General features: G+C 39.8%; 2 protein-coding genes and 1 pseudogene across 4 annotated transcripts; 1 reads left to right on the plus strand and 2 right to left on the minus strand.

The window, feature by feature from the left end:
• Positions 1 to 31,708: 31,708 nt before the first annotated feature.
• C10H9orf57 (chromosome 10 C9orf57 homolog) lies at positions 31,709 to 102,365 on the minus strand. Its single transcript, XM_045562136.1, has 3 exons — positions 102,173 to 102,365; positions 34,667 to 34,789; positions 31,709 to 31,833 (listed from the first exon to the last, which is right to left on the minus strand). The coding sequence occupies exons 1-3, from the start codon at positions 102,363 to 102,365 to the stop codon at positions 31,709 to 31,711; spliced, it is 441 nt and encodes a 146-aa protein (XP_045418092.1).
• A 792-nt stretch (positions 102,366 to 103,157) lies between these two features.
• GDA (guanine deaminase) lies at positions 103,158 to 193,283 on the plus strand. 3 transcript variants are annotated; one of them, XM_045563946.1, is made up of 15 exons: positions 103,158 to 103,280; positions 145,404 to 145,492; positions 152,021 to 152,192; positions 158,975 to 159,062; positions 161,620 to 161,725; positions 165,732 to 165,759; positions 168,526 to 168,633; positions 170,762 to 170,869; positions 172,638 to 172,735; positions 174,969 to 175,036; positions 184,571 to 184,717; positions 187,961 to 188,091; positions 189,774 to 189,801; positions 190,680 to 190,746; positions 193,195 to 193,204. In XM_045563946.1, exons 1-15 carry the CDS (start codon positions 103,158 to 103,160, stop codon positions 193,202 to 193,204), a joined length of 1,371 nt encoding a protein of 456 aa, XP_045419902.1. The 3 variants fall into 3 exon arrangements, with proteins under 3 accessions (XP_045419902.1, XP_045419900.1, XP_045419899.1); XM_045563944.1 differs by lacking the exon at positions 190,680 to 190,746 and having other exon boundaries at positions 189,774 to 189,805; positions 193,199 to 193,283; XM_045563943.1 differs by lacking the exon at positions 193,195 to 193,204 and having other exon boundaries at positions 190,680 to 191,754.
• Positions 121,225 to 122,875, minus strand: LOC123646689 (annotated as a pseudogene).
• Positions 193,284 to 254,638: the final 61,355 nt, after the last annotated feature.

Genomic DNA, 254,638 nt, shown 5'->3' on the forward strand with positions numbered 1-254,638 from the left:
CGAATTCCTGACCTCGAGCGATCCACCCGCCTTGGCCTCCCAGAGTGCTAGGATTACAGGCGTGAGCCACAGCGCCTGGCCAGAATCCAGATTCTTTACCAAGGCACTCAGTCCTGTGTGATCTGTGGGCTGGCCATTCGCCATCCTCATCTGATAGGATTCTTCCCTTTACTTGGGACATCGTAGCCACACCAGCATTTACTGTCCCACGAACACGTTAAGCTTATTCCTGTGTTAGGAACTTTGCATGAACTGTTCTCCGTGCCTGGGATGCTGTTCCCCAGCTCTTTGCCAACCCAGGCCCTTCTTCATCTTCCCCAGAGAGCTCTTCCCTGACCACCTTACCTAAAGTCCTCTCCCCAGAAACTCTACGTTTTGGCATAATATCTTTTTCTTTTAATAGAATTCTTCAAAATCTGTAATTTTCCTAAAGGTCTTACCAAACTTCTCATGGACTGTCGACTCCCACTAGACTACAGGCAGCCAAGGCCAGGGAGTTGGTTTGTCCGGTTCCCACTGTACCCCAAGTACCTGGCATAGTGTCTGGCATGTCATGGGCCCTCAGTAAATATGAAATGGGATGAATGGATGAACTGTCAGAGACGTTCCATGATCCTGTTGGAGACTGAATGGCAGGATTTGTGAGGAAGATACGGTATATGTTTATGGTTTTTATTTTAATTTCCTTCTCTATTTTTATTAATGGGTTAACTCTTCTTTCAAACCTAATCGTTTTTAATTTATTTTTTTAAATTTCAGAATATTATGGGAGTACAAACATTTTGGTTACATATATTGCCTTTTACATTTGGTGTATGTTTTAGTATAAAACATCTTTAGACAAATTACTTTGGTAATACTAATGTACATGGCAGAGAACAATCAACCTCGGGCCACTAGGAGAAATGGATACCTAAACCGTTGCATCTCATTAAACAGGTCCAAAAGATGAACTCACAGGAGTTTCAGCCTATTATGGTCTCATCTCACCAGGACTGTTTTATGTGCTATAATGTTGCTTTGTTTTTCATTATCCTTGAAATAGATTTAAGTGAATTGCTAATGCTTTCCTGACTTAAAAAGAAAAAAGAGAATCCAGTTTATTCACTTATTTATAGTTAGAAGGAGAAGGTTCTGGAGCTCACAGGCATTCTTGACAGACGCATTAGTAAAACATTTTCAGGAATCTTAAAGAGTTTTGAACTGGATGCATTTTTAGATCATTTGGTTTAGCTCTAATTTCGTTGGAAGACTAAATAGCAAAGTGAAGAGAGACACTGGTGCATAGATTGCCACTTATGAACCGTGTGACAATCAGCAAGTCATTAAAGGCCCCAGTAAATGGTAGCTATTTAAATTATTTATAGATGAGAAAGCTAAGAGATGAAAAAAAGTGAAATAAAATGTAACTGTTATTTTAAATCTGGCATCATAAGCATAGAGATCTCCAACTGGTAGTTCTCAACCATGGCTGCCCATAGAATCACCTGGGGAGAATTAAAAACTACTGATGCTGAGGTCTCAGCCTGGATGAATTAGGTCAGAATCTTTGGAGCCAGAACCTAGGAATCAGTATTTTTGTAAAGCTCCACAGGCCATTCCTAGGTGCAGCCATGTTTGTTGGTGTATTTATTAAAAGTACAAATTTCCAGCCTTGGTACCAAACCCACTGTGTCAGTTTGCTTAGGGCTGCCGTAATAAGTACCATCATGGGCGGCTTGAATAACAGAAATTTGTGTCATGGCTCTGGAGGCCGGAAGTCCGAGATTAAGGTGTGATGTTGGTTCCTGCTTAGGGCTGTGATGGAAGGATCTGTTCCAGGCCTCTCTCCTTGGCTTCTTGGTGGCTGTCGTCCCTCTATGTCTCTTCACATCAACTTCCCTCTGTGCTTATCTGTCCCTGTGTCCTCATTATCTCTTTTTATAAGGACACCAGTCATATTGGATTAGCGCCCCACCCTAAGGACTTCATTTTAGCTTGATTACCTCTGTAAAGACTATCTCTGATTAAGGGCACATTCTGAAGTACTGGAGCTTAAAGGACTTCAACATATGAATTTTGGGAAACTACAACTCAACCCATGACACAAAACCGATCAGAATCTCCAGGGGAAAGGCTTGGGAAACTATATTTAGCAAGCCCTGCAGAGAAGTCTGCAAAACACAGATCTAGGGCAGAAGACGAAAACAAAAAGAAGAGCATAAACTCAGATCCAGCAGATGTTGTCATTCAGGAATGAGGGGCCCAGGGTACCCAGTCCTTAGTGTTTCATTTTGTTTTATTTTTTTTAAGCACCTGAAAACTTAGATGTCAACTGAAAAATTTTCAGCAAGTAAAGTGTTCTGTGGGCCAAACTAAATACATCTGTAAGCCTGATTCAGCTCCTTGTTATATATACCTCTGGGTTAGAAAATCAGTAAGTTTTTATACTGGACTCAAAGCTGTTGCTGGTGGTACCTCAAAATGGGAAGGAGAGCAAGGGGGACATGGTGTCAAAAGGAAAGGGAAGAGTCAGTCTGGCCCAGTTATTCCAAGATGAATTAATGAAATCAGTCATTCAACAATTGCTTTTGGAGAGTTTTCTAGGTGTTAGTAACTTAGCTGTGCTTTAAGCCATGACTAAGAGTTTTGAGTTTCTACATGGAGGGCTGTTGTTTCTTACTCTTATTACTTTATCCATCCAAGAACCCCCCAGCGATTTTAGTCTGCTGATTTGTATTCCTTTTTTTGTTGTTGTTTCTGGAGCTGTTAGGAAGTCATTTATTTAAATACATTTCTTCTGACATTACAATAGGATTTTGATCAGGATGGTGAGTAGATGCAAGTTCTCATTCCATCATCTTTGAAAAAAAATTGTTATGAAATCTAAAGAATGATCTCATTCTTCCCTCGCAGAGGGAAAACAATATGAGACACAAGAGGATAGCCATGTGAAGATAAAGGCAGAGGCTTGAGTGATTTATTTACAAGCTAAGGAATGAATGGCAAGGGTTGCCTGCAACCACTAGAAAAATGAGGACCAGGCAAGGAAAAATCTTCCCCTGGAGCCTTCAGTGAAAACATGGCCCTGTTGACACATTGATTTTGGACTCCTCGCCTCCAGATCTGTAAAAGAATAAATTTCTGTTGTTTTAAGCAAAAAAAAAAAAAGGAAAATAAAAGGAAAGAAATAAATATAAAGAATGATATAATGAACAATGTATACAAGAGTGACTTAAAATGTTTCAATTAGTATCCAAATTTCTCCAGTTGTTTCCACAATAGCTTTTACTGTTGCTTAGTGTGACCTGGGATCCAATCTTGTTCCAAACATTGCTTTTGGTCATCATGTTTTATGTCTCTTAAGAAGGTTCTTTGGATCTAGAATACCCCTCCCCTTCTTTTCTTTTTATGACATTGTCTAGTTGTAGAGACCAAGTCAATGGTCTTGGAGAGTGTCCTAAATTCTAGATTTGTCTGAATTGTGGTGTTATTTAACTTCCTTGTGGTGTTATTTAACTTAATCTTCTAACCTCTGTATTTCCTGCAAACTAGAAGTGAGGGCTAAAGGCTTGATTAGATTCAGTTTAAACCTTCTGGGCATGAACACATCATAGGCAATGCAGTTTACTTCACACTGCATCACCTCGGGATGGGACCCACTTAAAATCTCATTCCATTTCATAGCGATGCTAATGTTCACCCTGGGGTTCAGATGCGGATAAGCCTGCTGCTTCATTGTGATGTTTGATTTTCCTTTTTGCAATTCACAAGTAACCTGTGGGGTGATACTTTGCTACTTTGCAAAGAATTCAGTTCCCCCAACAACTTTTCACCTATAATGGTTTTAGCATCCTTTGGTAATCCTTGCTGCACTAGCATTTTTTTTTTTCATTAGGGGTTACAAAATGGGGTGACTTTCTAATTTTCTTTATTTCTTCTACATGCATTAGCTGGAATTCTTCAATAAAGAATAGCTTTCCTTTTGGCTAGAGCTGTTTGGATAGTTACTCTTAAGTGCAATTCTTACTTCAAATATAGTATGAAGGTTTAATTATTTCCTTTTAACCCTTAAAAGCTTATATATATACTTAATGAAATCAACATTATTCATTACCTCTACTGTCTTCCACATACATGCAAGGACCTTAGAATACCTCCGTCTTACACATTATTTTTGTCAGGGTTTTAGCTCTATCTTCTCCATTTTTTTCCTCAAATTAGAGTTCATTATTACGGATTTATACAGTTTCCGAGTGTTTGCGTTTACCAGCGTGTTAGCCTATTTCTGCCTTCCCCCACTTTCCCCCTGCCCCACAATTTCCTTCTAGCTTCTGTGATTATTTTCCATCTTCAGGAATATCTGTTAATGTTTTTTTGGTGAGAGTCTTTTGGTGGCAAACAAATTTAGCCTCATTTTTCTGAAAAGGAGAGTGTTTTACTGATTTTATGTTGTTAAATTGATCATCCTTGTATTCCATCCTCTTGCTCCATTCAGGCACCAGCTGGTCTCTAGCCTGTTGCTGGATTCTGAGACTTCCCTGTGCTGGCCCTGTGTAGGTTCTCCGTCTTCTGTATCCCGCATTGCCTCATTTTTGTTGTTGTTATAATTCTTTTACTTTGCTTAAGCATACTTTCCAGTGGCTTCTTAAGAAAGGGCACATGAAGTAAATTTTTGGAGCCCTTGCATGTCTGTAAATGTACTTTACCTTTGCATTTAGTTCGTAATTCGATACAGAATCTGGCAGGCATGATTCCTTAAACATTTTGAAGTAATTGTCCTAACACCTTTCAGTGTTGCTGTTGAGAACTAAATGTCCTTTTGATTCCCCACCCTTTGTGACCTGTTTTTCCTCTCTGAAAGTGCATAGAAGCTTTTTTTTTTAACCTTTTTTTTAAAGGCTAGTCAAGTGAAGCAGTGGGAGTGGAGAAGGAACAAAGGAATCTGTAACTGGTTGTGATCCATTAGTTGTAAACACCACTGCACTCAGGCCAGCCTATTTACTTTGTTTCTCCGAAATTTTTTGATATGCTGAGGTATGTGTCATTTTCCCTTGTCTAAACTAGGCCCTTGGTGAGCTCTTTCAAGCTGGAGACTTACGTTCGTCTAAATTTAAAAAAAAAATTTTTTTTTTGAGACAGAGTCTCACTCTGTCACCAGGGCTAGAGTGTCCTGGCATCAGCCTAGCTCACAGCAACCTTAAACTCCTGGGCTCAAGCAATTCTCCTGCCTCAGCCACCCAGATTGCTAGGATTACAGGCATGCACCACTACGCCAGGACTAAATTAAAAAAAATGTTTGATATTAGTTTTTTAATAATTCATTTTCTTCTTTTTATCTGTTTACTTTTTGTAGAATTACTGTTAGTCGCTTGATATTTTTAATAGATATCTTTGATTTCTCTTCTAAGTCTCTTGTGCTCCTGTTTCCATCTCTTTGTCTTTTACAGTTCTGCCTTCTATTTATTTTTATTTTATTTTTTTAAATTTCAGAATATTACAGGAGTACAAATGTTTTGGCTATATAAATTCCTTTTGTACCGTTTGAGTCAAAGTTGTAAGTGTGCCGATCCCCCGGATAATGTGAGTTGTACCTGTTAGGTGTGAATTTACCCATGCCCTTCTCCCTAGTTCTGCCTTCTAATAGATTTATTTAATTTTTTTACCCAACCCTTCTATTAAATGTAAAATTTGTTAGTCATACTCTCTGTTGTTAAAAACTTTTTATTCGCAATGCCTTTTCCATAGCATCCTTTTTAGTTTTTATGGGTGAAATATCTTTTGTCTTGCTGAAAATAATGACAGTTTAAAAACATTTTATTCTGCTTCCTGCATTCTACCTGTTTCCTCTGGGTTCCTGTGTGTGTGTGTGTGTGTGTGTGTGTGTGTGTGTGTGCATGTGTGCACGTATGTGTGTGTGCCTCTATTTTTCCTACTTGAAGATTTCTACAAATGTCTGACTATTCTTGATTCATAACAAACCAAACATCCTATAAAGGGAGTTTGAGAGGAAGATGAAGTATTATAAAATTTTGCTTTGGTGACTTGTTTTTGAACTAAACATCTAATTTGTGAGTGTCATCTTTCTAGTTCACATATTATTGTCTTTGTAGGGAGATAATCCAGAAATTATTAATTTTTTAAATAATAAGACTATGCTTCCTATGGGTGAATATGAATTTAGGCATAAACTTGTGAGGGGATTTTTGATAGTATTCATTATATTTCTTAAGTTTTATGATGGCCACCATTTTGCCCCTGTGTACTTGTAAGAATACTAGACTAGAAATTAGAAGGACTGGGCTCTGTCTAGTTCCACGTTCTTGCTGTGTGAGCACAGGTGTATCATCTACCTCCTCTGAACTTCAGTTTCCTCCTGGGTAAAATGAAACCAATTTCCCTCACTAAACTATTATGGAGATCCAATTTTTTTTTTTTTTTTTTTTTTTTGAGACAGAGTCTTGCTCTGTCTCGCAGGCTAGAGTGCAGTGGTGTGATCATAGCTCACTGCAACCTCAAACTGCTGGGCTCAAGTAATCCTCCTGCCTCACCCTCCCAAGTAACTGGGACTACAGGCTCACACCACCATGCCTAGCTAATTTTTCTTTTTTTTGTAGAAAGTTGGTCTCCCTCTTGCTCAGGCTGGTCTCAAACTCCTGGCCTCAAGCGATCCTCCTGCCTCAACCTCCGAAGGTGCTAGGATTACAGGCTCAGTGCCTGGCCTCAGTGAAATGTTTTAAATGTCTTTCTTTGTCCATGAGCCATCAGTTTGAAAATTCTTAAATTCCTCCATTATATATCTGCCAAAGAAGACACTTGCTCCTCAAGGTATTATTCTTTCAGAAAAGATTAACTTCTTCTGATGTCTTTGTTTTTGTTTCTCTTACCTGGTCTCTGAACAAGGAAATACTTTCAATGGTTTTGTCAGGTTTAGTCTCCTTATATGTTCTCAGTTCTTGGTGTGCTCATAGCTGAAGAATGACACCAAAGTAAGGCAAGCATGAAGTGAAATTTATTGAGTGGGAGCAAGATAGGATTACAGGGCAAGAGCAAGATATAGGTTTACAGAGCAAGATACATACTCCACAGATGATAACCTGACCCTTTGTTGCAGCAGAAAAAGAGTTTGGTTATGGTCTGCAACTTGTTTTATAGTGCCTGGATTGGAACCTCCCTGCTTAAGATGTCACCATGGAACCATTTTGATTGGACAGTTGGAAGTTGCATGATCTGAGTCTTAACCGCATGTGGGTTGTTCTAGGTCAATTTTCGGACTCTGTGATGCCTACGCTGCTAGAGTCCTCTGCATTCTTTTGCAGCTGGTGCGCTAAGTTATGATTGGTGGATTAGTAGGGTATTCCCTCCTCCCTCAGGTATGGCAGTCACTTGGGAGACCACTAGGGTGGGGCAGGACCAAGATGGGGGGGGGTCCTGGGGCTCACCCTCATCCTTCCTCCCAGGTGGGGCAATTGCCCCAAGGCAACAGCACCCACTTTCATCCCTAGGAGACCCGGAATCCCTAGATATCTACTTAACAGTTTCACTGCTGAACGAGAATCCTGAGGCCACATTCTATTGGTTTCAGCCTCTTAATGATCTTTTAAACACAAACGTGGCCACATGAAGTTGATGGCACAAATTCGATGTCAGGAAAAGGAACTTTAGTCCATTAGTCATCTGGGGTAGATAAAACAAGTGGCCATTGTACATATAAAGAAATAATCCTTGAGTGACTAAGGCTAAAAGTAATCCTCTTCAGAACTAGGTCAAGCAGGTTATTTAGGGCTTGGATGGTGAGTCAGCCCGGAGAGGCTTGGACTTCTAGGATGAGGAATCTGTGCAGTGTTTGTGGGGAGTGTGTGTGTGTGTGTGTGTGTGTGTGTGTGTGTGTGTGTGTGTGTGTGTGTGTGTAGCTTGGTGAGAAGTGATTCATTCTTCTGAAAGAGTCCCAGACTGTGTCTCCCCATACTTTGTCCATCTTGCTTCTCCCTCATTGGCTCTTGTTCTCACACTCCCTAGAACTCTCACTCTCTCAGAGCCACTTTCAACTCTTGTTTCTTTCTGGCACTTCTTTTTAAGAACTTGTGCAAAGCTTTCACCTGCACCATGACAGGGCAGGGGAGGTTAAGAGCACCAGTGAGCCCATGGCAGCTCTTGATGAGACTTGATCTAAATCGCTTTCTTACTCCTTGTCCATTTCACCCTCCATCCTGTCCTGCTTTATTTGGAATCTAAACTGATGTTCATGGAAGCTTTCATGGGGGTCTAGACACTACTGTCATTTCTTGTCATCCATCCTTAGTTCTTCCTACCCCTGATTTAATCTATGTTTTAAGGACCCCTTGGTCTTTGGAAATATAAGGAGCAGACAACAATACAAATAAATAAGAAGGAAAACATAATGGGGAAGTTTTAGTTACCAAGAAAATGATAGATGGTGTCGAAGGGTAACTGGTGATTGTTTAGATTTAAGGGAGTTATAGTTGTAACAGAGGGAAGGGCCTGAAGAAAAAAAAAAAATTTCTGTCTCTTTAAAACTTCCCCCCTGTGTTTGGGAGCTGCAGCCTGGCCTGCTTCCCTGAGGCAGGTTAAGTCCTTTGTTAAAAGAGATAATTCAGCCACCCCAGGGGGTGCCCGCCCGGCAGGTGGGCGGCTGGCAGAGGTCACTGGCTTTGTCTTTTGCAGAATTGGGACAATTAGAATGGTTAACCACTATAGCCTAGAACTGAGGGGCCCTCCCTTTCAAAGCTCTGTTATTTCTGCTTATGTTCAGGAAATTTGGAGTTTGACAGGAGAAGGTCTACCATTTTTCCTCCTTTGCCAGCAAAGTAATAAAACTTCTCTTCCTTCCAGTCAACCACTTGTCTGATTTGGCCTGTGGACAAGTGCCAAATTGTCAGTAACACAGAGGTGAGGGGAAACTTGCCCCTTTTTTTTTCCTCAAAAATTTGCTGAAAGATCAACTCACAGTTAAGGCAGATTAATAAGAGAAATATCCATTTACCGATACCACGTACATGGGGAGAATCACATAGTGATTACCCCAATATCCCGGTGAAGTTCAGATATTTTTGTACATGCCTTTTAGAGAGCGGGGAAAATGAGGAGCATAGGTAATTCTGTAGTGGGGCCATAAAGGATTGCTGGCGAGGATGAATAGATGGCGGACACAGATTGACTTGTAAATTAACCTGAGCAGCAGGTATTGTGTTTTAAATGATGTGGGCCAGGTCTGCTTGTATTTTTGATCTTCTTTCGTGCTACATATTGAGATAACAGCTAGAAGAAGGGAAGTCCATTGTCCCCTTTGATCCTTTGATCAAGTCAGTCCAGTTTATGCAGATAGAAGGAAAGCCTCTTCCAAGGGCCTGTTAATTTCTAAAAGGCTTTAATTAAAAACATTTTTTATACTAAGGAGTCATATTTTGGGGTGAAATTTCCCGAGTTCCTTCAGGAGAAATTTTATGCCTATTTTTTTTTTTCAAAAACAACCCATAGTCATGACAAGTCCTGACACTGAACCCAGGTATCTAAGCTGTATTTCACAATCTTTGGCAAGATAATGATCCCAGGAAGACACAGTACGGAGATAAGGAAGAATATATCTGTATTTGTTGAGCCTATGCGCTATCTGGAAAGCTGTAGCAAAGTTAAAAATAATAAATGATTCAAAGTTCATTGAATAAATATAGCTAGATGAGAACAAATGGGTAACATTGATAAAGTAGATTGTGTTTCTGTGCATAAAGAAATGTTCTGTGTTGTAACTCAATTCACTTCAGACATTTATTAGGCACACACCAGGTACAAACTGCTCTAGGAATTGAAGGGTGCTACAAAATATATAAGACACTGTTAAGGAAATAAAAACTTCCTGCTATTTTATAGGTACGTTCCTTGCTCACATTATGCAGTTGTCGGGTTGCATTCTATTGTTCTCTCTGCCTTTGTTGCTGTTAAGGCCACCGGGTAAAACCTCTTACTCTTTTTGTACATCTGCCCTGAAGCCAGGGGCTGAGGAAAATAGGACAGTTCTCAGAAAGCCAGAACTCAATTGGCGCTCAGAACTCAGAGTGCAAAATATAAGCCACATTAAATGGCTGGGTCTAGCTCTAGTTTATTTTTCTTTTTAATTTAAAAAATTTTATTTTGTATATATTTTTTCCTCCTGACTCTGTAGTAAGGTCACCTTTCAACATTCTAGTTTTGTTTCACCTGTGCTTCTGAAAACGTAGAGAAGGGTCTTTATCCTTGTGATAAGGAAAACCCCCATCTATTACTTAGCACAGCAGCCACCTGAGACCCCCACCCCTCACGGAAGGCCCACATTAGCATAATACTAACCTAACACCTGGCACATTAGCATAATACTAACCTAACACCTGGTACATTAGCATAACACTAAACCTATTACCTGGTGCAGAAACTAACCTAACCTATTACCTGGCGGGCATTAGTCACTTGAGACCCCCTCCCCTTGGATCACCCCAACTTAATAAAAATAGGAAAAATTGGGTAGACGGGGCTCAGAATTTGGTGGTGAGACCCCCCTCTGAGCCCGCCGTGGAATAAACCTTGATCCTCCGACTCCCCGTGTGCCGCTGGGTTTGTCCTCGGGACCACGCGCTGTAACCCTTGCCGTGACACTTGGGAGCAGTGGTTGCCAAAGTGTGGTCTCAGGGCCATTATCGTCGCCACCATCATCCACCTGGGAACTCATTAACAATGCACATTTGTAGGTCTCTAGATCTACTGAACCAGGAACTGTAGGGGTGAGACCCCACGATGCGTGTGCCAGCAAGCGGGGCATCGCGACGCTGCTCGGGGTTAAAAACCTGTTTGACTCAGAGCGCTGAAGGAAACAGCGCCCTCTTCAGGCCACGCAGTCACAGCAACCACGGGCAAGGCGCTGTCTCCGGGGGACGAGGGCAGCAGTCCGGTTTCCAGGCCCTGCTATCCCTTCTCCTACAAACAGACTTGTACCATGGCCATCTGGGGGCCTCTGGCTTGATTTAGTAAAGAGATATAGTTCTTCTCTTTGTCATAGCCCACGCTCTAAAGCTGGGTGAATATGAGCGTAATCTAAAATGAATATGCAATGTTTTAGTTACTTTTTCTGGTGCTGGTGTTCACAGCATTCCCTGTTCTAAACCTTTCAGTGGCTTTCCCATTACACAGTCATCTCAGCCTCGCCCTAGGTGCCTCTGCAGCGGGCCCAGGCCCCACTCCCAGCCCTGCTCGCTTCCCCCCTGCGTGGGGAAACGTTGCTTGCGAGCCTCTGTGTTCACGCAGCTCGCGCGGCAGCAGCACCCCCGTGTGTCTGTCGTCAACACTAGGTCCCCTCTCTAACCCGAGCTCCTTGAGGGCAGGGATTCGGCTTCGTCCCAGCACAGTGTCTGATAATCACAGCTGCTTGGAAAGTGTTTTTAAATGAGTAAATGGGTGAATATAACTTATGGTCTTGCTATGTGGAGCTGTTTGCTGTTCCTGGAACCTTCTAACTCTGTCTTCCTTCAAGCAGTTCCTTTCAATGAGAGAGACCCTCACATGTCCATCTCTGGCCTCTCAAAGGCCCACCCAGCTTTCAGATTCACGCATGGTGGCGGCTCAATCAACAGGCAGGAGTGACCGCTAGAGTATGACATGCACCCTTGATTGAGCAGAGTCATCGTCATCAGCAGGCAAGTCTATGAAATCACACTGTTCCTAGGGCAAAGTGCATACTTGATAAAAAAAAATGGCACAAATAATAACAATGACATTAATCTATAATATTAATCAGTTGTTTTGGTTGAGATTTTATTATGTGCCAAGTTTTGAACTAAGCCTTTTACATATAGCTTCTTATTTAATTCTTAAATCAGGCTATGAGAAAGGTGTTGCTATTTATAAAATTAAAAATGAGGAAATGGAGGCACAGAGAGGTCAAATAATTTGTCCAAGGTCTTATAGCTAGAAGTGTCAAAGCCAATATCACAATGCAGGTTTGGCTGACTCCAAAGTCAATGCTCTTAACTTGAAGCTAAACACATCATTGACAAAATATATAAATATAAGAAATCTTGGCAACACAGAATTGCAAATATGAACAGACCAGCAAGAAACCTGAATTCATATGCCATTTATTGAATAGCTTAATATTTGATGAGCACCTACTATGGGGCAGGCAGGCATTATGCTAGAAGCAGGAGGATATAGGGAGTGAAAAAGACAGGCAAGGTCCCTACTATCAGGGGATTTACTTTCCAGTGGGAAGATCTGTTTGAGGAGGGAACATTTGAGCCAAGCTCTGGGTGACAGATAGAGCAGCCATAGGAAGATTTGGGAAGAGTCTGTCCCAGGCCAAAGGAAGGAAGAATGAGCACAAAGGCCCTTGGGCTTGGAAGGCAGAGGAATCAACAACCAGAAACTGCTGAGTGGAATCAACCCTAGATTGAGCTTTCTGGGAACAGCTTCTGTAAAAGTGGGAATGCAACCCAGGTTGTAAGGTTGTAAGTTGCCCAGAACAGGTGAGTCCTTTACTGTATCTAGGAAGGAGGACTAAGTTGAAAGCAGATCACATTACTGCTTTGAATCTTTCTATCTGTGCCACTCTTCCCAGCGCCTGAAAATGAATCAAGTTTGTAGATCTTTGGGGCAAAAGCAAGCATCATTATTAAATAACATCGTCTACACCAGTTCAAAAAAAAAAATCAATAAAATGTGTAACAGTCTAGGAAGGACCTTCTTTTCAAAGGCATGATACTGACCGGGTTCTGCATGCCAGACATCTCCCTATGTTGTTGCCTTTTCGGAGTAATTTTACAAGAACCAAGCCACAGTCTCGCTAATGGCTCTGCTTACAGTGGCGGGATCCAGTTCCCAGGGTCTTTATGAACATGTCTAGAATCAGGAGTGAGGCCCAGGTGGGAGTGAATCTGTTGGTGAAAACAAGCCAAGGAATGTTTTGTTTCCAATCCAGTGATCTGTGAAAAGGAGGTGGGAGGAGATGGGTCCTCTCCAGGTACAAGCAATAAGGAGCTGCCCTGTCTGTAGAGAATTTAACAACAATAATAAAGCTGATTTGCCAGGTGTGGTAGCTCACGCCTATAATTTGAGCGCTTTGGGAGGCTGAGGCAGGGGGATCACTTGAGGCCAGGAGTTCAAGACCAGCCTGGGCAACATTGTGAGACCTTATCTCTATAAAAATAATTAGCCAGGTGTGGTGGAATGTGCCTGTAGTCTCAGTTACTCGGGAGGCTTAAGCTACCAGTGTAGTCCAACCTGGGTGACAGAGCAAGACCTTGTCTCTAAAAAATAAAATAAAATAAAATAAAGCTTATCGAAGTCAATCTGCTTTTTATTATCACCATGCACTCACATGGTGATGTCATAAACAAAGTTGGTGATGAAAAACAAAAAAACCCACATTCCTGTGCAGGGGCAGGATGGACCCTTCCTACAGCCGAACCCCCCACCGCCATCCCCTCCCTGCCAGGCGTGTCTTTGTTACAATTTCAAACCCAAGTTGCTATACCTTTTTGCTCCTTCTTTTACTGTATACTTGGTGTTTTCCACGTGGTTTCCCCTGGGGCTGGTGTCCCTCTCTACTGTTACCTTTTTATGGGTGCTAGGAGGAGCTCCCTCGCTTGTTTTGGGGTTCACAGTACTTCTCGTCACAGGTGGAATTTCCCCCACCGCACCGCTAACTTGCCTGTATCTGAAGTGGTGCTTCCTTCAGGGCATCCCTCAGAAGGGCCTCTGTGACTTGCAGAGCTGTTCTGCTCCCTTGGCCACAACCAGTCGTTGTACTCCATCCTCCAGGACACCTGCCTCCTCACTTAGGCACATTTATTGTGGAAAAAGCACACTTGAGCACGAGTATTCAGGGAGGCCTCCCACAGGCCAGCCACTGTCTCCACCTGGGGGAGAGAATAGTAAAGCAGACAGATATGGTCCCTGCCCTCAGAGCAGTTGTTAAAAAAATAAGTGAACAGAATAATTTCAGGTGATGATAAGTGCAGTGAGGACGATGTGTTAGACAGCAACTCGGGGACATCACCTAACCAGGCAGGGGAGGGAGCCTCTCTGAGGACAGGCGTTTGACCAGAGACCTGAGTGCCCAACACAAAGCACTCACCCACTGATAGTTTGGGTACTTGGCCCCTCCAAATCTCACGTTGAAATCGGATCCCCAGTGCTGGAGGTGGGTCCTGGTGGGAGGCATTTGGGTCATGGCGGCTCATCCCTCATGAATGGCTTGGTGCCCTCCCCACGGGAATAAGCGGGTTCTCGCTTTATTAGTTCACATGAGAGCTGGTTGCTTAAAAGAGCCTGGCACCTCCTCCTCCATCTCTTGCCCTCCCTCTTGCCGTGTGTGTGACACACCTGCTCCCCCGTCACCTTCGGCCTTGACTGGAAGCTCCCCGAAGCCCTCACCAGAGCAGGCGCTGGCGTGATGCTTCTTGTACAGTCTGCAGAACTGTGGGCCAAATAACCCTCTTTTCTTTATAAATTATTGCACCTCAGACAATTCCTTTAGGGCAGCAATAAATGGACTAAAATGCCCACCCAACCATCTGGAGGAAGAATATCACAGGCAGGAGAAAACACAGGACCACGTTCCTGAGCTATGAGCAGACTTGGTGTGTGTGCTGAACAGGAAGAGGCCAAGGAACTTAGAGTGGAGGGAGGGGCAGGGAAATAGTGGGGTGAGGTTCCCCCAGGCAAAGGCCCTGAGAAGGAGCTTAGATTTTATTCCAAGGACAAAGGACAGTCGTTGAACAGGTGAGTGACCCCATAGGCTTTACATACATACAAATTATATTACTTATTTCGTCCTGTCCACCAATAGTGAGGTTAATTAGTAGTTAAGGACAAAAGAAGATACAGAAGAGTTATGTGATGGATCCCAAGGTCACCCAGCAGGGGTCTGAGCAGAGCCTGAAACCCAGATCTTCAGGACCACAAGTCTAGCATTTTCCTCTGTGTGCCAGCCGAGTGCAAAGTAAGATTAATGGCAAGTATGAGAGATGGATGTTGTATTTTATTAGTAAATAGTTTAAGTACCTGATAAAGGAGTTGGAATGTGTGTGTATCCTGGAGAGATATATTCCTCAGTGGACCAGTATTTGCAGCAGCAGCTCAGCTCTCCGTGGTGGCTGAGGCACAATAATGATTAGTGCAATAGCTCAATCTTATGGAGCACTTACCGTGTGCCAGGCACAGTTCTAAATGTTTTACAAACTAACCACCCAACCAACCAACAAGCAAACAAAACCATCTTTAAAAGGGCTTTACAGGAGGAGAAAAGGACAAAGTTCTTGAGATAGGAATAAGCTTGGTGTGTCTGAGGAATAGAAAGAGGTCAATATACTTAGAGCAGAATGTATTGTCATTACTCCAATTTTACAGATAAGGAAATTGAGGCATGGAGAAGTTAATAATTTGTCTAAGATCATGTAACCAGTAAGATCACACAACATCTTAAGAACTCTAGAGCCCACACTTTCAACCCTGTAATATGCTGCTGTTTATTGAATGGACAATATGTACAGGAACTCTTACAAATTATTTAGGACCTAGTCCTGACGTGTGGCCATTATAGTAGCTAATTGAAGTTCAAAGAGTGTAAATTATTTCCCAACGCTGCTCTGTGAGTTAGGAATCAAATTCACATGTGCCTAATGGCCAAATCTACATTCTTTGTTTTATATCCTGCTGCCTCTTAGGATCTCCAAGGAGGAACCATCTCTTAAATTGGATCAAACAGCAGACCTTTTACCAACCTGAAGTGAAATGCTCAAACCTAGTGTTGGTAACATCTTATGTGCTCTTGTTATTAAGTCACTGAGATGCTTGGATTGCAAAAAAGGTAGCTCTGAAGTCTTGCTGAGAGGAAAGTGATATGATTTAAGGGGAAGGACCCTTCTAGAAGTCATGGCCAGGGATGTGGCTTCAAAAGCCTAAAGCTACAGTTTCTCCGTCAAGAAAGAGATAGATAGAGTGGTAACTGCTAGAGAACTGGGAAGGTGTATGAAATTACTTCAGGGGGAACATGTCCCTATATCCATAGCATCAGGCCTCTTTGCCAGATGGTTTTATTTTTTTCATGTTTTCCCAATGATCTGATCCAGGTAATACTCTTACTTTTTGTATCTACCAAGAGGCAGGCATATAATGACTTTGGTTTTTAACCAAGAGAATTTCATGATCATGTATATATACAAATGCTTCATCTCTATCTTCTATGAATACTATTCATATTTCTCATTATTTATTTTTTAGAGAAAGTGTCTCACTCTGTACTCAGGCTAGAGTGCAGTGGCATCATCATAATTCACTTCAGCCTTGAACTCCTGGGCTTCTGCCTCAGCCTCCTGAGTAGCTGGGATTACAGGCACACACTATCATGTCTAGCTAATTTTTTAATTTTTTGTAGAGATGAGGTCTTCCTATGTTGCCCAGGCTGGTCTTAAATTCCTGGGCTCAAGCGATCCTTCCACTTTGGCCTCCCAAAGTGCTGAAATTACAGGCATAAGCCACCTTGCTTGGTAGTCTCATTAGTTTTCAATATCTCTTATGATTGTTGTCTAACAGTCAAATTCTTTCAAATATATTACTAAATGTGACTATGTGATGAAGGGAGTATTTATGACTATTGCATGCTCATGTTGTGTATTTTACTATAGCATTCAATAACGCTGAAATTCATAAAGGAACAACCTTGTGAAATCTCAGGTTCAGTGCCAAGATAATTAACATTTTAGACAATAAGGTTAAGACATAAAAGACCTACTGAAATCTTAGTAAAATGGTATATACATTTATTTATTTTTTATTTTTTTATTTTATTTTTTATTTTTGAGACAGTCTCACTCTGTTGCCTGGGCTAGAGTGCCGTGGAGTCAGCCTAGCTCACAGCAACCTCAAACTCCTGGGCTCAAGCAATCCTCCTGCCTCAGCCTCCCAAGTAGCTGGGACTACAGGTATGTGCTACCATGCCCAGCTAATTTTTTCTATATATTTTTTGTTGTCCAGCTAATTTCTTTCTATTTTTTAGTAGAGACGGGGGTCTCGCTCTTGCTCAGGCTGGTCTTGAACTCCTGAGCTCAAAGGATCCACCTGCCTGGGCCTCCCAGAGTGCTAGGATTACAGGTGTGAGCCACGGTGCCCAGCTGTATATACATTTAATCTTGCTAAAAATTCACTTAAAGTTTCTACCCTGGTTTTCTAGGGCTTTCTAGGCTTATAAAAAAAGCTGAAAAGAGGCTTTAAAATGGTCTATTTCATTGAATCTATGTAGTCCGTAGGTAGTGCTGCCATGAATAAATCTTAAATAACAAAACCCAAAAACTTCATGGATATTATCTATAAGCCTACGATTATGAGGATCTTTTGGGTTAAAGAAAGGATTTGTGTCCAAGGTGCTGAGAATTCGTGAGGTTTTACCATTTATGTAGATTATCAGTTTAATTAATATTGAAAGGGGACCCTGCCAGGAAGTGTGGGGAGTTAGTGGCCCCAGTGATAGACCTCAACCAGTCGGTGATGGGAGCAGTGAGCAGATGCTCCAGCCTCCTGTCCCTCAGGGGGACAATTCCAGGAGGTGTTTTGTACCCTTTTCAGGAGATGCTGGAGGAATCAGGAGAGGAACTGTCTTGTTGTTGATGCACTGTTTTTTTTTTTCTTAAATCTCGGTTGTGTTTTTATAACTCCTCAGTTTATTTTGAAAACAATCTTTTCTGACATACATCCATATGAATTTGACATTAATTATCTCAAAGTACATGAATATTACCTATTTTGCCTATGGATTTATTAGGTCGTTAAGTATGAAATGTCTGATTTCAAATCAAAAGCATAGTTTATTATATCTCAAACAAGAAGCAGCACAATTAACCAAAGTATGTGCCTAAACCACCAACACAGTTTTGACATCTTAACAGCAGCTCATTTATGCCAGCAGCTAAGAAGCCTGGAGAGTGAGTGGTGATGAAATGGCAAAAGGTACTTTCCACAGCTTGTTGAGAATTGAATATTTTTCCTTGCAAGAAGTGGTCCAAAGCCTGGAAGAAGTGGTAGTCAGTTGGTGCAAGGTCTGGTGAATACGGTGGATGACAGAGTTTTCAAGTCCAGCTTCTGTAGTTTGAGCAGCATTGTTTTTTGCAACATGTGGTCTTACAAAAGGATTGGTCTGCCTCTATTGACCAATCTCAGCTGCTTGATCACAAGCATCCTCATCATTTCATCCAGTTGGTTGCAGTAGGCATCCTCTGTAATCAACTGACCAGGTTTCATGAAGCTGTAGTGGATAATACCAGCGCTGGACCACCAAACAGACACCATAATTTTTTTTGATGAATATTTGGCTTTGGACTGTGTGTGGGCACCTCATCTTTATCCAGCCATTGTGCCAAACACTTGTGATTGTCAAAAAGATTCCATTTTTCATCACACATAACAATATGGTGTAGAAATGGTTTGCCTTTATGTCGTGACAACAGAGAAAGGCAAGCTTCGAGACAATTTCTCTTCTGATGCTCATTTAATTCATGTGGAACCCATCTTTCCAGCTTCTTTACCTTGCTGATTTGTTTCAAATGGTCCAATATTGTTGGAATAGTAATGTCAAACCTTGCTGCTAATTCATGCATAGGTTGAGATGGATTCACTTCCACTACAGCTTTCAGTTCATCATTATTGACTTTGGTCTCAGGTCATCCACATGGCTCATTTTCAAGATTAAAATCACCAGAATGCAACTTCTCAAGCCATCGACATACTGTGTGTTCATTAACCACATTCTTCCCAAATGCTTTGTTGATGCTTTGAGCTGTCTGTACTGCATTTGTTCCACGATGGAACTCATATTCAAAAATAACCCGAATTTTTGACTTATCCATGGTTTCACAAAAATTGCTTTAAAAAATTTTTGAAAGATAATCACAAGCCAAAATGTGCACTTGAAAGATTGAGGAGGTACCTTCACAATACAAACAAAACAAGAAGTGTCAAAGTGAAATGTCAGAGATATCAACTGTCAAACTTAGTACTTAAGGAAATAGGACATTCCATACTTAATAACCTAATATTAATGCTGATGAAAGAATACTTATTAACGTATCAATATTTAAGCATGCCAACATAATAGAAATTTTTCCAATTTTTTAAATTATTTTTCCCACCTAAGCCAATTTATAGTTAACATTTGGGTTACATGTACATATAAAAATAGACATATTCCTCAACTGACTATTTATTGATAAATCAGCATACAAGTGTCCTTCTTTCTGAATATAATTATCAGAAGCAATGTCGTTCAAATGGGAGCAAAGAAGCTGACCTCCTCATGATATAAACTAGACAAAAATCAAGAAGTATTTAAGGTCCTAAATATTTATTCCATAAATCTTTCTCTCTTTTCTATCTTTTAAATATACAAGTGTACACCACGGGTATGTGTGAACTAAAACACTTCTGGTCTAGACTGTAAGCGCCTCGGGAGAGGGCTATTGTCACTCAGTGAAAGGCCCCTGAGGCAAAAGAGAGAGGTAGCATGGGCAGCAGAGGGCCCCTGTCCTTCATCAAGCTGTCCACAAACTTCCTCAAGAGATATCCTAGATTATCTAAGTCTCAATAGGCTCAGATGGTGACTAGGACCTTCTGGTGATGTTTTACTTCCTTATGTTTTATTTTGTTGTTTTATATGTTGTTTGTTCCACTATTTTTGTAATTGGGGCAAAGTGAAAGGTTCAACCAGTCTAAGAATGCTTAATATACCTTATAAACTGCCTGAATCAAAGATTTTTATTCATTCTTCTGCCAAACACAACTGATTTCCATCTATAATTATTTCTTTAGATAAGACACAGTAAGTCCATGGAAGGTAGAGCTGGGGCCTTGGGCTACGGAGCATTGCTACACTTCAGCACACTGAGAAGTGCAGAGCCTCAGGGTGGGGTCTAGTCACTGTTGGCTGCAGCAGGGCACAGACCCAGTCTCCGTGGGCCTTCTGCAAGAATGCTCTGTGCACCTGACAAAATCGCTGGTACACTGTCTCAAAGTCAGAATCATTCCCATAACAGGGATCTTCAGTAATAAATTTTTGTGGATCCTAGCTCCCAAGTAGTCCAATTTAGCTTTGTAGTTTGTAACTTGATTCTTTTTTCCTATTCAGATCTCTCAGATTGCTTTCATCCATACTTAGTACATAATCCAGTGTGGCGAGGCCGTCTTTGGTAATCTGCCGGGCAACGTGACTCCTGGGAATGTTGTGCCTCTTCACACAGCTCTGCTCTTGGTAGTCAGGAGGGCTCCGTATCTCATAGCCGGATGTTGCAGTACCGTCTATCCTCCAGTTATCCAAAACATTTTGATCAGGAATGGTTTTGAGGGTTAAGGGAGGGTGGGGAAGCAAAATCTAAAGCTGGATAGGAGAGTGGAATAACACTGACCTCTCCCATGACTCGGGATTAAATGTCTCAGCAAGAAAACCTGAACCGGTCCAACGTGCTGCTGAGATGGCTCCCTGAAACTTGAACATCATGATGACCTTCGGCAAATAAGGTGGACATGTATAGAGGAAGGGTCAGTAGGCTCAGAGAGGAGGGCAGGTAGAACGGATTTATTGCATAAGACCCTTTATTGATGACCAGATTTTCAAAGAGGGCCCCCAAATCCTCCTTTATCAAAAGTGATAAGCAATGTGCTAGTGAGGGGCACTGGAATCATTGAAAACTCAGTGGTGGCTGTCCTCTGGAGGTTGGGGCTGTTGCAGAACTGACCTCTCTGGTGTCAATAGGGACTGTAAGATTTCAGAATAAGAGAGCCCAGGGACATCACTTAAGCATCAGACACATGGTATATATAATTATCATAATTAACAGTAGGAGTGGAGTGTCAAACAGAGCACCTTGACCTTCAGGGGTCTTGAGTGATGGTTCATAGAGCACTGTGTTCTTAGAGGTGAGACAGATGGGTCGCCAACTAGGGTGATGCTTGACTTATAACCAGAAAAAACTAAAAATAGATGAGCAAAAGGCTGATGTCACTTACCACTATAAATTATCTCTATCCCAGTTTTCATATTTGAGTAATTCTCAGACCCAAAGTCCATCACTTAGAGGGGAGCATGAGTCCTTAGAGGATTCTGCAACCCTCCAGTAAGAATACACAATACAAATTTCTCTAGTTCTTCCCCAAATAGAACTAAATACCAGGGAAGTTTCCACATGGGCCGTGTCCAGGACTGTTGGATACAGGATCTAAGCTCAGATTTTTAAAGGATCTCCATTAGATCCCTATTCAGTTAAACTGCATGAGCCCTATAAAATCCAGATCGATTGCAGTAATAAAGGAGAACTACTATAGACTTATAAAAATAGTAGCCCCAGTTATAGCTGATGCACTATATGTGGCATTTTTACCATAGCAGATCTGGCACTTGGTATTTGGTTATTGGCCCAGAGAAGACATTTTTCAATTCTGTCAGTAAAGGTGATCAAAAGAGTTCACATTAATGTGGGAAGGACAGCAGTGTATGTTCACTGAATTGGTTCAAGGCTATTTTAACTCTCTTGATAACTGACATAAAATAATTTCCCTGATCTTTGATCATCTTGACATTTTGCAGCATTTCACGCTGGTCCATTATACCATTGATACCATGTTAATTGGATCTGGGGACAGAAAGTAGCAAAAGTATAGATGCTTTGGTTAGACATATGGGGTCTAAAGGATGCAAGATAAAATGAAAAAGGTTCAGGGGGTTGCCATATTGGTGAAATTATTAGGAGTCCAATTGTCAGGGGTAGTTGAGACATCTCCTTTAAGGAGAGAAACTAATTATGGCATCTTGTACCCTTCACCACAAAGAGGCTCAGTGATTGTTGAGCCTCTTTAGATTTTGGTACAGCCAATTTTAAGTGGAGACCAGAGCAAGAAAGGACTTTATAGCAGGTTCGGGTTGTGTTTCAGTCTGCCCTGAAACCTGTGCTAAATGGCCCAGCAGACCCAATGATCCTAGATATATCTACGGTGAAAAGGATATCTCGGACAAGCTCTAATAGGAGAGGCACAGCACAGACCCATAGGTGTCTGGACATAGCCGTACTTTCTGATGCAGAGAACCACTCACCACAGGTTGAAAAGAAGCTTGGTGAGGGCTGCTGCACCATTGTAGAGACTGAGTACCTGACCATCAGATATCCTGTGACTATGAGAACAGAGTTGCTCACCATGGACTGGGCATTGTCATAACCACTGAATCATAAGGAGCCGCCACAATCCACTGTAGGTTGAAGACTGGTTCATAAGGATCAGGTGGGTCCAGAGGGCATGTCACCTATGTGGCACAAGTGTTTCTTCCTTGATACATGCACATGGCCTCACAGCAGCTTCTGGATGATCCAGTGGTGGAAGAGGAAAACTCTTGTATCTTGTTCACAGGTGGTTTGGCTTGGTATATTGGGGGAAGAAGAAAAGGGACAGTTGCCACATTATGGTCTCATTTCATATTGACCCTCAAGGACAGAGTGAGGAGGAAATCCTCTCAGTGAACAGAGCTACAGCTGGTATACTTGGTTGTTCACTTGTATGGAGGAAGTGGCCAGAGATACAGATCTACATAGACTTCTGGGTTGGTGGAGGCAGCTTGGTTAGTTGGCTGGGGGAGAAACTGGCAATATTAGAAGATTAGAGACATGTGGATTACTATGTTCCGAATGTTTGTGTTCTCCCCAATTTCATATGTTAAAACCTAACCCCCCAACAGATGGTATCAGAAGGTAGGGCCTTTGGGAGAAGATTAGGTCATGAATGAGATTAATGCCTTTATAAAAGAAACCTTGGAGAACTAGGTAGCTCCTTTCATCATGTTAGGATGCAGAGACAAGGCAATATTTATCAACAAGAGAGCAAGCCCTCACCAGACACTGAACCTGCTGGTGACTTAGCCTTCCTAACCCTCTAGAACTTTAAGAAATAAATTTCTCTTATCTATAAGCCAGCCAGCTTATGGTAATTTGTTATAGCAGTCCAAACAGACTAAACAGGGTGCATCTACAGAAGTAGGCATAGTGTGAAAGAGCATCTGCTGCAGAGAACATGTTCAATAACCGGGACGAAAGGTCTTACCCAGTGAATACCAGCCAATATCACTCCCTGGCCACCCAGTGCCTGACCAGGGGGCTCATGAATGGAGCAGCTATATTGGTAGGGATGCAGGCTCTGCATTTGCCCAACAGAATGAATGGACTCTCACCGAGGCTGAACTACTATCTATTGCCCATGCTGAATGTCCAACATGTTAATATCAGGGAATGACACTATGACACGGAGCCCTGCAATGCGAGGAGGAGGGACAATTCCTGGAGGATATCAGCCAGCTGCCTGGTGACAGGTTGATTATGTTAGATCTCTTCTTCCTTGGAGGTGGTGATGCAGACCACGTTATGCCAATCCCTCTCTGGGAATTTATTCTGTTTATAATATTTTAAGATTAAAATATAAAAGGCATCCATAAACTTTTTTGAACTATTTCTGATTTAAACATAATCACTGGTATATCCTTTTTCATCCTAAATTTTATACTTTGTTGCCCTCTGTCAGACTTCATACTTCCTCCACAGACACTATTACAGGTTTTGATTTATCTACTTGCTGCAAAGACCATTTGGCATATGTTTTAATAAGTCCAGGCTGTTGCCTCTGCATAACTTCAAACGGGACACGGGGACCTAACGAGATAGTAGGTAGAGCACCCTGGCTTGATGGGTCCAGGAAAGAAAACCGTCAGGTTCAACTGTAGGTTGCAGTTACCACTGTTGGTCACCAGATGGCAGAGGCACTCAGGGCATCGCGAGGAGGAGGCTGTTGTCGCACAATTCACAATCGCAGAGATGTGAAATCAACCTAAGTGCCCATTGACTCCATGAGTTGATAAAGAAAACGTGGTATATATACACCACGAAGTATTATTCAACTATAAGAAGGAATGAAATAGTGGCTTTTACAGCAACTTGGATGGAAGTAGAGGCAATTATCCTAATATCCTAAGATATAATGTAGAAACAGAAAAATAAATGCCCCAAATTCTCATTTATAAGTGGAAGCCAAACTATGGCCACACAAGGACACACAGAGTGATATAATGGACATTGAAAATTCAAAACGAGGGAGGGTGATAGGGGGTGAAGGATGAAAAATTACCTATGGGGTTCGAGTGATTGGTACAAAAGCCCAGACTTCATCGCTATGCAATATATATGTGTAATGGAATTCAACTTTTACCCCCTAAATCTATTAAAATAAAAAAAGAAAAAAAAAGATATTTGGAGATACCTGCACAACTGTGATATGATATAAAAGTATTTCTATTTTTTTGGTAACAAAGTCACAGTTACTTCTAACACGATTATGACCTGCTGCTTTTAGTTATTATACAAGGAAAAGTTAAATTTCAGGTAGAGATGACTGAAAATAAAAGAATAATTTTTTTCTTTCCCATCAAGTTCATGGACTGCTCCCCTCACACTCCCCAGCCCCCACTCCTGAGAACCATGGGAAGTTGGTGCTTGCCAGGATCTCACGGATTATTAACCACCCCTGTCTTTTCCAGGTGATGAAAGGGAGGGGAGGGACATTAAGTCCTTGCCCAGGGTTACTGGCTCTTTGGAGCAAAGCATTTTCCTAAGGCACTCCTCTTCCCCTTTCTCTCGAGTTCTCTTTCACTCTCCTTCCCAGGGATGTGTCTGCCTCTCTTTCCATGGCTTTTTCTTCTCCTATGATCCTTCCCAGTCATAAAATAAAATGGAGATCTTTAAAACCAAGGCTGTGTGTGCACTCAATCCTTTCTCATTGTTGCCCACAATTCCAGAGTTCATTTTTGGGTCTCAGTGTTCTCTTTTTTTTTTTTTTTTAGACAGAGTGTTGCTTTGTTGCCCTGGCTAGAGTGAGTGCTGTGGCATCAGCCTAGCTCACAGCAACCTCAAACTCCTGGGCTTAAGCGATCCTCCTGCCTCAGCCTCCCGAGTAGCTGGGACTACAGACATGCACCACCATGCCCGGATAATTTTTCTATATATATTTTAGTTGGCCAGATAATTTCTTTCTATTTTTAGTAGAGACGGGGTCTCGCTCTTGCTGAGGCTGGTCTCGAACTCCTGACCTCGAGCAATCCACCCGCCTCGGCCTCCCAGAGTGCTAGGATTACAGGCGTGAGCCACCACGCCCGGCCCTCGGCCCTCAGTGTTCTCTTTTACGTGCGGTGACTTTTCACATGAACCTTATAATTAAATTGACTAGATCATAAATCCAAGTATATTCCTATTAATACATCTTATCCCTAGAACACTTTGGACTCTTTTTCTCGTGTTGTTTCTATAGTGTCTCCTCAACGTGTGGTCTGAGTGAGTACTTGTAGCAAAATCACCTGGCTCCATGTCCAACCTAATGACTACCTGGGGGTGGGTCTTGAAAACTTGCATTTTATTAAGCTGCCCTGGCTGGTCTAATGTCTCTGAAAGTCTGAGAAACACAGATCTGAGCCCCACCCTTACCAAAGGGCCATATGTGTTCCACCCACCTACTATACCGGATGCTCCCATTTTTAGTATTGCTATTTAGTCTATCCTGCCCTCTTTTCTTGATTAAAACTTCAAGGCAGAGAGGACGCAAGAAGAGAATTAGGTGATGAACACTGATCATGTACCAGACACTCTGCAAGGTCCAGAGAAGTAGATAATCCTGACTCTGTTTTACAAATAAGGAAATTAAAGTCCAAAATGTTGGGTAATTGGTTTGGAGTCACATAATTGTTAAATGGTGGAATAAGACTTCTAGCCTTGTTTTTTTTTTAAGCTCTAAATTCTCCGTTCTTGAAGTATAGCACTTTTGCATATGCTACGTCTCAATATGTTTCTTTTTTTTGCAATAATCTGGATTTGATCCTTCACAGATTTCTTTCTCATTTTCTACCCACCCCATTCACTGTATAGCCTTCTAAAAGTTCTACCTGGGTCTCTGCTCTCTTCTCAGTCTTCATGCTGACCTCAGTTTTTGCACCTGTGTGCTGGATGCCTGAATCTATCTCCAGCCAAGATTTCCCTGTTAAGCTTTAAACTCAGATGTTCAAATGCCGAGAGTCATTTCCATGGGTACTAAAACCCAACACACTGGACTCTGCTTCTTGGTCTTACTTCCAACCACGTTTTTCTACAAACCACTTCAGCTGCTGTGGCAGATTCTATGGGAAGGCTCTTTTAACGTCTCTTCCAGCCTCTATGTAGTGGACCTCCCCAATGCAGAGACTAGAAGTATCCTCTTGTGTTCTGTTTCTACATTTTGCTGGGCCCCAGGGCTGAGTCCTACACCCTCTCTGTTTCTACACCCATTCCTTAGGTAGTCTCGTTCAGTTCAAAGGCATTTCAAAGGATAAATTTGCTGATGGATCCCAAATTTCTCTCTCTTCAGTCAGATTTCTCCCGTTGGCTTCAAACTTCTATCACATATCGGCCATCTTCATATGGGCATCTAATCAGCGTCTCAGACTTACTTTGAAGAGGGCACTGATGCCCCTGCTGTCTGCAGGGCTCACCCTGCACAAGGTGGATGAGTTACCTCTTCATCCCTCCCCTCTTAGTTCTCTGCTCAGAGACACCTTGCTGTGCTCATCCTATCTAAAACAGAGCACCCACCATCACCTTAACCTGCCTAATTTTATTTCTGTAGCATTTGCTTTCAGAAATTAGTTTATTTATTATTATTTGTTGTTTCATTCTTCCACTACCAGGTAACATCTCTAAGAGGAAGAACTTGTTCACTGCTATACGCTTGGTACCTAGCAGGGTTCCTGCATGTAGTATCTGCAAGAAATATGCCCACTGCCATTTTCCTAACCCAGACCACCACTATTTCTCATCTAGCTTGCTGCAAAAGTCTAAACGCTCTCTTTGTCTCCAGTTCCAACCATTTTCCAAGATGAAGCCACTGTGACCTTTCTAAAACCCAAGGCTGTTCATCTACTGAGTTTTTTGAATAGTTCAAGGAGGTTCTGTGTTAATGTGGACCTTGGATCTCAAGCAACAGAAAGTCAGCTTGTTCAGGCAAATAAGAATTTTCTTTTTCAGCTCAGCACGGTCTTGATCTCTCAGTCTGGACACCAGGCATAGTAAGATTCTCTTATGCCTCAAAAGCCCTGGCATAGGCTGACCCCTCTATTTAGAATCTATATCAGGGTTCTCCAGAGAGATAGGACCTATAGGATGTGTATATATATATAGAGAGAGATTTATTCTAAGGAACTGGCTCACATGGTTGTGGAGGCTGGCAAGCCCAGAGTCTGCAGGGTAGGCAGGCAGGTTGGAGACTCAGAGAAGAGTCAAGTTCAAGTCTGAAGGCAGTCTTTTAGGAGAATGCCTTCCTCCTCAGGGGAGGGCAGTCATTTTTCTCTGATTGGATGCGGTCCACCCACCTTATGGCAGCTAATCTGCTTTACACAAAGTCCACTGATCTCAATGTTAATCTCATCTAAAAAATAACCTTCACAGAGACATCTGAATAATGTTTGGCCAGATATCTGGATATTGTGTTCTGCAAGTAATAGAAGATTTCCTTCTCATCTCCCAACTCTTCTGGCTAATTTCTATCTTCCTGATTTTGGCTTAGACACTACTTCCTTTGAGAGACTTTTATGACCAGCATGGGGGTAGGTACCTCCCTTTTAAGCCCCATATGCTACCCTGTACTTATTCATAGCACAGACTTATTTCATCATGTTATAAAATGCTAATTTTTGTGGTATCTTTCCCAACACCAGAAGCTAACTGCACGAACATCTAAATTGTTCACTGTTGCATCTTCATCAGCTCCCTAATACCTGACATGTAAGAATTGCTTAATAAATGTTCATTAAATCAATGATGTGCTATGTACTTCAAATTTCTCCCATCGTTGCCTACCTCTGCTTTCTCTCTTCTCTCTCCATAACCAGAGCTGTAACTAGACCTGGCCTCTGTGCTTTTGCCCCAGGGCTCCGAAACTTACAGTGTGCCAGTTTTTAAGACAATTATGCAATTAATTCAACAACACATGCTTATAGTATCACCAAGTTTAACACCTAGTTAGCAAGAATAATCAGTTAAAATAGGAAGCTACCAGATGGAAAGCATTATCAATAGCACCCATATGTGAACCGAGACATGAATCACAAAGTCAATTTGCTGGCATGATTTATGCCAGCCCTGGCATAAAAATCGCTAGTTGTAGCTCTGCCTGGACATTCCATTGTACACAATAATTTCTGATGGCAGATTTATTAACTTTATTCAGCATGTGTGGGGGTAAGAAGGCAGAAAATATACCTATGCAAGGAAGTTACGGGTGGATAGACTGTAGACCTGTCTATCTTTCTATATTTGTCCTGCTAATTGGAGAATTAGGATTTGAAGTTCAACCAAAGGAGGTTGTAGCATTACTTATAGGTGGTAATCTACAAAGATCAATGAAATGTGCCAGATAAGGAATATGTGTCCATCAACAGGTACAGCCAACTCTCCTGCCTTCACTTTGAGGAATTGCAGTCACTGCAGAGAGAGTGTGAACTACTGTGAGCAGACAGCTCATGCTGAGATGGCTCCACATCTCCCCTAAGATGGGGCTGTTTTCCTACATTGCCAACATTGTACACTAGCTAGCAGTTTTAGCCATAAAGGTATTAGCATGTGAAGCGTTCTACTGCAGAAAATCGAGAACTAATAGGTGGCTCCCTATTTACTTAGCTTGCAACATTCAGGTCTCCAGACTTTTTTTCCCCAACCATCATTATTTGATTATTTCTTTCTGTCCAAATTCCTCACTTAGATTCAGAGTTGCTTGTGAAGCTCAGGGGTCAATCATCAACCATCTCATTTCCTTCTATTTCTTGGCTCTGGTGCTTCCTTCAAAAACCCCTGAGTCTTATTTCTCAGAGACTTGAAACAGGTGCTAAAGAGCCAGAGTAGCAACATCCCAGAGGCTCAGCTTCTTGGCCACTCATGCGGTTCTCTCAAGGGATGGCATTTGTGAAGGAGAATCACCAAAAGTTCCCTTCTGCCACCTATCAGCTATGGGGACTCCATACTCCTCATCACTACGGTGGGGGAACCAGCCATGGCTCTCTCAGTTATGAAAAGGGTGCTTCCTGGAACTTCAGAAGGCATGACCGAGTGCCAGCAGGCAAATGTTGTGTCCCTCCTTGGCTAATAGAATCATTTCAGTCTCTTCCCTGCCACACCCTCCAGATGCCCCCAATTTATCGACTACAGAGACTTTTCCTTTAAATAAATTAGGAGGCATTAAGCACTGAGACTTCTATTTCAGTTGCAAGAAAAAAAATGTAACCAACAAAGAAGCCAACCCGGTATTCAGAGGATCAAGGGAGGTTCTTGGATCCACTGGCTGTCAGCCTGCTGTCTTACAGATTACATTCAGGCTAATCTGGTATCACTTTGTCTTTGAGTGTGAAGGGCTTGAACAGAATAAATTTGTTAGCTAAAGAAATCTTGAATGGAGAGGGGGTCTTGAGTGGGAGGTGTCAGCTGAAAAGATGTGACTGCATGTCTGTAGGCCATCTGTGTGTTTCGGGGGAAATTATGCCTGAGAAATTGTGAGAACGAAAGGAGGACAACGTGACACTGAGGTGCCTCTCTTGAAATCAGATCCCAAGAAAATCAAGTATTGCATGTGCCAGCCTTGGGGGAGGGGAAATGTCACACCATCCCCTGCATGACCAAGTGCATCCACTTCCCATGGCTGCTGTAATACAGGACCACATTTAAAGAAAGCAAATGCATTATCTTATATTTCTGGAGGTCGGAAGTCTAAAATGTGTCAGCTGGGCTGCATTCCTTCTGTAGACTCCAGAGGAGAAACTGCTTGCTTGCCTTTGCCAGCTCCTAGAAGCTGCCCCAAATCCTTGGCTTGTGATCACTTCCTCCATCTTCAAAGCCAGCAGTGTGACATCTTCAAATCTGTGACCTCTGCTGATATCATCACGTCTCCTCTCTCGGACCCTCATATCTCCTTCTTCTAAAGACCCTGTGGTTACACTGGGCCTACCCAAATAACCCAGGATAATCTCCTATTCTCAAATCTTTAATGTAAACACATCTGCAAACTCTTTTTTGCCAAGGAAGGTAACAGATTCACAGGTTCCAGGGATTAGAATGTGGACCTCTTTGGGGTGGGAGGAGAGGGGCACAACTGAGCCTGCAACACCAAGGTTGTTGAAGTTATTTTTGTTTCCATGGTGACTGTTGGGTCAAATTGGCATGCAGGTAAACTGCTGCAGTGACAGTCACTGGGCTCATGGCTTGCACTTCTCCTCTCATTTGCCTGGTTTATATAGCACTGGGTCCACATCCATCGTCTAATCAGGGCCTCCCTTGTGGGCCATGTTCAGCACTGAATCTTATTTTTAATCTAAGAAAACAACAACAAAAAGTCTTAGTCAATGTCGAGTCGTGATACATTAGAACTTGAGGGACTCTAAGAGATTGAGTGATCCACTCCTCTTCAATTTATTCGTGAGGAGAAAGAGGTGCAGAGAGGCCAATGGGCTTGCCAAGGCCAACGGCTAGTCAGTGACATCCAAACTTGCACCTGTCTCCTAGTTCGCTTCTCACGGCATCACCTGGATTGTGAATTAGGCTTGGGATGCACTCTGAAGTTAGTCATTACGTGAGCCTGTCATTTTCCCCCCCTATGATATTAAATAAATATTGCATTTTTTAAAAACTTAAATTTCTATGAAATTCACTGATCCGAGGTAACCACTGTTTACCAATGTGGCTGATGCAAGATGTGACAGAATAAGTGCAACTGGATTTAGATCTCAGGATTAAGAAATTTCTTTCATAGGTTCAGAGATACGGTTTAAGACATGTAGGTGAAATGAGTGTGGAGAGAAAAATCTAGTTTTCTTGAGTTTTTTTTAAATGCTAATTTTTCTTGTTTTATCTTCAAAGCTTATAGGAAAGCATTTATGGAGGGCTTACCATATGAGATGCTGTCTTAAGTCTTGAGAAAAAGACAAGAAGGTTTTATAGACATTTATTATTTACCTTTTGGATTTTCAAAGTCCTGAGAATACAGAGAAGGGCTGTTGAGGGTTAGAGTCGAGGCAGGAGAACCCCAGGAGTGGGACAGGACTTTGCCAAAGAGCAAAGCTGCTGGACCTTGAGGGGGACATTCCACCAATCAGGGATGTTTGCAAACGGACCCCTCCCTTGAAGCCTGAGGGCCACAGCCTGGATGTCTGCAAATAGAGTAGGGCTTGTAATTGGAAGGTGGAGAGAATGATCAAAGGATGTCAGCCCGGTAGATATGAGCATTTTGCTATTCTAAGCCTGAGGCAATGTTCCTGTCTCCCTCCCGAGTTCAGGTCTCAGCAAATGAAGAACTAGATAAAGTAGAAAGAAGTACGTGGTCTCTTTGTTCCTTGACATCACATGCAGCAGGAAGGAGAATTAACCAGAAAGAGGAGAGGAGAGAAACGGTGCTGAAAGGGATGTTTCTGAGATGAGTTGGAGGTGGTGGGGGAGGCGTTGGGCACCTTGAAAACCAAAGTCAATTTCGGATAACAACCCCGATGTCCTACAAAGGCCTGAGGTTTTTGGAGAGGGCTAATTGATGATGGCTGACATCTTGTGGTAACCAGGTACAGCTTTGAGACTGATTGATCAGTCAAGCACTCTAGATATGGGCCACTGCCTCAGAAATTGCACAAAGGACCAAGGCAACAGTGAGTAGAGTAGATTCCATGAGATCTCTTGATTTTCTGGAAGCACTCTGTTGTGTTCTCTGTGCAGCCTTTAGTTGAATACCATTCAATGCCTCCTGAAAAAAAGAAAAGAGGTATAGGTAGGAGGCTCTCTTGGGAGGTATGATCTATGTGGCCTTCATTTGCTTCAGATAACTAACAGGTTAAAAAAAAAAAAGACAAAGTAAAAACTCCAGGTTTATCAAGATGCAAATCTAAAGTTTTTACCGTTAAGAATGCTTCCTTTCATCATCTTAGTTTTAAGAACTCCCACTTAAACTATTTTACTTGGGTACATTGCATACGCAAGCTTTGAAATCGTAAAACAAAAAGCTTTCAAACTCAGATTATAAAAGCCAGGCAATTGTAGAAATATCTGAAGTGTTAGGTGTTTGGAAGCTTCCTGATAATCATCCTCCAGTTTTACACAGGTTGTGAGTTATTCAAATGCCAAAATCCACAGAGGGATCATTTAGGATTATTTAGATGTGTTAAAAGTACTTCTCAGACATAGAGGTTTATCCATGACTTCATTTAATTTCTTCCCTGATTGAAGAAGTAATGCATGTTCACTGGAGAAAATGCAAAAAATGCTCAAAAGTGCAAAATAAATGACATTAACTTCCTATAATCCTATTACCCCGAGCTTTAGTTGTATGGGGAAGGACAAAAGGAGCAATTTCCCCAAAGACAGCAAAACAGGTGATGATTGGGAACTTGAGAAAACAGTGGCTTCTCAACTGGGGAAGATTTTGCTCTCTCTTTCCCAGGATATTAGATAATACCCAGAGACATTTTTGCTGTCACAACTGGTTAGGGCTGCAGGGTGGAGTTGGGGGGTGCTCTTGGCTCTTGCTCTTGGTAGAGGCCATGGATGCTGCTATACATCTTACTATACAAAAGACTGCCCTTCGTAACAATGAACTCACCTGCCCAAAATGTAGATAGTGTGAAGACTGAGAAACCCCACTGATAAAACTTTCAAAAGTGTAAGTTCTCTCATGCCTGTAATCCTAGAACTTTGGGAGGCCAAGGCAGGAGGATTGCTTGAGGCCAGGTTTGAGACCAGCCTTTGCAAGAGCGAGACCCTGTTTCTACAAAAAATTAGCTGGACATGATGGCATGCACCTGTAGTCCCAGCTACTTGGGAGGCTGAGGCAGGAGGATCACTTGAGTCCCGGAGTTTGAGGTTGCAGTGAGCTATCATGACACCACTGCACTCTAGCTGGAGTGACAGAGCAAGACACTGCCTCAAAAAAAAAAAAAAAAAAAGAAAGAAAAAAAAAAAGAAGAAGGGCTATGACTAGCAAAGGGGAGAGTTAAAGGGAACAGAGCTTAGAGGGTGGGACCTACGCTAGAAAGATTGAACAAAACTCAAGTAACCTTCTTAACACTAAAACATCTTGAGATGTGACCCCATGATTCTTTTCCTCTCTCCCAACTAACATTGATCTCCTCTAATTTTCATTCTTCCTTTCTAATTCCTCAGAAAATTTAGAGTTTTTTTCTTTTTCTTTTTCTTTTTTTATTTGCCCACATGAAAATTTAGAGTTTTGCTTTGTGGATTTTTATTCCTAAGAGGCATACTGTATATACTGTCGGCAACTGTCTTTTTTCCCACTTAATGATGTTTTAGATTCCTGCACGTTAACAAATGGATCTAGTTCATTCTAGGTGCTGCATAGCATCCCATGGCCTGAATATAACATAATTTAATTAATAGTCTACTCTATATGAACATTTAGGTCATTTCCATTATATTATTATTAAACATAATGCTGCAATGATAACCTTGATACATGCCTTTTTGGTGTTACATGTAAATATTTTTCTACAGTAGATACCAAGAAATAGAATTGCTTTGTAGAGGGCTATGTTTATTTAACATTTTAATGGACATTTACAAATTGAAAAAATGCTGGACCAATCTAAACTGTCACTGGAAAGGTATGAGCGTTCCCATTTCCCCATACTTTCACTAATCGTTGATACAATAAAACATATTTTTTACCAATCTGATGTGTTAAAAATATATTATTTCTCTTATTTGCATTTCCTTGATTTTTACTAAAAAGGTTGAGCAGCCTTTTATGGTTTTTTTTTTTTTTTTGAGACAGAGTCTTGCTCTGCTGCCTGGGCTAGAGTGAGTGCCGTGGCGTCAGCCTAGCTCACAGCAACCTCAAACTCCTGGGCTCAAGCAATCCTCCTGCCTCAGCCTCCCGAGTAGCTGGGACTACAGGCATGCACCACCATGCCCGGCTAATTTTTTTTATATATTTTTAGTTGTCCGGCTAATTTCTTTCTATTTTTTAGTAGAGATGGGGTCTCGTTCTTGATCAGGCTGGTCTCAAACTCCTGACCTTGAGCGATCCTTCCACCTCGGCCTCCCAGAGTGCCAGGATTACAGGCATGAGCCACCGTACCCGGCCTTATATCATCTTTAAAATGTGGATACTGACAGGATCCATTCAGCTTATACCAAAGTTTTGTTGGTGTAATGTAGTTCTGGTAAAGCTCTTTTTTTTTTTTTTTTGAGATAGAGTCTCGCTCTGTTGCCCGGGCTAGAGTGCCGTGGCGTCAGCCTAGCTCACAGCAACCTCAAACTCCTGGGCTCAAGCGATCCTCCTGCCTCAGCCTCCTGAGTAGCTGGGACTACAGATGTGTGCCACCACACTTGGCTAAGCTTTTCTATTTTTAGTAGAGATGGGGTCTCACTCTTGCTCAGGCTGGTCTCAAACTCCTGATCTCAAGTGGTCCTCCCACCTTGGTCTCCCGGACTGCTAGCATTACAGGTGTGATAAAGCTCTTAGTATATCATCTGGTGTGTGGTAAATATTCAACGAATGATTGCTTTTATAAGGATTTTTCCTGTGCTCATTTTAAATAAATTTTTTAAGTGTCAAGACTTACCTTTATTGTATATCTCTATTTTACAGTACTGACCAGGTTTTGTTCTGCAGGTTCCAAAGTCTAAAAGACATCCATGGAAGGCGATAGAGAGTTTGCATGATCTGCAAATCACATTTCCAGTTTCTCCAAGTATAGGGGTGAAAACATAAGGAGAAAGTAGTGATAGTGACAAGAAAGAGAAAAAAAGATGAAGAGATAAAGAGATCCAAAAATAAAGCAGTGATTTTTGACTTTAAAAGTAAGCAATATTTTAAAAATTAAATCTAAAAACTCACATAAATTAAAATTATTTTTATTTTGAGAATTTAGTAAGGGAAATTTCAAAGCATATTCTATAATCATAAATTAGAAGCACCCTGAACTGACAGTAATCAGGAGGCCAAGTGGTCTAAACAACTCTGTTGGTTAATATTTATTTCGTTGCTCAGTACCTAATTAAATCAAACCAAAGTTATTTTACCAGCATATTTAATTTCAGTGACATATCCACTATTAGGTCTTCATTTCAATGCCTAACGTAGCATATTATATATAGTGAGTTCTTCATGAATCTTTATTGTTTGATTAATGCTTATATTTTGGTTATCTTCAATACTCAACTTCATTGGCTCAAAAATGTATTCATTTTGGTTATATAGAAATAGTCCATGAATTCTTTTTTTTTTTTTTTTGAGACAGAGTCTCGCTTTGTTGCCCGGGCTAGAGTGAGTGCTGTGGCTTCAGCCTAGCTCACAGCAACCTCAAACTCCTGGGCTTAAGCGATCCTACTGCCTCAGCCTCCCGGGTAGCTGGGACTATAGGCATGCGCCACCATGCCTGGCTAATTTTTTTCTATATATATTTTAGTTGGCCAGATAATTTCTTTCTATTTTTTTAGTAGAGACGGGGTCTCGCTCTTGCTCAGGCTGGTCTCGAACTCCTGACCTCGAGCGATCCACCTGGCTAGGCCTCCCAGAGTGCTAGGATTACAAGCGTGAGCCACAACGCCTGGCCATGAATTCTTGAACTTAGGTAAGGTTGGAAGACATTATCTAGAAGATTATGTCTTCCAACACAATATTCCAACACTCAACATCCATAGCCTTCTTCTTCCTAAATTCTTTCCAAATTCTACTGTGCAGCACATTTATTTGAGCAGATTAAATAAAATAAACACATATTCCCAGAGCCCCCAAAGACCAGAGTTAGAATCTATGGGAGGCGGAGCCTGGGACTCTGTCTTTTAGATATACAGAAATAGCTGCGGGGCTGTGATGTGGCCATAGGTGTCTGGAGCATTATTTGAGAGCCATTGGTTCTATCAATTGAGGAATTTCCTGTATAACAACACATGCAGGGAGCTGTGGCCGGTGATGGAGAACTCATCACCACTAAAGACAGCTCAGGTTATTAAAAGATTCTGCTGAAATTGAGCCAAAATTTGTCTTAGTGTTTACAGTTTCCATCTTTCACTGTATGGTGATCACTGCCATGTCACTCCTATTCATTGAGAACCCCAAAGAAGAGTTTACTAGACAATGTATTTTGTATCTCCCTCTATCCTATTGGGGGTTAGAAGAGATAGATTTTAATAGAAAATTTTTATTCTGGCTGATGAGGCTATTTAACCTTTGTTCTTTTCAGGCTCAACCTCATCTAAAGACATTTAGGAAATTTCAAATTGGTTCTCTCACTGAGCATGACAGATAAGACTTCCAATCCATAATCAATGATCAATCAACAAATATTTTTTTAAGAACAGAGCTTATGCTGAGGACTCTGCTAAGCAATTTATGTGCATTAGCTTAATTATTCCCAAAATACACCTTTCAGGTAAGTATTACAGTTGCCCACATTTGGCATAAAAGAAAAATAAGTCCTTAATAGCTTGCAGAAGTGGCAGAGACAGGAGGTAAAAAAGGTCTGTTGGAATCCAAGCCCTGGTGCTTAGCAAATACACTTTGTCCCCAGAGCTGCCTACATTTTGCAGATTCCAAACCACCTGATTACCCTCTTCTTACAGGAGATCTTGGCTCTTCCTGGAGCAGGGTCAATTGCCTGCCTGGAATACTGGCCTGTGGTTTCTTCAGGTCATCCCTGAGTCAGTTTCCTCCTGGATTTATGATCACTCAATCTTGCAACTTGCCCTTAGGGATCCATCACATTACTCAGAGCTTTGGTGCCAAGAGATTCCCCCCAAGTGAAGAGCTCGCATGGTACCAGATCACCATCCACCTTGCCTAAGGCCCCTGGACTCTTTTCCTGGGTGAGATCTGTTCCAGCTTCCTCCTCTCCCTCTCAGATGGTCTCTCCTGACTCCACAACCAACGTCCATAGCCTTCTACTTCCTGAATCCTTGGGCCCTACACCCAATATCATAGTCTTCTTCTTCCTGGAAACTTGGCCCTGACAGTCTTCACTATGGCTGAAAATAATGCCTTCACTTCCAGGCCTTTCTGCTGACAGCAATTGTTCAATTGCCTGAATACTTACAAATATGTTCTCAGATCCCATTTCCTTTCTTCCAATCTCTTTGGTCTGAAAATTTGTTGTTGATTTTGTTAACGTATCTGCTACATGAAATATTCCAATTTGACAACTAAGTTTAATACTTCTTTTTTTTTTTGAGACAGAGTCTCACTTTATTGCCCGGGCTAGAGTGAGTGCCGTGGCGTCAGCCTAGCTCACAGCAACCTCAAACTCCTGGGTGTAAGCAATCCTCCTGCCTCAGCCTCCCAAGTAGCTGGGACTACAGGCATGCACCACCATGCTTGGCTAATATTTTCTGTTTTTAGTTGTTTGGCTAATTTCTTTTTATTTTTAGTAGAGACGGGGTGTTGCTCTTGCTCAGGCTGGTCTCGAACTCCTGACCTCGAGCGATCGTCCCACCTCAGCCTCCCAGAGTGCTAGGATTACAGGCGTGAACCACCGCGCCCGGCTGTGAATTGAAAATATCTTAAGTCGAATATGCATTTAATACACCTGCCGAACACCAGAGTTTAGCCTAGCCTACCTTAAACATGCTCAGAACACTTTTACGTTTGCAGTTGGGCAAAAATCATCTAACACAAAGCTTAATTTATAATAGAGTGTTTAATATCTCACGTCATTTATTTAATACTAAAAGTGAAAACCAAAAATGGTTATATGGGTACTTAAAGTATGGTTTCTACTGAATGTGCATTGCTTTCACACCGTCATAAAATTGAAAAATCATAAGTTGAACCATCATAAGTCCAGGACCATCTGTATTAGAATTTTATTTATCTCTGAGATGCCTTGTAGAGTCTTCCTACTGAAGTGTGGTCTCTAGAGTAACAGCATCGGCATCACCTGGAAGCTTGTTGAAAACTCGGAATCTCAGGCCTCACCTCAAACCTACGAAATCAGACTGTTCGTTTCAACAAGGTCCCCAGGTGACTCAAATGTACGTTACATTTGTACAGTGCTGCTGTAGAAACCACCTTCTCTTGCTCCTTCCTCTTCCATCTTCTAACTCTAAGAGACTCTGCTCTGTAAAGTTCTGGGTGCACTGCGGAGCAGCTGTGTTCAACCATCTTACCGTCTCAGCGACAGGGAGAATTCCCATGCAGGTGCTTGCACGTGCTTGCCTGGAGACATTACCTTTATGAACACCTACCTAGTTTGAGGGGCCTTAAGAATTCTGTAAAAGGAAGTACATGCTCTCGGCTTCTGCCCCAAGCTATTGCTTCCCAGCGTGTCAGAATGGCCACTCTTCAGGCTGCAATCTTTTATGAGAAATAAAGCTCTCCTTTCCAAATTAAAAAAAAAAATTCTGTAAAAGGCATTGAAAGCTCCCTGTTATCTCCTTATATTTTCCTTCTGTAAATGGAGGAATATTGGAGTTGGTGGAAAGAGCATTTATAACAGGAAAAGTGGTGGGAGGCCCTATCTATGCTTCTTTTGGTCTAATTAATTTGCTGTCTTTGCCATATTTATAAGAACTTTCACCCTACTTTGGTTAGTTCTAGCTTAGTGATCATAATAGCAATATGGGGTCCACCTGCCAGCTCAGTTTCCTCATCTGTAAAATGGGAAATAACAGCACCTAACTTAGAGGTCATGAGGATTAAATGAATTAATACAAATGAAATATTTCGAATGAAATCTGGGATTGATCAACACCCATGTGCACATGTAGAAGTAAAACTCAATGGAGACCAGGCAGGTGCAAGGGGGCAGGGGCAATGGGTAAATTCACACCTAATGGGTACGATGCTATCTTGGTGAGGGGCACACATATAACTTTGACTCAAACTGCACAAAAGCAAATATGTAACCAAAACGTTTGTACCCCGCTGTAATATTCTGAAATAAAAAAAGCATCTGGAATGTAGTAAGTGCCCAATAAATGTGAGCCCTGGATGCTGAGTGCTTACTCAGGCCTTGTTATCAGCACCCAGAGGTTAACAGGCAGAATCTCTTAGAGTCAGAAGATGGTTAACCCAAGAGTAGGTTTAGAGGAACGAGCAAGAGAAGGTGGCTTCTACCTTATTTAAGGCCATTTTCCACTTAGTCATATTGGAATTCTGCAATGTCTTAAGTAATTTTGCCTCATTTTGACCTATGCTCTCCTAATGACTTACCACATGTGAGGAAGGGTAAGATAAAAACACCAGCAAAGACAATGCTTCTCATTCTTAGAGTTCCAGCCAAAAAGAAGATGGAAGGAAAGATATGTCTCATTATTAAACCTTTCCTGGGGAGGTAATAAAGGCACACATTTAAGTTAGTTATTTTAAAAAGAGAAATGACTGGTTAAGTTTCATATATTCTGTTAAGACAGTATAAATAAATTTATTTTGTGAAGGAGGAAAAATAAGGTATCTGTCTTTATCAAAGGTTCACCATAAAACTTCTCCTGGTTTCAGAACATTTTAAGTTTAGGTGTCTTCTTATTGCCAAATACCACTTCTTCCCTTTATATTTTCCCCTGAATTTTAATTGTTTAATACAAAAATATGAAGTGAAATAGATAATGCTTCCATTTATGCTTCTCATGAACTAATAAGATGCATGATCTTTCATTGCAAAAGATCATGTTTTTGAGGAAAAGCATTATGGTTTTTTTTTTTTTTTTTGAGACAGGGTCTCATTCTGTCACCCATGCTAGAGTGCCGCGGCATTGACCTACCTCACAGCAACCTCAAACTCCTGGGCTCAAGCGATCCTCCCCCTTAGCCTCCTGAGTAGTTGGGACTACAGGCATGAGCCACCATGCCTGGCTAATTTTTTGTTTCTATTTTTAGTTACCAGGCTATTTTTTTTCTATTTTTAGTAGAGACCAGGCCTCGCTCTTGCTCAGGCTGGTCTTGAACTCCTGAACTCAAGCAATCCACCCGCCTTGGCCTCCCAGAGAGCTAGGATTACAGGCACGAGCCACCACACCTGGCGTTATGGTTGTTAACAATAGTTGATACTTCTGAAAACAAACGGGGAGGAATTGTCAGATTTAGGTAAAATATAAACTTTCAGTTTTTCATGACCTACCTATCGTCTTCATGAAGGTAGTATGGGAATTTTCCTGAGTCTGAACTTCTTTAAAAGGATAACAACAAGCAAAATTTCTGATGTGAGGAAGTCTGTTATAACTGAAACCAACACCCTGATCCACTAGATTCCAAACGGTTTAAACAGTAAAAATGACCCAAGTAAATAGGAAAATTTTTCACTTGAACACTCTGATCTATATGGAACTTAATTTTCTTGCTCATGAAATTAACATAATAAGGCTACATTATTCAGCAGTTAAATTAACTAGATTAGATAGTTCAGATATACATAGCCTATGTGGGCAAACTATCTATTATACTAATATAAAGTATTTGGTCTTGATTTTTAAAAAAATACCACATAATCCTTAGAGCAAAACTTGGTGCATTCAGAAAGCAATTTTATTTTTTTAAAAATAATGTACATTTCCTAATTAAAATATAGTTCTAAATTAATACCTTTTTCTTAAAAAGTGAAAATATTAAAAATATTAAAATCCCCTTTGACCATATTCCCACCAAATCCAATGTCTTCCCCAAATGTGGCAGCATTATCAATATGTTGACTATCTTCTTTTTAATTTTTTGTAGAGATGGGGGTCTCGCTGTGTTGCCCAGGCTGGTCTTGAACTCCTGGCCTCAGGTGTTCCTCCTGCCCTGGCTACCCAAAGTGTTGGGATTATAGGTGTGAGCCACCACATCCAGCCTGGGTATCATTTTTTAAAAAATAATTTCCTATAGTTTATTCGAGGGTATTATTTTTATTCTGTGCATTTTCATCCTACACTTGCCATGGGAGTATGTGTAATACTGCTTTCTTTTTTATTTCTGCAAAAATAATATCATACTCTACATATTATTTTTCCTCTTGTATTTCACTCAAAAATGTGTTGAAAATCTTTCTATGTCAGTCTTTCAAACTCTTTCATTATTTTTCATTGCTGTATACTGTTTCCTGGTATGACTACATCATAGTCTAGCCATTCCCTGGTTGATAAGCACATAGGTTCTTTTTTTTATGACAATGTTGCAATGTATGTATATGTCCTTGGGCACATATGCAAGCTATTTCTCTAAGACAGATCTTGAAAAGAACAATTGCTTGTCCCATGTTTTGTTCACTTAACATTTTAATAGATACCATCAAATTGCCACTGAAAGTAGCTATGTCAACTTTCTCATCCACCAGCAGAGTATGAGTATTTGCCCCATATTCTTATTGATATTGAATAAAAGATTTGCAAAATGATATTTATTGATAGCTAAAAATCTAAATTAAAATATTTTGCCTATCAAGTTGGCAAAGATGAAAAAGTAGATGGACTGTTACTGAAAAAAGGTGTTCTGAAATATGTACATTTAGTCACAGTGTGAAGAAATGTGAATTAGTTTGTGTGTATATTGGTACATATATACTCTTAGTACCTGTAATCATATATGTGTATATAAATACATACACAGATTTACAATTTTTATTACCCCATAGCCGTAGCATTGCAGCCTGCTCTATACACACTGTAGCTATAGCTTTGTAGCCTGCTCTTTTTAAAACTTAACTTCATATTTTGAGTATTTATTTTGTCATTAAATAGTCCTCAAGAATATATCTTTAAAGCTCTGTGATATTCAACCATGTGAGCTTACTATAATTTATTTAATAATTTTATCATGTTTGGGTATTTTTCATTATATTTTATTTGTGTTTAAAAATTTCTTTAGGATAAATTCGTAGAAATGGAATTTCTGGGACAAAAACCTTTAATGTGCCTTTTAGTACATATTGGCTTATTTTCTAGAAAGTTAATACCAATTTAGAGCTACAGTGTGGCATATTCATTATCAAATCTCTAGTGCTTAGCACTATGTCTAGACCATAATAATCCCTCAATTAATGCTACCTTTTCCTCCATTCCTTCTTGAGGTTTTCCTTTTGTTTAAATATCTTTGTTATAAATTTGTCTTTGGCCCTAATGGGCCACTATTAAGAATTTATTTTCTTGAATGAAGGTGACATTATATGATTAGTCAATCAAAGCACATACATTCATGCAAATATAAATTCTTGGATATTAATCTTGAGGCTATTTTTCTTGATACATATTATCTATATCTTTTTTCTTTTGGTAAGAATTTGTTTTTATGATACATTCTAGTTGATATCTGTAGCAAACAGATTTTGGTGAAAGCAATCTATATAGAATGTGGGCCCTGAAAGTGGTCACTGGGTGTCTTGGAGTTTTAGGGTGGGCATTTCCAATCTGTGATGCTCCGGGAAAGGTGGCTGGATATAAAATAATGACACTCAAGTCAATAGCAGTACGTACTGCATGAGTCAGCTGAACATATGAAGTTCAAGAACAGGCAACATTCATACATAGTGATTAAAGATGGATAGTGGTTATCTCTGGTGAGGAGGACTGACTTGAGAGGGGCACAGGGAAGCTTTCTAGGCTGATAAAAATGTCCTATATTCGATCTGGGTGATGGATACATGTGTCTATGCAAGTGTAAAATGTTACTGAACCACACATCTTAGATTTGTGCATTTTACCGAATGATACCTTCAGCAGTATATATGTGTTTATTCCCTTCCTCATTAGGGATAAATCAGTGGAAAAGCCTTGCAAGCACTTCTGTACAAATTAGAAATTTACTGAATGGTGTTAAGCATGGTGGGGCGGGGGTAGGGGGGGACATTATTTATTCAACAAATATTTATTCCGTTTTTGCTTGTTCCAGACAGGCTGATTTCATTTTTAAAGATAGGCATTGACTGCCTGCTGTTTATGTATGTGTGCATGTATTTAGAGACAGGATCTTGCTCTGTCACCCAGGCTGGATTGCAGTGGTACGATCATAGCTCACTGCAGCTTCGAAACTTTTGGGCTCAAGCAATCCTCTTGTCCCAACCTCCTGAGTAACTGGGACTACAGGCATGTGCTACCACCCCTGGCTTATTTTTAATTTTTTGTAGAGATGGGGGTCTCACTGTGTTGCCCAGGCTGGTCTTGAACTCCTGGCCTCAAGTGTTCCTCCTGCCCTGGCTTCCCAAAGTGCTGGGATTACAGGTGTGAGCCACCACATCCAGAAGACTTTTTTTTTTTTTTTTAAAGAAAATCATTCTGGTAGAGGAATGAACATTGAGGTGGCAAAGGTGAGACTGGATGCAGAAAGAAGTGTTGCACTAGCTCAGTCAAGAGATGTTAAAAGCTGGAACCAGGGCATGAGGAGAAGGGATGGCAAAGAGGAAATAGATGAGAGAAATACTAAGGATTACGTTTTCAACATTGTAATCCTAATAGTCTGCGTGTGAGGGCACAGCTTAGTCCTAATCTTCTCTACGCCTAGCACTCCTGTGGGTCTCTAGGTTGCAACCTTCCCAAAGAAATCCTAGAATTCAAGCTAGCTAGGAATTCAGAGTCTTCAAAGTTAGATAGGCTGGAGCACCTTGAGAGAGCTCTCTCCAGGCAAATAAGGACACAATTGTCTGCCTCCCTGGACAGTCACCTCTGTGGCAAGTGACCTAGTGATCTTAACTTCTCTCCATCATCCTGGGCTTCAATGTCCTCATCTCTGCAAGGAGGGGACTGGATTATAGTATTCTGTGGTTCTACTGACTCATAAATAAGATAACTCTACTTTATTCCTCCCATTGTTAGTAAGCAGAATGAGAAATTCTAAAATCACAGCTTAGGTAAGACCTCCTAGTAGCACGAAATGACATTTGATAGTCTGTGAACGTTGATTTCTCATTCACAAGGAAGAGCGTGTTTGTGTATCGCATGTACTGGTGCCTGTTGCTGTGGACACGCAGATGCACACATTGCAGAGTGCCACCAGTGAGTCACAGGTTGGACGCTTTCCCCTGTTTTCTGGTAGATATTGTGATGATGAAAAACATGAAGGGATATAATTTTAATTTTATGCCTGGGAGGGTAAGAGCAGAGTTCAAAAGCACTGTAATGCTTATTGCAAGAGGAGTGACTTACCTATGGAGTCATTGTCATCCTATTCTCTGCTGGTGGTTAATGAATTATATTGCTTTGAAGGTAGAAGACATTGCCAGCAACCTGCTTACATCCAGACCTAGCAAATTCTCTTCTCTATCCAGTTTTGCTGTAAAAATCTACCATATCATGTAGGTGACTTTGACTTGTCTAGCTTAGACAGAAGTCCCCAATTCATCATTTCTCACCCCTAATCCTATGAGATGTTTTGAATGCAAATGTTGCATGGGCAAGTAAGTTTGGAAAAAGCTGAGCATTATATTCTGTAATGGAAAACTTACATGTACTTTGGAATATTAAAAGTTCCGAGAATTACTGAGGCAAAGAAACTTTGTTTTGACCTGATATTTCCTGAATTTATTTGACCAGTTGGCTATTTTTACCTTTTAATGCTTCTTAACATCCTTAAGAACAAGTTCTGATCCAAATAGTGTCCCACTAATAACCATAATCATCATAATGATGATAGCTTGTGATTGTCTCTCACTTCACACTTTACAACACATATTTGGCTTCATAATTGCCTTTAAAAAGCCTTCTGATGTTAGGGATAGAAACTTTTTATTCCCGTTTGAGAAAATTCAGGCTCAGAGAGATTCCAGGATTTCCTCAATACAACATCATGGGTCAATGGTAAATCTGGGACAAAAAACAACCAAATGCCCTCATTATTCACAATGTTGCTTTCTAAAATATACATAGAAAGTCTGCACTTCCAGTATGGATGGCAGAAATGTTACACTAGCATATGATCATTATAATTTATATTCACTATTAACTAGAATCTATAGCAGTTTAAAATTGTAAGGCAAATTTCAAATATAGTCATTTGTTCATTTATTCAATAAATAATTGTTGATCTCCTACTATGCGTCAGGTACTACATAAGTACAGCAAAAACCAAGATAAACAATGACTTACCCTCATGATGTTTATATTCTATTGGGAGGGAAAGAAAATCAGAAATATATATACATATAAACAAATAAATGAAATAACACCAAGTAAGATTATATAAGTGCTATAAGCAAATGAGACAAGGAAATGTGTTAGAGGGTGATGATTGATAGGAAATATTCATCAGAGTCTCAGCAGGTGGTATGGGTTGAATTGTGTCCCTGCCCCCCCATTCATATGAAGTCCTAAACCCCTGACTACCTCTATTTGGCAATAGAGTCATTGCTGTCGTAATTAGTGAGGATGAAGTCATTAGGGTGGACCATAATCCAATATGACTGTTGTCCTTATAAAAAGGAGAAACGTGGACACAGACAGCACACAGGGAGAATGCCATGTGAAGATGAAGGCAGAGACAGGGTGATGATTCTGTGAACTATGAAATGCCGATGACTGCCAGCACACCACCAGAAGCTAAGAGAGAGGCATGGAATAGATTCTCCCTCCCAGCTCTCAGAAGGAAACAACCCTGCTGACACCTAGATCTTGGACATCCAGCCTCCAGAACTGTGAAACAATACATTTTTGTCATTGTTGTTGTTTAAGCTACCCAATTTATGGTATTTTTGTTATGGCAGCCTTAGCAATACTAATACAGCAGGAAACGGGCAGCACATTCAAGGTGAAAGAGAGTTCAATGAAGGGAAACCAATGAAGGATGGTGAAACACCCCAAGCCTCAAAATAGGAATGACTATTACACCTAGACCTGAAGGGATGAGAGAAAGGAGGCATTAGTAGGACCTCGTGGGGCCTATAGCTATAGAAGAGCCTGTTGGAAGCTTTGGTAGCTCAGCATGGGGGAAGCCAGGGAAATTCATGCTCAGATCTTCCTTACTTCCTGCCCTCCTATTTCCTGCCATTGCTTCCCATTGGCAAAATCCGATGGGAAGAGAGAGCAAGAAGTCCTGGTTGATGTATCCCATGAAGGTCAGTTTTCTGGGGGACAGAGTAGGCTGGAGAAGGATGGACAGTGAATCTGGAGGAGCAAATTGGAAATATTTAAATGTGGTTAGGGGAGGGCTTTTTGAGAGATCATATTTGAGCTGAGGGAAGCGTATTCCTGCATAGGGGAACGGCAAGTATAAAAGTGCTGAGATGGGAATGACTTAAGCATATTTGAGAAACAGAAAGAGAGCCAGAGCGCCCTCTGTATTGTAGTGAGCACAGGGGAGCGTGCACATGATAAGCTCAGAGAGGCGGACAACAGTTGGAACATTCAAGGCCTTGTGGGTGACAGGACGTTTAGATTTTACTCTAAGAGTCACGGGAAACAGGTAGAGAATTTTAAGTTAGTGTGATGCAGTGTGATGTGTATTTTGAAAGGATCACTTTAACTGCCTCACGGAGCCTGGGTTGTAAGGAGGTGAGCGTAGAAGCAGGAGGTGATAGCAGTGATCAGACAAGCCATGATGGCGGCTTGGCTAAAGGTGGCAGAAAAGGAGGTGGAGGGAAGTGGACAGCTTGAGGGACTATGTCACAAAAAGGGATGACAGGGCTTGTTCTTGGATTGTATGTAAGAAGAGAGGAAAAAAGGGGAATCAAAGTTGACATTTAAGTTTTTGAGTGGATCATCATGATATTTACTGATTTAGTGAAGTCAGGGGAAGCACAAATTTGATAGAAAAACTGTGAGTTATGATTGGAATACATTGTTTTTAATAGTCTATAAATTTCCAAATAAAGATGTCAATTAACAATTGGCTATGAGTCTAAATCTCAGGAGAGAAGTTAGGGCTGGAAATAAAAACTTGATGTATTATTTCAAGCATATACATGAGATTGGTAGACTTGACTAAGGCAAAATTACACATATAAGAGAGACATATTTTTCTGGCAATATGGAAAGCTAGAGATTTTGAAACTCATGTCTGCTACATGACATCTAAAAATACTCAGTGAAAAAAAAACCCTTTTGAAATAATCAAATGAACCTTTAAAAAAACTAATGGAAATTGTCTGAGGTTTGGAATAAAGAGGAACAGGAGAACCTGAAGGTAAATGTCGTGGGCTGCAAGTCTGTGTCCCCCACAAATTTGTATGTTGAAGTCCTAGCCCCCAGTGTGGCTACATTTGAAGGTGGGGCCTTTAAGGAAGTAATTAGGTTAAATGAGGTCATAAGAGCAGGGCCCTGATCTGACAATGATTAGTTTTCCTAGAAGAAGAAACACCAGTGAGCTCACTCTGTGCTCCCTCGGCTCACGCATGCTCTGAGGAAATGCAGCGTGAGGACCAGGGAGAAGGCAGGAAGAGGGCCCTCACCAGAAATGCAATCAGCAGGAACCTTGATCAATACCAAGTAATGGTGAAGAAGTAAAGTACTTGGACTTCTCATTCATTGTTGGTGGGAATGCTAAATGGCACAGCCTCTTTTGAAGAGAGTTTAGAAGTTTCCCAATAAAGATAAACACATATTTGTCATGTGACCCAGCAGTCTCACTGCTATGTATTTACTCAAGAGAAATGAAAATATATATTCACTCAAAACCTGGTACCTGAATGTTTATAGCAACTTTATTCATAATTACCTCACACTGGAAATAATCCAGATGTCCTTCAATTGATTAATAGAAAAACAAACTGTGGTACGTCCATACAATGGAATACTATTCAACAACAAAAAGTAGTGCACTCCTGATGCACAAACAACATAAATGGATCTTAATTGCATTATGCTGAATGACAGAAGCCACTCCAGAAAGGCTACGTATTCTTTGATACCATTTAAATGGCATTGTGAAAAAGGCAAAACTACAGTGGTTGCCAGGGGATGAGGGTGAGAGGAGAGATTGATTAAAAAAAGACAGCATGAGGAAATTAGGTGGGGGGAAGTTGGTGATCAAAGTCTTCTATATCTTGTTTGCTGTAGTGGTTACAAGACTATACATTTGTCAAATCTCATAGAACTGTACACCAAAAAGAGTGAATTTTAGTGAGTATAAATTAAAAAATAACATTTTAAAAATTAATATGCCAGCCTGAGCAAGAGTGAGACCCCGTCTCTATAAAAAATAGAAAAATTAGCCAGGCATGGTGGTGAGCACCTGTAGTCCCAGCTACTTGGGAGGCTGAGGTAGGAGGACGGCTTGAGCCCAGGAGTTTGAGGTTGCTGTGAGCTAGGCTGACGCCATTGCACTCTAGCCGGGGCAATACAGTGAGACTCTGTCTCAAAAAAAAAAAGTAATAATAATAATTAATAGGGAAAAATTGCATGAGTGCTGGTAGGGTGAGAGATTGGGAATTAAAAGAAACAATGAAGTAATTCTCATTTATATCAGGGAATTAGGGAGATTCTGGGTTAAGCGACTTTAAGCTGAGCTGTGAAAGATGAAGGAGTTAGGAGAGAAGATGGGGAAAGAGGATTTCAGTCCGAGGAAATAGCTTATAGAAGTACTTGACAAAGCAAGGGAACATTTTTGGTTCTCAAAAGCTGAGAGAAAGCCATTGTCCTTGTAGCCCAGAGCACAAGGGCAAGAGTGATGAGACGTGAGACCCAAGCAACTAAGCCTACAGCAACTAATGGACACTTAAGGATTTTGGCTTCTATCCAAGAACAATGTGGTTTTGCTAGCCATTAAGAGTAAAAGCATTAGATTGAGAATAGTGCTTTAAAAATAGGGCTATATGTTGGGGAATGAACTGGAGATAAGCAAGGGTAGAACCTTGAAGATCTACTTGGTGAAGTGTTGATGCTAGTATAAAGTAAAAAATGATCTGGGACATAATCCTTTTACAGGGTATAATTCATATCTTCCTTCTGGAAAAAATAGCATTTCTAACAAATCCTTATGCCAGTTTGTAATGAATTTTGCTGGAATAAAAACTTGTTCTGGGTAACTAGTGACTCACACTGTTGATTATCAGCTGACTGCCAGTCAAGGACCTAGTGACCTTTAACAAGACTGTTCTTTCTGTATCTAGCATAACAATGAATATCTATCCATTTTCTTTTTCTAGAAAATGTCCCTACCAGGAATAAATATTTTAATTGCCCTACAAGGGGCATTTTTTTCTTATACGCATGCAAGATTTTAATACAATGTTGACACATGTTTATTTCGAAAAAAGATTTTAGCAACATTTCTGGATACAATATCAGTGTCCAAAAACTAATTGCCTTCCTGAATATCATCAGTAAATCACTAAAAGACATAAATTTTAAAAGATGCCATTTACCTGTAAGCCTAGCACATTGGGAGGCCAAGGTGGAAGGATTGCTTGAGGCCAGGAGTGATGGGATTAAGACCACTGGGACTTAGGGATGCTGTGTCTGAGGCTGTGAGAGGAAAGGAGGTGAAGGAATTGCCTGAGCAGAAGCCTGAAATAAGGGCAGATGTTAACTGCCTGGTTGGGGGACATATATCAGCGATCTGGGAGTACAGCAAAGCATGCTCCAACCCCAGAGCCTAAGGGGTCTCATGCCTGAAAAGCCGTGGAGTAGCCTGACATGAAAATTTCTCATGGCTGCAGAGGTAGATTGCAATATGTCAGCCGGGGAGAAGGGTCTTAAGGCTTCCATTGTTAGAACACTGGGCCAAGTTCCTTCTCTCCCTTTCTCTCCACAATGCCTCAGTTAATGTAAAACCAGCCTCCCAGCAAAAAGCACGCAGTTTCTTTGTTCCTTGATCAAATGGGTCGCAGCTACTGAAGTTAAAGATTGCTATCTACGTACATAGCATGTGCTTGGGATAAAATTAGTTAGTTTACCTTGGGACAGGGTTGTACCTACTGAAGAATTATGTGCTTACACTTCTAGAAAGGAGAGGGTTATTAGCTAGGACACCTTGTGATTTTTGGGGAGCCCCAAGACTTTTGTTCATTGTATCCGTGATTTTTTCACGTGAGATCATTGTATTTTGCAGCATGGCAAAGAGAATAAAAAGCAAGTGCTGGCTTTTGGTCACCACCACCTTGGCACCAGAGTGCTGGTGGTCCCCTGATTTCCCTACACTCTTAAAATTATTCCTGTGTCTGTGTCTATGTCTCTGTTTCTTTCATCTCTTGCAACTCATTCTGCCCGGGAACCCTATCTTTATCAGGGACTTGATGAACCCCCGATACATGAATTCGAGATCAGCCTGAGCAAGAGAGAACCCTATCTCTACTAAAAATAGAAAAAATTAGCTGGGCATGGTAGTGCACACTTGTAGTCCCAGCTACTCATGAAGCTGAGGCAGGAGGATCACTTGAGCCCAGGGTTTGAGGTAGAAGAATTGCAGTGAGCTATGATGATACCACTGTACTCTAGCCTGGGCAACAGAGCAAGACCCTGTCTCAAAAAAAAAATACCATTTCCAATAGCAATAAAAGGGAATGTGGGAATAAGACAACAAAGAGTATGCAAGATCATTATGAAGAAATCATAAAACTTTAATGAAAGTGTATTAGTTTCCTTTGTCTGCCATAACAAATGATCACAAACTTGGTGGCTTTTTTATTCTCTCACAGTTCTGAAGGTCAGAAGTCCAAGATCAAGGTGTTGGAAGGGCTGCACTCCCTCTGAAGGCTGTAGGGCAGAATTCCTTATTGCTTCTTCCAGCTTCTGGTGGCTCCAGGTGTTCCTTGGCTTGTGGCTGCATCACACCAATCTCTATCTCCATCTTCACATGGACTTCTGTGTGTCTGTGCTTCCTCCTCTTCTGTCTCTTATGACACTTGTATTAGATTTTAGGCCACCTGGATAATCCAGAATTATATAATCTTGAGATCATTAATTACATCTGCAAAGACCCTTTTCCAAGTAAGGTTTTTATTCACAGGTTCCAGGGGTAAGAACACAGACATGTCTTTTTGGGGCCACCGTTCAACCTACTACTGCAGTAAAGAACTTAATAAATGGAGGGAGGTACTGCCATGTTCATAGTTACCAAGACAAATATTGTAAAAATGTCAATCCTTGCCAAATTGGTTGATTCTATATATATGAGTTATATGCCCCAAAAGTTTTTTGATGAAATCTGATGATTTGATTCTAAAGAAACATCCAAGATATTTCTTAAAAAGAACTCAGTTAGGCAATGTAACCAAGTAGATATCAAGATTATTTGAAAACTATATTTTATTTGATAAAATGTAAAATAAAACTTATTTGAACATGTAACATCTGCACAAAGATAAATATACATATATATTGAAGCCTGATGTATGGAAGATGTGGCATTGCCGATCGTGGACAAAGAATGGCTTTTTATTAAATGCTCGTGCAGCAATAGCTTATCCACATGGACAAAACTGAGTTGGACCCCTGCCTCACATGATCTTCAAACACCAATCAAGATGTGTTAAAGGCTTGCACATGAAAGCCAAAAATTTAATACTATTTGAAAAAAATGTAGGAAATTATCTTCATGATAACAGAACAGGCAATGATTTCTGTACTAATAGTAAAAGACAAAGATGATAAATTTGCTTACATTAAAATTAAGAATTTTTGTAAATAAAAAGATTAAAAAGATGAGCTGCAAACTTGGAGAAGACATTTGGAATTCATACAACAAAAGATTTATAGCCAGAATATAGAATTTTTCTAAATAATTTAAGAAAAAGGCTAAGATATAGATATATTCTATCTCTATTTTTATTATGTATTACAAATTGTATATATTAGGGTATATTCTAGTATAAAATTGGGCAAAACACATGAACATGCATTATGAAAGAGGAAATATGAATACTAAAGCATATAAAAACATGCTTTTGGAAATATTATACACATTAAAACATGAATGAAATACTGCTTTCAACCCACTAGGTTAGTAAAAATTGAAAAGTTGTATTTTGTTGGGCCTGAGGAGCAACAGAACCTCTTGGTGGTGGTGTATATTGGTCAAGCATTTTGGATAACAAGGTGGCATTATCTAATAAATATCAACCTGCACACACCCTGTGACCCAGCAATCTCTTCCCAAGGGTAGACTTTGGGGCCTAGAGAACCTCTTGGACTGTGGACACAGACATGTGCAAGAATGTTCACAGAAGCACGGTATCTTTGTAATAACAAATAACTGGAAACAAATCACACCTGTATAGAATGTAGGAAAATGGACAAACAATGATGTAGTCATGTAATGGAACACTGCAGAACCATGGAGATGAATGAACTACAGCTGTTCACATGATCATGGAGGACTCTGAGACATAATATTAAGTGAAGGGGAAAAAGTATGCCTTAGAGTAACACATTCAAGTTTTATAAAGTTTATGATTTATTTTTTATAACACTTACAAACACACAAAACCAGATGCTATTTGCTGTATCATAAATTGGGCAATGGACAGGGCTGAGACTAGGCAAAGGTAAGCAAGTCACTTGCTACAGGGGCAAAATTTAAAGGGGGTGTCAAAAAATTCAGTAATCAAGGTAAATCATATTTTAATGCTATATTTTAAAAAATCACATCAACAAACCACAGCCCTCAGGCCAGCCATCTGTTTTTGTAAATAAAATTATATAGGAACCAGGGATGGGGTTAGGGTAAGACAATTAAGTCAGGGATACAGAACTGTAAGGTCAGATCCTGTCTTTATTTAAAATTGTCATATTTTTGTTCATCATGGATTTTTTCATGTTAATTTTGATTTTTAAAATATTGCATTAAAATATGATTTATCTTGATTATGAGTCTTTTTGTGGCTCCTTAAATTTTGCACCCAAGACAAGTGCCTGACTTGCCCCACCCTGGCCCTGGCCCTGGATGGGTTGGTTTTACTATTGTGCTTCATAACTTGCAAAATTCTTACATGTATTCTTTTGAGTTTACCCAATACTTCAACTTTTCAAAATTAAATTACCAAAATAAAGAAGAAAAAAAGGTTAAGGAAAGAATTCTGAAAGTGCTCCAAATTTTAGTAATCTGGAAGAGGAAATGTTGTAAGCAGTAGAGTCCAAGAAGGAGAAGCACACAAGGTAAGAGGAAAACCAGACTAGCATTTTCCGAGTGGTAATATTCTCAAGTCTTTTGGATCAAGGCAACTGCTCCTACAAATAGCTAGGCAATCACCTGTGAAATATGCCCCTTTTCAATCACCTGGACCCTGCCTTCAGAAATCTCACTAGTAATAGCCTAGCTGCAAGAAGAAAACACATTGTGCATTCATGTACATGAAACATAAATTATAATGTAAAATTATGAAAAGCTCTATTTTTGCACGATCAAAGGTTTAGGTTTTGTTTTTAGCATTTTGAGTTGTCAACATGGCTTGCTGAATTCATTTGAGCAATGGCTCTGCCTTGATCTGTCTTACTTTGCTGACTAGTATATTCCTTTTATGTTTCAAGCCTTAGGTCAAGTGCAGTCTACTCTTGCAAGTCTTTCTTGTGGTCAATTCTTCTTGTTTTTCACATGACATAATTGGCCCTGGAATCATGTGGGCAAAAAAGTCTTGAGGTATGCTTTGGACATAAGGACCAACCTGGAAGTGAAGGGAACAAATATGGGATCTCAGATGATTTAAGACAATGGGACAAGTCCCTTGGTGGAAGAACTACTGGTTATGTCTGAGCTGGTTACAACAGAAATGGTAAAAAATATGAACCAAAATTTGGAATAAAAATGAATGAAAGGGAAGTAGGTTATGAATAATTCTGAGGACTGTATTTAGACACTGGACAACTCCAGACTCCTTTCTTTCCTTCCTTCCTCCCTCCTGCCCTCCCTTCCTTTTCCTTCAACATTTATCTAGCACCTACTACATGCCAAGTGCTGATTTAGAGACATGGGCTGCTAAGATTAATAAGATATGACATGACAACTTAGGAATGCTGCCCTATTTTGTCAATTCTAATTTGTGCATTTTTTTTTCACATTGTACTATCTCTGAAATTGGACTATGTCTTATAAGCATTTAACTGATAGAATTTTTCTTTATGATATCTTTCAGGCCGGGCACGGTGGCTCACGCCTGTAATCCTAGCTCTGGGAGGCCGAGGCGGGTGGATCGCTCGAGGTCAGGAGTTCGAGACCAGCCTGAGCAAGAGTGAGACCCCGTCTCTACTAAAAATAGAAAGAAATTATCTGGCCAACTAAAAATATATATACAAAAAAATTAGCCGGGCATGGTGGCTCATGCCTGTAGTCCCAGCTACTCGGGAGGCTGAGGCAGTAGGATCGCTTAAGCCCAGGAGTCTGAGGTTGCTGTGAGCTAGGCTGATGCCACGGCACTCACCCTAGCCTGGGCAACAAAGTGAGACTCTGTCTCAAAAAAAAAAAAAAAAAAAAAAAAAGAATTTTTCTTTATGATATCTTTCAATTGAAAGTGACTCAGATTTGATAAAATACTGTACGTAAAAGCTCTGCCCACTCATCTGTGTCAATCTGACCTTTTAACTTTACTCAACAGCCATATGTCGGTTTATAGCCCCCTGCATGGCTTCCTCTACAAATCCCAAATAGGGTGATAGGCAACGAACTTCTTGCTCTTGTTCCTCAATTCATATCATCTCTTTACACAAACAAACCTTACAGAGGTGAACTTTGAACCACACCACTCCCTCCCCTCTTATCTTCCATTATCCAACCTTTAACCCCAGGCAGAAAAAAATATGTGGACTTTTACTTTCCCTATATCATATCATCCTTTAACCTGATTCTGAACTATAATGATGAACATTAGTATCTTCTCTGCTCTATGGGAGGAACTCTATGCTCTTATCTGTAGAAATTAATTCTTCATATGTTAGATGGGAACCACAAGAATTTAGCAAAACTTATTTAGCAATCGTTTTCTGCCCTGAATTTATAAGTCTCACAAGGGTGAGGGGCTGTCAGAAACATGATCTGTGGCAGGGGAGGAGAGGATTAAAATGTGTCAGTGTAATAGTTGCAAAAGTCTGATCCCTTCTGTGCTCATTCCTTTTTTTCCTCTTATTGTTTTAGTAAGAATATTGAGAACCATACTAAATATTCCAAACTTCAACGGAAATATACCTAGGTTTCACTTAACTATGGTCCTGACTGCTTTTCCAAAAAAAAAAAGAAAAAGAAAAACAAACAAAAACATCTTTACTCTATTAAGAAAAAATCTTAGTTTAGAGATTTCATCACAAAATGATGTTGGTTTGTATCAAATGCATTTCACAGATATATCAACTCTATCAAATGATCATCAATTTTTCTCCTTTGACATATTGATGCACTATTATAGATTTTCTAAGATGGAATGATCCTTGCTTTACTAAAATAAATATTGTCATAATGTGTTCTTGTGTTATTTTCATGTGCATTTCATTTTCCAGTGTTTTATTTCTGCTTTTTCCATCTATATAAAGTGAAATTATTCTACATGGAGTGTGTGTGTGTCTGTCTGTGTGTGTGTGTGTGTGTGTGTGTGTGTGTGTGTGTGTGTGTTTGCTATTTTGGTCAGGTTTGCTCTCACCATTATGGAAATTCTTAAAATAAATTGGAAAGCTTTACTTTTTTTTTAGATGCTGTAAAATTTCAAATTCATTCTCTGCTTCTTATAAAAGGTATGACTTTGGGCAAGTTGCTTTACTTTTTTTTAAATTTCTTTTATCAAAATTAAATACTTGAGCTTTTCTTACTTTTGAAATAAATTTTTAAATTTTATATCTATTAATTTTATGTTATTTATAATTTATATTTTCCTCCAAGAATTTCAGATATATTAACAGATGTACATAAAGGATTTTTATTTTATTTTATTTTTTTTGAGACAGAGTCTGGCTCTGTTGCTCGGGCTAGAGTGCCATGGTGTCAGCCTAGCTCACAGCAACCTCAAACTCCTGGGCCTAAGCAATTCTTCTGCTTCAGCCTCCCAAGTAGCTGGGACTACAGGCATGCGCCACCATGCCCGGCTAATTTTTTCTATATATTTTTAGTTGTCCAGCTAATTTCTTTCTATTTTTTAGTAGAGATGGGGTCTCGCTCTTGCTCAGGCTGGTCTCAAACTCCTGATCTCGAGCGATCCTCCCGCCTTGGCCTCCCAGAGTGCTAGTATTACAGGCATGAGCCACCACACCCAGCCCATTAAAGATTTTTAAATAAATTATATTATTGGCAAATCTGTGGTTTAAGATGTATAATTTTGCATATTTTGTTTTTTAAAAATATTTTCTAGTGGTATGTATGATTGGTCTTTTTACAAGCTAGCATTTGGGTTAATTTATCAAATATTTTCAAGTTCTTCAATATATTAATTTTACATATTTATCTCTTTTTTTTCTTTTTCAGAGACAGAGTGTTTTTCTGTTGGCCCAGGCTTGAGTGCAGTGGCATCATCATAGCTCATTGTAACCTTGAACTTGTGGGCTCAAGTGATCTCTGAGGTGGCTCAGCTTCCCAAGTAGCTGGGATTATAGGCATGCCCCACCACTCCTGGATAATTTGTAAAAATTTTTCTTCAGTTTGACTCCTGTGGGGGGAAAATTTTTTTTTGTAGAGATGGGGGTCCCACTATGTTGCCCAAGCTGGTCTCAAACTCCTGAACTCAAGTGATCCTCCTGCCTTGACCTCCCAAAGTGCTAGGATTACAGGTGAGAGCCACTGCACGTGGCCTAGCTCTTTTAAACTGACTTTCACAGCTCTCTGTTAGATATGTATTGAATCTTCTGGATTTATGCTCCACAGCTCTTTTTTTTTTTTTGCCCTTTTTATTTCTTTATTTTTTTCCCTAAATTCTGGGAGGATTGCTTGGGACTCGGGTTCTAATTCATTGATTTGTTTGAAACTTGGCAATCAGGTTTTCTATTTCTTCAGTCTTTTCTCATTCCAAATTTCTTCTTTTTTAATGACTACTTATTTTGGTGTCTAAGATGCAAAATCCTCTTCAATTAATCAGAGTTTCCAAAATTTCGTATAGCAATATTTGATCTCCTTACTCAGATTGGTAGCTTTTTTGACTTGCACTGACTTTTTCTTATTTCCAGCATTTACTGAATTAAAGAGGGAGATCAGGTTTTGTCCAGTATCAGTGGTTTCAGTTCTTTTAGAGATTATGTGGGTTTGAAGGTCCAGATCAACCAAGACAAAGGGAAGGGGAAAATATTTCAATTTACTGTACTTTTACTTTTCTGGTTCAGAAATCCAGCAGCCTAAGGGTAGAAGAAAGAGAAAAAGAGTCTGTCCTCTGGCCAAAAAGTTCCTTTTGAAAGTTCGTGGTGGCAGCCTGAGGTCAGCTAGAGCAGCAGCTCCACTCTTTTTCTGGAAGAATCGACTTCATTGGGAGAGAGCTGCACCAGCTCCTGCCCTGCCCATTTCTCAGCATGGCAGTCCATGTTCAGCAAAAAGTATCTGAAAGGACCGTAAGATCCCCGCTCCTTGTGGCCCTGGCATGCAATGCATTCTACAAAGGTGAAGGCTGATTCATACATAACCCTTATGAGGCCACCAATGGCCAGTTGTTACCTCCAGCCCTTGCTATTGCAATGAAGGTTACAGTTGGATTTCGCTGAGGTCTCTTTTCAATTTCCAGACTACATAGAAACCCCAGGTGATGGGTCTTTTCTTCATGGTCTCATCTTATGGCCTTTAGCAAAGATTCTTCCATTTCTTGATTATCAGCAGTGCTATAAGATGTTACCCATTTATAATATCTGTAAGTTATTTCAATAGAAAAATTAGATGGAATAAAGGGTAGTTAAATGTGTCCTCAAGTTGCCATTTTTAACTGAAAGCCATCCCTGTTTTTATGAAATCTGGGACAACTACCAAATTAACACCCACATGTACTAGTAATGGCTGGCAGAGTAGGGAACCGGGGGCAGAAGATTTATGCTATATTCTCATTCCATTTCTCAGTCATCACCTACAAGCAGATGTCTTCTACAAGAACATCAATTTAGTGGCCAAGAGTATCTTGGAAAGAGGAAGCTAAGATATTTTCCACAATGCTTGGTCTTCCAATCCTTTTGATGTCTAGAAGTCACCAGATGAATTAAATGTTCAAAAATGGTCTGTTGCTTTTTCCATTCTGCTGTCCCATTTGTTGCTGCTGTCAGGGCCCTTGAGGAGCACAGGTGGATACCTGTATAAAACCTCTCTTCTGCCTACCGTAAACCATTTCATGTTAATAAGATTTACCTTCAGGTGGATGGAAATTCAAATCATTCCTCCCGTATGTGTGAATTTTCTTCTTTTAAATTTAGATGGTCAACATCCCATTGCACACGCCTATCAAACTAGACTATGGAATTTTGGCAAACATTCCTAGGTTGTAAAAGTGACAGACCGGCACAGTGGCTCACACCTGTAATCCCAGCATTTTGGGAGGCCGAGGCAGGAGGATTGCCTGAGCCCAGGAGTTTGAGACCAGGTTAGGTAACATAGCAAGACTCATCTCTACAAAATATGGAAACATTAGCTGGGCACGGTAGCATGTGCTTGTAGTCCCATCTACTTGGGGGCTGAGGCAGGAGGATCACTTGAGTCCCAGAGTTTGAGGTTGCAGTGAGCTGTGATGATACCACTGCACTCTAGCCCAGGCAACAGAACAAGACCTTGCCTCAAAACAAAACAAAACAAAACAAGAAAAGTGACATCAAAGTTTTCTTTTAAAATTCTAGAAAAACATAAATAGCATATCATTTAACATTTAGGTTCTATTTCCCAGATAATTTCTTCTTCAGGTCCTGGATGAATTTCCTCTTATCTCTCACTAACCACCAAGAACTAAGCAGTGCTCAAATTTAGTGAGTTAGGAGCAAAAATTTCAGAAGCTTAGCATTTGGTCAAAGCCCCAAAACTGCAGCAAGAAGAGGAAGTATGCCAAGATTTCAGTTACTTCTGAGAGGCAATGGAAGAAAGGACACTTCATTAGAAAATCTCATTAATGACTGAGGTTTGATACAGTGCTACCATGGGAACTTGGTTCAAGAATACCTGGATGGTGTGACATTTAACGGGCATGTACCCAGTCTTACTCAGTGAAGACTGCCAGGGTCCATTTTATTGCTAACACTTTTTTTTTTGAGACAGAGTCTCACTTTGTTGCCCGGGCTAGAGTGAGTGCCGTGGCGTCAGCCTAGCTCACAGCAACCTCAGACTCCTGGGCTCAAGCAATCCTACTGCCTCAGCCTCCTGAGTAGCTGGGACTACAGGCATGCGCCACTATGCCCGGCTAATTTTTTCTATATATTTTTAGTTGTCCAAATGATTTCTTTCTATTTTTAGTAGAGATGGGGTCTCACTCTTGCTCAGGCTGGTCTCGAACTCCTGACCTTGAGCGATACTCCCGCTTTGGCCTCCCAGAGTGCTAGGATTACAGGCATGAGCCACCATGCCGGGCCTTCATCTAACTTTTTAATAGATATTGATATTAGTAAACTTTTTATTTTAGGAAATTACAAACACGTATAACGATAGAGAAAATAGTGTAATGAACCTGACATATTCATCACGGGGCTTCAAAAATTATTAGTACATGGGTCAAGCTTTCTTCATCTATGTGCCATCAACTCTGCCTTCCTTGAGATTATTTTAAAGTAAAGCCTGAATATCATATCATTTCCTCCATAAATATTTCAATATATATCTGTACAAAATAAAAACTCTTTTTGACATACGATACCATTATTATCAAATGTAAACAAATTTATAATAATTCATCAATGTCATCACATAAATGTTCACATTGAACTTATTGCCCTACTTAAAAATTTTTTTATAGTGTTTTGAATTGTAATTCAAGTAAGGTCCATAGTTTGTCACTGGTTGATAAGCATGTGACTCTATAGCATTCTCCTCCATGTCTTTTTTCTTGAATTCTTTTATTGTTGTTTATTTTATATTTTCCCATAGTGTGGATTTTGTTGATTACATCCCCAATGGTACAGTTTCTTTCTTTTTTTTTTTTTTTGAGACAGAGTCTCGCTGTATTGCCTGGGCTAGAGTGAGTGCCGTGGCGTCAGCCTAGCTCACAGCAACCTCAAACTCCTGGGCTTAAGCAATCCTCCTGCCTCAGCCTCCCAAGTAGCTGGGACTACAGGCATGCGCCACCATGCCCGGCTAATTTTTTTTTTCTATATATATATTTTAGTTGGCCAGATAATTTCTTTCTATTTTTAGTAGAGACGGGGTCTCGCTCTTGCTCAGACTGGTCTCGAACTCCTGACCTCGAGTGATCCACCCGCCTCGGCCTCCCAGAGTGCTAGGATTACAGGCGTGAGCCACCACGCCCGGCCAGTACAGTTTCTTTATTTGCTGTATTGCCTATAAATTGGTGATTAGATTTAGAGGCTTGATTTGCTTCAGGTTAGGGTTATTTTTACTATTACTTCATAGGTGGTGTATTTTTCATTGTGAAGAATATATTGTCTTAACGTCTCTCTTTTACTGACATTATTAGAGGTTACAAAATGGTAGTACTCTAATTTTATCATTCCTTTTCATTAACTCATAAAATACTTCTATGAAGAGAAATGTCCCTTCATTAACTATTTGGCTGTTACGAAAAGCAGACTGGATAAGAAAAGGCAGAAAAGTTTCAATTCTTTTCCTTCATCATATCTCAAAGTAATGAAATGTTTCCCTGACCTCTTTCAAAGCTGACCAATTAGCTTAGTTTTGGTATAATTATAAACTCAAGGTTTTGAAAGTGTTTGGAGCACTTCAGTCCCTGGAAGTTATTATGCTTTTTGATGCTCAGATTTCCTATTTTAGCCCAGTGGTTGCTTCCTGAGTTCTTTTGACACAACCCTGGTGGTTTTCAGTAGCTTCTTTGATTTTTTAAATAACAAGATGTTCGTTTGAGCATATCCTTTACATTCCCTGCCCTAGATCCAGAACTAATCATTTTTCAAAGAGCTCTGGTTGCTTTAATAGGGAAATAATATTTGGATATCATAATCTGGGCACTAGGGGTGCTCCTCGCCTCTGAGTTGGTCATTGGTTCTTTGATTTTTTTCAGTGGTTCACGTTAGGGACTATGTTTGCTTTTTGTTGCTATTAAGATAAAACAAGGTCAGGCGTGGTAGCTCACACCTGTAATCCCAGTACTTTGGGAGGCCGAGGTGGGAGAGTCGCTTGAGACCAGGAGTTCTAGACCAGCCTGAGCAAGATAACGAGACCCCCCCCATCTCTACAAAAGATGGAAAAATCAGCCATGTGCGGCGGTGTGTTCCTGTAGTCCCAGCTACTCGGGAGGCTGAGGCAGGAGAATCACTGGAGTCCAGGAGTTTGAGGTTATAGTGAACTATGATGACACCACTACACTCTAGCCTGAGTGACAGAGTAAGACCATGTCTCAAAAAAAAAAAAAAACAAAAAAAAAAAACAAAAAAGATGAAATACATCATGAATTTACTTTTCAATTTCAAGTTGTGGCTAGGTTTTTATTTAGCTTCATCAATTATACATCTGTATTTCCTAGCAATGACACACAAAAAATTCTCAGTTCTCTGCAATACTACCATAATTAGACATTTGGTTTTTCCCATATGCACACAGCCATCTCGGAAAACAATACAGACATCACCACCAACAATATGATTCCTGAACACGGTTGAAGTGTTCCCCCCCCCTTTTGTTTTTAGGATATACCTCTAATGTACGTCTCTAAGAATATATAGTTATTGTGTTTTAAAGCCCTCTCTCTTTTGATTATTCTACCAACTAGATTTATAATTTAGGTTCATTTGTTTCCTATTACTTTCACATTCAGAAGTTACTTTTATTATTTAATTTTGTTTTTATTTTTATGTCAAATATTTAGATAGTTCTAAAGCCAAATCTACACAACAAGGTATATTTAGAAAAGTCTGGATTCTATTTCTGTTCCCTCTACCATGTTCCCTCCCTCTTCCTATTAGTAACCATTGAAATAATTGTTCATCTTTTCATTATTTTTAAAATATTAGCAATATATAAAATATAAATATGTGAATATTTGTATGTAAATGTTTATTTATAATAATAAATATAAATTATTCTTATATACAATAATAGATATACAATATATTTATTTGGAGCTTTGAGCCCAGCCCATCTCCAGATGAATACAATTGAGTTGAAGACCCACGTGGAGAAAAGAACTACTCAGCTGAATCCTGCCCCAGTTCCTGTCTCACACAATCATGAGGAATAACAAAATCATTGTTTTAAGTAAGTATGTTTTGGGGTGATCTGTTCTGCAGTGATAGATAACAGATACAACAATATATCCTGGTGTTCATGCCATAATAGTGTATAGAAATAGTAGTATTCATTTATATTAAAAACTTAATTTTTTAAAAGTGGTTTTAGGTTCATGGTAACATTGAGAGGAAGGTATAGAGATATTCCCTATATCTCTGACCCTTACACATGCATAGCCTCTCCTGTTACCAAACTCCCCCACCAAAGTGGTACATTTGTTAAATTGGTGAACCTACACTGACACATGATAATCACCGAAAGTCCACAGTTTTACAATAGGATTCACTCTTGGTGTTGCGCATTCTATGGGTTTGGGCAAATGTATAATGATACGTGTCCACCGTTATAGTGTTATACAGCACAGTTTCACTGCCCTAGAAATACTCTGTGTTTCTCCTATTCAACCCACATTACCCCAATCCTTGGCAACCACTGATCTTTCTTACTGTCTTTCCTAGTTTTACCATTTCCAGAATGTCATATAGTTGAAATCATACAGTATTTCCAGATTAGCTTCTTCCACATAGTCATATGCAATATGCATTTAAGGTTCCTCCATGTCTTTTCATGGCTTGATAGCTCATTTCCTTTTAGCACTGAATAATATTCCATTGCCTAGATGTAACACCACAGTTTATCATCCATTCACCTGCTGAAGGACATCTTGATTGCTTTCAAGTCTTGGCAATTATGAATAAAGTTGCTTAAACATTGTGTGCAGGTTATTATGTGAACATGGATTTTCACCTCCTTTTGGTAAAAATCAAGGAGTGTGATTGCTGGATTATATGGTAAGAGTGTTTAGTTTTATAAGAAACCACTAACTGTCTTCCAAAAGGGCTGTACCATTTTGCATTCCCACCAGCAATGAATGAGAGTTTCTGTTGCTTCACATCCTCACCAGCACTTGGTGTTGTCAGTGTTCTGGCCATTGTAGTAGGTGTGTAGTGGTATGATGTCACAGTTGTTTTAATTTGCATTCCCCAGATGACATATGATGTGGAGTATCTCTTTGTATGCTTATTTGCCATCTGTATATGTTCTTTGGTGAGGGTCTATTAAGATCTTTGATACATTTTTTAATTGAGTTGTTTTCCTATTGTTGAGTTTTAAGAGTGCTTTATATATTTTAGATAACAATCCTTTATCAGATATATCTTTTGTATTTTTTTTCTCCAATCTGTGGCTTGTCTTTTCATTCTCTTGACAGTGTCTTTCACAGAGCAGAAATTTTTAATTTTAATAAAATCCAGCATATCAATTTATTCTTTCATGGATTGTACCTTTGGTGTTGTTAATATTTATTTTTTAATATGTATCAGGAAATACCATTTTTTTTCTTTGAGTAACAGCTAGGCTGAAAAATCATTGGTATGACTGATTTATCAGAGGGATTTGCCCCACAGGCAAACATGATCACACTCTTCTTCTTCTGCCCTTGCACTCCAGGATTTACACTAGCACCTCTCTGGGTTTTCAGGCCTTTAGACTTGGACTAAGCTATGCTACTGGCATCCCATGGTCTCCAGCTTGGAGACAGCCTGTTGTGGAACTTCTCGGCCTTCATAATCACATGAGCCAACTCCCCTAATAAATACCCTCTCATATATCTATGTCTATATCTATATCTATCGATCCTGTTCTTTCTTTCTCTCTGGAGAACCCTAACTAATGTACAGTTAGAGGAAGTCCCAAGGGGAATATTGGAGTGACACCAATGAATGATTAATTGAAAAACAACAACAAAAACAAAATAAGAAAGTGATATGAACACATTTTTCCTGAGTTTGTGGAAAAGGCAATGCTAGTGATATCTAGAGTATAATATCCCATAACCAAGAGACCAAATCACATACCTCCTTGTGTCTGACAAAGTATTTAGTGCATATTGGGCATTTAGGAATACCGAATTGATCTATGTCAGGTCTTCCTAAACGAAGAAGCAGGGTTTAGCTATCAGAATCTCCAGAGCAACTTTTAAAAAATATAGAGATTTAGGCTTTAGCGTATGTACTGAATCAGAATCTTTGGGATATGGAGTCTGAGAATCTCTCTCTCTTTATATATATATATATATATATATATGTGTGTGTGTGTGTGTGTGTGTGTGTGTGTGTGTGTACAGTGTGTGTGTGTTTTCTTTTTTTTTTTTTTGAGAGTCTTGCTCTGTTGGCTAGGCTAGAGTGCAGTGGCATCAGCCTAGCTCACAGCAACCTCAAACTCCTGAGCTCAAGCGATCCTCCCCCGCCTTGGTCTCCCAGAGTGCTAGGATTACAGGTGTGAGCCACTGCACTCAGCCAAGAATCTATATTAAATAAAAGTCCCTCAGGATGATTCTAATGTTCAGGTATGATTGGGGACCAGTAGTAGATAATAAGAATATAAACAAAATTTATTTTAACCCCTGGGGAAGTGGAAAAGATCCTGTTCCTCAGCATCCTGGTCAGTGTTTCCAAATTCACTTTCTTTCCTTTGACTCTCTGAAAACAATATTCATAGATCAAAATTGAAAGCCAAGAGATTATTGACATTGTTGCTATGTATCACGCCTTCTGTTTGAGAATGTTTCCAGGTTCTCACTGATGTTTGGCAGTCTTGCCAGCACATCCTAAATTAAATAAAATAGCTGCTTCTCCTAGCAGGGCATTGGAATGACTCCAGCCAAGAGTCGATCCAGTAACAATTTAATCTATGATGGTATAAAAAGTCTCAGACTCAGAATATCTATTATTAGGAAGAATCCAACAGAGATTGAGGTGTGCTAAAATGAATGTTGTCTTCTCCTTTCTTTGCCCACTGCAAACACACACCTACCCCATGTTTTCATAGATTCTCACAGCCAGAATACTCAGTAAGAAATCATTTGGTCTATCATGTGGGCTTTTAGGCTTTTTGAATGAATACTATAACCAGAAACTGTTGTAATCTTAAAGGGTGAAGATGCCTCAACAGTCCTTGTAAGGTTAGAGGAACTCAAGAAAAAAGAAGACAGGGTCCTTTATACAGATATCTATGCTACTGTCTGTACACCACTGTTTCTAAACTATAAAATGGACTTAGTAATAGGAGTCAACCTTCCCTACTCCAAGTCACCTAGCTCTCCTCTTGAATAAGTTAGGGTTAGTTTTAGCTATGAATGAAATAAACTCCTTTGTACTAATGACTGAAACAACACAGGCATTTATTTCTCTCCCGCAAAAACAAACTCCAGAGGCGAGCTGTCCAAGGCTGGTGTGATGAGGCCACCATTATCGGGGACCCTGACTCTTTCTATGCTGTTGCTTTGCCATTGTCAAAATGTGGTGTTTCTCTCATGCTCCAAACAGGCTGCTTGAGTTCCAGGAATCAGGCCCACTATCTGGCCAGCAGGAGGAACAAGAGGATAAGAGCACAACCCCTTTTAAAGACACACATTGGCTAGACACGAACCATACTAGTTTGCCCAGAAAGCTGGGAAATGTAATGTTTATGCCAGGTGGCCATGGTTTGGCTCAAATCTGGGAATCCTTTACTAAGGAATAACTTGTGAATAGATAATCAGGTACAAATCACTGTTTTATCCCCTCCTCTTTATAAACAACTATTGCTATTGGTTTTCTGTGTAGCCTTTAGAGATAATCTATATAAATATACAAGGACAGGCTGAGCATCCCTAATCTAAAAATCTGAGACCTGAAATGCTCCAAAATCTGAAATTTGAACACCAACATGACACCACAAGTGGAAAATTCCATTTGTGCCCCCATAATACTTTGAAATTAAAAACGTATGTAAATAGTAATTGTTAACTTCAAAAAAAAAAAAGAAGAAACTAGATAACACAGAAAAAAGTTCACATGTAATAGAAGTGTTATGCACAGAATGGTGTCATTAAATCACATAGGCATGGAGGCAAAAAAAAAAAAAGAAAAGAAAAAGAAAAAGAAAGAAATGAGGAAGGAATCCAATTTTATGTTTTGCTAGATGCTTAATCAGTTGTATCATCATTATTTATTGAATAACTCATTTTTTCTACCCTGAATCCAAATGCCACCTTTATCATATTCTAAATTCTCATGTGTATCTCAGTCTATTTCTGTACTCTTCATTCTGTTGCATTGATCTATTTATTCAGGCACCACTATCAAACTGTTTTAATTACTTATAGACTTATAATATATTTTCACATACAATATAAGGGTCATTTACCTTTATTTGTCATATTTTCATTTAATTCATCAGAATTATTCATTTAGGCCGGGCGCGGTGGCTCACGCCTGTAATCCTAGCTCTGGGAGGCCGAGGCGGGTGGATCGCTCGAGGTCAGGAGTTCAAGACCAGCCTGAGCAAGAGTGAGACCCCGTCTCTACTAAAAATAGAAAGAAATTATCTGGCCAACTAAAAATATATATACAAAAAAATTAGCCGGGCATGGTGGCTCATGCCTGTAGTCCCAGCTACTCGGGAGGCTGAGGCAGTAGGATCGCTTAAGCCCAGGAGTTTGAGGTTGCTGTGAGCTAGGCTGATGCCACGGCACTCACTCTAGCCCGGGTAACAAAGTGAGACTCTGTCTCAAAAAAAAAAAAAAAAAAAAAAAAAAAAAAAGAATTATTCATTTATACTTTGTCAGAATTGTTCTAGCTATTTTGGCTTGTTTATCTTTCCAATAAAATTCAGAATCTACTCGGTTAGTGCAAAAAAGTCTTGTTGACATTTATGAATAATAGAAAATAATATGTTTATGATGTTGAATCTTTGATTTGAAGTAGCATTTGAAAGATTTCTTTATATGGATATTGCATTTTCATTGTTCAGTTTATTCCTGGGTGTATTTTTTCATCATGCGTAATTGGTTGTTTGCAAATGTAGAAAAAAATAGTTTTTGGCTCTTTTATTGATTTTTCTTATTGTCTGTAAGAGTTTTCAGTGCATTTTACTGAGTTTCTCAGCTATAGTCATATCTGCTGCAAATAATAATTTAAAAACTTCTTTTCTAATTTTTGTTCCTCTTGTGTCATTCTTTTGTCTAATTACATTAATTACATGGATAGTAGTTTCAGAACAAAATAAAATAGTAGAAAAAATATTCCTTCAAATAAACCCTTTTTTGGAAACCAAATACATAAAACAGATGAACAGTGATATGCTATTCTGGCTGAGGTAAACGTAAGGGGTCCCTAACATCTACCAACTCTACCTCCTCTCCTCTCTTACCCTTCACACTGGGTCCTGTGTGAGCACTCCTGGGGTTAATGAAACAGAGTTTGAAAACCTCTTGCTGATCCTGTCTAACACCGTTTTGCTGGTGAGGAATCAGACTTACAGAGATTAAAGATTTGCCCAAATTAAAAAAAAAGGGGCACCCTTTTTAGGTAAAAATACTTTATAATGTGAAACAAATAAGTTCAGTCTGTTGTTATTTTCACTTCTTCAGTGATTCACTTATTTGACAAATAAATACTAAGACCATAACACTTTAGGCTTCTAGTCTAGGGCAGGGGTCAGTAAACTATAGCCCACTGGCCAAAATTTAGCCTGTTCCCTGTTTTTATATGGCCTGTGATCTAAGAATAAGAATGACTTTTTAAATATTTTAAATGCTCAAAAAAATTGAAAGAATAATATTTTATGACACAAGAAAAATTACATAAAATTCAAATTTCAGTATCTATAAAGTTTTAATAGAATGCAACCATGCTCATTTATGTGTTGCCTATGATTAATTTCTTGCTACAATAATGAAGTTGAATAATTGTGACAGAGACCATATGGCCTGCAGAGCCTAAACTATTTTTTATCTGGCCCTAAAAGATTTGCCAATCCCTGGTCTAGGGCAGTGGTTCTCAAAGTGTCAGGGTGACAGAGGACAGCCTAGCTCTTCCCGTCCACTCTTATGCCCATTATGTGAGACAATCATGAAAATGAATAGAAGCAACGTGAGATGATAATTGCCTCAGTGGCTGCAGGTGGGCAGTGGAAATAGGTAAGATAGCATCTAGATCCACCTGGGAGGAGCCAGGAAGTCTTCACCTCACGTGTTGACACTGAAGGAGGAGAAGGCATTTTCCTGCCGAAAGAGCAGAAAGTGAGAATCCCAGAGGAAGGCCAGAGCCAGTTCAGGATGTTCACAGAACTGAACATTTCCCCCAAGAGACCAGATAAAATAGTGCTGAAGAAGATCAATACTGAAGCCCCTCTGTCACTTACTATCTGAGGGACCTGGCACAAGTCCTTTAACCTCTTGGTGCCTCAGTCTCCTTAGCTGCAGCTGGGTCTAACAACTATGCTTCAGTTTACTCATCTGCAAAATGGATTGTTATGATGGTCATTAAAACCAGTTTGAACAGTGCCTGGCACATACTAAGTAGATGTAAGAGTTAGTTCTTGTGATGGATAGAGAATGAAATCAGAGGGTAGAGGGGGAAGAGATAGGCTTAGAGAGGTAAGGGCTAGATCTTGAAGGGCTTGTGAGGTTGGATAAAACTTTGGTAAGTAATAAGCAACTGTGATGAATTCACACCGTCTCCTGTTGACTTGACGTTGCTATGTGATTGGATTTGGCTAATTGGACATTGGCAATTGTGATGCAAGCAGAGATTTGATAAGTACATTGAAGCTTATCCTCTTGGAATTCTTCTCAAAATCCTGATCTACCACATAAAGAGAGAGGTACGGTTATCCTTCTGGAGAGACCAGCCAGGCCCCATCATTTCCAACTGTCCCAGTGGAGATGCCAGATGTCTAAGTAAAGCCATCTTGGGTTCCAAGGCCCAGTTGAGCTGTGAGATGACTGCAGCTACAGGAGTGACCCCAGGCAAGAACAGCAGAAGAACCACCTCCTGGAACCCAGCCCAGATTGGAAAATTATGATCAAATCAATGATTGTTGTTTGAACTCACCACAGAAATAGGTAAGTGTCATAGGGAACAGGAGAGAGAGGCAGAAAAGAATGGGTGCCAATGTATGGACATAGCATCAAGATTCTGGGATTCAGTTTCACCAGGACCTGTAAGAAGTATACAATTTGGTGGCACCTCAAAAAGTTAAACTTAGCATTACCATACAATCTAGCATTTCCATTCCTAGGTTTATACCCCAAAGAATTGAAAGCAGGGGCTCAAACAGGTACTTGTCCACCAATGTTCACAGCAGTGTTATTCACAGCAGTCCAAAGGTAGAAACAACACTAATGTCCATCAACAGAGGAATGTATTAACGTAAACAAAAGGTGATATGTGTGTATATATATATATATATATATAATGGAATATTATTCAGCCTTAAAAAGGAATGAAATATTGATACATGATACAACACTGATGAACTTGAAACATTGTGCTAAGCAAAATAAGCCAGAGACAGAAGAACAAATATTGAATGATTCCACTTAGAGGATATACTTATAGTAGGCCAATTCATAGAGGCAGAAAGTAAAATTGAGGTTAAAAGGACCAAGGGATGCGTGAATGGGGGCTATTGGTTTGTGAGTATAGAGTTTTTGTTGGGGATGATGAAAAGGTTCTGGAAATGGATAATGATGATGGTTGCACAACATAGTAAATGTACTTAATACCACTGAATTGTACACTTAAAATGATTTCAGTGGTAAATTTATGTTGTATATATTATATTTTACTGCAATTAAAAAAGCATATAGGATGACTCCCAAATTTGTCCTTTCACAGGCTGCAGTGGGTGGGCCAGGACATTTATCCATTAGGTGTGATTCACCGTTGGTTGAATGTTGCTCCCAGGGTCATTCACTCACTTTTCCTAGGTGGCTCTTGTTTGCAAAGCTAAGCAGGCTCCACTGGGAAGCCCCAAGTCAGAGTATGAAAAGACCACAGCCATGCTCTGCTCTACTGGTGGGACGTCATCAGCCTGAGTTGGAGTTTGCGTGAAACCAACTGCCACAGCTGTGGCTGAAATCAGAGATGATTTGCGGGGATGAGACACAGGGTCCCAAAAGGTCTCTGGTACAAACTATGTGTCCTTTTAGACAATTCTCTCATGCATTTACAAATACACAAATAAGGCCATCCATTTATATCTCTATCTACATACATTTCTATACACTGATAATTTTACTTTTGCAAATATGAAATCATGCTATTCTTGTTGTTTGGCAACTTGCTTTTTCCATAAACATATTTCTAACTTTGTACTTACAGACGCACCTCAATCTGTTTATCCACTGTAGAGTAATCCATTGTATGGAGGTGCCATATTTCTTTGAACCCGCTGCTGTCTGTGCTTCCTCATTCATCCATAACAAAATGACTCTTGCTAAGGTCACCAATGATTTGCATATCTTTAAATCCAAAGACTCATTTTTTAGGGACTTCTTTTATGGCCCTCCCTTGCATTTATCTTCTTTGATGTGTTTTCTTTGATGTTTGTATCATGATGGATATATTCTTTGCTTCAAGTCACACCTTTTCAGACATAATTTTAAAAGAACTAGCAAGTATGATGATAGATCCAAAGCCAAATCGTGATATAAGATAGAACAGGGTTTGTTTTTCTTGCCTTTTTTTTTTTTAAAAAAAAATGTTTTTCCAAGCTGTTCACTCTTGAATTTTCTATAAGCAAGAAAAAAACTCTCAAAAATGTTTGACTTGATGTTTGAAGAAGTTATCTGCTAATTATAGTTTGTAGGCATGTGCAAGAAAATAACACACATGTGGATTATAGCATTCTGTATTCTTTGCTGACACTGAGTGAAATAGGCTATTATTAGTTGAGAATTATGTGGGCAGGATATAGATGGGGTGATTTTAACAATTAAGTGAAAAGACATCTTTTTCTCCTTTCAATATCAGTACGTTTTAATGCCTTTCAAAAGCAGTCTTATTTAACTTAAATCATTTCAGGAGATTTAGGAGTATATATGTTGAGCTTATATTAATCTCTTTAGTTTGAGGTTGACACATGGGACTTAGGTTACAAAGTATAACATTTGTATCCATTGGAATGCAAAAAGCATAGATGTGAAAAACACAAGCTTAGCCATCTTGGTTGCTTTAGTCTTCTTAGGATGCTGTAATGAAATACCACAGAATAGGGTAGCTTAAACAATAGACATTTATTTCTCACAGTTCTGGAGGCTGAAAAGTTCAAGATCAAGGTGCTGGCAGATTTGATATCTGGTGAGGACCCTCTTCCAGGCTTGCAGACAGCTGCTTTCTCGTTATATTTCCACTTGGTGGAGAAAGGAAGCTCTAGTGTCTCTTCCTCTTCTTTTTTTTTTTTTGAGACAGAGTCACACTCTGTTGCCCGGGCTAGAGTGAGTGCCATGGAGTCAGCCTAGCTCACAGCAAACTCAAACTCCTGGGCTCAAGTGATCCTACTGCCTCAGCCTCCCAAGTAGCTGGGACTACAGGCATGTGCACCATGCCCGGCTAATTTTTTCTGTATATTCTTTAGTTGTCCAGCTAATTTTCTTTCTATTTTTAGTAGAGACGGGGTCTCACTCTTGCTCAGGCTGGTCTTGAACTCCTGAGCTCAAACGATCGAGCCGCCTCGGCCTCCCAGAGTGCTAGGATTACAGGCGTGAGCCACGGCGCCTGGCCCTCTTCCTCTTCTTATAAAGGCATTTTTCCCATTATGGGGGTTGGGGGGTCTGCCCTTGTGACCACATCTAAACCTAATTACCTCCCCAAATCCCACCTCCTAATACCGTCACATTAGGGGTTAGGGCTTCAACATACGAATTTAGGAGCGGAACACAAACATTCAGGTTATAAGACTGGGGGTTTCTGTGTTGTCATTTATTACCTATGTGACTTTGGACATGTCACTTAACTTTTGTTTTCTCATCTGTAAGATGGGAATCATATTTTGTGATCTCATACAGCTCCTGCGAAATGGGAGAATGTTGCTAAAGTGTTTGATGATGCCTCTTGTGTAGGCAGCTTAATTATTAGGAGATTTACGAGTAAAAAGTCTCAGTCACTCTTTACAACCCTTCAGTATGATGGCAGTCAGTTGTGTTGGAAGAGGATGTGTTCAGTAGGACACCATGGAACATGAAGCTATGAACTGTGTCAGCAAGGCCACCTACTTGGAGAGGTGACTCGTCAGCACTGAATCCATTACACTAGCTGGATTCTGGTGAGGATCAGGGGTGCACTCAGGGGTGCACACAATGCCATCTGCCCAGCAAGTAGGTCCAAGTCATGGACTTTGTTTCATTGTCATCCTGTTCTTACTCACACAGGGATACTAGAATCCAGGCACCTGATGCAAGAGCTTTTAACTCAGGCTCCCTCTGCATCCAAGACTGGGGGAATGGGTGGGCTTCAGATGTACTCCTGCAAATGAGTTTTTTCCATAGAGAAGTCCAGCGTGTCCTCAGATTATTTAAGGGGTTTCTGATCCAATAAACATATGAGCCTCTGACCATAAGAAATTTTTAGTGTTTTCCACAACATCCTCCTTAACCAAATTTCCTTTGCCCTATGACTTCTAATAAAAATTTGTATTTCCCTTCCTTAGGAAAAGATTAAATTCTATTGGGATACTCACAATTTAAAATTGGACAAATTAAATTGTGTACTTTTTTTTTTCTTTTGAGGAGGTTGTTAATTAAGGAACAGAGAAGAGCTATCTGTAAATTAGAAAATAATGTAGGAAAGAGAAACTGCAGCCATTTGAATTCTTAATATTGTAATGGAACCTGAAGATCCCCAGCCCTCACCAGCCAGTGAGTATAAATGAGGTCACAGGAGCACTAATAAAGCCTGAATTTAGTATCCTCACAGCCCTTCCTGACATATGTCAGAACTCCAGCTCATCTTCAATTTGTTGGCAATTTTATGGGTGTCTCATTTGAGCTCAGAATAAGTGCACACATGTCCTAATTTTATATCATTACCGAAGTCCACTGCAAGGAGCCATTGTATTGTGGTTCTTCACCAGAGCCACCATGGCCAGGATCTTCAGTGGGAATGTTACTTCCTGGCATTCCTGCTCCACAGCTGTGCTGAGAGTCATGCCAGATGCCACTCTGTGCTGTGCAGGGATTGAGGACATATTCTTTCCCTCTCTAAGTAGCAATGTGGCACCTTAGCTCCATAGTGTTATAGTGTACATGGTGTGTCTTGTAAGTCTCATCATAATGCTTTTGCTTTCATTTCTAACCCCTGCTTCTCTATAGAGAGTCTCTGAGGGTTGGATAATGGACATTTTTCTATCCTCCTTTTTATCTCCCTTTTTTCTGGTTCAGATTGCTATGCAAAGCCACCTTGCCTTCTTTGTGTGTGTGTGTGTGTGTGTGTGTGTGTGGTGGGGTAACAGCTGCATACAGAGTGATGGATGCCCATAAATCTCTGAGGGTGGAAATTCGAGGAAGTTACCAACATTAGCTTATGTTCAGCTTAGACATTTCATAAAGCCTTTAATAGTAGTAACAAAAAAAAACCTTTTATGTCAATTAGAATGCTTTGGGCTGCAAGTAATAGAATATTTAATTTCTAGTACCTTAAACAATAAGAACACTAATATCCTTTCTGCTCCACAATATCAGGGCTCTGGATGAATGTCCAATGTAAGACTTTATCTGTTTTATTTACTAGTGTATCACACAAAGACGCCTACTTGCTCAATTTATACGATGGGGCAAGGCCATTCCCCTGGTCCATTCAGAGGTAGGCAGCTTTCCTCTACATCAGGCGCATGCTCCCTCTCTGTCCCACCCAGCACCCGGGACATGGCTGTGGCTTCCAAGGATGTGGCATTCAGTGAGGATCTCTAGGCCTCCACGTTTGGGGTGCTGTGTGAGAGCAGAAAGCAGGTCCTCACTACTGATGGAACCACTATCTTCTCCCCTCATACTCTTGGGGAGTCCAGCTCTTCCCAGAGTTGGGCCGCTCCTCTTTCCTTCAAACCTTGAGCACTTTCCTTCTCACACAATCTAGATTTTTGCGTTACTGAGCCTGGATTTTGAAAAGTCCTCTTAAGAAGGAAGAGGAAGCTTAGCCTTATAAACTCAGCTCTGACTTTTGAGCCTTTAGGTCAAGAAAACATTATACAATTTAAATTTGCCTATTAAATTATACTATGACACTAGAATATCAACAAATAATTATGCTACATTTGTTTACACAAAAACGTCCCTGTCTAGACCTTACCTCTTTTCACTGTGTAGATCACATACTTAGCTGAGTGCCTGGTACTTAGTAGGTGCCCCAAAATTGATCAATGAATTAACCTAAATAGTCCAGGTTTAAACTGAGAAGGAAAGAGATGGGGAATGGGAGGGAGACAGAAAGAAAGTGGAGAAGAGGTTGGAAGAGGAGGAAGGGCAGGAGGGAAAGAAATGAATAATTGTTGAGTACCTACCATGTTTTAGCCCTTTCTTGGTATTGCATTTAATTTCAAGGAGATAATCACATAGGCATTTGCACCCACATTTTATGGGGGAGGAAACAGCAATTCAGTGAACAGTTAAGTAATTTGTCCAAGATGACTGAGAGCTAGGATTTAAACAGACACATCTCTGACTCCAAAGTCCTGCTAATTACCACAACTTTACCACACTCCCTGTCCACATATTCCCAATTAATCTGGTGACACTTTAGACTGGCTGAAGCTGCCTGCATTTGAAGATTTAAAATAATATAAAAATGCTCCTGTTTTTTGGCCTGAGGCTGTTTGGCCTCACAATGTGAAATGCAAGCCGCTGGAAGCCAGTTCTGAGAGATGGTTTCCCTGGTGGCCAGACATGATTGGGGCCCAGCATGACTGCCATTTTGTCTCTTCAAAGAGAGTCAAAATGCCCTCTGTTAGCCAGTTCTGTGCATTCTAATGGCTGTGAACACACTTTTCTAAAGGAAAAGTACTCCCTTGTTACTCCCTAAGAACCTTTTTCTAACAGGAAGCCTTTTATTAATACTAGTGGTTTTTCACTGTGAACTCCTAAGAGAACCAGACATCTGGAAGCTCATGCTGTCCCCAAGAATTTATACATAATTATTCCTCAAGGGGATCTTGTGTCCCTAGAATGTAAAGCTGAATGTTCTAGAGGGATAAGGGCCCCTGGGGTTCCATAAAACTCTGGGGGACAGTTTATTTCTTTACTTTGCACCTTCATTCTTTTCAGTGCCCCCTTGATCTCTCTGTGTCTACATAAACTCCTTCTTGAAAGTATTGCCTGGTTCAGCTAAAACAACCCGCTGTGCCTAAAAGTTTCTGATTAGTTCCAATCCAAAGATTCAAAGATTTCTTTTCTATGGTTCACAGGTTACATTGTGAACCAGGGTTAAAAGGGAAAGAGTAAATCCATTACTGGAGTATTAATAGAATGTCAGTTCAGTGGAACCTACTCGAGTACTCCATAGAAAAAAGGACTTTTTGAACACAGCCTTCTCAATCTCCATGACTTAAAAGCTTGGGCCAGTTATGAAGGAGTTCAGCCAAAATTAATACAAATTTTGAATGATAGTGTCATGTACAAGAATGAACATTACTTTTTTAAGTTTGCATCAAAAATATAATTAATTCAGTCTAAAGTATTTGTAAGTCAAGATTCATCAAAGTCAGCTTTTATTATATATGTAGAAACTATGCATTATTGGTTGTTAGGATCACTAATTTATATTTAAAACAATAATATCCCAAATTTTAAAAACACAGGCAATTCTCCTAAGTAAAATTGTTGATTTCGAATATGATATGAATTTAACAAAATTGGAAACTTGTACAAAGGTACATGTAGGAGAAAAATATTCAGAATGTAAATTTAGACACTGACAGAAAGGAAATTGTTTCCATATTCTTTCTTTAGAACCACTAAACACTTTGATAATTTATGATAATGCACATTTGTATGTACTATACAAGAAAATTTCTTCCTCATTCTTCCTTATGGTGCTATAAAGGAAAATGAGCTCTACAAAGTCACATTATAATATAAGTTTTTATCACAATATTGATTATTTCAACTCTATCTCTACAGAGCTATAGAAATTTCATAAACAAGAAAAATAAAACTCTAGGAGATGCATAGAAAAGCCAAACAATTACACAGATTTTTTTTCTTTTCTACCTTATTTCTAGCTAGATTGCACAGATTTTTAAGCAGCATTTTCCCCCCAAATATGTCAGAGTAGTATAAATATGTGAAAGAAAATGTTCAGCTTCAATAGTAATCAAAGAAATGCAAATTACCATGAGAAACTGGCAATTTCATCCATCAAACTGGCAATTTTTTTCCTAAAGCTTAGTATTAACGGTTGATGAGCATAAAAAGAAATAGGTACTTTCAGATGCAGATGGTGGGAATGTACTTCTTGTACCCTTTCTGGTTGTCATTTTAACATTGTGCGACAAAGGATTGCTTACTTCCTGTCTCCTTCCCTACACTTGAGGATCATTTAGTGCAGGGACTGTATTTGCTTCACCTGAGTATTCCTGGTGCCTAGACCACTGGTAATTCAATAAATGTATATTTAATTTTTATGTATTTATTGAATGGTCACTAAATATTTGTTGAATTAACAAATACATGTTTAAAAAAGAAAGCATCATCTTTAACCTAGCATTACGGGTTCTAGAAATACGCATGAAAGATATAAGGGTTATATACCAAGAGTCATCCATAAATATGTTTATTCTATTGTAAGTTACAGTATTAACAATAACAAAAAATGTCAGTGGAGGAAATAGTTTAATGTTTACCAAGAAGGGATTAACTCTCTAAATGTTTGTAATTCAGATGATAACAGCTATTTTTTTTTTTTTTTGAGACAGAGTCACACTCTGTTGCCCCGGCTAGAGTGCCATGGCATCAGCCTCACTCACAGCAACCTCAAACTCCTGAACCTCAAACTCCTGGGCTTAAGCAATCCTACTGCCTCAGCCTCCCGAGTAGCTGGGACTACAGGCATGTGCCACCATGCCCGGCTAATTTTTTTCTATATATATTTTTAGCTGTCCAGATTATTTCTTTCTATTTTTAGTAGAGACGGGGTCTCGCTCTTGCTCAGACTGGTCTCGAACTCCTGACCCCGAGTGATCCTCCCACCTCGGCCTCCTGGAGTGCTAGGATTACAGGCGTGAGCCACCTCACCCAGCTGATAACAGCTATTAAAAAGGATGATTTCACAGTGATCTATGTTTGTGTGATTTCCTAAACATAATTGTGGATTATAAAAAAATGTAACATCATAATTACATTCCTAACTAGAATTAGTATGTCTGTTTTTGTATCTTTATGCTGTATTTTAACACTTTGTATTACTTAGGTTATTTTGCTTTGGTTAAAAATGGCTCAAGTAGAAAAGCGGTCCCATTCATTTTAAGACAGTGTACAAAACTGTAAATAAAATGTGTACAGTGAATTGTCTTTTAAAAAAAAAAAAAAAGGATGATTTCAGTTAGATTGATAGCTTAAGAAAAAAAAAATAAAAATGATGATGAAGAAAATTATTTAATATTAATAACGTTGAAAAGTGTTCATAATATGTACCATATTATCAAATAAAAAAAGATTTCAGGTTGAGCACAGTAGCTCACGCCTGTAATCTTGGCACTCTGGGAGGCCGAGGTGGAAGGCTTACTTGAGGTCAGATGTTTCAGACCAGCCTGAGCAAAAGTTGTAGTGAGCTATGATGACACCAGTGCACTCTAGCCAGGGCGACATAGCAAGACTCTGCCTCAAAAAAACAAAAAAAAAAGTGGTTAAAAATAACATTATCCTTTTTGTTAAAAATGTAGGTATATGTAAATGTTTAGGAAAATCTTGAAAGAATATATAGTAGAATATGAACAGTCATTATTTCACTATAGTGGAAAAGTAGGGTTTCTTTTTTTTAATGTTTTTCTATACTTAACATGTATTGCCTTTGTAATTAAAAAGAGAATAAATATTCTCTTGTTCAAATGAATGACTTGAAAAGTAATTCTTTTCATTTGATTAGTCCTCATCAAATGTCATTATTCTTTTTTTCTTATATAACTATCCTTGATTAAGATATATACTTTATTAACCAAACTAAGCATAAAGAACCAGTTAGTCATATTTTTGTGCCAGATTGTGGGGTGTTTTCCCACTGTGATTTCCACAGAAAAGATCCACATTTTGAAATGATATTTTAAAGATTATCAAAGAGTCACCAATTTCTGCATAAATTGCGGAACCGCATCTCTGAGATCTGACTTTCAAAATATAATCTATTGTATCCAAAGTTAAGCTTCAACCTTGTATATCTCATAAGCATCAAGAACAGCAACTTAATGTTTTGAAAAGCCTCTTGCCTGCTTCTCTCCCCTTGCTAGTGCTATTTAAAGATTGGTGTAAGCACACTTATCAATAGGTTGTATGAGTCACATCAATAATTATGAGCAATACTTTTCTTAAAGATATGCAGCATTTTTTTTTAACTCTAAGCAAAATGGCATCCATCATGTGACTGAATGATATTAGGAGCTGTTTAGAAGCAGTGGAGTGTTTTGCTGTGTCTTTGGTCAATCCATATCACTGCAGGTGAGAAACAAATCAAATGATCCAGGAAGCATAAAATGTGGCATTTTTAACACAACCCATTTGATGTCCATGATCCAAATTCCCTAACATGTTTTTATAAAGCCCACCATGTTTATTAGAAATCTTCCAGGTAGCTCTCTGTGTTCTCCATAATAGATATTTACATTTTTTCTACTTTTATCAAGCGTATGTTTCTACCACCTACCCCTTTGCACATGACCTCAACACTTGCATCACTCAGGAAATAGAAGGTACCAGGCGGAGAATGACTCTACTTTGCTCCACTGAACCTACAAGTTTACCTATCTCAGCACCCACCAATTCACTCTCCTTTCTATGATTATTTTCTCTACGTGTTCTCTGGATCTCATTTTCCCCTGCCCTCTCGGGACTTCACTTCACTAACGAGCGCCCTCACCTTTATCTTTGGCTTCTTACTTCAATCACGGGCATTTCAGTAGCCTCTTGAGTGGCATATAAGCAGCAATAAAAAATGTCAGCTCCCATTTACTGAGCCTTTAGTCTGTACCAAGCATGGTGCTAAAGGCTTTTAAATATATTAACTTATTTTTCTCAACCTATTTATTTATTTGTAGAGTTGGGGTCTCTGTCGCCCAGGCTGGAGTGCAGTGGCTCAATCATAGCTCCCTGCAGCCTCTTAACTTCTGGGCTGGAATGATCCTCCTGCCCCAGCCTCTTGAGAAGCTAGGACTACAGGAACACATCACCACACCTGGCCAATTTTTAAATTTTTTGTAGAAACAAGGTCTTGCTATGTTTCCCAGGCTGGTCTTGAACTTCTGGTCTCAAGAGAGCCTTCCACCTTGGCCTCCCAAAGTGCTACAATTACAGGCATGAGCCACGTCACCTGGCCAGTCTCTTTTTAAGGTTGATGTCATTTTCCATATTATGCACACGAGGGAACTGAAACTCACAAAGGTTAAGCACCAACCCAGGATTATGCAACATGCGTGTGGCAAAGCAGAGATTCAAAACAAACTCTGATGACAAGATTATATCTTAAGCATTATGTTATTCTGCCATTGTTTTTCTTTGAAAATCTCTCTTTTGCACCCAATCAGTATCTCTCTGCTTCATCATAGACGAACTTCCTGAAAGACTTGTATACACTTGCTATCTCTACTTCACTTTGCACACCTCAACCAACAGCAGCTTGGCGTATGCCCCACTTCAGTGAAACTGCTTTGGGCAGTGTCACCAATTACCTTATTATTTCTAAAGCCCGGGTGCAGTGGCTCACGCCTGTAATCCTAGCACTCTTGGAGGCGGAGACGGGAGGATCACTTGAGGTCAGGAGTTCAAGACCAGCCTGAGCAAGAGTGTGACTTTGTCTCTCTTAAAAATAGAAAAAATTAGCTGGACATGGTGCTGCGTGCCTGTAGTCCCAGCTATTCAGGAGGCTGAGGCAGGAGGATCTCTTGAGCTCAGGAGTTTGAGGTTGCTGTGAGCTAGGCTGATGCCACAGCACTCTAGCCCGGGCAACAGAGTGAGATTCTGTCTCAAATAAAGAAAGATAGAAAGCCAAAGAATCTTCTGAGTCCTTTCATAACTTGAAGCAGCCTTTGACTCTGTTGACAACCCTCTCCTTGAAACATTCTCTTCCATGGACTTTCATAAAAACACCACTTTGGTAGTTTTTCTTCTCCTTGATCAATCTCTACGGTTGTAGGTTGCTTCTTTTTCTTTGCCAATTCTTTGTCTATTGAGATAGATCAGATCTGTCTTAGGTTTCCTCTCTTCATTACAAATACTGTCATCACCCACTCCTACAGCTTTACTGCTATTTGCTGATCAAGCCTACAGTTCTATCTGAAGCCCATGTATCTATCCTGACTTTCAGACCTGAATATTTGCTGCCTAATAGACATCTGACTTTACATGTCTCAAAGGCGCAAGGGTGGAGCAGTGAAGTGTTGGGAGTGTCTTATTTAGACTCAGATCACTGGGCTCAAATTTTGGCATCACCAGCTAGAATTTTGTACTTCTGAGCATTCATCTCTCTGAACCTCCATTTCCTCAACTGTAAAAAGGAGAAAATCATTATCTGGTAGGGGTGTTGTAAGTAGTAAATGAAAAAATACATAAAAAGCCACTAAGAAAAAAAATGCGGCTAATTAAACTAGAATATGCTGTCAGTCATAATGTACACTCAGATTTCAGTGACGTTAAAATGTGAAACTAATGAAACAATGTTTCACACATAGAAAGTTCTCAGTGACATGCGGCCTGTTATTAATATCGTAAGTCAGGGACTTTATGGAATGGAGACTAACATGCCATGAAACACATTTTGTACAGTGGGCCCACTCTTTACTTTCCTTTTGCACTTATTTCTTTATCTCCTATTTTCATTGCTTTTGAAATAATATATATATTCACACACAAACACGAACACACAAAATAATACTTGATGGAAACAAAACAGCTTATAATGGAATGAAACAGTATTCCTTCATATCTACTTTTACAGTTTTTTCTTTTCCTTGACTACAATGGAACAAGGTGCCTTCACCACGTCTTCAGGATTACCCAGAGTTTCTGTCATTTCTCTTTCCCACAGGGCTGCCCCACCCAGAACCTTTTCTGTCCTGTTCCCAAGGTAACTTCTGTCTAGCTCTCTGCTCAGCAGGTGATAGGAGGAGGAGGGATACAACTTGACTTTTGGGAAGATGTCTGTAACCTTTTAGAAGTTCTTCTTGGAATTTTTTTTAATTCCACAACTTACAGTTTCTAATTGTTATTTTCTTTGACATCGTATTCTTATTTTAAGAAAGCATCTTCTCAGATCTCAGCAAAATACTATTTAGAATGTTTTAGGAGTTTTCTTCTGTTCCCTAATTATTTATCTTTCCTCAAGTCAGTTATTCTTCTCGCTTATCTCTCGGTGATAAAGAATACTTCCCACTGTGAGAGCTGTTTTCTTCCCTTTGCTTTTGCAAGCGCTATTGTGAATAGACATTGTGCAGTCTCTAAATAAGTATAATGAAACGAAGCATTTCGTTAAAATTGCATCAAGCAATTGTTTTGTGTGCAAAACTCTGATTAAGTTGAATAGGACAAAAAACAGTGAGAAGCCAGTGAGGATAAATTTAAAAATCTAAGGTCATGGTAACATTAGGGGAGTGGAACAATTGAGAGCTAGTATACACCACAGTTATGCAGAGGCAAAAAACGAAGAATAAGATCTACTAGAACTTGCCCAAAGGCTAATCCAAAGAAAGAAAGAAAGAAAGAAAGAAAGAAAGAAAGAAAGAAAGAAAGAAAGAAAGAAAGAAAGAAAGAAAGAAAGAAAGAAAGAAAGAGTGAGAGGGGGAGCGAGGGAGGAAGGAAGGAAGGAAAGGAAAGAAGGAAGAAAAAGGAGGGAACATTTCCAAGCTATAGGGTTAGTAACCACCAATACCTGTTACTTCTTTATTTGCTATCAGCTGTGGCCCCTTCCTTGTAGCTGCAACAATATCAAGGAAAGCAAAGTGTTAAACATCAGAGTAGTTTTATAATTCATAAGATGCTATGAATTATAAATGCACCATTATTTTATGTCCCATTAACAAAGAAAAAATGCTGCTAATTAAACTATAATACTCCATCAGTCATAATTTACACTCAGATTTCAGTAATGTTATAATGTGAAACTAGTGGAATTTGGTATCTGCTCTGTTTGTCCTGATTGTGGAGAGATTGTTCATAGTATAGAGAAAAAAGGACTTTAATTTTAAAAAGGTGTTGAGAGGTCTTGGTGGGAAGCACCTGGTTGCAGGCACCTGTCAAACAGGCTACCTTCTTAGTTATGTCAGTGACAAGGTGTATAACCTCCACTAAATTAATCCTCAGAGGAGTTTTCTTATCTATAAAATGAGGACAGTGATGCCTCACGGGGTTGCTGGGAACATTCAGGTGTTAAGCACATGGAAAGTGCCTGGCATTTAGTAGATACTCAATACAGCTTTATTTCCTTCATTTCTTCTTTCTAATAGCAATGCTACAGATTTGCTCTTTCTGTAAAACAGAGTAATGATCACACTGATGTCAGAAAGTTTCTGTGAGTGTCAATTATGATAACATGTGAGATATATACACACACACACACACACACACACGTTTCTTTTTAAGAAAAACAGCCCTTATACAAATAAAGCACAACTATACCATTGCTGGTTATTTTTAATCATTATTAGTCAGACTTCTCTATCACTGAGAAAATGACGTTATATTCTTTATTTTAATATTTCAGCATCCTATTTATTATGGCTCAAAAACTAAAAAGAAGACAGAGAAGGAAAGAGAAAAAAGGAGAGGAGGGGAAAGAGAGAAAGGAAGGGAGGGAGAGAGTAGGGAGAATGGATTTTTAAAAGAAGGAAGAAAAGAAAACCTGAATTTTCACAAAATTTTACACAAATTTTTATACAGTAATGGTATAATACAAAGTAATTAGTATAAATTAATTAACTCAAAGGGACTTGTTGCATTCAGGGAGATTAGTACTCGGTAAACAATCAAAGAGTAGTGTTTCTCCAATCTGGCGACCATCAAAGTCACTGCAGAAATTACAAAATATATGTATGTGGATTTCCCCCAGACTTACTGAATCAGATCTCCGGGGATGGAAGCCAAGAATATGTATTTTTATAGTGTTCTCAGCTGATTCTGATGATCAGTCTTAAACACTGCTAAGCAGGGTTTTAACCTGCAATATAATAAAAGAGTCATTACCTTTTTTAGAACAAATGAACACTATTTTTAGTGCTGCCTGATACTTTATGTTGGAATCCTGGATAATTTGGGAGAGAGGACTCAAAGACTCATCATTAATGGTATTGATCTGGATAAAGACTATATTTATCAGTCTCTTTTGCAGCAAGGTGTGGCCACGTGACAAAGTTCTGACCAATTGGATGAGAATGGAAATGAGGTGTGCAAACTGCCCTTCTGCCTTTCAAGCAGTGGTTTCCAATGGCTTTTGTTCCATGGGTCCCTTTGGCAGCCTGGAGAAGCCAAAGAAAGATTCTTTCTTAAAATAACATTTTTATATGCATAAAGTATAATACTATACTTAGAATTTATAAATGAGACCAATTACATGATGTACTGTTATCAAAATATTAAATTCATGATATTAGTGATATAGATATTTACCAACACATTCAATAACAAGATTGAGCAGCAGATCAATGGTAGAATTATGAACATTAGGACAGCTTGGGGTGAAGGTGGGAATGATATTTCAGGATAACATCTTGCATTGAGTCCTTAGGTTTCTCTGGCTTCTCAAATTGAATGAGCCCTATCCCCATGTTTTCTAGTCTCTGGAAAGTTCAACTTTGTGCACAATCCACCTCAAAACCCTGATCTTCAACAATTATTTACAGGAAAAACTCCACATATATAGATATGGCTTTTTCATGAATTGGTAAGGCAAAGGTCAGGTTCAGGAATGCTTTTAAATAAAGGCAAATGCTTTTAAATAAAGTCATTGGGAAATGTATTGCATCCTGGATTTATATTTTTTTATGTCAGGCTTAGTCTGATCTTATTTATATAGCATGGCACTTGCTGTATTTAATGGGTTTCTTAACTTGGAGTGGAATAAAAATTATATTCTTTTTTAAAAAATAAGTATTTGAACCAAGTTGAATCAAAAGCAGTTTTTACATTTAAATTGGTTGATGAGAAAATAAATGTCTTCTGAAATGAAGAAACAAACAAAAACAGAATCAAAAAAGATCTGAAAGAAAAACCCTTCCTGGGAGAAGCAACAATATGTATGTAAGTTTAGTTGGTCTTTCCTTTCAGGCTAGTCTGTGAACATTCTCTGATGTTATTGTCCTACATTGTCATCGTGAGGATTAAATGAAATAATATATGAGACTAGGCATTGTAAGCTCTACTGGTCTATGCAAAAATAAGGTATTGTCACTATCAACTGATGACTTAGGGAGTTAGTTCCTCCAAAAGAGGTTAGATGGTTTTTCCTGTTCTGTTCTAATGTATCTGTTTATCTTTTACTTTTGGTCTGTTTGTTCTTTTCCTTATCTGTGTAAGACTGTAAACCGTTTATTAGAGAGGACTTTGAATCCTCTCTTAATCTCCTCAACTATTTTGCTTGGTGGTTCCATTTGAGCCAAAGACTTCCAGATTTTCCTGTTTATTGGATTTTGTTTTTAATTACCCACATCCCCACAGAGAAAGGGCTTATGGTAAATAGAAAATTATTTCATATCTGAATGAGATGAATGCAAGTGGCAAAGAAATAAACAGATTAAATGAGAATTACATGGCTGCTGTTGGACCTATTACCAACATATTATTTTTGATGCAGTTATAAATCTATCTCCATATCTTAGTGAATGGAAAGTGGAAAATGTGTTTATTCGCTGCTCTATTTTCTCATCTACAATCCCTCCACCTTCCAAATAAGTGGTTTAAATACCGCAGTGGTAGAATGTGGTGGAGTGGGAGTGTGTTGGGTAGCTTACTTGCCATTCTTCTGAAAAATCTGCTTTACATTGGCAATTTCTTTGCTACTTGTAATAGTAATAATAGTTTTAAAACAATTATCTTTTTTTTTTTTTGAAACAGGGTCTCACTCTGTTGCCTGGGCTAGAGTGCTGTGGCGTGATCATAATTCACTGCAACCTCAAACTCCTAGGCTCAAGTGATCCTCCTGCCTCAGCCTCCCAAGGAGCTGGGACTACAGGTATGTGTCACCATGCCCAGCTAATTTTTAAAATTGTTTTTAGAGATGAGAGTCTTGTTATGTTGCTCAGGCTGATGTTAAACTCTTGGCTTCAAGCCATCCTTTCACCTCGGTCTCCCAAAGTGCTAGGATTACAGGCTAAGCCACCACACCCAGCCAAAACAATTACCATTTTTCAGCACTTGCCAGGTGTTCGGCGTTTTATATCTACTACCTTTGTAACAGGAATGGAAGACAGATACTAGTATTCATGTTCCAATGCCGATATGTATACACAATATCATATAATAAACATATAATGTTGATAGAGTGGATTAATCATTTGCGTTAAGATTTTGACAACACCTTGAGGGAGGTTTTTTTTTTTTTTTTTACCACCAGTTTTCAAGCCAGCTCTCAACCCTCACAGGAGTCCTGTGAGACAGACTGGCAGCCAGCATCTTTATATAGGCAGGGTTTGAGCCTGTTTCAGCTTTCTGACTAGCACCTAGCTTATTTTTAGAGCGCAATACATGGTAATAAGAAGAAAATAGTGAACAGCAATACAACCAAAACAGTACAAATGCACTTCTCGGATTGAGTGGGGTCTCGCTGGGATTTCTTTTTAGGGTCTCTGTAGTTATATCCTTGTCTGGCAGGGAGAGATGGAATAAAACTACTTCAATTTTTTCTTTATTTTGATTAAAAAAGTATTCAAGCTTTCAACAGAACAGGCCAGCAACCTCTATCCAGTGAGTAAACTGGAGAATGAGCCAGGCACAGCTGAGTTCTCCACTGGCTGGACTTCACTCGTCCTGGTATATTGACCATGGCGTCTTAGTTCTTCTCACTCTACCCCCAGACCCTTGGGCATCCTCCAACAGTTTCCACAGTCCTTAGGGAGGATTAATTGCCACCCGTCTAGTTTCAAACTAAGTTAAGACTTGTTGAGTGTTGAATCACACACAGGACAAGTTGGGGAGCCAATAAAAGAATATTGCTGGTTGGGACCCACACTGGGCTCATGGTAAGTATTGCAGTATATTTTTCATATTCCATGTTCTGGCCTTCATTCTTATAGTTCCACAGATGCGATATTGCTAGGGGCCCAGAATTTGCCAGATAAAGGGAGACCGATGAATGTTCACTTAGTTTACAACAGATTCCATGGAAAACCCAAACTGCGAGGGTGTTTGACCATGAAAAATGTAACAGCTAAAAAGACTCTCTGCTAGTGGAATCCATACGACAAGCTAAACGTTAATCAGAGGGTTGCATGGTAAGCATGAAAGCAGGGCAGGGGAGTTAGCAGAATGAGTTGAATATTTAATGGCCCAGGTTAGGTCAGCCGGGGGCCAGGACTCTCATCTTGCCACCAAGATGGTATAAGACAAATTCTTGAGCCAGAACATTTTCTCCCCTGGAAATTTCCTGTCCTGGAGATGACTTGCATTTGCCAGACATTATTGGATGAATACTGGAAAGATTTCCCTTGGCCTCTGACACCTCCCCCCCACCCCCCCAGCATGCTGCTCTGAGCAGGCGTTAAGAGAAAGATAGTTAAACAACAAATACAGCCTATAGACAGAGAGTAAATGCCCTTGTTCTAATCTTGCCTTAGCATCGGGAAGTGATCATCTTTCTGAAATAAGACACCATGTGTTTTTCTCTTCTTTTATTCATCGTGAAGAAATAGAGGTAATACGTTAAAGCCAAAAAAACAAAAAAAAGCAGGCCCTTTTTCGGAATAGATATATTTCAATGTTATTTAATGGTTTATGTATGTAGCTAAGAACTGTTTTACAAAACACATACTACCAGGAGGTTTATGTCCACCTAATACTCATAACTTAGTGTACTTAAATGAATAAGTTTTTGGTGAGGTCTAATGCTTGATTTACAGAAAATGACCATTAAGAACTTTATATAAGAAGCAGCTGAGACCTACAGAGTCTCAGCATCTTGCTAAAGTCAACACAACTGGCCAGAGGCAGAGGCAAAACTTAACATTTTAAAAATATGTAAGTGCCCCAAACTCTACTTCCATCTGTACAGCAGAGGCTGAAAACCACTGGTGTAGTGAGACAGACACATGTGAGTGGATGCTTAGGTGTGTTGTGTGTGATGGAGGTGGCTAAGGGATTATGGGAATAAGGAGGCAGCTACCCAATCTAGCCCGAGGCTTGGAGAGGGTCTACTGAAGACTTTAGAGTGAAATTGATTCTTGTGTGAGTTCAGTTGTGAAGGATAAGTATAGAGTTTAACTAGGCAAAGGATATGGGGGAAATGTTCCAGGTAGATAAAAGTGCCTAGGTAAACACTCAGAGTTTTCCAATTTTTTCACTTGCGGTCCTCCTCACCTCCCATCCCTATTCATAACCATGGCCTTAGCCCATGCCTGCATGCCATTGCACCCCTGCATGTATGCCTTTGGGAAGGACTGCCTTAGCTGCTGCCAGGCATTGGGCGTTTGAGAAAAAAAGGGGAAATAGTAGTCACAATGACAGTCCAATTGGCTGGCAGTTGTTAAGTTTCACTATGGCCTGGGAAAAGGTAGCAAAAAAGCTGAGATCAGTCAATCAGGGATGAGATAAATGCTAAGCGTGAAGGCCAGAGGGCCTCCCTGGAAACAAACCAAGAGGCTCTCATCTCTTAAAATGGGAGGGGAAAGGGTTCAAATATGAAGACTCAGTCCAAGATTTAATGGTAAGAGTAGCTTGAGGTGGGTCTGCTATGCCTACAGCATTGGGAAAATGGGTCATGATGCAAGGATAGCACATCTGTGTTGGTGCCCTTCCCCTCCAACAATCTTCAATCTCCAGATTACCCTAAACCCTCTGAGCCTACACAGATGGCCCACTCCTGCTGTCTGTGAAGGACTAGACACACACACGTGTTAATGCAGAGGTCTCTCTTCTACTAGACATCATGTGCTCACTTCACGATCTCCACCATCCCCTCTCCCAACAGCTAGATCAATAATCAGGGTTATGTCACAGAATAACACTGTCCAGGTTATGTTGGAACTGCTATGGGAGGAAAATGAACTATACCCCCAAGTCTAATTTCAAGACTAGCCAACCGGGAGATATCCACAGGACTGGATTCTGAGGGTGCCCGACCAAGCTGGGTAGAAGACAGATTTGAACACAAGAGAGCTTACTGATATGACAGCACTCTCTCATGACACAGTGTGTAATAATACACTGGCGAGGACCTGCAAGACGGTGTGGGAATGCTGTGGGATGGCTCCTGGAAGCATGGAAGAAGCAGTGCCCCATACTAAGTGGGGTAGAAATGACAAAATTGCTGTGATAGACAGTGTTACACCACGAAGACAGGGAAGAGGTTGTTTGGCATCTCTTCTCTCTTGCCTAATTTTATGGTAAATGACAAGTGGAGCAATCTTAGCCTATTTTTTTTTAAGAGACAGGGTCTTGCATTGTCACCTAGGTTGGAGTGCAATGGCACAATCATAGCTCACTGTAACCTCAAACTCCTGGGTTCAAGTGATCCTCCTGGCTCAGTCTTCTGAGTAGCTAGGATTACAGGTGCATGCCACCACGCCCAGCTAATTAAAAAAATTTCTTTGTAGAGATTGGGTCTTGCTATGTTGCCTAGGCTGGTCTTGAACTCCTAGCCTCAAGTGATCCTCTTGTCTCGGCCTCCCAAAATGCTGGGATTACAGGTGTGAACCACCACACCTGGCTCTTAGCCTATTTTTGTTATTGCCATATCACTCTGAAGATTTCCCAATAAGTCAAGACGATGCAGATTGGTGTCAGAACTAGTACCCTGAGAATGCCTCATAGGGCACTACTCTGGCCATCTAGAACAGCAGTCCCCAACCTTTTTGTCACCTGGGACCAGTTTCCTGGAAGATAATTTTTTCATGGACTGGGGGGAGGGCGATGGTTTCCAGATGATTCAATCGCATTACATTTATTGTGCACTTTATTTCCATTATAATTACATTGTAATATATAATGAAATAATTATACAACTCACCATAATGTAGAATCGTTTCTCATGGTGATGTGAGCACTGGGGAGAGGCTGTAAATACAGATGAGGCTTTGCTGGCTCACCAGCACCTTACCTCCTGCTGTGGGGGTTGGGGGTGGGGGGATTGGGGATCGCAGATCTAGAAGCACTGAGAGCCTCCCAGCCTATTGAGGTTTTACTGGACCCCAAGTATAATAGTTATAGTTCCTGGATTTCCCTTACCTCCTAACACCCTGACACCAACCAGAACAATCTCCCTATACCTGACTGAACTGTCCAGGTTTGTGGCTCTGCCTTATGAGACCCCACTATACAGGGCAGCCTGGATATTTGTACCTGACTATGAGGTGGGCCCCATCATCTCCAAAGTATAATATACAGGGAAAGAAACAGAGGCAATTGGGTGCCCCATAAATGACAATCAATTTCTGGAGAACTATTCTTCTCTGATAACAAGAAGTAATTTTTGCTTAGGAAGCAATCTCTGAGCTTTTTTTTTCTGGCCTTAATCTATATTATCTATTGATTTACAGGTTCTAGCATATCAGCTATTTTATTACATGAATTCTTTTCCATTTTAAAAATCAGCAATGTGTATGGTTTTGATACTACTTGGACTTCTTTTACCTGTGTGAACATTATTCATCAGAAATGTCGAGCTGAGAATACTTTATTTTAGATTAGCTGAGTGACCTTAACCACATGGCAACTATTCCTGGATCATTTGTTATTAAATGCAAGAACTTTCCATCATTCTGATTTCCCATGGACAGAATAGATGTCCTCTCTGGTTACAATTTAAAGAGAATTAGGAAAGCTCCCTCATTTCTTTTTATGCTAACTGGTTTCCTAGAAATATTCTCCCAAATGATGCTAGAAATTCCACTGTAATAAAACACTGCTGTCACTCTATGAATGGGGTCCAAAATAGCCACTCTGTATAATGCAGTGCTGTGTTAGCACAAGGTTCGAGACATGGGTCAGGAGAGCCTACGGTAAGGACTGAAATCCTATCTCCAATCCCATTATGTTGGAATTTGAGCTCTCACAGTGTGCTATGATCAAGTTCCGATGTTTGGCAATCTGGTCCTTTGGGTTATACATTGAACTCTCCCCATGTTTCTCATTTAGTGTGTAAGAACCTATCAAATCCTCTACTTACTCGTTGTTGAAAGAGTGGAAGCCATTGGTATAATGAGGAACAGGAAGACCATGAGTAAGAGAATTAATGGAGGAATAGGGAAGCAGAAGGGGCTTGGCAAGTAGGAATAAAGACCAGTTTTTGGCTGAAATAGTTTAATCCGATAAGAGGCCAAACAGGGTGATGGAAAGGGCCTTGAACTACCTGCCAAAGATCTGAGGATCTTAGAGAACTAGTGTTGTGATTTTGGGCATAACATTTCATGTTAGTTTATCTCAACTCCTTTATTTATAACATGCAAGGTACTCTGCCTCCCCTGAATAGCTCCCTGGCTGATTGTGAAACCTGAATTTGTATTTCTGAAGACTCTCCATGAAACCTACTGTGCTCTATGAAAGCAGCAGGCTGTTGTTATGGTGTTGTAAGTGCACACAAGTCCTGCCTCAAAATCTATTGGGAAAGAAGCTGGGTCGAAAGGAGCACCTAGAACTGAACTAATGTTTATGAGCCACGTGAAAAAGCAGAGCGGCTTCGGCTTGACAGTCCTGGTGCTGTTGTTATAGAGCTGAGAATATCCCAGTCAGCAGACTCCTTTGGGGGAACCGTGGTACTGGGAAAGGAAGTGGTTGGCCTAGATCATATTGGCCGATATGCAATAACTCTTGAGTTTCCTGTTGGTTGCTTCCTCGTTGAGCAATACTTCTCTGGAATCACAGGAGTCTACAATTCAGGGAAAACAATGTCACCTAAATATAGTCTGCTCCACTCATTTTGGTTTTTTCTATAGCAAAATCCACAGTTAGCTATTCATTGGCAGGATTGATCCACTTTTATATTCTTTTTCAAATAAATCAATTTTTTTTTTTTGCCACGGATGAATTAAAGTATGGTCCTAGACATCATGGCCTATTTCTGTGTGTGTGTTTTCAATTTCAATCAACAAAAGTAATCATGTGGTCAAACAATAAATATAGCAATAATATTTTGAGCACCTTCTATATTCCAGCTACTGTGCTAAGAATTATATTATTTCACTTTATTCTAGTGAAACAGAGTTGGTATTTGTATTCTCATTTTGAAGAAAGTGAGATCTATGATGAAGGCACATGACAAGATTGAATAGTCATAAGCAGCAGATTCAAGATTCAAATTCAGCTTTGTCTGATTTTGAATCTCAGGCTCTTAACCACTTTGCTCTTCTGTCTTTACCTAAGGGCATCAAGATGTGCTGTGTACTGGGGATGGAAGGTTGCATAGGGTAGATCTCTGTCCTCATCAAGCCCCATTTAATGTTTGAATGAGCATTATTAAAGTTATTATTGAAAGGCACTCAAGAGTGAAATTAATGAGTACTATAGTTTTTCATAGAAATACCAAATTTTACAATTTGAAGGGAAAATCCCATTTTTATGCAATAAGCAATAAAAATAACAGAATACATGGTGTCTCGACTTCAGCAAGGCCTCAGACAATATTTTATAAAATCTTTGAGGGAGATTTGCAGAAATATCATGTAATTGATAATATAATTTGGAGAAATCAGAGCTGATTAGATCCCCAAATGGAAATATATTGACTGGCTGGGTGCAGTGGCTCATGCCTATAATCCTAGCACTCTGGGAGGCTGAGGCAGGAGGATCGCTTAAGGTCAGGAGTTCAAGACCAACCTGAGAAACAGTGAGACCCCATCTCTACTAAAAATAGAAAAAAATAGCTGGATGTTGTGGTGCTCACCTGTAGTCCCAGCTACTTGGGAGGCTGAGGCAGCTGGATCACTTGAGCCCAGGAGTTTGAGGTTTCTGTAAGCCAGGCTGGTGCCATGGCACTCTAACCTCAGCAACAGAGCAAAACTCTGTCTCCAAAAAAAAAAAAAAAAAAGTATTGAATAATAGTCAAGGTGAAACTGGAGTGAGGTCTCTAGAGGTGAGCCACTGGGCTCTGTCTTTGCCCCTGACCTGTTCATGTCTTTTAATAATACCTTGGGTCATTGATTTTTGGATGACAAATCTGTGAATGACACAGAAATAATTGGTACATAGTATTAAAACTAGGAAGGTGATCATGTAGCAAGGTAATATAATAATGTAAAGCCTTGGACTTAGGTTCAGGAAGTCACTTACCTTTGTACAGGATTGCTACTAATAGCAGTTAGTATTAAAAAGACATTAATAGCAGTTAGTGTAAAAAAATATAGTATGTCCAAATAACATGATATGGCTGCTAGTGGAACAGATGTAAACTTAGGCTGCATTAATAGAAGTATCTTGTTGAGATCAAGGAAGAAAAGTTTCGATGTGTTTAGCATTGGTTAAATTAGTATTTCACTTATTTTATTTTTTACTTTTTTATATATAGAGAGATGGGGTCTCACTCTTGTTCAGGCTGGTCTCAAACTTCTGAGCTCAAGCAATCCTCCTGCCTCGGCCTCCCAGAGTGCTAGGATTACAGGCGTGAGCCACTGCGCCCAGCCTGGCTAAATTTAAAAAAATATATAAAAATATATCTCCATTTCCTTGACTGTGGAAAAAAGTAAAAAATATAAAAAGTATAAAATATCTTATAAATATATAAAATAAATATAAAAATACATTTTACATTTTTGACAAAAATATAAAAATTTATATGATTGCAACAGTTCCAGATGTCTTCCTTTAAGTATGATAACAACAAAGCAGTGACTACGTTTATTGTAGACCTACTATGTACTAGGTTATACGTTAGGTGATTTCACATATACTATGGCAGTCAAATCTCTCACCATTCCTGCAAAGCACTTTCAAAGAAAGCTGCAACAATTGAACCTCAGAGAGGTTAAGAAGTTATCTGGGGTGAAGCTCAGATTTGATCTCAGTTGGTATAATTCCAAGATTCACTTTCACACCAATACATCAGGATCCTTGAGAGCATCAAATACTGAAGGGAATGACCTAGGGATGGGAATAAACAGGAGTAGTTAAGAGCAAAGGAGAAGTGAACTAACATTTACTAGGCACCTACTATTTTCTGGACATTTTACATGCATAGTCTCAGTTAATACAACTCAGTGAAAGAGCTATTATCACCATGTACATTTTAATATGAGCAAACATAGGCCAAATAACTCACCTAAGAGCACCTAATAAATAAGTGGTGGAATCAGAATGATGCTACTTATCTGTTTGCACTATGACCATTCTTTGTCATTATTTCTCCAACTTCAGGTATTACACATGACATCTACCTTGATTTTTGCCCTACCTGTAAATCTGTTTTGTAATTTATTTAATTTTTTTTAACTTTCACTTTTTGAAACTTAATTATTTCACTAGAAAACTTTATATAAAAGTATAAATAGGCCGGGCGCGGTGGCTCACACCTGTAATCCTAGCACTCTGGGAGGCTGAGGCGGGTGGATTGCTCAAGGTCAGGAGTTTGAGACTAGTCTCAGCAAGAGTGAGACCCTGTCTCTACTAAAAACAGAAAGAAATTATCTGGCCAACTAAAAAATATATATACAAAAAATTAGCCAGGCATGGTGGCTCATGCCTGTAGTCCCAGCTACTGGGGAGGCTGAGGCAGTAGGATCGTTTAAGCCCAGGAGTTTGAGGTTGCTGTGAGCTAGGCTGATGCCACGGCACTCACTCTAGCCCGGGCAACACACCGAGACTCTGTCTCAAAAAAAAAAAAAAAACATAAATAAGAAGCCATCTATACCAAATCTATAAAAGAAAAGCCAGCACCCCTTGCTATAAATAGACGAAAGCCATAAACATAAATATATTATAAACAAAATAATGTTATTGAATTCTAGCTAGATACTGTTGTCTGTGGAAGGTTCTAACTCTGAGGTCTTCTCTCTCTGTGTTAAAAAGAAAAATGAATAAGGATATAGAGATATTAAAGATCTTTTAGTACCAAGCTAAGCCTGTCTCTTGGACTTGAGAAGGATTAAAAAATTCAAATGTAAATAATGTTCTCACTATGTGATTATGTGTAATTCAATATTGTTTAATGGGGTGTCTATGTGATAGCTAAAATCATCTTCTGAACCGGCAGTCATCTCACATTCTGCCAGTCATTCACACTCACTGTTTTCTAATATATTCTACACCATTCTTCTTATTTGCTTTAAAGAATAGTGAGATGATGAATCTGGTGGTGGGGAAGAAGTCTTAGGGAAATCACCACCATTTTCAAATCCTGGAAGACTGACATGTGGAAGAAAGTACTGATTTACTCTTTCTTCCTCAAAAAAACTCAAATTAGGACATATTGTGACAATTTGAAATGCAACTTTTGGCTCAATAAAATATACAATATGAATATTTAACTAACAAAGGAAATGATCATCACGTAAAGAACTGAGTTTTCTGCCTCTGCAAGTTGATAGCAGACCATCTTCCAAGAATAATATAAAAGAAATGATTTCATTGGTTGGAGGATTGAAGTTAAATTTAAGAACATTTAGGATTTTAACATTCTTTTCAACCCTGTCATTCTCTAAGACTTAATCATGCTTCTCGTAGCTCAAAGATCTCTGAACATTGAAGATCCTGTACCTGAGAAACTTAACTTAGACAAAGGTTTTTCAATCTCAATACTATTCACATTTCGGACTGGATAACTCTTTGTGGTGGGGGGCTGCCCTGTGTATCTTAGGATGTGTAGCAGCATCCCTGGCCTTTTCCCTGTAGATGCCAGTTGCACCCCCCAGTTGTGACAATGAAAAGTATCTCCAGACATTTCCAAATATTCCCTGGAGAGCAGAACCACTCTTAGTTGAAAATCAATGCTACAGACCCCTTTTCTCCATGCATCTACTCTTCTGAAACAGGAATCAGCATCTCAGGCATACCTTTACCATTGCACTTAATGTATCTAACAAATATCACTTGAGTGTCCACAGCATGCCAAGCCCTGCATTAAGCACTGTCTCCAAAGTAGTAAAAGAGACATACGTAGTTTGCACAGAGCCCTACAAGGCGGTGAATAGAGTGGACAGGAATTGAGAGGGGAAGAAGAAACCTGCATACAGTTTATAATAGCTGCCCATGTGCCTTTCAGTTTCCACCATTATCTTGTGGGCTTATTAAAGGTGTGACCATGAATTTTTTTGTCATGTGAGGTAGTATATTCCCATTCTCATTTGGACTAAGGAATTTGGGCTGGTTTTCTGTCACTGTCAACACCACACCATCCATACTTACGCAGGCCCGAAACCCTAATAATGTGTTCTTCGTTTCACAGCAGATTGTAGTATTATATATACTACGGCATTTTTAATGTTCCCAGGGGAGAAAATGAGTGATTCTGAATTGAGGTTTTTGTGTATGTAACATAACATTAATTCATCTAATATTTACTGATTTTCTACTATGTGTCATTCCACAAAGAATTCTGAAAACACAAACCAAACTTAGAAAAGCAACAACAAAAATTGCTTCTCAGAGACATTTTTTCCCTCCTGTTAGGGCTAGATTTTTGTCACCAATATAATTAATAGCTTTTGCATTTTATTTGGAAAAGTCTTTTATAAATGGTAAATTCCTCCATTTATACATAATATTAAAAATCCTCCATTTAGAAATATACACAAAGGAAGGAAGTTTTGACATTTATTTGTAATTTTCCACATAAGCTTCATTTTATATATCAAATAATACTGTGAGAATTCCTTGGAACTTTTTTTCTTTAAAAACATTGTTATGGCAGGGCGCGGTGGCTCATGCCTGTAATCCTAGCACTCTGGGAGGCCGAGGCGGGTGGATCGCTCGAGGTCAGGAGTTCGAGACCAGCCTGAACAAGAGCGAGACCCCGTCTCTACTAAAAATAGAAAGAAATTATCTGGCCAACTAAAATATATATAGGAAAAAATTAGCCGGACATGGTGGCACATGCCTGGAGTCCCAGCTACTTGGGAGGCTGAGGCAGTAGGATCGCTTAAGCCCAGGAGTTTGAGGCTGCTGTGAGCTAGGCTGACGCCACGGCACTCACTCTAGCCCGGGCAACAGTGAGACTCTGTCTCAAAAAAAACAAAAACAAACAAACAAAAAAAACCATTGTTATTCTGTTATTTAACTTGAGTTTCAGTTGGTTTTTTTTCACTTTCCATATGACATTTACACTTACCCAAAGGGGTACTAGTTGTGTAGCTTCTGTCATGATGATAATGTTTGATTTTCTCCCAGAGTAGAGATCAAACTTGGCATGGTTTCCAGGAATAGAGAGCCCAGGAACATTTATGCGATAACTCAGCGTATCGGCTATCATGTGTTGTTAGCTGGAGTGAGCATCTTTCCACTTTGGAACCACTAGCTCAAACCAGTTGAGCTGCACATCACTATCCACGAGAAAAACCAACACTTCTCTGTGGTCTTGAAAATGAGCACCGTATCCATTTCATCCTCCAGGCCCCAGTTGCCCATATGGCATGCTGGAGCTGTGTAAATTCTAGTTTAAGGCAGAAAAATGGACTAGTTTTCAAAAACATGTAAAATCACATCAGTGGCTTCTCTACTCTATTTCAATATTTGTCAACCTAGAGTCCCAGAATGCTTAGGAGGATTATTCAACAAATCCAAACTATGTTTCTTAAACTATTTCTAACATTTCATGAAGTCTTAACAGAATTTGTCCAGCTTGATTTAGATTGCATGGTCTATGTTAAATGTTAGATCTACTTTTGGTTTGAATTATGTGAACTCAACATGATAATACTAGACAGTTCCTGTTGATCAGAAGCTCTTATTGACTGTTATTTTGATCTTCAATGAATGACAAATGGGGAAATCTTTCATTTAACAACTTTTATTGAGTTTCTATCTTGTATTAGTTTCCTTGATGGATAAAATGTTTTTAAAAATTAAGATCTAAGCAGGATTAAAAAGAAAATGAATCCTTGGGAGTAAAGAAGTATGAAACCAATGATAGTATGTGACCTCTCATCTTACAGATGAAGAAATCAAGGCCAAAAGAGGTAGGATGACGTTCCCGAGGTATCACTGGCTAGTGACTGAGCTGGAATAGATATCGATTCTATCTATTGCTTGTCCCTTGATAGTAAAAGTAGGAAGTCTTTAAAATCCATGTTAGGGCAGAAAGGTAGACACAGCAACACCCGGGGGATAGTATTTGCTTCAAGCTTGCTGTCAGAGCGAAGTGGCATAAGCTAAACTCTACTAAGGTGCTAACTGATTGTAGGATCCAGCAATCTGAGAAGGTGATGGAGACAGCTGCTTACCTGTGCTAAGGCCTTTCAGCCAGGAAGAGTATCTCCCCACTCCTCTTTGGCATAAAACCTAATTCAAGTTGCAACTCAATCCTTTTGTTTTGAAGTATTTTTTTTCCTCTTCATTAAAATTCAGGTAAAATGTATGCATTTCTCTAAATTTAATTGCTGATCTATAAAGCAGAGGTAGCTTTTCTCTAGCTTACTTTTCCCATCTACAAACTTCTAGGTTATCTATTATCTTTTGTCTTTTCTATATTTGAATTTTTATAAGAAAACCAAAAAGGTGCTAATATATCTGGATAGTGAGATATAAGGTATTTTTAAAGGCTGAAATCTTAAAAAATGAACATATGTCAATATTACATGAGTAATAAAGTAGCTGCTTAAAAATAATAGACTTCTTTACAAGTCATGTTAAATAAAGAGTAGACTTCTACACTATTATCAATGTGTCATTTCAGCATCAATCTGAAGTGCCTTTTATTATATTCATATCATTGAAAATGTGATATGTAGTATATGTAATAAAATGCTATTTACCAATCATGCTAGGGAAATGTTATTGGCAATACTATTAACACTATTAATTTCTACTCTTAGAGGTGGCAGAGAGAAAGTAGATTAGTGTAAATTCCATATGGGCAAGACAATATCTGTTTCATATGTAGTCATACCCATAGGGCTTAACATAGTACCTATCATAATACAGGTGCCCAATAAGTATCTGTTCAATAAACATATGAAGAATAATATATATAGGGACTGGTACTATGCTTTCATAAAAATCGACAAAATGAGGATTGAGCCATCTCTCTATTTCCAGTAAGTACAGAAGTGAGATACTCACAGGCTTAACTATTGCTACACAGATAAAATAATTTTCGGGGGGCCACGGGTGCTCCTTCGATGGCTAGGCAAGACTGTGTTCTCACTTAAGAACCGTAAAATGGAGATCATTATGATTTGCTATCCATCAAGGCTTCCCACTCAGAAGAACACACAGTTTTAAAAGGAATGCATTTATCCCCATCTCAAATTTTTGGTGTATCTTTTTTCTTTTTTACCTAATGCATAACGAGCTTGTCAGAGTTTCCATGGTGAACACGGGGCACCATGGAAACTGATAGATTTAGCTACATGAAAAGAATAAATAAAATAGACAGGCATTTATTTCACTATGCAATGACAACTTCCCTTCTAGATAGATGAAAAGTGGCTTCTCATTTAACCCGCTTGCCCTTCCCTCTCCGTGCCTCACGTAAACATGAGTTATTCTCACTGGCCCATTCTACTGACCCATGCTGATTGGATTCTTGTTCTCTTCAAGGTTCGTTATCCCCACTTTGGCTTCATTTCAGGCCAGATCTGTGTGTCATCAGCAACTGTTAGAAAGTCATGTGCAATGTGAAAGTTGCAGATGATAGCTCACAATGCAGTGACCATGTGAGTCACGGCAAAACCGAATGAATAATTTCTTGCAGCCTACTGCGATGAGATGATCTGTGAGGACAACTGGACTCCACACCCAGGTCCCTCCTATACAAACTGGACAGACAAGCCAAACTCCTTGAACTTCAGTTTCTCTGTCTGTGAAATGGTTAAAATACATTCTCATCCTACTTTATAGAGTTGTTGTGAGTCTCAAAATGAGATAGTAGAACACAAAGTGTTTTTACACAGTCAAGTTCTATCTAGCAGAGAACTACAGGTATAATTACATTAATAAGATGATCAAAATGGCAAAACTGATCATGCTATGGTCCAGTTCTGTGCCTCGGGCAATTAGAGATTTAGAACACACTGGTCCTACCCAGTAGTTGGGGAGTTTGGGAACTACTTGGTTTCACCTAAAGTAGAGAGAATTATGATCTTAAGAAGTGAATCTTTTCAACGTTTCTGTATGTTTGAACATTTTCATAATAAAATGTTAGAAAACTAAGTAAATAAAATAAAACTCTTAAGTTCTTGTCCCAATGAATTGTTCACTATTAGCATACACTCACAATAGCCTCTTATTTTTTATCCCTATAATATAGGCAATAGAGCTACTTCCTGAAATTTAACATTCATATCATAAGTCTACGGAGCACCTTGTAGTGACTGGGCACTGTGTTAAGGGGATATACAGAGGAAAGAGAGAGGACGAGGTCTTTCAGGAGAACACAATCTTCTGGGGAAGATAGATGAGTAAAGGAACAATTATATAGCACCCCACGAACTCAGAGGAGGAACACTTGACACTCAAGAGCGAGCAGAGGTGTAAAGATTTCCTGGATGAAGATGGGGGTGAGTAATTAACCTGAAGCATTTGGTGGTAGGGAGTGTGGGTGGGAAAATGAGGCAGGTGTAGTGCTAGGGGGTAAAAGGATACTACAGGCAGAGAGAAGAGGGTGAGCAAAGCAGACTCATGACACGTGGGAGAGTGGAAGGAGACAGGTTCGGTGAAGTAGCGAGGGGCTACCTCAGGAATGTTTCATGCCAAGGAGGGGCTCTTTTTTTTTCTGAAAGAAGTGATACTGGGGGTTAGGGCACTGATGGTGCTTGGGCTGTGTTTTGAAGGTGAATATGAGAGCTCTGCATTCCTTTTTCCTTCCCAACTTCTGTAGCCAGGAGAACATTTCCCTGGGAATACCAGGATGGGAGTCAAAATTGCAGGAGGACCAACAATTTAAAGGAGCTACTAAGTTTGAGGGTGGAGAACTGATGAGACTAATGGGGAAGCCGAGACTTCGGATGTGTGGCTGAGCCATGCTGCCTGGCGATGTGGTGCCCATGGGTTCCAGATCCTGCGCCCAGGTGCCTGCAACTTGACTGGGAATGGAAGTGGAACTGTGCTTTGCTCAAAAGAGCTGACCCTTATGTGAGGAGCACTAATACCATGTCACCTGGAGACCCATGGCCATTTCTTCTGTTTAAGAAGATTGAACTATAACTGTGGAAATTCTAGAGCTGAAAAAAAATTAACTTTATTTAAAACTACATTTTTTTTTTTTTGAGACAGAGTCTCACTCTGTCACCCTGGCTAGAGTGCAGTGGCATCATCATAGCTCACTGCAACCTCAAACTCCTGAGCTTAAGCCATCCTCCTGCCTTAGCCTCCTTAGTAGCTGGGACTACAGGCCTGTGACACCACTCCCAGATAATTTTTCCTAGTTTTAGTAGAGATGGGGGTCTTGCTCTTGCCCAGCCTGGTCTCGAACTCCTGAGCTCAAGCAATTCTCCTGCTTTGGCCTCCCAAAGTGCTAGAATTACAGGTGTGAGCCATGGCACCTGGCCTTAAAACCACAGACTGTTTACTCATTCTGTAAGGCACATTGTAACAACATTAATAAATATGTTTTTAAAAATTTTCTGCCTAGGAATTCCATTATCTCAACAGAATAATATCTATTGTTTGGTGTACCTTTTCAATTCTAGCCAATATGCTTATAGTTTTTCACAGTTTTAAGCATAGCATAAATACCATTTTTAAAAGCATAACATTGTGCCTACATATTTCCCCCATTGTTTTTAATAACTGCATAAGATTCTGCTGAGTAGATATATTCTAACTCATGAAACTAATCTCAACTGTTGGACATTTAGGTTGCTTTCATTAAAAAAAATTATTAGCTGTGTCTGTTAGGCAATCCATACATCTGTTGGAAATGTGTAATTGAATCCTTTTTCAAATTAAAAGCCAGACATTTTCTTTACCTTTCTTTCTGAGATTTGTGCATATCCAAGCCTGAGTCAAGAGAATTTTCAGTGTGCTGCACTGCAAGGAGGGAGCGAGGTCTGCAGAATCAGGAGAAAGTGACAAGGAGAAGGGGCTGAAGTCTCCAAGAAACAAGTATAATGACCTCAGCTTCAGGGATTCTTAATTCCGAGTCCTTAGTGGGGTGACCAACCATCTCTGTGTTCCTAGGGGTTCCTGGATGGCCAGATTTTCAGTGCTAAAATTAGGAACGTGTTTGGGAAACCAGGATAAGTTGGTCACTCTTGACCTTGGTATGGAGGAGGTAAAGGAACTGGGAAGGGAATGAATCATTTATAGAACTTACCCTTGTGCCATAAAAGCAGCAATTCAGAGAAAGCCTGCTCACGCACTGCACTGAAACCCTCACCCTTTATGTAGGACTCAAAATAGGTATTCATTTCAGGTTATTGCTGTGCTCACAGAAAAACCCATTCATTCATTTATTCAATAAATATGTATGGAACACCAGGCATTATGCTAGGCACAAGCAAGACATGTCTCCTGCTCCTTCTGTTACTGGTGTGTGTGCGTGTGTGTATTGGGGGAGGAAAACAGGAATAAATGGAAAAACATGACATAAACAAGGATGGATATGATAAATGCAGTGGCAGAAGTAAGATGGACTAATGGAATAGAAGCTGGTGGTGGTGGGGTGCCATTTTCTAGGTGGTCAGGCAAGGTCACTCCAAAGACCTGACAGTTGAGACAGACCAGTGACGAGAAGAGTGGCCAAGTGAGGAGCCACAGGAAGCATGGGGGTAGAAGGGACAGCACTGTAAGGCCCGGGGTGGAAACCAGTCGGCCTTCCTGGAGGAATGTGGTAGTGAAGGACCCGGTGGCTGTTGTGCAGGGAGGGGATGCTGGCATAGAAGCGGTGGTAGCAGTGACCCACTCCAAGCTCCATTGTCATAAACAAGCGTGATAAGACAGCTGAGACCCACAGGTCTTGTCCGTAGTTACTTGATTCCTAGTCCAGCACCCTAGGCCACGCTGCCATCCCCGGCTGTTTGACTTAATGTTCTCCCCTTGTACAGCTGAAAGTAGATTAAAGAGGTACATGAAAGAAATTGATATTGGGATTCTTTGTGGACGGTCACAAGGACCAAAAATATTGACCTCAAGGTGAAGAGAGGAACTCTGGGGTCCAGGCTGACCCCCACCCCCGCTGTGGGGCCCACAGGAAGGTTCTAGAGAGGCTTCCAGACCCTCCAGTGAGGACGAATACGTATTCCGCGGTCTGCAGGAGCTGGAAATGAAACCGGTCATAAGGCAGGCGGCCCCGACCGACCTTCCACCTGTCACTGAACTTCTGTGAGTTCACAACCTGGATGCTACAGGTTGAAGAAATAAACGGCCCTAGGAGTTTAAGGCAGGCAGGCACAGCTTTAGGAGTGCCAAGCATCAGCGGTGGAGGGAGCGGGTTTTGGGAGGCTCAGCTGTGGCGGATTTTGATAACTCAAACCGTTAAGACATCCCCAACTAACGCGGGGCGGGGAGAAAACCACACCCCGCGGCAGCGCGGAGCCAGCTCCGGGGAGAAGAATCCGATTGGCACCGAGGGCGGAGGGAGCCAGCCCCTGGGCGCGGCCTGCAGGGGGCAGGAGCCCGCCCGGGGAAGCGGGGGCAGCTCGGGGCCCGCGTCCGCCCGGCCGCCGCCCGCAGCTGCAGGGAGCCCGCGCCGCGCCCCGCCGCCGGCATGTGTGCCGCCCAGATGCCCCCCCTGGCGCACATCTTCCGAGGGACGTTCGTCCACTCCACCTGGACCTGCCCCATGGAGGTGCTGCGGGATCACCTCCTCGGCGTGAGCGACAGCGGCAAAGTAAGCGGGCGCAGGCTCCGGCGCACCCCGACGGGCGGCCGGGCGGGCAGGGGAAGGAACCCGGCGCGGTGCGCTGCGGGGCCCGGGCTCGCTCGGCGCGGGGCGGGCGCCGTGGCCTGGGAGTGGGGCTTTGGGCTCCTGGGGACGCAAAGACGACCCGGGCGCTGGGTTCGTGGGCTGGCTCAGGAGGAACGAGGTCCCAGAAGCCGGGAGCGGTGGAGTGCTCACACCACTGCCGGTTCCACAGCCGTCCGGGCTGCGGTGCAAAGCCGGGAGCCAGGAGCTGCGTCTTCGCTCCGCAATCTTAAGACACCAGTAGGAACCCGAACCTTGCTACATTTGTCTTTGTATCTCCAGCGCCTGGCACAGTGCCTGGCACAGGGTAGGCGCTCCATTGATTTGGTTGAATTTATTGTGAAAGAAATAGCAGAGGAGGGGTCATTTGATCAGTGTTGTTTAGTGCGGCCAGGACATAGTATAAAAAGAACTGATTTCATTCACCTGGTAATTCATCGGAGACAATTACTAATGATGCAGTCTCGACAACTTGTAATACTAGAAGGGACAGTCCGAAAGAAATTATTCAGCCATCTCTTCTCTCTCTCTCTCTCTCTCTCTCTCTCTCTCTCTCTCTCTCTCTCTCTCTCTCTCTCTCTCTCTCTCTCTCTCTCTCTCTCTCTCTCACACACACACACACACACACACACACACACACACACACACACACACACACACACACACACACACACACACACACACCCCCCCCCCCCTCCCCCCCCCCCCATAGCTGTTTGCATCAAAGCAAGCAGTTCCATTTTAAGGTTCAAAATGTCTTCTATGAATGTATCTTCTATATTTGCTTCTCCAAAATCAGGATTTCTACAAATGATACAGGTAACTTGATGTTTAATATTTATTGTTCCATATACGCAGGTGGTGGCTATATCAGCAATGGCTTGGCCGGTTTGTTAAGTGAAGCCATTCCATTTTTAGAAGAAAAAAATAAAATATGGGGATGGGATATTTTTGAGCTGTTTTCCAATAACCTGTTTAGTTAGGAAAAGTACACATATTATTTGTGGGGTTGAAGATACTATTTTTGACTAAAGATGCTACCAAGTCAGTGACAGTTTTTGCATCATGACTCTTATATTTGGGGGTAACTAAACCCTGTTTTCTTATGGTGCTTAAAAAAAATTCTCTCTGTGCACATTCAGGGAGGCTGCTGTTGTGTTTCCAAGGTGACAAAACTCTCAGAGCTCTCCCAAATGGGGAGATTCCAATAAACCCTGAAACTGATGAATCCATGGATGGGGACTTGGCCTCCAAATTTCAGGGAACTCTCAGGTTTGGGGCAAGTCCCAGGAAGCAAAGGAAGAGAGACTGCTAAACTTGTGACAGATTGGAGGTGTTAGTTTAATCATAAGGAGCTGTTCAAGTCTTAGGTTTCTTTTTTTTTTAAATTAATTTCCTATATCCAGAATTTTAATTGGTAGGGTAGGAGGCAAGAGAGTGGGTTTGGGGACTGGCTTTAACCAGTGGAGAGGAGTAAGAAAAGGAAGTGATTTATCTAAAAAATCACCTTTTCTGGAGTTGTACAGAAAAAGAATAAAAGAGTGTCCTGAACCTGCAATTAGTTGAGTCAGGAAGTCTATTCCTAATGAAGGATCACACTGAAGTTATAAATTTAGAAAACATGCCATTCTCCCACAAGATAAAATTACTTGGGAATTGAATACAAAGGTGAGTTAATCAAGTGGCTCAGATGTATGGGATAGAACTCCCTAGTCAGTGAATTGGTAACTGCTGCTCTCTATACAAGATGCAAGGCATTTGATTGCTGGCTGTGTTTAAAGAGAGGACATGCCATATATATTTCAAGACTTGATATCCCCCATTTTGAAATGGGAATATCTCGCCTTTAGAGTTGCCAGGATAAATACTTTCATATAAAAATTTTCAATGTTCAAAAAAGACAATAATATCCCCTTGAAATAAATAAATATGTTGTATCATCATGATCTTTAAATTTTTACTGAGCTCCTGAAGTTCTCAAACCTTGGGATGAACCAGAAACATCAAGGGGTGCTTGATACTATGCTGATTCCTAGGGATCATCCTCAGAGAATCGGAATCTGCAAGCCTGAAGTGGGTCCCCAGAAAGTGGCGTTTCAACAAGCATCCCAGGAGATTCAGACACAGATAGTGGGTGTATTACATTTTGAGTCATTGTAGCACACAGTTCCTGTGATGGGACCAGAAGTGTCAGGGGTTTATTTCTCCATTTCAAGCCCAGATCTGGGGTAGCATCTCAGAGAGAGGGAACACACCTTTCTCTGTCCTCCCCTCTCCTAGACCTCCTTCCTCATTACACATAACTTCATTTGTGCCCAGAGAATGCTAATGGCTAACTGCTTTTAATACATTAAATTAAAGCTCATTTAAAATCAGGTTAATTTAAAAAAATATCCTCTACCCAGCATTTTGGTATTGAGCAAAATTCAGAGTTAGTTTTTCTACCCAAGTGGCATGTAGCTTTTTAAAATAAAGCCTATAACATGTTTAATTCATTTGCAAATAGTTAGCTTTGAGACACTGCGTGCTCAAATCTTACTAAATTGCTGGATTCCTCCCACATACAGCAGGGTCAGATTGACTTTTAAGATACATAAAGATGCTTTGGGACTTTTAATGCACACTTACCCAGAAACAAGAGCAAGGAGGAGAATCATTTTGGAAGTAGTGCCCTGGGGTGACAGAAGCAAGTGCTATGGAGAAATAGAGACCTGAGTTCAGCTCAGAGTCTCCATCACTTACCTGTTCCAAGACCATGGGTGAGACCTAACCTCACAGAGCCTCCACTTCCTCATCTGTAGAATCAGATTTTCTTTTGCTATGTATTAAAACAGATAATGTATGAAAATACCTGACACTTAGTGAATACTTAATATGTACCGTATTCATTCTGTCCCCTTCCTTCTCTTTGCCCCTCACATATTGTTAACCCCTTGCTCATGGTGGTAGCACTGTTTCATTTTTTCACTTGGTGGCACCCAAGTACACCAAGTGGTGGAAAAGGAAGCCACAGCCTGTGATAACTGTGTGGGGTGGTTGCTGGACCTCAGCCACGTGTCTTCACTGCTCATGTCATTGATCTACTGGGATACAAAGATGAATCTGGGAACAAAGATCTAAGGGGCATTTGCTGCTAGGTTTGCTAACACATTATTTTCAGTGTCTCTTTTAGTCTTCACAATGTCATTATTCTCATTTACAGATAAGGAAGTTGGGACTTGAGAAATCATGCATGCATTTAGATTTGGTGGCCGTGTAGCCAGAATTTGAGTTAAGATGGGCCAAAGACCATATTCTCTTTCTTACAGCTGCATGCTCCCCTGGGGCACAGTCTTTGACCTTAACTGCATGTTAGCAAGGGATCTGAGACTTGTAGCCAATAATAAAAGTGGACTCATTCCTGAGCAACCACTGGGCTCATCGCTGGAGGTAAATTGATGAATGAAGCATACAAACTCTGCCCTGCTCTTGTGAGGTTGATCATTTAATGATACATTAACAGAATCTGCTGTGACCTATCAGAACTCGAACTGGTCTGGGGGCGGAGGGAAGACTTTCCCCAGTGTCAGGTGACATTTAAATTGTCATCTGGGCTGGACATGGTGGCTCACACCTGTAATCCTAGCATTCTGTGAGGCCAAGGTGGGAGCATTGCTTAAGGTCAGGAGTTCAAGATCAGCCTGAACAAGAGCGAGACCTCATCTCTACTAAAAATAGAAAAAAAAAGTTAGCCAGGCAACTAAAAATAGAAAGAATTAGCTGGGCGTGGTGGTGTGTGCCAGCAGTCCCAGCTACTCAGGAGGATTGCTTGAGCCCAGGAGTTTGAGGTTGCTGTGAGCTAGGCTGACACTATAGCACTGTAGCCGGGGCAATAGAGCAAGACTCTGTCTCCAAACAAACAACAACAAACAAAAATAAAAACTCCTAAGAGGACCTCTATCATTTACTACCTATGTGAATTTGATCAAGTTACTTAACATTTCTATTTTCAAGCTTCCTTATGCATAAAATAATTACTATGGTCTACCTCATAGGGTTGTTAAAAGGATTACATGGATTAATAGGTATAAAATATATGAATAATGCCTCTGGCATGTAGCACATGTCTAATAGACATCAGTAGTTATTGCCAGCAATGGAGATGAGGAGAGGTGGATAGAATCAGTAGCTATTTAGATCAAGCCACCTGGATTCAATGATAGCTTATGTGTGCAGGCTTGGAAGGTAAACACATCCAGAGTGATTGCCAGGTGTATGTAAACAGTACAGTGGGGCACACCTTGGCCAGCGATGGGAAAGCTTCTTGAAGGGAGTGGTAATTGAGCTGTCCCTTAAGGACTAGTTAGGACTTGAACCTGTACAAAAGGATTAAGTCTCCGTGGCAAAGGGAATTAGCCAATTTTCTTTTATTCCCAAGACTCCTGGGAGGAGAGTTCTATCTCACCTGAGACTGCTTCACCAGAAGCTCTCTCAGTCCGAATCACAAATCCTAGTGTTCTGTATCATCCCTTCCTCTTGCTTTGGAGAGTGAAGACCCATCTTCTGGCCAAGCTCAGGAACTTAGAATATTCTCCCGGTCCTGAGAAGGGAAATCAGGCTAAGCCATCCCTTCTGAGGCTGCCATGGAGGAGTTGGCTTTTCATCAGAAAGGTGTGTTCATGCCCATTTATCACGTGATCATCTTGCAAATTTGCATTTTCTGGAATGCTGATTGCTTTTTTTCAAAATGCTCATGGCAGGTACTATTGGTTCTCCACTAAATAGCCATGACCTCCTTATTAACACATCCTGAATTTGACCAGCCTGTAATTATACTTGGCCCATGGATACGTTACAGTGTAAGCCATTCATGGCATTCCTATTTCCTTCTACCAGATACTTACTTTGCCAGCTTTCTGGTAGCTGAGGGTAGCCAGTGATAACATGCTGGCACGTAGGGGGTCTGCTCAGAAGCTTCTGGCATGTAGGAAGAGAGGCCCTTCCTTTTTGGATGCCTTCATGGGAAGAAAGGATACCTGAGTTGCTGCTGCCACCATTTGAGTCTATGAGGAAAGGTTAAGAGGATTTCACAGATACCAACCTAGTCTCTGACATCATTGATCAGTTTAACTGACCCTGGAACTGTCTACCTTCAGACTTCTTTTAGGAGATACTGAAATGTCTTTATTGTCTAAACCTCTGTGTTGAGTATTCTGTTCATTGCAGCCCAATGCACTCCTATTATCACACTGCTTTTCAAAGGATATTTTTCAAAGAACTTCTAGCTGCCTTCTCCTTCTCCTCTTCCTATCTTCTCCTTATTGGCTAAAAATATCGGTGTTTTTTTTAGGCACCCACATCCGTAGTCAAGCCCAGCCAATTTCCCTCTGGGATATCTGTGTGCATACCCATTTCCATTGCCCCATGGCTCTTTACAGTCTCTAAATATCTAAAATATCACAGGGGCTTCCTAACTGTTTTCTCTCCCCCATTCTAACATTTCCTCTACACAATTGACAGTTAATTTCTTGGAGCGTGAGTAGCATCATGCGTCTCCTCTTCTATAACCATCTGTGGCTCATTATTACCTCTAAGGTTCAAATGTCCCTGGAAGACATTCTAGATGTGACATTATTTGGCCCCAACCTATTCTCTAATCCTACCTCCTGCTTCATTCCTCTATCTGGCAAGTGGGGATAGAATTACCATGGCTGGTTTACACTATGTTGTATCCATGAGCCAAGGGATATCTATCTATGTAAATTTCTCACTGTTTCCCTGCACATCATGAGGAATGCCTTCATGTGGTTGGCTCTCAACCCCTGCAATAGGCCTCCTCCTTGTATCCCCTTTTTCATTCTATCTCCATCAAGATGAAATCTTGCCCTTCCTTTAAGGGCCAGCTCTGATGTCCTCTTTTCCCCAAAGGCTTCCTACACATCATTCCCCAATTGAAATAAATTGACCCTTTCTCTCTGTTCTAAAAAATTGTTCATATATTTTAAACCAATATTGTCTAGGTGGTTAAGAGCATGGCTTCTGGAGTCAGACTATATAAACTCAAATCCCAACTCTGCCACTTACTTGGACAAATTTTCTGACATATCTGAGCCTTTGGCACCCTCATTTATGAAATGTGGACAATAACAGTACTCAGAGTTGTGAGGCAAATGAGATAGTGTGTTGTTATTATTTTTCTTTTGCTACAGTAATTTCATTTTTGCTTTTGATTATATTTTTATAGAATGTTCTCACTTACTGACAAAGTTTTTTTTTTTTTTTTTTTGGAAAAAGTGAGGTGAACTGGAGAGAAGGTAATATTTATTAAGTCAGACACTCTGCTAGATCCTTTGCACATCAGCAATCCTGAGATTTGCTGGGGCATCATCTTCTCCTTCATCTTGACTTTTACAAAGGAGGAAGTGGAGGCTCAGAGTTATCTGAAATGGCTGCAGTCACAGCAAGTAAGTGGCAAAGGGGAGGCGCACAGAGCCACGCCTGTCTGATATCAGAGGTCCTTGCTCTCTCCAAGAGTCCCCTCTGTCTACTGCTCTGGGGTGGCCTGAAACTCTATTGTCCTTAAGTCCCCTTCAACATTGCCATATTGTTTTTAACACAAAGTAGGTGGTCATTAAAGTGTGTTGAATGTGATATGTACTATAAAGACATTCATGTGTGATGTATAAAAGACATTTTTAATTCCAGACAGCTTTTTTTTTAAAGCATGATTTGCCTTATTCTTTGAGACCTGGCAACAATACCGCTGGGCATGACTGGAGTTTGCCCCCTTCTGGTTGTGTAAAGTTGTCTGTTGATTCCTGGAATTCCTTGGCAGTCCTGATTGATTCGGTGCTCCACTGTGAGGTAGTGTGGGTGTTGGTGTACCTGACACGTGGCCACATGGCTGAATGTCAGGACGTTGTGACAGTTGCAGAGATAGTGGGCGGTATCTCTTGCAGGCCTGCAGCAAGCCTATTTGCCCACTAGGCATAAATCCGATTATTTAGGGATAAATAAAGGCAGACTTCCCTCAATTGCAAGAGGAGAAATCCGGTCAATCATCTATTTACAACCTACCTTTCTGTAGGATTTAAGGCAGTTCCAAAGGACACAGGGAAACAGTGATGCTTTTGTACATTTAAAGGGTGAAGAAAGTCAGTTGTTAACACACAAAAACCTTGGAATTAGATTTAAGATGCTTTGTGAAATGACCTACAGTCTTACTGGCCTCTAACTGTTCTAGGTTCTAGCTGGTAAAGGCATATTTCTGTTACCTAGTTGGCAGTATCTGTACTAAAGCAATTGCTCAAAAGGAGCACATCTATTCTTGGTGCTGAGTTCAGACTGGAATTTCTCCTGCGTGGACATCGTGTCTTATAATTATGCTTAACAAGTTTCTTACACAAGGTAGAGTTTCATAGCATTGCCTCTCTTGAGTACCTTTTAACTAGAGCTGAAGATGTGACAAAAGAAGGGGTCCCTAAAGCTCTTCTGTAGGTCTGAGGTGTGGGACAGGCAGGGGGAGGTTGTCCAGGTAGTCAGATGTTGGTTGGTCTGAAATAATCTGGAGATAGACCTCAGGATGTCAGAGGATGGCAGGATAACGTGTCCTCTAGCCACTCGTCCTCAGAGTGGTTTCTTCAGTGGAGGTTTTGATGAATACCAAGGTGCAGGTGCCTGAGTAATTCTTTTTAGCAAAGCCTGTAGTACAACTGTTTTGTGTCACCAGTAAAATGCAGGCCCGTATGCCTTTACTGGTCATCCAGCTTTGGAGATATTGAGGAGTGTAAATGAGAGATTAGTCAATAATTTCAAATCAGGCTGGCGCGGTGGCTCACGCCTGCAATCCTAGCACTCTGGAAAGCCGAGACAGGTGGATCATTTGAGCTCAGGAGTTCGAGACCAGCCTGAGCAACAGCAAGAACCTGCCTCTACTAAAAAAATAGAAAGAAATGATATGGACAACTAAAAATATATGTAGAAAAAATTAGCCGGGCATGGTGGCGCATGCCTGTAGTCCCAGCTACTCGGGAGGCTGAGGCAGGAAAATTGCTTGAGCCCAGGAGTTTGAGGTTGCTCTGAGCTAGGCTGACGCCATGGTACTCTAGCCTGGACAACAGAGTGAGACTCTGTCTCAAAAAAAAAAAAAAAAAAAAAAAATTCAAATCAATTTGCATTGGTGAGAAATACTCTTCTCTTGGTAGAAAGTGTGCTGAAGGGGCCAGGTGTGCTGGCTCATGCCTGTAATCCAAGCACTTTGGAGGCTGAGGCAGGAGGATTGCTTAAGCCCAGGAGTTCAGACTGCAGTGAGGTATGATCTTCTCACTCTACTGTACTCTAGCTTGGGTGACAGAGCAAGACCCTGTATCATTTAAAAAAACAATAAATAAAATTAAAAAAAAGCTGTGCTGATTCTGAGGCTACTTGTCTTCCATTTTGCTTATGTTTAAGCCATTCCTAAAGCTCACCTCAAATACTGTCTCCAAAATCTTTTTATCACTTTTCTATTCCAAAGTGATCTCTTGCTCCTTTTGATGTCTCTTTTATTGTCTGTTCTTATAGAGTACTTAGATACATTTGCTGACCATGTACCTTCCTTGTATGTATTTTCATTCCAACTGATTATAAGTTCCTAGTCACATTACTAAAGAGAAAAAAAATGTAGAAAATATCTAATACTTCCTAGCAAGCATAGGATCTTGCAAATATTATAGGTACTTAGTAAATATTTATTTAATGAATGCTCTGAAAAATTATAGCAACTGTTGCAGAATTTGTCTTAATCTTTGCTGAGAATATTTCTAAAATGTATTTGTGTGTACCTTAGAAAGTACAACATGTAATTTAATCTTGTCTCGAGTGATTTTTATCTCACAAAATATAGATGTTCAGAAGTTGTTTGTTGCATTGATTAAATCCAGTCTGGTTTGAAAATGGTATTAAGAGGTTTTTTTTTTTTTATGTCAAAACACAGGAATTAAGGATTACTTTTTTTGCATTCCACCACATTTATTTTACCTTTGCTCACTCATTCTACAAATATTGAGGACCTGCTATATGCTACATATTTCATATACTAAATAACTAGATTTTTTGTCCAATGACTCAGTTATAAGAAATACATTCTTACCACAGTGAAATACAGATTTACCATTTAGAGCAAAATGCTCAGGGTAAAGTGTTGTACTTCAAAATTAACTCCATCAGTGTATACAATTTCAGGGACCACAAAGTTCAGAGAAATTAAGTAGCTTGCCCAGAGGGATACAACTAAGAAGAAATGGAATTGAGATTTGAATCCAGGTCTGTTTCCTCTTCAGCACTTGTTATCTCTCTGCTTTTAAAGATCCTGGTTACCATTTCAGCCACCTGAGCACTTAGCTTTCTCCCTCAGTCCTGCCTCCTTTGTTGCTGTGCCTTTGAATTCCTGATAGAATACTCACCCCTCATTCTGCAGCTGTGTCCAAAATTTCCTTCTCTGTCCTGTTATTCACCTCCTGATTCCATCCCTATTGAAACTGTCACCTCTTTCTTGGTCTTTTTTTTTTTTTTTTTCATTGCGATTTGTTGCTCTTGTCAATAAAGCTATTTTTATGCCTTGGTTCCCGGCACCCCTAAAACTCAAGCAAAGTCTGGAAGTAACTCCAAGTTCACAGCCTTCCCACAACCCCAGGTTCCCCAAACAATGCAAAAATGGCGCCTTTTAAACTAGTCTGATCAATATGTATAAATCTGAATTTACAAACCTGGTTGAAGGAAGATACACGTCTACTTTACAAAAGAATTAGTAAGAGTTTTTTTTTTTTTTCCAACCTGATTGAAATAGATTCAAAAAAGATATCAGATTCTTCTTATCCTGCTTTTCTTTAATGAGTCATCCATCAATCTCTACTCCCCTCCTCCGACCTTCACTCCCACCCCTACCTCTACCCCCCCATTCTTGTAATGTCTGCATATGGATTTTTCTATGGAGGAATTCATAGCTTTCATAGCTCTCAAAAGGATAAGTGACCCCAAAATGTCAAAAACCTCTGTATTATCTATTCTTGCCACTCAAGAAGCAGTATTTCATCTGTATATCATCCCTGTCTGGACTTTATTTATTAATAAATGCTTTCAGTGATTAGTATACTAGAAATGTATTTACCCAACTGGGTGCTAATAATGTCACTTTTGTTTTTCATTTCCCTAATTTTAAGAGAACCAGTTTGAGCCCTGCCTACCACAATTATTGGGAAGTCCGATATCAGTCCTGCTGGGACCTCTCTTTCTTTTCCTTCCACCCTACAAAGATTCCTGGAGACTTTTATGATCCAAGCATTCATCCTTTCCCAGATCCTGAGTGTTTATTATGTCCTAGGTACTGGTCCTATTCTGAGGCTACGCCTGTGAACAAGACAAAACTGCTGCACTCTTGGAACTTCCCTACAGTTTTGAAAAGGAATCTTCCAGATGTCTGGTTTTTAAACCAATACAACCGCTGCTAAGTCCACAGTGGCCACTGCTGTCCTTGTTCCTTGAGGCCACACGATGCCTCACTTGGGTGCTGCTCCCAGCCATCTGTCAGCCATTACTCCCTGTTCTGTCCGGGCTGGGAAGGGTCTTCGCAAGGGCAGTGGCTACTCCACAGTCAGGGCACAGCTTGTTCTAGAGTAATCCATACAAGCTGCTGTGTTCACGCTGGTCTTAATATTTAGCTTCCCCTCTAGGGAAGAGAACAATGTTTCATTCTTTCCTGGTGCATCTAAGACACTAAGAAAACAAAGTACAAGATAAATTCTCAATGGGTCACTCAAATACAAGGGTACCTTTTTAAAGTTGGAGTTCCATGATACATTTAAAATATTTAAAAAGTTTGATTAATTAAAATAGTTGCAGTACATCTTTTATATTTAGCAATTGTGCACTAATATGCTATATAACATAATTTAAAAGGAATACATTTTGTGTGTAATTCATCTTCATACGTTGCATTTGGCTTCTTGCCATGACACTGGATTATAAACTCATTGACACAAGGCACATTGGTGATATTGGCCATATTAGTAAAACAATAATAATATTGAACATTTATTAAATACTTGTTATGTGTTAAGCCCTATACTGAATGCTGTGTATGAGTTATCTCTTTGAAACAGGGTCTCACTGTTGTCATTCAGGCTGAAGTGCAGTGGCACGATCATAGCTCACCCTAACCTCAAATTTCTGGGCTCAAGTGATCCTCCTGCTTCAGTCTCTCAAGGAGCTGGGACTACGGGTGCCCACCACCAGGCCTGGCTAATTTTTAAATTTTTTGTAGAGACAGGGCCTTGCTATGTTGTCCAGGCTTGTCTCAAACTCCTGAGATCAAGTGATCCTTCTGCCTTGGCCTCCCAAAGTGCTGGAATTATAGGCGTGAGCCACCATGCCCAGCCCTTAAAACCTTTTTGACTGTTGAAGTTGGTGTCTCTGCTTGTGAAATGCAGTTTTCTTCCTATGAATTAGTTATTGATGTATTATTACCTAAAAGCACTTTACCATCTTTGTCCCTCATGTTTTCTCTTCCTATCACGGCCCTGTTCAGGTTTGTATCACCGTGAAACCTGTTGCTATGATCACAATGCTTTCTTTCTCACCTTATTTTTGGGTTTTTAAAAATTATTTTGACAGAACAAAACTTTATCAGCAAACCCACCTTAAAACCCAACTGTGTCAATCTCAGTTTATTCACAGGCTATAGATTCATGAATTAAAAAAATCTTTGAGGGCTAAAGCAATCACAAAGCAATTATAAAGTGAGTTCTTCTAGGCTTACATATACTGATAAAGGAATTTTATCAGTCCCAAGGTTTCCCAACAGCTTAAATGGAAAGAAAAAGTACATCATTCCCACCTCCCGTCCACAGGCAGAAGACTGGCTTCCTTGTGCCACATTCTACTCAGTACCTCTTTTATGGCTTTTACTTGATCTTATGAGTCTCCCTCATAACCTAACCCTGAAGACAGGTGTAGGACTTGTATCCACAACACCTAGCATATGGTCGACACTCAGCCAAAGAACTCTTGGATAAGTGGTGCTTGGATTTTTTCACCATAGGATAACCAAGTTGGAAAAATTCACTTTAAGAGTCAGCCAAATGTATAGTGGCTAAAAATATCCCCCAAATAACCAATTCTTTGAATAAGAACTCTGGGTTTTCCAAATCTAGATGCTCGGAACAACATATTTGGCCACTGGGAGCTATAAGTAGTTTCATGTCCTGGTGAATAATTAAGAACCCTGGAAGAGTAGATTTCAATTAGAACTCCGAAGAGCTCATAAATTTCTCAAATGCCTTTAACTAGGACTATGTTAAGGAATAATGTGGATTATAAAGGCCTGCTTATTCCCTTTGGTTTTTTTTTTTTGAGACAGAGTCTTACTCTGCTGCCCTGGCTAGAGTGCCGTGGTGTCAGCCTAGCTCACAGCAACCTCAAACTCCTGGGTTCAAGTGATCCTCCCGCCTCGGCCTCCCAGAGTGCTAGGATTACAGGCTTGAGCCACTGCGCCTGGCCTTGGTTTTGTATTATGGTTTGTTAAGTGTTTGCTTCTTCATAAGATGGTAATTTACTTGAAATGTTGCTTGTGAATTCCACTTAGAATTTACTATTCTGGAACATGGTAGACCCTCCATAAACAATAGGTCTTATTATCCATTTATGGGTCCTCACTTTACATAGTGCTTTTGCACAAAATCGGCATTCAATAAATGCTTTTGAATGACAGAATGAATAGAATGAGTTGCTATGTGCTATGCAGAGTAGACAACACATAGTTAATCAACATTCTCAGCTGGTTGTAGCCAATGTGTTTGAAGGTGCAACACAAGAAGTAACATCACCAGTGCCTTCCCCACAGTGGGGCAGATTTTTCCCTCATACTATGTAATGCAGAAGTTGTTTTCTTCCTACCTGTGTGGAGTGGTCTCATGAAACCCTTAACCCTTTTTTGAAGTGCAAAGCACAGAAAGAAGCCATTCCAGGTTTCTAGATCAGTGGACGCACCTGTACTTCCTCATGTTCCAGCAGGGCATGGTCTCAAAAGCCTGTGGAGCTAGTATGCTCTAGTATCTTAAGAGTTGATAAGCTGATGAAGAGGGTGTCAGGGATAAAATGGTAAGCACAGAGATGTAGTTCCTGCCTTATCTTTACTCAGAATGAATAATCAAATGAGCATGAATAAGTATATAATTTCTAAAAAGGAAAAATTCAGAGTGCTATAGAGATGTAAATTCAGAAGACTTGGCTTATTTTGTGGAGATGCTGCAAGAATACAGCCCGAAGGCAGTGACAGTTGAGCTGAGTCTGATGGTTAAATGAGAATTAACTGGGTAGAGAGAGGGAGGGGAAAGGCCTGTGCAAAGACCCAGAGGGGAGGAGGAAACAAGAACAGTGTGGTGAAGAATGAAGGCAGACGAGGTAGTGGAAATAGATGAGGCCAGAGAGAAAAGGAATAACCACATGGAGTGTCTCTGTAGGGCTTTCCCTTTATCCCAAGAGCAATGGGAAGCCAAGGAAGATAGGGCAGATTTGCATTGAAAAATATATATTAAAAATAATTCCAGAGTGGTGAACAGAATGGATCAGGGCAAGGATAGTTGCTGGAGGAGATGAGTTAGAAGGTGATTGCTGTTGACCATGAAAGAGACAGGCAGGTTGTGATACAGATAGAGAGCAATAGGGAGATCTGCGAGGCAAAATCAACAGGATTTGTGACCATGGGATATGGAAGGAGAGGGAGAAGCTTTTCCTGGATTTGGGGCTTGTACAACTGGTGGCCATTACTGAGTTAGGGAACAGAAGAAGAGACCCAGCTGGGGAAGGTTATCCAGAGGTCTGCTTTGGTGATGCTGAGTTGAGGTGCCTTTGTGACATCCGTGTGGAGATGACAAGTAGGTGTTGACTTGCAGGTCTGGAGCTCAGAGGACGTATCTGAATGGGAGATATAAAATGTGCATAAGAGTTGAGGAGAGCAGCAACTAGATTAACTGCAGTGGTTGGGTTTGTAGTAAAAGAGAATGTGTAGAATGAGAAGGACAGCCTGCAGGTCAGAGGAAGACACAGGAGGGTACTGTCACACAAGTCATGGGATGGGGTGACTTCCAGATGGAGGAAGTAGGGCAGCTCTCACATGTTACTGAGAAGGAGAAGTAAGAGGAAGACTGGAAACATGTCCAATGGATTTAGCAACCCAAGGTAATTGTTGACCCTAGGAAGTTTATTTTAGTGGTGAGAGAGGATGACATTCATCTTGGGTGAGTTTTGTAATGGGTGGAAGATAAGGACATGCAGATAGTAATCATGGACAACTCTTTTGAGATAATGTGTAATATTTTATCCTATGAGAAAAATAATAAAGTGTCTCCAACAATAATAAAACACAAATAAGTTACATGCATTCTATTTCCCCAGTATTAAGTTATTGGAAGACTTTTATACAAATGTTTGCACTTGTAGCTTTCTAGGGTCGTAATGTTCTAGCTGTCCTCTGGACTTCAAATAACATTGCTTAAGGTTTTGCAGCTCTTTAAATTTTAGGTGACTTCAACATACATATTCAAACTGCTGATTCAGAATTCAGTTGTGCTCATATTCCTGTATTCGTATGATGTTTCCCAGCCTTCGGATACTGTATGGTGATTAACTTCTCTCCAAGTACATTTCAAAAGTTATGTAAGCATGCTGCTGTTGCCTATTTGCAAATGTTTAATTTGAATGGATGCCAACACAGTGGCAAACATATATGCCAGAGCTTGGGATTAGTTTCAGCCCTCTTAATAATCGTTTTACTACTTTATGTCAGAAATATAATTTAGCATCTCAGTGTCACTGGAAATCTTGGTATGAAGTCAGTATTTTTGTTTTAAAATGAGGATACCAGTAGTGAAATTCCTCATCTTATTAAGGTCAAACAAATTAGGCATTATTTTTCTATAAATTTAAGATTGTTTTGAAACTAAAAGAAACACAAAGGCTGGGTGTGGTGGCTCACACTTGTAATCTGAGCGTTCTGGGAGGCTGAGGGATGAGGGGGAATTGCTTGAGGTCAAGAGTTTGAGACCAGCCTGAGCAAGAGCAAGACCCCATCTCTACTAAAAATAGAAAAATTAGCCAGGTGTCATGGCAAACTCCTGTTGTCCCAGCTACTCAGGAGGCGGAGGCAGGAGGATCTCTTGAGCCAAAGAGTTTGAGGTTGCAGTGAGCTATGACGATGCCACTACACTCTATCTAGCCAGGGTGACAGCAACATTCTGTCTCAAAAAAAAAAAAAAACACAAATAAAACCAGTTATGACAATAGAAGTAGGTGTTTCCTATATTCAAAAATACAGTTTGTTCCTAGGGAAGCATTTTTGGATTTCTTCCTTCCCAAAGCGAACTGAGAAAATCCTCACCCTCCTTCCCTCCCTCCCTCCCTCCCTCCCTCCCTCCCTCTCTCCTGGGTGAATGACTGTACAAGGAAGATTTAATCCAGCTAAGAAAAACAACATGTAAATGACTCACATTAAGAAGGAAAACTACAACCATTATATGTATGAATGGAAGCGTGTACAATTAGTTTTTTCTCTGTTCAATCAAGCAAGAAGGAGAAAAATAAAATCTATGCTAGATTTATGCCAATTGAAACTGGAATAAGAAAACTATCGCTGTGATCTAGACAGTATTGGATGCTTCAAAAGTGTTGAGTCATTGGGCAGATAGAATGAGTGAGATGACAATAAGAGGACAGATATGGAAAGGAAATGACTAACAGTTATGTTAATGTTTGCATTCATATGTGGGAGCTAAAAAAGTTGATCTTACGGAGGTAGAGAGTAGAGTTATAGGTACCAGAGACTGAGAAGGGTGCGTGTGTGCGTGCATGTGTAGAATGTAAAGCGATTGGTCAATGAGTACAAACATATAGTTAGAAGGTATAAGTTCTAATGTTCCATAGCAGAGTAGGGTGGCTCTAGTTAGCAGCAATGTATTATATATTTCAAAGTAACTAGAAGAGAGGACTTGAAATGTTCCCAGCACATAGAAATGATCCATAACCAAGGTGATGGACACCCCAAGTCCCCTGACTTGATCATTACACATTCCGTGCATGTAACAAAATATCATATGTACCCCATAAATATGTGCAAATATTACGTATTGATACAAAATAAAAAACAATTATGCCAATATAAACACTTACGTATGAATTTACATTTTTCACCTCTTTTGACTTCCCATCTTTTTGTTCACACTCTTACTCTTTCTCCCCTCTATCCACCTCACCCATCACCTCCTCTGAAGAAACCCTTGATTATTCTAGTTCTCACCAATTTCTCCGTTTTCTGAGTTTTCTCCGCTCAGTCTATTACATGCCACCGTACATTGTTCTCGTTTTCTTATATGCATGTAAATTTTATTTCTTCCATCAGAAAGTAAATTCTTGAGAGGTGAGGATAATTTCCTATACATTTACCTGAACTCTTAGTAGCTTGATAGGTATATAATATACATTTATTTATTTATTTAGTTTTTTTTTGACAATGTGGAGTTGTTTATTGGCATGTAAAGCTACCCAAAATATGTTAAATTTTAAAAATCAAATAATAGTAGATACACTGTGGTCCCATTTTAATAAAAAGAATAGCCATGTATATAGATACATCAGAATGTTGATAGTGGTAGGTTATGGATGATTATGTTATTGATAACTCTCTGTATCACATGAATTTTTAAAATAACAGCATTTATTTATCATTTTCTGATTTAAAAATTATTTCCATTTTAAGAAAAATCTAGACATTAAGATGACCATTTTTTCTATCAGAAAACTTTATTTGAACAACGATTTTGGCATACAGTATTTGGACAATATTAGAAACTTCAATTTCTGAATGCAAATCAAAATGTTAGATTATATTCATCTTGATGCTATTTCTGATTTTAACATAATAGTCATTATGAAATCTTCACTGATGTATAAAATTTATTTTATTTTTATGTCCATATTTACCCATTAGACTCCTTTCTTCTCTTATCCACATTCTTATGTAGGATATGGAGAATGGAATAGACCTTAATTCCTTATCTTATCCTATTTTTTAGCTGAAGACCAAGAAAGTTAAAAGGGAGCAAACTTCTGAATATATAAAAAGTCAGCCTGCTACATTTAAAGGTTTTTCCTTATATGATAGAAGTTTGCAAAGGTGAAGTTCTTTCCCAGCAAAACACTGAATTATTACCAAAATTCTAAAAGTATATCTATTTTAAACAAACACCTTTAATAGCCTGGTTATAAAACTATAATTGGGCATTTTTAAGACCAGGTTGTTATTTTCCCTTTTAAAAGATGTTAATTTACATAAATAAAACACAGATGATATTTCCATACAGAGCAAGAATATACTGCTGGATATCTTAAAAGATAAGTATAATTGCACTTATTTTATACAACAATTAGCATGATTGTAGGAAATGGAAAATATTTTTTGTACATAAATTCCTTTTCCCAATTAAGCAGAATTAAAAAGTTTCATTAAGAGTTGGCTAAAACCAAAAACAGGGCAAATAGTGTTTATATATGGCTACCTGTCTTATTGTAACATTAATTTTGTTATTGTTGCTGTTTTCAATCCATTGACACAAAGACCTCAGTACCATAATAAGAAGTCACTCTGACCTATAAAATGTGACAGCCCTAGGAGAATAATTGCACCATTATTCATTTTCAGTAAAAAGTCTAATAGAACAGTGATAAATATTATGCCTTAGAACCTTAATCATACAATACAAATCATTTATCATACAAATTATAAAGATAAACATGTGCTAGCACAGCTAGGCTGTACATACTCTTTGGAAACTCAAAAAATTCAAGAATGTCTCATCAATCTTCATTTCAGATTTAGTAGCATAAGAGCTGGGTTTTCTAAGTAGGATTTCCACAAATTAGAGAAGTGTGACATTGTAGCACCCTCAGTAACTCTGTGATCAGCTGACCAACTCACATTCATTATCTGTGCCTTATATACTTCTCGTTCTTGGTTAAATTGGGGAAGGGCCTTAATTGATCCAAAGGCTCCAATGGCTACTTGGGGATGCAATGTCAGTGGTTTGGTATAGGTACCACCAATTGATCCCATGTTGGAAAGAGTAAATGTCCCTCCTGTAAGATCAGTGGTGCTGAGCCCAGTTTCTGGAGGCGATCCGATTCAGTGGCAATCTCAAATACAGAGGAGACCTGAACGTTTTTCACATTAGGGACAGTCAAACCTTGCTCAGTATCCATTGGTATCCCAATGTTGTAAGAAGTCTTATATGTTATATTCTGGGCAGTTTTCATCCACAGAAGCATTAAGGATGGGAAACTGTAGTAATCCCAAGGATGCAGCCTTTAAGAAGGGCATAAAGGTGAGTTTAATTCCATGAGCTAGAACAATGGGTTTTAATTCTCCTAGCTCAAGCAGTTCAGTAAGGTCGACCTCAACACAACAGCCAAAGTGAGCTATCTTCAGGGCTGCAGACATAAGTCTTGACCATTGCTTTCCAAAAGCCTTTTATGGGTTCTGTTTTGTCTTTGCCTGTGAATACCGGAGGTTTTTATACTGGTATAGGAATAGTCATGTCTTTTGGTTTTGGCAGAGGTGGTATAATTTCAGCTTTTGGTGAAGGAGGTAATATAGCTCCTGTCTGCTTTTCCAAATAGTTGAGAATGTCTTCTGTAAGTATTCTGCCATCTTTTCCTGAGTCAACAACTTCACTCAGCTTAATATTGTTTTCCATTGCAAGGTGGCAAACTGCAAGAGTTGCCAGAGTTTTTTGGCCCCTTGATCTCCTGGTGTGTGTGTTCATCATAGGACACAGCAGGAGTTTCCACAACATCTTCTTCTGAATCTGACAACAAGGTAAAACTTAACTTCAGTTGAAAATACTAATAAATCCAAGAGCTGAAATTCAGTCCCAGGAATGACTCAGTTTGTACTGTTTCCATTCATTTATGGCCCTAGTAAAGTTTCTTTCTGTTCAAAGTAGCTGGAATACAGCTCCTGTAGTTCAAGGCATAATTCTGTTGAACTGAAGGCATATTCAGAATCCCTGTATATTGTCCACATCTTTTAAAGCTTCCGTTTCTATGTCTACTACTGGCTTCCCCATGTAGGCAATATCATCTAGATTATAATAGAGCTTTTTAATGACTCTATCATAACGACTAGTGGTGGTAACAGAACCTTTATCACGTTATACTTCACAGAAACTATCAAACTGAGACATTGTATTTCCTTCTTTTACATACCATTCTTTAACAGTTACTTCTCTACTCCTTTCTCCAATGTCTTGACAGTTTGAACTGAACAACTTGTCCACGTGAAGCAGTAGTTGTTTTCAACAAGTGATGTGGATGGCTGCACTTGAATGAAGGATAACCAAAAAAACACACATAATTTGGCTTCAAAACATGAACATTACTACATATTTGAAAATATCGAACACAAATCAACTCCTGGCATTGTAGCTCCAGGTCCTCAACACATGCACTGCAGCCATCTTACCCTGGAAAAAGCTATCATATACATTTAAACAATACATATGATTGCTTGAATTATCAATTTAAATGTTGCATTTCTGAACATGGCAAAAAGTCCAAGAAGCACAAGTTTTTTTTTTTTTTTTTTTTTTTTTTTAAAGAGACAAGGTTTCAGTCTGTTGCACAATCTAGAGTGCAGTGGCATGATCATAGCTCACTGTAGCCTCAAACTTATGGGCTCAAGTGAACCTCTTGCCTCAGCCTCCCAAGTACCTGGGACTACAGGTGCCCTCCACCATGTGCAGCTAATTTTGAATTTTTTTGCAGAGATAAGGGTCTCATTATGTTGCACAGGTTGGTCTTAAACTCCTGGCCTCAAGCGACCCTCCTGCCTCGATCTCCCAAAGCTCCAGGATTATAGGCATGAGCCACTGTGCTCGGCCCCAAGAAACACATTTTAAGCAACTTCCTGCTGCTCTTAGCCTCTGCATTTAGTGACTTGATTGGAATATACCCTGACATAGGTCCTTGGCATGCACAGGGTATAACTTTCACAGGTGAACCTGGAAGATAATTTGTAATTTTGTAGAGGGGTGTGTTTGAATACCAGTAGCACGTCAGTATACTCATCAGTTTCACCCAGCTAGTCAGTGAGCCAAGCTGCCCATCAGCATTGGCAACTCAGTGTAATTTCTTGTCCTTGTCATATATGCAATTTTCAGATGGGGAAACTGAGTCACAGACAGTTGGAGTGTCTTGTTCAGAATCACATGGTAACTGATGGAGTTAAGATCTAGAACTAGGATCTGGTTCTAAAGTCTACTTTTAGCAGCTCTGCTATGGGAGAAATTAAATGCTATACTGCTATTCACATGTGAATTATCAGAGTTGGGAGGGGGGGTACATAAAAGCCTAAAGATACAGTCACCAGTCTCTGTTACAAGTTTTGCTTGCTTTTGTTTTGCCAAGGCAAATTCCTAAGGGATTCAAGCAATTTGTCAGTAAACCTTCTAAAGCAATTATGTGTTCTTTCCAAGAACACCAAATTGCTGATTCTTAACCAGTTTTCAGTGACACTGTTATGTTTTTACATGTCAGGGCTTCAGAAGCAGGTGAGATAGATATTGGTTTTTGAGAGTAGAGAAAAGTAGACTAGTAAACTAGTAATTGGTGCATGGCTAGCATCTTAATACAGAAGCTGATGGGCAGCTTGGCTCACTGACTAGCTGGGTGAAACTGATGAGTATACTGACGTGCTACTGGTATTCAAACACACCCCTCTACAAAATTACAAGATTTGCAAATCCAGTAGATGGGCTTGTTCTGAGTTTCTTTTATTAGCTCTAGGAGTTGAGTTCATTGAACTAAGCAGGCAATTCAATAAAGCTCACAATATGTTGATCACATGAAAACTAATGCCGAGTCTATTTTAGAGCCACAGTGAAGATAACATAGACAAACAAGGAGGAAGGAAGTATCAAGTCACCTGGAATATTTCTTGCTGGACTCAGATTTTATTTTTTACATCTATTCTTTTGGGAATAGAGCCATGATCTGCTGCTCCGAATGTATGCTTTCTAGATAAGGTCATTAGGGTGGGGCCGCATGATGGGACTGGTGGCTTGTTAAGAAGAGGAAGAGAGAACTGAGCTTGTGGGCTGTTGCCCTTCGACCTTCTACCTCTCCTCCATGGGATGGCACAGCCCTGAGACCCTCGCTATATGTGGCTTTTCAACCTTGGACTTATCAGCTTCCAGAACTATAAGAAATAAATTTCTTTTCTTTATAAATTATCAGGTCTGTGGTATTGTGTTATAGCAACAGAAAATAGACTAAACACCATTTCTTTTGGCATTTTTAACCTTCTTTTGGAGATGTTCCTGAAATCCATCCTTTAGATTTCCTTTAGTGTAGGCTTTCTGGTATTAAAAATTTTCTTAGCTTTTAAATCCAAAAGTGGCTTCGTTTTGTCTCTGTTTTTACAAAATAGTTTTGCTGGATACAGAATTCTAAACTGACAATGATTTTTCTTTAGCAATTTAAAAATGTTTGTCAACTAGGCTGGGAACAGTGGTTCATGCCTATAATCCCAGCACTTTGGGAGGCTGAGGTGGGAGGATTGCTTGAGGCCAGGAGTTTGAGACCAGCCTGGGCAACATAGTGAAATCTCATCTATACAAACAAACAAACAAAAAAAAAACCAATCAAAAAACAGAAAAATTAGCTAGGTGTGATGGCACCTGCCTATACTCCCACTTAATTGGTAGGCTGAGGCAGGAGGATCATTTAAACCCAGGAACTGGGGGCTGCAATGACTGTCTCAAAAAAAAAAAATTGTCCACTGTATTCTGACTTCCCTTATTGCTTTGGAGAGGTCAGTATCAGTTTAAATATCTTTCCTTTATAGGAATGATTTGTCTAGGTGCATTTTTTTCATCCTGCTGAATATATATTATGCTTCGTATATCCATGAATTGGCTTTTTGCATCAGTTCTAGAAAACTCTTATCCATTTTCTTCTTTCAATATTTGCCTCCCCTTCATTCTCTCTACTCGTCCTTTGGGGACTTTGGTGAGATATATGTTGGATCTTATTTTATCTTCCATCTCTTGTCTCTCTCTCTCTTTTTTTTTTTTTTAGAATATGAAGGCAGGGGAATGAGGAGGGGGGTTCAATTTTCTTTCTCTATCTCTTTTTTTTTTTAGACAGGGTTTCACTCTGTTGCCCTGGGTAGAGTGCAGTGGCATCATTGTAGCTCACAGCAACCTCAGACTCCTGGGTTCAGGGGATCCTCCTGCCTCAGCCTCCTGAGTAGCTGGGACTACAGGCATGTGCCATGAGGCCAGGCTAATTTTGGTAGAGACAGGGTCTCACTCTTGCTCAGGCTGGTCTCGAACTCCTGAGGTCAAGTAATCCTCCTGCCTTGGCCTCCCAGAGTGCTAGGATTACAGGTGCGAGCCATGACTCCTGGCCTATCTTTCATATCTCTTAAGCTCTTGTTCATGGATTTTATCTCATTGTCTTATAGTGCTGCATTCTGGGTCATTTTTTTCAGCTCTATTTTTTAGTTCATGGATACTTTCTTTCGCTATGTCTAATCTACTGTATATTCCATCTGTTAACCTTGTTATAGCAACAATTATAATTTTCATTTCTAAAAGTTTTGCTTGGTTCTTTTTTCAAATTTGCCTGATCATTTTTGATTGTCTCTTTTTGCTTGCTCCATTTTGTGATTTCCATTCTTTATTTTGAAAGCATACCATATATACTTTGTATCAGATACTTTAACATATGAAATCCTTCTGATTCTAAATCTGGACTTCGTAGTTTTTGCTAGCCTTTACCCATGATGGTTTGTTTCTTTTTGATTTTGATGACCTTTTTTTATGGGTTCAATTTTGGTTAATTTTAATCTGGGAAAAACTGAGGGACTTAAATTCAAGATATGGTCCTTCAGAGAAAATTTTTTTTTACCTTTTTTTTTGTTCAGAGCTAAGGTCCTTTTGGGCCACCATGCATTTTATCTGAGTTTACTGCTCACTGCTCCTCTTTCAGCTTAAAGTCTATTTTTTTACTAATATTTCCTCTTCTTTTTCTTTAACTTTGATACTCTCCCTTATGTCCTATAAGTGCTACCTAAAACGTCTTATGCAGCATAAAGTCATTTTGTAGCTAGAGGGCCCTGCAGGTATCTTGCGCACCATATTTCTGGAAGTGAGCACTGCAGATATTATTGAATGCTTACTCTGTGCCTGGCATTCTTTTCAGCATTTTACTTGTATTATCTCATTTAACACTCACAACAACTTTATGAAGAAAGGCAGTATTTTTATTCTTATTTTACAGATGAGGAAATTGAAGCACAGTGAGATTAATTAACAGGTTGTCAACATTACACACCTGATAAATGTTACATGGGTTGCTCATGTTAAACAGTTTCTAAAGCTGGAATTAAAAAAAAAATACCTAAAAAAAAATCCATGCACAGGACAGGAAATTCAAAGTGCACAAAAGGATATGTAGTGGCTAGTAAGTGCCCTTTCTGTCCCTTTGCCCTGGATATGACATTGCTCCTCCCAGGGGCAATTATTACCACTTTCTTTTTTGAGACAGAGTCTCACCTTGTTACCTGGGCCAGAGTGCTGGGGCATCAGACTAGCTCACAGCAACCTCAAACTCTTGGGCTCAAGCAATCCTACTGCCTCAGCCTCCCGAGTAGCTGGGACTACAGGCATGTGCCACCATGCCCGGCTAATTTTTTCTATATATATTTTTAGTTGTCCAGATAATTTCTTTCTATTTTTAGTAGAGATGAGGTCTCACTCTTGCTCAGGCTGGTCTCGAACTCCTGAGCTCAAACGAGCCACCCGCCTCGGCCTTCCAGAGTGCCAGGATCACAGGTGTGAGCCACAACGCCCGGCCCTATTACCACTTTCTTATGTATTTTTCTAGAGCTAGTATACACAATATACAATCTAATATATATATTTTAATCTATATGACATACCATATCATATATCATTATATCCCATTTGATTTTGCTAGAAAAACATCACAAAAACAAAAAGCAACATGTCTTGAATACTTACTCTATGCCTGGTACTTCTTATTCATCACCTCATTTACTCTTCTGGGGAATTATTAGTTTTATTTTACAAATGAGAAAATGCACCTTAGAAAAGTTAAGTATCTTGTTTGAGGGTTTGCAGATAGCAAGAAGCAGAGCTAGGATGTAAACCCAAGTCGTCATGGTTGCTAAGCCTGTGCGTTTTGGCTTTCACAGGGCACTGGCTTGGGGCTGACAGCCGCATCTCCTCTGCTGTAGGTTAGGTTGAAGATGAGAGCAAAGGCTGGAGTTAGGATCTGCCTCAGGGTCTCCTCTCTATCCCTCACGCCCTGCCTGGATGTGGCCTGCCCGAGTTTGTTTCAGGATTGCTGGCTCCGGGGGTGGGGGATAGGGGCAAAAAGCTCAGCCCTGCCCAGGTCCTCTCCATCCATTTTGTTGGTTTCATGTTTAAGGATAGGCCTTTGTCAGCCACTTCCTCTATTTTGAAACTCCCTTCTCTCTTTTCTTCTTTCTGATTTCTTCCTTCCTTCCACCTTCCGACAAACATTTATTTGAGTGCCTTTGTGTGTTTAGTATTGTTTGGTGCTAGAAGGACCAAGGTACCAGAATATCACTGTATTTTGAGGAGGTTATACATTAATGGAGAGAAAAGTACACTAACTCTAAATCATAACACAGTGAGTTAAGTGCTTGTATTAGTTTGCTATGGCTGCTGTAACAAGTGACTACAAACTTGGTGGCTCAAACAACACATATGTTTCACTGGCTCAAAGTCAGAATGTCAACAGGGCTGCACTCTCTCTGGAAGCTCTGGAGGAAAATCTGTTTCTTTGCCTTTCTGGTTTCCAGAGCCACGTTGCTTGCATCCTTTTGTCCAGGACCCTGCCTCCATCTTCAAAGCCAGGAGTGCAGCATCTTACTTAAGTGGTCACATTGCCTCTCTTCTGTGTCGTGTAAAATCTCCCTCCAGCTCCCTCTTCTAAGGACACTTGTGATTGCATTTAGGGCCCATCTGCTAATCCTGGGTAATCTTCCCATACCAAGATCTTCAGTTTAGCCATATCTGCAAAATCTCTTTTGCCTTATAAGGTAACATTCACAGGTTCTTGGCTTCTGTAGTTCTGTTCTTTTGTCCTCATTCTCTCATTCAGAGATTTCATATTTAGATATATATCCTCAACAGTTTCCTGCAAACCTGGTGTGCCACAAAGTTGTGTGGGTCCTTCCTCAACATGACATCCCTGGGACACTTCTTTACTTCTCTTTCTGCTCCTCTCTATACTGGCTAAGGTTTATCTTTTCAGATAAACCATTCCAGTGGTCAGCTAAGGGTTCTCCCTGTCTCTAAGCTTTCTTCCCAACTTGCCTTACAATCATCTCTCCATTAATTTTCATGTGTGACTCTTGTTTAAAAACTTAGAGAATAGGCCGGGTGCGGTGGCTCACGCCTGTAATCCTAGCACTCTGGGAGGCCGAGGCGGGTGGATTGCTCGAGGTCAGGAGTTCAAGACCAGCCTGAGCAAGAGCGAGACCCCGTCTCTACTAAAAAAAAAAAAAAATAGAAAGAAATTATCTGGCCAACTAAAATATATATAGAAAAAATTAGCTGGGCATGGTGGCACATGCCTGTAGTCCCAGCTACTCGGGAGGCTGAGGCAGTAGGATTGCTTAAGCCCAGGAGTTTGAGGTGACTGTGAGCTAGGTTGACACCACGGCACTCACTCTAGCCAGGGCAACAAAGCGACACTCTGTCTCAAAAAAAAAAAAAACTTAGAAAATAAATTCTAAACTCCTTAGTGTGACATTTCAAGATTCTCAAGTCTAGGCCCTATAACAAATTCATTTCTTTATTCACCAGATGTTCATTAGGATTTCTCATGTGTTAAGATTGTGAGCCGGGTGTGGTGGTGTGCACCTGTAGTCCCAGCTACTCGGGAGGCTGAGGCGGGAGGATTGTTTGAGCCCAAGAGTTTGAGGTTGCTGTGAGCTAGGCTGATGCCACCACACTCTAGCCCTGGGAACAGAGCCAGATTCTGTCTCAAAAAAAAAAAAAAAAAAAAAAAAGACTGTGCTAGGCACTAAGCGTATGACAGTGGGTAAAAATAGACATCTCTACCTTTGTGAATTTTGCTGTCTAATGGGAAAGACAGATATGAATAAAATAATAGTTGTGAACAAATGTGAAATTATAAAATTGCAACTATAATAAGACAAACAGCTCAAGCTTATATAATGCCTGCCATGTGTCCAGACCATTCTAATAATTTTACATATATTATCTCCTTTAATTTTCACAGCATGTTCATAACGATTACTCCCACCATATAGATGAGGAAATAGGCATGTAGACTATAAGTGACTTGCCCAAATTCACACAACTGGAAAGGATTTAAGTGAGACAGCCTGGCTCCAGATTTTGTGTATGGAACACCTCTCATATTTCCACAAAGGAGAAGTGCCTGGTGCTGAGAATCATTAATTGGGAGTGGGGGTGGGGGTGGGGGTAGGGATGGGGAATTTGATTCAATCAGGAAAGGTTTCCTAAGGTGGAATAGCTGAACTGAAGTAGGAAATCTGAGTTGGCGTTAATTGGACAAGAGGAAAGAAAAGGTGGTCCCTCCAAAAGGAAGGTCACTTGTCAGGGCCCAATAGTGGGCGAGCAGGGTACTTATGGGGTCTGAAATGGGACCAGTGTGGAGCGGAGAGCAAGGAGGAGGGAGGAGTGAGGCACGGGATTAGGCCACGCTGGGATTAGGCCAGAAAAGCAGGTAGTGCCAAATCACCCTGGACCCTGTAGGCCATATTGTGAACATTTTTCCTTATCTTAAAAGCAATGAGAATGCAATGGGAGTAATTAGATTTTAAAAAGTAGGAATCCACTGAGGTTTTATGCAGGGGTAAGAGAGAGAGAGGTCCAAGTTTCTGGAGAGTGCCCTGAGTTAATATGGTCTCATTCTCTCGAACAGGGAAATACAAATGAAACATCAAGGCAAATGTCAAATATATGGATCTGGAGTTCAGAGGAGAAATCTGGGCTGCCACATTGAGAGAAATGTTTCCTTTATTATGAAGGGTAGAAGGGCCCAGCCCTTGTTCCATTTTGCAACTGAAAGGTCAACAAGCCTGAGCCTGTTGAAGGGCTTCTCTCTTCCTAAAGAGAATTGTAAATCTTATTTGTGAGTCTGCATTAATCTTTTTTTAGCAGATTTGAATGTTGGGTGAAAATCAGGCAGAGTGGGAGGAATTAATTTTAGATTCCTTCTCTACTTTTACAACAGAACACCATTGGATAATTGTTGATCCTTCAATGATAAAAACTAGTTTTGGGAAATTGTGGCTTGATTCTATTAAAAGGAAACTAGCAAAAAACTCCCCCAAAACACAAACCAGAAAACCCCCCAAACCCCAAAGGGTTTGTGAGCAGGCATCTTAAGACCACAATGTAATTTTAGTGTTCAGGTTAAAATGATTGCATTTGTTAGATATTGCTGCATAACAAATTATCCCACAATGTAGGGGTTTAAAACAACAATAGCAATTTATTAACCTCACGGTTTCTGTGGCTGAGGGATTCTGGAGCAGCTTAGCTGAGTGAGGCCTCAGTCAAGATGTCTGCTAGGGCTGCAGTCATCAGAAGGCTCAACTGGGGCTGTAGGATCCACTTCCAAGGTTCAAGTTCATTTGCATGATTGCAATCTGATGCAGGCTGTTGGCAGGCATCCTTGGTTTCTGCCCAAAAGAACTTCTGTCAGGGCTGCTTGAGTGTCCTTACCACGTGACTAGAGGCTTCCCCTAGAACAGCAATCTAAGAGTGAAAGAGCCAGGTAGAAGCCATCCTTTTTATGAGCTTGCCTGAGAAGCCCCATAGTGTGGCGAATGCTTCATTCTAAGCAAGTCACTGCATTTCGCCCACCTCAAGGGTGAGGGAGGGAATGAGGCTCCAACTTTTGAAGGAAGGAGTGACCAAGAATTTGTGGACACTTTTTGAACCACCACATGGACGTATGAAACCTGAGCTATGGATGGGCCCTCCCCTCTCACCCTGTGTAGGAATGAATTTTTGCTACAACATCACTGACAGATGGTCATTCAGCCTCTGCTTGCCACTTTGAACTATGACGAGTTCACTATGTTGTGAGTTAGCAAATTCCATTTATATCCAGTTTTGTTAGAAGCTGCTTTTCTTCGTGAAATTGGAAGCTCTATTGCTGGATATTCCATTATTATTACTGTTATTATTTCTTTTGAGACAAAGTCTTACTCTGTCACCTAGGCTAGAGTGCCGTGGGGTCAGCCTAGCTCACAGCAACCTCAAACTCCTGGGCTCAAGCTATCCTCCTGCCTCAGCCTCCCGAGTAGCTGGGACTACAGGTGCACACCACCATGCCTGGCTAATTTTTCTGTTTTTAGTAGAGACGGGGTCTCTCTCTTGCTCAGGCTGGTCTTGAACTCCTAAGCTCAAGCAATCCTCCTGCCTTGGCCTCCCAGAGTGCTAGGATTACAGGTGTGAGCCACCACGCTTGGCCGATATCCCATTATTGAACTTTGTTCTGCTGCTCTAGAATGACATTTTTACATGATGGCTTTCCCAATATTTGCAACTGTGGCAATCTTCTTGGCTTCTCTGTTCTCCAGATGAAATCTTGTCAGTTTCAGTCACAACTTCCTCTCATATTTTAATTACAGGGTTCTTTCACAGTCTGGTCACCTTCCTGTAAAAATATTCCAATTTAGTTCATCTCTCTAAAATTGAAAATGGATTACTGATTCTGTTTTCCAAGCTAAGTATAAAAGGATATGACAAGACATTTCTCACTTTGCACAATAGTGCAGGTCTGAAAAATAAATGGCTATGAAAGCTGAAATCATGTAAAGTGATCTTAATAATATTATTCTGTGATCTTTAACAACTGCTGTTAAAATGTTAAAAACTTTCTTTCAAATTTAAATGCAAAAATTAGTAAAACTAGTTTGCATTTAGTATACTGTAATTTAAAATATTAGAAATATAGAGAACTACTATTTTGTAAAAAACAAACAAACAAACAAAAAACAAACAAACCCCCAAACCCTAAACATCACGAGTAGTGTGAACAGTGCTTGCTGCCTTCTTCTCATCATATAACTGATAATGCAAGTGAGCGTCTTTTCTTTGCCTTGGCAAATTGTCATCCTGCTTTAGAAATGTGGATTAGCTTTCAACATTAGGTCCCTTGAGCTCTCAATGTCATAAAATATCTCTGAGATATTTCTCTGAAATTTCCTTTAATGTGAAGGTTTTTGCTGGTGTCACTTCTTCTGGGACATCTTCAGTCACTATCCACATTTATGTTGATAAGTTCATCTTTGCTAAGTTCCCCTGGCTGTAGACCTAGAGTCTCTCAGATGGTGGCGGCAGCAACATTACCATGGTCAGCTGTTTCTTCCATAAAACTCCATTATTGTGGATTCCAATATCACTTCCTTTGTTATCACTGTTCATTTCTTTGCTGCACTTTCATCTTGGTTGACCAATTCACTCTTTCAATGATCCATTCTTATAAAATGCCACACAGGTTTACTGCTGGAAGACTAGGAAGCAACACAACTACATGCTTTGATGTCTGTGTGTTAGGTAAATAACAGGTGCACGGTGATCAGTCCCCACAGACTTTGGAATGAGGGATGTGGTTGGTCCCCGATCATGATGCACATCTGTTACGCATGAGGTGATTTGTCGACTGCAGAGCTAGAAGGCCAGTTTGTACTTTATGCAGTCACTCACAGTTCATATACCGTGGCAATTGATTTTTGAACCGTGTTGTTGGAGGACTGGTATTATTTAACTGAACCATAGTATTGGAAATTTATGTATAGCAAAATCACACAAGGCAAGGTCTGCCTGTATTCTTTTAAATTTGATCTTCACTGGAATCCATTTTTATGGGCAAGAGTCCTATGCTGCTTATTAAAATAAGCTCATGGTCCTTGCTTTTATCAAGTCTCATATGTCTTTACCTTGTACATTTAAACTTTGTAAAATGTAAACGTAGCATTTGACATATATTCCAGTTAGCTTGTGGCTATATTTTTTAAATTTTAAATTTTATTTTTTTTAATAGATACATAATATTTGTACATAGTTACGGGGTGGCTGTCTTTTTAAAACTGGATTGTGCTATCTTGTGAACAAACTGTTCCCTCCAAATTGTTATCCTTTTTATATCTAGGCCATTAGTAAGAACATGACTAGGGCCGAGCATAGAAATATATTTCTAGAGCTCTCCAAGAGCTCTCCAGCCATACTTCCGTCATCCTATTAATTAACCTTCTGAGCAGGAACATACAATCAGATACAAATTTCTCCAGCTCTGCTGTCATCCAGACTGGCCTTTTTGAGCTCGTCCAACAAAGTTATCTGCCTGGTGCCATCAGATGCCTTTCTGAAATCAAAGCATAGTGTGTCAGCAGTCGGGTCCTGAAATACCACCCTGGTGACCTTATCAAAAATTAACACTACGGATAATACCTTATATTTATAGAGAACTTTTACAGTTCACTGGAGTGTTTGACATATCTCCATCTTAAAATCTGTTGTCTATATAGGGCTGAAGGGCGATATGGCAAATATTATTACTACCATATTTTTAAAAATAATAAACCAGAGAGTTTAAGGGATTTGCCCTTGTTCACAAATCTAGTAAATAACAGAATCTTGATTCTTCAGTAAATCCAGTGTGCTTTGACCACCTCAAACTATCTCCGATGAGGTGCCTACAGGCAAGAAAAGGGAGATTTCTGTAGTGTTTTCCCTTTGATGACTTATACCTCCTCCTATAGGGTCTGTATTAGTTTTCTAGGGCTGCTGTAACAAAATACCACAAACAGGGGGGCTTACACAACAGAAATGTATTTTCTCACAGCTCTAGAAGGTACAAGTCTGAGATCAAGGTATCGGTGGTGTTGGTTCCTTCTGAGGACTGTGAGGGAGGGGTCTGTTCCAGGACAGTCTCCTTCACTTGTATGTGGCTGTCTTCCCTTTATGTCTCTTCGTATTGTCTTCCCTCTATGTGTATTTCTGTGTCCAAAATGACACTAGTCAGATTAGATTAGAGCCTGTCTTAATGACCTTATTTTAACTTGATTGCCTCCATAAAGACATTGTCTTTAAATAACATCACATTCTGAATTACTGGGGATTGGGACTTCAACATATGAATTTGGGTGGAGAGTGGTCTACAATTCAACCAGGTCTTTAAGGCAGACTTTATAGTTTTAAAAAAATGGCCCAAGGAATAGGCTTGTGTAGTGAGTACTTTGATGTGTGCCTGTATTTTCTTATCAATATCTACATACCTGGTAAGATCTGTCGAGATCAACTCTGCGGTCAGTTGATGTCACCTATCAGTTTTCAAAAGAGAGAGTGAGTGCTTTCCCTAAATTCATTCTCAGCTGTCCATTTGCTGAATTTAGTCTCTGAAGATGTCTTTGGCGAGGCAGTTGCCAAAATTGTTTGCTTGCTTGACCATTTCAGGATTCAAATGTGTCATTTAACTTTGGGTCTGAGATTTGTGGTGGTTTCACTCAGAGCTTGGTGTTAAGTTTGTGCCCATCTAAGTCGTTTCCTTCTTCTACCAGTTGGGTAAAGCATCAAGGAATTCAGAATTTAGGAAACAAATAAATTAGTACCGGTTTATATCCCAAGAGGATTCACAAACTATCAAGTGCAATTAAGTGTTGTTTTAGCATGTTACCAACTGTCTATAAAAAAAAAAGGAACTGATTATGACCTCATTTGAGATTGTTGGCATTGGGGTGCTATGTGTCATTCTCTTTCCATGTTGCCTCCACTCTTCCTCTGGTTTTCCTTCTTGGTCATTTGGATGTTCCTCAGATTACCAATGTGCATATTTTATATGATACCAATTTTGATGTTTTTTTAATAATATCATTTAACGTGAGTAATCCGTTCTTACACATATATTTTTCTTATGATCTTTGTGCGTTTTTTTTTTAGAATTGAGTCTTCTTTTTAATTAACTCATTGGGTAGAAGAAAGAACAGTTCTAATGTCTGTGTAAAGTGTAATGAATAACACAATGAACTGTTGCTTATCTTTGAAGCCCCCTGAATGACCTCCCCGTTCCATTCCCTACCCTTCCCACTATTATCCTGATTTTATGTTTATCATGCCCTGACTTTTCCTTAAACTTTAACTTTTCATATTAGTATTCCTAAATAATATACTGCTTAGTTTTTCAGTTAAAAATTTCATTTTTAAATCATTGCAAAATTACAAAATAGTTATGAGAATGTACAAATAACTCATATAGCCTTCACCCAGATTCCTCAGTGTTAATGTTTTACAAAATGTGCTTTCTTATTCTTCCTTACTTTCTCTAGATATGTACACACACACACACACACACACACACACACACACACACACACACACACACACACACACACATATATATTACTATATTTTCCTGAATGGAGAGTAAGTTACAAACGTGCTGTTCCAGTCTAAATATTTTAGTGTGTACTTTTTGAAAAATAAGAACACTATCTTACACAATCATGTACAATCGTCTAAGTCAGGAAATTAACATAGGTATAAAATTCTACATAAATCCATAGGCCCATTCAAACTTTGCCCACTGGCCCAATAATGCCCTTGGTAGCTATTTTCCCTCATTTGGTTCAGAATCCATTCTAGAACCATAATCTGTGTTTACTTATCACATTTCTTTACTTGTCTTCCGTCTGGAACTGGTCCTTAGTCTTTCTTTGTCTTTTATGTACTGGATGATTTTCAAGAATACAGAATAGTTTTTTTGTTTTAGACTGTTCCTCAATTTGGGTTCATCTGATGTTGCCTCATTATGAGATTCAGGTTATGCATTTTGGGCAGGAATATCATAGAAATGATGCTGTGTTCTCAGTGTGTCCTATCAGGAGGCACATGATGTTGATTTGTGTCATTATTGGTGATGTTAACCTTGGTCACTTGGTTAAGGTGGTGTTTTCCAGGTTTCTCCACTGCAAAGTTACTATTGTTCTCAGCAAAATAAATTTTGTGGGGAAATACTTTGATAATTATATAAATATCCTCTCTCTCAACAAATTTTCACCCACTAGTTTTACTTTCATTGATGATTTTTGCATGAATCATTTATTATGATGATGGTTGCCAGATGCTAATTCTCTACTTTTATCATTTCTTCCACATATATTAGTTGGTATTCTACTCTAAAAAAGAAAAAGAACTCTCCCTTCTCACTCATTCATTGATTCATTTATCAGTGTGGACTTATGGATTCCTATTTTATTAATTGGGTTTTCATCTGATACTATATTTATTTTGATGCTCAAATTGGCTCAGATTACACTAGTGAGAGTTTGTTCAGGGTGGCTCCTGTGTCCTTTTGACCACTCTACAACTATTTTTAGCACCTCCTTACTTTTGACACAAAATTATGGTTCAGATTCATCTTGTATTTTCTTTGTCCCAGCCTGGGAATAAGCCTGGAGTCACCTGATTCTTTCTGGTGAAGAATGGTATTTAGAAGCCAAGATTTGAGCACTTGGGGTGCTGATTGCAACTGGGTTTCATCATTTCCAGACCCTCTCAGCAGATAGAGCTAGAGGGTATGTGAGTGTATATACGTATGTGTGTATGTCTCTATACATGTAAATATACATTAGCCCTGAATGTAAACAATCTCCTAACTCTGGTGGCTGCCTCCTTAGCCACAGTCCTGTCCACTCCACCGGTCTCCTTAATCCTACACACTTGCACCCCCAGTTCCCCTGATCCTATTAGGCTTCTCAGCCTGGACTGCAACTTAGCCCCAACTGCCTTCACAGTCCTGGCTCCAGCAGGCCCACCTGCCTAGGCCGTATTAAAGGAAAGGAAGGAAAAGGAAAGCTCCAAAAAGTATGTTATAAAGCGGGGAGGGGAAGGTAGGGGAGGGCTGTTTATTTTATTTATTTTTGTATGAAAGTCTGTTTGTAAAAATATATAGCATAGTGCTTAATAGCCCTCAGCGTGTAGGAAGACTGTGGTTCAAATGTAAGATTTAACACCTATCAGCTGTGTAATTTGGGGCAAGGTACTTAACAGCTCCATGCCTCAGTTTTCTCATCTGTAAAATGGGGCTAGTCATAGTACCTCATAGAGTTCTTATGAGGTTTAAACAAGTTAATGCATGTAAAGTATGTAGGACAGTGTCTGGCACACAGTAAGTACACTTAAGTATTTTTATTATCAGACATCCCATCATTTTAGAATATGTTACTTTATTTTTCTAATAAAAAGTTGTTAAATACAAGTGACTCATTAGTGGTGTCTTCTGTAGAGATCGGAAGAATTACTAAAGTTACTATTTTTTCCTGCCATGAAAATTATTTTCTTTATTCAAGTTTGACTGTCTATATCTTATACTACTTTGCAACCTAGGCATTACACTAAGTTATTGTTACAAATCTTGATTATTTACAGCTATCTTTTTTATTTTTTGAGACAGAGTCTCACTTTGTTGCCATGGCATTAGCCTAGCTCACAGCAACCTCAAACTCCTGGGCTCAAGTGATTCTTCTGCCTCAGCCTTCCATGTAGCTGGGACTACAGGAGCGTACCAGCAAGCTCAGCTAATTTTTTGTGACTCTTTTTAGTTGCCCAGCTAATTTTTTCTATTTTATTTTTTTTAGTAGAGACAGAGTCTCACTCTTGCTCAGGTTGAGCTCGAACTCCTGACCTCAAATGATCCTCCCGTCTTGGCCTCCCAGAGTGCTAGGATTACAGGCGTGAGCCACTGCATCCGGCCACAGTTATCTTTTTATAAAAGATTTTTTTAGAGAAGTTTTAAATTCACGGCAAAATTGACAGGAAGGTTCAGAGATTTCCCATTTATCCCCTTCCCCAACACATGCACAGCTTTCCCCATTACCAATATATCCCCTTCCGGAGTGGTATATTTGTTACAATGAGCCTACACTGGCACATCATTAACACTCAGAGTCCATAGTTTATATTAGGATTCACTCTTGATGTTGTACAGTCTACGGATTTGGACAAATGTATAATGATATATAGCCACCATTATAGGATCATACAGAGTATTTTTATTACCCTAAAATGTTTATTACCTCTGCTCTCCTGTTTATCCTCCCAATCAGTGATATTTTTATTGTCTCCATAGTTTTGCCTTTTCCAGAATGTCATGTAGTTGGGATCATACAGTATGCAGCATTTTCAGATTGATTTCTTTCACTTAGTAATATGCATGTAAATTTTCTCTATGTATTTTTGCAGGTTGATAGCTTGTTGAGTGCTGAATAATATTCCATTTTCTGGAAATACCATAGTTTGTTTATCCATTCACCTACTGAAGGGCTTCTTGGTTGCTTCCTAAAGTTACTTTTTTATCTATTAAGAAGTGTTTGTTTTCTAGAGCAAATTGGGCTTTGTAAGCCACCAGAACCTATATTCTTCAAAGGGCATTTGATTAGGCCCTGGAGTTTAAAAAATTTTTTAAATGTTTTACCAATCGAAAACAAATCATAGAAATATGATGGGAAATGCTAGTGTAAGCCACTGGGATGGTTTTCAAGTTACACAATTTTAATTTACATGCATCTTTTTAGGGGTTTGCATCAGAGATTGGCAACTATACCCTAGAGGTCAAATTCAGCTCACTGCCTGATTTTATATGGCCTGTGAGCTAAGTATGGTTTTTAAATGGTTGAAAAAAAATTGAAGGAGAAAGGGAAGGAGAAGAAGAAGAGGAAGGAGTATTTGTAACAAGTGAAACTTATATAAAATGCAAATTTCAGTTTGTGTAAATGAAATTTTATTGGAATATAGCCATAGTCCTTTGTTTATATATTGTCTATGGCCACTTTTGTCCTTCAATGACAGATTCAAGTAATATAATAGAGACAATATGACCCACAAAGCCTAAAATATTTACTATCTGACCCTTTAGAGAAACTTTGCTGAGCCTTGGTTTATACTGTAATACTAGAGAAGCAATCATAGAAATCTGGAAGAATCTACAAGAAAATGAGTCTAGTCCAGCAGATACTTCTGGTTTACCCCATCCCTTGGGCAATTCATATAACCTGGTCTCCTTATCTATAAAATGAGAGTATTAGACCCACAGATCTAAGTCTCTCATGCCTCTCTTTGGTATGTTTGTAACATTCACTCCATTCTTCCTTTATAGGCTGACAGTTGTTTTGGTTTTTTTTTTCATTTGTTTAAAGAAATCTCACTTCATCGTTTCCATTAATCTGTTTGACATGAACTGAGCTACTGTGACAATTTTCATCTCTGCTCAAAAGCTTCAGAAATCTTGAGACCTCGTATTTTTATCTGATTTTATCTCTCATTGCAGTGATTAAAGAGTGGATTTTGTATGATGGGTTGAGATATGTTACCTAATTTTGTTGGATAGTTGAATTATTTTGCAATGGCCCAAAGAGCAGTTTACTCTGTTCCATAGCGACAAGCTTCTTGCCCACATTTTCCATCTGGTATTTGAAGCCTGTATCTTGCAGAGATTTGTTTCATTAGCTGACAATCATCACTTATCTGCTTTTGGCTTTAGTATTCCTGCCAGTCTCATTATTGCTCATCCTAATTCATCCCAGTTTCAAATTAGAAAGCACTTGGAGTTGTTTGCTTAACAGAAGAGATTCAATCTCCTCATCTGGAAAACAAGGGGTTAGATGAAAAGGTCCCTACCGGCTGGAACCATCTATGATTTTATGAAACTTGTCTTTAATGACTTGTGTATGTGCTTGACAGCTCACCTAGACTCTGGCCTGTGCAGGGAAAGTCCTGAGGGGCCATGACACTCACTCACTAGAGGGAGAATGGGTAAATAAGTAAATAAATGGCCTCATACACCCAGGCAACCTTGGGATGAGAAAGCCATTGCCCCGTGAAGAAAACATCAATCATATTTTGTAATTGTGCCACATTCTTTTTCCAAAATATTTTTAGAGATTTCTTAAAAATAAATCCCCACCTGAGAAACAATGAGAGTAGGAAAAAAAAGAAAAAAAAATAAATCTCAAGGCTGAACCATGACCTATAACCCCTGGCTACCTCATTGGTCTGATTTCCTACCACTTTTTCTTCTAGTCCTTGTACTATTGTCCCCACTAGCCTCTCTGCTGTTTCAAAAGCCAAGCACTTTCCCATCTCTGGGCCCTTGTGCTAGATGTTCCCTCTGCTTGAAATGCTCTTTCCTGAATATCCAAGTGGTTCACTCCCTCCCTTTATGCAAATCTGCACTCAAACATCTCTCAAGAGAAACCATCATACCCCCAAAAAGGTAAAATCAATTTTTATATTGATTTCCTGTTGAAATAGTCTTTTTTATATGTTGTATTAAAATATATTATTAAAATTCTACCTATTTTTATACTTTTAGTGTTGCTATTAGAAAATTTAAAATTACACTTGTGGTTCTCATTTGTGATGGGCATTATATTTTTATTAGATAGCATTGTTCTGAACCATGAGCTTTTCTAAATGGTTAAGAAAATGTCCTTAGTTTCTCCTGGAGATACTGGTTCATGCAGTTTTTCTATCTCTCTAGAATAAACTTTGGTGGTTTACATTTTCCTCAAAAACCATTTATTTCAAATATATTTTCAAATGGGTGAATATAGTGCTTTACAAATATTATTTTTATTTATTTGTGGAGTTTATAGTAGATCAGCTTTGAGATGTATTGAGCAATTCTGTTTTTATGGTTTTGATTCATTATGTGTCTGATGTTGATTGATTCCTCTTTTCTAATGTTTGTTGATTCTAATAGATTTATAGAATCAAAAGGTATGTCAATGAATAAAAAATTCAGTATTTATTTTCAGTTCTACAAATTATTTTTCCTGAGGTGTATTGCCTTGTAATTATTTAGATATAGATATATTTTATCCATCAGGTTTTTTTTCAATATTTCATATTCAATAAAATATTTTTTCTCCTGATATTGCATTTAAAAATAAAACAGGTTATTTCCTGGATATAAATTTCATCCTTTCCTGTCTTGTCTTTGCAGTCCATTTTTTTTATTTCAAAGTTTATGGGGGAACAAATGTTTTTGATCACAGGGATTGCTTTTGTAATGATTGAGTCAAGCTTAAAAATGTTCCCATCACTGAGATAGTGTTCATTGTACCTGTTAGGTGGGTTTTCGCCCATCCCCTCCTCCTCTACCCCTGCTTGATTTTCATTGAGGTTTACTTCCCTCAATGCACGTGTGTGCTCATCAGTTAGTTCCAATTAAATAGTGAGTGCATATGGTGTTTGTTTTTCCATTCTTTAGATACTTCACTTAGGATAATGGTGTCCAGTTCCATCCATATTGTTGTAAAAGGCATTAAGTCGTCCTTCTTCACGGCTGAGTAGTATTCCATGGTATACATATACCACATTTTGTTAATCCACTCATGAATTGATGGGGATTTGGATTGATTACACATATTTGCAGTTGTGAATTGTGCTGCAGTAAACATTTGAGTGCAGGTATCTTTTTGATGAAATGACTTATTTTCCTTTGGATAAATACCCAGTAGTGGGATTGCTGGATCAAATAAACGGTAAGTTGATTTTTAGTTCTTTGAGGAATCTCCATACTGTTTTCCATAGAGGTTATATTAATACTAATTTTCAGCCCCACCAACAGTGTATAAATATTCCTTTCTCTCCGCATCTACACCAGCATTTATTATTTTTGGACTTTTTAATAATAGCCATTCTGATTGGGGTAAGGTGATATCTCATTGTGGTTTTAATTTGCATTTCCCTGTTGATTAGTGACAGTGAGCATTTTTTCATATGTTTATTGGCCATTTGTCTATCTTCTTTTGAGAAACTTCTGTTCATGTCTTTGGCCCACTTTTTAATGGGGGTGTTTGATTATTTTCTTGCTGATTTGCTTGCGTTCTTTGTAGATTCTGGTTACTAGTCCTTTATCAGATGTATAGCTTCAAGATATGTTCTCCCATTCTGTAGGTTGCTCTGTTAATTATTTCTTTGGCTGTGCAGAACCTTTTTAACTTAGTCAAGTCCCATTTATTTATTTTTGTTGTTGCTGCGATTGCCATTGGAGACTTCTTCATAAATTCTTTGCCTAGGCTGACATCTAGAAGAGGTTTTTCAACATTTTCTTCTAGAATTCTTATGGTTTCATGCCTTACATTTAAGTCCTTCATCCATCATGAATTAATTTTTGTGAGTGGTAAGAGTTATGGATCCTGTTTTATTCTTCTGCATGTGGCTAACCAGTAGTCCTAGCACCATTTATTGAATAGGGATTCTCTTCCGCAGTGTATGTTGTTGTCTGCTTTGTCAAAGATCAGTTGGCTGTATGTGGATGGTTTTATATCTGGGTTTTCTGTTCTATTCCATTGTTCTATGTCTCCATTTTTGTGCCAGACCCATGCTGTTTTGGTTACAGTGGCCTTGTAGTATAGTTTGAAGTCTGGTAATATGATGCCTCCCAGTTTGTTTCTTTTGCTTAGGATTGCTTTGGCTATTCAGACTCTTTTCTGGTTCCAAACAAAGCATAGAATTATTTTTTCTATATCTGTGAAATATGTTGGAATTTTGATGGGGATTACACTGAATCCGTAAATCACTTTGGGTACTATGGGTATTTTAACAAAGTTGATTCTGCTGATCTACGAGCATGATATGTTTTTCCATTTGTTTGTATCATCAGTGATTTCTTTCTTCTCTTCTGTAGTTCTCTTCATAGAGATCTTTCACCTTCTTGGTTAAATATATTCCTAGGTATTTTATTTTCTTTGTAGCTATTGTGGATGGCATTGAGTCTTTGATTTGACTCTCAGCTTGACTGTCATTGGTGTATAGGAATGCTACTGATTTGTGTACACTGATTTTTTTTTTTTTTTTTGAGACAGAATCTTGCTCTGTTGCCTGGCTAGAGTGCTGTGGCATCAGCCTAGCTCACAGCAACCTCAAACTCCTGAGCTCAAGCAATCCTCCTGCCTCAGCTTCCTAAGTAGCTGGAACTATAGGCACAAGCTACCATGCCCAGCTAATTTTTTTCTGTTTTTAGTAGAGACAGGATCTCGCTCTTGCTCAGGCTGGTCTTGAACTCCTGACCTCAAGCAGTCCTCTCACCTCGGCCTCCCCAAATCCTAGGATTACAGGTGTGAGCCACTGCATCCACCTGTGTACATTGCTTTTATAACCTGAAACTTTGCTGAATTTATTTATCAGTTCCAGGAGTCTCTTGGAGGAATCTTTGGGGTTTTCTAGATATAAGATAATATCATCTGCAGAAAGCGGTAATTTGACCTCCTCTTTTTCGATTTGGATACCCTTAATTTCTTTCTCTTGCCTGATTGCTCTGCCTAGGACTTCCAGAACTATGTTGAATAGATGTGGTGACAGTGTGCTTCCTTGTCTTGTTCCAGTTCTTAGGGGGAATGCTTTCAACTTTTCCCCATTCAGTATGATGCTGGCTGTGGATTTGTCATATATGGCTTTTATAATTTTGAGGTATGTTCTTTCTATGCCTAGTTTGTTGAGGGTTTTTATCATGAGAGGGTGCTGAATTTTGTCAAATGCTTTTGCTGCATCTATTGAGATGATCATATGATCTTTGTTTTTAAAGTCTGTTTATATGATGAATCACATTTATTGATTTACATATATTGAACCATCCTAGCATCGCTGGGATGAAGTCCATTTGGTTATGGTGAGTTATTTTTTTGATGTGCTGTTGAATTTAGTTTGCTAGTATTTTATAGAAAATTTTTGCACATGTTTTAAGAGACAGAGTCTTGCTCTGTTGTCCAGGCTGGAGTGCAGTGGCACAATCATAGCTCACTGTACCCTTGAACTCCTAAGCTCAAGTGATCCTCCTGCCTCAGCCTCTCAAGTAGCTGGAACTACAGGTGCATGCCATTACACTCAGGTAATTTTTAAAAGTTTTGTAGAGATGAGGTCTCACTACCTGTCCAGGCTGGTCTCTAGCTCCTGGCCTCAAATGATCCTCCTGCCTCAAATGATCTCCCAAAGCACTGGGATTACAGGCATGTATCACAGTGCCCCACCTACAATCCATTTATATAGAGAAAGCAGTCACACTGTACTTAAGTGTGTACTTAAGTAATAATCAACAGATATAATTTATTTGTCATTTAACATATTCTAGGAATATGCTAACTTCTTCACCAGAATTACCATATTTGGTCCTCATAGTACCTCTGTGAAATATGTACTGGTATTATCCCTAATTTGCAGAGTGGGAAACCAGACCAAGAAGGATTTAAGAGACTCATCCAGGTTCTCAGCGGTCACTCACAGATTTCAGATCTCACAAGCCTAATTTGAGAGGTCTCTCTCTTATCTACCTCACTATTGTATCTCTTACACATGGTACTAGAAATATATAGCAGACCACTTTACAGCATATGCCAAGCATCAGAACATCAACAGAGCTCATACTAAGACTCAATTGAAAGGCAATTATTATGTGCAGTTATATTTAGTGTTAGTAAATTGCCCCATGATGTCACTATAATTGCATTCTGGTCTTGGGTTTCCCATAATAGCCAAACAAAAATATAGACTCTTTTATTCATCTGAAGTAAAGTACATTTTCTATAAACAATTGTTTCCTTTAATAATTTTCAGGGGTGGAGGAGAAAGAGATGCCAATTAGCCATTTTTAATACCTTATATCTTCAAATTAGAATTTTTGAAGTCTCACTGATATCTACATTGTGGCAGAAAAAGAGAAATTACACATAGTTTACTTCTTTAGATTACCAAAGGCAAACCTCTACATTTTTTGCCTCTAAACTCAACTCTGTTTGGTATCAAATATCTTTTAAAAGTAACTAAGCTACAGTATAGCCTATTTTAAAAAGATTTAGCTATTGAACAAAAACAAATGACTGTGGTTCATTAATATGTGATTCTTTTCTTTTCTTTCTTTTTTTTAAAGATAGTGTTTTTAGAAGAAGCATCTCAACATGAAAAACTGGCCAAAGAATGGAGCTTCAAGCCATGTGAAATAAGAGAACTGAGCCACCAGTAAGTCATCATCAACTTCTGTTTTCCTGGATGCCACTAACTAGGCTCAAGTCATAGGAAACCTGCCTTGAGAGACAGATATGTTTTCTAAAAAAATTAATTAATTTTTAAATTAATTAATTATTTTTAAGGGAGGAAGTGAGAAGGAGAAGGTAAACAGGAAGCTGAAGGCTGGAAGCTTTGAGAACTAGAGGCTGCCATGATTCATTCATTTCTTCAGCAAATATTTGTTGAGCCTACTGTATGCAGTACTGGGATATGGAGGTGAAAAAGATCTTCAAGGTCCTTCTTGTCCTCACAGGGTTTATAGCCCATGGGGGACACGGGGGACACTGCCAGTAAACAAGCAAACAGATACATAAACATGACAGTGGTAGATTGTGGTATGTTCTATGAAGAAAGTTAGTGGGCAGGGGAAGGGTATGATAGAGATAAACTATTGAGGAGCAGGGAGGGAGATTTTGAGGATCAGTTACAGCAACAGCTTGGTCACAGAAGACCTATGTCCAGAGGTGAATTTGAGCTCTGATTTTATAGCTCAACTACTTTTAGTGGTTTTAAATACTTTTATAAAATATTTCTTTATGATTGGCCCACTGTCTTCATAACCTGTTTGATTCATTCTATAGAAATGTGAGTACTTTTTTTTAAAGCATAAATATTTTGTCTTGTTTCAGGCCAAGTTCATTCCAAGGTCAATAAAAGTGGTGCCATTTTCATTCTGAAAACACTTTCATAACTTAGGAATTGACTTTTGGGAAATGTAGTGAGCCAAAAGGAACGTTGAACTAGGTATGAGAATACCTGGTTTGAATTTATATGCTAGAGTTTTGCAGCTCTTAGGTGTAAACCAAGCTACTGCCCTTTGAGTTTATCTCGGCCATTAAGCTCATCTGTGGTCCCAGTCCAGAGAGACAGGATAACTGCTCATAAAGTTTTGCTACATGTGCAGTTAAACTCACTTCCCCCACCCCTGTCCCTTTCCCCACTGCCTCTCTGTAGCTTGGAAGTATATGGGCAATGGGCATGGAAATTCATATAGGAACTTCTGCTATTACCACCTACTTACTCTTGCTCAATTTCCATTAAGAATCTACATTGAGGAACAACTGACATTTATAGTCATGTGCTTGCATGTCTTGTGATGGAGGATTAGAGGAAGGCTTGGAATCGGATGACGTGGAGGCCGGGAGGAGATGAGATGATGGGAGAAGTGGTTGGAGGATGGGGAGGGGGGGAACATACCTGTGGGTCTTTGTATCCCTTTGTCTCTCTTATGAGAATTCTTTTGGAATTAAATCCATGAAAATGCAGATTCTGGGGGCCCTGTAAGCACAGCACAAAGAGAAGTAGTAAGGTAAGAAATAATTTAAATTTTGGTGGAAGGCTGAAGTCTTTGAAGAAAAATCATACTTGAAATGCAAAGTAATTCTTAAGTGTACAAGTTATATGCAGTTGAATTTAAGTCATGATTAAAATACTATAGAAGATGATGTCTCTGACAGCTTTTTTAGTAGACTTGGCCCAATACCCATTGCATCTACAGGGCTATCTCAGCACAATGTGGATTTTTAAAGAAGGAAAATTACAGCTGGAGCACCACGGGCAGTGCTGAGGTGGGAATAGATCAGATTGTGGCTGTGCACCCTGGACAGGTTTGCAGGGCCAGGACTGGGGGAGGGGAGTGAGGCATTCACCTTAGGCACAATATTTAAGGCAGCTGGGAAGGCAAAATACTCAGTAATCAAGGTAAGTAATACTTTAATGCAATATTTTAAAAAATTAATACAAAATCCATGATGAGCAAAATATCAAAATTTTAAATAAAGACAGGATGTTGTTGTTTGTTTGTTTTACAATCTTGTGTTTTTTTGTGCAATGATACAGTGCTTTTCAAACATCCCAGGTACCAGGTACCAGGCCCACAGGGCTATCACATCCCCAGCAGGGCAGGTTGATGAGGGTGATGATGATGTGCAAACAAATTGGGCCACCAGGCCTTTATATCTAGTTGTATATTTTGATTGTTGAGCTTTTATTCATGTTTTCCACTTGGTTAAAAGACAGGTGGGTATTCTGATAAGTGTATGAGGGGTGTATCTCGTTCTTTTTCATTAGGTTATGCTATGGCTTGGCCCACACTGCGGGTTTGGAATATCTGGAGGGAAGTTGAGATTTTCTTAGGGAATTATTATGGTGATTAAGTAAAGTGGGAAGAGAAAAGCTGATAGGCAGAAAGGAAAAAGGAGAGCTTTTCACCTTTCCTTGCCGCCTCCAGATCTTTTCTCTGCTTTTCCTCCAGCTGGGCTTTTTGATAGCTACAATTTAGCTGTAAGTAATGTCGAGATTGTAGAACTAAGTTTGAATCCTGGCTGGGATGCTAACAAATTGCGAGTCTGAAGATGAGCTTGTTTGCCATCCCCCAGATTCCTCTTGCTCCCACTGTAAAGTGAGTAGTTGGGGTCAACGACCTCACATGCAACTCACACATTCCGTGCTTCTGTGTGTACAGATATCTGTAATAAATCCTGGACTGCTATCTAGATTCTGTGAGTCTTTCCGTTAATAACCATTTCACAATGCTTCCTATTCCTTAAAAAGGATTGTAACCTTTCTGAGTGAAAATCACACTTTAGATGTAATAAATCCCTGCTCTGTGTTGCCTCTGGAGATTTTATATACTGAGTCATCTCTTTCACTTTCTCATCTCTGCTATCTGGTGAACGTACCAGGGTTTCCTCTACATGAAAAACAAAAAATGACTTGTGCTCTTCTGCATATGGACTTTTACTACCAAATATCTTTAAAAGGAGCTCTCCATCTGCCCAATACTTTCTCTTTCATGTTCATCACTCTCTCCTCAGCACCTAGGACAGTACTGAAAACATGCTAGTGACTTGTTAAGTACTTTTTAAAATGAAGGACTAAATCCCTCTGAGATTGGCTGCCTCCCTCAATCATTGCATTGGGTTTTTGGGGTCTTTCCTAGACTCTGACATCCCAGACTAGGCATCCTTGACCCTTGCAGTTTGGGGCACTAGTTACTGCTCTGTCCCCTTCATTTTTCTCCTTGACGGCTCTCTGTCCTGGGTTCCCTCTTTCCTCTTGACAACAGCTCTGCCAAGATCCATTATGACCTCTTCCTCAGTCGTGCTCTCCTTAAGTGGAGCGTGTTGCTCAAGGTTTAGCTTTGTTTTTTCTTCCACAGAACTCTCTGGTACCACTGACTTCTAGGGTTACCAACATAGAGAAGATTCTCAAATCTGATCCCATCTTTAACTCTTACGTGACCTCTTATCCCACATTTCCAATTACTTCTTGGACTCTTGGAGGTCACACTTTGCTACCAGGTTTACCATAACATCAACCCCCTCCTCCCCGAAATGAACTTTCTTGGTAGATTCTTGATAGTTTATGTCATATCCTCAGACCCACATGCTCAAAAACTTATTTTCTTTGACTTGTTCCTCTCCTTTGCTTTCTAGAGCTAAGATCAGGTTCCTTCTGTCACATTCATCCTTTTCTGTTCCCATCATCATAATCTCTATTCAGAAACCTCATGCTTGGGAGATTTCAAGAATCTCCCAACACGTGCTTACCCCGACCAGATATGTATGTCCTCCTAAACCCGAGGCTGAGTATGTCATAATCTGCGGAAGAAAACAAAAAACAAACAAAGATTCTCAGGATCCCCTTCCTTTTGGATACAGAATAACACATCTATGTTGATTTGCTAAATTGAGTATTCAAGACCCTTTAAAAACCTTTTTTTTTGTTTGTTTGTTTTTTAGGAAAAAAATTTTCCTAAATGCATAGGTCTCAGTCATATAATTTGATAAGTTTTGGCACATATGTATATACCATGTAACCAGCATGACAATTGAGATATAAAACATTCTTATCCTAGAAAGTCCCTTGACCCCCCTCGAGTCTCTCTTCAGCCCCACAATGGCAGCTACTGTTTGATTTATGTCACAGAGATTACTTTTGCCTGTTTTTCAACATCATATAAATAGAATAACTCAATATGTGCTCTTTTGTGTCCAGATTCTTCCGTTCAACATGCTGTTTTTGAGATTCATTCATACTGTTTGGGTATCAGTTCATTCTTTTTTATTGCTGAATAGTATTCCATTTTACCATAGTTTGTTTATCCATATTGTCCTGTGGTAGATATTTGCATTGTTTCCAATTTGGGGCTAATATGAATAAAGCTGTTATAAACATTCTTTTGCAATTCTTTTTATAAATTTATGTTTTATTTGGCTTGGGTAAATATCTAGGAGTGAAAGTGCTCACTAAGACATTCTATGTATAACCTTTCTTTCTCCTTCTCTCTCTCTCTCTCACACACACATACTCATTCACCCCTAATTTCTTTAACTAGATTGTAAAGTCTTCACAGACAATAAGATAACTTACTTCTCTGTGGACTCTCCACAAGGCTTAGCAGAGTTTCTTGAACATAGTAGATACTTGGGAAATGTTATTTGATTGAACAATTTAACCGCCTGAAGAAGCCATCCTGTGCTTCTATTTTGTGGTAGTGGAGAATGCAAAATCCCAAAGGACTGACCTGTCCTGGAGAGGTCAGTGACCGCCACCTGAGACAAATTCATATTTCATCCTCCCTCTCTGCCTGTTTCCCACATTATAGGCTCACTTAATGCTGCCTTCTTGCCATACTTAAAAGTTCTTACTCTACTTTATTTCCATAGTTAGTGAATTAACAGTTCTGTCACACGGCACATAGAACATGGGGCCTCTAGACAAACTGCCGGGGTTTGAATCTCAGCTCCAAAACTTACTAGTTAATTATTACTTTTTTTCAACCTACTTAAATTTCCCGAGCTTTAGCTTACCCTTGCATAAATGAGGGTGACAGTGCTCTCATACTTCATACATGTGTTGTGAGCACTGCATCGTCATCATCATCATAACTGACATTTGTTGATACTTTCCATTATCTAGGCACTGTTCTTACATACAGTAACTCAATCCTCACAACAGCTCTATGATGCTACTGCTATCTCTGTTTTATGTAAGAGGAAACCAGCTCACAGAGAGATTAAATAACACGCTGACTCTCCAACTTCTGGTTTATGGTGGGGCCTGACTTCAAATCCAAGCATCGCGAGTTTAGAATGTATGTCCTTAACCTTACAGTGAACTGCCTCCCGCAAAGGAGATGGTGCACACGGGACACTGTGCCCAGTGCCCAGTACATGTACACACTCAGGAAACATTAGTTCCTGTCACCACCATCATCATTACCACCACCATTCCTGGCTCTCTTTTTAAAATAATGCACTTCGAGCTACTCATGGCCTTACTCATCTCACATTTGGGTGGTATTTATACATTTGATTTGGTAGTATAAGGTATTCTTGTGATGTCAAGTTTCAAGTTCAAGTTCCTTATGAGATTTGACATTTACTCAAGGTGCTGGTGGTGGTAGTGCGTGCCATGTTTTGGTGAATATCTGGATGAGGTTGAGCACTTACTAGTGGCTTGTGAACCGGATTAGCTCTCTTTAGAAAAGCTTTAAGTGTCTGTTAGCATCAGGTTGCCTCCATTCTATGGGTATTGCCTCTGAAAACGTTCAAAACATCTTTCCGTGACTTTCCATTATAAGAATTAATAGAAATATGCGTGTTAGTTGGTGGATCAGGATAGCGGCAGGAGTGATCAGAAGCATCCTGAGCATGGTTGCCATAGCAACGCAACTCCCTCTTCGCTTAACCATTTACACCACTGCCCATGTGTGCTCCCGTGCCTGTTCCTAATCAGCTTGCTCTTGCTGCTTCGTTTGAGAACTTGGCCTCTACATCACATGGGAAAGGACTAGATGTCTTGTAGTCAGCCAAGATCAAAATGACCACAGAGTCTAAAATTGCAGCCACTCTGTCTTTCATCCCATTCACCCTTAGTGACTTGCGTGTGCGTTCCTCACCACACCTCTAGAAGTTTTGAAGACCTCCTCTCCCGTTTTTTTTGCTCTCTGTCCTACAACCACCAGCTGTGAGAACAAAGTCATAGGATTAAATCATAGCTTCCCTCCTTTCTTATGCTATGACTGCTTTGCTTCTGCTCCATGCTGGGGCTTTTTCCTCCCTCCATCATCAGTGGTTAACCCCACACCAGCCATTCTGACTTAGGAGCTATATCTCTCCAAGGAGAAAGCTTCATTTTTATTTCTTAACCTCTGAAAAAATAGAAGAATTTGCAGTTGTCTGGTTGCATCAGCTATAAACCTGTGTGGGGTGAACAATGAAATCATTCTCAAGAGAAAATGTGATTTAAAGATACAGGGTTTATCCACCCCCAACCCTCTAATCCCCAAAGAATATTACTACCGCGTGAGCATAGGTGAGCATTATAGGGGGGGAAAAGGCACACCTCAAATCATGTAACCAAAATGTTTGTTACCCCCATAATATCCTGAAATAAATAAATAAATAAATAATACAGATACAGAAAATGACTGGAGGTGTTATTAAATACTTTCCCTCTCCTCTTATTTTCCAGTGAGTTCTTCATGCCTGGGCTGGTTGATACGCACATCCATGCCCCTCAGTATTCCTTTGCTGGAAGTAATGTAGACCTGCCACTTCTGGAGTGGCTGACCAAGTACACATTTCCTCTGGAACACAGATTCCAGAGCACCGACGTTGCTGAAGAAGTATATACTAGAGTTGTCGTAAGTATCCTGTGTGAATGGTGTCATCTATAGAAGCAGCTGCTTCCTGGGAGGGTGGATTTAAATGTAAAGCATAGGCAGTTAAGGCTAAGATGGACCTTAGAGATTTTTTTAAAGTTCTTTCACAGCTCACTGAGTTTGTGACCACCTCACCTATGTGCCTAGTCAGTGACAAAGAGAGAATTTGCATCCAAGTTCCCAAGTCCCCAATCTGGTGAGCTCCATGTTACTCTCTTTTACTTTTTGTATTTTACTTTACCAAATCTGGGTTTAATGTGATGTATATTCCCTATTCCTGCCAACCTCTAATGCTGTTCTGAGGACCATATGGAATGAATAGCTGTGTGACCTTTGGAAAGTTCTGTGACTCACTTTCCCCATCTGTAAAAAATAGAGCTTATGATAGTACCTAATTCACAGGATTCTTATGAGAATTACAAGCAAGTTAATATTTGTGAGGTTCTTAGAATAGTGCCTAGCACATGGTAAGAGATCTATGTGTTTGCTTTAAAAAAAGACCCAAGGAAATTTAAAATTAAAACTTTAAATTACCATTAGAAGGATATCACATTATTCTGGTAGCTTTGCAAGGAGGGAAAATAGGATGGTCCTACATTGCAGGGTATGTGAAAATGTGACTTGAGCATTAATACCACTAGAGGGAACTCTGGGGCTAGTTCAGTCATTGAACAGTGGCTGGAGTGTGTGCTAACTATATATTGAAGGATCTGAAAATGTCCGTCCTTCTATTCTTTCAAGAAAATCAGTTCCCTTCTTTCTATTCCAACCCTATGCCCAGAACCAGTATCCACTCAGTAACAGGAAACAGCTTTTGAAGGAAAGAAGTTAAAGCTACAAATGCCTTTTTATCTGATTACTACCTCATGTGGTTCAGTACACTTGGTCTGAACACTCCTAAGTTTTTGTTGGACTCATTGATGGCTTTGTTGGATCCATTGTTGTTAACTATATAGAGGTGACAGTATCCCAAGACTTCCACAGTGACTGACCTAGCCATCCTGCCATATGCACCTATTTCTTTGGTCTTGCATTATTCTAGGCTTAAAGAGTAAAACCAAGTGCTAACATTTATACACTTGCCTAGCATAATTATAAATTCAGTGTAATTGTGGCTCTTACATATTTAGCATGCATCCACATGACACCAGAAAAACTGAGAAGGACTAAAAGCTGTGTATGAAGTTGCTGGTGCATTGTGTTAATGAATCGTGTTAACCACACCAAATCTTTATTTATATCTCATATTGTTCTAAAAAGGGTTTGAGATATCTTAAAATTGCATAGTACACAACAAAAGAAAATGAGTCATGAAATCACAGCAAAGAAAAAAGTGGGAGAGGAAAAAGAAAATAAAACCAAGAAGTCAATGGTATGCTGTGGGGTCAATGAACTTTAGAGTTTGTCACCAATTTGGTTTTAAATTTTTAGAACCCGACCCAGAGAAGGAAATCAGTTATCAAATTTACACTGTCTATTTGATAAAAAAAATAACACATTTGTTAAGGTAAAGCATATGTATGTATTCCTTGTACTGAAACTTGAGAAAATTAATCCTAATATTCCTTAATGTAGAAAGATGCTATGTTGTCAAAATATATATTGTAAAGATGCTGTAGTATCAGAAAGTCCAGATAGATAAATCTATTATGTTCGAGAGATAGAGTATCAAGGACTATATATGGCAATATTCCATAAAAATTATTTTTTGCATCAGAGATTTGTTTAAGTATTTGATGTCAATGAGTACAAAAGAGGTTTTATTCTTATTTGCTGTGCATATATCCTCCATTTCTGGTCATGAACAGGCACACACACTTTTACAGTTGGACGAGCTAACGGTGTGGTTGGCATCTGTTTAAGAGAGTTGAGATTTGTTAGCTAGAACCTGTTCCTAGGCTGAAGTGTTCCTGTGGCAATGCAAAGGGGTGTGGAGGAAGTACTCATGAGTAGAACTAAGATTTTTTTGGTTTTTAAAATTTTTCTCCCCCAGAAAACAATCATAGAACTACTTCAAGAAATTTGCACCATAGATTATAGCAGTGATAATTTCATCTGCAAATAATTTAAAGTATGTATTAGCAAACACCTCCTGAGATTATGAGAAAAAAAATCCTCAGTAAACCAAACCTAGAGTATTTCCCTTTTAAACATTGCAAACTGGAAGAGAGATTATACTTACAAATGAGACTGAGATAAACAACAACAAAAAAAACCTAGAACCTTTAAGAATCTGCCCAAGTTATGATCAAGGAACAGGAGAGTAAGATCCTTGGTGAACGTGACAAAACAAAACTTAGTTGCAAATATTCTCCTGAGCAATACAATGAATATACTTACACACTCTGGCTCAGGTCTGACACCAAGAAATGGGCTTCCTGTCAGGGACTGTGTGGTACCTCTATTGTCTTCATTGCTAAATAGCCTCAATTTTCCATTTTGATTTCCTCTTCAAGCCAAGATTTTAGAAAAGTGCTTAAAATTTTGAAAATTTAGAAAAATTTAGATTGTGTGTATATTTTAATTTTTAGTTTTATTTTAGTTTGGTTAGTGAATAACTTGTGTCATTTTCCTAGGGAATAGTTGAGATTTATTTTATAACCTAATAAAACGTTGTTTTTTTATGATTCTGCAAAATTTTTAAAACACTGTATTTCCTCTGTTGTATGACTTTTTATCTATGAGATAAAGTTGTTAAAAGCGTTAAATAAGTATTCCATTATTTTTCTCTACATTCTCCCATGTGACGAGACAATAGTTCTTACGTTCTCTTCCTTTCTTCATTCATCCCTACCCACTTGACAATGTCCTATGTTATGTCACATCTAAGATTTTAATTCAACTTTATTTTTTTTGCCATCTATACTAATTTAAAATAAGTTTTAACTTTTAAATTTAACTTTTAACATTTATTTTAATTTAATTCTAGGTTATTTAACATCCGCACTTAATTTAACAATGAGCTTTGCTTTTCTTTTGCTACTTGGATTCCTGTCTTTCTCTTGGATTTCCTTTTTATTTTGTTGGGATATAGATTTTGATATTCCTTTCCAATCAGGTGGGTAATAAACATACAAAATCTTTGAATTACCAAAAATGGTTTTCCTTTTTTCTTACTCTTGAACAATGCCTTAGATGTAGAGAGAATTCTATTTGAAATTATTTGCATATCAGCATTTAATGTGCTGATGTCAGTTTGGTTCTCATTCCTCGCTAGCAAATTTGCTGGCCTTTAGGATATTTTTCCTCATTTTTGGTGCTCTGAAATTTAAATTGCTGATTTTCCAATTCATTCCCTTTAATATATAGTTCTTTCAATCCGAGAACTCCTGTCTTTCTTCTGTGCTAGGATTTCTGTTCTTTCTTTCTCTCACTCTTAGCATTGATATATTCTTCTCTCCAACCTACTCTTTCTTTTGATAACTGCTATTAGAAAAATGTTGAAACTTTTGGATCTGCTTCCATATCTCTGAACTTTTCTTTCTTGCTACATTCTTAGAGAATGTCATGTCCTCATTTTGCAAATCATTAATTCACACTTACTGTTATAACAATAACCTGTTCTTCTTTCAAGGATAAAATGTTCTATTTATCTAAGAATGCTAATTGTAGTTCATTTTGTGTCTCTTGCTGTTTTAGTAATTCTGCTTCCTCAGGTGAACACTAAGCATACACTAGGACCCAGACATTTTTTTAGTTACTGGAGATTAAATTTGATACCTATGTCATGGTATTAGCTTATCACCTGGATTTGTAATGCTGATGGTGAGCTCATTTTTGTCTGTAACTGACAAGTTCTAAACATCCTCTAGTGGCAGCCAGATATATTTTGTTTCATGTAAAAAGTGTCTTAAAATTTAGAAAGATTGACATAAAAAAATCCAGATTTTCGAATTCTTTTGATCTTTGGGACTAACATCACTGGGCTCTCATTAGCTTTTTTAAAACAATTGACTGAAGTTGAAATAGAGGTTGCTGTCTAAGGTAGGGGATGTTCTTCCCTATTATCTTAACTCCAAACTATTTTAATCCTGCAGACTTTTCAGCTTCTGACCTCTGTTCTAGTCAAGAAAGCCCTCTTATTTCATAGAGGAGCAAACTGATGTTAAGAAAGTAAAGTGACTTTCTTTTTTATTTCAGAATATTACAGGGGTACAAATGTTTAGGTTACATATATTGCCTTTTCTCCACCCAAGTCAGAGCTACAAGTGTGTCTATCCCCCTGACAGTGCGTACTGTACCCATTAGGTGTAAATATGCCTGTCCCCTCCCCTGCCCCACCTGCCTGACACCCAATGAATGTTACTACCATATGTGCACATAAGTGTTGTCAGTTAATACCAGTTTGATGGTGAGTACATGTGGTGGTTGTTTTTCCATTTTGGTGATACTTCACTTAGTAGAATGGGTTCCAGCTCCATCCAGGATAATACAAGAGGTGCTAGATCACCATTGTTTTTTGGGGCTGAGTAGAACTCCACGGTATATATAACCACATTTTATTGATCTACTCATGTATTGATGGGTACTTGGGTTGTTTCCACATCTTTGCAATTGTGCATTGTTAAAGCAACTTTCTTAAGGTCACATAGCTAATAATAGGCAAAAAGCAAGGAAGAATCCTAGTCTGGAAGGTATTCCTCTATACTTTAAAAAGCTTCTGCTAAGGATAGACCTCAAAGTGCTCAAAACAACCAGTCTCTTTTTCCAAGTGCTTAGGCAGGTTAGGCTATACCAGTTCCATTTTCTTTCTTGGAGATCTTCTTACCTTCTGCCATTTTCTTGTTTCTCTGAGGTTGGGATTCTCTCTGGCACTACTGTAATATGGGCATTCCTTTTGCCTCTTTTCTGTATTTAATCCCCATTCCCTGGAGCCAGGAATTCTTTTTCTTTATACTGTCTTGTTTTGCTAAAACCCATTTTCTAGAACCTTCTTAACAGTTCATGCAGGGGTAAAATTTTTAGGTCGTTGACTATCTATCATACCTCTATTCTACCTTCACACTTGATTGGTGATTTACCAGGGTATAAAATTCTGCATTAAAAATAACTCCTCCAGAATTTGGAGGCATTGTTCTGCTTTCAGCATTGTTGATGAGAAACCCAGTGCCATTGCAAGTCCTGTCCTTTATCTATGACTAATTTTCTTTTTTTCTGGATGCTTTCATCATGTTTACTTATGGACTTAATGATGTCACAATTACATGCCTTACTCTGGGTTCTGTTTTTTATTGACTGTACTGAGAATTCAATGAGCATCTTCAGTTTGGAGACTAATATTATTTTTCAGATAATTTTGTTCCTTCCTTCTGTTTACTTAAAAAAATTTATTTAGAACTCTTATTCTAAATGTTGGAGCTCCTAGACTGAGTCTAATTTTCTTATCTTTTTACCTCTGATTTCTTTTTTTCCCTGAGAGTTTCTCTCTAACTTCCTTGACAACCCTTCCAAATTGGCTTCCAAATATTTCATTTATAATTTTACTTTTGGAGAATTCTTGTTCTTTGATTTTCATAGCATTTTGTTCTTGTTTTGTGGATGCATTAGTGTCTTTTATTTCTTTGAGGATGTTAATCATAGTGTTTTTTTTTAAAACAAGCTTTTCCCCAATCTTATAGGTTACCTGTTTTCTCTAGGATTTTTTTTTCAGATTCTTTCTCCTCCTCCTCCTGTTTTTGATATTAGCTTTCCTCTAAGGCCTATTGAACCTTAGGCATACATTCATGTTTAAGTGTGATGCTGTAAGATGCTGACTGGAAGTTCTGAGTGAAGGTAGCGCTTGTTGACCAGTGAACATCATTGTAGAGTGAAGTGTGAAGGCAATAAACAGCCGTTTCAATTTTGGGCCCCACAAGCCACTATGAGGACATCTTTCTTCTAGAGCTACCCTTTTTCTCTAGAATAGAATCCTTTAATCCCTGGCAGGAGTGGTGGAATTAGTACACGTGGTTTTCTGACGAAGATGACCTTAGAGGTCAGCCAGATTTTCATTTAAACCTCTTCGTTACCTTGTCCTTTTGGGCTGTGCCAGCTAAATACTCTCCAGTTTCTACAAACAGTAAATCTCTCCTATGAGGAACAGGTTAGGGGCGGTTGACTGATTTCAGTAGGGAGGAGAAGGGTCTTGCCAGGGTTTAATCATCTGTACGTAGACTTTCAGCCAATTCCCTGCTAACACCCATGTACTTCTCTCCCTCTTTCCAACTTGCTTCCAGGTCCTCATCCATGTTTTTTTTGGTCTTTCAAGAAGATGTTGAAATATTTCCTCTGCTCATGTCTCCTCTCATGTTCTTCCTGTGGATTAATAAATTTTGTATTCCTTACTGTTATGTCAGTGGTGATTTGCTAAGGAAAGAAGATGGATACATGTGGTCAGTCACTCAGGTTGAACTATTTAATAGAAGTCTGGCTGAATATTTTTACCCTCTAATAGATAGGAAAATCTTATTTATGCACTCCCAGAGGCAATAGCATTTGGATATCTTTAATCCTAAGAAATAAGGAATTAATTAGTATCACATTTTATAAATTCTGAAACACAGAACTGTTTGAACCTAGGAAATCAAAAGTATCAACTTCTACAGCTAACACTTTTGGAATATAAATACTTTTGCCATTTACTTAACTATATTCCATATCAAGATGGCATACCTTTAAATAAAAAGCATTTTAAATTTAAAAGCTAGAATTCTATTTTTCTCTGAATATGCCATGTGACTTTTTCTGGGCACATGCAATTCATGGTTTTTGTGATTTATTTTTAGAGGAGAACACTAAAGAATGGAACAACCACAGCTTGTTACTTTGGAACAATCCACACTGACTCATCTCTGCTCCTTGCTGAAATCACAGGTGAGCAGATGAAAGCATGATTTATGGGTAAAGACAGCCAGGCCTCGCAAACATCTTACATGTATTTGTGGGCAGTCCCACCTTTTAATTGCTAGAATTTGAGCATTGCATTTTTTTTTCAGGTAATTGTCTGTGTATCACTGTGGCCCTTGAATATTTTCTGTTGTTTTAGTAATTTGATCATTTGCTTCCATTTTTTGGTTACATAATGATGTATATGGGTGTGAATTTTGTTTATTAATTTAGGGCTTTTTAGGATAAGTTTGCTAATTCTAACTGTGGCAACAGTTTATTATAATTGATAGTCACGTGTTGGCTATTGGCTAGACTCAGATGCTGGAGCACAATGAAACAGAAAATCATCCCTGCCTTTGAGGAGCCAAACAGAATGCTTGCACACATTGATCAATAACTGTGTAACATCTATGGTGCTGTTACTAGACGCCTTGCACTGTGCCAAGCACTCTGTATTGATTAGCTCAGCTGCAAACAGCCTTCTGAGGTAGCTAATGAATGGTGTTCTCATGTAAGAGCTGGGTAAACTGATGCTCAGAGAGGTTAAAGTAACATGCCCAATGTTGCACAGCTAGTAAGCAGAGCTGAGACTGGATCTAGGTTGATGAGTCCAAAACCTGTACCCAGCACAGTGCCTGGCACATAGCAGTTGCCTTAAATACTGTTGGCTGGTGCATGGATGCCACTACTTGCTAGACAAGGTAGTTTATACCAAAGGTCTGATGGATGATACTGAAAATAGACATCACAGTTTTCAGAGTAGCCAAAGAGAACCCAGGAGTAGGTTGTCTGGGAAGACTTCATGGAAGGGATATTTATTTATTTATTTTTTTGAAACAAGGTCTGTTGCTCTGTCTCAAAACAATAAATGATGCTGTTGCACTGGGGCTAGAGTGCAATGGCCTCATCATAGCTCACTGTAACCTCAAACACCTGGGCTCAAGCCATTTTCCTGCCTCAGCCTCCTGAGTAGCTGGGACTACAGGTACGCACTACCATGCCTGGCTAATTTTTCTACTTTATGTCGAGAAAAGGTCATGCTATGTTGCCCAGGCCGGTCTTGAACTCCTTGGCTCAAGCAATCCTCCTACCTCGTCTTCCCAAAGTGCTAGGATTACAGGTGTGAACCACCACACCTGGCTGGAAGGGGCTTTTCAACCAGTCTTTGAAGGGAAGATGAGATGGGGGAGAGAATAAAATGTCTTCTGGATGGGGGAAATGACATGGACAGAGATACAGGGACAGGAAATGTCCATTGTAGATGCAGGGATCGGGGAGTAGAGCAGTTTAACTGGAGTAGAAGGTTATCACATGGTGGGGTGAGAGAGGAGGGTGGGGAGATGGGCTGGCTCAGACTGTGGAGCAGCTCCAATATACATCACAGGCTCAAAGAATCTTGAGTCAGCTGAGTTATGTGATAAAAGTAGCATTTTAAGAAGATTAATCTAATGGCCAGGTATTACAATGAATTATAGGGGAAGGAGAGATGCAGAAAGACTTCTGAAAGACTCCTATAACAGATGTGGAGACATTGTTAAAAAAAAAAAACAACAACAACAATTACCATTGCCCCATGTAGCTTCAACTTTCTGGCCAAGATAGAATTGTTCTAGCACCTCTAATGAGGACTAGACCTCATCAGTGCTGAGAGCTGCTAGTGGGATTAAGTGAAATTTCCCAGAGATAATGCTATTGGCATTGCTACAGTTAAGAAGTGGAGCAGTCTGGTGCCTGCTTCTCACAAGCATGACACCTTATATATGTTATTACATGCATTCCTCATAACCCTGCACCTACCAGAGGACACTGGATACCTTAACCAAGTAATATCCACCATCCTGGGAGTAATCAGAGGAATAAGGAACCAATCCAAATCTGTCTAAGTGCAGTGCCCATGTCCTTATCCCTAGACCATGCTGTGTTTTACCACGAAGAGGACCACATTTTGGAGAGAGAGAGAGAAACTCAATCCAAGGCGCAGTGATAGAGTAGGAGATGGAAGGAGATTGTGAGCGGGGGGAAAAAAGAGAAGGAAGGAAGAGAAAAAACAGTATAGGCATGCCAAGGACTAATAGAATCTTTCTCTAGGATCTGAGGCTATTTTCTCTTTACCATGTGATAAAATGAGAGCAAAGACAGTTATGACTTTAGAAAAAATATGTACAAACTGTATAAACAAAGGGAAAATCTGAGTAATAAGTAAAAAACACCCAATGATTACCTGGGCAGCCTGGGAATGGGGATGGGGGAGGTAGTAGGTGGAAGTAATAAATGGAAGAATCTTTATTAGTGAATTTAGTGGGGATTTGTTGTTGTTATTGTTCTTTTTTTATCTTTTTTGTTTGTATTTTATTTTATTCTGAAGACTCCAGAGCTCAGCAGTTGTTGTTGTTCTTAAGTGATGGGATGGTGGATGATCTTTTACATGTTCACGTATGTTTTCCATAATAATTGCAATTTTAAAATGCTTTTAAAATGCTTAGAAAAAGTACTATTTGAGAAATAAATATACCTTCAGATTCTTTTTGTGTGCGCTTCACAGATAAATTTGGACAGCGAGCCTTTGTGGGCAAAGTGTGCATGGATTTGAATGACACTGTGCCAGAGTACAAGGAGAGCACCGAGGAGTCGGTCAAGGAAACAGAGAGGTAAAATGCTCATTTGTCCCCATTTGTGTTATGGGTGGGTCCCTCTGCTGCTCTGGTGGAGTGAGAGATAGTGAAAGAGGAAATGGGATGCTGTTACCACCCGGCCGGGATATGCACATGGTGATTTAGAACGTTTAATGCAATGGGTCATTTGGTCTGCAGTGAATTTGACCCGATGGTTGGTGATCATTAAGGATTGACAAAGAGCTTGCCTTTGCACTGTCACACTTGTTCCTCATAGAAATCTCCACGAGGCATCTGTATTTTATGATAAGGAAGTTCAGTTTGAGTTAAGCTATGTGACTTGCTCATGGTCAGGCAGCTTTTAAGTAGCAGAGCCAGAATTTAAAACCAAGGTTTATGACTCTAAATGCAGAGTTCTTTCTGCCCTGACACAGGGCCCACCTCGTATTCAGTCTAAGTAAAGAGAGAGAGACTGAAGGCATGCAAGAGTATTTGTGGTGGTTTATTTATATTTAAAAAGGATGGTGGAAGTGAAGAATCATTTATGGAAGTAAAATATTGCACAAGAAGTTAGGAAAAATGAGTTGCATTTATAGATTAATGAATCTTTTACTGTTGCATTTATAGATTAATGACCTTTTACTAAAAATGACCTATTATTTAAAAAATAATGCCAAAGTAATAACATGTGTACCTGTGATCCAAACCTTGGAGAAGCACAAAAAGGTACAAGGAAGAAAAATGTTCTCCATGATTAAACCACCTAAAGTTACCAATATTGGAATTTTGCTTTGTATCTTTTTAGTATTTTTTCAAGGTGGTATATGTATCCCTCATAACTGTTTTGTCCTACCATGGGAAGAGGAAAGTTGTTCTAGATATATGCTAGAATAGCCATAACATGCTAATGTAGGGAGCTAGAATGTCCCCTCTCCAAAATCATGACCCAAAAGAATATCTTTCCACGGTAAAGTGCAGACATGTAGGAGGGAAGGCTGTGATTCATTTTCCTGCCTTGGTTCCATAGCTGTGTGCTCACAGGGAGGAGGGCCTCATTGTACTACTACAATCAAGGTTCTGAGAACATTCTGTGGTGACGCACAAGCTAGAGAAAGACTATGGGAGGGACTAAGGTCCACTTTGCTCTTGCTGGACAATAGGCTAGGTTCACCAGAGGTTGTGTACCTCCTACTTTGTGAAGATCTACACCTTAAAGAATAGGTTGCCAAATGCAGATGGAATCATAAAAAGTAGGGGTGTGCAAGGGAAATGAAAACATATATCCACATAAAGACTTGCATGTGAATGTTCATAGCATCTTTATTTATGAAGCCAAACATGAAGCAGATTCTCTGTGCATCAGTATCAATCCCAGAGGAGGACTCTAAACACTTTGCCAATACTGCACACTAGTGTGAATCCACTTGCACCAGTCCATGAGAAGAACACTCACACAACAAGGGAAGCAAGTTTATTACTCACAGATAGGCAGCAAGGGACAATAGATGCCTAGAACTCACGGTGAGCTGGTCTTCCAAGGCTCAGGAAAGTTGCCCAGGGTGAATGGAGTCTCACCTGTGCATGCCCCATGTAACCCCATAGCTGAGGGATCCTGAAAGCATGCTCTATCTGTGGTTTTATGCCCAGAGGAAACTTGGCTCACTGGGCAAAAGCATTGTAGAACATCCGTTCTAGGAGGAAAGGGATCAGAACCTAGGCTGTTCTGGCCGGTTCCTCATTATCTCAGGATGTTACATTCCCAGCATGTTCTACAGTTATTCTGAGAACTATAAGCAAGAAAAAGAGCTGGGTCACCAAAGCCATCTGGGGACTTGTCTCGCACCAAACGGTAGAAAACAACTAAAATTTTCATTAACTAGTGAATGGATAAACAAAATGTGGTATACAGTAGACTACTATTCAATTCATAAAAAACAGTCAAGTACTTATACATGTTACAACATGGATGAACTTTAAAAACATTGTGGTAAGAGAAAGACACCAAACACAAAAGGCCTCATATTATATGATTCCATTTATAGAAAATATGTAGAAAATGCAAATCTATAGAGACAGAAAGTTAGATTAGAAATGGTCTAGGGCCAGAGGTAGGAATGACTATTACCTGTAAATGGCCCCAAGGAATGTAATTGGGGTGATAAGGCTGTTTTGGATTATGATGGTTGCACACTCAGTACATTTAACTAAAAAAATCATTGAATCGTGCACTTAAAAAAGGCGAATTTTGTGGTATGAGTAATAAATTATACTTCAATAAAATAGTTTTTAAAAATAGGAGTATGTGGGTGGGGTTCATGTATATTTGTGTTTTCTCATTCATATCCACTTTAGATAAGAGTTGAGTAGAAAGCAATTAGTTTTTTAAAAAAGTAAATTTATTTTTGAAAGTCTGCTTTTAAGCTCACAAGGGAATGATTGTTTTTTTCTTACAAAGTTTTTTTAAGGTATAAATAGCTGTGGAGCATATTTTCAGAGACTCCAGCCCTCTGTGATTTTCTCCTGTGGTACAAGAGTGCTTCTCTTGGTGCTTCTAGCATTCTTCCTCTCTTCTCCCCTGATCCCACACAGTTGAAGCAAAAAAAAAATCAAAAAAGACCTGAGAAACTCAAGATGTATTAACACACTCAGGAGTCTCCCCGTGATGTTGAAATGAAGTTGAAAGATGATTGAACCCACTAAGTCATTCTTCCCGTTTGCGAAGGCCACCGTGTGGGTTTATCCAACTTAATGAAATTCGTCTGTTCCTAAAAAAATTTCTTGCATGTCAATACAATTTTTGTGTAACAAATTATATTTTAAAGCCTCTAGGAACCTGCTATAGGGGTCCTAGGATAAATCCTTTTGTAAAATGAGAGATTCTTTTTTAAAGTAAATGATTTACTCTCCCCTTCTCCTTTATTATAGATCAGGGCTTCTCATGTAGGTTGGATTTGATTTTTAAGTACAATGTGGCCTGCTCATTAAATTACTTTTGGTTGTGGGTCTTGTTATTACTTGAGATCATGAGTTTTCATTATGTTCTTTTTCGTGTAACATTATGATATTCTGCTGACCATATAAATGCTTTTCTTAACATTTTTAAATGACTTTTCCATAGTTCCTTGAAGATTTGACAAGCAATTTTATTGTATTCAACATCCAAGAGATATAGAAGAAAATTCTTTAGATATAAATCTTTCCCAAGACCAAATCTATCCTAATGCGAGTTTTAGAAGTTCAACTTTTCATTGCTCAGGCCTTCCTCCTCTGTGGGCTGCTACATGCTCACAGAGAGAAGGAAGTACCCACTGTCCCCTAGCATCGGCCATATGCTTAGCTCGTCTATTAACCCATTTTTGTGGCTGTAGTAAACCTTAATTCATATTTTCTTTTGAAATAAAGGAATACTAGAAGGCAGGAAACTGTAGCTGCCCCACCAGGGCAGAAGTAGCCATTTCATAGACTTTGTAGTTGCCACCATCCCTACAACCATAACTGGTGGGGTCACTGTCCATCCCATTTACCATGCACTTTACAACCACCTCTAGCCTATTCCTTCTGCTGTACTCCAGCATCCATCCCCAGGATCTCTCTGCCCTGGAAATAAGTGGTAATACTGTGTGAACGAGTAAGTTTCCATGTTAGGGGAATTAGAGGTAGAGAGTCCCATGGCTTCCAAACACCTCCTGGTGCATAGGACTCCATGACTCTAATATCTATGGAGCGTAACATATTTCAGTATTTCCCCAAACAGAGATTGAGCTAGTAGAACAGCTTGAGTGCTATGGGAATACTCCTGAACAGCCCAACTGATGGTAGGTAATAACATTACATTTCGCTGTGACTTTTTGCCCCACCTCTGGCTGCAAGGGGGAAAGCAGAGTAAATACTACTTGTTAATCTTTAGTGGTCAGGAAACATGTTCCACATCAGAAATGTTTGCATGGAAATTAGGGCATGTAAAGATCATGTTTTACCCTTTTGAAACATTTATTTGAAAATTCTTAAGTTTTCTAACTTCACATTTGTTGCTTTATTTCAGATTTGTGTCAGAAATGCTTCAAAAGAATGTAAGTAGATTTGTTCAGAGCTTGCATTTAGATTGGCTTTACGTTTGTTATAGAATTTGTTATTAAGGTGTTTGATAGAGATTAGTTTGTGTACCATTGGCTTATTCCATGCATGAAGAAGTATTTTCCTAGAACCTTTAATTGTTTTCACAGTGGACCCATCAATTCAGCTCAATGAGGTCAGGCTTTTTTTTTTTTAAATATTTAAAATTGACAAATCAAGATTGTATATATTCAGGGTATATAATGTGATTTTTTTTTTTTTTTTTTTTTTTTTTAGACACAGTCTTGCTCTGTCTCCTTGGGTAGAATACAATGGTGTCATCATAGCTCACTGCAACCTCAAACTCCTGGGCTCAAGTGACCCTTCTGCCTCAGCCTCCCGAGTAGCTGGGATTACAGGCGTGCACCAAGACTCTTGGCTAATTTTTCTATTTTTAGTAGAGACAGGGTCTCAGTCGTGCTCAGGCTGGTCTCAAACTCCTGACCTCAAAGAATACTCCCACCTTGGCCTCCGAGAGTGCTAGGATTGCAGGCATGAGCCACCTCGCCCAGCCACAATGTGATGATTTGATATACATATACATTATTTAATAATCAAAATCAAGGTAACACATCCATCACCCATGCTGTACATGATATTACTAGAACTTATTCATCTTATAACTGAAAATTTATACCCTTTGATCAACATCTCCCCGTATGATCCAGCAATCCCACTTCTGGGTATATATCCAAAAGACATGAAATCAGGATCTTAAAGAGATATCTGCAGCCCGTATTCATTGTAGCATTATTCATAATGGAGATTCATAATTATTCATAATGGAGATGACTAAGTGTCTATGGACAGATGAATGGATAAAGAAAATGCAAGGGGTGTGTGTATGTATGTATGTATGTGTATATATATATATAATATACACACACAAACACACACAGAGGATTATTATTTAACCATATCAAAGAAGGAAATCCTGGCATTTGTGACAACATGAATGAACCTAGAGGTCATTATGTTAAGTGAAATAAGCCAATCACAGAAAGATAGATACTGTATGATCTCACTTATTTGTGGAAGCTAAAAAAAAATCAAACTCAGAGAAACAGAGGTCAGGCATTTTTTTCTTTCCAATGCAGTCTGGTGTGGTTCTATACCTAGCTCTCTGTGTTTTGCTTGAAACACAGTTTTGAAATGAGGAACTATTACTTGGTTTTAGTTGTTTTGATTAATTACTACGCAGATATGTGCAAACAGCAAGTTTCCTTTATTCTTATAATTGTATATACTTTTCTTGGCTCTAAAACCACTTGCCTACATGCAACATAAACTAAATTTATTTCTTTTTTTCTTTGTTTATTTTATTTTATTTTATTTTTTAGAGGCAGGGTCTTGTTCTGTCACCCAGGCTGGAGTGCAGTGGCATGAAACTCCAACTACTTGACCCAAACAATCCTCCTGCCTCAGCCTCCACAGAAGCTAGGCCAACAGGAATGTGCCACCATGCCTGGCTAATTTTTGTATTTTTTGTAGAGACGAGGTCTTGCTTTTTGCCCAGGCTGGTCTCAAACTCCTGGCCTCAAGAGATCCTCCCACCTCAACCTCCCAAAATGCTGAGATTCCAGGTGTCTGCCACCATGCCCCGCCAGAAAAACTAAATTAAGTTAGGCAGGTAAACTTGGTCCCAAGTTCTCTAAGCTTTTAGTTGATCCAAGGTATGAAAATCTCAGTCACTGCCCAGTTTACAGTTACCATCTCAAGGCAGCTTTCCCTTCTCTGTAGTTTTTTTTCTCTTTCCTCTGGGACCTTCTAATTTCACAGGACTAGTCTCTGGGGAGCAGGGAAAGGGCGTCATGGGTGTGGGGCAGATTGGCGAACTCTGGAATTTGTGACAGTTGGCCGCTATGTCAACACCGGCATTGGCCACTTGTATCCCTGGTCTGGGCTGAAACACAGGCAGTGTCCAACCCCGATGCCCAGCCACCGGCTGCCTTGGTCCACATATGCGTGCGTGTCAGACGGCCTGCGGGCACTCAGCCAGGCACCACAGTGCCCTGTCATTGCTGAGCCTGTGGAGAGAATGCTGTTTTCTGCCTCCACCCCCAGCAGGCTGGTCGGTGGCTCCGTCGGGCAAGTTCATAGACTGGCAAGCCTAACCCTTCCCTTACCATCGTTTGAGGTCTGATTGCAAACCACAGGAAATCTCAGAATTTCTTTCAATCTAACCTTGAGAGAACTAGATGGCACTTTGTAGATGCATATCCTCACCACCCCTCTGTGAGTCCTGCTCTCTTGCCTGGCCACTCACCTCAGCCGGCACGAGGGCTGATCCTGCGACTGAACAGTTCTCAAGGAGGCCTTGGCCAGCCCATTGCCCCCGCCCCTACAAGGAGTAGAAAGGGGAATACCGTCTCACTTGTAGTCTCCCCAGCACTGTCTTTTCACACTTCTCCTTCAGCCTCTAATTCTCTTCATAAAGGCCACTCTATTGAGGCTTCATGTGAGTCTTAATATGGGGAATGGGGAGTGTCTATCATTGGGGACAGGGTCTTCTGTTGAACTCGGTGCTCCAGATTATATCTCCTTTATTCCCAGCCATGAGCTGTTTCCAGGAAATCCAGCGTTGCCACCAACTTGTAGAATGGGAAACTCCCCCCACTGCCAAATGAAGACATAAAATCTTGCTATATGACAGGCATTTGGGGGTACACGTCATGTTTTTGATAGCCATAGTTTCCTTATCAATTGTTTTTTATTATCTCTAGTATTCTAGAGTGAAGCCCATAGTGACACCACGTTTTTCCCTTTCCTGCTCTGAGACTTTGATGGGTGAACTCGGCAACATCGCTAAGACCCATGATTTGCACATTCAGGTGGGTACTTTTCTTCTGCTTGTGCCTCTGTCCAGACCTGCAAAATTTCTCAGTACCTTAAATTGCAATCTCCAGTAATTTCCAGTTCTTCTACTGAGTAATCTCTAATTCTTTAACTGAGATCTCCAGGAGTCACAGCATGACAGGGCAGGAAGGGCTCCTACAGATGTCAGCTAATCCAATTCTTAATTTTGCAGATGAGAAACCTGAATTTCTTTTTATTCTCTATGTTCTCTGATCAGTCTTCAAGAGATGAGGACATGTTCATAAGTAATAATGAGATCAACGACAGACTGTTTACTTATTCTCTGTAGGATGCATTTAATACATTTCTTTCCTGCTTCTCTTTTATTTGATACTTTCTCAGTGCTCTACACCTTCATTCTTGGAGGAACCAGCTATTATTTGAAAAGCAAAAAGAACCAAATTTCCACCTTGGAAAAAATGCATTCAAAAGCCCCTTTGTTCCAAGTTTCCTAATTTAAAATCAGGAACAAAAACGTGTATTTTACTTTGTCATTAAGTTGTTGCAATTTGGGAATAAAACACTTTTTAAAGCTTACAGCTGAGTTAAAATTGGGAGCTCCCCTTCCCCCATCCAAGCTTAATTGCATACTGTACTAAAATTTCTTCTCTTAGGAGTTGACTGTCTTATAAAAAAGGGCAGGTTGAGGCAAAGGATATACATTGATTCTTTACCCTGTTGTAGGGTAGGGTTTTTTATGTCTTTTTAAAAAACAATCTATTTTTTTTTTAGAACTCTTTAACTATTCTTATCTTCCTCATTATTATTTTTTTGTGGTCTATAATATTTGAAGTTTTAATTCAATCCCACATACTTTTTTCCTGAAGATAAAATTCAAAACTTAGATCATGTTTTTACTTTGGAAATAGAATGTTTCTATGGCTGAAAAAATAAAAATACAAATCAACCTTAAAAAACACACGAAAAATAAAATGAAAGGACACACAATAAAATCAAGTCTATCCTTGCTGGAAGGATGTGTATGGATATATGTGTGTTTACTCACATTTATCAAAATGACATGAAGTACATGGTTGTCCTTTCTTCTGTTGCTATGTGCATGCATTTCGTCAATGGTCTGGGATTTCCTCAAGGCCAGGGATGGAGCTTATTGTCTTGGTGGAGCACTTGTTTTCAGAACATTGCTGTTTTTTTCTTTTTCAAATTTGTCTGTGCATAATCTGCCTCATGGAGAGAGAGTTGCCATTCTTGGAAATATTAATATGCCCTCTCAGGTTTTGTGGGGCCCCGGAGAAAGGTCACTGTGGGGGCTAGGATGCATTGCTTTGCTTGCTTGTGGATTCTTACAGGCTCTTTCTTGATGACTGCAGGACTGTCTAGTTCAGCTATTTTTAGACTGTTTTCTGTAAAAGAACTCATTCTGGAAGCCAACAAAGGGGACAGATTGGGACAGGGTCCCAGAGTCCCAGTCTGCTTCATCCTGAGGGGCAACTTGTTTATGTCCTCTATATATTGGATTTCTGTGAATTTTTATATGTATAACATGTGCAAAGCTAAAAGAATTTGGAAAATCACTCATCCAGCCCAACACTTTTGTTTGAGAGATGAGAAAATGGAAGTCCAAAGAAAAGAATTGACTTTCCATAAGACATATAACTAGGGTCAGAACTTGGGCTAAAACTCAGCTCTCTTTACTCAAATTCCAGTATTTTTATGAATGAACTATGCTGTCTATTTTTTTTTTTTTGATGGACACTGAACTCTTTTCTTAAATAGCCAACACCAGAAGAGGTAGATTGTCACAAACAGCAAGACTCTTGACTCTTCAAGGAGTACTTTATATGTGTTCTTTCCATAGTTTGGAATTTGAAAAGACTTTGTTGGGAAACTGTGCCTTGAGGTTATGCACACACGCACATACACACACACTGCATGTCATGATATTCACTGTCTTTGTCATATATATTATATATATGATGTATGTAATTGTTTTCAATAAAATGCATGTACAATCTTCATTGTCTCTCTATGTGGTCCCTTCTGTAGGCAAGTAGCAACCATCACACCATTTTGTTGTAGGAAGTATAATGTGTAATGATATTTTATGGAGAAAAATTGAAAATATTATTTCTTTTCTTGTAGAGCCATATAAGTGAAAATCGTGATGAAATTGAAGCTATGAAAAATTTATATCCCAGTTATAAAAACTACACAGATGTGTATGATAAAAACAATCTTCTCACAAATAAGGTAAATTGTCTATTATGACATAATCTGTGTAAAGTAGGGAATATTTATCTAAATTTTAACATCTAAGTAGTACTCTTCAGACTTTTGTCACATACACACATTTCCCAAACTAGAGGAAAAGCCTAGAGTTTGGGTGTGTGTGCACGTGTGCATGTGTGTGCATGTGCACATGTGTATAGTTAAAAATGTGCCTGCAATTTCATCTCAGTCAATAAATCTAAAGGCTTCATTGAGAGTGGTGTGTCATTTGGTCCACAGACACTTTGGACAGTATCCATTAGAATGTAAATGTGCATTCCTTTGAGTCGGCAAATGCACTGCTAAGGATCCATTCTGTAAGTAATGTAAGCAGGAGTATTAATTACATATGAAAGTTAAAAAATGGCTATCAGTGGGGCATCGGTTAAATTACAGAGCGTACAAAATTAGAATTTTATCCAGCATTCACAAAGAAAGAGGTATACAGGCTTTCAAGGAAAAATGTGCAATATTGCGTGATTTATATGTATAGATGTGTAGGTACACACTCACTTAGAAAAGGTCTGGAGGACACACATTAAGTGTTGAAAATGACTCTTCTTGAGGGAGAAAGCTGAAGGACTTTCTACTTTTCATTTTTAAATGCTCTAAGATTGCTTTTTAAGAAAATGAGTATTTTATAATTAATTAAAATTAATATGAGTGAAGAGAGACCTCATTACAATAATGTAGCCCTTGGTCTTGGCCTTCAATGTAATGCACAAACTGCATGGAGAGTTTACTGCAGCACATGATTTCTTAGTGACTATGTGAATGGGGATATGAATATGACTGATTTGAAAGGTTCGTACTCTGCATAAATCATATAAATGCTACTTTGTAATTTTTGTCTTCCTTTACATATATTTCCATATGATTAATAAATTAATCTTCTATTTGCATGTTAATTTTATTTGCACAGAGGTTGGGAATACTTTATTTTAATAATAATTCTGTGGTCACTGAACCATGCCTCCCCAAGGAGAAGGCTACAGGTTTTACACTGAGGGAAAAAGAATTTTGAAAGAATAATGTCTTACTTAAGAAAACCAAGATTACTGAAAGACTGAAAGTTTAGAGAGGTCTCATATGTGTGCAGTGCCTGCTTTTTTGGATCAATTTTACCCTCTCAACTAATGTTTAGAAGATACTACATTTCTTAATTTTTATGAAATTGTAAACATAGGTGAGTTAAGGTTTACTTGGTTGTATGTGTCAAGATCATTGGTGTCTATATTAAAATTGGGATCAGAAATAAAGAACAGTTTTTTGCAGGATCACTCTCACAGCTTCTGTGTACTGAGAAGGGAAGCTTACTTCTAGAAAGTTCTGATTAGAATAGGAATAAACACAACCCTACCAGTAGCTCCCAGGTAGACTTAAAAAAAGAAAGTAACTTGGCAATTTTCTGAAGTAAAGATGATGGAATCATAATATTTTCAAACTAGATGGATATCCTATGCTGTACATGACCTGGATCAACTCTCATTGTTTTATAGATCAACAAAAAAAAGATAAGTAAGATGCACAAATTTGCTGAGACTTTTGTATATAATACAATGTTTTTTCAGGCCTTTTCTGAGGTACAATTTATACGCAGTGATTCTGTACATGCAGATAATCGTAAACGTTCTTGTAAAGATGGTAGCAGCCCAGTCCCAGCCTCTGTCTCTGTCATACCTTGTTGTGAATGAGTACTAACTTAGCATCTGTGAGTGGTAAACTCCATGTAGGACACCCTTCTCTCCAGACGGTGATGGCGCATGGCTGCTACCTTTCTGCAGAAGAACTTAACGTGTTCCATGAACGAGGAGCATCCATCTCACATTGCCCCAATTCTAATTTATCGTAAGTAGGCAATAATTGTTTGGTAGATTGTGAATGTTTGGGGTGCAGATCAGCAGCCAGATACCTTTGTTTTCTCAGTCCTTCCTTCAAGATCTCTCTTTTATAGCCACATTTGATTGGGACAGGAAATAGGTAGATAAACGTTTACTTGTGCTGTGGCAGAAGAAAGGAGACCATTGAAAAGGACATTTTTTTGCAGAGTATGCATTTTAGATCCCGAAATCTCTGATTTGAATTTGCACAAAAAATGGACAACAGGAAATACAACAGAAAAAGTTTAAAAACAAGAGCTTTCAGAATTTATAGCTAAAGGACTGAAAGAACTGTGTATCAGCCAGGTGTTGCAGGGAGAGGGTACTGACTCCCATTACGGCTTGTGCTCTGGTCTTAGAACAAAGTATAGTAGTACTAGAAGTCAATGCCTGTGGTATATGTCACCACACTGGATCTGATGGAATGCCAGTCAACACAGGGGAGCCCAGAAGAACCTTGTCCTGTTATAATTTCCCCAAATACAAAAGATTTATTTATAACTGGTTCTTAAACTTTTGAAAGGTTATGGATTCATAAGTGAATCAGATGAAAGTTATGGTCTCTATCTTCAGAAGGAAGCCCATAGATATTAAAATGTTGCATCTAATTTCAGGGAATTCGTATATCCCATGGTGGCAGTCCATGGATGGTAGGTTAAAAACCTAAGCTTATATAAATACAAGTAATTAATTTGGGGTCTGATCTCAGAAAACACCTTTAGGGAAGTAGGATGAGAAAGGGAAGGAAGTCAATAAAAAGTATATCATCAAGTATGTTACCACTGTGGGCTCCTGGAGTTTAATCCTTCTAGAAAGCTGAGGGAGCCATTGTACAAAACAGACCTCAAAGTTACCTTGCCCAAAGAGTGAGGGAGCTGGGGTAGTTATACCCAAACTCTCATCAGTTATTGATGGGGGCTTCTGGGTAGAGAGAAGCATTAATTCCCTGGAACTTCTGGCCTTCCCCAGACAAGGGCAGAGCAGAGCACAGCACTAGCCACTAGGCAAAGTGCTGGAGGTGTCAGCAGTTGGAAATCTGGGGACTTTGTGAGTGACAAAGGCATATGTCAGTGGTAGTATGGGAAAGGCATCAAGAGCCACAGTGTTATATTTCTGGAGCGTTTTGAAGGGCTCCAGAGGCTTTGAGTTTTCAGATATAAAGTAATCACACATGACAGAGAATCTTGCCCGTATATAGCTGATAGCTTATACATAATATAATTATAATTATTTATAATAATATATATAAAAAACAATATTTATAATTATATACATGATATAATTATGGTCTAGTGACCCATTTGGGGAAGGACTTAATATCCCTTGGGTGAATTGCCCAACATCCTCTAAATTAAAACGCAATCCAGCTCTGCAAATTGAGATTTGAAGTTACATTTCCTTAGGAGAGATTTCTTATTTTTTCTTTCTTTTTCACTTTTTTAGGACACATTTCTGTTTAATGGTCACTGCTATTCTTTCTCCAACAACTTTGAGAGATTTATTGCATCTGCACTGGAGTTTTGGAAATTATAATTACGTGCATCTTGAGCAGATCACTTTGACCTTTGCACCTTTTTGGATTTCTAAGGATCCCTTTAGTTCTCCTTTGTCTTCTTTCGAAAGGTGGCACATTTATTAAGCTCAGGGTCAAGAGTTCTGGAATTCAGTGCAGGAACCATCTCCTAGTTGCTCCTGCCCTTAGAGGCAGCATGGGAACTGTCAGGTCCTGACTCACCAGCCTGTACCCCATTTTCCAGTTGCATTCCGCTTTCTTTGATCTTGCAAGTCACTACTCATGCAGGGTAACTAATTAGTTTAGACATAGAGAAAAGGGAATATTTTATAATGTCTACTTCCTAACATAGAAGGGTAGGTTGGTTAAAAAAATATTAGAGACAGATGAGACTTTTGTGCTAATTACGAATTTTCATTTATTTTCTTCATACAAATGATCCCTTGCTTTTCCTTCTGGCTCTTGCTGTTTTGTACCCTCCTGAGACTAACCTCAACCCAAGGGATTAGCTCTTTTATGATCCTGTTAACTCCAGGACTTGGATGGTCTGATTTCACTAATGTGTTTGTGTCAGTGCTAGAGCTGACGTATTGGAAAACACAATTTTCAGTGATATCACCATCATTATTAGTGTCCTTCTGTTGCCACCACATGGATCTCCTTATTCTGACATCTTCTCTCTTTACAGGCTCAGCAGTGGCCTTCTAAATGTGCTAGAAGTCCTGAAACATGAAGTGAAGATAGGGCTGGGAACAGGTCAGTAGTTCACCATTTGAAGCTATGGTGAAGCGGTCGATTAGTATGTAAATTTCTAATGTGACTAATTTGCAGGTGATAGTTCTAGGTTTTTTAAAACATTAGTTTTATTACCTGGTAATGATATCTTGAAAATAAGTATCTAACAAAATAGTGAGGTTGGAAGCAGTAAGAAAATGTATGCAAAGGGAGAAGTTTTGATGATACTAACCTCCTAAAAGTCATTATCCCTGTTTCTTGTTTAGAGATTAAGCTATAAAGGATAATTCCTTCTAAAGTATTTTGGAGACTCTTTTTAAAAAGTCCTTGATTTTTGTTTTGTTTTGTCCTTCTGGCTGGGTTTTAATGGTTTGGGTTGTATGTTTTTAATTTTCCATAACTGTGTCATCACAAGTACCATCTCGAAAGAAAATTATCTGTCCTTGGTGTGGTGAGCACAAATTCAATGTTGCCAGCACTGAGAATTCTGAGATACTCTGGCTTTGCTTGTAAGCAGTGATCAGCCAAATGAGACACTTCAATATCCACAAACAGTCTGATGTTTACTAAGCTAAAGGACATTCTAAGTGGCTGCTGAATTAGTGATACCTCTTTTCTTAATGGTATATTTTAATCATGTTTCCTGAGTATGCGTGGTGGTGCTCACTTTGAAAGTATAAGTTAGGCCCAAATGTCTAAGTGTCTACTGTGAGTCCTCTTTTATCACTGTGTGTGACGGTATTAAAAAATTTTTTTTTTTAAAAAAATGGGCGTGGGACACAAGGACTTATTTTCTGTTTTTGATGCATTTGTCTTCCTGACACTTAAGAGCATCAGACTGTATGCATGTTGACACTGGTGGTTTTCACCATTTTCTGCAGTAACTCAAGTCTCAGTTTGTTATAATGAGACATTTTATACCAAGCAATTAATTGATAAGACATGGTAATATACATAATGATTTTATTAACATTTTTAAAAGAGGTATGTTAGATTAGAGGTTTTTCCCTATTTTATAGGAATCAAAGTAATCAAGATTTTAAAAATTCTAATTTAAGCTTTGAATCATTGAGACTGTGGCAATGTTTGGGTATAGTCATAGGGGTTAAGTCAGGAAACTAGTTATTTTATCTTCATAGAAAAGCTTTAATGGATAAGAAAAAAATGGCCCAGAGTTTTTGTTACATACTGTACTTAGTTAATATGAAAAATTTAGCAGATATACAAAAATAAGGTAGGTATTGCTTTCAGATTTTCTAGGATTTTTGTCTCCATGATTTAAGTTCATCATGTGAATTCTAGTCCTTGACTTTGGGTTGTACAGCGATGGCCTAAAGAGGTTAGGGAAAGTTCTAGCTGTCACCATCTCTGTAAAACCTTGAACAAATTAATTTTCTAAGGATTCATTTCTTGATTTCTACAACAGGAGAATTACAATATCTATCTTACAAACTTTTTTTTGAGTATTACATGATAAAAAGCATACACAGTGGTTAGCACAGTGCCTGGCACATAGCACTAGTCAATAAAGATTGGCTTAAAAAGGAAAGGGCAAGGTTGATGTATTAACCAAATGTTTGATTAAATATGACCTATTCCCTTATTTACTTGAAGAGTGCTGTTCCATTTTTACATAGTCTCTATTGCAAAAGTCACCCTATGCTCCACTATTTCCCAAACATGACTTTTGTATATCAATTTGCCCTTCAGTTGTAGATTATTTAACCTCATATTATGGATAGAGAGCAGGTCCAAGAGCCGTTCATTCACTCTATCGCAAGTGTACGCAGATCTTGAATTGTACAAGTATTAGGTTGGAGAAACCCACATGAAGCTTACCAAAAATATTGCAGAATAAAAGAAAGCAATATCACAAAGAATAAGAATAGGAGAAAACATCTGAAAATGATCTACTTCAGGATCCAGAAGAAAATTTCAGAAAATTGCCATCATCCTTGGAGTACAAGAAGACATGACACTATAAAAAAACCACAAATGGTGGTAGAAAGAGAAATTTTTAAAGTGAAAGAAGAAAATTGAAAACAAAATCAGAATAAAAAACATGTAGGCTCTCCTATATTGCTGGAAGGAGGGTAAATGGTACAACCACTTTGGAGAACTGTTTGGCAATTTCTTATAAAGTTAAAAATATACATCTACTTATGACCCAGCAATTTCACTGTTGGGTATTTACCCTAGAAAATGAACACACATGTTTGCAAAAAGAGTTGTATAAGAATGTTCATACCAGCTTTTGTTAAGTGAAAAAAGCTAGGCACAAAACACATTCTGTATGATTCCATATGTATGAAACCCAGAGACCAACAAACTAACCCATGTTGATAGAAATCAGAAAGTGGTTGCCAAGAGTTGGGGGTAATGGTTAGGAGAATTGACTAGAAAAGGCCTTGAAGGAATTTGCCAGAGTGATGGAAATGTTTAATATCTTGTATTTTTGAAATGTAGTTAAAGACACAATTGACCCTTGAACAACATGATTCTTAGAGATGCTGACTTCTCTCTCCCCCACTCCTGTTCAGTTGAAAATCTGCATATAACTTTTGACTCCCCCAAAACTTCTAATAGTCTTCTGTTGACCGGGAGCCTTACTGATGACATAGATAGTCTATTAACACATAGTTTGTATGTTATATGCATTATGTACTAGAATAAAGTAAACTGGAGAAAAGAAAATGTTAAGAAAATCATAAGGAAGAGAAAAGATATTTCCTATTCATTAAATAGAAGTGGATCATCATAAAGGTCTTCATCCTCATTGTCTTCACACTGAGTAGTTGTTCTTGGTGTCTTTGGAGTGGCAGAGGTGGTGTATAAGTGGACCCATGGGTTCAAACTCATGTTGTATATATCATTCTTAATATTCATCAAACTGAATACCTAAGTTCTGTGCATTTTATAATATCTTAATTATACTTCAGTTAAAAAATGACAAACCATGTAGGAAGCTATGAGAAGTAGAATCATTGTTGCAGAAAATTAAGTCAGTGATGTGAAGAACAAAGTTGACAAAAGATCACAGAGGATGTTTGAGGATGATCTACGAGGAGGCCAGAAAGCATAGCGCCAGCACCTGAGGTTTTCTTGAGGGAGCACCCAGAACAAATGGAACAGAAGCAATCGTCAGAGCTTTGAAGGATAAAGCTTTCCTGAGCTTAACAAAGAATGGCCTTGGAAGTGCTTACTTTGTTCTATAGTAAATCATAACTGAACATGTCATGGCAAAATATTTTAATGACAAGGAAAAAGAAAAAAAATTCCAAAAATATTGATGCAGGGGGAAAAGCCAGTTATCAACAAAACAATTAAAAACCAATTTACTTCCAGATGTTTTTGTTGGCATATGAAATACCAAAGGCAAGAAAGCATTTGGAGACAAAGCCATTGTTACTCAAGAATATTGTATCTGGTTAAATTTTCCTTTATGTGTGAAGGCAACAAAATTCTCAGATATACAAAGGCTTAGAAAATATTCTCCCTATGAACCCTTTGGAAAAAAAATTACTTGAAAATCTACATCATCTAATAAGTAATGAGGCAAAATAAAGGGCTAATGAATGTGGAAGTAATGGTATGTACAACAGGATACCAGGGAAGCTAAAATCAGTTAAAATAGACATAAAAGAATTGTAAAAGGGGTTTAAAAAATGAGGACAAAACCTAAAAATAAATCTCAAGAGAGAATATGTACAATATTAAAAGTAATATATTTTTTTAAATTATCAGAATGGCAACATAAATCAGGAAATTGTTTCCCTCAAACTGGGAAGAGGTTCCCGGGGCCTAAATACGTGGCCCTTATTTTTGAAACTGCATGTCAGGTCCTTGAGTTTGGGTTTTATATTGTCTTTATATAATTTGAATATCTTCAGTCTTTTATCATAAAATTTTAAAGTAATATATGCTCTGCAAACAAGAATTTTCCAAGTACTAAAAATTCTTCTATCTTCTGATTTTTGTAAGAAAACCCAAGACGATACAGCTTATGTGAAAGGTTGAGAGGATAAAGATGAATTTGGCAAGTGAGAGCAAAATTATAAGTGTAGAAAACTCCTTGTCTCAGAAAAAAGGGAATTACACATTATATTTTACTTTTGACTTTGCAGTGTGAAAATATTAAAGATAGCTACTTGCAGGATTTTAAAAATAGGATACTTCCTATATAAAATATGAAAAAAAAATAAAAATAAGAAAAACATAGCATATTACCAAAAATGGTAATCTAAAGGAAAAAATTAAAAGTATAGGACAAGTCGACATAAACAGGACCTGTGAATTTATTAAAACAAACAGCATACTTTGAGCCAGTGTCTCATTTTTTCAGTGACAGTTCCCTATCGTAACTGACTTGTCTCATTAATCCCAAGTCAGCAGTTCTTTGATTTCCTGTAGACACCAATCCAGTGATTCTATGCGTTCTCAAAATCCGTTATTCCCTCCCTAATTTACCTATCTTAGATGCCAGAGTACATCACTATAATTGTTCCTTTGGAAACATCCTCGCTTCTCATATTTCTCTCATTTTCTTTGTATCCACTTTGCAAGAGCCCAACCCTTAATTATCTCAACATTCCCTTCTCAGTGCCTGCAGCTGAGCGTCTGGAAGTTGCTGGAGAAAATCCTCCAGTGGGATTTCATTTTAAATTTTGCTCTCAAATCCCAAATGCCTCAGTGCTGGCAAGAGACAATCATGTTTCTCTAACAAGCATGTGTCTGTCTCCTTATTCCAAGACAGCTTTTTCTCATTTCTTCTTAAACTTTCTACCCAATCTCATATCCTCTTTGCTTCTGGCTGGTGGCCTCTTCTCATAAGTCATTGAGAAAATAGGAATAATCAGAAATCCTTCCCTCGGTTTCCCACCACCAAATTCACACACCTTTCTGCATCGGCTGGCATTTTCTCTTCTTTTTCTTGCAACAGGAAAAAAAAAAAAAAAGAAAGAAAAGAAAGGAAAAGAAACACAATGAAAAGAAAAGGAGTCCTTCCCCCCATCAAAGCATATCCTGAGATATGTTCTGTATTCTTTCCCTCTCCCAGCATCTGAATTAATTCCTTTGCCCAGGGACTGTCCTATATCATCGGTATCTCCTTCCTACTGGATCATTTCTAGAAGCACATAAACATCCCTAGTATCTTCTGATATTCTAAGCGAAGAAAGAAAACTTGTCTCTTAATCAGATACCCCCCCGTGGCTCCTGCCTCACCTGTCTGCTCCCCTTTGGTGAAGCTTCTTCAGAGAGTGGGCACCCACGCTGGCGTCACTTTCTGGGCTTTCTTCCACTCCTCCACCCATTTCAGTCTGGAGTTTTGCCCCACCCTCCATGGCAACTGCCTCTGTCCATTCTCCCCTGGTGTTACCACAGTGATGTCTGCAGCTGACTCCAAAGGACACCATTCTGTTCTTACTACCAGGAACTTAGCAGCGGTATTTTCTATGTTGACTACTCTCTCCTTTGTCCAGGTGATCTTATCTTGGATTCAGCGAAACAACTTTGTCCTGGTTTCCCTTCTTCCACTCTTGCCAGCCCTTCTTGCTCTTCTCTGAAGGCTCATTTTCCTCCTCCTGGCCATTCAAAAGCATTCTCCAAGGCTCAGTCTTAGGCACACTCCTCTTTTTACTTTACATGCATATTCTTCTTAAGAGATGCCATCCACAAGCATGGCTTCGGGTGACTACATATATGCAGGTGACTCACAGATGCAGCCTATATTCCTCCTTCAAATTTCAAATATGCATTTTCAACTGCCTTCCCTTAGATCCTTTTTTTTTTTTTGAGACAGAGTCTCACTCTGTTGCCCGGGCTAGAGTGAGTGCTGTGGCATCAGCCTAGCTCACAGCAACCTCAAACTCCTGGGCTTAAGCGATCCTACTGCCTCAGCCTCCCGAGTAGCTGGGACTACAGGCATGCGCCACCATGCCCGGCTAATTTTTTCTACATATGTTTTTAGTTGGCCAGATAATTTCTTTCTATTTTTAGTAGAGACGGGGTCTCGCTCTTGCTTAGGCTGGTCTCGAACTCCTGACCTCGAGCGATCCACCCACCTCGGCCTCCCAGAGTGCTAGGATTACAGGCGTGAGCCACCACGCCCGGCCGATCCCTCTTGAAGGAACCCCCAAACTTCATTAGATCCAAAACCACATTTAAGCCCAGTTCTCTTAACTAGGTCTCCTTTTCAGAGAATTCTGTTTCTCTAACTGGGAACGTGGGCCCTACCTTTGGAACCTCCTTCCCACTCACCTCTCCCCCATGTGTAAGCCAGCACAACGTCCAACCCCATGACTCCTGAATGTCTCCTGAAACCACCCTCTCTTCCCACACCGACCACTACCACCCAATGCAAGCTACCGTGGTTTCTGGCCTGAACTACTGCACTAGCTTCCTAGTGGGTCTCATATCCATCCTGGGCCCTTCCAGTCCATTCTTCTCTTTTCAAAAGAATCACAGTGAAAATCTGATCACGTCACTGTTCTGTGGGACTTTGACTGTGTAAGCCTGGCTGCAAGGCCCACGAAGCTCTGCAAGGCTTGACGTCCACCACTCCAGCCATATCCTGCACTACTCATTCCTCCCTACACTGGCTATCTTTTAATCCTCTCCGTGTTTCACACTTCCTTCTACCAAAAGTCCTATGCACATTCTTTTCCTCTGTCTGGAATGCCCTTCATGCCTCTCTTTATGTGTTTGGCCTTCTGATTCCTCTCTTAGTATCATGTCATTGCCTTAAAGAGGTCTTCCCCGACCATCCTATCAAAATGGGCCCTCCATCTCCATTTACCGTATAACTAAACTAAACATAATTTATCATTAATACGCATCTGCTTATATGTTTCTTTTCTTCCCCCTCCAAGATAGCTCATGTGGAGAACCCATAAGTTTTATTTACGAGTGCTTAAATAAATCAAGCATGTAGAAGGTGCTCAGTAAATGATTGTTGAATAAGTGAATGAATGTGTAAGAAATGAATATACATATATAAAATCATTTCTTTTTATCTTTCTATTGTCCTCTGGCTTAAGTTTTTACTCTTGAATGGTTTCTTTAGGGTCTTCTTAGAAACATCAGTGTCCTTGTGTTGACTCTGAGAAGCAAGCCATGGTGCCATTCTTCTTCATGATGGGGGTTAGGGGAGGGGTGGGAGAGGGGAGCAGATTTTCTGATGTAAAAATGCTTTCATTTTCCGTACCCCTCCACACCGTTCCCACCTTTTGGTCCCCATTCTCTAGCACTTAGGTTACGTAATTGAATTTTCTCAGCAACTGTTAAGGTAGGTGATGTTATTTCTATTTTCTGAGGTTCACAGGTGCTAAGTAACTGACCAAAGGCTCACAAAGCAAAAAAATTCCACATTCACAGTTAAAACCAGGTCTGCAAAATGTGGACGTTCATTATTTCTCTTTCTACCCTACCACACTGCCTCTAGCTATATGATAACATAGGATTTCCACCTACATTAAATGTGCTATACATGAAAGAGAAAATCACTAAGCTCAGCCAGTACAGCAAGGTTCAGCAAGTTACTGTCATAATGGAAATCCCTGGAATAAAAGCTTGACTCATACCCAAATGGTCCTGACTACATACCGTGATTTGTGTAACTCAGGGTTCATTCTTTGACCAGCACAGTGTGATACCTTAGTTGGTAGTTGTTTTGTTATCATAACATTGTCAGCCAAAAGAATATAGGATGATAAAATAACAACATAATAAGGTATCTCTCAATTTTTTTGCAGTAAATTCCATGGCATTTTTTCCTAATCCATTCTTATTCTTTCTATAGGTTTAATTTTGAATAGGTAATGAGGAAAATACTACTTTCCACGATATTTCATAAAACCTTATTTTTTTTTATAACTGCATGTATTTAAATCTTTTATGCTCACACCATCCTAACTGCGTTGCTTTTATTTTTCTATGTCTACTTCTAGTCTTTATCCACATATTAGGAAATATTTTTAGTCTTTACATGTTTCCATATCATATAGTGATAGTTTTTATTCTGCTTTTACATTTAATACTTTGTTTTAGCAATAAAGAAGGAAGTGGCAGACGAAATATTTCAAAGCTTATTGTGCATTTTTATTTCCAAATTGTATTTGTTGTTGTAGCTATGATAAAAATGAAGGTTTAATGGTTGGTTAACTGCATATTAACACAGACTAATAAATAGACATAATAAAACTTTTTAGGGAGTTAGATGATCCTCTGGCAATATTGTTCTGGTTAATGAAAACATTTTCTAAAGAAGTTCCATGCAAGTTTACCTAAGGACATGTAAAGTTGAACATAAAATTGAGCTGCAATCTAAAATTACTACTAAAGAGGCAATGACTTTTGATTTTGGCAGGATATATAGATACTAACAATTATATGTGTCTACCTAGAAGTGACAGAAGGAACCCTTAAAATATGAAGTGTATTTTATTATAATAGCTATAAATTTATTTTCCTTTAATAAAACATAGTTACTTGGCATTTATTGATATAAACTCATTTTAATAACTTCTACATTCATTCTTATCAAAGGTAGTATGTTTAATTATGATTAGGGACTTTATTTAAATCAGTAAAAATCTCATTCCTCATTTAATGATGCCCACCAAAATATAAAGCTGTCTACATCAGCATTGCTCACTTACTATACTCATTTCCCAAAATATGTAAGTTCATTCTAAAAGCTCTTCTTAAAAATTTTCATGAAGAAGTAGCTTTTTAATTTCCCAAAGTTCTCATCTGGATTAGAATACAGTTAAGATAAATTTATCACTATGGGGGAATATATTTGGACAATTTCTACAAGAGCTCAGGGAATAGTCAGAGACAAAGAGTTTCTTCTCTTGGCTTTATTAACCATTTGGGTATTGTAGTGGGTTAACTTATAGCCCCCTAAAAGATGTCTACCAGAATCTGTTAATGTGACCTTATTTGGAATAAAGGTCTTTGTAGATGTAATTAAGGTAAGGATCTTGAGATAAGACCATTCTGAAATGTGGTGGGTTCTAAATCAGTGACCAATATCCTTACAAAAGACAGAAAAGGAGAGACACAAGACAGACACAGAGAGCAGAAGGCTATTTGAAGGTGGAGGCAGAGATTGGAGTTATACTGCCACAGGCCAAGGACTGCCAGGAGCTGGAGGAAGCAAAGAAGGACTCTTCCCTAGAGCTTTTGTAGGGATCATGGCCCTACCATCCACTTTGATTTCTTCTTTAAAACTAGGAGAGAAGAAATTTCTGCTGTTTTAAGCCAGAAAATACGTGGTAATTTGTTGCAGCACTGTAGAAGGCTAATACAGGTATATATTTGATACTAATTATAGGTTTTGAATTTCTTTAAATCTTAGTCTATGGGTATTCTGTTTTTGTAGATAAGAGCTTTTATTTAAAGGACTTGACTGTTGAAGTCTTTGAATATATTATTTAAGTATATTGACTATATATGTTGAAGACTGAATATCTGTCACAAAAAATCTTAAATATCTATTATTCCATTTATCCTCATAGAGTTACTGTTTTGGCTTTATTTTATCTACCATAGATGTGGCTGGTGGTTATTCATATTCCATGCTTGATGCGATCAGAAGAGCAGTGATGGTTTCCAATATCTTTTTAATTAATAAGGTAAATGAGAAAAGCCTCACCATCAAAGAAGTCTTCAGACTAGCTACTCTTGGAGGAAGCCAAGGTAATGACCATTATATTTTTCTGTCACACAATGTACAGCCATGCTGATCTGTGTCCTTGGATGCAACATGAAGGTGCATGACAGTGGTAACCGGAGAATCTAATATTCATGACTGTCATTATATACCCAAAACTTAGCTAGTAAAGCATATGTTCAGGCTTGCAGTGGAAGAATCATTTGTTCAATGAATTCACTGTCTTTGGAAGAATAGATTTTGATGAACAATTACCAAATTAATTGTTTTAATGGATATTATATTAGTCACATGCATAAAATAATCCATTCTTCCATTTAGTCAAGTAACTTGCTCTCTATTGGCCTGAGTGATAGTCCTAATAGTAAAATAATAGCCAAGACTTACTGAGCTCTTACCATGTGATAGGCACCATGCAACACACTTTATGTATATTGTTATTTAATCCCCACAACCACCGTTATTAATTTCACGTTAAAATAAGGAACCTGAGGGAGGCTTACACAGCTATCAACCTACAGTGTGCTCTGATTTGAAACCAGAAAATCTGATGCCCGAGTGCAGGTTCTTATCTTCTGCCCTTCCACTATATCTTCTTATATAAATCCCTGCCTAGATTATGCAATTGGTTTATATACTTAAATATACTAATTACTCAAATCTCTTTAAAATGATAAAGATGTAAAAATATAGTTGGTTGATATGCAAATCCTGTTCATCAACTTTTCCCAGTTCTCACATGTAACTATAATTTTGGTTTATATACTTAAGTATACTAATTACTCAAATCTCTTTAAAATGATAAAGATGTAAAAATATAGTTGGTTGATATGCAAATCCTGTTCATCAACTTTTCCCAGTTCTCACATGTAACTATAATTTTGTGGAAAAAGCAGAAATTGGTAATCGTGTCACTCTAAGTCACTTTAGAATTACAGTGTAATCTGAATGGATGATAGTGGAAATAGCATAAAACCATAGATAGCTAGTGGGAAAGTAAAATTTAGATATAGACCCACATATATATATGATAGATAGATGTAGACTTACAATAAATACCTTGGATCTTAGAAATGGAGGGTGGTAGAAGCCAAGAGTATCCTGGCAAGAGAAACCCCAGCTCTTCCTTAAGTGTTCTGGGCCATGGTGAACACCGTAAGGGACATTTCAAAAAAACAAGTAGAGATTGTGTTTTTTGCATTTCCCTAAGTCTTATGGTTTCATTTTCTAAAATTCCAAGTTTTAAATCGCCCATTCTTTTAATAAGTGTGATACCCCTTCATCCACACCACCATTGCATTTCCATATTGGAATTTGAGTTCAAGTAGTAGTTCTACCATCTATTTTCATGGTGCAGGTGAGTTGTATTTAAATAGTGCTTTTTAAATTCTAGGCTCCCTACGAGTTGCTTCATCAGCATCCTGTTTCTGGTCAAGCCAGCATGGAGTGCCCACCAAATCATTTTCCTACCTTGCTGTGTTATCTTTTAAGTCTATTTTCTGGACCACTGGGATTACTCTTATGGAATTTCTTCTCCTTAGCTCATGCCTCCACTACGGTGTGAGTGAAATGAGACGAACAGATCCTGTGTAAAGTGTGGCATTTTCCCAGCTCTGCCATGGCCATTATATTCACTTTCCACAAGATCAAGATGGGTATAAATCATCTTCACAGGGCCAATATTTGCTCCAAAGGCAGCACAATTGCATTTCCTGACATGCATTTGAGTTGCTTACTAGCCCAGCTGGTCCTATCTGCAACAATCTGAATTTACATCAATTTATAAATTCACTGAAAGCAATTGTGTCTTTTTTTAGTCTCCAAGTTCTAATGAATTGTCCAGTTAGTTTATATATTTCAGACCCTGGCAAATGTACTTGGTTGTCTGGCCTATTGAAGACACAACAATTTTATGTTGAATCCAGTCATTAAAAACTCACACTTGTCATGCTTCTTTGTCAAGGGCAAAATGAAGTGTAGAGTACAATCAGTGAAGGAGGAGAGAATTTTCCAGTGATTTTCTATTACATTCAGTCCTTTCCCACACAATTAGTAGAAGTTGCCTAACTACTTTTAACATTTCTAACTATTTCCACACCCCTGTCTTGCAATGAATTTTTTAGCTAAAAAAAATTGTTTTCTGAGAATAAAAGAGTTGCCCTTTTAATAATCTTTTAAGAACAAATAAGATTTCTAAGTCAGTGCTTAGAGAATTGCCAAGGCTTCTGGATACATATGCATGGAAATATAATGTATCAGAGATTGCCTAATAGGAATAATTGATTAAATGTTTTCACCTCAGACTATATCCTAACAGTGATAGAATGCAACAAACGTGTAAAAATTGAAATAAATAACTCCAGTTAACCTTCCTTTTGTGCAGGTTTCCATTTGTGACCTCAGTGTACAGCTAGCTCAGATTCCAGACTTTAAGGAGCTTTTAGATTCAATACTTTCATTGAACAGGAAAGCCAGTTACCCCCATCTTCTGAAAGTAAATCATAAAAATGAGAGATGTTCTTCCGTGGCATCCAGTAATCATGGAGCATGAATTGTAGCTATGGGATGGGCCAAGTCAATAGCCATTATTGACTTATACCTTTCTTTAGAAAACCATTCTTCTCTGGCAACCGGAACACCTTTGAGGTTACAAGAGATTGGTCTGCTTTCAAAAGTGTTGGGACTTTTGAGTTAGGAGGATCTGTTCAAGTGAGTTTTTTTTTCCTATTTAGAAGATTTAAACCAAGAAATTTATGATGGATATACCTGCATTGGCAAATATGCAAGAGGATAATTATTTTTTATTTATTCAAGGCTCATTTTACTGACATGAAAATAAATCTTGCCAGCTATTTCATGGAACAAAATGAACAAAAAAGGCAAGGCAAGGCGTTGGAGTGTTGCGGGGGAAATAGGAGGAAAAAAGAGGAAAGGTATTATGTTAATCATCATGTTTCTTGGGGGGATAGATGACAAGGGTAGACCAGCAGGGCTATGAAGTGCCCCAGAGGAGCTGAAATAGAGAGAAACCATCCGAATATGATCACAGTGATAAAGGGAACTGTTTTATTCTCAGATCTTGCTTTCCTGTGCGTACTCTACTTTCTGTAAGAGGAAGTCTTGGAGAAATGAGAGCACTTTTCTGCCTCACTAAGATACTAATTTTTTTTCTAGTGACACGTTGGCAGAGTTGCCCCTCCAAACTGGGACATTAGCATGGTCTGATGACGTACAATACTGACTGTTTATTCACCTGTTCCCTTCTGTAGCCCTGGGGCTGGATAGTGAAATTGGGAACTTTGAAGTGGGAAAGGAATTTGATGCCCTTCTGATCAACCCCAAAGCATCTGACTCTCCCATTGACCTGTTTTATGGAGATTTTGTTGGTGATATTTCTGAGGTAAGTAAAAGAAAGTTAATCAAAAAGCATTTATTTCATGAAGTAGTTGTAATAGCTTCCTTATAGAAAAGAAAATAGAAACTGAAACATTTTAACAGAATGTAGGAGAATCTTAAAAGGGAAAGTAGATCTCTTTGATAATTATTACAATTTTATAACAGCAATGTTAAGAATAATGATATTAACAAAATATTTGTATTTTGAATGTGTTTGTATATTTGAATGTAATTGGCTATAAGCAACCATCATATAACTAGCACTTCCGGAACACGTGCTATGTGCCATGCAGGCACATGACTAAGTATTTTCATATATAATTTTGTTTAATCATCAGAACAACTGTAAGAGAGGTAGGCACTATTACTATCATCATGTTAATTTATAGAAGCAGTGAGGCTTAAGGGAGGCTAAGTGATTTGCCTAAGGACTCCTGGCTAGTAATTAGCGGCAGAGTTTGGATTCAAATCCAGGACTTTCTGACCATCAGAGGCTCTTGGACACTGTGCTATGTCAACTTTCTTAACTTTATAAGCAAAATGAATTTTGTTCCTCTTATCATAAAATGTTTTCCTATGGATAAAATAAACTACTTCATCTTACTTTAATAATAATTCTTTAGAAGACATTGAACTTTTCTTAAGAAAGAATAACTATTGCCATTTATGATTTGATCTTCTTGCGAGAGTAAATGTAATAATAAAGATATCATATTGAAGTTTTTAAAAGAAAAATTCTGGCTTATTTGAAGTTTGTATGATTTGTTATTGTAGGGGAGGAAAAAGATCTTTTCCTCTACCCATCTTAGGCTCAAGGCTGAGGTCCCTGTAACAAAAGACAAATTAACAAGAGAAAAGCATACAAATTTCTTTAATATTAATTTGACATGACATAAGAGCCTTAATAAGGAAATGAAGACCCAAAGAAACAGGTAAACTTGCATATTTTGACGGTAGGTTTGACAAAGAGTGAGGAGTCCATGGAGAAATATGACAGGACAAAGGGAGTATGATCTAGTGGTAATCTACTTAGCAAGGCCTGTTTGTTGAGATTCTTCTCTGTGGCCCTGTGTCTGCAGAGGTAAAAATGCTTTTTTCCTCCAGGTATAGGGAGGGTACCTCTCACATGAGGGTCTTAGGAGCTTTAGGGGAAGGTCAGAAAATCCTTCTAGGTTTTATGACCTGCTTCAGGGGAGAAGGGTGAGGGGAAGGTCAGAATGGCCTTCCTCCTTTTGATTTTGGGTAGTGTGTCCCAACTCCATCATTATTTTCATATTATTTATTCTTTTACTTTTGTATTAGAGTGAATTTCTGGGAGTAGGGCTCAGTGCCATTCATCTAGTCATTTTTCTTATATCATATGCCTCTTGAAATATTTGAATTGTTTTATTAAATTAATTTCTTTAATTTATATGATAATTTTCTCTGATTTCAAGATTATACACCATGAATGTTCAAGCAATGAATAAACATTTGTTAATAGCCAGTGGGGTTATTTTGTTGTCTTGGGAGGTTTTTTTTTTTTTTTTTAAGCAAAAGGCCATTTCTTTTTTAATTAATAGAAGTAGATTTTGCCATTGAGACATAAATTTACATTTCTGGGCTTTGCCCACCACTATTGGCTGTGAATTTACTTTTCTAAATGTATAAAATATTCTTTCTTATTACCTTTATTTTCTATTTTAGGCTGTCATCCAGAAGTTCCTTTATCTAGGTAAGTAGATGTATGTCTCTGAGCTTAATAGAATCTCTCCTTGTGATTTTCTTGGACATGGCCCTCTGTATTTATCATCTCATATATTAAATCCTGTGTATAATCATTTGCTTTGGGTCATTATTTTTTGTTAACACTGCTCAGCATCAAGCCTATTTATGACACAATATTTAAAGGAACTATTAATATTTGAAATGCACACGACTCTTCTCCAGCTGTAAATTCTAAGCTGAGGCATGGAAGACCAAAGGGGAAGAGATCTTCGTGTTCAATCCTCTTTCACTCCTGTACTCCGTAGCCTGCCCTACCATGTTGTTTTTGTGACAAATATGTAGTGAGTCTTGCCACACATGCTTGTGACACACTCACATTCAGTTCTGTTCCCTGAGAGAGAGAAACACTCAGCAATGCAGAAGATTCTGCTCTGCCTCCCATTCCGCTGAGTGAGCTCAGTACGGAGTGAACTTGAGGTGAGAGAGACACGTGTTATTTCTCCTGTGCGTAGCTTCTGCAGCCCGTTCGTGTCACCATGCTGTGATTCCAGAGTGTAAAGATAAGTGTCCCTTTTCCAGCTGGGGCTGGGATGCGAACCATCCCCTTCAGCTGAAAGAACAGCTATAGGAGTCGATTCAACTTTATGTGATTTCTGCGTTTGGTGCAGAATTCAGACCCTAATCCTCACATTAACCATGGCCTCTTCTGGTGATCCCATCTTCCTGTCCAGATGATAAACAATCTAAGAGAGAGAAGGGTAGCTTTTTGTGTGTCCTCTCTTAGAAGTGTCTGGTTTGGTTTTTTTAAACATCTCTCTCAAAGGCAATGGCAATAATTATTGACACAAAAGCACTCTGTAAATGGTTGCTTGATTTTTCTTTCAGGAGATGACCGAAATATCGAGGAGGTTTATGTGGGCGGAAAGCAGGTGGTTCCATTTTCCAGTTCAGTGTAAGACCTTCGGGCAGCTACGAAGTTCTCCTGGGATATGTGATTCTGCATCTCCCTTACGCCCCGGTGGAGTTAGAAAGTGAAAAAATAGTACCTTGTTCTTGGGATGACTATCTCTTTCTGTGTCTAGTTACAGTATTCACTTGACAAATTGTTTGAAGGAAGTTGCACTAATTCTCAACTCTGGTTGGCAGGGTTCGTGATTTCATAAAAACGTCTCCCTTTTGAGCTGCTCAGATTTACTTTAAGCTCAAACAGAAGGGAATGTTATTGCTGGTGGTGTTTTTGTTATGAGATTTAAGTCAAAGCTTTTTCATATTTGGAAATGTGGAAAGAAAAGATATTCCTATATGGTTAGGTATTTTGAGTTGATAAATGCGAAAATTAGAAAACTGAAAATGAACCAGTGAGTATATTTTTATGAGAGAACAAAAGTTAGACTGTGCACAAATGTTGGAAAACCACTTCAGATTGTGTTTGAAAATTATATACTGAGCATACTAATTTAAAAAGAGAACTTGTTGAATTTTAAAACGTGTTTCTGGATTGACCTTGTGTTTTGGAAATTTGCACTTAATGGAATTTGCACTTCAAAGATATGTTATTGTTGTGCCTGCCTTCCTTGGGGATGAATGTCAGAAATTGAATGCTATATGCTTTCTTAATATAGTTTTGTGCTTCAAAGTGTTTGACAGAAGTTGGGTATTAAAGACTTAAAGTCTCTTAGGAACATTATTCATATAACTACATGGCATAAATAGCTGTATTTTTGTGTGCTTTAACACCGTCTTCATTTATAACTGTGTGATGTTATAATTGCTTCCATTTTATTAGAAGAGAAACAAACTCCATACTCCAGTGTTGTATAGGCTGGAGTCTTCATAAACTGGGGCAAGTACTGGGCATTTAGTAGCTGCTAATACTGACAGGAACGGTCCGTTATGATAGCCTAGTCTACCCAAACATTATACCATAGTTGCTGGAAATTTCATACTCAAATATCAATCTTCCAGAATTTCAAAATGAAGAGCAAATCCTGTTAAGGAAATAATTATGAAAAATCTTTAAACCTTGTATATTTAAAGCTCTCTATTTTCTAATTTTATCCAGTTGTCTATTTCCTTATAATTTTCAGGACATTAGAATTTTAGGATCATGAAAAATACATAGATATCCCACTTAATGTTTATATTAGTAGGACTTAAGCTATATTAGACATCTAGGAATTAAAGCAAAGAATATTTTTATGCTTCCTGACTAATATAATATTGTTTCTCATAACCTAGAATTAAAACCAAATTATGGCCTTTTGATAAATCCTTAAGAAGTATTGATATGAATGTCACTTAAATCCTATATTTTTCTTATTTAATTCCAGATACTATAAACAAACAAAGAAAAGGAATCAACTTTCTTAATATATTATTCCTAGAGCTTAGGTGGCCCTCCTTAGTTTTACCTTATAGAAGACTTTATGCAATATAGCTAACTCCATATTTACAGAACTAAGAACACAATTCTTCCTTCTGTAGTATTAGCTTTATTTTCACATATTTATGCTAATTCATACCCAGGTTTTTTGTTTTGTTTTTGTTTTTGTTTTTTTGCTTGGTAGAAACACTTTTAGATGTGACTGTGTACACGCTATACCTAAAGATAGAACAGAATTTTGGTCTTATATTTTTAAAAAACAACAGAGTTCGTTTTGTGGGATATTAAGTAACTCAGTAAATCCAGTTTCTAGTCTCAGTCTGTATTTCTAATATTTCCAATTCCTCAGCCACGTCAAAGATGCCCTGCCAAATTTTTCCCTATTTCTGTACAGTGCTAGCAGGTGTTTTCTGCTTGCTCTCTCTCAACCCCTGCCGAAGAAACTTGGTTACGTTGCATCATGTCCAACCAAATGAGTAGGCTTAGGACTTGAGATGAGATACATAAGACCCACTAATAGGCAGCAGCTGCTTTCAGCCTTTGCAAGATCCTACACTTTTACCTTCCTTAAGGGTATTTTGATGTTGAACATCAGTTTTCATTTAGATTTAAGATTCACATGCAGTAAATATAAAGAAATATAGCATCACAAGCAAGAAGAATGGCCATATATACAACCATTCTGTAAAATGTTAAATTTATCACCGGTAATATGTTAAAGACCTGACTCTCTTTTCTGGTAAAAGTAGAATGTGTTGAAATGTTTACGTGTACTTTGATCTCTCTGTATCACTTACAACTTACTTGTTTTATTTCTCCCGAAGTGCAATGTTCCTGAATGTTACATTTTTTTTTTTTTTCAGTACCACATGCATTAGCCATACACGGGGCCAGATGTTCTGCACTTTGAAATGTTGCCATTGCCTAATGTAGGTTGACTTTCTGTGGAGAGTCACAATTCCAAGCCAATCCTATCTGTCACTTTGTGTTTGAATATTTTGCTCTCTGACAGGAAAGAAAGAATTAGAACTTCTTACCAGCCTCCTCACCCCACCCTCCAACATTTGCCCCATGATCCATGGTATTTTCAATGCAATACACTGTAAAAGGTAAAAAGTTATTCAAAAGTATCAACTATCATAAATTTACAAAATAGTTTTGCAACCACAACAGAAAAGTAGGCTAATCAGCTAAGGTGAATTTCATTTTCAAATGAGAGGGCAAGATGGGAAATAAAAGATTAGGTTGGGAAGGTTGTCCTAAACTGAGACCAAGGAGACCACTTCCTTATTTTTTGTCTCAGCTTCTTTGCTAGTTGAATTGTCAAAGGTTGATGTGAGCATTGAACCCCACTGAATCCCTTTTTCACTTCAGTGAGAATTCTACCTGTTAAAGGAAAGAAAATGGTAGGAAACTCCCTGTTTTGCTTAGCAGACTTTGAAGTGTGCCCTTGAATATCCCTGTTGGCAACTGCGGCTGAGATCTTAGAAAGGAAACATAATGGATGTGAGATCTAGCAATGTAATTTCAATCTTCACTCCCTACCAGCCTCTCCCTATTTTAAATCTTTTCACCCCAGAACCAGACATATGGAAAGCTTTAAAGCAAGTTAGAAGGAGCATTGTATCTGTTCTACCTTGTGCTGTATGTGGGAGAGGTCTTGGATGCTTCTGGAGCCTACTGGGCATCTCTTCATTGTTATCCATTTTTAAAGTTGAGGATGATGCTGGAAACAGTCACATGTTTAAAAAGAGTCTTCTGAGTTATTAAAAGGTGGACTAAGATGTGTTCCATGGACAGTGACTTGAAATTATTTTCAAATTGTGTGGATTGTTATAAGCTTTTGAAGGTTTTTTTTTTTTTGCGGCTTAAAGAAGATATTTACAATTTCACACTTACTAGCCACTTTAGGTATGACTGTGGACCTCACACTTTCTAATGTCACTAAAGGAAAAGCCTGGAGAGACATGCACAAATGAAAGGACACTGTTAGAAAACCCTAACGTGGGTCCCCATGCACATTTTCATGTGTGACCTCACCTGCCTTTCCCTCCCATGGCCCTAAGTGTGTGAGATCTGGAGTTGAGGGGTTAGTTTGTGGATCTAGTCCAAATTCAGTGAAATGCAAATGCCAACAGGGCCAATGATGAAATTAAATGTAAATTCCAAGATCACTTTCACAATCCACAGGGTTCAAGTGACTCAGGGGACAGATATTGTTCTTAGCTCATCTGATATGTGATTTACTTGTCCATTCCTACTCAAAAGCCTGTCAGAAAGCATTCTTTAGAGAAAGCCACCTTACATTGTTGTTAAACTCCAGATTGCTGCTCTTAAGAATATATATGTATGTATTCATGGGGACATTTTTTCTCAATATTCGTATGATTTGCTTATTGTTATTGTGCTAAGTGAGCTCCTTTGTGCTTCAGACAAAAATAAATGAGATTTTGTGTTTACGTTATTTTTTTCTTGTGAGTTTTCTCTGTTTGGTTTTGTTGTGAATTCTATCAGTCTGCTAGAAGGGGAATTAATCTTACAATGTTTTTCTCCTTTTAGCATGAACTTCCAAAAACAGAATAGAATATTTAGCTGTGGACCAACATGTGTGCCTTCCATCCTATGTTAGTCGCGATACATAGCTTTTACAATTTAAGGTATAATGTTCAGTCCTTTAGAATCAGATTGCTGTTGCTTTTGATTTCAGCATAGTGTATATTTCATATATTTTAAGCCACAACCCAGAGTGAGAAATGCACTCTATATCAAGAATCAGTTCACACATACATATGTGTGTGTATATTTAAAACAAAAGTTTCACAGAATAATACTTTCTCTGTGATGCCCTGAGCTGTTCTCTATACTATTTTATTCTACTTAATTTTTTATGCTGATGGTAATTCTCCAGTTGGTTTCTTGCAACTCTAATGAACCAGCACCTGCAGTTTGGAAGCAGTTTCAGTACCTTTCGAGCTATGTCTGATTCTAAGCTTGGCCACTGCCTTGCTGCCACCTAAAGTCTACACGGCTCCATTTTCTCCTGTGATAGGGGGATGACATGAGCGTCTGCCTTGGAGTCATGAAGAGTAAATAAAATGATACATAGCACTTAACATCTGGGACACAGTGCTCACTATTTGGTAGTTGTTGTCTTAAAAAGAAGTACAGACTGAACAGAAATAAAAATAATTTAAAAAATATTTTTATCAGCTTATTTTTTAGAATCTAAATCAAGTGATATTAAGGATCTCCCAGTACATGAAACATTCTGTGTCTGATTTTTTCTAACACTATTATATGTTTGTTATTTTTTCTTTATAACATGGACCATGAACAGAGTAGTTGATTGGATATATAAATTCACTTCCAATGACTGAGCAACTTGTAGGACAAGTCCCTGGATGGCATTGGTGCCCTAGCTCTTCCCCATTTTCTCTTTCGTGGTTCTCGGAATAACTGTAGAACGTGCTGGTAATGCAACATTTTGAGATAAGTAGGACTGGCCAGAACAGCTGGGGCTCTGTTCCTGTCCCTCCTAGCTCAGGATGTCCTGTAGTATGGTAGCCCCATGTGTCAAGTATCCCCTAAGTATAAAACCCAAGGCAAAGCGTGCTTTGAAGTGCCCTTGGCCACATGCAGACTGGACTCCACCTGCCCTGGGCAGCTGCCCTGACCCTGCAGGACTGGCTCACCACGAATCCTAAGCTTCTATTGTCCCTTGCTGCCTCTCTGTGAGTAATAAAGTTGCTTCACTTAACTTGTGTGGTGATTCTGTCTCACCAGACTTGTGTAAGTGGTGGCAATTGCAGTCCCAGATGCAGTGGGCATGGGGAACCTGCTTCACACAACTTACTAAGCACGTTTTTTTTCTCCTAAAGAGAGATTTAGCCAAAATACCCAGAAGAGAAACTTCATGTGCATCATTTAGCAATAATGTGTGTCCGGTTTGCACACTGTGGACACAGCATACTGAAATAGGTAATTCATAGACAGGTGTGAATTATTGTATGGTACTAAATTCAGGATTTAAATAAGATTTGGACATAAATACCCACCAGTAGCAAAACAGGATTTGTGGTAGGGTGTTTTAAAATTCCATGAGGGGGCCACTCAGTTATTGGAACAGAACCCACAAGTAACTGTCACCACTGGCGACAGGTGTTTTGTTTTAATTTTCTTTTAAAATAGAATAAAAGGGAAGTGTTCTCTATCTTTTAAAGTGATAGGTTAGCACTTTAAAGTGTAAGGAGTATTTTTTTTATTACTGATTCAGACTTAAAACCCCTTTTACCTCCAACCCTGCCCCTAACTTACAACATCATTGTAAAATTACATTGAATTTATCATATTTTTTAATTTTTTTATGCTTCTATAATAGTTGAATCTCTGTTTTGCAGGGGGAATATACATAGGGAGCTAAAAGCAGTTTCTTTAGGGAAAAAACTTTGTTGGGAAGTTCTTTAGTCGTAACTCAGAAAATAAATGTTTTCTCCCCAAAAAAAGTGGTTAAAAAAAAAAGGAACAGATCACATAGCGTTTTGCAGACCACTTGAGCTCTCCCCTGTTGCCTAGATTCTGCACAACCCTGCAGAGAGTAAGCAAACGTCTGTTCCCTGTCTGTAGAAACAGAAGCCAAAGTCATAAGCAATAACATCAAATGAGAGAAATAAAGGCCCTAGAAAGACTGTCATTTGGTCAGATGACAAGACATTCTCATGTACTTGCTTGAAAACTGGAACTTGTAGCTTCACTGTGAAATTAATTTCTGTCCTTTTAGTCTTGGCCAGTCTCCCAATCAGACTTTTGCTTACCTGCTGTCAAATAAAGCCTCAGCCCATAAATGAATAACCCAAGGAAGGGTTTTGTTCTTGGTATTTTTTGTTTTGTTTTGTTTTTTAATTTGCTGTCCTAGAGCACTTGAGACACTTGAAACAGCCTTAGTGGTTTTGGTTTTTGTTTTTCTTCTGCAAAAGTTGGTTCCATCCACACCTGAGCTAGGGAGCAAATGCAGGGTGGCTTTGTGCTCGTAAAACACTTTGAAAACCTTGACTGAAGCACATAAACAGATAAAGGTATGAGAGGCTTTTGTTATTTCAAAGGAAAATCAAGAGGCTCAGAAAAAAATCAGTGCACATACTTCTTTCAATTCATAAACACTTTCTTCTTAGTAGAACTATGAAAGATAAATTGGGCAAACTCTCCCGCATCATAAGCATGTCCTGGCATAATGCAATGACATGCTACCCATGCAATAAAATCCCGTGGTAGTGACTCAGAGATATTGGGAGTAGGAGAGAAACTGTGGGGTTTAGGACGTTTGTTTGTTGTCTGGGTAATAGATTTTTTTATGTCATCCAGGACAATTCTGCAATCTCTTATGGATAGATTATTTATTGTAACTTAAAGGGGGGAAGCTCATTATGTAGAAACTCGTACAAAAATCTTCATGTTCCCTATAAAATTACTGCCCTGAATAAATAATAAGTCAGTACAAATGCATATAAAGTCTTCATTTAATGTCATTTGTGGTACTATAGATCATTTACCACGGCATAATTTAATCCAAAAGAAATTGTAATTAACCCACCAAGTTGCCCTGCAATGTACATGGCTGTTCTCTCAGGCTTTTTCATATCTTGGTAAAATTTCATACTTAAAAAATAATTAGTTGCTTTTTTATAATATAGAAATCCATGCATGCAGAGAGCACAAAATAATGGCCTATTAAATCATGTTTATTTTACTCATGAGATTGGTAAATGTTAAATAACATTCCCTCAAGCAAAAATGTTGCTTGAAGAGCATACTAGATACCAGGCACAGGTCAGTTCCGAGGGTTAAAAACAACCTTCATCTCTTTGAGGAACTCACGGTCTGAGATGGTTGGTGAGGAGGGATATGTGGACAGGGTGATACAGTAAGTTTATGCAGGATGTCTAGAGAGCTAAGGGTGCTTAAAGGGGGAAGCTGGAGAGCACTGGGTATACGTGGGCAAGGATCAGAGAGGGAAAGGATGGTGGTGACTGTCTCCCAGAGGAAGTGACATCTGAGCTTGGAAGAAGAATAGGAATTAATTTTCCATGTAAAAACTCTCAAACAGGTATTCCAAACAGAGCATTCAGCATGAGCAACAGCAGCTCATCATAAAGACTTGACCTCTGCAAAAAGTAAGATAAGGATGAAGTGGACTAATCCAGTCGTCATAAGAGTTCTGTGGTGTCGGTTCAGAATGAAGGTTTCCAGGCCCTTCTGTCTAAAGGCTCTGATTTAATAGTTCCGGACTGGGTCCCAGGAATCTGCATGATCAACAAACTTCTGGGGAAGGTCACGGAGGGGGCGTAGTGAGGAGAGCCATCCCGGTGATGATCAATACCAGGTGTGATCACATGTGAGCTACTCAAGAGAAGGTGCAAGCGCACTGAGTCCAGAAACTGTGAATCTCATGCACAACACTGGCCACTTCCCTGATCACTGGGCACATACTTTATTAGCAAACATGGCGTGTTCTCACCCCAGCAGATGGGGAAAGGGACTCCGGCCATGTTCCACCACAGGCAGAAAGCTAGAGGGTGAGCCCTGGTCACAAACACCCAGAGGCCTTTTCCTGCCTCTGGGGCTGGAGACAGAGGAGCTCCCAGACAGGTGACTCCCTGACTGGCACCCGAGGCCCCAGGGCTGCCCTGCTGTGGGCTACTTTAATATCTGCCGTCGGCTACTTCCAGCGTTGTTTCTGTTGCTTGCAAATCCAAGAGCCCAGACTAAAATCCTCTCTAACCTACTTTGTTCCCCCATGATGACAATTCTTTAGAGATAGGATGTAAACTTTGAAATAACTATCTCATTTTTAGATGAAAGGAAGAATGATTAAGAAACGGCTGTCACTCCATCAGGCACTTGGTCACTCTGCACTGTCCCACAAACCTCCTCAGAGGCTCCCTCCTCTGCACCCACAGGGGCACTGCGGCCTTAACTGGGGCCTGCCGGGACCCCAGACCAGCCTGTGCTGATGGCTCTCTCGACTTCTCTGGCAAAGGTCCTGGGGATGAGTTGGGTGTGGCAGAGCCTGGGGAGAGAGCGAGGGGCGTGAGATGTTTAAAGAAATAAATAGTGTTAAGCTCAGCTGAAAAAAATGACCTGTTCCTTTGGCAGAGGCAGTCACACTTCTGAAGATGGCTTCATGGACCTGAGACCAATTGCAGGGCAACCTCGAGAGCCACGTGTGCGGATGGCAGGGCCACGTCATGGAAGGAGTCGGGTCACTAAGTCACCCCTGGAGGAGAGTCTTCCCCCTCCTGGAATACCTGGATTGGGAGGAAACAACTGGCCCCAAAGAAAATCCAGCAAATGTTAAGCATTGCCAAGTCTGGTGTTGAAATCCAGGGCTGTTAGCTTGTACCCGTGTTGAGGCCTTTCAGGGCTCTACCCTGCCCACCTGGACTAAGCAAACACAAACAAGTCGGGGAGCTTCCAGCAGACGGAGATCCTGTGACCTTTATAGGTGGCATCGGGCTTCCCTGCTGCCAAAGAAAGCTTGGACCCAGGAGAATGAGCCTCACCCAGGGGTGTGGACACAGGTGACCTCCACTGCAGCATGCCCCACCATTACGCACTGACATGCTTGTGGGCACAGAATGGGTAATGACTCGGCACTGCTTAGATCCCCTGGGCTTCCTGCAGGGCCAGGCAGGGATTAGAGTAGTCAGAGCTCACAGCTGGTTTCCTCTGGCTGCGGTCAGTGTTTTCTACTTGCCCAAATGCTCCGTATTAATGGTATCACCTTCTATTTTGGCAATGAGCAGAGCAAAGTTAGAAAGCACTGTTTTCTAAAACCTGGTCCCCAACCCACTGTTGGGTTGAGGAAAGCCTCTTAAAACATCCAAAACTGCACTAAAGGTAAGGATCATGTGGATGATGGTCATTTCAAATGAGACAAAAAGAGTAAATCAGAAAATGGAGATCACATAGACCGACAATCAACCTAGACTGACAATCGAAAGTTGATATGAAGAAACTCATTGATGCTGTTCTTAAAAGGGGTTAAAGGAGAAAAGGACATATATAAAAATATAGAAAATCAAATTAATAAAGAGCTTAGATCAAATAAAAAATCTCCAGCCTGAGCAAACGTATTTACAGGCTAAAAATTCACACCTTGGAAGAGAGATTCAAAAAAGCTTCACCTGAAACTTTACTACTTGAACTACATCAAGAACATAATGTAACTTTGCAGATAATCAATTGAGGAGGGAGTTTACCACTTAGAAATAATGAAATTTCGCAAAGTATATGAAAACCAGCCATATGTGTCAGAAGTGCGCCTCCTACTGGAAGAAGGCAGTAGAACCACTTCCTTCAAAGATTATCTATCATGAGGGGAAAAAAAGCACAAGAAAGTTTGCTGGATGCTCTGGTGACTGAGAGCAAGCTCAATGAGCAAAGAAAAGGCAATGGTCACAATAGGGAAAAATTGGCTGATGCAGAGTTTAAATTTTAGCTTTCCCCAAGTGGCCCCTGCTGTTGCATATGCAGCTCTGGGCAGAGGCCCAAGAGTATTAGGGCATCCCCAGGATCATGACATCAGGTACCTGAGGAAGGAGAGGGCTAAGCGATGAAGGCTCAGGGATCCAGGTCACCTGCAGGTTTGATCCACGTTTGCAGCAGGTGACCCCTGGACAGCCCCAAACACAGTAGTAGGATATCTGTTTTTTTTTTTTGTTTTTTTTTTGAGACAGAGTCTCACTCTGTTGCCTGGGCTAGAGACCTCTGGCTTCAACCTAGCTCACAGCAACCTCAAACTCCTGGGCTCAAGTGATCCTCCTGTCTCAGCCTCCCAAGGAGCTGGGACTACAGGCATGTACCACCAGGCCTGGCTAATTTTTTCTATTTTTAGTTGTCCAGCTAATTTCTTTCTAGTTTTAGTAGAGACGGGGGTCTCACTCTTGCTGAGGTTGGTCTCAAACTCCTGACCTCAAGTGATCCTCCTGCCTCAGCCTCCCAAGGAGCTGGGACTACAGACACACACCGCCATGCCTGGCCCTAGAGTTCCGCTTTGAGGAATTTATTCTGCACGCAAACACAAGAATATTTTTATAATGGTAATAGCAAAAGACTGAGAACAACCTAAAATTCCATCAACAAGGTACTGGTTTAATACCTTGTAGTACTGTGTAGCTGTTTAAAATTTTCCAAAGCAGTTTCCTCTGGAGAGAGTGGGAGGTAAACTTATATTTCACAGCATTCTCTTTGTATGCTTTGCATTTGTACCACGTAAACTTCATAGTAAGTACATGTATTGCTTATTTGAAATATACATACATTTAAAAAAATAAAAAGTAAAACTAACACTGAAGTAATAACAATAGCCAACACTTAGTGTGGTGCTTATTCTATATGCCAAGCGTTATTCCAAGAGATTATTGAATCAACTCATGAATCTTCACAAAAATCTAATGGGAAAGGACTATTACTAGTTTAATTTCACAAGGAAGAATCTGAGGCCCACAGAAGTTAAGTAACCGGGCTGGACTCTTAAGTCAAATAAAGGACATTAGTGGAACAATTAGCAAGATGTGAATAAAGTTTGTAGATTAGATCAGCGATCTGCAAACTTTCTTTGTAAAGGACCAGACAGTAAATATTTTAGGCTCTGCAGACCAAGCAATGAGGGAACTTCAGAAGGTCTCTGTCACAAGTAGTTCAGCCCGCATTTGGAGCACAAAAGCCAGCATAGACAATATGTAAACAAACAAGCATGCTGTGTTCTGAAAAATTTAATTCATGACATTGAAATCTGAATTCCATACAACTTTCCTGTGTTAAATAGTTCTTAACTATCTAAAAGCATTATTAACTAGTGGGCCCTAGGAAAAAGGTGGTGGGTAGGATTTAGCCCTCCAGCCATAGTTTGCTGACCCCTGGGTAAGATAACAGTATTAATCATTGCACTCTGGTTATGTAAGAGAATGTCCTTGTTTTCAAAAAATACACTTGAAAGTATTTAAAGTGTCATCCTCTCTCCAACTTGTCTTTGCTGGGTGCCTATCCAGCCTCCATACCTGCATTGATGAGGAACTCATTTTGAGCAACTCATTTAATTATAGAACAACGTGGATCATTAGAAAATAATTTATCAGTTTGAAAGAAAATATTGTCCCATGTGAGCCAAATGCTAGAATAAATAAAATTATTTCAAAGTAAATAAAACTGGCTTTTTGGTACAACATAAAAAAATTGGCATTTTTCAGGTGCAAGGTAAAATTGCAAGCAGTCCAGCCAGGTGGAGACAATGTTTAACCAGTGCACCACCTAGTGGCCAAGGCCTGAACAGACAACTGAGGAACAACCAGTCTTCCTCCAAAGCCGCCAAATGCAGACGGAAAAAAAGAAGTTGGGCCGGGTGCGAGTGACTCACGCCTGTAATCCTAGCACTCTGGGAGGCCAAGGCGGGAGGTCTTGCTTGAGCTGAGGAGTTCGACGCCAGCCTGAGCGAGAGTGAGACCCCATCTCTACCAAAAAGAAAAAGAAAAAAAAAATACGTTAAAACCGCCCCCAAAACGCAGCTGAGTGTTGCAGTGCGTGCCTGTAATCCCAGCTACCCAGGAGGCTGAGGCAGAAGGATCTTGCCTTAGAGCCCAGGAGTGGAGCTTGCAGTGAGCTACAATGACATCACTGCACTCTACCCAGGGCCGCACAGTGAGACTCTGGCTCAGCAGAAAAAAAAAAAAAAAAAAAAGAAAAAGAGTTGAATTAGCTTTGATATCCAGCAGAATAGAAATTCATGATTTTAACAAAAGCCTAACATGTACAAAAAATTATCAGATTATTTTTCTAGCAGGAAACTTGGCATATTTGTTTGCCTATGGAAGGAAAAATAAATGATTTCTTAGGTTGAACCCAAACTCAGTAATAGATCAATCATAAAGAAAATTACATTCTCAATGAAAATAAATATAATTTACTTAATGTCCTTAGTGAAGACAATTTCACACGGAAAAAAAATGAAACAACGTCATGAAATCTCAAATGGCTTGCTTGAGTCACTTCAGTCCCTAGAAGATAAAAGGCAAAGGTTTGTCCATCAGAAAGGATTGTAACACAAGTTACACTAAAAAGTAATGAATTTCCATGAGTATATTAAATTTGGCAGAAGAAGTTAGAATATAGTTCAAACTGTTTTACACATCCACCAAATATGATATTCAACAGCACTGTTTATAGTTTGGTCAATTATTTTAGATTCCTATGGATACATACATGATTTGAACCATACAGCTTGCTCTAGCTTCTGAGAACCAACTACCAGTTAATAGCATTATCCCCTCTTCCAGGGTTAGCGAAATGAAATCATCTGCAGGGAGATTGGGAAGATGGTGCTGTAATGGTCCCACGACAGATGGTAAGAGTCAAGGCTTAGAGACCTGGAATCCCAGGTTTGGGAGGGCGCTCTCAAGATCATCTTGTCTGGCTGGCTGACTGATCATTGAATCCTTTCCTCAATGTCTCTAACGACGAATGCGCAATCTCACTTAAGCCCTGGGAGTGATGGGGAGCTCAGAGCTATGTCCCAAGGTTCTTTTCATTCTTCGATTGCCAAGTTGGAAAATCTCTTGAGCAGCCAAAATTGTTGTTCTTGCAGCTTTCCATCCTCATCCCACTGGTGCCCCTTATAAGAACAAGTCTACTGTGTCTGCTTGTGAAAGTCTTCACATATTTGAAGACAGTGACTCTGGATGAAGCATTTCCAGTTCTTCACATCTCGCTGTTTTTCATATTTTCATCATTAAGACCTATTGAAGAGACTACGTGGAACAGCCACATGGAGAGGACACGTGGAGATGAAGAAGTCCCAAGATTACATGGAAAGAGAGAGAGGGTCTCAACATTTCCTGCATCCCGCCTGAGTCCAGCCTTCCCGTCATCTCTGCAAGACATGTATATGTGCAATCGTCTCGAATGTTCCAGCCCAGTTGAGCCTCTAGGTGACCAAAGCCCCAGATTACATCCCATGGTGTGGAACTGCTCCGCTGAGCCCATTGACCCACAGACTCATGAGAGAAAAGAAAACGGTTGTTGTTTTAAGCCACTACATTTTGGGATTTTTTTTTCCTCCAGTCTCATAGATTACTGAAATAGAACAGTAAATACAGTGCTGTGGCAGTTATTAATTTATGCCTTTCAACTGCAAATTCATCCTTGATCGTCCTGATCTGTGAAAAATGTAACTGGGCCCTTTAAATAGTCTTCCCTTAGCAGCCAGCACAATGTTAAGCTTTATCAGCAGAGGCTGCTGGAGAGACATTTCAAGAGGGAGGGTTCCAGTGAGGCTTTCGATGCGCTCCTGGCAAGTGCCTTCCTTCCTTCACTGCTTGGCCCATGGCTAGGTGCCTGCAGGACGGCTTCCTCCACATTTGGGCACTATGTGTTTTCTCCAGCTCTTGATTCCAGCAGTGGTGGTGCGGCCAGACAAGACAAACCTGCACCCCAGCCAGGCTTTTGCTCCCCACACCCTTTCTTCAGACCTGGGACTCCAGGGGGCTGGACATCTAGTGAGCCAGTCATCCAACTATTATCCTGTGCAGTAGCCCAGAGCCACCCTGGCCCAAGCTGTACACAGAAGTGTCTGGGTCCCTCCGGAGGAAGGCCTCTCCAGGTCCTGGTCCCAACACCCTCTGTGGCAGTGCCCCAGTCCCTAGGGGTGGCTGCCCATCAGCCTCCATTTGTCTATGGCCCTCCCAACCCAGAGGCCATGAGTTCCAGGCTTCATAACCACAGTGGCACTCCAGTACCATGTTTCTCCCCCCAGCCTTGACTGGCCTGTGCCCTGGAAGCTTGCTTCCTGCTTGCTTGGTGACTGGGGACCAGCGCCAGTGGGCCATAACCACACCTTCTATAACTGGGTCTGAATCCCCCTCCCAAGTTTATCCAGACAGGGAGGTTATTGAATTTATACACTTCTTTTATTGTTTGAATTGCTGGCTGGCTGCGGTGAGTTACCGATGATTTGGGCCTCAAACTAATCCAAAATTACAAGGCCTCTCTTTGGTTTGCCACTGACAAGCATTTCTGTAGATTTTTGTTTTATGATCACACATAAGTTGTTCATCAGAGATCATACACAGATCATTCATACCCTATTACTAAATCAGAAATATACTTAATGCTCCACACATACCAATTTAACAGTAGAGAGAATGTAGAGTAACACTTCACAATGTCTCTGATAGTGTGTGACTTGGGAAAGGAAGAAAAGTTAGGGTAGACCCAAGGGCCTTTTGCCCAACCTAAGCAGGCCATCTTTAAAAAGTTTGATTTTCAATTGTCTAGGTTGAGAGTGACTTCTTATTGCCCTTTGAGTCAAGTCATTCAGACGATAATGGATGCAACTAATGTTTTCCTATCTGAGAAATGACTGACACAACCACAATACTAAATAATGATAGGACTGAGGCAGAATTGGAAAGTATTTTGTGAGCAAAAATGCAAATTGGAGCACATCTGAATGTTTTATCCTATTGGGATATAACTTAGAAAAGTGAATATAGCATATTAAATCAATTTGTCTTTGCAAATTTTAGAGCGCAAATTTAGAGCATATGACTAGATTTGTACATATCTGAAGAGTCATTAACAGTGCCACTTAATCCAATTATATGGATTTTGCAGGCATCTTGCTGTGACAATAATTGAAAACAATGTCAACTATTTTGCTTTTCTAAAATTACTGTATCTCTAGGTCAATAAAAATGTTTTCACATTTCTAATTGATGGGATTTTTTTCTATCCACCCAGAGAAAAGTTTCATAAATATTCTATTTATATATTATGTTCATTGCATTTCAAGGGTTCATAATCCTTGGAAAGAATTTGTCTTTAAAGAAAGGGAAAAAAGTACCTGATTTGCCTATGTTTTAAGACTTTGAAGACAGATCTGGGTTTATCTGAAGACATGTAGGAATTTACAACTTCTGGATCAAAAAGAGGTCATGACATAATCAGAATTCTTTGTTGCAACCAACAGAAACTGACTCAGGCTAATCTAAAAATATCTGTTTAGTGGATGAGGAAGAGGAGACCAGACTGGATAAGGAAGAAAATATGAGACCAGACGAGGTGACGAGACTAGAGAAGGAAGAGGAGACCAGACCGGATGAGGGAGAGAAGACCTGTCCCCATGAACAAGAGGAAAACAGACCAGACGAGGAGACAAGACCAGATGAGGAAGAGGAGATGAGACCAGCTGAGACCAGATGAGGAAGTGGAGACCAGACCAGAAGAGGAGACGAGACCAAAGGAGGAAGAGGAGACCTAACCAGATGAGGAAGAGGAGACGAGACCAGATGAGACCATAAGAGGAAGAAAAACCAGACCAGAAGACTAAGAGGAGACCAGACTGGATGAGGAAGAAGAGATGAGATCAGATGAAGAAGAGGAGACCTGACCAGATGAGGAAGAGGAGACCAGACTGGATGAGGAAGAAGAGATGAGACCAGAAGAGGAAGAGGAGACCTGACCAGATGAGGAAAAGGAGACCAGACTGGATGAGAAAGAGGAGACCTGACTGGAAGAGGAAGAGGAGACCAGAACAGATGAGAAAGAGGAGACCAGACCAGATGAGAAAGAGGAGACCAGATTGGATGAGGAAGAGGAGACCAGACAGACCTGAAGAGGAAGAGGAGACCTGACCAGATGAGGAAGAGGAGATGAGACCAGATGAGACCAGACGAGGAAGAGGAGACTAGACCAGAAGAGGAGATGAGATTAGATGAGGAACAGGAGGATGAGACCAGATGAGGAAGAGGAGACCAGAATGTGTCTGGCACAAGGTAATTCTCAAAAAATAAAATAAAATAAAATAATAATAAAAAAAATTAAACTAGCTATTTAGAAAATCCCCATGGAGGCCAGAGAACCAGCCTTAGAAATCAGGCACCATGCAGTGTGACTGGCTAGAACCATGGTCAACATCAGGCTGTAGGAACAGTCTGCTCCAGACTCTGCTGAGGGCCCTGCCCACTTCCAGACACTGCTAGTGCTGAACACCTGCCACAGCTGGGCACTGCCACCACGGTGGAACACCACCCTGGTGAATGCTGCTAACTGCCCTTCACCCTTCACCTTTGGTCCCTGGGCATCTGATTGGCCAGCTTAGGTCCTGTGCCCCTACCTCCATGAAGGATGTGAAGGAGGAAGACTTTTTCCTGAGTTTCCTTAATAAGAGTTAAAATACCACGTCCCACTGGCACCACACAGAGTGGGGGATTCCTGAAAACAAAAACAAAAAGTGGGGTGGATGTGGGGACAGTCTGAATTAAAATAAAAACTGTTTACAATATTCATCTCTAATGCAGGCAGGTTCTGAATTATATCTCCCAGAACACCACTTTCATTCCTCACATCAAATGTCCGGCCCCAGATTTTCTTCCTGTCCAAGCCTGTCTTATTATTTCACCTAAGTATTCAATAATCCATTGCTGACTCTATCTCCTCCACCCCCGCTACGATCATCTTCCACTTCTCCCTGGGGCATGTGAGAGCCTCATCACTGGTGTATGATGAAGGAAGAGCAAGAATGGGAACGGATGAGACAGAAGTCCATCTGCAGGGGAAATGCTTGTTCTCAACGTCAAGGCTGCAGCAGGAGTGATATGTGCTCTGACACCCATAGATTAGAAATCGGAATACATATATTATATAAATAGGCCAAAGATGGGCCTTGTACATTGGCCTCTATATGCAGTTGTTTATGTCTTCACAGCAGGGTAGGACCATTAGCTCAAAGCCCACCAGCACCAAATGCAAATTCTTATACATCCTGTTGCTTTAAATATAGCCCCAATAAGTATATTTTTAGCCAATTAAAGCCTGCCTGCTTTGCATACCCCATGAAACTGCACCCGACATCTGGTATATAAGGTAAATGCTATAGCTATCAAAAACCCTAATAGAACTGCTGCCCTTCAGAGCTCTCAGACCCAGAGACTCCCCACCTTGCTGCTGGGCCATATCGTCTAGATACGTGCACCCCCTCTCCAATTACCCTCTCCCTCGAGAGTCCCCTTTTCCCTCTTGAGTGATGGCCCCATTCCACTATCTCTGGAAGATCTCCCGGTATGAGGGACTTCCTTTCTCATGCAATCCTGTCTCAGCACTGTCCAATGAACTCGTCCAATATTGTCATCTCATCTTTTCCTTGATCAGCCCTGAAATTCTCAAACTCACCACAGTACCCATCTTGTCCATGATTCAGAACTTATTCATGATCCAGGATTCAATTTCATATATCAAGGGTTAAGTAGACTTCTGTGAACTAATCTGGAAACATAACTATCAGAAATATGTAGTGCCCTTAATGTATCAGTTTCCCAGAACTGAAGGTATTTTGGGACATGAAACTGTCAGTACTAAAACCAGGAAAGGCCTCAGGCAAACCACAACGAGTTGATCACCGTGGGAATAACTGTTTCTAAGGGGAAATACATTCTGCACTCCCAACAACTGATTTCAAGTCAACTTAGTGAATACAATCTTTTCAGACAGTCTGTTGAAAATATTTGTACTTACCTCATTCAATGCAATTTGGCTTTTAAGTAGGGCAGACATGGAGATCTAAATATGATTTTCTGACAGCTTCCACTGGAAATCTTCATGTTCAGTAATATTTTACAGAGACCAAAACTGGGATACCAAGGATATCAAGAGAATATTCACGACTTGGCTCAAAGTCAAACGAAGATTTTATAGTGGTCTAAGAAAAGAGCCAAGAAATAGCTAAAGTCTTTCTTTAGAAATTTTTCTTTAACACTTGATTATTTCTGGTTTATGGTCAAAATTCACTCCAGGCAGACTGGTTGGATCATGCTGGCCAAGAGCCCAGTTTTCAGGGCAGCTGCCCTTGAAGTCTTGGGGGAAATTTTATCACAACAAGATTCCAAGGTCAGAATCTGCAGGTGGTAAAAACTCATGGTTAAAAATTGCTAACAAACACCAATGAAAGTCCTTGGAATCATGCATATCAATTTGGGTGAAGCTTTCGGGAATTCCTGAATCTATTTTCTTGGCATTCAGGAAAAACAACAACAACAAAAGCAACAAAATTCTATGGGATAGACTTGTTCCCTAAATTTAAACTCCTTGCTTAATATGCTTTTAATAGAACATCATCTGAATCTGTGAAAAAGCCAAGCTTATCATGATGTTTGTGTTAGTTTGGGTTCTCCCTAAAAACAGAGCCTGAGAAAAGAACTTGGATGGAGAATTTGGGAGGTGCTCCCAGGAAATAGCAGTGAGGGAACTGGAAGAGTGAGACAGGGAAGGGAGAAAAGCCAACATAAGGAAGGGTGCATGATCCACGTTGCTGCCATGAGCAGCGTGGGCTCAGTTCTGTTAGGAACACTGAAAAGCAAATAATTCCTGTGGGTCAGGAATCTGGGGGCAGGTTGGCTGGGCAGTTCTGGCTCAAGGTCTTTCATAACGTTGCTGCTAATTGGGGCTGTAGTCAGCTAAAGGCTTGTCTGGGACTGATGGATCCTTCTCCAAGCTGACTCTGTGACATGGCTAGCCCGTTAGCGCTGGCTCTCGGCCTTAGGCCTCAGCCCCTCTCCATGTGAGCCTCTCCACAGGGCTGCTTGGGCGTCCTTGCAACATGGCAGCTGGCTTCCTCCAAAGCAAGCCATCCAAGAGACTAAAATGGAATGCAAAATGCATTTTATGACGCAGCCACGGAAGTCACACTGTCACTTCCTCCATACACCACTGGTCATGCAGACCAGCCCTGATTCAATGTGGAATCACATTGGGCCAGTTGTGCGGACAGATTTTATTACTTTATGTCCCCCAAACTGTTCACATCCTCATCTGGTGGCATTTTAGTGTATTGTCCTCCCCAAACCCCCCCACCCTACAGCCTGTCCCGGTCCCCCCCAGTTTGACTTCTTTTCTCCTCGCTTTCAACTACCCTTCTGTTCTCCTTGCCCTTATTGCTATTGGCCTCCAGAGGGAGCTCGAGGTCCTTTACTACAACACCCACAGACGCTGGTGCTGCAGTCAAACCGCATGATTAGGACCGGGAGATTTTGGGTTATGAGGAGTAAAGGAGTTTGACTTCTTCTCCTCCTCCTTCCTGTGCTCCTACTTCGTCTCTTCCTCCCTCTGCCTCTTAGAATTCCTCTTGACATTTTTCTTTGTAGAGCTTTCCCCTGTTACCCCCAATCAGTTGGCGCAATAAAGGGCAAGACAACTGGAGACCAGAGTAGGGCCTAGAACAATGGTTCTCAACCATCATATGCATCAGAATCTCCTGGACAGTTTGTTTAAAATGCATCTAAGAACCACCTAAGACCCAGCAGCATGACACAGCAGCACCAGGTGAAGGAATTGGTGATGTTTCCTCTGGAGAAAGGAAATTTGATACAGATCAGGGAATCATCTTTAAATATGTTAAGATCTGCAAATTTGTTTTAAATGAATCTAAAGGTAAAATTTAGAAAGTGGTCGGAAACTTGGAGATAAAAATTTTGGTTTATTCTACAGAATTTTTTACAATCATAGCTGCCCAAATAGAAAACAGACTTTTTTTGGGAAGTGGCAAGTTTATCATCACTAGATGTATCCAAAGAAACCTTAGACAATGACTGGGTAGGGATGACATGGAGGGGATTCAGCCACAGGTTGGGTGACTGCACAGAACTTTGAAAGCCCTTTCCAAACTGGAATATTTGATTTGTGAATTGAACAAACTGGAACTCTTTTGGCCCCCTTGGTATCCAGCCTATTTCTCTGTGAAAGTCTCCCAGGCAAGGGACACTCAAGACCAAGCCATGCTGCAGGTTTTATTCATGGCACCTGTGCCAGATCTTGGATATAAGTTGAACCAGAACTAATACATGTGGTTTGATTTGAGTCACTGAGTTCGCTTCATCCAGAGAGTGCATGCATTTGTTAGGTATGCTGTGCTGTCTTCTATTCCTACCCCCATGGAGTCCTTTAGAGCCTAGTGCTCACAATGTGGTCCCAGGGCCAGTAGCAGTGCCATCACCTGGGAGCTTCCTGGAAATGCAGACTTGTTAAATCTGCAATTTAACCTCTACCTTCAAGGTTAGAAGCGAATGCAATACATTTCCAACCCAAGGTAGTCGACAAATGGAAGGCTCTTTCAGGAGAGGGTTAGTGGGGGGAAGCATCTAGTCTCTCAACACTTTATATGATGTTAAATTAAGTTTTTAATAGATGTCGCTTGTCAGGCTTAAGAAATTCCTTTCTATTTCTGGTTTGTTGAGTGTTTTTATCATGAAATGGTGTTGAATTTTATCAAATGCTTTTTCTGTATCACCTGAGATGATCATGTGATTTTTATCCCTTATTCTATATTACATGATTTTCAGATGTTGAACCAACTAGTATTCATGGGAAAAATCACACTTGTCATGGTACATAATCATTTTTGTATGTTGCTGGTTTTGCTTTGCTAGTGTTTTGTTGAGGATTGCACATAGGGTCTTTGATAAATATTTGTTGAATGAATGAATGTTTAGAGAGGGAAGGCCTCCCTCATATAGGCAGGATCTACAATACATGCATGCAAATTTTGCACATAGTTTTAGGAAATGCAAGGATACAGGATTAAGTACCCCTGAACAGTTCAGCAAGATATATTACTGTAGTATCACCATGTGGAAAGGAGGTGATTATGTTGAAGTGGAAGGAACACTGATTGGAATCGAAAGACGGGGATGATGGCCTTACTTTGCTAATTCTTAGCTAATAGAACTTATGTAGTTATCTTATTTTGACAGGCTCTGTTTCTTCATCTATAAAATGAAGAAGCTTGGGGAAGGGGTATACTGAATTAATGAATTGATAATATCACAGATACCTTCTAGTTCTAATAATCCATGATTCTTTAAAATACCATATGCAATTCAGTTTTAAGGAGAACATTTTACAGTTTTTGTAGTTCTCGTTTAATGTCTCTGGCATAATTATGGGAGAGAAAGATACATAAATGATTTCAACACAGTATAACAAATACAAAGAGTATTTATAGGAGCATGGAAAAGAAAGTGGTTAATCGTCTTTATAGGAGTATGATTAGAATTAAAGATGAGATGGCATTTAGGCTGCATCCTGAGAGATGAATAGGAGTTTGCCAGCTGCAGAAGGCAGGGTACAGAGTGAGGATATTGTTCTATATTTCTGCTGCTACATTTTCTGTTTCTAAGTTTTTATTTTTAAAATTTCAAGAAATAACTATATTACTTGTTCCTAAAATGTTCTCATAAATAATTTGTGAAAGGAAATCCCTTGGCCTAGGATGTATTTTATTTTATTTTTTTTGATACAGGGTCTTACTCTGTCACCCAGGCTAGAGTGCAGTGGCATCATCATAGATCACTGCAGCCTGAAACTCCTGGACTAGCTTCAAGTAATCCTCCTGCTTCAGCTTCCCACATAGCTGGGACTACAGGCGTGCACCCTCACGCCTGGCTGATCTTTCTTATTTTTTGAAAAGACAGGGTCTTACTATGTTGCTTTGGCTGGAACTCCTGGCCTCAAGTGATCCTCCCACCTCCCAAAGTGCTGGGATTACAGGCATGGGCCACTGTGCTCAACCTTGGAATTTTTTATATACAGAAAACTCAATAGTGCGTTCGTACCTTGCTGCTGAACTCTGAATGTTATGAACTGAGTATATTATTGAACCTTATTTGAACAGGCAGTAAGACATATAGTTTTGGGAGGTCTTTAAATGGTAATAAAGCCTTATGGGTGTCAGTTTGGGTGTTTAGCAGAACTACACAGTTCTTTCAAATTTTACTTACTTGTCATGTTACCACTATTCCAGCAGAGGGCACACTTTTTAAATTAAGTTCCTTCATAAATAAGATTTCATGTCCTTTTGCATGAATATTTTGTGTATATTTACCACTACCATAATTTGATTAGGGTGCAGGAAATAGGGATTATGTAAAATAAGGTTAATCCTTACATCCTAAACTACAAAAAGTGAGAGAACACTTTCCCCAACAGAACGGAAATAGGTGGTAATGAACTCTGAGCTGTAAGGAGCCATCAACAGGGCTGTGTTCAAGTGAGAAGGGTAAAGTGAAGATGGAGCAACTGCCCAGAAAACCCAGACAAAAATAATGCCTTTTGAAAGCATTTTGGGCTATTTATGCCCAATTGAACATTGCTTTGATTTAGACCAAATACAGTAATTGCTTAATTTTTTTGCATTTAAACATCTTTCCATCGACGAACAAGTAGTGAGCAATATGGTAATTATGACTACACGTATACATCATATGTGGTAGGGTAAGTAGATATTAGACAAAGGTTCAAGGGACCTAATTTTTATTTTTTTTCTTCCCTCTCTTTACTAGTCTGTAATCACTTCCCTTCTCTGGGTCTCGTTTTTCTCAAGCACAAAGTGGAGATAGTATCATTTGCCTATCTCACTGGGTTGTCGAGCTAATCAAGTGAGATAGCACATATAAAAGAGAGTTGGTTTTTTTTTTGAGACAGAGTCTCACTCTGTTGTCCGGGCTAGAGTGAGTGCCGTGGCGTCAGCCTAGCTCACAGCAACCTCAAACTCCTGGGCTTAAGCGATCCTCCTGCCTCAGCCTCCCGAGTAGCTGGGACTACAGGCATGTGCCACCATGCCCGGCTAATTTTTTCTATATATATTTTTTAGTTGTCCATATAATTTCTTTCTATTTTTAGTAGAGACAGGGTCTTGCTCAGGCTGGTCTCGAACTCCTGACCTCGAGCGATCCACCCGCCTCGGCCTCCCAGAGTGCTAGGATTACAGGCATGAGCCACCGCGCCCGGCCCAAAAGAGAGTTTTAAAATAATGAAGTTGCATACATGTAACTTATTTTTAAAACAAGAAACATTTGGTCTCACAACTCTCCTCCTGCTGGTGGGAGACCATATACTCAAAGGCCACGAGTATGAGTGAACAGCATAGCATCCACAATAACATTTCCTGGAAGGAGGCCAGCTTCACTCAAAACTTCCATGTAAAAAAACATTTATCATTGAGGCACAAGGTCTCAAACTAATAAAAGAATTTTTCTTATTGGAACATCAAGTGCGGGTCTGTCTTATTAGGGACCCTAGGAAGAGGCAATTATCTGTGGAAACTAGCTCCAGAATCATAGCAGTATTTATACATATATTTTAATTAATTTTATTCAAAACATATAATGAGCACTTGTTCTGTGCCAGGCATTGGGTTTAGGCACAGGGTATACTTCAGTGAACAAAACAGACAAAAATCTCTGCTCTGCTGGGGCTTCCATTTATGGGTGGGGCAATAGTTACTGGGTTTTTTTGTTTACTCATGTAACAGGCTATAGAAATACTTCAGGGAAGTTTGCACTTCACTTACATATTTACTTAGAAATGAAGAGGAAATTCCTGGGTCTTTAAATAAAAATATTGATTTTCTTAAAAAATTGTATCTCACTCTTGGGCAAAGTCTCATTAACAAATCAGTTTCCTCCATCATTAATGCTGGTTACTCAGTACTTAACTGCAGACAGAGTCTAAAAAATGGATGTTAAATACTTAGAGTAGTTTCTGGTTTAGTCTGCATTTCCCAAACTGTTTTTTCTTCCTAAAAGTTCTTCTCTATCCCCTTCTTACAGAGACTTCAGAACAAATGGCCTTGTAGTAAGCATTTAATAACAACTAATCTTTGCACAGTGCTCTTAGTTCACAAAAACATGTTTTCATACATAATCTCACTTGAGATGTCCAACAATCCTATCTGTAGATAACTATTTCCAGTTTGCAATTAAGGAAACTCAAGTTCAGAGACAGTGAGTAACTTACTCAAAGTTGCACAGTTAATGAGAGGCATCAGTGGGATTCAAATGCATATTTTCTCTACCTAGACCTCAAGACCGCCTCTTTTCCTTCTCTTTAGAAAGTAAAAATATCACCTCTTTGGTGTTTTAGCTCCTTTTTAGACATCCCCAAGGTCAGATTGTCAAGAAATTTATTACAGTTATTAAAAAGATGTGAGCAAACTGTAGAATATTTTCTTCTGTTAAGTTTGCGTAAGTTTCTGAATCTTAGCATGTAAAGGTTAATGAAATCAATAATTAACAGTACTGGCACAAATGAAACCCAGAGTCTGCTTCCTGATTTATCTTCATCTCCAACCTATACGATAAAAATGCATCAATATAAGGAGCATGGAAATGGAATTTCTTCCAGACACTCTAAGTGAAAGTCATGTTTAGGTGTAAGAACTTTTAACACCAATTATGGCTTAATCTTTATTTAAAGTAAGAGATATTAACATAGAGGCAGTAGATATAGATCTGAAAGCAAGGAAGATCACTGATCATCCATTAAAATCAAATATTGACCAAACACTACTCCAAAAGGCTGGGAATGGCCAACTTTGGGAAAAGAAGAGCTAGGAAAACACCTGAGTAGGTTTAGAATGTGAGGCAGAGCTAGGCATTCATCCACCATGGGGGGCTATGCTGTTGGGTAAGTAATTCCCATTTTTGTAGTTCTGGGTGACTGTAATTTATCTTCATGCGTGACCACCAAAGCAATGTCCAAGGTGGAAACTGGCTGGTCTTACAATCTGTGCATAGGAGAAATCAGACTGTGCAAAAGAAAGTAAAAGAAGAAAAAGAACAAGAGAACAGAAAGACATGGGGTTGGTGGCACACCCAGCACTCACAGGCCCCCATCTGTGCCGTGGATTTCCCAGCCCTGGGTTAAGAGGAGATGAGACTAAGAATTTCTATGTCCTTGTCCTTTGCACTTTCTGTCAGACTTTTTTTGTGTATCCTACAACAATTCCTGGGCCCAGGGTAAGAATACAAAGGAGATCCAGGTATGTAAGGTCTAAATATTTAATATTTGTAAATCAGGCAAACAACCAACAAATGGCATAGCTTGACAAGTATACCTTTACAATGACCTACAGCATCAGGTTTGAATTTAGAATTATCAGACTTCCCATAGTTCCATGTTGGAACATGGTGACATGGGGAGAGCTGGGCCTGCCCCTCCCCCAAGGCACACTGCTTCTCTTCCCACCTGTTGTCCTGAATGAACCACGCAGGGTCCTGTGCAAGTGGTAGGGACACCTCAGACTGCCCATTTGAGCTCTGTCCATACCACACAGGCAGCAGCTCCTTGGTTGTCCTCTAGCTAGGGGTTTTCACACAGCGGTGCAGTTTCCTCTTTCAAGGGTAGAGTTTGGGACAAGGTCTGCAGAGGTCCTACAAGTGGCCTCAAGACATTTGGTCAAGGTGGGGACGGGATTCCTGGATTCCAGGTGGTGCCCCCTTGAATTCCTCACTCCATAAGGAAGGATGTGTCTTGGAGAGTACTAAAGAAGGACTCTCTAAGTTATGTGTCCCAGAACAGGGACCCTCCTTGCCTGGGTCTAAAAGTGGTATCACTATGTCCTGAAGTCCACTAAATTTTCAAATCATGCAAAATGCATAGAATGTTCTCTTTCAAATAGCCTTGGAGGCAGGAGCTTATGTGCTACCATGTACATGCTACTCTGCTGTTTCAGGTGGACTTTGCTAATAAAGCACTTAATAAGAAAACCCAATTCTTAGCATTCTGTGTGGTCAGATATCACCTAATAAAACTGTGATTTTTATTGTTATTATTATTGTTTGACCTTTGCTAGTAGAGTGTTTAAGCTCAAGAATCACTCAGTCTTAATTCATTTTTAGCCACCATAGCTGGCTTTCTTTCTCCTGCCTCATTTTTAGTATTTTTAAAATTTAACTTAATTTAATTTTTTAGAGACAGAATCTCACTCTGTCACCCTGGCAGGAGCACAAGCAATCCTCCCACTTCAGCCCCTTCAGTAGTTAGGACTACAGACTACAGGTGCACGCCACCACGCCTGGCTAATTTCTTTATTTTTGTTTTTTGTAGAGACAGGGTCTCACTATGCTGCCCAGGCTGGTCGTGAATGGCTGGGCTTAAGCGATTCTCTTGCCTTGGCCTCCCAAAGTGCTGGGATTACAGGGGTGAGCCACTGTGCCAGGCCAATGTCTCAGTTTTAAACCTTCCCACAAGCTTCATCATTGGATTAATGTAAAATTCATTGCACAGTTTGCTTGTTTTTGTAACATGTGGCTTATCCTTTTTAGACACTTTCTGGTGATAATAATGTAAAAACACACTGAGAAAACAGTGGTACATTTCTGTTCTCCCCAAATATTCTTAAACTGTTTAGAACAGAGCTCCTTGGGCAGTGTGTCAAGATCTTTGTTCCTTTCAACCCTCGGGTAGCTGATGAGCCCTGGTTCCGCTAGGGATCCATGGCTCATGGCATTTATCTTCTAGAAGCCTTGTTCATTTATCCCAATTGCCACCAAAATCTTACCATTTTATAAATGTGCCCTGAAGTTAAAGAGGTTAGGGAAATTTGCAAAAATAGTTTTGCTTTGAATGTATCTGGGGATACATGTCTTCAGTGTCACTGTAAATTACTAATATAAACAATATTGATATTTCCTCCAATTTAGCAGTTTATTTGCTCACCTCAATCTTCTGAAATGCCTTTCCTTCCTCCTCCTCTCAGTTTCTCCCGGTTCTACTTATCCTTCAATGCCTGCCTAATTCATTCAATCATCAAACATTTATGAAGCTCCTATGTCCCAGGTATTATACGCACCTTCTCCATGAAACCTTCCATGACCACGCTGGTTCACCATGGGCTCTCCCCCTCCCTCTCTGGGACTCATATGTACTGCATTCCTACTATTTATTTGCACTCAGTGCCTTGTTATTTCTCTTCTGTTTTCACATATATAGATCAAGTCTTCCCAATGGAGTTATATGATCCTTGAAAGAACACACTACTTCTTAGATATCTTTGTATTTCTCACTCCACCTACTAAATTGCACTTAGTATCTATATAAAATCTGTTGACTAATTGATCGTGACTGATAAATATCACTTACTGAGCACAGTGGTTAAAAGCACAGTCTGTGGGATCATACCAAACTGGTTCGAATCCTGATGGTGTAGCTTGGTGACCATGCAATCTTGAGCTACTGACTTACCTGTTTCCTCATCTGTGAAACAGAGATCAGAATGGAATCTCCCTCACGGGATTGTTTGAGAACTAAATGAGATCGTACCTGAAAGAACACCTAGAAGAGTTAGCATTCTGTGAATGTTTGATAATAATGATAATAATCATACTATCTTAGGCACAGTGATAAACTCTTTACATACATGTAAGGGGTACATTCCAAGACCCCCAGTGCATGCCTGAAACTGCAGGTAGTTCCAAACCTGATTGCTGTCAATTGGAACATGTTTCTGTTCATGTCTTCCACTCACAAATTGAGTGCCTTTTCCATCTTAACTAAATACTTGTCATGCACTATGGCCATAACTTTTGCAGTTTGAGATGCAACAGCAAAACTAGCACAGATTTCTTTTCCCTTCTTCACAATTTCACTGATAGAAGATCTTAGCAAACTCAGCCTACAATTTTGTTTCTTTCCTTATTAAGTAGAGAATTTTCACGTTTTCACTTAAAAGAAGCATTTTATGGCTTCTCTTTGGCGTATCTGAATTGCCAGCATCACTACTCCTGTGCTTTGGGACCATTACTAGTAAAATAAGGGTGACTTGAATACAAGTGCTGGAGTACCAAGACAGTCAATCTGACAAACTCCGGTTGGCTACGAAGAGATTGGCAGGTGGGGAGTGTAGACAGTGTGGAGGATTTACATCCTGGGATGCAAGATTTCAACACGCTACTCAGAACAGCATGCAACTTAAAACTTATAAATTATTTCTGGAAATTTCCATTTAATATTTTTTCATCTCAGTGGACTGTGGGTAACTGAAACTGTGAAAAGTGAAATTGCAGATAAGAAGGGTATTACTGATTCAACTCATCTCTATAAGATGAGAAGCATTATTATACCTATTTCATAGCTAGACAAACCAATTCTTTTTTTTTTTTTAAGACAAGGTCTTGCCCTATCACCCAGACTAGAGTGCAGTGGCATCATCATGGCTCACAGCAACCTCAAACTCCTGGGTTCAAGAGGTCCTCCTGCCTCAGCCTCCTGAGTAGCTGGGACTACAGCTGTGTGCCACCATGCCAGGATAATTTTTTTTTATTTTTTTTCAGAGATGAGGTCTTACTATGTTGCTCAGGCTGGTCTTGAACTTCTGGGCTCAAGTGATCCTCCTGCCTCAGCCTCCCAAAGTGCTAGGATTACAGGTGTGAGCCTCTGTGCTTGGCCTGCAAACCAATTCTTAAGGAAGGTAAGTACACAGTCCAAGGTCACAGAACAGGATTTAAGTGCAGGCAATTTTGACTACAGAGCCTGACTTCTTAACCATTGCAGGATGCCAAGTAGTAAAGAGAACAGTATCAGGAACTAATGACATTGTTTCCTTCAAGGTACTCGTTGAACAAACATGTCACAAAAGTGCAAGGGTTTATATGTAAAGGAGTCCTGACCTAAACTGGAATTGGGATTCAGATTTGTCTGAGCACATGAAAGACCTAGTAGAAGGTTGCTGCCAGAAGTCAATGTCAGCGAAGTTTTTGGCTGAACCTGGAGTGGGGAGTGGTAGCATGCCCTGGTTCCCAATGTTGAGAACAAGGGTAGGGACCAGAGCCTGGCATTTGCTTTTACATTGTCTGAACCCTACTGGGGAAGAGGCTGAAGACAGATGATGAAGCAGCTGCTCCCATGAAGGTCTCTGAGACATGGCTGTATGAGCGGCCTGGCAGGAGACCCAGTGACTGGATGTGACACAGAGCGGGATGAGTGGTGTTCTTCCCGGGACACAGGCAACCTCAGCCCTGGGCACATACATTCATGTACTCACTGAGGGGCCCCAAAGTGGCCTCCTGGACAGAGCAAGGGTGGAAGAACTTGACAACCCTGAGCACCTGAAAGATCCCTCCTGGGATTGACATGCAGCTCTGATCCTGTATTATACAGATGAATAAAAGAGTGAAATCTGGGTCACTCTTTGTCATGGGCTGAATTGTGTCCCCACCTCTCAAATTCATATGTTGAAGTCCCCACTCCTGGTACTTCAGAATTTGGAGATAAGGCTTCTACAGGGCTGATTAAGTGAAGATGAAATCATTATGGTGGGGCCCTGATCCAATATGACTGGTGTCCTTATAAAAAGAGGGAGTGACATTAGGGATGTGTACATACATAGAAAAAGCCATGTGAGGACACAGAGAAGAAGCCACCTGCAAGCCAAGGAGAGAGGTCTCAGTAGAAACCAAACCTGCTGCCACTTTGATCTTGGACTTTTAGCTTTCAGAACTGTGAGAAAATAAATTTCTGTGTTTTAAGCCACACAGCCTGTGATATCTGGTTATGACAGCCCTAGCAAACTAAGATACTATCCCCAAGAAGATCTGTTTCATGCCCCAGGCTGGTGAGGCCTGGGCATGAAGGCATGGTCAGGGCAACCTGGGTTAGCCCCACATTTAACTTTCACCATATGTATTTGGGTGAGCTGGTGTTACTCATTTTACAGGGCAGGAAACCAGCGTTCAAATAACTTGCCTGCGGTCACACAACTCCTAAGAGCCTAGATTCAAATCTGGGTTTTGGGACTCTTGAATTCATACTCTACGTGACGTGACACTGCCTATTGTCTGCCACACTATCAAGGGTGATGTTTTTTACCCACATGCTCATCACTAAGTGATTACTGGGACTGGCACAGCTCCTATTGCACTGAGAATATAATGACCCCTGGTTCTTCATTTATGAATTGACTACAATTGGCTGTGAGGTAACATAAAATCCAGGAATATGTGCTAGCAAAGGAATCTCTGATTTCTTAAAAACATTCTTTACTATCCCTAGACAACCGCTACTCAACGCCATAAAATGGTCTTATTAAAATGCTGCAGAGTGGGGCCCAAGGAAGCAAATAGATATATAGGTCGATTCCTGAGTACGTGTGTGTTGGGCAAGCAGGAGAGATCACGGACATGAGGCAGGGGAGGAGAGAAGAGAGGGGTCTCTCCACACTTGTCAAAATCTTAGACTATGTCTTCATCCTTGTTATGTCCCCCACAATCTTACAAAGCGTGGACTACATGGTCTTTCCATGTGTACTTGATGATTGACTGAACAGATGAACAAACAAATGAATGAATTCAATCCTCTAAGGAGAAGAAAAAAGTTCTTAGGCCTTCAATGACCTAAATTAGTCAAAGTATTTTGGGCTTTCCTAATTTACTTTATGTTTCATTTAATCAAGTGAGATGGAACTTCAGGGGAAGTAACGACTGAATTGAAGAACTGAGCCGGGTACTAAAGCAAGGCAGAAATGGCATCTGCCCTGCATATCTGGATAGTGTTAATGAAATGTGTCTCCTTGTCACTCTTTATAGTCATCATAAAAATCAGCCTGACCCCACCACCACAGATGAGCTTGGAATATATTTGTTTCAGGCAGGTGTTCTTGGTGCATGTAGTGAACTACAGAGTCACTGATGGTTCTGAAGATGGAAAACAACAACGGGAAACACAAACATAACACAAATTTCGTAAGCCAAAGAGAATTTTTTCAGGCTGATGATTTTTAAAGACTGCCTTCAGAGCTTGTCTGTTATTTTAATTACACTAAAATAATTATCTACTGGAAAAAAAATAATGCAAAACAGCCTCCCACCCCCACGTCAACCAAGAAAAATGACTAGTAAGATTATGAACAGGGCAAAACAAAACGAGATGTCCTTTAAATTTTCAGGACTTGACTTAACACTGTCCTTGAGTACCCTTTACTATAATAAAATGCAAAAATTCATGAGCAATCTATTTGGATTTTGATATAATATTGCAGGAAGAAAAGAAAATGTTTTCTCACTGTACCTTGGCTTATTATAATTATTCATTGGTGTAGTAGCTATAATATCTTGTTTTTCTTAGATGTTATTTATCAATTAGTATGAAGAATGTAATAAATTCAGGTGAGTTAATTTGTATTGATATCCCCCACTTCCCCAGTGTTCCTTAGGAATAGACAGGGTTCTAGTGAGTGAGTAATTTTAATAAATATTTTTCATTTTTTCCAATAAACTCATCAAGTTATTAATTTCTAACTCCATCTGTGGAAATTTTAAGGGGCTTTCAATTACAATGTATGTTTCTATTTAATTTGCAAATGGAAGATACATCCATCCTACTATCTGCTATTATTATAAACACAGCTTTGAGTCTGAACAAGCCAATGCTGATTAGAGGTTTTCAGCATTAAGCCTTGGTCTTGGTTCTAAACTTTAACAAATAACACAATACATAATTCTCTGGCACATCCAGCCCTTTCATGTCATGCAGTTGGAGCTCCCTCTACTCACGTGACAAGCAAGCAGAATGCATACTATAATCAACGGAGCAGGCTATGATTAACTTTGCACAGAGCTGTCCCCAAACTCCCCACAAACTCCATAGTGGTTCTTAGATAAAAAATATGGCAAGGTATATTTCACTAATGAAGAGAAAAATTCCAATTAAGAGCATCTGGTGTTTCTTATTTTTTTAGGTGATTATAAATAGAATTAGCACAGGGCCTAACCGTAACTATCTCTCCTGTATTTCTTTTCTTTTTTTTATTTTTTTACTTGCTTCTGCTATATAAAGAATTTGGAGGTACTGGCTTTCATAATGTGGTTGAGACCATTAAGTTAAGTAATTGAGCAATAATGCAGAAAGTCCATTCCCGTCATCCTGAAATGTAGCATGTTCCAGCCCTATCTGTGAAATCAGTGGTTGCTGCGGTTATTTCGGTTATTTCCATGTTTCTATGTTTCTTCAGTGGATGCAGGGAATCCTAACAGAAGAATAAAAAAAAAAACTTGGATTTTTTTTTCCCTCCATGGGACAACAATCAGCACAGCAGACATTTACCTTTGGGTTTCTTAGGGAATATTCTCAGGTTCTTGGAGGATATTTTTATTATTTCCTTTTTGTCGAAAGAAAAACCTCACTTGACTGCCCTGTGTTCTTTTTTTTTTTTTTTTTTTTGAGACAGAGTTTCGCTTTGTGGCCCAGGCTAGAATGAGTGCCGTGGCATCAGCCTAGCTCACAGCAACCTCAAACTCCTGGGCTCAGGCAATCCTACTGCCTCAGCCTCCCGAGTAGCTGGGACTACAGGCATGTGCCACCATGCCCGGCTAATTTTTTGTATATATATATTTTAGCTGGTCAGATAATTTCTTTCTATTTTTTTAGTGGAGAGGGGGTCTCGCTCTTGCTCAGGCTGATCTCGAACTCCTGAGCTCAAACAATCCACCCGCCTCGGCCTCCCAGAGTGCTAGGATTACAGGCGTGAGCCACCGCGCCCGGCCTGCCCTGTGTTCTTGAGCATTCATAATACACTTGGAAATATGCTGCAGAGCTGGAGCTGCTAGCTAACAGCTCTGGACTCAGGGCATCTCCACAAACTACATTACTTTCTCTCTTCATTTATAGTAGGTGCTCAAATTGCAAACAGCTGGGATTGAGCAGTATCTTAGCTGCTTTCCCATAACAGGCATGATCAACCATTTGGTGCCCCTAGATGCCTAAAGGTCTAGGTGAGTTAGTAATATGCAAAGCACTTGGACCACTCCAGTGAAAAGACTACTGTTCTGTGTGATTACAACACCAAACTACTTCCCTCTAATGCCAATATTTTCATGATTAGCCCAAGCAAGGTTATGGTGGTTATCTTTAGGCTAAAATGCTTCCCCCTCTGGGAAAACTTTATCAGATAGGTTAATAAGGTGACTAAATACGGAGAGGATTCCTGCTCAAGAAAACCTGTCTAGGAGAGTCACTCCCACCCCTCCAAAAGAAATGGGGAATTAATATGTCTAGGGCACCGAACAGATTAATTGAATTCCAAAACTTTAAATGATTTCAGGTGGTGTGGATGCTATGGGGGTGCCACTCAGATCAAGGATTTATTCTTCCAGCTATTTCTGGGAAGGACGTCAGCTAAGAATCCTCAGGGCTGCCCCACCCAAAGTCACACCCCCTCCTGGCGCACTCAGCATCCAGTGATTGGTCCACGCAGAGTTTAATGGTCCAGCTCCCTCCTCCCAACCCAGACAGCTCTGAAAGGCCATGCCAGCTTCAGTGCTCCCCGTGGAGTGGCCACAGGGCTTGATTTAGGTCACCGCACCACACCACTTCTTTCCCTGCCCAATCCTGCTTCCTTCTCTTCCCTTCCACAGGTTTTGATCCTGACAACACTCCCTAATACACTATTTGCGTGCCAGTCATCATCTCAGAGTGTTTCCCTGGAACCCAACCTGCAATATCTGGCGTCCCCTCTTCCTTAGCTTATACATCCTATTGCTTTCTTGCCATTGGAATTAGCCAGTGGAGAATGTATTAATCATCTATACATATGTTTTTTTCCTCATGGAATTTCTGAGTGCATACATCCTGCGTACTTTCTAGTCTATATCCCACGGAACATCTAGTGCAGTCAGAAATTTAATAAATGTTAACTGAATGGAAAAATTCCAAGATGGGGTGGGGTGGTGGGAGTACAGAATGCACATGTTTTTCACATTAAGTGGTAAATATCTAATTTGGGGCTGACTAGTAACTTCAGGGAACTGCTGAGTGAGTTGTGTTCACACAGGCCCAGCATTCTGCATAATAGCTACACTAGACACTGGGAAATGCATGTATTTTTTTTTCATATGGGTAAATTTGGGGGTTGGGAAGCTGACTTCTTACAAATCAGTAAAATGGAAGAGTTGGTTGACTTTGAAGTTCCTTATTTTAAGACTTAAAAAAAAATGTCAGCTCACGCCTGTAATCCCAGCACTTATGAGGTCAAGGCAGGAGGATCACCTGAGGCTAGTTCAAGACCAGCCTGGGCAGCATAGCAAAACCCCCGTCTCCAAAAAAATATTAAAAAAAAAATTAGCCTGCTGTAGTGGCACATGCCTGTAGTCCCAGCTACTCAGGAGGCTGAGGAAGGAGGGTTGCTTGAGCCTACCTGTTACAGTGAGCCATGAGTGTGCCATTGCACTCAAAGCCTGGGTGACAGAGCAGGACCCTGTCTCAAAAATAAATAATAATAATAATGATAGATAAAACTTCAAAAATGTTTTACCATTATGCATTTTTACTTTGTATGTGGATTTTTATTTGTTTGCCTTTTCAGTTCCTGTTTAATCAGAAGTTAGAACTGGCTGAGAAAACTCTTACTATCAAGTAATGCTACTGTCAAATAAACAGACTTAGGAATGATGTGAGCCATAGTTAGTTGGGGTCACCCTGCCCCTTAAGATCTAGAGGAGATAGGCTCAAACCCCCATCCCACGGCTGGTGGAGAGTCCAAGGCATCCCTCAAAAATTCTATGGATTGCCAGAGGGCTTCCATACCCATGGGCAGTTCTGGCTCCAAGCTCCTATTTTGCTGAATTTGTTGAACTTAGGGATAACCTTTCCATTGCCTCTTGTGTTCCTTATTTAGTGCCATGTCAATAACATGTAGAACCTAGTCTTCCCTCCCTCCCTCCCTTCCTCCTTCTCCTCCTCCTCCTCCCTTTCTTGCTCCTTCGCTCTCTCACATACACACATCGACACAAGGAGCTTTTTGTTTTGTTTTTTTATCACAGGCTTGTTATTTGAAGGGAATTCTTGTATGTAGCCAGCTTTACTAGAGTTTGGGGAAGGTGAAAATTATTTTACATAGAATGTAAAAAACGTGAATACAATTTTCATCATCCCCGTGCTGTAAATCGGGCTCCAGCCTCTCTCTTCATTCCTCCTCCTTTGTTTTGCCCACTCTCTTTTAAGAGAAGAAAATATTCCTCTCATTCTCTTACGGGGAATAATTTAGCCCTCTCAGACACTTATTAGGCCATTTTGACTGCAAGTGACAGCAAACCCAATTCAAATTGGTTTACGCAAGAGAATCTATTGCGCCTTCCATTAACTTAGAAGTGGAGGGTCGGCTCTTGTTTCGGGCGTGGGTAAGTAAGGGAGCTCGGCGACGTCAGCAGCTCAGCTTTCCGTCTGGTGGCTCCAGTCCCCCTGACACTGACTCCCTCTCAGAGCCTTTTGCTCTTTGTCCAAGATGACTGCACGAACGCCTCCTATAGCCCCCAGCATTCGGCACGATGGGAAGAGAAGGCCGCCACTGCCCCGAGCCCTCTGCAGACGGTCCCTGCTCGCGCACAGGTGCCTATCCCGAGGCCTGTAGGTGTGCCCAGCGGAATGCGGCGTGCTCATTGGCTTAGGCCAGTTCCCATTGTCCAATCCCGGAGCTCAGGGGGCGGAGTTAGCACGACACACTCGTGGAAAGGAGGGGCCCCTCAGAGGGAACCGGCCGGAGTACCACGGGCCGGGAGTTATTGTAGAGCCGCGGCCAGGAACTGAGATATCCAGCACGTGCTTGACTCACCCCCTACTCTGCTTAGGAGCTCCCTCTGAATATCTAAGGACTCCTAAAATTTAAAAATCACTGCTTTTATGTGTGTGCCCAATTAAGTCCTTAGACAAAGGCCATTGTCCTACCCATTGACAGTTTAGAGGGGGGCAGTTCATTTTTATAGGTACTCTAATACGCTCTGCAGGTGCCAGAAATGTTCTATGCCTTGCTGGTAGTGGTTACATGGTGTATACTTGTGTAAAGTTTCATCAAGCTGTACACTTAAGATTTATGAATTTTACTGAATACATAGTTTAGTGTGTAAATTATATCTGTTTATTTTATTTTTTAATTTGCTGCAAGATTACCAGCAAATGTCCATGTGATTTTCTTTTTCTTTTTTTTTTTTGAGACAGAGCCTCACTCTGTTGCCTGGGCTAGAGTGCCGTGGCGTCAGCCTAGCTCACAGCAACCTCAAACTCCTGGGCTCGAGCAATCCTCCTGCCTCAGCCTCCTGAGTAGCTGGGACTATAGGCATGCGCCACCATGCCCGGCTAATTTTTTCTATATATTTTTAGTTGTCCAGCTAATTTCTTTCTATTTTTAGTAGAGACAGAGTCTCACTCTTGCTCAGGCTGGTCCCGAACTCCTGACCTCGAGCGATCCACCCGCCTCGGCCTCCCAGAGTGGTAGGATTACAGGCATGAGCCCCTGTACCTCGCAGTCCATGTGATTTTTGAGTGTAATAAACAAGACTGTTATCTTCAATTTGCCCTCATACTAAGACTTATTTAGCCAGAAGTGAAGAAGCAGCCTACCTGACGTCACCAGAGTAGGAAACACAATATGGGTTTGGGGTTAAGGCCTAGTTGGTATTAATATGGGTATATTTGCCTGAAGTCTCTTCTGGAAAATATATATCCTTCATAAACTTAGTATATTGAGACAGGAAGCAGCTAGAAACTGGAGATAACCTGAAAGACAATGTCTATAATTAAAACTAAACACTTCCCTAAATTATTCAGTTGAACATATATAAGACAGAAAGATAGTTTGCTTTCTGGCTTAAAATGGCACAAATAAGTCATTCCTCAGTAAAAACAACCACATTTGATATTCCTTTACAGCAGGTTATAATGGATTTGGAATTGGAAGACCCATGTTTAAATTCTGGCCTCATCCTTTACTAGCTTGCGCAAGTCCCTTAACGGTGCCTGAGCTTCAGTTCCACATCTGTGCAACAGTGATGATTCCTGAGGTTCCTGTCTTTCAGGGCTGCTCTGAGAAACAGAGAGGACATGCACAAAAGGTCTTTGTGTAATTGTAAAGTCTTATTATTATTCTGATTCCTCCTGCCCATTGCCTTTCATAGCACTAATAACAATTTTTTTAGTGCCTCTTTTGAACTTATCTTCTTAGGCAATCTCCTGAATGGATTTTTCACTCTATAATTATCTCTAAGGTTAAATGATTCCTGGGAGTTGGTCGAGTGGCACCTTCATTTTGCCAATACATTAGAACACCTTGCCTGAATTTCATCTTACATTTTTTAGATGCTATCTTCATATAACTTCGTCTTGTCTTTCTGGATCTTTTGCAATTCGATCTTCTAATTCACTCTGCTTGCAACATTATTCCTCTTTGAAATCTTATTTTCAACTATTGTCAACCTAAGCAAAGGCAGAGTTTCTTGATTTCTTTTCATCTGTTTCAATCATTGAAATAGATTCAATCATTGTGTACTTCTTTGGCTGTACCAATAAAATGGATAAGGAATAATTGTTATGTTACAGATAAAGTGGCAATTTTTTTTGAAAGTTGCAGTTATTCTTATATAAAGAAAAGCTTACTGTTCTTCATAAGTTACTGGAGAGAATGATTAGAGAGGAGATTTAATGAAAATTGTTAAAATATTTGAGAGTAGCTAATAACCTTCGGTCCATGCATATTGTGTCTACCAGCTAAAAGCCACTGTTTTAGGCACATTATTTGTATTTCATATCTAATTTAATCCTCATCACCATCTCATTAGTTAGCTATTGTTTTCTTTCTTTTTACACATGTTGAAACTAAAGTTAGCTTGTCCAGTGTCACAGTAGGTAACATGGAAGAGCCATATTTGAATAAAGATGCATCTAAATCCAAAGCCTGTGCTTTTTTTTATGAGGTGTTCTTCCATGGCCCTCATCTTACAGAGGTTTCGGCGGATCTCCAACCAGGTAAAAATAAGCCTTGGCAATAGAATGGCTTACATGGTTTATGTTCAGAATTCAAATATTTCCCTTTAACTAGAATATAAATTAAGAAGAAAGGAATGAGGAAGAAATAAAGGAAGGAACAAACAAAAGGACAAAGGAGGGGAAATGGTTACTTTTTTGTTTCCACCAATGATGGTTGAAGAATAATACTAATTTTTAAAATGCCAATCTTATATTGCTTCAATAGGAAGTTCCATTATGTTTTAAGAAGGTATTCCAGAAAGCGGGTTATTCAATATAGGGATGGACCACCAAGGAATTATTAATAATAGAATTAATCTTAATGAAAATTACAAAGCCAAAGGTCTATGTAAGAAAAATAACTGCCACCTTTTATGAAAATAGGGATCTAGACTCAAAAACCTTATGGAAAACTATAATTGTGTAATGTAATCACTTCTTTTAAAATTAATTTAAACGTAGTCAAATTGGAAACTTTGAGAAGACCATCCTAAGTATGCTCTCATGGGGGCATATCTGTTTTATAAGTCTGCAAAACAAATGACTAGAACGGCACAGTTATCAACATTTAAATGTGCTAACATGAGCAAGACTACAGTTATTGACATGTTGAGAGATACAGGTACTGATTTATTAAATTAGCAGATTGCTAGAAAAAATATATAATTAAACGTAGATAAGAGTGCCTTCCATCTTCTTCATTTCTTTGGAAAAGCACATATGCTTATTCACTATCAAGTCAAAGATGACCCTTCTCCTAGACTCAGAGGCACCAGTGGAGTTTACTGGATCAGCGACTCAGATTTATAGTGCAAACTCGTTCCTGTTCTGAGCAGCTCTCTGCATCAGCTTTCATGTCCCTGCTGTTGAATCATGGCAGCCACCACTACATTTCTGGGACCTTTTTTAGCCCCTCTCACCTGTGGCTCCCTAGATCCATCACCTAAGATTAACAAAACATAACACACAAAGATCAAAAGTCAGCTTGGAAATTTAAAAGCATTATGTCCAAATGTTAAAAATAAGGTCAGCCATAAATCATGTTGGAGAGAAGTAGAATGTCATCAACACAAGACAAGAGATTACAAATCATAATTCGCAGCATAAAGCTCTGGAACCCTAAGAGAATTAACTTAAAAGCAACAGCAACAGCCAAGAGGATGGCAAGAAATAATGTAGGACAGAGATCTGAGGCTTAGAGGGAAAAAGCCAGAAATGTTCACAGGGTTCAGAGCAAAGGCCAAGGCCAAGGGTCACAAGCCTAGACAGACTAGGTATCATAAGAATGTTTGTTTGCTTGTGTTTTGCTTTTTCATCTTGGTAAATGCTCTATTTATTATAATTACTAGGCTTTTTGCTCATTTGGTTGGTTGGTTAGTTCCTGAAGGTCACTCTAGGAAGTGAGATATCAATTATTTATAGGACCCTAAAATAAAATCTTACGTATTAAATTTAAGATATTTCTAATGTATTAGAGTAAAATACTGGAAATCTTTAAGAAGATGAGACTAAACTTGCTTTGAGTTCTTCTGGTTTCACTTTGCAGTGCTGAAATACCATCCAGAATTCTTTCAATATGTGATAGCAAATCACTGGCAAGCCAAGAAAGAATGATTTAATTATATGTTAGAGATTAGGCCACAACCACAAATCTAAATGTCAGCTTTCTTAGTCAACTACAAGGCTAATAATGATTCAAAACTACCAGCAACTATATGTCAAATTTTTCTTGCTATGAAACATAATTATAATAAGTTAATATTAATGAATCACATTGAGGTTCTCAGATGAAGTAAAGTGTAAGCAAGTAAATAAATATTACACAAATAAATAATTACTCAAGCAATTAAGGCTGCTCAAATTGTGGATTGTAAATTTGAAAACACTAATTGCTTTGCGAAGACTCAGGCTCACAGACAACATGGGAAGCAATGCTGTTTAATATGAAATCAACTCCTCTCTGATCTGACTTTGAAGCCAAGTGAAACAGAAAGATGAAACTAAGGTTCCAATCTACCTAATTTTTTTTTTAAATACCACTGAAGATATTCTGAACACAAAGCATCAATCCAATTTAGTTGATTTAAGAACATGAAAAATTAAATGATATTCTTTTTCTATTATAAATTCATATGCAGCCAATACATGGAAATGACTTTTAAATACATTTAAAGTATCTGATGGCCATTAAAGGAAGAAAGAACTATATGTGGGGTAACTTATTCTTTGAATCCTATTCAGATAAAATGCAAATATTAAATACTGTAACTATCTAAAAGTGATATACATATAACTTGATTTTTGTAATTTTCTTTCTTTAGGTATATATTAATCTTTTATAAATAGAAAGGAAAATGGGGAAACATGGATAGATAGTGGGAAATCACATTTCTAGTTGTCTTGTTAAACCACAGCTCAGAAAGTTCAAGATTCCAGATCATTTTGAAAGTTTAAAGAGGGCAGAAATCCAGTTTGCCACACAATACAGAGCATTTAGAAATGTCATAGGCTTACTTTTCTTCCATTCAACAATTCTCTAGAGACTCACCCAAAACAATTAGGAGCAGAGAAAATTTTCTTTTTTCTAACTTGACTGCTTTAAAATGACTTGTGGTAAATTCTCTTAAATTGCCTAGAATCAAAAGGTTTTTCTCTGTAGTTCTTCAAAAAAATAACTGCACAGGTATTATTCAGACCCAAATGAGCTTTGAATCTGCGCCCAGATCAAACACTAAGAAATCTGGTTCTATTTTACTGGCTTCTTCATACTCATCTGCATTTTCTGAATTTCCTCCAATGGACGTATACCACTCTGATAATCAGGAAAAAAACCCAAAACAAACATTACGTAAAGAAGTTTAGATCACATTCAAAACTTGCTCAGGGACGATAGAAATGAAAGGATGGATTGGAGTTCATGGTGTAAGTTTTTACAAAAGCATCACTGCCTGAGTCTGTGTATGCCTTCCAGAACCGTTTCTTATGTTTTATAGCAAACATTGTGGATGATGTAAGGGAACACTATTGCTTTTTTCCCTTTTACTGATGAGCACTGAAGGATATGTCCACTGACATAGTTTTCTTCTGCAGGGAGCTTAGAAAATAAATTACCCAGCCGTTTTACAAACAAGGTGAAAGCTGCTTTAAATAAATTTGAAGCTGAGTTTGCTCTGGACAGTGTTAAACCATCTGAGATTTTTGCTAGGGAGAGATTGTCAGTCCTATCAAAGCGAGAAGGATGAACTTCTCAACTGCAAATTATTATTATATTTTAGGAAGTGTAAAGAGAAGCAACACAGTCTCATAAAAATTTGGAGGGACCAAAGCAGCATAATGCAGGAAGCTCTGGATTTAGTAGGGCTCTCCTGCTTACAAGCTCTGTGACCCTGGGGCTGTTTACTTAACTTATCTGAGATCGTTTCCATTTATGAAATGGTGATGACAATAATTGTAGTTATTCAGAGAGTTATTGAAAGGACTAAATTAGGTAAATTGCTTAGGACATCTACTAGCATATGGAAAGTGTTCCCATAAATGTTAAATCTTATAGAAACCTGCACTGTTTTCTCCTGTTTAAATGATAGTAGCGTTAAATGAAGAGCAGAGTGTGAATGTTATTAAATATGTTTACTACATGGGAGGTTAGGAGGGACACACCGAGTTTCCTTACCTTTGTGCTGAGAGTATTACTTAGGATTACAACCTTCAACCAGGCCCTAAAATGGTGCTGCCTAATGTTGCCTTATCCTGGGTGTGGCAAGTGGGACTTTTTGTACAACTTGGAGAGAGCCTATGCTTGTGTTTAAGGCACTTGTCTTATTCTCTTTGGGCTGCTATAACAAAATATCATAAACTGGTTAGCTTATTGACAACCGAAATTTATTTCTTACAGCTCTGGGGGCTGGGAAATTCAAGATCAAGGTGCTGGCAGATCCGGTGTCTGGTGAGGGCCTGCTTCCTGGTTCTTAGGTGGCGCCTTCTCACCACATCCTCATGTGGTAGAAGGGGCAAATCAACTCTCTGGGGCCTCTTTTATAAGGGTCCCAATCCCACGCACGAGAGCTCCACCCTCGTGACAAAATCACCTCCCACCAAAGGCCCCACCTCCTATTACCATCACACGGGTGATTTAGATTTCAACATATGAATTTTGGGGGCACACAAACATTCAGACCATAGCAATGCTGGGCGGTGTTTCTGGAGGGAAAATCATGCTTCACTGGGACATAAAACTGTGTAATATTAATGATAAGTGGTTCCCGGCTGTTCACTTGGAATCAAAGAGCTGCTATTAAATAACAACTTGGGCCACGCTCTCACTGGAGTGTCACTACCACCCCATGCAGCAGATACTGTTTTAATCCCGGGAGAAAACAGGGTCGGCGAGGTTAAGTACCTTGCTCATTGTCACACAGTGAGTGAATGGTAGACTGGGTGTCCCCGTGCCTGATCCCTCCACTGCAAGGGTTCTGAGCCATGATTTTTGTGTGGTAAAGATGAGAGTCACACAGCTGTTTATAAAAGTGGAAAATACTTCTCCTGCCCTTCCTCGATACCTATACTCGTTCCTCTTTTTAAACACATTGTAGATTTTCCCAAATGAAGCCAGTCAAGATGGGAACGTCCATTTAATTGGGAGAAAAAAGTATTAGCCTCGCCCCCCCCCCTTTTTTTAATGGTGGTGGGAAAAGAGAGAGAGAGAAGAACAAGAAGGAAAATTTCAACTGGCAATTTCTTTCACTTGAGGGCAGAAACAACCACAATTTCCGCAGAGGCAAAGCCATAGCTGCAGGACACTGAAGTGAAGAAAACATGTTCTAGGGAAGCCAAGGAGAACTTGTGCCTTCAAAAGGTGTCTGCTTTGTTTTGTTTTGTTTTTTTCCCCTCTCTCCTCCAACCTGTTTGTCGCTGGGAAATGAAATAGCTTTGGTTTGCAAGCTGTCGCCAGGGAGTGGAGCAAGACTTTGTGTAATAAACAAGAGCAACTGCCAGGGCCCCCAGCGAGCCCGTCCAAGGCCAGACTGCCAAGGAAACCTGGCGGTGTGACAGCAAGATCCATTCAGCATAGCCGGTGGTCACTGAGGAGGGACACTGGGGAGGACATCCCAGTGGGACACCCCCAGGCTCATCTAGGGGGAGAGTGCAGCCTCCCATTAGTGAGTTGTGTGGGCCCTTAAAATTCCCCCAGCCTGAGTGTTCCAGAAATAAGTAAAATTGTGTGTGTGTGTGTGTGTGTGTGTGTGTACACAATTCTCTAGAGCTTTCAGCAAATTCCCCGTAGTCCATGCCCCTCATAGCAGAAACCACACTTGGGATTAGTACATGCTCAGATCTTCTAGAAAAGAACACCAAGCCCACCACTTTTATTTCTGGAGCAACTGAGCCAAGGCTGTCAGCCTACTCTCCTCTTAAAAAACCTTGAGGCACTTAAGAGACCACAGTGGGGGGAAAAAAATAACTCAGCCCCTTTTCTAATCTAAACCTAATCCTCTTTAAACCTTGCCTGACCCAGGCTACCAGGAATCCTGCCAGTGCCAAATGATACGATGTTTATTCAAGCTCAGGTCTTAGCCTGCTGTCCTGAGCCACAGAAATCAAAGGGGAACATCCAGCCACCACCTGCTGATGAGTGGGCAAAGGGTTAGTCAAGACTGAGGAGACTCAGCGCTTGGGGCCAATCCCTTTGTGTGGTTCCAGCTCAAATAAGGGCACAGCTCCTAAGGAGCAGGACTGAGACATGCACAAGGGCTGTGCCAAGTAGTTTGGGAGCCTGGGGACAGCTGTTCCTGGTGCTCCCGTTGCCCTCTGTTGCCCCCGCAAACCACAATAGGGTCCCAGTGACACCACACTGCTGCTTCCAGAAGTTGAGAAAGTGACAACTCATGAGCCAGTTAGGTTTGTGTTGAAACAGTGTTTGCCAGATTACTCTCTGAGAAGATTCAGATCCATGAGGGTGACGTGGAGCTCAGAACACATGGCCTGATCCCTGTTTTTACCAGAGCAGTTGTTTTGATCTGTTTTATATCTGGAGGATCTCCACGAGATTTTGGGGGTGGGGACAGTTCCATTGCTAAAACAGAATGTTTAAAAAACACCGTTATATTATCAGGTTTGGTACATCTTTACCTGAAAGGAGCTAAAACGAGATGCAGTGAGCTGGTTTTATTTCTAATTTTCTCTGCTTCCCTTCTCTGAACAAATGCCTCCCCATAAGTCTTCATGTGTGTGTTTGACAGCATGGTTCTCCCGGTAGTAAGAACCAGGGGAAGAATAGCTAACATTTATTCCATGCCTATTGTGCACTGCACCACGTGCTGGGCACTTTCTGTACATCACCCGACAGGAGCCCACTGCAGCCCTGTGAGTGGACGATCCCTCTCCTTAGCTCCACAACATCCACTCAACCACTTGCCTCAGTTTACCAAGCTTGTAAATGCTGAACTCAGAACTGCCAACCCAACAGTAACTTGGAGCCTGAGTCTACTCAATGTACAATGTCACCACTGATGTTTAGCAAACGAGAGGTGTGTGTGTGTGTGTATGTGTGTAAATAAGATGTAAATTACCTTTATAGTTTAAAAATGAATATGCTCACTAGAGAAAATCTGAAAGTAAAAAACAGGAAGAAAAAAAATCACCCCTCATCCCCCACTTCAAGACCACCACTGTCAATGTGTTAATGTTTGAGAGTATTACTTCCCAGTCTATTTTTATGCATAATTTTTAGTTCTGCATATTTAAAACAGCTGTGATTATCTATGTACTTTATGTACTTATTTTGCTTCTGTCATTTCATATGTATGATGATATTTTTCATATTTCAAATTCTCTGTTGTTTTTACTGGCTAATTGTTTCTTAAGTGGAGCAATTCAGTTTGACAAACATTTATTGAGCACCTACTATGTCCCAGACCCTGTGCTAGGCCCTGAGAACACACAGACATATAAAATTCTGTTCTTTTCTTCAAGTAATTAGTAGTCCAGTATAGGGCAAAGAAGATAACCATGTAGTTATAATAACAGCTACCACTGCTGAACATATACTATGTTCCAGGCACCACTCACATGTATGAACACACTGAATCCTTATAGCAACATTATCGGCTTTTTAAAATGGATGTTGAGACTGAGGCACATCTTGCTAACAAGATGGCATTGCCAGGTATGGCAGGTAGAATAACGGGTTCCCAAAGATGTTCACCTCTTAATTTCCAGAACCTGCAAAAACTGACCTTACATGGAAATTACCTGTAAAGTAGAATGGTAACACAGAATATAACCTTATATGGAAAAAGGAACTTTGGGCTGGGTGCAGTGGTCACGCCTGTAATCCTAGCATTCTGGGAGGCTGAGGTGGGATGATCGCTTGAGGTCAGCAGTTCAAGATCAGCCTGAGCAAGAGCGAGACCCCGTCTCTACTAAAAATGGAAAAAATAAGCTGTGCACAGTGGCACGTGCCTGTAGGCCTGGCTACTCAGGAGGCTGAGGCAGGAGGATGGCTTGAGCCCAGGAGTTGGAGGTTGCCGTGAACTATTAATAGATTTTGCCACTGCACTCTAGCCAGGGCAACAGAGCCAGACTCTGTCTCAAAAAAAAAAAAAAAAAAAAAAAATTAGAGATGGTAGACAGTTGGCAAGCCAAAATGAAATGTATGAGGGGAGGGAAGATATTTAACCTGGGGGAGAGAAGACAGGATAGTTGTCTACTCATATGAAAAGTCTGAAACATGGTATATTAGTTTGCTATTAATAGAACAGCTATTAAAAGGTACTATGAACTGAGTGCTTTAAACAACAGAGATTTATTTTCTCACAATCCTGGAGGCTAGAAGTCCAAGATCAAATTGTCACCAGGGCTGGTTTCTTTGGAGGCCTCTCTCCTTGGTTTGTAAATGGCCACCTGTGTCTTCACATGGTGTTCTCTCAGCATGTCCGTGTCCTAACATCCTCTCCTTAAAAGGACGCCAGTCATATTAGATTAGGGCCCACCCTAAAGACCTCATTCTAACTTAATTACCTCATTAAAGACTCTGTCTCCAAATGCAGTAATATTCTGAAGTTCTGGAGGTTAGGATTTTAACCTGTGAATTTTGGAGGGACACAATTCAGCCTCGAACACATGGAAAAGAAAGCTCCAGAAGAGCGAATCAATGCTAATAAAGAGAATTTCTCTTCACTATGAGAGGGAAACTTTGTGATATTTTAATACTGCCCGTAAAGGCAGAGAGCTAGAGAATGAGCACGATGACTATGCTGGTTGCAGGCTCACTCTATTCCGAGCCTTACCCCAGTGCCTGTCCTGGTCAGCTGGGCTGCACAGACCCCACTCTGACCTTTCTCTTTGGAGGCTTAAATCTAAATCTGCACTAAACAACTGTGTCACTTTTTCCCAGATCCCATCCTGGTCTCACTTCATTTCTGCAATCTATCTTCAAAGACATCATGAGAAGGGAGAATATAAATCATGAACAGTAAAAGAGTTTGCCTTCCTCCCCCTCCCAATGAAAGCTCCTCTGTAACCTCTGTGTGCCCTTCATCTGTCATCAATTCAATCACAATCCTCCCCTCTTGGAGTGGGAAAAGGTGGTGGGGTGAGATCGTGAGCTTTCTCTTAAGGTTAGAGTACAGCATCAATAAATAGGTTTGCATAGCTTAAATCAGGAGTCTGCACACTATTTCTATAAAAAGCCTGGTAGTAAACATTTTAGGCTTTGTGGACCATGGGTTCTCTGTTGTGATTATTCAACTCTGCCATTGTAGCAACAAAGATGCCACAGACAAAATGGAAAAAAATTGAACATCACTGTATTCCAATAAAACTTGATTTACAAAAACAAGCAGTGGGCCAGTTTTGGTCTATGGGCCATACTGTCGTGTGCCACATAAGGATATTTTGGTCAACAATAGACTGCACATACCATGGTAGTCCTATAAGGTTATAATGGAGCTGAAAAATTCCTATCACCTAGTGACATTATAGCCTTTGTGACATTACAGCACAAGTCATTACTCACGTGTTTTTAGTGATGCTGGTGTAAACAAACCTACTGAGCTGCCAGTCACATGAAAGTGTAGTGCCTACAATTATGTTCAGTGCATAATACTTGATAATGATAATAAACAACTATGTTACTGGTTTATGTATTTACTATACTGTATCTTTTATCGTTATTTTAGATTGTAACTTCTTTAGAGTTTTTAAAAAAAAAGGTAACTGTAAAACAGCCTCAGGCAGGTCCTTCAGAAAGCATTCCAGAAGAAGGCACTGTTATCACAGGAGATGACAGCTCCAGGCATGTCATTGCCCCTAAAGACTGTGTAGTGGGACAAGACTTGGAGGTGGAAGACAGTGATATTGATGATCCTGACCCTGTGTAGGCCTAGGCTAATGTGTATATTTGTGTCTTAGTTTTCAATAAAAAAGTAAACAAAAAAATTTAAAAAACCTATAGAATGAGGATATGAAGAAAGAAAATATTTTTGTGCAGATGTACAATATGTTTGTGTTTTAAGCTAAGTGTTATTATGAGTCAAAAAGTTAAAAAAAATTAAAAAGTTTATAAAGTAAAAGTGTTACAGTAAGCTAAGGTTAATTTATTATTGAAGAAAGTTTTTTTCCCTAAATGTAGTGTGGCCTAAATGTACAGTGTTTATAAAGTCTGGAGTACTGTACAGTAATGCCCTAGGCCTCAAGTTCACTAGGCCTTCACCACTCACTCACTGACTCACCCAGAGCAACTTCCAGTCCTGCAATCTCCATTCATAGTAAATGCCCAAATAGGTGTACCATTTTTTTTTTACCTTTTTATACTGTATTTTTACTGTGCTCTTTCTGTTTAGATGTGTTTAGATACACAGATCCTTACTATTGTGTTACAATTGCCTGTAGTATTCAGTACAGTCACATGTTGTACAGGTTATAGCTTTAGAGCAATAAGCTATACCATATAGCCTAGGAGTGTAGCAGGCTATGCCACGCAGGTTTGTGTAAGGACACTCTATCATGGTCACACAATGCTGAAGTCATCTAACAACAAATTTCTCAAAATGTATCCCTATCATTAAGTGACACGTGACTGTAGTTTACCAACCCCTGATCTAAAGCTATAACCTAATAAAATTAGAAGTATCTACTAAGTGGGACATGAAGGGGATTAATAAGAAACAGTATTGGAAAAGTAGGCTGGAGTCAGCTGTGCTGAGCCTTTAAGACCAGAGGGAGGGGCCTGAACAATATTCTATAGATAAAAAAGCTTCCTACAATACCAGAATTGATTTGAGTGTGTTAACAATAAACCAGGCAAGTACAACTTCCATGTCCATGAGGTGCTAAAGACCAGCCTGAGTTACACTAGATGGAAGGATGATTGAAGATCAAATGGGTTTGGCATTCTATGCAGGTTTTCCTGTTCTGGTGCTGTACAGTAGGGTTTCTCAATCTTAGCACTGGGCACATTTGGGCTGGATGATTCTTTGTTGTGGAGGACTGTCCTGTGCCTCATAGGAGGTTTAGCAGCATCCTTGGCCTCTATCCACTATCTGGTGCTTCTACCTCTTGAACTACAACAGGCAAAAATGTCTCCAGACATTGACCTATGTCACTTAGAGAGCTGTATTCATTTTTTATTGCTGCTGTAACAAATTATGACAAAGTCTGTGGCTTAAAACAACAAAAATTTGTTTTATTTTCTCACGGTGGTGGAGGTTAGAAGTCTTAAATGAGTCCTATAGGGATAAAATGGAGGTACTGGCAAGGCTGATTCCTTCTGGAGCCTCTGAGGGGGAAATCTGTTTCACTGTCTCTCTTAAGCTCCTAATGGTCGGTTATATGACTTGCTTGTGGCCCCTTCCCCCGTCTGCCAAGTGTGTCCATCCAAACTCTCCTTCTGTTACCATACCACCCTGTCCTCCACTCTGACTCCCCCTGCCTCCCTCTCATGAGGACTGTCACGGCTACGTTGGGGACACCTGGCTAGTCCAGGATCATCTCCCCATCTCAAGATCCTTAACTTAATTACATCTGCAAAGTGTCTTTTGCCATATGAGGTAATGTTCATGGGTTTTGACGGTTAGGATGTAGACATGTTTGAGGGTCCATTATTCAGCCTACTGCTGCTATGAAATTGTCTCGGGTTGATAACTACTGTTCTAAAAGAATGGGGTCAGATGACCTGGATTGGAGTCCCAGCTCCACTTACCTACCAGCTGTGTGACGTCAGTTTCCTCATCTGCAAAATGGGGCTGGTAGTAGTACTTACCCTGGGGGAATGTTATGAGAAATAAATGAGATAAAACACGTAAAACAGTCAAAGTTCTTGTCATATGGTTCTGAATACACGTTAGCTATTAAAAATAAATGAAAGGTTAAACCTGTGATTTGTAAATATGGGGATCAATTTCATGGACAAATATAGAAAATGAGAGTGGTCTCTAAGGACCTGGCTAACTTGGAGTTGGTTGTATAATCACAACTTGTTAAAGTCCGAACATACTCTAATTCTCATGCCATTCTTATGAGATACCTGAAATCACACAAGAATTCCTCCAATAAGTACTCACATTTATTGAAATGTACTACAGGCCAGTCTCTACTCTATGCTCTTTACATGTAGTAGTTTATTTAATGCTCACAAATACTCTAAGACATAGATAATATTACTGTTCCCCTTTTACAGAGGAAGAAACTAGAGCACAGAGACATTCAAGATCTTACCCAAGCTCACACAGCAATAGTGACAGAGGTAACATTTGAATTAGGCAGCCTCTGTCCAGAGTTCGCCTCCTAACCTCCCTTCCGTACTGCCTTGAAAGACCCAGCCCTTCTCTCAAATCAAGTTATTTCTTACTTCGCCGAGGGTTCGATTCACATGTACTCTCCAGGAATAAAGTTAATTAAACAGAATGAGAGAATGGGAAAATCTTTCAAAATAATGCCTCTGCCTATTTATATTGTCTGTTACTTTAACAACTTAAGGGATTCTTGGAACAAGCAAGGCTACTTTGTGGAATGTAGTTTCATCCCACAAAAGATCCTTCATCTTTTTCCTCCTCACTCCTGAGTTCCACTGGAGACCCACAGATGCACTGGGGGTAAGACTAGAGGATCTGTATTTTAACAGAGTCCCCTGGAAATTCTTCCTTGTGCTAAAGTCTGAGAACGCTGTTTCCAGCATTTCTAATCTCAGCTCCACCTCATCAGGGAGCCACTTTCTCCTTCATGGAAAAATCTCCATCTTAATGATGGCTACCCAGGGCTGCCTTTTTAGCTAAAGGGGCGTAGAGACTCAACTCTCAGAGGTTGGCAATTAGTGCAAGGTAATTCCTGCCTTTTTTTCCCCTCCCCTACGGGGCAATTTAGCAGCAAATGGCTCACTATTGACTTAACCAATTGAAAGGGTAATAACAAAACTAACCACCAACTAAATTTGCTTTTGGTAGGTAGAAGAACTGCCTGTCTCTGTGGTGTGACATGGAAATTGAAGGAAGGCTCACCTTTGCAAATATCTTCCCCACCAGTCTGCCAGGTGGGATGGGGGGCAAGTATTTGGTTTGGGTTCTCCTGAATTCCAAATATGTTACTTAGGGGGAGTAATCAGCTATACGTTAACCTGTTATGATTCAATCACAAGTAAAGAAGATTGCAAAATTAGCTATCAGGTAATTTAGCAAATAACCAAATAAGGCCTCGAGAAAATGAAATTTAAAGGGGTAAAGTTAGACAGGTAGAAAAGGGCTAGGCAAAGTCAAGACCATGGGGTGTTGCCAAGGGCTGAATGGTCACACTGGACCAGAACATCTTCCTCCACTATTATTCTTTAGTCCCCTTAGGTTTCTTCTAAAGCAGGAGTTGACAATTTTTTTCTGTAAAGGGTCAGATAGTAAATATGTTAGGCTCTTCTGTCATAGTGGTCTCTGTCACAACCACTCAACTCTGCCACTGTTGTATGAAAGTAGCCGTAGACAATATGTAAACAAACGAGTGTGGCTGTGTTTAGTTACAAACCCTGACATTTAAATTTTATATAATTTTTGCATGCCACAAATTCTTTCTCCTCTTTTGTTTCTTTCTCAACCATTTAAAAATATAAAAATGCTTCTTAGTTCAGAGTGAATGCAGAAAGATGGTAGGCTGGGACAGGAGTCACACAGTTTGTTGACCCCTGTCCTAAAGCAGAAACAATATGCTATTTTAAATACACACCCTTTGTTATCCCACTTCTCTACACTTGCTTCTGCTATTCCTTCTGCTTCAATGGTATTGTCCCATCCCTCCACATCCACATGCACGCACCCGCTGTTCCATTACTCCCCCCCTTTAAAGTAACTTCTCATCCCCTACGTGCCTTCATCCGTACTTCTCTGATGACCTTGATCATGTCAGATTTGCATTACTTTGTGGCCCAGGATGTTTTATTTTTATCTTCTGCATGACACTGAGCCTAACAAAGTTAGTGCTCATAAGTGTTTCTTGAGTCAAGGAAAGACCATCAGCATTTGGGAAACAGCATAAGGATATTGGATACCCAGCCAAGAGTTGAATAAAAATAGTTAAAAGAGAAGTGAAAAACATGCTTAACACCAGCAGTGGGTTGAATAGTAGCCTCCCAAAAGACAGGTCCACAGTCTAATATCTAGATACCTTATTTGGGGAAAGGGTCTTTGCAGATGTGAGTTAAGGATCTTGAGTTGAGATCATGCTGGACTGCCAAGGTTTACTCCCTAAATCCAATGGTAAGTGTCCTTATAAGAGAGAGGAGAAGACACACAGAGAGGGCCACGTGAAAATGGAGGCAGAGATTGGAGGGATGTAGGTACAAGGGGTGCTGGCAGCCACCAGAAGCTGAAAGAGGCAACAAGGAAGAATTTTTTCTTAAAGTCTTCAGAGAGAGAACAGCTCTAACAACACATTGATTTCAGACTTCTGGGCTCCAGAACTGTAAAAGAATAAATCTCTATTGTTTTAAGCCACTCAGTTTGTGCTAATTTGTTGTAGCAACTCTAGGAAGCTAATCCAACCCTCATCCACCTCTCTTCCCCAAGTTGTGTTAATATAGTAATAACTAATATTTATTTAAGGTTTATTATATGTGGCTTTACACAGATTATTATATTAAACTTTCACAGCAATCTTATAAAATAGGCACTATTCCTCACACAGGTAAGGATACTGACGTCCAGAGAAGTTGAGTAATTTGCACACAGATTTACTTGACTAGTAAGCGATGAAACCAGAATTGAACCCAAGCAATCTGACTCAAGTTCTCCCCTCTTAACCACTGTGTTACTGATTAGGTTCTTAATTATTCTACTTATATTTCACATACCTTAAAAGAGAGGAAGAAATGTTGTCTAATGACTTCCTTTTGGGGGAGATACGATTCCCCAAACTGGATTTTTACTGCCCCAGCAGCCCATTTTTGGTGAACAAGGATAGAACAGTCTACTGCTCAGCTCAGGACAGTGGAAGCTCTCTGTCTTTCTCTCCTTCTGGCTCTACTACCCTTCATGCTTCTCTGATTTCTAAGGGAAAAAAAAAGTTTTCTGTTAGCCTTTAATAAGGGGTACGGCCTTCACAAAAGTCTGTTTCCCTGAGCCGCTCTAGTTGGATGCATTTAACAACCATATGCATAGTTTCCAATAAGGAAAATAAATAAGAGGAAACACAACTCCAGGCAGTGCTGGGACAATGCCAGCAATGGAAATATCAGTGTGTTGCTGGACAAGACGTGGAGAGCAAAGTGCTCAATGGCCATTGAGACCCTTTCATAGTAAAAGGTTCTGAGGACCAAATGCTGGCAATACCAAGTGATCTACAGTTACAGCCCACAGGGAAGCAAGACAGCACAGTGCTTAAGAGCATGAGTGCACTTGGGGCGAGGTTTGGATACCTATGAGCTAGGTTTGTCACTTATGAGCTCTGTGACCTGGGCAAATAACCCTGAGTCTCAGTTTTCTCATCTGCAAAGTAGGGATATTAATGGTATTTACTTCACAGGTAATATTCACGTAGAACACTGGCACATGAAAGCACTCAATGTTATGAAAGTGTTCACTGCTAAATGGTATATGAAAGCCTAGAAAGAAGGCTTTTCTGTCACCACCCCCTACTCCTTCCCTCTTAACAATTTCTCTTTCACTAGGCATAACTTTGCCACCTCATTAACTTCTGAGTAGCCATATGGAGGCCAAAAGTAAGTTGGCAAGAATAAAAAGAAGAAGGCTCAAAGCTCACATAAACTTGCCTTTAAAAATAATTGCCAAATAAAAGATGCTCTCAGAGAAGAGAAATTTTACATTACCCAAATTGAGGTCTTTTACTCTGCATTCTAAGCCAACTGATCTAGGTTATTTCATAACCTGTTCCAAGAAAATCTAGTTAGGGCCATTTTCATCACTTAATTCCTCTCATCCCCTACTCCTGCTGCCTTCTAGAAGCATTCATTATCTCAAGATAATTTCACTGATTATTGAGGCATTATTATTCTGCTTCTTCTACTGTGACCTCTTCATTTCTGAAATCACTCCTTTGCTTCAAAGATGACACACTGGTAGGAATACTAATTTTCCCCTACTCTTGTATTAACCAGGTCCTACAGCCCCAGCATTTGAAATTTGAAAAACCAGAATGTATAATATCATTAGTAGAAAGTAGCATTTAGTAGCAGTCATTGCAACACTTAACACTTTCTTATTACTGTTTTCTATTACTCTCACTCTCAAAGCATTTTCTATCAACTTGATGTAGATTATACATGCATGAATTTTTTCTTATAGTAATAGTTATGGAATATGGTATTATGTACTTTTCTATTTTTAGAAATGGGGTCTTGATATGTTACCCCCCCCCCCAAGGTGGCCTTGAACTGCTGGGCTCAAACAATCCTCTGGCCTCAGCCTCCTGAGCAGCTGGGACTATGGGCACCCAGCTATATACTCTGTATATTTGGTATTATTTGTTGGTGGATCGAGACCCGGGTAGCACTAATGAATTGCCTAGGCTGGTACAGTGAATTCATTCTGGAACTTTGAATCCAGAATCTAGATTTTGACTCTTTAGAAGTCCCAAGTTTATGCATTCTTGAGCTTATGGTAGAACTATATGCCTTAGCCCTTTCAACCAACTTTTAGTACCACTGGGTCTTGACGTAGGCACCGTAGTATCTCTGCTTAATCTGCTTAATTCTACTCCATCCTAAACAACTTTATCTTGATCTGTTCTGTCACTTTCCCCTCCCTGCAAAGTTCCCCTTCATGCTTTAATTTTTTCCCTTATTACTACATTGGCAACTGATTCCATCTTCAAGCACTCTATTGTTATCTTCAAGGTCACTGCTGAACTCCTTGCCAGATCTCAATGAGGCCCTTTCTCAGTCCTTAATTGATTTTGTATCATCTGAGAGGACAGAGCGTGGCCACCTCCTTACAATTCTTTTCTCCTTATGTTTGGCTTTGCTGGACTATTCTGATCTTTACCCCGTGACTGTTCTTCCTAGGACTCCTTTTTGTTGGTAAAGATTTATTGAGCACTTAACTATGGGACAGAAATTATGCTAAACACCTTACATGAGTAACTTAAGGGATCAGCCTTTCTATGTTTCAAGAATCATCTTTCTCTATCTTTGGAGAGGGGAGTATGTATCATATTCTGCTAGTGAGTTAGTCTGCCCTGCTGGCTACTTCACCTTTGTCACCGGCACCTAAAGTTTGTTAAACCCAAGTACAGGTAATTCCCACTTCGGTGAGTTCCAAAATTTATAAATTAGTTATTTGGAGATTTTTTTTTTTTTACTTTAGGAGAGAAAATGTGGAAAATGGTAGCCAGGTCTTTAAAATAGCACACAAAAGATAATTTCACCCATAACAACGTTGATTCATGGTATTGTAGATCCCCAACAGTTTTTCTGAAATCTCATTTACAAAGATCTGAGGGATGTGTGGATGAGTACACAGAGTTTTTACATGTTAAGGTGTTCTTCGTTGTGTCTTCTCTTCATCGCATTCTGCTAGAAGCAACGAAAAGAAAAATCTCATGTTCTGAGGAAAAGATCCTCTCTTTACAGGGAACTATGTAATGAAAACTACATGAAAGGCTTGAGTGTCCCCAGTCTTGGGTCAGTACCCAGAAAAGGAGCACATACCAGAAAGGCTTGAGAGACTGACACACAGTCTGTTGGAGAAAATCCCACATTTAGGTTTTAGAGACCCTCTGCTTCCCCCTAATCCTTCCTTGTTATTCTTCGCTACCTCAGTTGTCTGTCCTCTTTAGCAATGATTCCAATATTCCCCAGACCTGGGATAAGCGTCCATTCCTTTGGAACAGGAGAAGAAATTGCTCTGTCATAGAAATGGTGCGTGATGTGAGAGAAACAGGTTTCCACATCAGTCGTCTTCTCTCCTTGCAGCTTCTCCACCCCCTCGTTCCTTACAAAGGGATGATTCTTGCTTCTCAGTGTCTCCGGCATCAGACGTTCGGTGTAGGAGAGCAGCTCAGGTGAGACTGCTAACATGAGCAGAGGTGGCTTGCTTCTGTTCAAGATTCTACAGACTCCAGGTCTCCCCACGTTGCTATGTTGTGTACGTCCTTCATCCGTACCATTACACAAAGCCACATAAAACCCCATCCTACTTGATGTGCTGTGCCCTTTTACAAATGTCCCCCAAACCCCAATGCTCTCCCTTCTTGTGTTGTGACTTAGCCCAGACACCAGACCCAAGCTTTCTCTCCCCTTCACATTTCTTTCACTCTGAGCTAACATTCTGTCTCCTTTCATACTAGGAACCATCTCAATCCTCCTTTCTCTTAAATGATCAGAAAACAACCCCAAATTTTGCCTGGTTGATAATTTGTCTTTTAACCTCTTTGTCATCTGCTGTTTAAGGCTGAAAGCTATTTGGTCTCAGCGATAGTCTCTCCGCTTTGCTATAACACCCTGTACGAGAATTCTCCACTCATTAAATCATAACCCCCTCTGGCTGAACTTGTTCAAAGAATAAAACAAATGTTTTATCTGGATATAGACTTGTAATTTCTTAGCCAGTAGAAGATATAAAGGGCATTTTTTAGCCATGTTTATAGTCCTTGTTTATCAACCTTAAAAAATTAATTTCGGTATTGTATTTCATTTAGTCCTCTGTCCCCTTTAAAAATAGCAACAAATAACACTGGAAGACAGCTTTTCTTGGGTTTGTTTATTGGATTATCTTTAATAGCTCCATTTTTGTATTTATCGCTAAAGCCCAAGCACAGTCAAATCATCATTAATTAAACTGCACAAGGCACCCGCCGTAGCATAAATAAATCAGAAAGGAGAGGCCAGCCTCATCCGAGTGTCTCATGAGGTGGCTTAGCCTCAAGGAAAGGCATGCTCTCTATCTTGAAAATCAGAAAAGAGCTTTTTCCACCTGGTTAACAGCAAGGAAATGTGAAGCCACTGATTTTCCAAGAGAAAGGTCTTTTACAGGCCCCTCTGAGGGCTGACTTTATGACAAAATGAAAGATAATCCTCTGCCATCTGTCACTGAAACCCAGTCTCCATTCCACATTCAAGCCTTGGAGCAGAGAGAAAGTCAAGGAAACCGAGAGATAAATGTGCCAGGAGCTGTCTCACAACAAGCTGATTTCTCATTTGTCTTCATCAGAAGGATTTCAAGATTGGGCCATTTAATAGACCTCTCCCTGACAGCTGAGGGGAAGATTAGTGGTCAAGTGTTGGAGATATTTGGAAAAGGAATGTGTTCTGTTGTGGGGATCGATGGAAAATGAAGAGGAGAGAACTCCAGGTCCTAAAATGGAAACTGATTAAGCTAAAAGCCCAAGAAATCTTTGCTGCTGGGGAGGGAGAACAATGGACTCTGTGGCTGTTTGGAGGCAGCAATCAGCGTCTGTCCAGGAAGAGGCAGGAGGTCCCCTTCAGAGAAAGGCGCAGTAGCCAGGGTGGTATTCTGCAGAAAGACAACTGTGAGAGTCTCTCACGTTTTAGGGGCTCGGCTCTGTCTGAGGAGAAAGAACAATTGTCGGTGAAACAAACTGTGTGAAGAGGTTGTGGCCTTTCTGAAGAAACAGGGTTTTCAAAACATGATTCTTCTGGCCCTATTAATCATTTACCAGAGGTTCATTGGATGGGTGTGTTTTCTAGCTTCAGTGACTCTCAACGAAGGCCCTCCTCCCCCCGCAGAATTTCAGTCGGGAAGTGGGGGCTGCAGAGAATTTTGCTATTTTCAATCCACAGACGACTTCTAAGGTAGATGAAACTACGGATTCCACTCCCGTGCGGGCACCACTCTGTCCTTCGCTTACCCTCTCCCTTGGAGCTCACTTATTCATTCCAGAAACAAAGACATAGACGTTGTCAGATGGGACACGTGAATCTTGACTCAGAACTGACCCACTATTAGGCTTGAAGCAAAATGAAAGACTTAGCATGGGGACAGTTTAAGCCAAGTCATCGGTGGCCAGGAAGAATGCCTATGGTGACACACAAGGAGGTCGGTCAGCCAGTGCCCACACCAGTTGGGGAGGGCTTCACAGAGCGATACAGCTTCACAGAGCCTGTGTACTGGCTACACCCTCTGAGTTCTCAAGTAGTTCTATTTAAGAAGAAGTGAAAGTCCAAATAAAGCCCTTCTCTTCTGGAATCCCAACATGTTAAAGCTGCAAAAAGCCTGAATACTATCTAAAGCAGAGTTTACAGGTGAGGAAAAATGAGGATCCCAGAGGTGAAGTGACTTGTCCACGGTCACAGAGCTGCTTCCTGGCAGACCCAGAGGCAGCGGCGATTTTCCCGAGGCCTGGTTCCCCTGCTGCCTGGTCTGAGGAACCATTGCTCCTCTTTTCAATGCATTTTAAAAAAATTTTATTTTTTTTAATTGACAAATAATTACATATATTTATGAGGTACAATGTGATGTATTGATGTATGTATACATTATGGAATGATTAAATCAAGCAAATTAACAAGGAGCCATTTATTTTCTAATCATCATGAAGAGCAGGACAGGATTCTCTACTCTGTTCACGTAACTCTGTGTAAGTCATTTATAAGAAGTAAGGAAAGAGGACTAAAACCCTTAACTAAAAATGAAGTAAAATTTTAGATTTCTAACAAATATATCTTGGTTATTGACTGAAATGTTTTTTTCTTTCTAAGTAAAATCCTCTATTATTTCTAGGGCATGGCCTGACAGGGTACCTAAACCTCCAGAAAGGTCTTGGTGCTCCCTCCCCATCCAGGGAATCACATTCTTCTCATCCTCATTCCCATAGTTCTGGTAATATTGCCTTTGAATGCTAGGGGCATGCAAATTTGTTTTTGAAATTCCTATACTCACTTAGCAAAACTATTATCAAAACTAAAATTTAAATACCTCATCAATCTGATTTCTATGTAGAAAAAAGGCAAGTCTGAATTATAGACTATTTTGAAGGAAATTAAGTTGACTTAATGGCAACAAGTGAATTTACTAGATTAAAAATGGCAGGCACAGTGGCTCATGCCTATAATCTTAGCACTTTGGGAGGCCAAGGTGAGAAGATCACTTCAGGCGTGGAGTTTGAGACCAGCCAAGGCAACATAGTGTAAGACTGTGACTCCATCAAAAAAATTGAAAAATTAGCTGGGCCTGGTGGCATGTGCCTGTAGTCCCAGCTACTTGAGAGGCTGAGGTAGGAGGATCGCTTGAGCCCAAGAGTTTGAGGTTGTAGTGAGCTATGATGCCCTTGAGCCCAGGCAACAAAGCAAGACCATTTCTTAAAAAAAAAAAGATGTTGGGGGTGAGGGGACTGGATAAGAATGAGCTGTAATCAGCTTAAGAATTATTTTAATTTTTCCAGAGGAATTGGTAAAATTTGTCTGCAACTGGGCACAGTCTGAAATCTTTGCCATGGCATTGTCATGCTAAGCAAATACAAACTATTCCCGCCTCCACCAACTCTGGACTTAGACTTTAGAAGAATAACAGAGCTCTAAAGAAATGTCTTCATTTCAATAATATGAATTTATTAAAGCATTTGAAGATTAAAAGGCATATCGAACAATCACTTGCTAAATGCATCAAACCCTTGGGGGCTCTAATTAACAGATGTGGTGATCTGGATGCGTGAAGCTTTCCATTTGTTGTCACTTCCAAAATTCTCGTCAAAGTTGTCATCATCCGCAGGCCTGACTCATTTTTAGCTTATCTGAGCAGGCTGTTCTGATCTGTCACTTATAATTGTTCTTGTCATTTCTCTAGTCATTTTGGTGAAGGTTCCTTTGGCTGCACAGCCCACCAAACCTCCTCCCCTGGTTGGGTTATCCCACCTGACACAGCTGGATTAGGTATTTCATTAAGATGTTCAGTCGTGAACTCTCCCACTTCATTCTGGGTGTGGCCACTCATCAAATGGTCACTGCTCTGTGCCAGGCCAGACAGGTGCCATGAAGCCTTTTCCCCCTTTTAAGAATATTGTATGAACTGATGAGCTTACTACTAGATTATCTTTTCCCATATATTGATAAACTTTTCATGATTAAAATAACCAATAATTCATTGGTGGGCAATGCAGGATGTTTTGCTAATTTCATTAGCTAGTATCCCAAATTTGGACCGCACAGTTGCTGTCTCTTGCTGTAAAGTAAATATGTTCTGCCTGTTTAACATCAAAGAACTTGACACATGGGAAGAACTTGCTGTGTTCTGTTTTTGTTGTTGCCGATTTTTCTTTTTCTTTTAAATTGTTAAAAAAAAATACGATGTCATCAGAAGGAATAGGCCATTGTAAAAAAAATAATAAGGTTGTCAAATAATGAGTTTTCCTTACAAGTAGCACTATAGGCTGAAAAAATACTTATACCAGTTTTTGAGGGAGATCAATTTCTGATGTAAAGAAAAATAAACATTGCAATGAGCCAGGCACTGTGAAACATGCTGAGGAATACAAAGATGAATACATTGCAGTCAGTCTTTGGTTCCAGGAGCGTTAAATACACATAATTCTGTTTTCTTAAAGCTAGATGATGTTACAAACTTGCGTGATCCGCAGGCTACATTAGTGAGCTGGGCCATGAGGCAGTAACACAGAGAAACCTCATCCATTACTCATGCCATGTTGTGGTATGGTCAGGTAGCTAAAAGCTAAAAAGTGTGTAACAGTCAATAATTCTTGGAGATCATTTCATATTAGAAAAAAGAGCAAATAAAAAACAATTTTTCATGATACCGGTTGGTTTTTGATACCAAACTAAACAGTTGTTCTGTGTTTGAGATGGGATGTCCAACTTGGAATACTATCGTCTTAGTCTATTGAGCTGCTGTAACAAAATACCATAAACTGGGTAGCTTATTAACAACAAAAATATATTTCTCACAGTTCTGGAGGCTGAGAAGTCCAATATCCAGGCCTTAGCAGATGTGGGGTCTGGTGAGAGCCATCTTCTCACTGTAAACTTACATGATAGGAGAGGCAAGGCAGCTCTCTGGGAACCCCTTTTATAAGGGAGCTAATACCATTCATGAGGACTCTGCCCTCATGAGCTAATCACCTCCTAAAGGCTTCACCTTCTAACACCATCACGTTGGCAATTAGGTTTCAATGTATGAATTCTGGGGGGTGGGCACCAACATTCAGAACATAGCAACACCTAATTAGAAATCATTCATGAGGAACTGAACTATCAGCCAACCCTTGTGTATATGCTCGGAAATAAGGTCAAATAATAGTGCTGATAACTAACTGACTGCTTCTGAAATTGTCTTTTTTTGTTATATCTGCTAAATGTGAGGCTGGGTGTGGTGGTTCATGCCTGTAATCCTAGCATGTTGGGAGGCCAAGGCAGGAGGATAGCTTGAAGCCAGGAGTTCAAGACCAGCCTGAGGAAGAGTGAGACCCCCATCTCTACCAAAAATACAAAAATTAGCCAGGCGTGGTGGCACATTCCTGTAGTCCCAGCTACTTGGTAGGCAGAGGCAGGAGGATTATGTGAGCCCAGGAGTTCGAGATTGCAGTGAGCTCTGATGACACCACTGCACTCCAGCCTAGGTGACAGAGCAAGACTCTGTCTCAATACATACATACATACATAAATAAATAAAAATGTGATTCCAGATCATTGTCAGCTCATTGCAGAAAACCACTACGATATTATAGTGGGGTCCTGCCTCCATGACTGTGTAATTCATGGCTTTTTAAGGGTTTATTATTGATCTAACTTTGCTAAGGAGATGATTAACTGTTGGTTTCAATTCCTGGGAGTCTCATAATGAACTAAATAAAATGCACTCAATAAATCTCATTGGCTCAATTCGGGTAGTACAGGTAGAAAATGCCACATTAAATTTGTCATGTTCAAATATTTATGTACTGTCATGCATTTCCCTCAGAGAGAAAAGATAAAGAGGAATTTTTAACAAATTGGCCCTGGTTTGGCACATAAAGTCAAATCTAGTTTAACTCCTTTCACGGATGTGTGGGGAGTCAGCTATATATCATTTACAACAACAGCTTTTACACCGAAGTTCACTGTAGCCCATGTAACATACACTGTGGTGGTGCTGTAAACCCCAATGACAAGATGGCCTAGCACCTAGGAAATACTCAATCGAAAGGCACCAAGAAGAGAAAACTGGAGGACACTGGTATTTGCCACTGGTCCTTGTTTTGACGCAGCCTCGGGGACAAGTGCCAAATTTTTGGTAACAGAATCTGGCATCCCTGGGTGGGCCCTGTCAGCATCCCAGTGGAATGGTGCCCCACAACTGCTGGAAGAGGCAGGGAGCAGCCCTGGGCCAAAGCTGTGAGTCTTCACAGGTAGGAGCAACTTCTTTTCGAGATGAGAGAGCAAGGGATGGCCCCAGCAGCTGCTGGAGCCTGTTCTATCATAGCTCCGGGGAACTCCCATCTCCGTCTTCTCAAAGTAGACGCAGCTCCCCCCACATGAACTGAGTTGAGGAGAAGGAAATGGAACTAGAAACATCAGGACAGCGTCGGTCGTTTGTTTGGTAAGTTCCCTGGAGCGCATGCTGAGACCCCGATTCCACCCATATGGGGAGTTTTCAGAACTTCATGTTGGTTTTGTTTGTTTTGAGGCACCTTTTGGGGGTGGAAATCACGAGTTTGAGAGGAACTAGGGAAACTGTTTTGAATTTGGGGCTCATCTGTGGTTCCCAGGGAACAGGGGAATTAGGCCAATCATCTGGGGAGGGTTTTGAGCCTTCCATTTGGGGTGGCCTTTGTCCCCTTTGGATTCCCATTTGTTTGATAGGCCCTGGTATTTTTGTGTTGAGGATCCCCTATATTGTCTGTTACTAGTGAGTGTTGTTGCAACATAAGGAAGAACGTATAGCTACAAATCTATGTGTAAAGAGAATGATGTTATTGTAATTCGGTGTATGTATTGGAGGATGAGAAGAAGCGGCTGTTACATGAAAATTCCCATTTGATTGATAGGACATGGAATTTCAGGTTGTTTGTATTGGGAATTCCCTATATTGTTTGTGTTTGATTGTTGGTGAGTTTTTGTATTGTGGGACCACATGTATGGAGTGTGAGGAAAAGTGGTGATTGATGGTCCTTGGGTTTATTCTGAGCTGTTGGCTCTTTTCCCAGGAATTTGTTGTTTGGATCCTAATTTTGATTTGGAGGTGCATTCTAGAGGGTCTTCTCCAGTACCTCTCTCTTTTTTTTTGAGACAGACTCTCGCTCTGTTGCCCGGGCTAGAGTGCCATAGTGTCAGCCCAGCTCACAGCAACCTCAAATTCCTGGGCTCAAGCTATCCTTCTGCCTCAGCCTCCCGAGTAGCTGGGACTACAGGCATGCGCCACCATGCCTGGCTAATTTTTTCTATATATATTTTTAGCTGTCCAAATCATTTCTTTCTATTTTTTAGTAGAGATGGGGTCTCACTCTTGCTCAGGCTGGTCTCGAACTCCTGACCTCGAGCAATCTTCCCACCTCGGCCTCCCAGAGTGCTAGGATTACAGGCGTGAGCCACCATGCCTGGCCTTCATTACCTCTTAAATCCTTTAAAAATAAAGACAAGGAGAACAACCTCCTTTGGGCACCCCAGTTGGTTTATGGTGCCTCTACTTGCAAGTATTTGTATAGGGTTCAAAGGCATGCCAGGTTTTCTAGGATGGCAAAAACTTGTCCTTGTGCACAAGTTTTTATTAAAGGGCAAATTATATCAAGGAAAATTCACAGCTCAAATGGTTGCCCTGCCACTACAGAATTAAAACGTTGAGTCACAAGCTCCCTGCTTGAGATAAACTCATTGTGTATGGTATACAAAGTGATCTGTGTTTGTAAGATTTTTGATAAATGAGGTCTTCCCTCTCCCACTGGAACTCCACGGCCGGCCAGACTGAGGTGCCAGGTGGGTCCACAGCCCAGGAGTGGACCTGGCAGGAGGGAGGAGGGTGCACGTGGCCTGCCACCAAGCATTGCACGGCAAGGAGAAAGGAACACCTGCCACTGCCGCCATCTTGGCACCATGGGAGGAGCCAGGGAAGGCGCCTCCTGAACTAACTCTTCAGTCCACCATCCACTAAGTTATGACTCAGGGTTTGCAATGGTCTCTCCCAGCAGCAAACACAATTTGGGCCAGAGGGAGCCCATAGCCAGGCGGGCAATGTGTGGCAGTATCAGTTGGGGGGCTTGCATGTGCAAGAACAGCCAAAGGGTCCTTTGAGACAGTCAAAAGGAATGGGCAAAAAAGCTGCCCCAAACTGACTTTGAAAACCTTGACAGGAACATTACTCAAAATTGTAAAGGACTCTAGGTGGTATGAATCCTCCAGGAAAGCAAATAGTTTTTTTGTTTTAAGTCCAGTAATCAGACGGTGAAGGAGGGGGCCCGAAGCCCCCTGCCTCCAAAAATCCCCCCA

The sequence above is a fragment of the Lemur catta genome, chromosome 10 (genome assembly GCF_020740605.2).
Source record: "Lemur catta isolate mLemCat1 chromosome 10, mLemCat1.pri, whole genome shotgun sequence".
Taxonomy (NCBI): domain Eukaryota; kingdom Metazoa; phylum Chordata; class Mammalia; order Primates; family Lemuridae; genus Lemur; species Lemur catta.

Coding starts and splice junctions, on each gene's coding strand:
- C10H9orf57 (XM_045562136.1), bottom strand. CDS start 102,365: ATGGAGCTTGGAGTGGGTCACTGCTACCACCGCTTCTATGCCAGCATC. Junction 34,790..102,172: donor GGCCACTCTTCTCGTCACTG/GTCTGTCTCAAC, acceptor CTATACTTGGAG/AAACTGGAAATGTGATTTGC. Junction 31,834..34,666: donor AATAGAGATATACAATAAAG/GTAAGTCTTGAC, acceptor TCTTTTTTTCAG/GAGGCATTGAATGGTATTCA.
- GDA (XM_045563944.1), top strand. CDS start 103,158: ATGTGTGCCGCCCAGATGCCCCCCCTGGCGCACATCTTCCGAGGGACG. Junction 184,718..187,960: donor TACTCTTGGAGGAAGCCAAG/GTAATGACCATT, acceptor TCCCTTCTGTAG/CCCTGGGGCTGGATAGTGAA. Junction 188,092..189,773: donor TTGTTGGTGATATTTCTGAG/GTAAGTAAAAGA, acceptor TTTCTATTTTAG/GCTGTCATCCAGAAGTTCCT.